Genomic DNA, 284,569 nt, shown 5'->3' on the forward strand with positions numbered 1-284,569 from the left:
ATTTAATGTGTATGAGCAAAAATATTTAGAATAATAGATCTGAATGTTAGAAATGAAGCAATGACACTTTGTTTCCCAGAAGCAATTGACTGATTTAATTAAGCCAGAAATTAGCCTGTTAGATGATGGCTCATAAAATTTCTGGAAATAGCAAGTGCCTGCTAATTGAGCTGGCTTTACATAAGGACAGTGTCCATATGGCAAGTTTCCAAATTAGTCATGGACATACAGGACAAGGCAGGCTGTCTGTGGGGGGGTGAAAGCTGAAGAAGGCATGGGGCCTTTCACTGAACCTGATGCACTGCTTGCTAGAGCCACTCTGCTGGAACATTTTCCATAAGGGGAGAAAACTTTATCTTTTTTTACATGAAAAACCTCCTAGCAGAGCACACAAACAAGACTGTCCTACTGTGCAAGAGGAAAGATATGTGCTTTTCATGGGCTGATGCTTGAACCCTTCCTTTGCATCGGGACAGCTGCCATCAGTGTCCTCTGGGATCAAGCCTGATGTTCATGCCTTAGCTTTGTTTCAATGGGTAAATCATAGAATAATTTAGGTTGGAAAGAACATCAGGTCAAACTGCAAACCTGTCATAGAATCATAAAGTCATAGAATAGTTTGGGGTTGGAAGGTACCTTTAAAGCTCATCTAGTCCAATCCCCCCGCAATGAACAGGGACATCTTCAACTAGATCAGGTTGCTCAGAGCCCCATCCAGCCTGGCCTGGAATGTCTCCAGGGATGAGGCATCTACCACCTCTCTGGGCAACCTGGGCCAATATTTTACCCCCCTCACTGTAAAAATTTTCTTCCTCATGTCTAGCCTGAATCTCATCTCCTTTAGTTTAAAACTATTAGCCCTTGTCCTGTCATAGCATGCCCTTCTAAAATTCTGTCCACATCTTTCATATAGACCCATTTTAAGTACTGAAAGGCTGCAATAAGGTCTCCCTAGAGCTTCTCTTCTCCAGGCTGAACAACGCCAACTCTCTCAGCCTGTCCTCACAGCAGAGCTGTTCCAGACCTCTGATCATTTTTGTGGCCTCCTCTGGCCCCTCTTCAACAGGTCCATGTACTGTACTGAGGGTCCAGAGCTGGACACAGGACTCCAGGTGGGGTCTCACCAGAGCAGAGCAGAGGGGCCGAATCACCTCCCTCGACCTGCTGCCCACACTCCTTTTGATGCAGCCCAAGACATGATTGGCCTCTGGGCTGCAAGTGCACACTACTGGCTAGTGTCCAATCTTTTATCCCCAAGTCCTCCTCAGCAGGACTGTTCTTAATCCCTTCACCCCCCAGCCTGTACTGATACTGGGGGTTGCCCCAACCCAGGTGCAGGACATTGTCAAATCCACCAATAAACCATGTCCCTAAGTGTCACATCTACAGGTCTTCTAAATACCTCCAGGGATGGTGACTCAATAATTTCTGTGGACAGCCTCTTCCAGTGCTTGACAACCTTTTCAATAGAGAAATTTTTCCTAATGTGCAGTATTCACTAATGCTGACCCTTTGAAAACTCTCTCATTCATGCCATGAAAGAGAGTCTCCTAGCAGTTAGACACTTTTCAGAAGTCTGCATAAGGCAAGAGCACCGTGAAGCATTGCCACTGGCATATGCTGCACAGACATGTGCTTTTGCTGCTCTGCAGCACAGTAGTCCAGCTTACAGTGGTGAAAGAGCTTCTTATGCCTGCTTCTTCAAGCACCCATTTTTCTCGAACTACCACACTGTCGTTTACACACTAAGTTCTGTTTCTTGTTTAAAAGAGTGCAGGATGTGGTGACAGGGTGGCATTAGCATTACTAGCAACAGAGACATTCATTTGTTGGCTTTACCTTTGGGAGAAGACACATAGCTTCCTGTCAGTGGGCTGCCTCAGAGGAAACCTAGTTGAGCTCCATCTGTGAGTAGGGTGACCCAGTGACTGGGCAAGATACGATCCTGATGGGCCTGTGAGGAGGTCTGGGGTCATCAGAAAGACTTTTCTTTTTCTCCTCAGTAAGCATCATGCAAAGCCATCCATGAATTTGTCACTGAAAACTGGGGGAAGTCAAACCAGGATCTGAAGGAAGTTCAGGCTGGCTGTGCAGGCAGCGATGCCACCAAGGGAAAATGAGGCATTTTGGCTGCAGGCTGGACAACTCCAGTGTGGTGTCTCAGAAAGCTCTGAAATATAGCAAAACTTTCTAATAGAAACTTGGTGGAACTCTCCTTCATGTTGCTAAATTGCACTGCCTCTCTGTATGAAAGGGAGAAAGAAATGGGAGGAAGCCCGTGGGGGGAGAACAATTCAAGAGCCACTGCCTGTGAATTTTTGTAGGATGTTTTGCATGAACTTCAGCCTGAGGCAGGAGAAGGTCAAAGCAGAAGGAACAGAGCTTATAGGTATGTAATAGATATGTAATAATCAGAAGTTCAGTTTAATGTATCATCATCTGCATGGCATCTCATGATCTCATTCACTTGCTGCTTCTTGGGAGAAGATACATGCCACTGAAAAAAAAAAAGGCTTATCTTTCCCCAATATTGAGTCCTGCAGGCTGCTTCTAGACAAGGGTTTTCAGAGCCTGCCCACATCCCTGTTCAAGGAGTGTCCACTACACACAACCCATCCGCAAATCTTACCCTGCTCTGCTTCTCACAGAAAGGAAACTTGGCCACAGCAGCTGCACAGTGTGCTACAGCCAGGGTCCTGAGAAAATGGACAACGTAGGCATAATGATGGTGCTTAGACAATCTTCTATTGCCATCAGTGCTTCTCTCAGCCCAACCAACAGCAGTCTGTTTAGCAGAGCTTAGGCTTCCAGCCTTGCAAGTGTGCACTATAGATGTCAATGCAAAGAGCCAGCACTTCTTCTTAAGTTCATTCTTTGCTTAGTTCTTGGAGCATACAGCAGTCAGCTCCATGTTTTAAATCAAACAAAAACCCCCTACATTAAAATTGCAAGTTTAGACACAAGCTATGAAATGCCAGAATTAATTTTGTCTCTATAGCCTCACTATGTCTCCATTGTGCTTATGCATTATAAAACCATAATTTACATAATTGCAAACTGCTTCTGGGAACAAAGTGGTTTTGCAGTGTTGGCTGTAGGCCCCAGCCTTGTTTGTTGTGGAAGGTGTATCATGGACGAGGCAGGGGAATTCATTACGGTGGTTCTGGAGTTGCACACAGTCTTCATTCCTGTGTTTTCTAACACTTCAGATTTAGGAGCTTGACTTTGCAAGCTCATCGTTCTTTTCAACAGATTTTACATGTAATGTAAAACACGTTTCAACAGTCTGAGCTCAATGGCTTTTGTTGTTGGAAGAAGGGAAAAATCAGGTCTGAATGAGGCTCAAAATTCAAAACATAAACAAAAATGTCTTAAAATCTCCAGTTGGTTAAAGTCTTTTTGTTCAAGATTTGAATTAGTTGAACTTCTGAAAGAAGTTTCAAATAAAACTGGATCTTTATTTGACGGAGCTGCCTGTACTTCATCTGTTCTGTGATCCCATCAACACCTATTATAAGACAAACCCGTTAAAGTCCAAAGTGTCCTAGAACTTGAGCACTGCCTTGATTTAATGCATTTTGACCAGACCTACTGAAGTCATTGTGGGACCAGAGCCTTTGCTTGGCTGGAACGGCCTGACCTCATGCAAGCAGATGTTATGAGAGGTCTCAGCAAGCAGAACAGACTCTCCTAAAAGCTACCACTTAAAATACAGTTGGAACTCTCCTTAAATCCCGCAGCTTTCCTGCCATGTAGATCAAGTCACTCATAACTCTACTAAGGCTACTAATGATAACATGGCACATCCTCTCAGGTCATTTGGTGTTGAGGCTGTAATTTTTATCTACAGTTATGAAAATAATGTATTTCTTTTTTCTTTAGGTGCTAGGTAGTATTAATGGATGATTTTGTAGTTAATAAAACAATATGATTTTGATAATTGCTTTAAGTTGCCAGCAACATTTAGTTAAATTTCTTTTGGATTCTTTTTCACTTTAGAATGCCCAAAAGCAGTCAACACAGATATTATCATGGAGCGTTAACAAAATATATGCGGCCATATGAACATGGTGATGTAAAAGTAGAATTAATTAGAAAAATATTACTTGGCTTCTGCTGTCTTTAAAAGGGTACTAATTTTTTTCATCATTTATTTAAATACAAAGTGTGAAAACAAATGCTTAAAATGTCTCAAGTATGAAAAATCAAAGCTTTCTAAACCAAATAGGAAACTAGTCTCAGTTTTGTTGCTGGAATTTGAAGGCCTGGGACACATGCGGCTTTTAAACTGAAGTTTGACATAGAGCTAGTTGGAAGTAGCTGGAAGTTTTTTATTTTTGTTTATTATTATTTCTAAGAGAAAACCTTAGACTAAAACTGAAGTGAAAAAAAAAAAAAATCACCAAAACCAGCTGTGGTAAAAATTCCAGAGCCAAAATATTTAATGTTGGAATTGCTGTGATGATGCCTTATGGAAATAGTTCAGTTGCTTTCATTTTTTTTTCCCCCTTTATCCAAAGTCCTTTGTTTGGCTACTTCTTCCAAAATCACTGTGGTTTTATTAATGGAATAGAAAATGGTGCATGATGAGACATGTAATACCCCACAGAGGGAGGCCCATAATGAATAGAGATGTAACACAAACATTCCCAGCAACAATTGTAGCAACACATCCAAATAGAAACATTTTGGCCCATAGCTTGCTTGTTCTTCCTCAGCCCTAATAATTTCGAAGTTCCTCTCACTGAAACAGGATACAAGTCTAAGAAAAATGCATTGATGTCTCCTCTTGAAGAATAAAAATGGCAATATAGGGAAGCATGCCTCATATAACAATGCATCTTCCCCAGTCTTGCCAAACCAGTAGTTGATAGTGCTCCATCTCCTCCCCTCTTAGGTGGGCTCATTCTGCTTATATTAAGAGGCAACAAACCCCAAAGTTATTTTTGTCCTTACAAGAAAGCACATTATCTCCTTTGGGTCATTGAAAAGGTGGCAGAACTGCTGAACAGTGGTTTCAGATTCTTTGCACCATTTTGAAGGCTAAGGTATCTTAAAGGCTTATTGTAAACTGGTTCACAAAGGAATTATATGATATGGTTCAGGGAGCTTAACTCAGTCACAGCTAAGAGACTCCTACCCATTCTTTGTATATAAATAACTACATTTGTAGTTCAAGCTGCATAGTCTCAACATAGAAGATACTGACCAACTGGAAGACAAGGAGAAGAAAAAAAAAAAAAAAAGAAAAAGGTTACTACATAACTTTGCTAAGAATGAGTGAAATGTCTCTGAAATTGTTTAAATAAAATATTTTCTTAGGTCTCATCCACAAGCACTATAATGGTACTTAGTCCCAGACAATATGGCCAGGCATAACGGGCCTCCCATACTCCCACAGTAAATCCCACAATGAACCAAGTGTTTGGTGGATACTGAGTGGCTATAAGATGACTCAGTCCTAGTTGAGACTTGTAGGTCCCTTCGAACTAGCATTTTCCAACTTCTCTGTTCATGTTGAAGCTTTTGGGCTTGTGAAGCTCCAAGATTGACTGTCCTAAATGTCTTGCAGAAAACAGTTACCCATTGTCAGTAGTATCATCTGTGACAAATAAGTTCCTGCTGAGTGTTTTATGTCTTTGTCCCAAAATGAGTTTGGTACTTTACTGCTTCTCCATGTGCCCTCCATCTCATTCTACTTCAGAAAGAAAGTTAACGGGACGTGCAGTGGAAATATTCAGTCCTTCATCTGAAAGCTGAATTCAGCTCTCCTAAACCAAGATGTACTTTCCCCTCTAGGCTTTTTTCCTGTTGTGTTGTTGTTGTTTGTTCCTTTTGTTTTGTTTTGTTTGTTTGTTTTTGTGGGTTTTTGTAGAGGGGTGGTGGTAGTGGTATGTGTTGTTTTGGTTTTTTCCTTTCCTTTTGGTTCTAGTCATGTTGGAATAGTCCTGGGATTTATGCCATGAACTTGATGGAGCAGTCACTTGCTTGTCTAATGTCTTTTTTCTTTACAGGGCTCCCTCAACAGTTGTACTTCATGCCTCACAAAGTACCAGTCTATGCTACTCTTGATAAGAAAAAAATACTCTGTGGCAAAGGGATTCATTGTAGCTGTGTTGTATCGGATTTTGTATTTAGAGGAAAACTGCTATATTCCTTTTCATGGAGGCTCTACTCTTTTTGAATCCCATAAAATTACTTATGTACAGCTATGCACTTGGGTCTAGGTAAGATTATGTTTCCAAGTAGTCTAAGAAATTTCTATCTGACGCACAAGAAAGGCTGCTGCAACAGATGCACAGCCTTCTAGGAGTTAGCAGTGGAATCGATGGCCTTCTTGGCCCTGTCACCCACTGGGGAAACCTTTCACATGGTTGACCACCACGAGATGCACATGACATGACATGACATGACATGACATGACATGACATGACATGACATGCCAAGAGGTTGCCCAGGGAGTCATTTGCAGTGGCTACTCCCATCACTGTATTTCAGGCACTGCATTAAGCACAGCTGGGCTGCACATGTTGGTTTCAGCCTGCGTGTGCTCTCCCTCAACTGAGGACCAGCATTGCCCTGCAGTCCCTGCTTGGGGAAAAGTGATGTGGCTGGGTACAGCAGCCACAGCTGCCCATCACTGAGTCAGAGACGAGGGCTTGAGTGACAAAGGTAGGCTGCTCTGTCATAGAAGGACCCAAATTTTTTCTTTAACATCCTGCTCTCCAAGGTGAGTACCTAGCAAGTGTGTGTGAGTGGCTTTTTCGAACTGTACAAGCAGCTTGCTCCTCCCCCACCCCCGGAACAGGTAACTTTCAAAAAGAAAATAGATGATGACGAAAGCAGACACTTGTGTCAAAGCTCGCCTGCCTTGGTGCAATACAAAGTGGTTAGAAATTGGCCTTGATTACAGAAAACTATACTTTCAGACCAATTCACATTTTCTTTCAAAAAACCTAGGATGGTCATTTGATGAGTCTGAACTTAGAATCACAGAATCACAGAACGGCTGGGGTTGGGAGGGACCTCTGGAGATTATCTAGTCCAACCCACCTGCTAAAGCAGGTTCACCCAGAGCAGACTGCACAGGAATGTGTCCAGGTAGGTTTTGAATGTCTCTGGGCAGCCTGTTCCTGTGCTCTGGCACCCTCAAAGTTTTTCCTCATAGTCAGATGGAACCTCCTGTATTTCAGTTTGTGCCTGTTGCACTTCATTTTCTCATCGGGCAACATTTTCTTAGACCTTCACTGATTTTTGAGAATTGAAGGGTGTGTGTACTCATCTTGAATCAGGACCAAGACTTTTTCACAAGGAGAAGCATTAATGACCAGTATCTGATGGGCTTAGAACCTAATTAACGTTGCCTGATTACTTGTCAGTTATCTGTGCTGCTGGTACTCATTTCGGCTTTGGGTAATTAACCCACCTCTTAATGAAAATGCCCTTTTTTTTTTTTTTTTTTTTTCTTTTCAAGTTAACCTCCTATCCTCAAAACTTCAGGTTCTAGAAACTTTCTCTGTAGTGCTAGTGGTGTTGATGCTTTTGCCTCTGCAGCTTCATATGCCATTTGCATATGTTGACAAAGATGTAATATGCTCAGAATTATTTGTACATGCAGTAATTGTCTAGTGTGTGTTGTGATATATTTAGCAAGACAGGCTTTTTTCATACATAAGATCATAGCGTGGTGCAGGGAAAACTGCTTAACTCATTGTTTAAATCGAATCGGGATTAAAGCGGTTTTGACTTTCTATTAATAACATGTAATGACCTGACAGTCAGTGAACTATACGCTGAGCATTAGTATCAGCAATACAACACATAAACCACAATAGTAGATACTTGCAAAATGTTAGTAAACAGCTATAAAATTCTGAAGACCCTTCTGTAGCTAATCCTAAAGAGTCCTGTTCTCCCACTGTGGGCACACCAATCCCCAGGCTGTGTGGGTTACAAGCACATACTCCTTTTCCAGGGGTGTGGGTCTCCCTTTTCACACACATCTTCGGCAGGTACCTGCGTAACCCACATTTTATGTGTATTTATGCCTACCTGTGCTGCTCCCTACAACTGGCTAATGCATGTGCCACAAGCACCCCCACACAGTTGCGATCTGGGTCCCCTTCTGTTGCACTCCGAACCGCCATCAGGCAGAGAGCCAGTGCCATCAGTCCAAGGCAGATGAGAGGTGCTGGTGGGGTGACTTTTGGCAGTGTCAAACTGGGTTGGACCACTGCTCTGTGCCTGCTCCAAGGTCTTTCTCCACCTATCGTTAACCTTCATCCTTCTTTTTTACTTCTTTTCAGTTTGACTCTTTTCCAAAAGTCTTTCAGTAACCTCTGATTACCATTTAATAGTGGTAATAGTGGTGTTGAGGAACCTTCATTGTTTTTATTTTTTGGTTAGCCCTTTGGGGGCAAGCATCCTGTCAGGACTAGCAGCTTCAGGTGTTAGCCTGTTCACACATGTAGTTCATCCTCACACCCATTTGGCAGCACCTCTTGTTATCCAGCCCCTTTGCCGGACAGGGGCACTGTAGACTGCCCTGTGGTAGTAAAACATGTGATCCCCAGTTCTGTTGTTAGGCTGGGCTGCCCTTGGGAAAGGTCCCTACCCCATCAGTGCTATCCCTTATGCCACTAAACACACTCCACTGATTCAGATAGGTCACCTGTTAGGTGACGCTGGTAATGGTAGGTGAGTCCCTGTCAGAGTTTATAATAACAGCCCTTATGTTGGAGCTGAATGGGCATATATTGCTTCTGATTTCCTGACCAATCACCATGGTCTTGAGAGCTAAAGAGTCTGTCTTTTGGGGTGAAAGAATAAGCAGCTGTTTTTTAAGAAAGCTGAATTAAATAGAAACATCTAATCTCAAAGCACCAGCCCTACAGGATATCCGAAGGACTAATCTGAGAATGTTGAACAGTTGATATTTTTTCTTCGACGTGGTGGCAAAGGCCCAGATTGATTCATTGGAGTGGAGTGTTTGTGGGAAGACTATTTGCAAAGGAGAAAACAGCCTGAACTCCAGACAAGCCAGCAAGGACAGCTAAACAGACCGCCTGTGTGGCTTCCTTGTACACACGGTGACTTTCTGGCAACTTCTGCGAGTTGCACAGGCTTGGAAGGTGTCACGAAGGTGCCCGACCGGCAGCGTCTACCCGTCGGCAGGACAGCCGGGCAAACAGCTTCCCAGCCCGCCCTGGATAGTTCTCTCCGAGCTGTGCTGCACAGTCCCCCCTGCAGTCTCCGCTGCTTTCACGGTGGGATTCGGGGGAGCCCGACAAACCCTCCGGTGGGGGCACGGCCGGGGGGCGAGCTGAGGAAGGCCGGAGGGCTGGGGCAGAGCCCCGTAAGGAGAAGGGTAGGAAAGCGGGACCGAGCGCTGTGTCTTTAAAGGCCGGGGCTGGCACTCGGCTCCATCCTCCGTCCGTCCCTCCCTCTCTACCTCTCCCCGGCCCGGCGGTGCTGGGCGCCGGGAGGAGGCGCTTGCCGCTAACAAAAGTCTGAGGCGGCCGCTCTCCCTTTTCTCCCTCCCCGGGCAACAAGTGGCTGGCGGCGCCTTCCCGGGGGAGGCAGCAGCAGCGGGGCTGCGAGGAGAAGGAAGGCGGAGCGGCTCAGAAGTACCGGAGGAGCCCCAGCGGCGGCCGCGGGGTGGTGGAGCCTGCGCTTGGGCGGCTGTCCGGCCCGTCCCGCTTGTGGATTATAACTGGAGGCGCCTCCCCTACCCGGGCACCCCGGCTGGAAATCGGGGCGGGGAAGGCGCCCTGATACATTGATTTTTTTTTTTATTATTATTTCTTTTTTTCTTTTTTTTTTTTTTTCTTTTTTTTTTTTTTTTTCTTTTGAGGGGGGAAGGGAGGGTGTCGGCCACCCGAGAAGAAGCGGAGGAAGTTGCAGGGCTGTTTCGGACATGTCGCCGTGAAGACTCAGGGGTTCCCACACCCCCTTCACCACCACCACCACCACACCCAAGCCCCGCTCCCCCATCCGCGGCCGCTCGGCGCCCCGCGGTAGAGATGCTGCGCGGCGGGGTGGGGAGGCGGCGGCGAGCATGAAGCCGGCAGGATGGGCGCGAACAATGGCAAGCAGTACGGCAGCGAGGGTGAGTCGGGGGTAAAAGAGGGGTGTTGCGGCAGCAGCGGGGTCGCTCCGGTTCAGGGGGATGGCGTCCGGGCGAGAGACTTCGCGGAGAGGGGACCCCACCGCGGAGTCTCTGGGCCGGGCGCACCCCCAACCCGGGCCGGGGAGACCATCGCCGGGAACCAGGACACGGCCTTCGGGCGCTGAGAGCCCTAAAATACCCTTACTTATGTTTCCTTTTTAATGATAGGTGGGAGGTAACTGTTTCAATTCATGATGTAGGGGCAGTGGTGTGGCTGAAAATGTGGAGGCAGCTCAGGAGTGACGGCAGCGTAGCTTTGCTAAAAACTTTCAGAGCACTCTTTGTAACCCTTTTCTGCTTGTCTTTTTATCTCAGGATCCTTATATTATGCAGTATGGTATATGACTGCTTCCTGTCTGAACAGAAAAAAAAAAATAACCCCAGGAAAGGGGGGGAGAGTTAATGTTCTCCAGCTGTTATCCATAGATTGTACTCCTGCAATTTCACTTCAGTGAAACTTTAGTGGGTTTGGTTTTAGATACACAGGGCCTGATTCATTCTTGTGGAAACCTATTAGTCTCGCTGGAGTTGCATCAGGGATGACTTTCAGCTGCTTTGCTGCTGGTGTGAAGGGCTACTGGAACAGTCAGCTGGTGTCAGGCAAACCAATGGCAAGTACAGAAAGCTTGTCTTCCTGCCAGCTAGTTCTAAGCTGCTTTAACTTTTTGCTGTCTTGTAAATGTCTTGCCCTTATGGTATTTGGGCAACTATATAAGATATATGTCTTCCCCTCATAGTATTGTGCAACTATATAGGATCACTACATTTCTCCCCCCACCCTGTGGTGTGTTGTTTTTTTGTGGTGGTGTATTTTTTTGTTTGTTTGGTTGTTTTTTTGGAGGGTTTGGGGGTGGAGCAAGGGAGATAGTACTACGATCTGCTTGATTCTTTGGGAGTCCAGAAGGTGACGGCCAAACAATACACCTCTCTCATCCAAAATATGCATGAAGATTGTGAAAAGGAAGGGGGAAAACCGCTGCTTCTTGAACAGATTCTGCAGTTCTTTTCGTTTATTGCCAAATTAGCTCCGCTGTTGGAAGAGTTGAAGAAGTCAGAAGCTCTAAGCTAAAGATTTTCTCAATATCGCGGGGTTTTGCTCACGTGATAGCATCACTAGAATAACTTCTGCATAAATGATGTGAACCTGGAAGTTGCAGTCAAAGACACTTTGGATTTCTCATGAGAGAGGAAATTTTATTTTGTCCCCGGAGTTGAAAGGGTCAGTGTTTTTAGTTCTGGTCACTTGCAGAAATCATATTGCTGAGGGGTGTTTAGTGTGACGGTAGAAAGGCATGGCTGCATCCCTGAGCTTTCCTACCAGTTCCAAAGAATGCTTGCTTCAATTAATGTACAATTTTGTGGGAGGAATGTGGTGAATGCTGAGTCTTCTGCAGCCCGTGGTGAAATGGAAGAGAGCTTTACTGTTGCAGAGCTACCTGGTAGGAACTGTAAGGAAGATTCGTGCAGTGAGGATGTTATTAATTAATTCCCTTTTCCTCCATTTAGAATGGAGGCTGGATCCTGGGAATGAAGACTACATGTAGCAGATTAATCTTCAGAGTACAGGCTATTACCTGGGTTGCGAAGTAGGTAATGGTTTAAAAGTAAAATAAAATACATTCAAAAAATCCACAAACTCCATGGTTAAAACTTGGATCTTTCAATTTAGGTAACTTGTCCCATGCATCATAAGTGTGCTTATAGCTCTGGGTTCCTTGGCAGCTTCTATGCATCATTGATTACTACAAAACTTAGAGAAGGTCATTTGCCACTTTCTTTCTGGGTGATGCAGAGAAGAACAAACTTAACCTGACAGACTGAGGACTTTTTTCGTAAGCTTCTGGGGCTTTTGGTGATTTTGACAACTGAACTGCTGAATTGTAATAAAGTTGCTTTTTAGTAGGATGTGATTGTGATCCCGAGTGGAGGGTAGCACTCTGAGGGAATGCCCCATTGGTGTGTTCTTTAAAGCAACCTGAATACCTGGGTTGAGGTTCATCAAGTGGCATCTGTTAGTTATTAATAGCTAGGTGATATACAGCTTTCAGCATGGTGGGCTTTGTGAGGTGACGTGCTATGGTATGCCATTTTAGGGATGGAGAAAAGTACCTGTGTTAGCTGAATTTCTTCTGTTTTCTCATTTGCTGCTTGCTCTCTTAGGTGAGATTTCTGAGACACAACTGCAAATGGTTTTTAAAATGGCTGTTGTTTTTCCTGGAGCCTTCCCACCTGCTGTGAAACTGCAGAACATCAGGAATTTGACTAAATTTCTTCTCATCTCAGAGCTGAAGGGATACATTAGGGCAAGGAGAACTCCTGCTCCAGAGATGTCTTCTAGCTCACTAGATAACCTTTATTACTAGGAAATTACGTTTTCCGTGGATTGTTACATTATTGCACTTCTCATTTCTAGGCAATGTTTTGAAATCCACATGTACACCTTGTATGTAATAATCTCAGGCAACTGTCCAAGTGTTTGTGACTAATAACATAACCTACGCTGTGCTGCCTTTATTTATTTGTTTGCTTGTCCAAGGCTCTATTGAATAGAATTTTATTGGAAGCTACAACTGCCATGTTATGATGGACAGGAGAGTTTGAGGAGTCTAAATCAGTTTGTTTACAGAGTCTGGTGAATAATCCCTGGCACCTTTGAGTAGGTATTTTCCACAAATTTAATTTTCTAAGGCTAAAACTGGCTCTGAATGAAGCTTAAATATGAATAAAACTGCTTATTTGAAAAATCGTGTCATGCAGATGGGATAGGAACACACCACTTTAAAAAAAAATAGAAGCATAACATACTAAATTTTGTGTACAGTAGTTTACCTCTTTTTATAATAAAAAAAAATTATCAATTACAAGTTTATTATCTTGGTTTTCAGTTGGCCTTTTAAAATGTTTTTGTAAGTAAGATGATTTCTGAAAGCTTGTTTACCCCCAAAATTATGGAGCTTGATGTCAGGCTTATCACAGTGTGTGGTAGATTCTGACTGAAGTGCTCAAGGCTGAAGTTAGTCTTTCTGAATGTGTTCCAGCAGTTGTGTTTGAATAGCACAACTGAAGCTAACAGATCACTGGGGCAAGAAATCCATTTGATCCTGAAGCCGTTCTTAGAAGGCTTCTGTCTGTGCACTGGAAGTGTATTGTCAGTTACCTTAGGAATAATGCTTATTGTTGTCCTTTGCTTTCTTGCAATAAGGATAAATTATTTACCTTTCTGTCATTGATTTTCAAATGAGAGGAGGCAAGCCTACCTTGTTTCTGATAGCAGAAGTAGCAGCCTTTTGTCATGGAAGCTGTCAAAAATCAGGGGTTCGTTCAAGGACCTTTGTCAAAATGCATTGCTGAAATGCTTTGCAACTTTTGAGTTGATTAGGCACCTGGGCAGCTGCTGTTTGTACTTTGCACACCATTTCTGTAGCAGTTCTGAGCAGAATAATCTCATGTGCTGGGCACGAGGCTTGGCTGGGGCTGGCCATTGAGCCTGCTCTTGGAGTGGGGAGCAGCTGACATCTGTCTGATTTCTTTGGGAAAAGGTGACTGAATGCTGTCCCTCTTACCACCTGAGACAATTTTGCATCCACAAGGGGAGGACTTAAAAATCCCAGGCTTCTGTTTTGTAAGGAAATTTGCATTGTGACATGAGTTGGAGGAGAAATCTATGTTTTTACAAATGAAAGAAAGCTGTGGCACTGACATGGAATGGCCACTTTGCAAAATATCCATAACTTTTTGATTCTTGTCTTCTTCCTAAGTGACCTCTTCATTAAATTGTGAAACCTGAGAACCAGCCAAATTTGAGAGCAGCCTAATAATGGTACATTTTGACAATACCAATGCTCAGACCTTAAGAAGGGGTGTATTTTTAATGAGTTGGCTATCCAGATTGCTGTAGTTGTTGATAAAACTTCCTTTGGGTATCTCCTGCGCATTCTGCTTCTGAAAGCTGGTCTAGAGAGGGTTGGTAACAGAGTGCAGCAGCTCTGGTTGACCAGCTAAAAAGTATCGTGAAAGACTCGATATAACACAGGAGCTTGGTGCTGTGTAGAGCAAAGGATGGCAAGGGAGAAATAGATGAAATGGCAGCTTAGGCAAGGAAATCAACAACCTTCCTAAATCACAATCCTTAGTGCTAAACTGATTTCTTTTTTTTTCTATCTGAATATTTAATTTGGGAAGATTTAAATAGAAACTCTTTGGGAATATCTTAACTCAGTTCTGGTTTTGAGGACATACCTTCTCCAAACTTTTATTTGTGGCATTTTCAATTCACAAACCACTTGAAGGGAGAATTCCTGTGCAGGTCCCAGTGTCCTGCTAATGTAACTGCCAGAGCAGAAACCTGCCTATGTCATGGGATAGAGTTGCCAAAAGCACAGGCAACATGGTTCAAAAAGGTGGCTGTAACAATGTCGTGTGAGCTGGTGTACAGTAGCTGAAGCTTTCTTGGGGGTTGCTGGACTGTAGCACTGTGGTGAAATTGGTCAGTCTGTTCGTTGTGGAGTACGTTACTTTCTTAAATCTCTCCCTTCAGCAGGGGGAAATGGTTAAGTCTGCTTTACAGACCTAAGGTTTCATGCTCGTGTCCCCTTTCTCAAAGGTGCTGTTGAATGCAATAACTCCTTGTGAGTGCTGCCTTAAATTTCAAACCAGATAGCTGCTAATTCTGTGATGGCAAATATTCTTACACACAAGAAATCACATATAGAAACCTTAAATCCAAAAGTTCTGTTATTCAGGACCGATAGACTTTTGCATGTGTTAGGATTTGTTTCACCACAAAATGCTGGTAGATTACCTTCACATACAATGCTTATGTCAGATGTGAAAACCAGTATGACATGGTGGTCTTGCAGTAGTGAAACGCTATTAGTGATGGGTAAGCTATTCTGTTTGAAGAGTTAAATCATAATCATTTACCAATGGTTTTTACCAGTTGTTAGAATCTGTGGTGGCTCACAAGATATTTTAAAGAGGGTAAGGGAATGGGAAAGAAAGTACATTAGCTTGTACTGAATTATGTAATTACAAAATTGTGATATCCCCTCTTCCCCCAAGGTATCTTCTCTGTGTACTGTGTCTTCAGTAGCAAGGACAGAGTTTTTGATTCTGATTTTTTAAATTTTTTTTTCCTGCCCCATGAGATCCTCAGAGTCTGAAGAGTCTCTTCAAGTTAGGCACTAAATGACTCCTAGACTGTGCAGTTTTTCCCGTTTTGTTTTTATGTCTATGTTTTGTTGCATTTACATGTTACTATCTGATGTGTTAAACATGAAGTTTAACATAAAACTCTTACTGCTGTCTTGCTTACTGTTCTGATCTTTTTCTAGGTGATTTTTGGGGATATATATCTTCCTGCTTTTGTAGGAGTGTTTTGTTGTTGTTGTTTGTTGTTGTTGGTTGTTTGGTTTTTTTTTGTTTATTTTTCTGTCATTGTTGTTCTAGTTTGGCTAACCTTCTCTCACATTCCTCCGCAGTGCATAATAGCTTCAATTGAATCTTAAGACCCTCCATAGGACTACTGTAAATATTATTGTGCAGCTCAATTGCACTTTTTTTGTTGCACTTACTTATGCAATCGTGTTCTGCTTTCTGGTGCTTGGCCAGGGTTGGTTCTTGCATTTTACCTGTAGCTGGGTTTCACTCTCTCGGCTAATGTATTAGGAGTCCAGAGCTTGCCCCTCCTAGTCCTTCTTTTACCTGCTCCTCACAGGAAGGAAATATTGCTTTGGTAACTTTCCTAAACTGAAACTGTATTTGTGTTTTCTTGAAACAAAGTCCATCTGCCAAACTGGACTTCATAAAATCCAATCTGAAGCTGACACTGTATCACTCCTTGTAGAAAAATATCAACATGTATTCAGAACTGGGTGCATGGTTTTAAGTCTAAACTGCCAATCCCCAAATCCTCCCTAGGAAACTTTGTTTCCTAGCATTTTCAGTCCTTTGGCTACTTCGGGATTCCTCACTTGTGTGAACAATTCCTAACTAGGAATTGGTTTGCTTCTTTGTGGGTCTTGTTTGTCTTAGGAAAGTGATTGGCAAAAGGCAGTGGATGACATTTGAAGGCTGAAATGCATGAGTGGTTTATTTTTGCTCTCTGTGTTCTAGTCAGCTATGTCTGTATTCTTTAATACAGGACATGTGATTTATTAAAATAGGGCAACTATTTCATTAAGAAGTAAAAACCTTCAAAACTTGAAAAATGGGTGGTGGCCTGTCAGTAGAACATGTTCCTTGTTCATAAGGAAAAGAAACATGCTGCATTTTCCAGGAATATGAATGTAGAAGTTGTGACTGGACAGACATGCTGTGGGATTTGATTGCTCAAGTAGCATTTAGATTGGGTACTAGCAGCATTGTAGCTATCTTGGGAGGGAAAAGCGATTAGTTCTGTCTGATCACGTCCCTTGTTTAGTTCCAAGTCTACCTACATGCACTCTAGCATTGACAACACATTTAGGACAGTTTTATGTGAGACTTCCTTGGAGGAGTTGAAGGGTAGTGAAGGTGCTATCATCATCATCTTGATGTTGTGTTGTAGGTCATTAAAGAAGTCGCCATTATCCTAGATCACACCTCCTACATACTTGCTGTTGTGGTGTCTGTATCTGTCTCCATACAGAAGGAGAATTCAGCAGAGACTGTGCCCATTCTTTTCAAGAAGTTAATAAGGTCTGCATATTGACCCAAGTAAAGGTGTTTACACCAGAAACATCTAAAGCAAAACCAAACAGGACTAAACCATGCTGATCAGAGGAATGGTCTCATCTATGTTCTCTATGGAGGTGTGAAGAAGTGCTCTTGTGATTGTGTTGCACAGACTGAACTGTAGGAAAGCATGGAATAGCCACAGTTTCAAGTACTGCCTCAAAGAAAAGCCTTGAGTTGGCCATGTTTGAACAGACATTTAAGGAAAAGGCTCCAACTCTGTGCCAGTATCTAAACCCAGAAAAAGTAATTTCTTGGCAAACTAGGTCTGTTCACCCTACATGCTTTTGTGAATTCTGCCTTAAACAAGCAAATGGGTGGAAAAAAAAAAATGCTGGTCTCCCTTTCCCACCAGGTTGAATTCCTTGTTGTAAGACTACTTGTTAATAGGAATAGATAACACACATCTGTATTTATTTGAACTGGGTAATTACTGTAGGCATCTACATGGAATTGGGAATCTTTTTCCTTCCTGTCCTCAACAGCACTGTTTGCTGAAAATGCAGCCCTACGTTTCATGTATGTGCATGGGAATCTATTGGCATATCAGTTACTGCTCTGATTTTGGTAGATCTTTGCTCAGTGGGGAGGGTTTGTTCTCTAACACATCCACTTTCAGAAAGATGAAAATGCATAACACACAGCAACTTGCATTTAGAAAGAGGTGCCATAGTGGCTTTCTTGAGCTGAAGAGTCATTTAGTTAGACTAGTGCTGCCATCATATCCCTGCTTTAGCAGTGTGCATAGTAGCACAGTACTTACTTAACCTGTTGCTCTGTATTGCAGGCAGGCTGTGTTACCAAACCCTTCCAAAGACCCTTCCTGGAGTAAAGAGAGAAACAGGAAACTCTCTTTCATGCCCATGTTTTGAATCAGGAAATTCCTGTCTACAGTACATGCATTTGTCACATCAACATCTTAAATCATGTGACGCTTTTCTTTCTCAGGGATTTGTGTACAAATGTGCATAATAGCTGCAGGAATACTGTACTGAAGTCTTCTCAAACAGCATACTGGTTTGGAAGAAGGTGTTTTAATGCTCTTGTCAGTGAATCTAATTTCCTTCTTTGTTTCTTAAATATGCTAATGAAACTTGCAGATATTATAAAAAGAGTAGTTATAAGGTCAGATGTCTTTTGTTTTTTAAGAAATAAAATAAAAAGAAGAAACCAGAAACACTGGCATAATCTGAATTATAGTTAACTAGGAAAAAAACCCTTTTGATCAAGAGTCACACGGGCTTTTGTTTGACAGTGAAAAGAAAATTTTGATCAAGTCTAGTTGTCACATTACAAGTGTCACCTTGTCAGCTCATGGGGAGCCAGATTTTTGTTGCTTGTATGCCTGCATGCATTTAAGGCTGTGATACGATTTTGTTGCCAGATTGCATGCAATTGTCTTTCTGTGTAAGTGTGACTGCATGGGCTAGAGTAACTTGAAAGTTTGTTGTTTTTTTTTTTTTTTTTGTGTGTGTGTGTGTTTTGTTGTTGTTTTGTTTGTTTTTTGTTTATTTTTGTTTGTTTTGTTTTTCCTTAAATTGTATCATAATTACTTAAAAAACTAGTATTTCATTTATATCCTATCCTGAAGAGATAGTAAAGCTATTGTGGGAACAGATGAACAGAAAGTGCCTGTACTTGAGAGTTTCTTATGGTGCTCATGGATTTTATCATGAAATATACTGTTCTTTTGTCACTAGTGCAATGATGGTAGTACTTAAGCTAGCTCACCACTGGAGTGCAAGACAAAAGGCAACAGCTGGTCATCACCAACAGAAGTACTGAACAGATCATCTTTTCTGTAGTACCTAGTAAAACATATTTCTGTTCTCCATATTCCATTTGCCTTTTCTCTGACAGTTTATGAGGAAGTTGCTTGTGGTATTAACATAACTTTTTTTTAAAACTAAGATGATGGAAACAATAAGCTATTGCTGAAATATGTGGTGAAAATTGTTGATATTATACTACTATGACTCATGCATTTAGAATTTTTGGAACTTCAGAATTTACTAAAAGAGGTATAAATAAAAGCCTCAGAGCAGAAGGATTTCAATTCCAGTTAGTCATGCTAGCATTAAGTTGAAACTAACAATATGCTCTTGTATGTCAAGAAGATCTAGTAGCTGACCTTCCTCCTTGAGTTCATGTTTGATAGTGCTCTTTTGTAGCCAGCAAGCTTGAAGGTCTTCATCTGGCTTTAGCAGGGTTTGAGGACATAGGTGTTCTCACTGCAGAGCCTCTTGCTGAAGAATTGGTCTCTTGGTGTGGAATACTAGATTGCTAGTACAGTACAGACAGTAAAATTACATTATGAAATTTTCCAGTCAGCTCCTGGCCATATTGTGATGTTTACTTAAGAACTTGAAGTACACAAACCCACAGATTGGCAGTGACATATCTGAAGATGTCTAATCCAACTGGCTGCTCAAAACAGACTAGAAAAGAGCAGGTTGCCTAGAAGCACATGCAGTCAGATTTTCAAGCACCTCCAAAGATGGAAACATTACAACATCCCTGGACAGCCTATTCCAGTGCTTAGTCACCTGTAGGTCTGAAAACAAAACGAATAAAAGCTTTATTATGTTTAAGTGGAAGTGCTTGTATTTCAGTTTGTGCTCATTCCCTCTTGTCTGTTCACTGGCTCTCATTGAGAAGAGCCTGGCTCTGTCTTCTTTACTCCACTCTTTCTTCTCTTCGGCTATTTATACAGGTTGATAAGATTCTCCCTGACCCCTTTCTTCTCCAGGGTAAACTGTCCTGGATCTCGTGTGTCAGATACTCCGATCCCTTAATCATATTTGTGGTTCTTTGCTGCTGTCTCTCCAATGTGTCCTTGTGTCTCTTATACTGAGGAGCCCAGAACTGGACACAGCACTCCAGATGTGGCCTCACTGGTGCTGAGTAGAGGGGAAGGATCACCTCTCTCAATCTGATAGCAATGCTTCCTGCCAGTAATGCAGGCTGGGATGCAGTTGACCTTCTCTGCTGGGAAGCCACATTGCTGGCTCATGTTCAACTTGATGTCCACAGAACCTCCAGGTTCTTTTCTGCTGAGTTGCTTTCCAGTTGGTTATATCCAGGTGCAAGACTCTGCATTTCCTTCTGTTGAATTGTCTTCCTGAGGCTCTTGTTGGCCCATTTGTCATCCTGTTGAGGTCCATCTGAATGGCGTCACCTCTTTGGTGCTGATCACAACAACTTGAGCCTGGCAGGTTAGTCAGTTTTCAGTTTGTCTTACTGTTCATTCAGCTAGTCTGTACTTCATCAGCTTGTCTGTGAAGGTGCTATGGGAAGCAGAGTTGGAAAGTCTTTCTGAAGTCAGGATACAACACATCTTCTGTACTATGCTCATCCAGTAAGCCAGTCATTTCATTATCGATGTCTGTCAGGTTGGTGAGGCATGACTTCCACTTATAAATCCACACTAATGAATACCGACTGCTTTCTTGGCTTAGAAATATTTTCCAGGAAACTCTGTCACTTTTTCTGGATTGAGGTGAGGCTGACCAGTCTGTGGCTCCCTCAATTGTTCTCTCTGCATTTCTTAAAGATAGGGGTGATTTTTGCTTTTGTCCAGTCCTCAAGAACCTCTCCTGATTGCCATGAGCTTTCTCAGATAATTGAGAGTAACCTTGCCATGGCATTGGCCACATCACTAAGCCCTCAGAAGTGCATTCCATGAGGTTGCATGGATTTGTGTCTGTCCAGTTTGTTTAAATATTCCCTAACTTGATCCTCCTATACTTCTACTAGCTACTTACTTTTGCAGAAGGTATTACCAGGCTTCCTGGAGCAATGAAGTTCAACTGCAGCAAGTTACGGCAAGTGTTAATGTTGTCTTACAGTAGTCGAGTATCTTTAAACAGTGCTCTGTAAACTTGTGTCTGTGGTTGGTTTGGAATTTTTCAGCTATAATTTATTTTTACCTTGTATTAGTAAGGTTAAAATAAATTCTTATTTTCCATTGTATAAAGAAACTCTCAATGACTATGCTTTCTCTTGGCAGAGAACAGATAAAATAGAAAATCCTCATAAGAGTTGTGGTGGTAGAATCTGCCTCTAGTTGTTTTTTTGTTGCTGTTTCTGGCAGCATAAATATTCTGTTCTTTTGTGAAAAACTTCTTCAATGGAGTTTTGCTTGTTCAAGAAGAAACAGTTAGCCCAAGATCACATTTTCTTTTCCCCTCCTAGAAAATGAAGATAGATACTTCATTTAGTGAAGAAGTTATGTTTGTATTAATCATGGTAGGAAATAATTTCTGCAGTATTCAAGTTGATGTAGCCATTACTAGTAAACGTACTTTACCGTAGTCTATATTCTGCTGGTGTAAAGATTTGCTTCTTTCCACGTATTCTAGAATTGCATCAGAAAGGATTTACATCCCTTACTTAATTTATGGTGCAAGGGGTAGGTTAATATTCAAGATTACAAGAAACAGCTTATTTTTCATAAGTGAAATAATGAAATATGATTGCCTTAAATTTTCTTCTGAAAAAAAACCCCAATCATTACCAGATGACATGGTTAATTTTTAATGCTCTGAAGTGCTAGTGGATCCTTTTCAATTTAGACTCTTGTGTTTAAAACTAAAACCATGTACAACACAATATGTTTGGGGTATTGCTACGTCTTACACTACTGTGTAATGGAATTTACATTTTGGTTTTAGTACCAAAAAGCCACCTTTCAGGTTAGTTCATCTGTTAACATTGTCTATTCCTTGAACTTTTGTTCTGTGTGGCAGAAGGGAAAACTTTCTAGAAAGACTGAAGGTTAAATGCTGAATGACATAATCAAATGTATGAAAGATACTTGGATCAGAACTATATCCACAAAGCTTGAATTCAAACAGAAGATTTTAGGGGTGACTTTTAGAAAAGTTTTTCTTTCCACTTGTAGGTATAGACCATACAGCATAGCCTGGTATGGAGTTTTCTTTGGAATTCATTAGGCATGAGCAGAATATTTTGCTTATGTCTTCATTTCTCTTGGGAAATTTTTGCTCTTTATTACTCTGTGGGTGTATGTTTTGTTGCACTGTGTGGTTGACTTTATGGAGAAACATGAATGCTTGTTGTGGGTATTTATTTCTCTTGCCAGGAACTGCTGTAACAAAGCTGAATGTGAGACTTCCTCTCCCTCAAACAATTACTAATTTTCCCTTGCTTTGGGTCTGGTTTCAAGAGGCTCTATGTGAGAGAGCTTTTCTCCTATCTGAGAAATTATCCAACTGTGAATGGGCTTGCAGCTTATCAAGTGGTAGCATAGGAATTGTAAGGGGAAGAGTTAGCTTCTGTTTGATTGTCCAGGAGTTTATTGCCTAAAGGATTGTGTTTTGATTTAGGGCTTTGATCATGGTATCATTTGTTTCTTGCTATCGAAGTATGTAGTATGTCAAGCTGTATTTCTGACTCTGAGAGATGAAGTGGAATGACTTCCCAGCATCTTAACAGTGACACACGTTTCTCTAGTTGTGGGTCAGGTAACAAAGTGTAATTGAACCACCCCATCATTTACCATTTTTAAGCACAGCGGGAAATGCTGGCAGCAGGAGTTGGACCCAAGTGAATGTTGCAGGCCTGTTCCTTTCTCAGTTTCCTGCCTTTATGTTGCCAGGCCTCGTTTTCCACAGAAAATAAATTCATGTCCTGCTGTGGATAAGATCTCCTCCTACCCTTGTCCCCACCATGTCCTTCACTGAAGTGTAGGGTTTCTCCATTAAGTCCCTACATGAGCAAAAACATTCCTAGAAAGTGAAGTTTGGCTTCCACAGGATTAGAATCTAAACCAGAACAAGTCTAGTTGGACACAGGCACCTTTCAAGCAGCAGAGTTGGCTGTTAGTGGTTGTGTGGTTTGTTTGTTTGTGTCTTTTAAGCACCAATGAATCCTACCCATGTTTTCCTCAGTTTTTCTAGTTGAGGTATCAGCGCCTGGCTGAAAGGAATGTGGTAGGTAGAACACACAGCCTGGTCTTTTAGTGAGCTGAGTCATACTGATAACTGCATTGTTTCTAACACCAGCCAGCCGTGGTATTGAGGAAATGTAAGACAAATTGTGAAACAGTCTGAAAATTTAGGAGGTATTTTTGAGCCAAGGCCTGGTCTCTAACTATGCCCTTGAAAGAAGAGGAATCCTCAGCCAATATTTCTTTGAACCTGTAGGTCCTGGCTTATGTGTAGCAAGTAGAGTGTGGACAAAATTCCCATAAAATCGGTAGAACTCATTCTTCTAAGTTCTGCTTTGTCAGTTTAACAAATCCTATATTTACCAAGGGCTGAAAGTGGCGGTACTTGAGCACTGGCAGCCTTGTGAGGAGAGCCCTCAAATCTGCTGGGTCATACCCAAAAGCAAGAGTTTTGTATGAGATGATTCCTTTAGCTCAAATGGTAAATCTTCCAGTAGGTAGCATTCTCCAGAAATAATAAACACAGTCTGGTACAAAAACTCTCAAGCTCACCTATTAGTATGTAGTAATCTAGCCCTGTAGTTCTAGATGGCTGATGAGGGCACCTGTTCTATGTACCCAGGTGAGGCAAGGCAGGATGGAGAAGCAGGTGGTGTCTCTGGAGTTCCTCGGTATTTCACAAATTTTTAACTAGTAGGCAGCATGACCACACTTAAACAAGTGTGCTGTGTTTTATTTTCAGTTTCACAAGCCAAATCTACTTTTGGTCTTTGTGTTTGTAACGTAGCAATTTTTGAAGTGCAGGATGAGCAATATGAGAGCTCAAGAGCAAATGCAAAGATTTCTCAGGGTTTTCATGGATTTCTAATCCACTTTGATTTAGCATATTCTGTGGGAACTGGATAACGGTGTGATGTTGCTCTGTAATACCTTTGCACTCAGCTTTTTCCAACTGTCCCTTAAGCTTTCAGCAATTCCTTCCATTTCTCTAGAACTTTACCTTTCCACAGGCGGAAGAAGTATACGTAATTTCTTCTTCATAGTTCTTGCAGGTGCTGTACTTCACCTGTCTGGGATTTGATCTATTTGAGGTTCTGTAGTGTCCAATGAAAGATCTTTTTGTTATGAGCAACAACTGCTGCTAGCCTCTTTCCAACCTCATAGGTTTGGACGTGTTGCCAATACAGATTATTGCTACTTAAATCAACTAGGGTTGTAGGAGAATCGGGGACTGCTCTTCAGTTGATAGCAGTGAATGTCAGAACTAAGACTTAGAAAACTGTTTCACCTCCTCTGCCCCACTTTACAAATAGTAGTTAGTCTGAGTCAATTTAAAGATTATTCCTTCCCAGTGCTTATTACAACTTCAACAGATTTGACCATACAAGGTTTCAGAAAAAGTTGTGTGTAATATCAACCACATATCCTAGTGTCTTGAGTCTCATAGCTGAAAGCACAGAGAGATACACCTGCAATGGAAAGGAGTGTGCATGTAGAAGATTAAGAGAAAAAAACCCAAATCTGTCCTGGACCATACAAGAGATCTTTATGAGGTTCCCAGTAGGAACTTCTCTTAAATTAATAAAAATTTCCTTTGAAACAGCATCTTACAGATAGCTGGTCAGTCTGTTTCACTAATGAATAATCTAGTGAACTGAGATGTTCCTGGTTTTAATTATGTGTGTCTGATTAGCAAATTACATTTTGTTCTCTGTTATTACCTTCTACATCAATATCAAAATCAAGTTTGTTTCAGTTTTGAGAAAAGTACCTTATATCGTGATATGGCTGAGCCTATTGCCTCTGGAACAGGAGCTACTGCTTTTTAAAAATGGATATTTTTTTAAAATAAGGAGTTAATCTATTTTTTTTAATCATGTTTCATGATGGAGACATGAAAAGGTGTGCGGGTGTTTTTTTGTTTTTATTTTTTTTAGAAAAAAAGGGGAAAAACCAAACTAACCAAAACAAAGCAAACAACAAAACTAAACAGGAATGCAAAACAAAATGAAAACCAAACCAAAACAACAACAACAAAACAAGGGGGAAACAAACAAACAAATAAAACCCAAACCCAACAACAACAGCAAAACCACCAAAACCATAATATGGTAATTCTTATGTTTAGGTTTTGAGTATGCCTGCCAGACAGCTGGAGTCCTATGTTAGTGTTATCAGGACTACAACAGGAGTAATGAGTTTTGGATTTCTTCAAAGCTGTATCATGAGAATAGAAATACCTGAACAATACAATTATTTAGGAAACTGGCCTTAAAATTTTAACTTCTGTAAGGTCAAGGTATATAATGAAGATATTGTGTATTCACACTATGCAGTGTTGTTGATATTCTGGTCTTTTAGTTTAACAGTGTAGCATCTTCAATAAAACCACATTCACAACTTGTTTCAAACCCCTATTTCTTCTTAGTATGTGCTAAGTTAATGGAACTTCTAAAATTTTAAGCTCTAGAATTCCAGTAAGAATCCTCAAAGTAGTTTTCAATCTGGTTCCAGTAAAATGGCTTTGAAGAGTTAAGGCTGAAAATATGATTTCCAATGTTCTGTGATCAGCACTGACATTTGTGATCTAAAATGGATGGCTTATTTCTGAAATACTTCATTGAGTAATGGAAAGGTATTATTATTATTATTATTATTATTATTATTATTATTATTATTATTACATTTTTTTAATTAAAATGCAATATTCTGATAGGGACTGTCAAATGTACTAAGTTGTGCCTTAAGGAAAAATGTAAACAACCCAGCGCAAGTGATGTGAGACTGAAATTTGTGAAGACTGGAAACCACACTTACTGATGAAATCTATCAAGGGAAAGTGCAGAGTCCTGCATGTGGGCAGGAACAACCCCAGGTTCCAGTATAGGTTGGGAAATTACATATTAGAGAGCAGTGTAGGGGAAAGGGACCTGGGGGTCCTGGTGGACAACAGGATGACCATGAGCCAGCACTGTGCCCTTGTGGCCAGGAAGGCCAATGGCATCCTGGGGTGTATTACAAGGGGGGTGGTTAGTAGGTCGAGAGAGGTTCTCCTTCCCCTCTACTCTGCCCTGGTGAGACCACATCTGGAATATTGTGTCCAGTTCTGGGCCCCTCAGTTCAAGAAGGACAAGGAACTGCTGGAGAGAGTCCAGCATAGGGCAACAAAGATGATGGAGTGAAGCACCTCCCTTAAGAAGAAAGGCTGAGGGAGCTGGGTCTCTTTAGTTTGGAGAAGAGGAGACTGAGGGGTGACCTTATTAATGCTTATAAATATATAAAGGGTGAGTGCCACGAGGACGGAGCCAGGCTCTTCTCGGTGGCAAACAATGATAGGACAAGGGGTAATGGGATCAAGCTGGAACACAAAAGGTTCCACTTAAATTTGAGAAGAAACTTCTTCTCAGTGAGGGTGACAGAGCACTGGAACAGGCTGCCCAGGGAGGTTGTGGAGTCTCCTTCTCTGGAGACATTCAAAACCTGCCTGGACATGTTCCTGTGCGACCTCACCTAGGCGTTCCTGCTCCAGCAGGGGGATTGGACTAGATGATCTTTTGAGGTCCCTTCCAATCCCAAACATACTGTGATACTTTCCTTGAGACTGTGTAGCCAACATCAGTTACACAAAAAGTCATTAAATCCTGGTTATCTTCTGAAATGCATCAGCTGAGTTCTGATAATTGTAGTTGCGAGCAAACCAGAAACCAACTAACTGCGTTTTCATACACAGTTTACCATAGTGTTTTTGTAACTTCAGCAGAGAAGGAAAGGAAAAAATATGCCCCTAACTTCTTTATTTGAGGCTGAGAAATGAAGAAACTGTGTCAAAATGCGTATGCTTTAGCAGGTGCATGAATACTAACAATACTAACACTAATGCTTTGTGTTAATATGTACTAATGTACTACTGCATAGAATTGACCATATGAAATGTGACATCCCTAGTGTGTGGTGTGTTGGTTTTTTTTTTTTTTTTGGGCTATCACCTTCAGAAAGTTGGGGAATTAAAATTTGTTTATTTGTGTAATATATTCTTAGTTTGCTACTCTTCTGGTGGAGATGAGACATCAGGTGCAATAATCTGGGCATTCCCTTGGGACTGTTTGGTGGGGTGTTTTGTGATGGAGGAGACGGGGGGATGTTGCACCTGAGCGGTGGCAGAGTAACTCCTGTAAAGTGGAGCTGTGCAATTGTAAGTTCTGTGCACTTAAACAAAATTGTTGCTGCCTTCCATTTACTACAGGACTGAATTTTCTATTTCTCAAGAGGTAAAAACAGCTACAGTGGCTTAATATTTTCTTTCCCTGTTGATCGTAGCCCAAGATACCTCAAGGATCTGACAAGTCAGTCCTTCATTGCTTCCTAAGTTGGGAGGAGTGTCATTGGTTTGATTTTTCTTGCAAATTGACTCTTTACAGTAGATATAAGAAAACTTGGCTGAAGAGATTGCATCTGTTCACAGAATCACAGAATGTTGTGAGCAATAAATGGGCAACTCTTCCTTTCTTATATTTTGTAGTTGCTTTGCCACTTATATGAAGATTTATTCCGACATGTAATGGATTTACAGTTAGATATGTTGTGCAGATAGATAACACCTTTTAAATGAGTGACACAAAGGCTTTCAAAAGTATTTTAGAAGAAAACTTGCCACTTCAATTACTTCCTATGCTATCTTGCCATGTGAACTGCTACAAAGCTCTGCGACAATGTTAGAACAGTTAAGATTAGTTAAGAAAAATGTTCTAGTTTTTCCAGGTAGGCCTTTGAATGTTTGAATTAAGTTAAAAAAGAATAGGTAAGGAATCAATCCAGAAGCTGCCAAAGGAATTTAAATTTGTGATGTTGGGTCAATCTGGTGTTATTCCTTCAAGAGCTGCCTCTCAGATTCTCTCCACATCTGAAAGCAAAGTTCAATGTAGGATCAGTCTGGATTTGCTTTATTGTGTTCTGAGAGATGGACATCACTGGTTGTCTCTGATTCTCTGATCCTTGGATTCACCATTAATCCAGTTGCCTGCTGCACTCTTGTACAGCCTGACAACAGTTCCTCATAGTTCACTGACTGTCTTCAAAGTAGATAAAAGCTTGGGTATGCTCCCATGTGGTGATAGTTGGCTGGTGCTACTTGACTCTTTGCAGCCCAGGTAGTGTGGGGGTTTTTTTTGTGTTGTTTGTTTGTTTTTTTAAATTTTTTATATTTTTTTTTTCTGCACTGGTGTAGTTCAGACTCTTCTTTTGCTTAATGACACAACTGCTTCTTCAAAGGAGTACAAGTATTTCTCCTCTGCTGAGTAATTCGAGGAGAAGTGTGGGAGAGTGGGCACTGCAAGTGTTTGTGTTGTTTTGAAAATGCTTCTTGGGATTCAGACAAAAAGTAATGTCTGGAATATTTCTGTTTATTGTTCATGAGAGGCACAGGAACTAAAAAAAAAAAAAAAAAGGCCAACTAAATTACAGCAGCCAGCAAACTCCTCTGAAGCAAAGGGAAATTTAGGAGTGACAGAGCTGGGCCTTGCTGCCCACTGGGTCTCTGTTGTATGTTTCTCATAAATCTAGTGACAGAACTGGACCAAGGCTCCTTCATTGCAGAAAAGCAGAGAGGGAAACGAAACCAGAGGTACAGAGCCAGATTATCAAGTGGAAAAGGAAGAAACTTCTCCTCTTCTATCCCAAAATCTCCTAACTCTATAGGTGAGTTCTCAAGTAGGTTCCAGAGCTGCGGACAAGTTTGTCAGCAGATTTTCTTCCTCTTTAACTTCGTAGATTTCCTCTTGCTACTTGGAGCTGCACATGGTAGTGGAGGGTGTGAAGGACAAATAATCTGTCAAAGTGTGAGGAAATTGATGTAAAATACTGGGTGATCCTGTACTGCCTCAACTAATTGGGAATCTCCAGGCTTGGCAAAACTTCATTTATGTTGCCCTAAAGATAAATGACCTGCCAGCTTTGCAAGTCCTCTCCCTTCAAGGCAAAGTAGTTTGCATTTTCTGCCTTCTGTTTTCTTGCAGCCAAAAGTGTCCAATCCTTAGGTTAAACAGATGCATGAAAAAAAATATATAAAATTTAAATCTGGGCATTTAGCCAAAGTAAACAGACTGAAGTAGCTGCTTCTTTGAATGTTTAATGACAATAAAATGAATTGTTGCAAAGTAGTTTATGCCTCATTTGTAGCAAAGTACCACTTTTATCTTAGAATGTTGTTTGCACATGTGTGATGTAAAAATACTATTTAGACTCGAATGTCTTTATTTTTGGTTTATACTAACCTGAAATGGTGATTGATTCCTTGGGATTCATTAATGTGCTTTCTGCTAACCCAAAACATGTACTTGACCTGTGAGAGTCTGCTGCTGTGGGACTACTTGTCTTCCTCTCTAACACGTGGGCATCTGAGTGTTCGTCCTTCAGAGCAGCACCTTTTTGTATGGCTTTCTGTCAGGGACACACCCTGTGTGTTGTGCTGTAGTATTTCTGTCATGGAGCTTAATACTAATTCTTTGCTCTTATCCTATGAAATGTTGTGTATTGACTGCAGATGATGCTCATTTTTCAAGGCTGAGAGCTCAGGGTTTGTGTAGTGATTGTATGTGTGTCCAATGATTAATGATTTAAATTAAAATCTTAATGGCAGTTATCAACAGTTGCAGCAGTAGAATTTGGAAGAGAAGGGCTGTATGGGCAAGGTTGCTCACTGTAAAGGCGTTCCTGGAAGTACCTTTGCATAGAGCCTGAAATACACAGGCTGGCTGGAATAAGGGATCCTCATAGCCTGGTATCCTATCCTCACTAACTCTTGTTGAATCCTGAAGAAAGAATAACAGAAACTGTAATATATATATATATATATATATATATATTTCTTTTTAATTATTATTATTATTTTTTTAAAGTGTATAACAGAGAGCAGGAACGAGAGATAAGTGGGTGTGCTTTTCTTATTACATCTTCACTGTTCCTTATTTGAAATACCACAATTCTTCTGAGTACTATAGTCAGCAGAAGTGAAAAGCTGCAGTGATATTTTGTGCTTTAAAATTAAATCCTGCAAATTTTGGTCAAGCATCGCTATAGTTATCTGAAAAATGTTTGTTTCTGACACCTTGTGGTTGAGCCCCAGAGCAGCAGCAGTATGAGAAATGTCATTAGAGAGGGTGAGTCTATTTTCCTTGTTGTATAATGCTGCTTTTATAGCTCTGCTCCAAAAGTGCAACATTGTGTGACAACGTATTAACCTACTTGTGTGAAGATGCTAAAACTAATTGAAGCTTCAGGAATTTGCGTTGAACTATGAAGGATCACTCAAGAGTTCTGGAAATTCAGTTTTGTTACATGTATAGTACATCCCTAACTATTGGATTTATGGACCATAAGAAATAAAGCTGCCTTTTTCCAAGCTTTTTATTTTTCCTGCATAAGCATTTTTATTGTTCATCTGGTTTCAATAGCTCTCAATAAGGGATGGGTTTTATAAAACATTTTTACAGTAAAAGCTTTGAAACGTATCATTGCCTGAGTTCATGTAATCCTGGCATATTTTCTTCTCGAAGGCTTTGCTTGTATCTCATGGGACTGCTGTAGCTTCACGCCCTGGCTTGAACTTGATGGGTCCGACTGGGGCAACTTTCACTGAGAGTGACTCTGTCTGAAAGTCTAAGCCTCTGTTTCCATGCAGAAGGTATTCTTGTGAAAGCTAATCTGTCAGACAGGTACAGCTCTAAGCCCTCTTAGTTTTAGTCTGGCATTTTCAAATGTAGTCTGTAATGGTTTCCTCAGATTAGGTAAAGCAGAATATCTGTTTATGGCTGTTATAATTGTCTAAACTGAGATCCTCATCCATGTAGAAGCTTTGCATGGGGAAGAAATGTTGTTGCTAATGGACACTCCTTCTTCAGCAAAAGCTTCTAAAGTTGATCTGGCCTGCGAATTTCAAATCAGTTGTGCAGAATTCCTTTATGGACTTGAAGCCATTCCAGGAATTTAAGAACAACAGGACTGCCAGGCCTATGTTTCCTCCTTGGTAAGGATAGAAGACAGGCAAATGAACACATTTACTATCTGTGATTATTGGCTGAATCTCGCAAAATGCAGATTTTTGTAGCTTGATAACAGTTGTGACTCAAAGCTACATATCTTGCATGTCTCTGTTTTTAATTATCTAACCATGCTTAGGCTTGCTTTTCCTCAATACTGGTTTTTGTCTGGTGAGCATTTCCTGTAATACAGAACTAAAAAGTGTTTTGGAGTTCTTTCCCATCACAAGGCGGGATGCTCCATATCTAAGCAAATGCCTGGTAGTAATGGCTTTTTTTTTTTTTATTTTATTCTATAGGTCATATTTCTTTTTAGACGTAACAAGGACTGTTGCTCCCTCTTGGACTATACTCTTAAATGAAGAATGCTAAGAACTCTAAATATTTTAGGTACTTTACTAAAAGCTGCATACTGTCAATATCTGCTGCTCTTCTCCAAGGAACACTCTTGTTACTGGCCTGTTTGTTCGTGCGTTGTGTCTACTGGCAGGACCAGCTCCTGGTAGCTGGATGTCAGATGCTCACAGGCATGTCAACATGGCTCTGCTTCCCACATTGGGGAATCTATGTTAATGCTCTGGGTTAAACAGAGCAGCTGGGACCTGGAAACACTGACTGCCCTGGCCATCCCCATCTTAAGTTAGCAAACAGCTGTAAAAGGTGATTCAAACTGAGGGAAACTTGTTCTGCAGGAGTGTAAGTTGAGAGGAAACTAAGGCCTGAGGAGTTTCTTGATCTACCAGTGTTGAATTTTAGGTGTACTGTTGATCATGTAATTTTGGAAATACAGAAGCAATACAATGACTTTTTAGTTAAATGTCAGATCTTTATTAAAAGCTAAAGTATTTGTATTATTTATCAGTCATTGATTGATTCATATAAAAATAAAGTTTTAATAAAAATGTGTGGGAATTGTCAAGATAAGTTCCAACAATGTAATAGTAATATGTGATTCTCTGTACGCAAATCAAAAATAGTTATGAACCATACAGAAAATGATAGCCTAAGCAGATATAACAGTGTATTCCTAGTGTGGGTAGGTCTGCAGAAATCTTTCCAAGCCAGTATTCAGACTTTCTGCCATTAGAAAATAAAGGCAAATATTTTGGTTTTTTTTTAATAGTAAATCACATAAATTCTTTGTGTTTTCTGCTTAGTTGTGCCTTCTGCTAAAGGGTCCCTGCGCTGAGGCTTGCTTTTTGTCATGATTTGCCTGTTCATATTCTTGTTCAAATAATCTCCAGCAGGGAAAGCTTAAACAGTCTATCTAGGCTATTTAAGATCTCTACTACTTGAGCTAACAGCAGTCTGTGTCATTATTGATGATTTGCTTATTCAGTTGCACAACTGACCAACACATCAAATATTGACAGTAATAATGATTGCCCTTCTTTTTTTAATAAAGTTTTGCCTGAAGATTGGGATAGTGATATGGGTAACCATGTGGATTCCAGAGAGCTCTAGCTTATTAGTACATTTTTCCAAAGCAGGTCTGCTAGGCAGTCAGAATAGTTACAAGGAACATTTAGCATTCATTGTGACAGTTTTCACTTCTACATGTGTCCTCGAGTAGCTTTTAATGGGAGTGGTCTTGCAGAGGCTATGTGGACTGTGAAGTGTTTATGATGCTAATTCTCACAATCATTAAGTCTGGCTAAAAATTACTATCTTGCATTAATGAAACTGATGGAACCTTTGACATGAAAGAAAAATAAGCATATAAATTCTTTATTTTGAAAATAAAATTTGTCAATGGAATGCAAAGAGCCGTTGTAACTGCTTCTGAGTGGGTTTGGAAACCTGGTGGGGAATGCCCGACATCAAGCATACACTAATCCACTATGAAGTCAGATTGCAGTTAGAATTTTCAATGTTTCTTTAAGAATTGTGACTCAAATATAAGTAGTAATTGACAGAATATAGATATACTGTGAGGCACCCAAGCAATGCATATAATTTACTAGCACATATATAGTTACATAATTTTTTTGATGAAAAGGGGTCGAAAGGAGAAATTTCCTGAGGTGTGATCTGACCTCTCTACCTTGCTGGCCCCGAGTGGTATAAGGTTTTGTATGAGCAAATGTCTTTCCTGTTTTAATTCAGCTGTGCTCTGTCTTGCATGCCTGCCACAGTACTTCTCTCTATTCCAGATGCAGCAAGTTGGTAGCGGCCTTTGGAAACACGTTCCAGAAGCCTCGTCTAAAATGTGGGTGTATGGAAACAGGTGTTTGCTCAAGGTCATCAAGACTCCCATTGCCTCTTGCTTAGGTAGAATGGAAATTACTGGCTTAGTTGCTGTCAATACAGTCAGTATTGGTCTCATACAGATGGAGACAAATAATCTGCTGTTATTAATCTTGACAGTAGAAATTGCATTCACAATGCCTACCAGCTTTGAAAGTGTTTTTAATTGTGTTTTGAAAGTACTGCAGTCATATGAATTTTGACAGCCTTTAGGTAGATGGATTTTCGTGGAGAATTTTAGTCACCATTTTTTTTAAAATGTCTGTCTATTCAGAGTTGACTGTGCGTGCAAGAACTTAATCTTACATGTCACATGAAATTAAATCTGAAATTTGGTGTTTGCTACTGTGTCCTATAGAAATCCAGTCTTGGCATGAGAACAACATATAATACCATACTGCAGCTATTGTATAGAGAAAATAAACTTTTAAAAGGTTCCCAATTCCCATAAATTTTTGTTTGAAGATGCAATGTGCTTGAAAAGACAGTCCAACCTCATATCTTCACTGTAAGATACTTCATCTGGAAACTGTTCAAGTTAATGGGTTCTCATGGCCAAACATACAAAGATTTTCATATATTTGGAGCACTATAGTGTTTGTATACTGTCAAGTATTCTTGAAACATGCATTAGGCTATTTCAGTTATGTTAGCTGCAGGTCTTATTGCTGTTATTGATTTGTTTGTGGTTGTATGGTTGTGAGTTTTTTTGTGAGTGCTTAGCTTTCAATTTTTTACATGTGTAAGTATGAACCTTATTTGATTAACTTAGAAGTTCCAGTTCATTCTTTTTGTGGTTTGACCATAAATCAGCCCTACAAGTCTTCACTAGACCTTGTCTTCTTGGTGGTAACTGTTACCTTTTAAAATTTACTTTATTTATTTATTTTTTTTTTTTAAAGATTGAATTGAAAGAAGTTTAGTGAAGGGAGAGGAGACCTTTGAATGGATCTGTCATGCATTCAGTGTCTTCTGTTTCTCTACAAATGTCAAAGAAAGCTGCCATTACATTGAACATTATGCTTTTGTTTTTGTCAAGCTGAATTTCAGTATAAAATTATATCAAAACCAAACCTACATCAGTTTTAGTTCCTTAATTAAAGGAAGCTCTTGCCTTAGGTTGTTTATGTGTAATGCTTATTTCAGAAAGGGAATGAGTCTACTAAAGGATAGTGTCTTTTCTGCTGGCCAGTATCTGCAGGTTCACTGCAGCTCTCTGCTGCCTCATCCCCTTTTCCCCTGCCACCAGTAGTCCTTGCAAACCCGGCTCCTTGGGGGAGCTATTATCCTATCAGTGTGCAAGTGCTGCTGCTGTGGAGGTCTGAATTTTCTCAAGTAGTGAGGCCAGCCTGTGCAGATCTTGCCTGTCACAGGCCTTTCAAGGGCCTAAGGAAACAAAATTCACGCACAGTTTGTCTGTGTAACCCTTCATCCCTTTTCCAGAATCCCCCTTCCTGCTTGGGCTGGTAATCCTCTGTTGCAGAGGACCCAAGATCTCTTTACTAGAGGGTAACAACCGGCAAAGAAAACAAAATTGTACAGCAGCAGTTTTCTGGTAGCCTCTTGAGTTGGGGAGCAGATGGTGGTGACTGAGTCAAGAAGGGAGAAATTAAGTACTAAATGGGAAATAATTGATTCAGGTAAATAGCCTGATTTTAATCTTCTCCAGTACTGTGCGTTTCTGAAAGTGAGAGGATCAAGCACAAGAGTTAAATACGAACTTGTGCAAGAAACGTTTTCTTGGCAAGGGTGGGTTGTTTCTATTTGAAATGTAAGACAATTGATTACATCTACTGCATTCACCTTGCCCTTGTAGATTCAATTAAATCCTCTGATACATTTTCCTGCTGGGGAAAAATAAAAGGGGGGGGATTGAAACGAGACTTCTCTTTGAGTGAACAAAAGGTTGGCTGATGTCAAGATTATAATAGGGTGTTTTCAAGAGCGAGTTACAACAGCTGAGTTGTTACTCGTGGTGTTCCCTCAGAGGTCTGTCTTGACTAGCATTTTCATTATTGACTTAGAACTAGATGAGCTCCAGCAATTTGTGAATTACAACAGGAAACATCCCTGCTGCAAAAGGACTATGCCATACAACAGTGAAAGAGCTTTGTGGGGTGGAAATGTAGATGTGGCACAAACCCAGTGGTGCAAAATACCAAGTAGTGCAGGGAGGAGGAGACCATTACTGTAAAATTTTTAGTGGGCATCTCATTGATGTGAAGCAGCTAAAAGGAGGTTTCAAGAGTGTAGTGCATGAGTCTAAACTGCCCGTGGATTGTCAGTGTGGCATATTGTATAGCTGGAGGCAGGGGAAAGGCTATTGTACATCAGGAAAAGTATTTTTGATAAAGAATGCTAAAACCTGTGTAAAAGATCATATTTAGAGGGCCAGAATGGCAATGTTGATTTAAACCGAAACATCTGTAGGAATTGCTATTAGAGCAGTTTAAGAAAGTGTGAACTCTACCTTCCGCATAGATTTAATTTAAGACTGTTGTGTTCAGGACTGTGAAACTAGAAACGGGTATTGTCTCCCAGAGGTAGAATAGATGTTCTGGGAACACGTGCTAAACTCTGCGTGCGCTTCTGGGGCGTCATCCTTGGTTCCTCTACAAATGTTCAGAGGGATAGAAATCAATCATGGGAAAAAAAAAAAAAAGCTGAAGCTAGAAGTTGTAATGCTCATGATAATAGGAATGAAGTTTTAAATTTATCTTCCAGACCTGATAGCAGGGGTAGGGATTCCATGTTAAAGCAAGAGGTCTTTAAACTGTTAAAATGGTGCTGGCTTTTCTCTCTAACTTGGGGAAAAAGTCACCTTCTAGGTAAAAATGCCTAAAAAATTCTGACCATCATGCTTGCTATTTTGTTATCTTCTTGTTGGGCCTTACAGTTGCAAATGTCTAAGGTGTTTGGCTAGTCACTGGACCTTTAATCACAAGAGAAGGCAATTTGGAAGGACCAGGCCATCTTTTCCAAATACTGGCTGTAGAGCTTTCATTTGCCTGAAGTCACAATCAACTATGATTTTCCTTGTTGTTAGAAATGATAAGTGGTTTTTGTACCCCTGGATGTAGACCACCCACTTTAGCTTGATTTCTAGGCACCCAATGATCTGAAATGTTACATTCCTGGTAGAATAGGACTACTCACAAAGTCAGTACTGGGATATAGAGAAAGAGCCATTACAAGGCACCTCATCAGGTCTGTGTCTCTTCATCTGCCCCACTGTGGTCTTTACTTAAAAAAAAGGCTGTTTAATTAAACGCCAGAACTGTCACCAAATTCCAGTATGACATAACTTAAACATTCTCTGTAGGCAAACTCTGATTGAACAGCCAGTGCTGGTGAGAAATCTGATGCACCCCGACGATCATGTTCTCCAGAGGGTGTTCTTCCAGTCCAAACAGAGACCCAAAAAGGATGAATAGATAGAGTAAACAAGCTTATCTGCAGTTTTGTGAAGTTTTCAGTAAAATGGATCTCTTCCTCCTGCCTGCACAGGAGTCAGCAGCCATTCACAGGCACACAGTGCAGTCACCCATCAGTTAACGATACTTTCATGGATTTTGACAATGCTGTTGTGAAAGTCAGCCTAGTTCAGCACACTGTATCAGTGCAGACTTGTTAGATAAAGAGAGTGACATGACCACCTACTTTATCCCCTGATTGTTATAACTTTTTTAAAGGAATAAATCATTGTGGAAGATAGTGTGTATCATGACCCTGCATTCTTTTGCAGGGTTCCTGTTATATGTCACTTGGCAGTTTGTTTTACCCTCTGTGGTGGGTACTTGATCAACTTGCAGAGAAGTTTTTATTCTTTGCTCTTTTCAGAGAAATTTAGATTAACTGCTTTCCTTTGCCAGCAAAAGGAGAAAAGGCTTTCCCTGGGCTCTTCCTAAATTGAAACAATGATTGTGTTCACTGGTTCCTTCTGTTAGACTACAGCAATAAAATAAAATTCCAATTCTCCTGAGCTTGTTGTCTTGTGTGTTGAATGAATCAGATGGACATAGACAGATTTAAGCAAATGAACAGTATTTAATACTTTTGGCTTGATGGATATTCGCATACCTACTGGCAGACTGCTTAAGTCATGGACAACTTCAGCTGAGAGACTCAAAGTGGGAGGTAGCTTTGCAGAGATTTCATGAGCTTGAAGGGCACCTTGGGAAAGTGCCTGTGGATATCACTAAGGAGTGGCTGAAATTGAAGGCTATGAAGAAAGAGCTGTTTGGTTTGTTTCAGTGGACCTTCAGACAGGATAGGGACAATAAACCATGAATGAGCCTGAATCAACCAGTTTTACCACCATTTTTAAAATGAAAAGTGCAAGCAATGTGAGATCTTGCTGTAAGATGTTATTTATCAGTGGTGCCTGTTTCAGAGAGAGAGACTGCCAAAATGTGTAAGGAAGGTTAGACTGCACTATTGCAAGCCAGTGGCATGGGGTAATGAAAGTTGAGGCTGTGACAGTTTTACATAGTGAAAAGTCACTTAAGTGACAGATTGACCTTTACGTAATGGATCCCTCAAAAAAGGTTCCTTTTCAAACAGGTATTTACTAATAGTTGCTATGTGGCTTTAAGGTAAGGGCAAATGACAAGGGTGTGACAGTAGTCCCTTCTGAGAGAGGTGTGCTTTTCTTCAGAGCCAGAAATGGTAACTGTGCCAGAAAGGCGTCTGCTGTCTGGCATTGTCAGCCAGAGCTCAGAGATGGATTGACCTTTCTGTCTGACCCAGTTCAGTGGAAGCATGCTCAGCATCCATCTCCTCCTGCCAAAACCACTTTGGCAAAGGATCTTCAGTAATGTGTGTTTTAAAATGCTTTAGATATTAGATGAAAATATTTATTTGGTCACTTGTGAGTGGACTTATTTACCACAGTATTATTCCTTAACAGATGCCTGTCTCTAGAGCGTCAGGTTTTGCATTAATGCTTTCTGAAGCTGGATTTTGCTACTGTGACTCAAATTAGACTGTTTTTTTTCACTTCAACAAAGAGTCTGCAGTATTACAAAGGAGGATCACACCCTAGGAAGTAACCAGTGAGAAAGCTGACTGTGAGGTGTTCACAGACATATGAAAGACAAATAATGATTTCAAAGTAATACTGGTACAGTTGTTGCATTGTGTGGCTTCTATTTCTGAAATGATCTTAAAGATGGAAATGCTATTATGTTTCTTCTTGATTGTATGCACCTCCCTGTGTGCATTTATAATATACATGAAAATGAAGTCCCTCACCAAGTTTTCAGGTCAGCATGGATGTTCAAATACCATTTATTCTTTAGTTTAACTATGAAATACTAGATGTGCCATGCTGATATGTGGTGTGCTGTACCTGGTAAAATTCTTGTAGAGGGAGCCCTTCTAGAAAAGAAACAGTGATGGTATTACTTTCTAAAACTCTTATTGATTATTTTCCTATGTTGACTTTGTTTTGGTAGATATTGATTTATTTCAGTAGTGTAGTATAGCATGATCACTCCATTAGTACAAACATCTCTTCCACACTTAGAAGCATAGAGGTTTGTGGTTGTTGTTGTGTGGGTTATTTTTTGTTTGTTCTGTTTTTAGAAAATATTGTTAATATCACTTTCCCTCTGCTACTCAACATTTTACATATATTCTTACTTGTTTTCTGACTAAAGTGTGGGATAAGTTTCTCTTGTATTCTTCACTTTTCCTTCCCTTGCAGACTGTCACTGTTTGTGTTTTGCACAAGTAACACCTAATAAAGCTTGTCATTGCCTTTCTCAAAATAAGCTGCAATGAAAAAAGAGGCATGGATGATTTTAAAGACCCTTACCTTCTCTCAGGTCCTCTGGTAGCGCATTTAAGATTGAACATGTAATTATTGTCTCAAGTGGAAAAATCAGCCTGTTTGAAATGCTGCTGGAGCTGGCTTGAGCTAACACAGCACATTTTTGCACTGAGGCACATTCTGTGCAAGAATGTGATCTGCTCCATTTGTGTTTGCAAGTATTGCTTACCACTGGTGCAGGTGAGGCGACAGCTGAAGGGAGAGTAACAGTATTACAGGCTGCTGCTGCACTGGGAGTTGGATGGGGAAGCTCAGTGTGCTCCATGAAGATCTAGTGGTCTTGATTGTTCCAGGCTGGTGTGGGACTGTGATGGTCTTCCTGATACTGTAGGGCTTGTACCTGTGTTTAGAAAAATGTTAGCATTAGATTTCATTCAATGAAGGTAAGAGTACCTGAGGAAGTATTCAGATAATGTTTAAGTAAGAAATTACTACTTCAGTATGTTGTATAGTTTTGGAGAAGTCAGCTGTAGAAAATGGGTCCTTGTGTTTCAGTATTAATACATATCACATTGGCAATCATTCCCTGAGACATGGAATGGTTTTTGCATTGCAGCTGAATTATATTTTGCACTACGTAGCAATGAACTGGTAGAAGAGTATCTTGAAACCTTCTGAAGGCCCTTTCTGTGTTAGAGCAGTGGTTTAGCTCATAGACTTTTCACTGAATGTAGCACTGAATAGTATGCTGGAGAATGAGATAAATCAGCAAAACTTCTGACTGGGTTGGACAAGCAGTATGGCTCCTTGTTGTCACAGTACAAAGTTTTCCAAAGGTTTCCAAAGACTAAATTTTAAGAGGAGTAAGTCAGGTTCTTGGCATGGCATGCAACATTTCTCAAACTGAAATTTTATAGTGGCATTTACTTTAAAACATATGTTAGAAAAAAAATCATATGAGCAGTTAGCAACTCTCTTAAGTGTAGTTAGCAAAGGATAAGCTGTCCTTTTAAAAGGATATTGTGGAAATGAATGCTGGAGCAAGCTTCCTGCACCTGTGCCTCTTTGACATCAGCTATGTTTTGATCTGATATGCAGCCATGGGCATATTAAGAACAGAGAGATGCAGGTGTTTCCCTCTGGCTCGTGTAAACTACATGCTTCTCTGGAAATTAAATGCAGCTTGCTATTGCCTGCAACTACAAAAGGAGATGCTTACTAGTTAAGGAAGTGCTTTGGTATGAAAGGTGCCAAATGGCAATAGACAAGATTTTTCAAAGAGGAGGGAGTGGGAGGGAATGCACAACTGCTGTCAGTTCCAAGGATGCAACTTCTCTGCTCCATGCTTTACTTTTGCATACAAAAGTCCAGACATTCTCTGTCTGCTAGCAAAAACTTACTAACGTGATTGTAAATTTTATTGCACTTAGTTTCTAGAAATCATCAGACAGGTTGGAGAAAATGCAGGAAGATGTGAAATACATCCCAAATGGCTAAATTGTCAGACATCTCTACTCCACACTTGAAAGTGGCATTGAGAATGCTTCTTGTCAGACAGATTGTGGTCAAGGAGTTGGAGTAGTTCTCACAGAAGTAAGTTAGCAGTGATGACCGCTTTCAGAAAAATGAAGCTAACCAGAGAGACCAAAAGAACTGGAAAAAGTCGAGCTGTATTTAGTTAAATTGTAAAAGTATTCACTTATGCTTGGATTCTCTGGCCTAACAGGTCTGCCATAAAGGCTGCTGTTCTGGAGTCTGTTTAATTTCATTTTGTTCATCAAGCCACATCTTTCAAAGTCATAAGGAATAAGGTGCTAATCCTTGAATAGAGCCAATTGGGCCATTCTCTTCATTGCACTACACAGGTAGTGTAGTCAGTTTCAGAATGATGCAAAAACCATTAAAATGAATAATTGAGTGGAAGTTTATGCAAGGAGAGAACCAGAAGGAGCTTGCAGATAGTGCAGTTGGACCTTAGCCTGTTGACCACAGAGTCTGGTCTGTGTTTTCTATTAGCCTCAGACCGGTTGACAGCCCCATTTGGATTTCTAGTTCCTTTCCCATTTAACCAGCCCTTTGATTCTTGATAGCTTTTTTTTTGAGATAATGAACTGTTTCTTCTGTACTTGTTGCTGTTACATTGCCATAAGAAATTGTGCCGGTTTATATGCCATCTCTGAACTTCTAACAACTCAGCTATTACGAAGCTTAACAATGTTTTTTGTTAGATCATTTTAGAGAATTTTTTCATCTTTCTTTGATGTGGCTTTTGTTAGTTTTTACCAGTACTGCTTAATTAAAACGTGTTAAAGTGGGATCAAGAAGCAGAGTTGATTTACTAAGGTTACACTTAGTGTTTTGGGGTGCTTATGTGACACAGCAGCAAGTGTGGTGAAGATTTGGTGTCAAATGACAGATATTAATGCAAGCACTGTGTCTTCCTCTGTACAGGTGATGAGTAGAGTCAGAGGAAGAAACTTAGCATTATTAAATTAATATTGATAAAATCAGTGTGGCACAGAGCAGGGCACTCGGGAGCTGGAGACAGGCTCTGCTGTGGTGTTGCTGGGGCAGGGACTGATGGCCCTGAGGGCTGAAATGGGGTCCTGGGCTATGGACAGGTAGGAGAAGGCTCAAAGAGAGGGAGGCTGGTATGAATAGACAGGGCTACAGTGCTTTCCAGGTCATAACAGTGGTAACTTTCTCCTGGTATGCTCTGCAGTTCCCAGAAACCAACCAGCCAAAAACATCCTGAGCTAAAGATTGGACTGTCATGTGTCATGGTCACAAGCACACTCACTGTATATAAATATGGTTAACCCCTTTGGTTTCTAGTGTCCTGGCAATTCTATACCTTTGCCTAAGGCTCTTGTGATTTTACAGACCTCATCTACTTCTCATTATTTTTTCTGGTTTTGTCTTAAATGCAAGAAGTCTAGGCTGGTTAAAGTTGAACTCTGTGAGCTGCTCTGGCTGTGCTGAGCTAAGTTTAAGCAGTTTCTGTCCTTCTCTTCTTCCAGGTGTTTATCTTGGCTCTGGCTACTAGTGGCTGTCCTTTTGTTTCTTCTGTTTTCTGCTGCAGATGTACCCTAGTTTCAACATTATTTCCCCCTAATGAGGTGCTAATACTGAATAGTACAAGTATGATTTGTCATAGTTAAGAACAAAATTGTCTCATCTGTAATGCAGGAAAGAAAGAGGACTGAAGCATGCCTTTTCACAAAGAGTGTATAAAACAGTTTTGAAAGCAGTGCCATTCTGAAATTCTTTCAGAATTACTCAGTTCACTCTGAGCATCATAGAGATACTTCAGAAGGGATTCTTTTTGATCCTCTAACTATAACGAGTCTTTATGCCAGTGGCACACATACTCCTAAAGAGTGAGAAAGAAAAGTAATTTCAAAGGAATTACTGATTAAGCCACTTTCATTTTTGCCTTAATGCGTCCTTCCCACAGTGAATATCTGTATGGGTTATAAATAACAGTGCTCCAGTGTAGGTCGTAGAGCAAGCTAAAAAGTGTCCTTTGTCTTTTTTGCTAGTCTGTTGGGATACCTCGGAGTATGCTATGCTTAAAACAGATGAGGAGATTCTAATGTCTTGTGGCCAATGCATATATATTTAACTCATCTAAGAGGTTCCATGCCATGTTTCCATGTTCTCTGAAAGGAATCTTTATGTGGAAGGCAGCTGAAATATAGATAATGCTACAGATGAAACAAAAATGCTGAATTGGCACCGAAGGCCACATTGTTTCTATGGAGAATTACTATCCTGCTTGTATTCTGGGAGCAGCTGAGCCTCTGTTGTTTTGAATTAAGCAAATCTTCCCAGTGTTCAGGCAGTGATTGCAGCAGCAAACTGTAGTGGTGCGCAGTCTACATATGGAGCTAAGACCAGAAGATGATTAAGTTATGCAATTGAAACTACTGAGTTTTCAGTGGGAATAATTGAAATATTTCTGTTGTAATAAGTGATCTGATAAAACTGTGCTAAAATAAAATAAAAAAAAAATCAGGCAGGTACTGGTGTGTGTGTGTGCTTTTTGTGTTGTGGTTTTGTTGTTTGTTTTTTTTTTTTTTTTTTTTTCTTTTGCTTGCCAACATAGCCAGACATTCTGTGGTTAGTACAAAGTAAGAGGTTCTTCAGGTTTCTTCCTCCTTTTTCTTTGAATGTTGTGAAATTCAAAGCTGATTGTCAAATATACAGTGTGAAGCCTTAGTTTGATTCAATTTTGTTTTGTGAGCACAGCTTCTTTCATACTCTTAATTACTTTTATTTCGGTTATGTGTACTGACAAATTTGGTTTCTGAACCTGCTAGTGTGTGGCTTGTGACCTCTCCAAACTTGATGGTCAACAGAAAAAACAGACCTATTTCTCAAGCGTGCAGAGTGTCTCTTTTTAATTGCCTTTAAGATACCACTTTGTTGTATGTCTTTTTCACAAATCTGTTTTATTTAGTTTTCATATTCCACAATTTTTCAGTCTCTTTTTACTTACGTCCTTGAGTCAGCCACTTCCCCTCCCCCCTCTTTCCCTCCCTGTATCCACCAGTGAAGAAAAGCTGGAAGTGACTGTGTTTATCTAAAGGAGTAAAGTGATCCTTGTCTGTTTTTCCTTAGCTGTCAGATTCCTTTGTTCTTCTTTACTTAAAGTTGTCTTAGGCTTTCGGATCTGTATTTTCATGTGAAAGATTTCTGCTTAACTGTTCATGGCGTACATCGATACCAGAGTACTTTGTCTTGATAAAGGCATTTCACTTCCTCACCTCATTGCTCTTGAGTTTTACTTAACCAGCTTTTGATTTTCAAACTGAAAATTTGGGGGCTAATGTGAGGTTGGTTATTGTGGTGTTACTATTGTACTACACCAAAAGAGCCGCTCCCCCAGCACTGCTGCAGCTGTGGGTTCTTTCTGCTTCCACTGTATCTGATTTAGCAGTCATGCAGTTATAGGAAGAATCTGTTTAGTTTGCAGATCCAGCTCAGGACTGAGATAGAGGAGAAGGGAATGACTTTTTCTAAGCAGATCTGCAATCTATGCTATACCTTGTTGTGCCCATTTAGTATCAGACCAGGAAAGTAAAACACCTTTAGCAGAACTTCTATGTGTTTTCATTGTGGTACCCAAACTTTGTTAGATTTCAGATAATAGCACCCAATGTAGGCTGTGGCAATACCGATACCATGGGAGAAGTTTTGGAGATCTATTATCTGACTCAAGCACATGCAGAAGCTCTGATTTGAGTGGAAAGTCTTCTACAAAAATCTAAACTTGAATTGAGATAGACTTCAATTGAGACAATTGACTCAATTGTGAATTGAGTATGACATTGACTTCCATGTCATATTCAATTGCCTTCATGGTCTGTACTGCTGCTGTGCATGTTTTGGTAAGTTGGAAAATTTGCCTTTACTTATCCACCTCTCCCAGGTGGTGCTCTGCAAATGAGTCATGTTAAGAATGAAGTCTGCGAGGGAGGCTAAGACCAGGGACTGGTGAAAGCTCAGCCAGCCTGGGAAAGGTCTGGCAAAGTGAACAAACAGTAGCATGTAGTAGATTTCAGTAGAAAAGATAAGTCAGGTATTGAAAGGTACTTGAGAGCTGGGAAGTGGATTGGGACCAAGACTTGCTTTGGATCCTCCTCATGGATGAGCAAGTGGAGTTTTGCAGTCAGCTTGACAGGGTAGTTTTGCTTTTAGACTTCCTTCTGGGTGGAGAGATGAGGCATGACTGGGGACCATACAGTGTATTCAATAAAGGGTTCTGCACGCCCGTAGTTAAATCTTCAAATGCTGATTAAAACTGCATTTGTGAGATTGATGATGTCTTATAAGCTGTAAGGAGCACAGCTGGATGTTAGAATAAGAACATTCACAACTACCTTTTACTGTGAACACAGGGCATCTGTTCATGCAGCAAAAATAGGCACTTTGCATTTTAGTGCATGTATTGGATGAAGTTCTAAGAAATGGATGAAAATTATCATTGGGAATATCATAACTTTCATGCTTTAGGTGAAACGAGTGGTAAAATTGATAGAGCAAGTTTAACGTTAACCTTTTTTGTTCAAATGCTGGGACTAGTTGTTTGTGAAAATCTAAATACAGATTTTAAGTGTTAATAGTGTTATCACAGAAAGCAAACGTTTGGTAGTTTTGACTTTGGACTTGTGAACAGTATATTACTTTCTAATGAAGTTCAAACTTGTACCAAATGCCTGATACCTTCCAGTGGAACGGTAGGTTCTGCAGCCACTTCAGAATCTATACTGGAGTTTATCCTCTCAGCCTACCTCTGCCCACTGGTATGTCTCATGTGGTAGCATGAAAATGTAGCATATCAATTTATGTTTGGTATTGAACTGAAGAACCATTGCCTTTTCTGAATATACATGATTAGAATTTTGTTTAAATTTCAGCAGAGTTGGGTAAAAACAAATTTGGAGCAGCCATTGGTGGAGAACTTGGCAATGAAGTGACATTCTCAGAGATAGTATAAAGCCAAAAAAAGGATTTTGTTTTGTTCTGACTCAATTCTGTTGGGTAATTTGTTGTGTTGGTTTAATAATTATTTTCAGCTGTAGGATTAAACAGTAGAGTTAAGGTTAGGTAGTATATACTAAGGAAGTTGTTGTTTCTAACCAAACTTTAGAACAGCCTATCTTCAGTAAATAACCCTCTTAAAACACGTTGGTGATTGGAAGATAATTTGTAATGAATAGACCAATATTGAATGAATGAAACATTTTCTAAGAAAATTCTGTGGTTAGTGGGAAAGGCAAAGTTTTATTTCCCTGTTTCTGCAGCAAAGTAGAAAGGTACAGAGTAAGAACTGCTTTTTGGAGTACAGGTTAAGCCATTTCAGTGAAAGATAGTATTTTAAGACTCAGTCATGAGTAATGCTAGTCCTGTAAGGTAACAAAAAGAGGATGTTACAGACTTCTCATCTTGTTTCCTCACTTTGAGGTCAAATAAGGAATGCCCTTCCATTCGTCTCAGGCAGCATTACTTAAATAATATTTACCTCCTAGACTAAATTGTTCATGGGCTTTTGAAATTGTTTGTGGGTGTTTGAAATGTAGAGCTTAACATTTGGGACGGGTGCAAAATTTGGCTGCAAATTAGCATTGCCTTCTGCTGTGCAGGCTGCTTAGTAGGCTGCAAAGAGAGGCCTTGTATCAGAGTAGTTTATGACACATTATTACTTCTTCATAAACTTATCAGTAGTGTGTGCAGTTCATCACTCTGTATTGTGAAATGCTTTTTTTTATAAGCAGAGATGTACTATCTTCAAAAATGATGATGACTTTAGTAATCTCTTTTAGTTTTGTTGGTGAAAAAGCCTCATCTGTGAGTGGTAAAACTATCTAGAAAAGGGATCAGTGTCATCAACTGTTACATGTGGGAGGCAATGGAGTGAGACAGGTTACTTGAGAACACTAAAAATATGTGCTCTGCCCATTTTTGATCATTAGATGAGTCTGCTCGAAGACTTAATGAAGTCTTTAACCATTCTGAAGTCATAGTGAATTATTTGTCACCAAGAAGCAAGCTAAAGATGTCACAGCTACAAACCCAGTACATCAAATCTGCCTCCAGTATGGCACAATCTGTGACTATGAAGAATCTTACTTAAGTTTTACATTTTTAATTCAGCCTCTCTGAATAAGCTTACCTTGCTAGCAATAAACATAATTCTGCTAAACAGTTCCAAAAAATTCAGTCCCACAAATGCATTTTTATGTAAGTTTTTCAAGCATTTCACAGAATAGTGGGTAAACCATTGCATCTTGCTAGCTGCAGAACTTCCGCAGTCAAATTATTTACATCAGAATTAAACCGATCCTCATTGCCCTTGGTATTGCAGCTACAACTTGCATGTGGCTTATTGGATCTTGTTGTGTAAAAAAGGCAATATTAGGGTGCTGTGTCTCAAGGCTGTGCTACTCTGAGGTGCCTGCCCATGGCTGGAGGGGCTCAGCTGTGCCCTGTGCTGGGACCAGCTGGAACCAGTACAGGGCAGCCCAGGCCGCTCTTCACAGGGGCCAACCTGGCACTCCTGCCTTGGCACCTGCACCCAAATTTCACAGCCAAATTAAGTAATCCTGGAATATTTGAGTTATGATTTAAAAATAAATAAATATATATATATTTTTTTAAAAAGTAAAAATGCTTATAGAGATTGTATACTTGAAAGTTTTAAGAAATATTGTCCCAAAGTGCCAGTGCTGCTTCTTATCTGCAAACTCTCCAATCTTCAGTATGCTTCCTGTGAAACACTCAGTTTATTTCTTTTCTTCAGGGTTGGAGTTGGTGTGGATTACTGTTTGTTTTATTGCATCCTGATGAATGTGTTGGGTACAATGAAATTTGTAGCCTGTGTGTGTTATGTTGTCACATGTTTTGACTTGGTTTGAAGGAAAGTCACTTGAGAACCCTACTCCTAAGATTCTAGGGCAGCAGGACACAGTGGATTTGCAAATTAACGTATAATCCATCTTGAAAGGAGTTCAATAAGTGGCAGTGCTTGTAGATGGGGAACTTTGATGTTAAATTGGTGGTAGTTTGCTCAGCTTTTAGGAGTTAATAAATGGAAACCAGTTTTATGACTCATAATTTCCATTGGTAGAACTGTAAAGTCCAAGGAGAATGATTGCCTAAAGTGTGTAGTCCAACTTTGCTTTTGCTTTGGATAAATGAACTGATATATTGCATATTCAAAGGACACTGTATATCCTCAAAGCTGAAGTATTGCAGTGGGCTGCTGATTTCCATGAAGATACTTAGAAACACATTCGGAGTCTGGGGTCTCTGGACATGTAGGCTGTAAAGAGATACATTTGAGGTTTTGGAGACTTGGACCAGCATAATGTATGTTGTTCATACAAGAGAAGGAAAAGAGATTTTTCTTTCCTTTTGCATGATCTCTGATGCTTTGAGGTTTGGATTAGCTATTTTTTTTTTCCTGGATCTCTTCTTGATGTAGTTGGCATATATTTGATTAAAAAAATTCTTGTCTGACAATATAAAAGAGAAAGTAATGATCATCTGGTAGAAAAGCCCTATGCATATGCCCTTTCATGTTGAGAAGCTGAATTTTACTAATGTCATTTGTATAAGAATTGATGGCTCAAGTAAAAGGCCTTTTCAGACTTCTTTACATGAAAGCCATTGCAATATAATCCTTTTGGACAGTTAAAAAGATTAATGGCTCATATTCTGGACTTCACTGCTTTTTGCTCTTTCTTTTTCCTGAGTTATGTTTTGGTTTTCTGTTTTGGCATTTTGTTTAATGTTTAGCTTTGGCATGGCGGTGGACTTGGCCCTTCTGTCCATTTAACTCCTGAGGTAACTGTCACTGCCTGCTGAAGTCAGGTGCCATCAGATTAAAACTTGATGTCAAGAGTAATACTGCTGTTATTTTCCAGGATGGCACATGTGAAGTCAGTCTGTTTGTACGTGATCTTAGAAGGGTGTGTATAATACAGCACAGCCACCCCCTACCTCAAAATCCAGGAGCAAATGTCCTACAAAAAACCCTAATAGAACTATTACAGGGCAGAGTGAAAGGGACTTGCTGCCAGGACACACCTTCATCTGTCACAGGAGTCAATGAATCTCATGTATCTTATGCCTTGTATAACACTTAATTCACGCAGCCTCTGTTTATGCTGGCTGGATGTGCAGTAACAATGAGGTGTATTAGAAGGGGGGTGGTTAGTAGGTCGAGAGAGGTTCTCCTTCCCCTCTACTCTGCCATGGTGAGACCACACCTGGAATATTGTATCCAGTTCTGGGCCCCCCAGTTAAAGAAGTACTGGGAACTGCTGGAGAGAGTCCAGCACAGAGCAACTAAGATGATCAAGAGAGTGGAGCATCTCCCATATGAGGAAAGGCTGAGGGAGCTGGGTCTCTTTAGCTTGGAGAAGAGGAGACTGAGGGGTCACCTCATTAATGTTTACAAATATATAAAGGGTGAGTGTCATGAGGATGGAGCCAGGTGACAACCAATGATAGGACCAAGGGGTAAGGGGTTCAAACTGGAACACAAGAGGTTCCGCTTAAATTTGAGAAGAAACTTCTTCTCAGTAAGGGTGACAGAGCACTGGAACAGGCTGCCCAGGGGGCTTGTGGAGTCTCCTTCTCTGGAGACATTCAAAACCCGCCTGGACACCTTCCTGTGTAACCTCATCTAGGTGTTCCTGCTCTGGCAGAGGGATTGCGCTAGGTGATCTTTCGAGGTCCCTTCCAATCCCTAACATTCTGTGATTCTGTGAAAATAACAAAATTAAACAGAAAAGGTGACAGTCATACAGTCAGAAGCACTGTCTGTAATAGGCAGGCTTTGCATATGTGCTACTTAAAGTAGTTTTTCAGTCTTGGACTTTCAGATACAGGCTGTACTTCCCTGGGTAAGCTGAAATTGTGTTGTTTCTGTCCTGACTGACTTGTGATATCTTTGACACTTTTCAGCAGTGTAACTGGCAGAATCCAAGGTTTGCTTTTCACCAGTTTGTGCTGTTTACTTTGTAGTAGGGGTGTCAAACTCATTTTCACTGAAGTAGTTACATTTATACAGGCCTAAAAGTGCGTTTGGCCCTTTGAAGGCAACCACGAGGCTCCTGTGGCCACTGGTGAAAATGAGTCTGACACCCCTACTTTATAGTGTTTATCGAATCCTTCCATTTGGCTAAGATGCCTTGTGTGTGTTTAGTCTTACATCTGTCCAGCAAGTTTTTAAACAGCTTGGAATACACTGACAGAGGAATTTGGAGTTTTAAGCAGTATGCTTTTTGAAAAAAAAAAAAAAAAAAAACAATATATATATATATATATATATATATATATAACTTGCTATGTAAGTATCAGGGAAAAGCTATTGCTGCTTTTTTTTTTTTTTTTCAGCAATATCAAAATATGGAGTAAGACTACCCAGTTCCATGCACAACCTTCTAATGTTGTTTCATTGGATAGTCCATAACATCTCTTTTATATTATATGTATTTATTCTGTTCTGATAACAAAACCAAAGATGCAAACACTTTTATAAAACAAACAAACCTAATATTTTATTCAAAATAGCTATTTGTGGTAAAAAGTAAATGGAACACTTTATTTTAATAGTCATGACTCAAAAAGAGACCAAGTAGATTTAATAGGGCTATTGAACACAAAGATATCTAACAAAAAAAAATCCTTGAGCTACATAGAGCTGGAGGTAGAGCCAGTGTTCAAGGGAAGTATCTGTTATATGCTTTCCTTACTCTAATTTTCTTTCCAGCAGGATCAAAATAAAATGTGTAGGAAATAGCATACTAGGTTAGATGGCTGGAGTCTTGTTCCTATGGCTATTGTAGGGCGTTGGCACTAGTATATGGAAAAAAAAAAAATCCATACACTTGCTTCTTCAGAAGCAGGTCAGAGACATGATTTGAATTACAAATGTGTAGTGGTGTGATGCTTTGCAGGTGTGGTTAAGTCCATGCGACCTTCACTCCTGGTGTGGATTATGTTGTATTGTGGGAAAATTGCTTTATTCTACCATATCTACCTACTACCACAGTGCACTTTATTTTGGAATGCAACTTCTGGCTTTGAAATTAAAAAAACCCCATTGAATATATGAAGGAAACTCTAGGCAATTGCAAGTTATGCTAGGGAAACATTTGGGAGGCCTTTAATTTGTTTAAGCGGAGAATCAAATACAGTCATTACTTCTGTAGTCTTGGCAATATTGCCCTCTGGTCATTCTAGTTGTTGTATTAGAACCCCTGTCAGGTTATATTTACTTGCTATGACTTTCTCAGTGTACTTCTTAAATTGAAGAGATGAACTGATCTCTGAAGACCAGTTTTTATGCCACACTTCAAGTTTTCCTATGGCATTAGGGAAATCAGCAGTCTTGGAACTTACATGGCATATTAGGCGGATAATGCCCTGAGGAAAAAGCACTGCAGAAGAACCCTGCTTCAAATGAGTTCAGGTGAATGTGAGAGGCATGGGAATTCATGCCACTTGCTGAATGTTTGATAGCACCAGTCCCATATACTAAATCATAATTTGCCTCCTTTCTTTGCCTTGCAACACTCTTCCTGAAAGTAGTATGTGGACATCAAATATGGCATAGCAAAAGGCTTCTCTATCAGGTCTGCTGTTTTCTGACCTGAGGACTAGAGGGTGTCTCCTCTAACATGGAACTTCTGCTTAAAACATTTCCAGTGAAAAGTTCCCTGTTGTTACAGACTCTTCTTGATGTGATTTTCAGAGAATGAACCCTGGATGACAGGCCTACTTTCTTTCATGTCTGTTTTGTTTTGGGCGTTTCACTTAATGTTAAGGCACATAGAAGGTGGCTACTGCTTTTGCTGTTATTCATTACTAGTGCAGATGTCTGCAGATCTTTCTTGAAGAGCTTAATTGAGATAAGCTGTCTGTGGAAAAAAAAGGCAACATCTTTGGGACCTATTTTTGCAGCTGTTTAGGGTAGATATTTGTTGGATATATAAGTTCATAGCTCCGTAGTAAGATCTAGTACTTTACTATTAAGGGTAAAAAATGGAGGTGTGGTAAAACGTGGTGTAGTCAGTTGGAAAGTCGTATAAGAAATTTTCATAAAAGTGCTGAAATCACAGGACAATTACCACAGCTTACTGGTCTACAAAGCGCTGTTCTCGCAGAGGTATCCAATTATAAGATACGGAACTGTTGAAGTGGAAGGCACCTCTGAGTTGTTTGGTTCAACCTCAGTGCTCAAAGCAGGGTCAACTAAAACAGGCTGCTCATGGCCACTTCTGTTTGGTTTTGAGTATCCCCAAAGATGGAGACTCCGCAGCCTCTCTGTGCAAACCTGTTCTAGTGTTTGACCATCATCATAGTAAATTAAATAAATAAAAAAAAAGTCTTATGTTTAAATGTAATTTCTTATCTTTTGATTTGTGCCCATTGCCTCTTCTCCTGTCACTGAGAACCAATGAGAAGAGCCTGGCTTCCAGGAAGAATTTCAGATTAGACAGTGAGGAAGAAGGGTTGTTTTGGGGCTGTATACAGTAAGAGAAGACTAACAGTACCATAAAAATATTAAAAGTATAATTGTAGGAAGAGCTGGTATCCAACCAATGCAGTAACCACTATGTATTTTTTTTCTTAATTTCTAGTTTTAACTTTTCACAAGGAATTAAACTGTTTTAAAGTTCAAGTAGATTTAAATGGTAAATATCTGGACCTGTAGCTGATATTTCAGTGTCTACAGAAGTGTGCAACTGTAAATAATATGTTGCTATTGGATGTACTAGTGATCAGCATTCTGCAGTGGGTAAAATATTTGTTGTGTTCTTGGAGGCTTGCTGGTATGTGGTGTAAATAGAAATAATGGAGGAGCTCTGTAGCTGCAGGAAGCATTCACTTTGTGAGAACAACCTATGCTACAGATGACCAGCAAGCAACTCTGCTGTTATTTGGTATCACTGACTTCCTTTTACCGCTTCCCCCTTTTTTATTTTAATTAAGAGGAAATCCTGTTTATTTGCTTTGAGGAAATATTATTTTCCAGTCTTTTTTTGTTTTGGGTTTTGTTTGTTTGTTTCTTTCTTCTTTCTATTAATCTGTTAAGGGGTGCTGACATGCTTTGGAAGCTTATTTTCTGACTCTGCAGTTGCAGTGCTTGGTACATAGGGAGTTGCTGGTAGTGGCAATACCATCTAAGTACCTTTCTTGCTGTTAATGACTGGTTTATCCACTATTGCAGATGTTTCACATTATCTGGCCTCTTCCTGGGAAAGAGTATTTTACATTTATCCTTCTCTTTTTGCATCTGCCATTCTTCTACCACAACCCTAGTTGCCTTAGCTGGAGAGGTATTTTGGTGCAGCTGTTTCTATGAAGACCACAGTCCATTACTCCATCTCTTGTCAGCTTGAGAGCAATCAAAGTGATATTCTAGAGGCACTGCTTCTTGGGTTTGCTTAACTTCTTAAAAGAATGTAAAAAGCAGTTAGTGAATCACTGAAAATATATTTTTATTTTCCTCTTCATTCCACTGGGCTACTACCCTTAGCCATTTCTTTTTTACTTCCTTCTGGCCTTTTTAATATCCTTTCACTCCACAATCCTCTCTCAAATCTAAGCATGTTAACTTAAGCAACTTTACATGGAGAACGATTCTCTAGGGCTGGCTGACGGATTAAGTGGCAGTACCTTGGTTGTGAAGCAACCTACGTTTGCACATTCTCCAGTCGTTTCCCATTAAAACTTAAATCCTTGTTCTGTTGTGGCACCTTTAGAAAAGCAGACCTCCTCCTTACATCTAAATGTTATGAAAGCCAGGCATACTGTAACCCAGAACCCCAAGGAATGCTTGATTGAAATAACAGATCAGAAAAGTCTCTTGCTAACATTCCTATGATTATAGGTTTGTTCAAGTGACAGAAACATGGTGTCAGCTAGCTTTCTGCATACAGCATAATTTTGGTCCAAAAAAACAATACAGCTCTTAAAGGCTTCACTGATGTAGTGTTTGTGGGTATAGATAACTTCTTAAAATGTAGCACTATTAGTTACCTTTCCTCTCTCTAGAATTATCTCATGTATTGTTGATTGGGTAGTTGGTCTGGTTCCTGCTGTAGAGCAGAATGTATTCCCTGTTAAGTAGGTGCTGAGACTGAGTGGAGTTAGTGAAGGGAACAGGAGTGACTCATTCTTAGATCCTCATAGGTAAATAAAAATACAACTTTATTTTAGCCCCTTCTGCTCTTTGGTATCTATCTCAGTTAATTATTTTCTTTGTATATTTGGTTTTGATCTGTTGGTAACTTGTACCTGGTTTCATAGAATCATAGAATGCTTGGGATTGGAAGGGACCTCAAAAGATCACCTAGTCCAATCCCCCTGCCGGAGCAGGAACACCTAGATGAGTCTACACAAGAACATGTCCAGACGGGTTTTGAATGTCTCCAGAGTAGGAGACTCTACAACCTCCCTGGGCAGCCTGTTCCAGTGTTCTGTCACCCTCACTGAGAAGAAGTTTCTTCTCAAGTTTAAGTGGAACCTCTTATGTTCCAGCTTAAACCCATTACCCCTTGTCCTACCATTGTTTGTCACCGAGAAGAGCCTGGCTCCGTCCTCATGACACTTACCCTTTGTGTATTTATAACATTAATGAGGTGACCCCTCAGTCTCCTCTTCTCCAAACTAAAGAGACCCAACTCCCTCAGTCTTTCCTCATAAGGGAGTTGCTCTACTCCCTTGACATCCTGCTTATAGGTCTGACAGCATTGATGTTGGAAATGCAGGAAGAAGTCTTAAGAAAGAAAGAAAGAGAAGAACAATCCATTGGTTCTGATTTCCCATTAAAAAATGAAAGGTGAAGAACAGCAACTGTAGAAGTTAGTTAAGTTACTGTATTACATCAAGCAGTGAGCATGGTGTAGGAGGAAACAGCAGATACCTTGCGTTCATTTTCACATGACCAAGTGACTTGAATACATAATATGAACACATAAAACAGAAATCTGAACTCATTTAACTCATTTTGAATTTAACTCTTCAGGCTGATGAGGGTCAGTGTCCGTGTGTCCTGATTTCTCTTAGGAGTATTTGAATGAGAACACTGATCATGAAAGTTCTTTTAATGTCGTTAATGACAAACTTTTCTTTCACAACAGATTTTTGCAAATACATAAGGAGAGTCCCTGTAACATAGGAGATTGTCTGCAAGCTTAGTACATGTAAAGATGCACATGCTATAAGTTATAATATAGTTAACTCCTATTCCAGTGTGTACAAAATGCACATCAGCTGCTTCAAGCTTAGTTTCCTGTAATCATGCCAGGTTCTGATATGGAAGGTCTTTGTATTTTGCTGTTGATACTCATATTTGTTCTCTCTCTCTCCCACCCTATCCACCTCTTTCTCCCTTTGCAGGCAAAGGCAGCTCAAGCATCTCATCCGACGTGAGTTCAAGTACAGATCACACACCCACCAAAGCCCAGAAGAATGCAGCTACCAGTGAAGGTAGGCAGCTGGTACTCATTACCCAGGTCAGGCCCCCCAGCATAATCCTAGCAATTTTCAGAAAAAGAACTCCTTCTCCTCATTCCTTCTGCATAGAGTATCATTGGTGTATGAGTAATTAAAAAACAGTTCTTCCTGCATACAGTTTTCACTTCTCCCTGCTGTAGTCTGATTTAAGCTTGTGACAAAGTACTTAAGATACTTCTGCAGAAGAAAAGTGTAGAGAATTTTGAGTAATTTTGCATGTTACTTTTTCAACAAAGGCTTTTTACTTAAGATTTCATGTGGTCCAATTTTGATCTTATTTTTGAAGAATATACTTAATGGAAGCTTTTTGGCATACATTCTAGGTTCAATCTTGGCCTCTTATTTTTGTACTATAAACACTATGAAAATATGAGTCATTTGTGCCAAGTTTTCAAAAATGTAGCTATGGCCATGAAGAGCTGACAAGGATTTAATTAGTTCAACACACCTCACCTAGAGTTACTGGAGTATGTGATCATCTGGGAGTAGATTTTTAATGTCTGGCAAAAGGGGCTGTCTTACGTGTCAGTATTAATACAAAGCTGTACTAACTGGCCTATGAACAGAGAAATGCTGATCCTTTCCTGCTGCCTTCTTATATGTGAGTAGGTGTACTCTGTTAAATGAAAGTTTATTTTCTCTAGTTTTTATAAGAGTGTCTTCAAAGGCTGAGAGGAAATCATTGAATCTATATGTAATGATATAAGCTGAAAGGATCTTTACATGATAAATTTATGTGCCTTAACTACTACTTCTGGTCAACTATGTCATAATAAGTTGGTTGTATTTAGTAATTACCAAATAATAATTCTGATTTCTTACACTTCTGGCGTTACAAATTAAGTCACAAGTTCTGACTTACAAGTCTGGCTTTATTTCTTATGGTTAAAAGAAATCATGGACTTTGAATAGTTCTAGCTTGGCAAGTCTGACTATGACTGTAGAATCTATAAAGTAAAAACAGTTCATGTAAGTAATAAATGACCATAGAAATCACAAGATATTGTTGTTAGGCATGCATAATCCCATATTAAGAATGAAGATCTGGCACCTGCGAGTCATGAGAGATACTGGTTTAGAATCTCTGCTTTTTAGTCTGGACAATACATTTACAATAAATGAATAAATGGTTAATAAATCAAAGTTGACTAGTAGAATTCATGTTCCTGTAAGCCTTAGATTAAAAAGTTTTGAGGTACCTGAAGGAGGTGAATTGCCAAGACATGAAAGTTAGGAAATGTATAAAAGCATTTTAACTTCTCTGTATGACAGCCAGGAAAAAAGAAAAGAAACCACAAAGGAATAGTGGAAACTCTGAAGTCAGAACTTAACAATTGCTTTAAATTTCTGGTTTCTTTCAGTCAGTAAAGCATGTTTTTTCCTTATTTTCAAATCAGATAATGCAAAAAAATCCTTTGCTAATCTCTAAGATTTATGTTCTTAATCTAGCCCATTGTAGAGCCAGTGAATACCAATGTTAACCCTGAAATCTTCACCACTGGTTTGCAACTGATTAATTCATTGGGGAGGGAGACTTAAATGCAGGCCAGTAGATGCTGTAGTAATTATATGTTTTTGTGTTCTCATACAGTTTTATAAAGAGTTCAGAGCAGTGGAGTTGTGTATTTTATACTTGGAGACAATTTCAGATGTGAGCCTAGTTTTTCTGTGCCCTCAAAGTGTGATTTGATAAACACTTTGACAACACAGAAATAGTCTCTTCCTCAGCCTGTGCTACTACTACTTTCCTACCAAGCTGTTGTGCTGAGGAGTTACTAATGTGGATTGGTTTAATATCAATTGCCTTAATGTGGATTGCTGTATAGTCTGTCAGATATTTTGAATGTCGTAACCAGGGAGCATAACACTTGCATGAAGGCAAGTGAGAGCAGAGACATGGGGGAAAAACAGGGACTGTTGAAACCAGTGCTGTTACTGGAAGGCACATTTATCAACTGGTGTGGATCTGGATTTTTTACTAATGCTGCCTCTCTTCCCGATGTACAGTAGACTTGTGCTGTCGGAGGATTCAGCTGAACGGAAATGTTCATACCTTCTCCAAGATGAGTGGACTTCTGTGCTTACAAGACTCAATGTTTTTATGCTGTTCAGTTAAGGAGTAGTGTCTTGGGACCAGCTAAGAACAGGAGCCTGATTGTGTTAGACGCTGTACAGGCAGTGCCAGTTATGTCTTTTCATTGGGATGCTTACATAACATTGTATAACTGTTAGTTAAATTTACCTTTATAGCACTCTATGCTCTAGTATTTGCTTGCCGTGATACAGCAGTACTTGCCTGCCCCAGAGACTGGTAAATGTATCTTGTTCTTCACCATGAGGCTGGTTTATCACAGGGAGAGAAAGCTCTAATTCTGCCCTTTGCTTTAGCCCTGTATTGTAAATTCCTATCACTGTAAGCTGTCCTATGAATCAGCCACATGTTGTGTGTGCTGAGATGTATGTATACTAGGTGTGGAGTGGGAAGGACTATGAAACATTGCAGGTGAACTCTTTTTCACCTTCATTGGCATGTGAAATGATCTCAATTGAACGAGTTGCCGATGGCTTCTTTGCACCCCTTGCATTTCTATTGGTAGCTGAATTCCTGAGTGCCCAGCTCTGTGAAGAGTGTACATTTTGTGTTTGAGGCTGAAGGCCTTTCACAGCTTCCACTTTTCAGCTTTGCAAACACACCTAATTCTGCACAGCATGTCTTCTCTTCTGTTTCTGTAAGACAGTTGACACACTTGTTGAAGGTGAATCAATGAAATGCCTTGAAACAGCTAGAAAGGAAATCTGTGGGACTGATTCAATCAAGCTCTGTGGTACTCTATAGCAGAGAAGTGGTTGTGTAAAGTACTTCTTAGAAAGGTATGGATTCCCAAGGACTGCAGTAAGGTGTCAGGCAGGACTCTTGCTTGAAAGATCAAACCATCCCAGGAAGTATCTGACAGCAGGTATTATCTTGCTGTCAGTTTGAACAATCAAGTGAACCACACTCTTCATCTTGTCTCCTGCAACCATTATGTTTCTCAGGTTTCAGTGCCGTGATGTGTCTTTATGGGATGGGTACAAGAAACGGGTAACAAGCAGTTTGAAATGGCTTATGTGGTGTTCCAGTCCTAGATATGCTGTCAAGGCAACATCAGTCAAATCTCTTGATGGGAATGGGAGATGCAGTTATGGGAAAAATACAGTACTTTCCCTCACATTGTAGATTATGAGCATCTGTAGACCTGTAGAAGGAGATCTTATGTTTCAAAGAGCCAGAATGCCTGGCACACTATTAAATGTGCCTGGGTGAACTGCACATCCTCTACCAGTGACGAACAGACAGAATGTATTAGTGTCCTTACCCAAACCAACTTCGCTCAGTGATGCATTGGAGAGGTGGCTACTACCCTGTTTCTGTTGTGTAAACGAATGTACATAATAACTGGCAGACAATGCAACTTCCTAAATTCAAACTTGAGATGTTAGTGATGCACTTAAGGGGGATGCAAAGGTGAGGCTCCACTGGTACAGAAACTGAAGTCTAGTCTCTCTTGTTGTGATTTTTCACTTTCTGCACTTCAGTGAGGGGCAGGTGGCAAAAAAAATACAGGTCTGGTCCTCTCTGTAAATCAGAGCATGCTGTAGGGACTGTTTGTTTGGCTATGGCTTGGCACAGAAGGAAGCATGGTAGACTGGGGAAGTGCATGCACAGATGCTTCCACACTGTCTTCTCTAATAAGGATACTACCTTTTACTTCTTTTCCAGTCTTAGATATTGTTTGTGATTCTTTACCCCATCAATCAACTACAGTTAGAAACTGGAGAACGCATGAGTTTTTGCTACCACCCACTGGTCTTCTGGCAAGTGAAAGACTAAATGGATTTTTGTGGGACATTTAAATGCAATTTGCTAGACACAGTCTCAGCTGGAATATTATTGTCTAGAACTTGATTTAGAAGATTAGACTGAATGTTTTTGTATGGGCTTACCTTGATCAGGGAGCCTTCTTAAACACTTACCTGCAGAGCGTGGAATGTTATGTCCAGGCTGGATGTTTCATATTAACTTGACTGTTTTTCAAATAAAAAAATCAGCACAGTTTGCACTTCATGTATATGGTTGTTAAGTGATAATCCAGAGGCAGCTTTAAATGGAGAACTCGTGTATGAGCTCCATGTACGAGTTCTAGTTTATTTCTCAGTTTCTATAAAATCAAACTGAAGGATTATGCCTGAAGCAAAACAGAGCAGAGGGGCTCAGTGCAAAATATCTCTGAATATATCCTGTTAAATGTTTATATTTGGAATTTTGTGGAAATAGAGTGAAGTCAGTTGCTGTATTCTGCAGAAGTAAATGATATCTGCTTTTAGTGATGTTGACTTTTAGGGACCTTCAAAAAGTAAGTGTTTAACTTTTTTGTTCATTTGTTTTTCCTTCTGCAGTACTCTGAGAATTCTAGTCTGGCTTCCTCATATCATATGATGTTCATGTACCTTAAATATACTTTTAAGAGACTGGTTGGAAAACAGATGAATTAAGAGAAGATGGATTTTCACCCATTAGAGCTGTGATATATGTTTACTATGGAGATCAAATGCATTTGTTTTGGCAGTACCTGTGTGCATCTCAACAGAAGAGAGGTATTTGTTCTGAAGTTTACGTATCTACTAGAAAAGTCCCCCATTCTCATAGTTTTATACTCCTTTCTGGTTTTTTTTTGGGCTTTTTAGTGATTCCGGTGCACTTGGTAGAGTTTGGTTAATGAGTGGACTCAATCTTAAGGGTCTTTTCCAAGCTAAATGATTCTGGGAGAAGCAAGCCCTGTAGCCTGGCTGAAATAATTATGCTCGTTAGGAACCATTCCCTCCATTAAATCATGTTTAGGGCAACTGTGTTAACATGTAGCATTTTGCAAATATGTAATGCTTTAATTACTCATGTAAGAGTGTTACTTTGTACCCTGTGCAAGGTGATACCTGGCTAAGGCTGATCACACTGTGTTGCTGTGGTCCTCAGCATCCTTTGATGGTGGATCCCTGCCACTGAAGCTTCTTGAAGTGAATGGTACATTAGTGAGTGCTGGTCTATTCTATGGGATTTCTGCTGTTCATCATCTTTCCCCATCATGTGATAAGTTCTAAAGAAAAGGATGGCTGTGAATGAGGAACTAGCCTTCTCTCAGTACTGGTTTCCATTCTGATTAAGTCCTTGGGACTTGGAAATAATAATAATAATAATAATCCCACCACAAACAAACCCTAAACATTGACAACAAAAACCCAAACCACAAAACACCAAACAAAAACAATGCAACCAAAAAAAAAACCAACCACCAAAACCACCAAAAAACAGGCAATGCCCTTCCCAACCCCCCCCAAAAAAAGCACCACCACCCCCAAAATCAAATCAGACAAACAAAACCCAAACAATAATAATGAAAAACAACAACAAACCAAACATACACCAAGAAAACCCTAGCCAACCAAACAAAATGCACCTGGAGCTAAGAGTTACAGCTGTTGGCAAGTTTTATGAATTTGGGAGTGCTCAATAGGACTTCTTCTGTTCTGAATATAGAAGTACAGGTATTCACTCTTTAGAGAAATAACAGCTACTCAAGTAACTGAAGCTGTATTGATATCCAGTTTTACATGGAAAAAAGCATAGTTGGATAAGCTTTTCTAAGAAGAGTTAGGCTCTAATCATATAATAATTGCAGAACTCCTTCATGCACTTGCTGTACTATTCTAATAATTTCTTAAGAAAATAACTTCCATGTGACTTTCAAAACCACTGGAATTTGGCTACTACTACTACTGTATCATTTTTTTTCTACCAAGTATAAGTGAATTAATGTGTAAATAGTATCTAATTGATAAAAGTAGGAATAGTGAGTATTCAGCCATATGATTCTTTCTTTGACGCTTAAGATATTAAAGACATTTTAGAAGGCTACACTGAATAATGGAACAAGCAGCTACTTTTGAAACATTTTTATGAACTATGGAAAGACAGCTTGAGCTTTATCAATATGTGAAATCTCTCAAAGCAGTTGTTTGGCAGTCTTATTTTCTAGGTCTACAAGTGATAGACTTTTTTGTCCCTGGCTTTCATACACAAAGGTACAAAAATTTAGTGATATCTTGGCTTTTTACATAGAAAAATTTATTTTCTGGAAAAATGTGAGCTCTGTATCAGAAAACATTTAGCACTGCTCTACATGGGAGTACATTAAGTGAGGTTTCTGGAACATAAAGATTTATTTGGGTTGTGTGCCTTTCATTTCACCTTACAAGCGAGGGAACAAAGTACACATTATAGGATATTTTCCAGGAGGATGTCATACTGTTAATTTCTCTTGGCTTCATAATCACATTCTTTTAAAAGGCTGTATGTCTTTTGGGTCTCTGAGTAATTCTTAATTTATTCAGTGAATTTAAGAGGAGGGGTCCTTGTGTTGTGCATGATGATGTACGGTACAAAAAATGTGGAAAGACAGAACAGGTCCTTCGCTACTGAATGATTTGATATTTAAAATGGTTCCTGATGACAAACCAGCCCAGGCTGAGATTCAGGTGTGTGCAATGCTCATCTTATTTCAGAGGGAGGGAGACCAAAAAACCTCAGAGAGCCAGTCTGCAAATAGGTAAACCTTCTGTGGATTGCATTTCATATAAAAAGGTAGCCATGTTCAATATACTGTAGTTACATTGAAGCTTTTGAGTGGTTTGTTCATCCTTGCAGGACACTGAGCTAATGAAGTGTTGTGACAAAGGACTGTTGCTGAAGAAAGGTGGTTTTCTGCCCACTTTTTCTTGATGGTTCTGTGGGCAGAAGGAGCTCCTTTGATCCCTTCTTATGTCTGAGACCTGTTAAGAAATCTTTTCCCACTTCGGTTCTTTAGTATCTTTCCTTTCATTTTTGCTCTAACATTGGAAGCTTAGCAACCCAGTATAAGAAATGAAAATATATGTATGTTCTTTCTGGATGCATGCAAGCATATACATAATTCCCAATTCGCAGTTCTTTCCCTGTTTATCTCCATCTTCATGTCTTTGTAGTGTCTCTTACTGGGAGCCTGGGCTCTTGGTTCTACTGTTCAAGTGCTGGCTAAGCAGACTTTCTGTGCACCATACAGAGTCTAAATTTGATATGAATGCTTGAACTTGCCCCTGCTTACTTGGAACTGGGCTGAGGTACAGTTGGCTTTGAGTGAACTGTGGCTGTTTTGAGTTGGTAGTGAAACTGGCGACCAGGTAAGATTCCTACTTTTCTAGCAGTGGAGTGTTCTAGAAAAGTGAAATGCTGCATTGCTCAATGTGCCAAAACAGAATCATTTGAAGCCAAAAAACTGGGGAAGAATAGGAGGGGGCTGGGAGGTGTGACAGTTAATAAATCCAGAACTATAAACACTTTGGCAGAATAAACAGAGCTCACTATTTAAATTCCTTTATCCAACATATCTGAATGCATACGCAAATATAATCACCTTGAGCAGTATGTAGAGGTACAAAGTAGTATAGAGGCTGTTCTTAAGCGCTATTTTTTGCGTTTAACCGCATCTTGTTATGCTTTTGCTATCTAATAGGCAGTGTTCCTGCAAAACTGTTCTGCTAATTATAACAATACCACTGCAATTGGCATTTAAATCAGAGTTCAAATACAAGGCAAAAGTAGTTGGGACATTGGCAAGGTTAAAGCTGCAAATTGAAACCTTATGTTATTCTGGCTAATTTGTGCTGAAATGCTATAGCCAAACGTTTAAGACTTGCCCAAACAATACTGGGAACAAATTGGAAAGGTACATAAAACTGAAGTCTTACTTGATCTACTGCCTGAAACGTAAGACCTACCAGAGTAAATGTGCTTACAGTATAGTTAAAGAGAAATGATCCCAATTTTAAAAACTGGTATTACCTTTTCCAAAGTAGGGTATGCTGCTTGGTAGGAGTGATTACGGTTTCTTCAATTACTTGTAAATCTGATTTTAAGGAATCCAAGATCCCAGATGTAATTCTTTCTGTAAAATGTTGCACCAAACTACTTAAATACTCTTATCACACTGAGGTTCTGCCATTAAATTGTTCTTTTTCTGTTATTGCCAATGCTAGCCATTTGCAGTATTTTCCTTCCCTGAAAAGTGAAGAGTCATCTTAAAGTATCTGGCGATTGCCTAACATTTGCTGTTCTAAAAAACATCTTTCTTGAACCCTGGACTGTGTCCTAAAACTGCTTGAAGAATATATGCAACCTGATAATGTGTGTTTAAATATGTTGGGCTTATCCATTTTTCAAGAATTTATGAACTGACACCAGCAATTTCCTCCAGATTAATCCTAGTACTTGATCAAAACAGTGAAAAAAAATTGGAACTGCAAGTTTTTGTCTTTAATTTGACAATCTCTGTTAAAATGTTGTAGTTTAAATATATTGCACTAAACATCCTGTGTTGTTTTCCTATATCTTATCTTTTAATATCACCTTGTTAAATTACTCTATAATTTTTAAGAATGATGCTGCCAACAGTGCCAAAACTAGCAGCATGCTTGAGAAATATCTTTTTAGAGTTGCTGGTTCATGCTGTTCTTCTGTTCTGGCTATTGTACCACATTGCCTGCTACTGTGTTTTTCTCAAGCTACTGAAGTTTGGCATCACCTTCTTTGTGCCAGCATTCTTCAGATTTCCATTGAGAAGTATGTACTGAGATTGGCTGACAAAAATGGCAATTCAAGAAGGGATAATGGTAATTCTTGTTAATTGTGACTGATGGATCGTCATTGGTTTAAGCAGTTAGAGTAGATTAGGTTGGAAGTATAAGCAAAAGTTATGAGTGTGAGTATAATCTGGTGGTTAGCTGTCTACCTATTCTAGTAGCCACACTTGAACATATGTGTTTTGTCTGTTTAGCAACTGTCCATTGTGATATTTCCTTTCATATTTAAGACTAGTTTTCATCTTGAACTGTGATGGTGGATTTGGGAGTCTGTATTTCTTGAGCCTGAAATCATAATTGCTGTTTCAATGGCTTTTTTTTTTTTTTCTGATACTAGAAAATAAGCACCCATAACAGCTTATTAGCTGTACTGAGCTAGAAGATTTCTACTCTGGCCTCTTATGAGTCTTGCCAGAAGGTGGGCAGAATATCTTTAGAGATGCATTGTAAATACTTGTAAGATCTGGTAATTAATTTAGAACAGCTATTTTGAGTTACCCTCCAACAAAATGAAGTATGGAGCCTTTTCATGGGCCTGTAGCCTACCTGTGATGTATTTATGTTGCCTTATAGATGTGAATGCATGAGTGGGAAGAAGTTTGATAGCTTCACTGGATGACTGTAACCTGTTACTTTGCTTGCAATGACTTGGCTATATCATAAATCTTAATTGTAAATTATCAGCCTCATAATAGTGACATTTCAGTTTGCACCAGAGCCTAATCTAATCTATCATGCTTTTGTTTTTCTCTAACATGAAGTCCATTTCCATCTTCTATATCCAAGAGAGTGAAATTTTACAGCACTTTCAGGTATTCATTCTTTGTGGGAAGTCTTTTACTTGTTGATGATAGGTAAACCGTGAGAGGTGGGAATTTCTGAAAGACAAACATTAATGTTGAAAGATCTCAAGCATGTAGGTAGTAGGAACAAATTCTTCTTTCCGACTTTAGAGTTTGTGATTTGATTAATCTGAAGATACTTATATGTTCATGTAGACATATGTTAATATAGATTTTCTTTTTTTTTCTCCCTTCTCCCATCACATCTCCCTGGCAAGCTTAAACATTTGTAAATCTTTAGCTTCCATTTGAGCAATAAAAACTTTGTGCAGCACCTGAAACCTCAGAAACTATGCAGAGCAGTTGTTAACTTGGCACAAAGGACTTTTATAGTAGTTTCATTGTAGAACAGAAACAAGTGTGGTCTAAATGATAAAATCATAATTGGATCATCTTCAGTGGGCTCTGGCTTGGGAGACTATGTTTACTTGGTCCTTCTTTATTGTGGGCTGAGATAAACCATTAGCTTGAACTCTGTTTCTGAAATCATCTTGCCTTTTGACATATTCTTTTGCTTTTGAAACAAGACTTTAGTAACTTTTTGTAATCTGCTGTAAAATTTCAATCCAATCTAATTTTAGCTGTGAGTTTTTCTCTTTGCTATTCCAGTAGAGTTAACTATCTCAAGTTTTTTTTTTAATGCCCTTGTACCTCATGTTCAGTTGTACTACAAATTTTCTGTCCAGCTTTGCATGTGTATTTGGAAGGCTTTTACAGTGTTAAGCATGTGAAGCTGATCAAGAAGCTGACGTGCCTGGTCTTAATGGGAGATTATGCTGGATTTGGCTAAAATTTGCAATGTTCTGAATCTGCTTTGGTTGCTCCCAGTAAAAAGAACTGCCATCAGTAGGCGTCAGTTGGTGCTGTCAATTCGTGAGACTACATGACAGAAATATTTTGGGGAAAAAAATATTGAGGAATACGTCTTTTTCTTTCTGCTGATGTGGCACTTGATAAATGATTAATCTGCTGGAATCCTTCAATATTTAGTACTGATCACTTCTGTCAGCGTCTAACTAAGGAAGACACGCTCCCACAGCATTTAATGAAATCTGAATATTTTGTTGGAGTATGCTGAGAATGTCATCCCTAATGAAATTGTATCTGAATCAAAATAACAGCACTACCATTCAGCCACAGGGTTCATATTTTACCAAACATATTAAATATCTCTTTTGGATGAAGGAGAATTAGTGTTCTCTCAGCTTAATGTGTTAATATTTTCATATCCTTTTACTTTCGTAAATTATTTTTGTTTATAATGTGCATCTCTGTATGGCCAAAAAAAAAAAAGAAACCCAAAACACACAGGAAACATGCACCCCCATCTGATATTTTCTGTGTTACTGTGATGTTGCTAGTCTTTTAAAATATTGCTCTTATGGAGAAGACTGGAAGGCTTCAAAAGCAAACATGAGATTCTGTCATGAGAAAAATATCATGATTATCCATAGATGTCCATTTTGAACTAGACAGCAGACAACTGCTGATGTGAACTGAAAAAAAGGCTCAGAACTGATGTCATTTATCTCATGTCCTGACTTGTGTTAGTGTTTATTCCAGTTCTGATTTGGACAGATGCCTAAAGGGGGAAATACATGGGTATCCTCCTGAATTTGGTGAGAAATTAACGCCTAGATTACTAATTTAACTTATCCTTCATTCATGCTTTGACTCAGAGATTTAAGGGAGTTTTATGCTGCTTAAATTTTGCACCGGCTAATTTTGTAGAAACTGGAACATATAATATTAGAGCCACTCCTTATTTATCCCAGAGAGATCTCTTCTCTTGTGTCTTGTCTATTAAGATGAGCAAAGAAGAACGATATGCCATGAATTTGTTGCTATCTAAGATTTGTGGGTTCTAAATTAAAGCAACCATGTTTAAATATCTGATATCCCATGATATTTATAAGAGAAGAATAATGAAAACATAACTAATCTGTAACTAAAATATTGACCTAAGCAGGGTGGGGGCAGGACAGGGTGGGAGGAAGGAATGTAGTTAGGAGCTGCAGGGAATAAAACTAGTTAGGCGGAAGAAACTGGAAAAACAGACAATATTAGCTGCAAAGTCATAAAAAAGTTAAAAAGTATGAGTGACCAAACCTTCGTATCCTACTATCTATTGCTCAATATGATATATTGTGCTTATTAATGTAGCAGACTCAGATTTTGCTGAAAAGATAGTGTTTCCTTTGGGCTCCTTCATAGAAATTGTGACCTTTTTGTTTGAATGGTTATCCAGTTGAGGCCAGAGAAACAAGAATTTTGTAGTGGATGGTTTAGTTACAGTATGTGCAGTCATGGTGAATCTCTGGAATCTGGTGGCTGCTGGGAAAACTCATGTATCACGTTACTTTGGTAAACAGATAGGCTTCCTTAAGCTAAAAGATAACTCAAACTCTGTGTGAAATTTACTGATTTTTATCTTGGAATTGGGATTGTGGTTCCAAAAAGTAGTTTGCATATCAGTCTGAAAAGGTTGCTTATTATCCTGAGCTAAATTATGTTTTTACTCTTGTTGAAATCCAAAAGTAAGTGTCACTTAAGAATTTCAAGTCCTAGCAAAATCTGTATTTTTTCAGAGCTTTGAAAGAATTCAGTGAACATTTGACTAAGTTGTGGAACCTTGCAGATATATCCCATCAAGAAGTTTCCTTAAAAACTGGTGCATCTGATGGCTTGAGCTGTTCTTGAAAGAACTCATTTGCACTGGAATAGGCAACTTGCAGATTTGAAAATCCACCTATCATCTTAAGTCGTTACTGTCATGAAATAACTCATCAAAAAGTTATCCTTTTGTTAAAGGGATATAGAAAAATAATATCCCTAGAGCCATTAATAAACTATTAAAACCTCTATGAAAAGAAAATAGCTGAAACATGAGCGAAAATCTGAGGCATGTTTGTCAGCTCCTTTTAAACTCAGGACCAAGGTCATCTTTGGCTTGAAACAGAGTGCTGTCAGTGATACTGCTCTCCATTTATGTTCTGACACATTCCCCTACGGTGAAAAAAAATGTGTATTTTAGGTGCTATTTGTAAGTTGGGTTTTTTATTTGTTTGTATTTGCATTCATTTGCTTGTGTACAGGAAACAAAATTCAAGATTTGGATGAGCTTCATCTCTTCCCATCTGTGCAGCTGTTGGAATTTTCACAAACTTTGGTGTGGGAGGATGCTCAAGCGAAAACGTGTTACCAGTTCTCAGCTCTTTACACAAGGAATTCCAGTAGTTTGCAGTGTGTGTGTTCACTCATTGGAAAAGCTGGAATTTTTTTGTTACCTTGGTTCCTTCTTGAAAATTAAACATCAATTCTGTTCTGACTTTGACTGTGTGTTAATGTGGCTCAAATATCACCCGAAAAAAACTGTTTCTGTTTGGATAGTAGTCTTCTTTTCACTTCTGACGCAGTTTTGTTGTGGTCCGTGAATGACTTGCTCAGGTCAAAATGCCCTGTTGGGGCATCATATGCAGAACTCAAAGTGTAACATGAGGCCTTTGCTCACCAAGTCAATTGTATTTATGATGATTCATCTTAATGCAGATGTACAGATTACTTGAAGCTTTTGAAGCTTCAGGTATCCTGGTCAGAGCCATTGTCATTTAAACATCTGGAAGCAGTAGGGAAAAAAAAAACCCACAACATCTTTTTTTCTTTTTCCTCAAGGGAAGATTTGTAGGCTGAAAACAAGGCCAGGAAAGCCAGTTGTTTAACTGTGTCACACCATCTTGTAAATGCTATTGTCTTACACATCCAGAGTATGATAGTCTTCAGATACAAGTATTCAAACCACGAATCACTCAATGGCAAAGGTTTAAAAAAAAAAAAATAATTATATATAGGTGTTGAAATACATGGTCTTATTTTCAGTGTTTGGCTCTTGCATGTTGTATCTTGGACCTGGGTGAAATCCTGTGTAGGAAACTTAAACACTAATTTTAATGATTTTTTTTTTTTCCCCTTCCCCCTCCTCCCCCCCCCCCCCCCCCCCGCTTTCTTTTTAAGGTTGAACTTTTGACTGTGGTACTGAATCTGATAACTCCCATTCCTTTGTGTCTAATTTTTGGATTTGGATAGAATAGTCATAATTAGCTCTGGTGTTGAGCTAGTGACTGAGTCTGAATGGACTAGGATTTGTGTTGTCATTTCTACCACAAGTTAGTTTGGTTCCCTATTGCGGAAATACCAAACTGAATTTGGCTTTGGGAAGGAAGGGATTACTCAAACTAAAGGTGCAGAATTTACACTGGTCAAAAGAAGCAGTAATGACAAAATATAGCAAAGGTAACAAACCATAAGTTGAAAGTAAAGCTGCTGTGCTGTGCATTCCAGCTTTAGTGTCCCTTCACAGGAAGCTTCTGTTGGAAGCAACAACATAATCTTGATAAACTAATATAGAGGTCTAATAAAATGAAACTTGCCTATTTTAAGTGGGCGGAAATCTGGAAAAAATACTAGAAGACTAGTACACTACTGAAACAATAAAAGCTTCCGATGTTGGATACTTTTGAGTTTATACTTACTGAAGAATCCTTCTTTGCTGGGCTACCCTTAAATAAGGTCTGTTGTCAGGATGGTTGTATTGTTTTGCTCCAGGCAATAGTGGCTTCCTTCATACACTGTTTGGAGCTTGTGATGGTAAGTATGTACCACTGAACTCAGCTGAGCAAATGCATTTCACCTATGAAAAATGGCATGAATGAGCTAAAAAGAAAGCACTTTCTGTTGTGCACAGAACATTACTGCTTCAGTGTTAGAATAATAAAATAATGATTCAATAATTACATAGAATATTATATACATAGTCTGTGTAATATGCTATTCTGTTAACTTTTATTCCATCAGTTGTCCTTCATGAAGAAGTTGAGACTGAAATATGTAATGTTTAACTGAAGTTCACAATGGAAGTGACACAGTTCAGAGTTTAATTCCTACTTCTCTTGTTGAAAATGCTAATGGAAAATACTTGATATATTTTCTTTAATCTAGCATGATGCTCGAACATGCAAGTCAGGCCAGCAGAATACTTTTATTTCTGTCTGCTTTCTTGTGGCAGCAATACCTCTTTGTAATACCCTGGTTTTACCATTACTCTAGCGAGCTTTGGAAGACACCAGTAAATTATATCCTAGAAACCTGCTGGATGATGGAAAGGCCATGGGCTTAAAGACCTATATGCCTGCTACCTCCTCTTTGTCATGAGTAGAGCTTGTTTTGTTGGCCACTGTGTTCCCTTCATCACACAGATAATATTGGATCCCATCCCTCTTAAGTTCACCTCCTGGAGATGTCTTACCATTCCTTATTCCTATGCCAGTGTTCCACTTTCTGAATGTGAGATGAAGCTGTCCTCAATGCCACCTTCTTGTTTTTCTGAATATGCTGGCCAGGCTGAAATGATATACATCACATTACAGGTTGCTTGCTGCCAAATTTTAGTCAAATATGTATTGCTCAAACTGCAAACCTCCAAAGCAAACACAAAGAGGAAATCAATATTAAATTAATCCTCTCTGAGGATGCATAAAGTATGGCTGCACTGAGGTTTACAAGTTGAGAGTGAGAGGGACCATTGGTTGTGTGGGAGTCAGAAGCCACTGGTATGCACAATTCCTTTCCTACTGCATTGCTTGTCTGGGCTGGAGTTGCTTAGCATGAAGACCTTAAGGTTTTTTAATGATAGCTAGACAAATGACTTTGCAAACCCATGGTTAACTGTAGAACCATAGGGCAATCATGGCAGTTTGCATTCACAGGATTAAAGGCAAATGAGTCACCTGTTTCTCTGGAGCCCTCGGAGCTGTGCATTTGCTTCATGTCATGTACTCAAAGCACCTTAGCTGAAACTGAACAAAACTCTGGAGCTGTCACTTTTGGACATGGAATGAAGGTTAGGTTGGAGATCTACTTTCTGTTCTTGGTTGAGAGATTGCTTTAGGGACAGTGCTTAGGTCTATTGTACTGCTGGTTTCCTTCCTGGATTTCAGCTGGGCAGCAGGAGAAATTGATATTGCTTGAAAGCTTTGGAGCCAGCTCTCTCTCAGCTGGCATGAGGGATGGAGGCATGAAGTAGTGGCTGATGGATTTCTTGAAACACTGAAATACCTAGACCATTATCATGTGGAAAACATGGATGAAAGGAGTGGGTCCTGCCTGCAGGAGATGAAAATTAAGTGGAATGGCATGGCAGAAATTTATGCAATTAGAAAATAAACTTGAATGCTATTTCATCCAGAAAAATGTAGGGGTTTTTTTGTTTCTTTTTTTTTTTTTTTCTTTCCCATTTTTTTCTTTTTGTTTTTTCCCCCCTGGAGTTACAGGCTTTGGATTTCGATAATTTCATCTGAAATGAAATTATATCCCATAATGTACAAGCAATGGTAGTCACAAAGTAATTAAGTAATTAAGCTACTTCCACAAGCAGAAAAATAGGCTTGATTACTGAAGTGACAATCATGATTGTTCTTCACCAAATGTTGTGAACAGGAAGAAGGAAATAAAAACCTTGCCTATTTTTTCTATAAGCTTAAAAGGGCTTCGGGTTGTAAAACTAACATAGAATGTCATCAGTGACCACCATGATCTATCTGCTGCTTGCTCTGAACTTTATTAAATTATTAGGAGCAGTTAAACTGTTGTATTGAATAATTTAAAGGTCTGGTTGAATTGTTTTGAGAAGTAAAGCTGCAACTTAGTAACTTAATCTTGAGTTGTTCTGGGTAAAAAACTTTGAAAATGAACACACCTGAAGTAGATGGGTTCAGGAGTTGAAAACATTCCCTGTTCACCTTGTTAATACAAAGGAAAGTATCTGCTTGTGTTGCTGAGACTTTGCTATTACTCCCTGTTGTTCAAGATGACACTTGCAGAGAGTAGTAAAGCTTTTCCAGAAGAGCTCCTGTGGTGTGAAGTTAGCAGTGCATCTTCCTGCTGCAAATTATCTATCTTATATTTTGTAAGCTTAATCTTTGTACAAGTCCTGTATGATTAATTTCAGCTGATAGGCAAACAATTTTCCATGGTTTCCCTCCTAAATATGTCAATTTAGGTTACTGGTGAAACTTGGATGTCATTAATCAAGCACATAGTGTAGACCTAGAAGGGAGAGTGTAAGAATTGTTGTCTATACTTCTTGATGACTGTACAAGGAATGACCACTTGCCAAAATGATCTGCAGACTTCAAAATTTTTCCGTGGAGTACAGAATCAAATTATGAACTTGAACTTGCTGACAATAGGCTTGCTTTCATTGATAGTTAAAGTTCTGAACCCTCAGGTAGAAACTTCTAAAGTAATGAGATCTCCACTGAAAAAGGATGTATTCTGGGGAGAATCAAGGAAATGGCATGTCTTAGTGTTGTGGTTTAATCCCAGCTGTCAACCAAGCACCACACAGTTGCTTGTTAATCACTCTTCCCTGCCCCTAGTGGGATTGGGGAGAGAATAAAAAACCTTGTGGGTTGAGATAAAGACAGTTTAATAGAATAGTAAAGGAAGAGAGAATAATAATAAAATAATATACAAAACTAGTGATGCACGATGCAGTCGCTCACCACTCACTGAAAAATGGGATATGATTTAGTGCCAGAGTTAGGTTATGGTTGGACTTGATGATCTTAAGGATCTCTTCCAACCAAAAGGTTTCTATGATGTCCAGCCCATCGCTGAGCAGCAATCACCCCCAGCCAGCTTCCCCCAAGTTTACATACTGAGCAGGGCATCACACGGTATGTTATATCCCTTTGGCCACTTCGTGTCAGCTATCCTGGCTGACTCCCTTTCCCAGATTCTTGGGCACTCCCCACCTTCTCATTGGCAGGCCAGTATGAGAACCTGAAAAGTCTTTGACTGCTTGGGAATGATTAAAACATCAATATATTGTCAACATTATTCTTATTGTAAATACAAAGTGCAGCACCACACCAGCTACTAGGAAGAAAATTAATTCTATCGCAGCCAAAACCAAGACATTTAGTACCCATCTCTTGAAGCTGTCACTTATCATTTCAGTCTGTTTCCTCACTCTCGAATGACAAGGCAGCTATCTGCCATTGAAGGCAAATTTTAACAAGACATGAAAAGGTGTGGTGTTGTGTTGTTGTTGTTGTTGTTTTTTTTAATGGTGAATGTTGTTATAATCTTAATGACTCATTTAACTATACTTTGTTTTGTCCTGTATGTAATAAACGTGTTTCTAATTTGAATAAATGGGTATTAAGTATCCGTCAGCTTGATACTCTGAATCATGTTAAGGCTCTGACTTACGCTGTACTCTGTAGCCAAAACTTGGAGCACAAGACTGACTTAAAGCATGTGCTCTGCTTGATAGTTATCTGTGTAGCACAGCAGAAGATGCAGTAAAACGGGTGGCATGTATCTTGCAGTAGTACTTAAACTAAAGCAGTACTAAAAATGTGGTGCTCAACAGATTTGGCAAAGTTGCTTTGGGAATTGCATGAATGCAAGAACACAGTTTCTTCCACCATTGAAATTATTGTGATATACGTTCATTAACGGAGAAAAAATTTAAGATGAAAAATGTCATGCCAGTGGGCAACGCTTTCTCATTGCTTTTGCATTCTTGCTCTTGCCATGTTGTAGAGATGAGTGTCTACTGACCTAGACTGGTTTGTAGAAGTCAAATGCAGGTTCTAATAAAAAGGAATTGTGTGATTTTTAGGTAGTTTATTTATCAAAATCCGTTAATGTAATTAAAACTGCTCGTAACTTGGTTGTGGTTTATCGAAATGTCGGAGAATAACATGGAAGCAGAATTTCAACAAAGTTAAATTCTAAAATAGAAAAAGTATTTTACTTTGATTTTTCAAGTTCACTGAATGACAGTCATTAGCCAATTAATATTTTATTATTTTTTTTTTTTCCTCCAATCTGTTATAAAAGTTCTGCAATTCAAAAGCTCCTCTTGTACAGATATCCAAGTATGCATATTTGGTATTTGTTTCCTGGTAGTATTTAAAGCAATAATGGTAATTGTGAAAAAGAAGTTTCCCTTGAAAGACAATGTAAAATGAAGTCTAGCTTTTTAATCATTGTGGCTTTTGCTTGAAACACAGAGTAATTTTATATCCCTATCAGTGGATGTATGCTGGTTATATGCTATTTATTTATTTATAGTATATTTATATTTGTAGCCATTTTATTAATATATTAAAAACATACATGACTGGAAGATCTTCAGTCTTAAAAGAAATGCCAGTGACTGTCTGGTTTAGGCAGTTGTAGAAAAGCCCTTAAACTATGGAAAATAAACATATTTCCCTTTTCTAGCTTAACTGAAAATTATTCAGAGATATTTTTTATGTTTACTTTTTTCACAGATATAGGTTTTTATAGCTACCATTGTCCTATGTCAAGTAGCATGGCTTGAAAAGTAATCTTTTGAATCTTCAGATTTCAAATGTTTTTTTTCCATGTCTACCTTCCACTTTTGTCCTGCCTATATAAAACTATAGTGACAAAGTTGTTAACAGTATTGAATTGCATTACTTTTTCCTCTTTTTCTCCCTGTCTTATTTTAGAGGCCAACTTAATGCTCCATCTAGGTAGACTTGATAAATGGAGTTGTTCCAAGTCTTGTGTGTGAAAACAAGGCAAGGATAGACTTAGAGAGTTGAAAATCTGCCAAAACAAACTTGAGTGGAACAGCTTAGTTCATCCGGTGCTGCACTTTCTAACACCATGGGGCTTTCTGAAGGTATTTCCGTTCTCAGATAGACATGGTCCATCGGGTGTTGAGAGAGGCAAGAACCTTTGTCATGAATGAAGTCGGTGTCCTGCAGCACTTAGGTGGGATTTCAGTCATCTTGGTAAGGAAGAAGTGACTGAGCTAGGCCCAGCCAGGCTGTTTAACACCACAGAAGCTTTTGGTATTTAAAGTAAAAACTGCTGTTATGTATATAGGTGGCAGCAAGTGCTACAGGCCCTTAAGAAGGCCAGCTAATGTAAATGAAGTTCTTTTAGAGTTCTTTCATGTTGTCATTTGAAATGTGTTCCACCAGCCTGCAAAGCACTGAAGTAGAATATATGAGCTTCTCTCTAGATTCAATTAGAAGTACTTTTCACTTTAAGCTGCATATTTACTTTCAAGAAGCATCTTGGTAGCAGATTTGAAGGTTTATGAGTGTATTTCATTAGAAGTGTAATGATCAGAGTAAGTTCTAGGGGAAAAAAGAATGGACAGAAGTCCAGAAGACCTAACCCATAAGGGAGACTGAAAGATCTGTATTTCCTTAGTCTTGGATAAGGTTGGGATGGGAAAAGGAAATAAGTGTGTCTTTGAATATGGAAAAAATCACTGCAAAGGATTAAGATATTGTCCACACTTGCTATGGTTGAGAGAATTAGATTTTAATATTAGATCAAACTTTCCTATGTGCATTGGTCTAGGCTGTGGTAAGTTCTGGTGCCTCTGCTGAGACATGAAGGAAAGAAAGATTGGCCTAGATTTTTGTACAACTTGTACTAACAGCTAACTCTACTGTAAAATGCAAGAACTAAGGATGAAAACAGACTCTTCGTGACCTTGTGCAGACTCCACCCCTTGTCTGCTGTCATGTTGGATGTGTTCACAAATGAATATTTTTCTAGTTTTAACCTGTAAACTGGGAATAGATTATCATTTATGAATTAAGAGTATACTAACACTGTGGACAGACTCTGCCTGCCTGTGTGAAAGATACCATCCTTCCAGCTTTACTACAAAATTCTGGATTTTCCCTTTAGAGAACACAGGCCTGAAGAAAACAAGGATTTGAATTGCCTCACAGCCTGGAAGAGCATCACTGACAATGTAACTGCCAAGGTAGTTTTCTTGGAAGCGGCTGAGAGTTTTTGTCAAGGGTCTCCAGGAAGCATTTAGTACTTTTGATCTACCTGTTCTGTCATTGGATCAACCTTTATATGCATTAAAAATACAGTAAAATGTAGCAGAAGGGCACATGGGGGAAAAAAAAAAAATGGCCTCCCTCTTTGTAGGAACACATGAAATAAAACAAAACTTAGATGTTCTCCTGTGCATGGGAAGGAGTAAAGTATAGGGAAACGCATTTAGGGGGTTCATTGAAAGAATGATGAATGGTAAATAAGTAAATTATTTTGCTAGAGCAAATACATGTAAATAAAAGGGATCACTATTTGCTATAGATGTGGAGTCAGAAGGTACCATGTTATAGTCTTCACTTTAGGTAATAAAATGTGTTTAGTTGGCACATTGAGCCTTCTAGGCTCTAACAAAAATAGGCTAAGACTTGGGACATTAACCTCACTGTCAAGTTAGATACAGTTAGAATTTACTTCCAAATTATAGATTATGAATGTCATAATTTCTTTATTACAATAAAGTCCTTCCTTGACCTTAGGATGAGAGGATGATTGATGTAGGAGGAGGCAAAAGTTTAATGTAGTTCCTTGTACCATTCTCTTGGCTTTTTTTTTTTTTTAATGGTGATTGCTGTCTCGTAATAGCTTTTTTCAAAACATCTCCATTCTCTTTGTGAACTGATCAAGACTGTAGGCTTAGTGGTTTCCAGATGTGGCATCTCCCTCCCACTCCCTTCTCCAGCTTGGATATAACATATGTATGTATGGGTTCACACTGATGCTACCTGCCAGTGACAATGAGCATGATTACCAGGAAGAGCTGAAAACTTTCTTTCAGGAAAGGGAAATCAGTCAGAACTGGATGAATAGTAAATATGGAAGATCCCTGAAGGTGAACAGAACAAGCTTATTTTGAGGAGAAAAATAGATAATAAAAACCATAAGGAGATGTCTTTTCATTTTTTCAGTCTAGAGAAATGCTTAACAATTTTAGTGAGATAATTGCTTGAATAAGTATGGCTCTCTCTAATTTTGAACCTGGTAAGCCTGCTATAAACCAGGAAAACATTTGATATGGAAAAAGTAAAACAGCAGATGAAATTAGACTTTCTTACGGAAAGCACTAAATGTTTTTGAAATATTTCAGGCACAAAATTATATGGTGCTGTTATTAATTTAAAAACTCAACATTTTTAAAGATGAGCTGATCTTATGACAATAGAAAATATAACTTGTTTTAGCAAATAATTTTGGACCTTTTAATAGGAACAGATGACTTTCTTACAGTTTGAAGCAGTGCTCTTTGATGCACGTGTTGAAGCCGTTCAACCATTATGTTCAATCATTATGTTCAGCTGTTCAACCTGCATGACACCTACAGAAAAAGGATGACAGAAGTTAAATTATATCACTTCTCGGTGTGTGCCTGTGAAATGCACTGTTGATCTTTAACTTTTTTTAGCCTTTTTCATTGCAGCAGATTAACTATTTATGTGAAAGTCAATTGGGAAAAATATTTTCTAATCATGCTGTGAGGTTTACTGGAGTTTTATTGTTTATTTCTCTAGGTGTGGAATGCAGAGTCCCTGATTTGAGCTTAGGTTAGTGTTTGTCAGAAGCACACATCCTTGTGGTGCCTGATCCAAATTATGTTGAGTTACAAACCTTGGAACATTTAATTAGGCTGTGGTTAATGAGACTTGTTAGAGCTTAGCCTTTAAAACCTTAGGTGTTGCCATGAACGTGGCCCGGGATCATTTGCAGAGCAACTAAGTCTGATTGAGAAATGGCTTCCTAAATTCCTGGTGTCATCCCAGTACTGCTTTCACAAATGTTGTGGTTTAGACTGAGAAAACAGGGAAAGAAAATAAGGAAGGGTAAACAACTTGTGAAGAAGAAAAAATGAAACAAACCCCTGCCATCCCCACATTGACACCCCAGACCTTCAAACCCTAGAAGTTAGGGGCAGACACTGGATGAGGAATACAGCCCTCCATGAAAAGGAATCTGGACATGTATCTAAAAGGGGAAGGGAGGTAAGAAAAAATGTCTGAATGGCACAAGTCTGTGCCTGGAAGGGGGAGCTACTCAATGTCTTCTGTCTGTAAAAACCAATGAAACCCCTTGGTCACCTCTCATTCCAGTCTGCTGCCCTCCACCATGGTATATGACAGCTGCTGGTTTTTAATTCTCGGCTTGCTTGAATAGCAGAGGTTTGTGTAGTGGATCAGAAGGTGAAAGTTGTTGAAACAAGCAGGTTCCAAGGCAAGATCATAATGTAAAATTTTATTTGATTTTTTTTTTAAATAAGCTTAGAAGTGGTATATGGCCTAAGCTCAAACAGTAGTCACAGCTTTGAACTCAGTCATCTATAATTAGGAAATTCTGTAAAAAATTAACTTACCATTATCATGCTTATGAATTTCTAACAATTCAGCATTTCAGAGCTTTTCTACCTCAACTGGTATTAAGACCGGAAGGTACTTGTTCAAGGAGCTACTGTTTATTTTTTGTGATCGCTGTGACTGTGGTACCAATATTTCAGGTATAGTCCTCACAGCATATTTTGGATAGAGTGTTGTTTTTCTGTCTTTCTGATGTATCAAGAAAACCTTGTGGTGAGTTACATGTAAATAATCTTCCGTTACCTAAGAGCTCTTGGGGGTACAGTGATGGCCTGTCTAACAACTATTTCATTTTGGCATTGTCAAGTGCCCTACATTTTAACCTTAAGTTTTACCTTACATGCAAGAATATGTGAAAGCACATTCTACATTTGCAAAATGGTGGCTCATGACTTCAGGAACTTTGTTAGGGGATATCTAGACTCTTGGTATTAAAAAAACTAAGCATCTCAACAGCAAAATCCTGAACAGGATTTTGCTGTAACTAAACTAGCCCACTAATAATCTCATCATACAGTTTCGTTCAGGCAGTGTATCTCATGCATGCCATGTGTGTACTTGTCTCTTGAATTAAGAGGGAAAAACCTGTATTTTGTCTTGTAAATGACTACTATAGAATGTAGTCCCATGCAATAGGAGAAAAACTAACAGGGCTCTGATGTTTACTTGCCAGCTCTGGAATACTTGACTTTACAACCTTAGTACTATTTTTAAATGCAAAAAACAAAAAGTGTATGATTCCAGTATTGCTCAGACCACTTGCACAACCAGCTGAAAGGAAGAGTTAAACCTAAACTGATTCAGCTCCGAGCTTTGCTTTGCATTAATTCATGTTGCCTGATTTCTGCAACTCTTCACAGTTTTCACGTGCTTATAGTCTTAGATTTTTTTTTTTAACTAACTCTTAATGTACTTTTAAAAAACAGATACTTTCTGGGTTTCTTAAATGTCACGTATAAAACTTCTTTGGCTACCTGAACGTCTGTGTTTACCGTAAATCATATGAGTTTGTAGTGTGAATGCATTCTTATGCTGTTGTGAGCGAACAGGAAACAAAGTGTATCGGCAGGCTTTGCAACCATCTTCCAGTTAGCTATGATTTCCATAAACCTAGGTTCCTGTTTGCTGTGACCTCTCTAGGTAAGAGAAAGGGAATGGGCTTGTAGTTTGCCTTACTACTGAACTCAGGCCAAATAATGACTAATGAACATAGCAGATGTTTCTACTTTTGAAGGCTTTCTTTTTTTGGAAAGAACTTTATTAACCAATTTATCCTTCCTCCCAGGAGATAACAGGACAGCAGCGCAGCTGATATCTAACAATTCATTACAAAAGAGAAGAAAATGTTAATGTTGAACCTCTCTATATTGACAATAGGATTTGAATCTAACCTCCTGCTCTTTTTGCTCAAACAAACACATCCAAGTAGAGTTTTCTTCAAATCTTTCAGCTACTGTGCTGTGTTGTGATGTCAGCTGCATTTTTAGCAATTTTGAATATAATGAACTAGGTTTTGTGTGCAAATCCATGGTAACTCTATGGACTTAATAGTTACTCCAACTATTTATTTATCTTACTGTGAGATCATAATCTGACCTCTGTTTTTGATGAACAAACAACTGATATTTGATTTGGTTTGCCATTGGGATAGGAGGGCTGCGGAGCTGAAAGGTTATGACAAGTCCCTTCTCCCCCTTTGTTGATGAGCTTTCAAAGGCGTTCATCTGTAATTAATTATTTTGAGCATGAGAGAGGATGGCTGTGTTGAAGTTTTTTACCAGAAAGTGCAAGGAAGTTTTTTGCAGGCAACCTCATTTCTGAAGTTCTTGTGCTTCAGTGGATGTTCTTCCTACCTTTTCTTCCTGAAAGGAAGGTAAAGGTAGCAGCTGTGAGGACCTTTGTGTCAGCTGGTGAGCAGGAGATGGTTGTAGTTGCTTCTGTCCTTTTTAGTAGTAATGTAAGTTATGCGAGAAGATAACAAAGAAGAAAATAGAAGCATGGAGATATCCTCATAGTCTTAGTTCTTTGCAGCTCTTCCCCAGGGACTCTCTGTGTGAAAGGAAGCTCTGCTCCTGGTTACCTTGTCCTGCTGAGCCATGGGCAGTGAGTGGCAGCTTTGGCAGACAGAGCAGGGTTTTGGTCTCCCTCCCTTTCTCTAACTATGTGCAACCATTCCCCTAATTGCCAGCACCCAGCACTTACTCCAGACACTTCAGTTCCCTCACCTGAGAGTTCAGGATGCAAAGGTATTTTGATCACCTCATGTAGGTGGTCTCCTCGTCGAGAACTTATGAGCTTGAAAATTGGTTTCCTTTGATCATCCTCTGTTACATTATTCAGGAAATATGCTTAACTACAAGGGTGAAGTCAAGAATGATGTAATTGTCATGGAGCCATTAATCAGTACAGTAACTGTGCTTTTCCAGGTGGAAAACAGTAACAACAGTTATGTTCACATCTGCATATAATATGTACAATAAATTATGCACAAAATCAAACATCTTCTAAGTAAGCAGCATTATTTAGGGCATGCTTCCAGGAATCAGGAGAACCAAACCCACTTGATAAGCAGGTAGTTGCATAATTTCTACTGATTGCTTGCAGATTTCTGCTGAGGCAAAAGACTGGAGCGACTTGGGTTCACAAACCAGTTTGTTGTCTTGAGCCACCCTGTTAATGTGAGAATAGCCGCTTTGGAAAGCCTTTTTCTGTGCATGTGTACATCATGATCTCTCTAGCTCGTTTGTTTCATCTGTAAGATTCAGGAGATGTTAAGAGTCAGTAACATATCAGAGCTGATTTCTCAGTTTCAGCAAATCCCACACTGAGATGAATGCAGGAATTAAACATGAGTGGGCTATGCTTAAACTTATTTTGAACATTGAATTTTAAAAAATATGCTGACACTTGTAAAGGGCCATTTTAGAACAAGAATAAGCTATTCTTGATGTTCAGATAAATCTGATTTAGTCCATGCAATCTATCCATATCCCTGTGAAGCAACACAGATTGCAAGTCAGTTGGAAAAAGCACTAGAGCATTTCAACTTCATTTCTAAGCAGCAGGAGTTGCTTTGGTTTTGTCACTGGACATGTGTTCTGTAGTAACATCCTTGCAATGATTTTTTTTGTGTGTGCTGACTGGTCCCATACAGAATGTGGGCTAGAGTCCTTTCTAGTTGAGAATTCAGGAGTTGCCAGTGTACGTTGTTTTTCTTCCACCCAACACAGAAGCTTCTTATAGAGCTGTGTTGAAATATGTCCTGCACAGGTCTGTGGAAGGGCAGAGGCAGTCCTTGTGATCTTCTGTTTCTGCGACAGGATGCTCAGGCTTTGAGCTGGAGAGGGGAAGAACAGAACTAGGCCTGGCAAAAACTGCATCTGGTATTTCCGTTTGTAGTCACTGTAGAGGCTGTTTCAGTTTAATACCCTATGTGCCAGGAGGGTGCATGCAAATGGACAGCATATCTAAAAGTGGAATTTACACCCCCATCTCATTTTTGAGCTTGCTTTGTTCTAGAATGTGGTGGTTGCTTATAGGTGGTCTAATCTTGAGATTTAGCTGTGGTGCTTCTTTCTTCTTGCTCATACGTTGGACTGAGTGTTTATACCGGAGTGTTAAAGTGTGATCCCAAGCACCTCCAGTCTGATCTGGGCCTTATTTTATGAGCTAGTATATGTATAGGCCACATAGTGATAACATAGTATAAAGGCTTTTGAGCTGCTGCTGTTCTTGTGTGGCTTTGGTTTGTTTCATGTGACTTAATGTGGGAAGGAGGCTCTTGACCTATATACTGTATTAATATTTCACTTGTTGTCCTGTTAGATGTTTTCATGAAGTTTTAAGTATGCTGGAAGACCATATGAAGTTTAAAGATGGGTTCTAAAGTTGTTTAGCTGAACTTGGAATATCTTTCTTGGAGCAAAATAGAGAAGGAAAGAATAGTGGAAAAAAGGCAGCAACTGAAGGGGGGAAAAAGCTGGACGGGTTTTACAACCATAAATGGTAAAAGTAACCTTGCTCTGCTGCCAGCAAACAGAACGACGGAATAAGGTTTTGATTTACAGGAACAGCTCAGCAAGGGCCTTGCAGAGTGCTTCATGCCTGCTATAAAAATGTGATTAGCTATAAAATGGGAGAGATTTAACAAGAGAATTTAAGCAACGGCAACAGTGTTGTTTCACGCAGAATGTGGATGCCTGCTTTTAGAGTTATGGGAACACAAGCTAGTTTGGAAAACATAAAGTTTTTCGAGAAAGAATGTGGATTATTTTGACTTATTACCTGAACAAGTTAAATTTGGGTTCTTTGCCCATTTATCTTGAGGTCTCTAAAATTAAACAACATTTATCATTGTAATTATTTCTTCAACTAATTGTCTCCTAGGAGCTAGGCTTACAGTAAGCTGCCTAAGGACATGCAGGTAGGTGTGAGATGCTTTCCCTTAATTCCAGTATTCTGTCTCGTTAGATAGTCTGTATGGTCTCTCCCTACCTGTATATTACAGCTTTATTAAAGGAGCTATATTTGTCAGCTTTAACCCTATATGGTCAGTTGACCAGCAGAACTTGATGGTTGTAGACAGCACAAGCCTTTCCCCACCTTCCTGTTCCCCTGCCAACAGTCATGGAAGCTCAAAGCTCAAGTTTTCTTACAGAAAGTTCATGACCAAACAGTTTATCACCCAGTGTGCCAAGTAATGTTTGAGGAGTGGAGGAGGGGCAACAGTAGCGTGTTTGGATGCCCAGTGTCATTCCTTGTGAGGACTCTACTGTATAGGAGAGGAAATGGCAATTTCTTTCTGAAAAGTGAAGCATCAAGTCGACTGTGAAGAATGAGCTATCCCTGTTAAAATATGATGCCAAATATTTCCTTTAAAGGACTCACTCTTAGTCAAAGACAGAAGAAGGGAGGACTCAGTTGTACACCACTGTACGACTTCAACTGAAACTGAATGCCGAGATTATCTATCACTCTTAAGTCAAGATAATCCACTTTTATTTGTCTTAATTGCACCTCCATGATATTATTGCTATTTCAGATAGTTCAGGAACAACTAGTTTAGGAATAAATACATCCCTGAAAATATACAAGAAGCAGGATTCAATTATTAATGCCAATTATTTTCTTTAAATTGGGAAGCAACTCAAAGATTGTGGGACAGCAGTGTAGTAAAATGTATAGTTACCTATACATTTACGGTTATCTTATTATTCTTTTAAAAAAAAAATAAAATGGCAGCTTTCTTTTTGCTCTAATGAAGAGCAAAAGATACTTTTATCTTAGTTGTTTGTGTGGCTTGTTTGAAGACCATTGATGTAAATGTCATGTCTTTCTATAAAGTTAAAAGACATGATTTGAAGTTCATTTTTGTGTTTGGAGGTATCAAAATTGCACAGCTAAACTACTGGATTTATTCTGCCATGCATAAATTCAAAATAGTGATAGTCCTTTTAACTGTGTATAAATGAAAGCTAATAAAGACACTATTTTATACTTAAACATAGAGTTCGTGCAACTATTGATATGGTTCTGCCAGTATTTCAATTCTAAATTATTTGTTACAAGGTTTTGAAGCTCTACAGAGTGGTAAAACTGTGTTCCAAAGTATCTGGAGGACATTATCCTCAAGAGATCAGGGATAAAAGCCTAGTACTAGAAGTATGTGTATATACATATATACATATATACATATATACATATATACATATATACATATATACATATATACATACGTATATATATATGTGTATATATGTATATGTATATGTATATGTTTGGGGTTTTTTCCTAGCTTACACAGAAAATAAATGCAGAGGTCCTGAATATATTACACTATCTACTAATTTGACTTTAAGGATATTTGTTTAGTAAAACCAAAATGGTTTAAAACTTACTTTTGAATACAATTTCACTAGAGGATCAATAAGAAACACTTTCAAATTACTAAGTAATAAATCTCTGTAACTGAAAGACTAGCTGAGAGGATCCATACAGGCAAAGCTTTGATTTTCTGCAGTATTGTAATTAATGTACTATTGTAATTAGTTAATGTAATTATTTCTGTAGTATTGTAATTAACGTCCTTTGGGAGAAAGGATTGCTAAAATCTCTCAAAGAAAAAAGGTTTCTTTTTTTCTCCCCTGCAGATGCACTGTGTTATTCATTAGTATCATGATATACTGAGAAAGTATTACACTGTAACAATTTTATGGCTCTCTAAGTATGCTTACATCAGGGTTATGATACAGATGCAGAATGCAGAGTTGAATTTGGAATTCCTTTTTTTTGGCAAAAACGTGTGTAGCTTTCCTCCCTGTACTATGTACTCTTTAAATAATGAAGATTTAAAGGTTAAAGTTAAGCCCAAAGAAGCAAAATGAGTTACTGAATAATTATTTCTTAAATATTAAAAAGCTGTTTAGCATAGGCTCTGAATGCAATGTCTTTTTAACCAGGAAAAAAAAAAAAAAAACTTGATTGAGTGCAGTTCATTTGCACTCAAAGGAGGAAAGTATTTAATCAGTTCAAATGTCAAGGTCAATGATGTTTCTTGGTAGTTCAAGAGTGGAAAGAGTTTAGAAATTTGGATAGTTCTGCTAACTCTGAAGACTTAAATTATTGATGACTGAGGTGAGTGGACTTTTCCAAATGATCAGTTGGTTACCCACTGAGGAAAGGGATTCTTGGAAGCTGAAAAGGAAAGCAAAACTGTATCAGAACATCCAGAATTGAAGGCACATCCCAAGTAGATCCAGCATCTCATGACTATATATGAGGAGAGATTAATCCTGTCAGCATCTGTACACACACTGTTGCTGTATGTTAACTGAAATCTCAGCGTCTGCCCCATATCCTGCATTGGGCCTTAAACTTGCAAATCTTAAATGAGGATATGTCTGCTTCAAACAACATGTTGGGTTTAGTCACGTATCTGAGGAGAGGAGTGCTGAGCTGTGTATTTGGTTTTGTTTGGGGTTGTGTTTGCTGTTGTGGGTTTTTTTTTTTTTTTTTTGTTTGGTATCGGGTTTGTTGTTGTTTTGGTTTTGGGTTTTAGTGGTTTTGCTTGTGTTTGTTTTTGTTTTATTTTGTTCTCCCCATTGATCATTAAGTTGTTGAGGGAAAACTGTACTTTTGCCTTCACATGGAGAAATACCTCAAAGTATAGTCATACTGTCACTATGTACTACATTAGGTGATTCCTTGCTATTTTGTGAGTGTATTCTATGCAACCATGTGTTTGATCTGCTGTGTTTTTGTTGCAGTCTCTCATTCATTTCCTAGATGAAATGTGAAAACTTCTTCCTCAAAGTTAAGAAGTGTATCTAGTTACTGAGCAGCGATTTTATATTTTTTTTTTATTATTATTATTTTATTTTTTTTTCCTCCGTCAAGTTAGAGACTTTAGGTCACATCAGATCAGATTTCAGGGTAGGGAGGTAGCTGCTGAAAAACCTTGCCTTATCCGAATTCGGAGGTTTACAGAGATACAAAACAGGATATACAATTCCTGAACTGTGGTTTTAAAAGCTTGAGACCTGTACTTCAGATTTACTATTGCTGTGAGTTAGCTCTGTTTATTTTGTTCTCCAAGGCTGGCTGAGAAACATACAATCATACTAGGATAAAAGTTGCTTTTTCCTTTGGTATTCTTGGTGTAGGGTCTAAAGACGGCTTGTCTCTGTAGAGTAATAAGAATTTGTATCTTAGTTGTATCTGTGTCTTTTTGTAAGTAAACAGTTTTCCTCTGATCTTCACTTACATGAAATGGAAATGCAGTCATTAATATCAGAGTTGAATCTTGTGGACAATGAGTTAAGGTTGTAAGCCATGTCAGTGCAGAATTCTCTTTTCATGAATATGTGGTTCAATCTGAATCATTGTCAATGCGGAAGAAATGTTGAAATAACGATAATTACCTGGTCAACTTTAGGATGGATTGTGACTTGCAGAAAATAAGGTGCTCCTGCATGTTCTGATTTAGCTGACTGTTGGCTTATGAGGTCTGAAGCATTCACTTTCCCTGTTCCCCAATGTTAGTGGTAAGCTGAGTTCATCTCTTTCCACCTTTACAGGTGTTGTTTCAAATGTTTTAGGGCTGCTTTTTCATCTCGTAACTAATGCCTTAATATATTTATTGTGACTAACCCTTGTCAACATGAATATCAGTACACACAATCCTTGGTTAAGAAAGTTCAGAATTATTCTACAGCGGTGATGCTTTAGATAATACTGTCTTCACTTTAGACGGCATTCATTACTCATGTAGACAAAAATAATCAGACATTTCTTGCATACACAAAAATGTATGTTTGGCATAGCAGCATTAATATCTATATTTTTATGCTTATATTAAGTAACCTGCAAAATAGAAATGTGAAATAATGTAAAAGACAATATAATATTTGTAAGCCTGTATTACAGAGGCTTAAATGTAACAGTGTTGTTATAAATGAAGACAAGTTTTTTAAGCCAATCAATTAATTTTTATTAAAGTTAACCAATTAAAGCAAGCGGTAATTAGGCAAAACAGTGCTGGGTGACTGGGGGAACTCGGTTCCGCCAACGGGCACACCCTCCACTCTTCGTGGGTGCTTATATAAGTTTTACACTTGTTCATGCATTGGTTGATGCTGTTCACGGGCATCCAGCAGCTCTCCGGATTGGTGGAAGGTGTTGCTGTGGAAGAATTTGCTGTAGAAGATGTTGCCTTTTGAGAAACCGGACACTGCTGGTTTTTGGCTTTGAGAAGCTGAGTCACTGGGGGGGTGCTTGTCCTATATGACCTTGCTGCCTTATCCAGGCATTCAGGCCTTGGTTTAACTGCCACTACAAAATTCTACAAAACATAACCAAACTTGCACAAACACAGTTACTGTTCACAACAACATGCATAATATAACTGAGTTCCACTCGATTTGTTCAACAATAACAATTTTGACCATTACTTATTACAGTGTTATTTGGACACTGGAAAATATTATACAATCCCACATAACTTCCACTTTTAAAAGAAACCAAGTAGAACCATGGTGGTGAAGTAACACTATGCTTCTCCTTGCCAAGAAATCTTGGTCTACATAGCTTCACAAATTCCTGCACAAAAGGAAAAATGAATGAAGAAAGAGAGTCAAGTAGCAGGAATGCCACAGAGGAAAGACTCCCTCTGCTCAGCATCAGCAGGAACTAAATTTTGACTTTAAAAGTTAAAAAGAGCCCTTGAATGTTATATCACAGTTAACTGTTTAAGTGTTTGTTAAAGAAGGGTTGTTTTGGGGGGTACAGGGGGAGTAATAGTTACAGGGATTAAGTCCCCTCTACCTCATACATTTTCTCAAAGCCTCACAGCAAAGGAAAATGAGAAACAGCACAAAGTTGCAGACTGGGCAAAGTAAAAAAAAAAAGGGGGGGGGGAGGAGGTAGGTATGCACAGGAAATTAAATTAATTTCTATGGGTATGAAATGGAATGCAGACAAGAATAAATCAAGTTTGGAGTTTTGAGGATTCGAAAGGGCACAACTAAGTACAGTAAGCATATGAGATTTAAGTGAGGGGGGAGGGAGTGGGGATGGAAATACAGGCAAGGAGATGAAGACAGAGAGCTCAACTCCAAGCCTAAATACCTGAAAGTGGGGGTGTGCTTGCCAGAGAGAATGTTTGGTGGTGATGTGAATGACAAGGGGACAGATATTCAACATGTGGAACCACTCAGTATTTTTTACACAGTTAGTAATGGTCTTCTCCACCTGAAGTACCTTGTGCAGGTTCCAGTAGAATTAATTCCAACATATTTTCAAGCAGGTTACTAGTCAGAGGCCACATCCTAACTGAGTTAGGATAAAAGCTGGACTTTGGGAGAATTACAAGGAAGTCTCCTCCATTCCATTCTATAACAAATTCTCTGTAGAGTTTTGAAGCTCAGCAGAAACAGCTCCACAGTCTTCAGCCTCATATTCCTGAGTCTTGAAGGTGATCATCACTTATTTTCTTTCCCTGCACACTAAAAAGGCAAACATGTTTGCCAGTGGGTACCTAACCGTATATTTTGTGGCACAATCACAGTGGTACACTTACACATGCACCAGCAAGAAACATCTTTCAGTAGACAAGAGTGCCGATGGACAATGCCCCACGTGAAGACATAACCATAAAGTCAGATATTCCCACACAACAGCTGACCTTCGTACCACTGAACAGGTTTGATTAAATACATGACAGCGTTTCCATATTTTACGTTGAGCCAAGAGTCCTGTACCGGCAAATAAGTTGGTACCAGCGCCTTTTCTGCTTCCTTGTAAGCCCATGTAGGAAAGTAAAGAACATGTTCTCAAGAAGGGCAAGTTTCTTTAGCTGTAAATGAAGCACTGACCCACTACTACCAATGGGACCTCTTTCAGAGTAGAAAATGTGTAGAGGGCCCAACTCTTAAAAAAAAAAACCCCGCACATGTGAATATGTGTACATACACACAGCCCGTTGCTCTCTCTCAAACACAAAGCCATCTTCAGATGGTTTCTTCAGATCCTAATGGCATCAAAATAGGAATACAGGGGAACTCCAAAGTTAGGATACAAGATAGTACACAGCCAACATTGGAAAATGATTAAATCAGACCAACACATCTGAACACCTCTGGTCAGGTTTTATTACACTGATTAATAGTAAAGTCCTGCTTAAGTCAATAGGTTTGTGTGTTCAAACATGTCGCAATTATTGAAGGTTCCACTGGTGACAAGTCATCTTTGCCAGATAAGGAAAGGCAGCAAGTAAAACATGAAGCTCTCTCCCCTTTTTAGTGCAGGAGGAGATGGTCTCTTTTAATCCCTGAGAAAAATAAGAAGCGATGGGTTAGTGTTACTTATGCTCTTAGCACCCTTCACTAATTTATGTGAAATGTGTGTGGTATTGCTCACAAAGAATTTTAAATGTTTTAATATGCACTTTGTTCAGAATAAAACCTCAATACACAAGTGCTAAATACAAGAATAAATGAAGCAATTTCATTTAAAAAAAAGAACACAAGATTTTTGGTTTCTTTTTCCCAGTGATGTTCAGCATCCTCCACATAAAGACATGCCACTTTCATGGCCACAACGAAAAATCCAATGTCCATAGATGTTCTGCTTCCAGCAGTGATGTATCCTTGTACCAGCTGTGAAGACAATTCACATCCTGCGTGAATATATTCCTTTTCTTTGGGGCCACTTGTCACAGATATTTTTTTTAAATGGGTGTACTTCTCTCTGTAACAGGGATATTGAAAAGAAGTGGTTGTGGTTAAGCTTTTGAAACACCCTCTTTTGTCTGTAAAACTGAATCCATGAGGCTAGTTAATGGCCTGGAAGTGTGTGTCAATGTCTTAAGAATTCGCTTTGTCAAATTCATTATTGGTAGATTTGTTTTTGGGTAAAGCCAAGAAATAAGTCTTTCTCGGGAACAGCAACTCCTGACTTGTTTTCAACTCTGGTTACACATCCTGCTCTTCTGACAGTTTCTTCTGTGAAGGCTGCACTTGTTAGAAAGGAATTCTGATCTGATAAGGACTGTACCATAGTTATTAGTCCAGAAACATTACTCTTCCTACTGTTAACCTAAAATAATATATATTCTTGTACAGTAACCATTTTATAGCTGTCAGGAGAAAGAGATAAAAACACCAGAACACTTCAGCCAGGCATGACTTGTAGATGGTAGTGTTACCCATAAAATCATACTGACAGGAAACATAGTGTGCTGCATTTTTTCACTGCATTTTTCTTAGTTATGATCCATTCTCCTGGTTTTGAGATTACCTCTCAAACTTAGACACAGGGACTTAGTTCACCATCTTGCCATGATGTTTTCTGATAGGGGAATCCTTTAACTCGTTTCCTCAATTGCTTCTAGAAAGGAAGGAGTAACAACTCATCCTGGTTTTCTACCTAGCTGCACTTGGAAAGTTGTGTCTGGAACATCTTGTGTGAAAATGGGATTGTGTTCTTCCCTGACATCTAATGGAAAAGCAACGCTTCATGATTACTTAGGCTGTTACCTGAATTTAGTTTGCTATTGTTCTGTTCAATTTAGGAAAATGTAATTTTAAGTCCTACTAGCAGCTGAAAAAGCAGGCATTGCATTGTGGTGAAATGTCAAGCAGAGAAGAGGGCTATACTTAATGTAACCTCCTACTTTCTGAAGAGCTGCACATATTCTGATTTTCCGATGATATTAACTGACATATATTTTATGATGTTCTGCTCTCAACCAAACATGTTTCTATCCTTTGAGACTTTTCTTCTGATACCTGTTGTCCACATTATTTCAGTATTAGACTAGTGCAGGAATCCTTTGCAATTGCTTTGATATGGAGTTCAGAATATTTACATCTGTGTAGGCACAAGATTTGTGAAGAGAGATTTGGCTTATTCTAGGTAATCTTTGGCTGTGTGATTACTGCTTGGTGGTTGCTTAAGAACAGCTTTGGGACCAGCAGAGGAGAAAAGCTCGTAGAATACCAGCACTACTCTTTTCAGTTAGCAGAATTCAACCTTTAAGAAAATTTAGGGGTAAGATTGTTCTTGCAGAAAATAGCCTCTGGTTTGTGACTTTATTTAAGAACAGTGTAATTGTTGCTGTTACTCAATAGATAAGACTTTGAAAGATGTTCACGTTCCTCTCCCAAATGCTAGGAGAAAAGTGCTTTTCCTGTCCTGGGCATAGAAGAGCATATTTCTGATGCCAAATGTGAACTGTATTAATGGTGCTTTTTGCACAAATCACAAATGCTTTGGAGAGCTGCTTTCCTGTAAGTGTGTGTCCTTACGCTGTCTCAAATTTCACTGTCTTTGCAGATGGTTGTTTGGAGGGAAACAAACAAAAACCAAACATAACAATTGAGCATCTTGTTGATAATCAGAAGTTTCTCATTGGGAAATGTTTTCCCATTTAGAAGTTATTGCTTTCAGCTGTGAAAATAACAGTATTTTCCTACAAAGAAAAAGGAGGAGGATGTATTTAAGTATTTCAAACATATATCAGTTTTCTTTTGTAGATATGAAAAAATAATGACTCACTTTAAGATCGCACAGGGATTCCATAAATATTGCTTGCATTTGTGGATGAGTTATTTCATTAGGTCAGGTCAGAGAAGCTCTACTTGAAAATGAAGCTCTTGATGTTAATACTGAAGTGTGCTGGTACCATTTTTGAGCAAACGCTTAAAAAAAATACCTTAGGGGCTGTATGTAAACACAAGCCTCAAATAAAGTTGTTTTATTGGTTACACTGACATAATCTAGCAGCACAAATTATCTCAGGGCTGGCTGACTGCAGAGTGCTCGAAGAGGTTTACTGTGTGTGAGAACTGCCAGTCTATCAGAAGATAGGATGTTTCAAAACACTGCCAATCAGGTTCATTTCATATCTCCCACTTTTCCTAAAAAGCAGCCTGACATTTATTCAGGGTGCCCTCTGTCTGTGACGAGGACAAGTACTGCTCATTCAGGCTTTTTTCCAAGTATAGTCAAATATTTTACAGAAAAATCTTGTAACTTAACAAAGTGTGACTCGGTAACCAGAGTGGAAGCCTCCAGTGAGCGTGCAGTATCAAATAGCTGGACAATAAAACTTCTTGTTGGCATGTTGCATTCTCTGACCATTCAAGTGTTACTGAAAGAGAAAACCAGACTTTGTGTAAAGGGGCTACATGTGCCACCCAGTGAGAGTTTCAGGCCTCTGTGTTTTTTTTTCTATTTTCTCTAAGAGCAAAGGTCAGAGCACCATTTGCCTGGTTTCTTCAAATTCCCCCACAGAAGTGGGTCTGCTTCAGTCTGAGACCTCCACTGAGCACCCTACTCTGAGAGCAGTGGCGCTTGCCGTTCACTGTTCCACACCTGTTCCACTGCAGTGTGGAAATCTGCTGTCCCATGTGGGAGGATGGGCTTTGAGCGAGATGGTCGAGTGTTACCTTGGCTTTGTGATCATTCTGGGTAACAAGGATGGAATTGTTTTGATGTAGAGGCTGTTCCAAAGCAGAACAGGTGGGTATTATGCCATGTGCCTGTTGCTGGGTGGTGGTGTCAGTAGTGGCTTTGCTTTAAAGAAAGACGACTGTGTTTTTCAAAAATAACTTGTCTTATGCCAAAGTTCGGTTTAGTGAAAGTATTGTGTGAAAGATGCTTTACTCAGGCATATGCTACCAAGTTTTTTATTATACTAGACAAAGGAAAAAAAAAATCAGCAGAAATGTATTCAACAGGGAGCCAAAGACTATTGCTTTCAAAGGAGTTGCAGAAGTACTTGGAGTATAATGTTAGCTTACTTGGCCTTTCCTGAAGGTGATGTACAATAAAAACCAAATTCAGTTTCATGTTCAGACAGGTTTAGTTTACAGAGTTGACTGTTCAAAAAAGCTTAACCCTATGTGATGTGTGTGGCAAGGGAACACGGAATTCCTCAGCATGGTTTCTCTTTTCAGAAAGTTTGAATACAATATTAAATGAGAATGGTTCTGTAAACAACAGCACTTCAAAAGAATATTACTGCAAGTAATGGCCTCCACATCCTGGAAGAAGAGAGAAATAAGCAAGACACATGTGCAGTGTGGACCTGCACATTAAAGTATAAGGAGTGCTCTGAGCCACCTGGCACAGAAGAATTGTATTCCCATTTGGCCTGAGTTCAGCCTTGGCGGGCACTGGTGGTTGGATGGAGTTTCTCTTTCAGGATGAAACTAAAGATATTGCTCCCAATGTGTTCTGCTGTGGTTGAAGACTTGTAGGAGACCAGTAGTGACTATTAATATAGTTAGGTAGCCTAGGAATAAACTTTATATTTACACCATTATTTTTAAGAGGTATACATCTGTGGTTGCTAAAGCTTTACCAGACCAACATTGCCACAGAGGAAGATGGAGGGAAAATGAAGACATGACCACAAACTACCATATGCTAATCCAAACTTTTGTTTTTTCTTTTTAACTTTTGACAAATTTTATGGCACTGGTTGATATTACTAGGAAAATGTCTTTCAATCGTTATCCTGTTTGTGTTATTCCACTGTTTTCCATGCTCTGGTTCATGAGACACAATCAGTTGCTTTCTGTTTTCCTCTGATTTCTTTTGGACTAGTTTGTTTTGGAAGGTGAGCAGGCTGCAATAATTAAGCAATTACGTTGTCAGCTTGGGTTGTGCTTCCTATTCAGATTAGATTCAGATCCAAGGAAACATGCGTGCCAGGAAAAGTAAAAATTTTGAGCAGCTTTGACATGGAACAATAAGCTGTTCTGCTCTTGCGTCTTTCCTAGAGGAGACTTAAGAGATTTGACAGATTGGTAGGTTCTTCAGAGTCAAGTGCTTTGTGGTCTGGAAGCTATCAGTTCCCTCTCTCAAGATAATATTCTGAGTGAAAATTATGAAACACTCTTGTGGTGGATTATCAACTAAAACCTGTAGTTTAGCTCTGGGGTTTTAGCTCAATTTGGAGTCTGAAATTTGAGATTTCTTTTCTATTCTTTGAAGAAATTCATTTGTTCATTAGTGAGGGTTTCTAATGGACATTGCTCATGAAAAGTGGGGATATTTTTTTCTGGTTAAGAAGTGTTGTTTTAAGATAACTTTTGAAATACTGAGGTAACATCATGTCATTATTTGGGTGCAGATTTAAATTATAATTATAGTTGACAGATGTGGCTCTTGAACCACTGGAAACTGTCATGTTTCACCAGAAACTGTGACAAAGTGTAACGGGAATGCTCACATGCATCAGATTGAATACAACTGTAAATGAATGTAGGGTGAAAAACCAAGGAATTCTAGTAATACAATATTACTTTGCAAAAAATATCTTTCATGACAGATTTTATTCCTGAGCACTTGTCTACATGCTAGGTTTCAAAACAGGTCTTGTACGTGAAGACTCCCAACTCAGACTCAGGGCTTTACATAAGAAAGTTTTGAAGTCATATCTTAGTTGTACAACTAGAAAATAGTTTTAGTTCAAATGAACAATATTGTTTAAATAGGTGAAATACTGAATGTAAGATGTTTGAAGTGTGGCTTAGCTTGGAACATATCTTTATCTTTTATGGTGTGAAATTAAGATTATGTGTTTTCTAAAAGCACAGTAGCAAGTTGTTTCGATTATTACCATTGATGTTTTTCTCCTATAATACACAGTGCAATAGACTTTTTTTTTCTGAATATGACAGCAGATGCCAGTGCAGTCTTAACTTGATAAGAAATGAAATCTATGTGTTTTAGTAGAAGAAAACATTTAAAATCTAATTTATTAGTAAGCTAAACTCTTATTTTGGATCAAGATTAAAACAATTTGCATGGAATATTGTCTTTAAACAACCTTTCTGCCAAACATGACTCATTATAATGTCAAAAATATTGCTTGTCTGATTTCTAGCTGTTGGTATGGCATTGTTCTGGGGGTGTTCAAAACATTGGTCCATGCATTTGTGGGGAGTTCTATCAGTACAATTGTTGCAAAAGGCAGTATCTTAAGTTATACTTCCCTCTAAATATGGAAGTTTAGAAAAAGGAAACATTCCAAACTGTTTGGGATTATTTTGGCAGGATTAGCTGTTGTGGAAACATGAAAGAAAAGTTTAGTGACTATGACTGTTGTTGTTTCTCTGAGATCATCTAGAAGTTGTGAACTCCTTTCTTACCCCCTGTTTGCAGAGGATTGTTCAATGTTTTATAGAAACTGCTGTATGAGACGCTAACCTCACAAAGACCTGTCATGTAGGGTTCATTCCTGCTTGGAATTGAGTGTGCCCGTAAATGCATTGGTTTCGGTCAGTGTTGCTTTCAACAAAAACTCTTTGTCTTAATGTGGAGACCTGTGTTGCTGCATGTGCATCAGCCAGATAATGCTCTCTGACCATATATAGTCTGCCTGAGAAAATGTACTTTAGTGTCAGTAGTATGGAAGCTATCTAAACATAATCCTCTGGCTCCAAGAGTCTTGGTGTTCTTCATGTTGAGAGTGCACACCTGCTCGAAACTTGGCAAATAACTTACTCTCTTCCCATAGCATAGCTGGCAGACTATTGGCTGATCACCAATATATGAAGTAATTTGGTTCGATTTATTTCATGTTATCTCAGTTTAACTCCCTTCCAAGGCATTGCTTTGATTTGAGCAAAAAACATGACCCTTATCCTCAGGGTGATGGCACTCACTCTGTAAGAAATAAGACATATCCAAATATTGGCAATGAATTTCATAACTGTATGAGATAAATATTAGATGGGAACCATGAGTGATAAATACAGTAGTGCAGAAGCAAAGTACTGTTAGGCAGAAAGATTTATTCTTTCTAGTATATGACATTTTTGTTTCTTATGAAGGCGAATTGTATGACTCAGTAATGAGCTGTGATTTATTTAACAATGGTGTATAACTTATTCTCAGAGGCATTACAGTCAATGGGTGGCCACAAGAGCAGTCTGTGTATTCTACTTTGTTAGTCCAGAAATTTCCCAATGAGATGTTGGTTAATTGGTCTCTTGCAGCCATCCAATACCTAAAAGAATGTACAGTATATTTTGGTTTTGGACACTTGTAAGCATTAGCCTTTTTAAATGTACTAGACCTGATATTCTAAGTCAAGCACTGCTTTTTGTGTGCAGTGATACTAGTCTGTGTTCATCTGCTGATGCAGTTTGTTTTGTTGTGTTTTGAAGTGGCTGAGCAGTGAACTGCTAGTATATTTCTTTGTATGTAAGCTATGTAGTGACTGAGCCTGATTTCACACACACAACCCCTTCTATCGAATGGAGTTATCTGCATTTATACAAAGTAGGTATAATATAATGATGAAAAGTTTGCAAGACAAAAAGAATTCTGATTCTAGCAAGTCTTTTTCTTTGTCTCCCTAGAGAACCTGTGATAAACATGCAAACATTTAAGTGATCCTCTTTCAAACTGGTGAGTTGTGATAGCCAGTTAACACAACAATACCATGGAACCCTCTTTCTGTGTTACTTTGAAGGTGATAATCTTTCTGGTTCTATTTATTGAGCAATGTTACTGAGAGCAGTCTTTCTGGTTCATGGAGACGGGCCTCTCACAGACTTGGAGCATGATACTTGGGCTTCTCAAGAGCCTTCTGTAAATGCCGTGCCTCTCTGCTGGGAAGAATGGACAGGTTTTCAGTGTGACTTGGGTGCAACTAATGTGTTCTGATACAGTTTCTCACAGGTTGAGTGTGCATTTTGTTTTCAAGTCCTTCCTGACTCCAGGAGGAGTTGGTTTTGCAAGGCTGCCTTAAGACAGGAGATATTTTGAATAAATCGTGTGGAAATGTGAGGGAAGACAGAGTTATCACCTGCACTGCTGGTATTGTCCAACTGATGGGGGATTTCAAGGAGACCGGATGGTTGAGGACTGCAGGACTAAGCATGACTAAAGGTTGGAATCTCCAAACAAGTCTTAAAGTGGCCCCTGGGAGGATACTGTAAAACCAGCTGTCCCATGGTGACAACACAGATGCTGGCAAGTTGCCTAATACAGATAATATAGACCTTAGTTTGGGGGTGAAATAGTTACTGGTCAAAACTTGATTGCCATGTGAAAATGAGTCAGTGATAGGAATGCTGATTGGGCATTGTAAGATCACAAAATTAATGAAACATCTAACATATGATCTGGAAGTGGTTGAGTTGGAATAGTTTGAGAATTCTAGGAACAGAGCCTTGAGAGAGAAAAATAAAACTGTAAATCATCTGAGGAGAAAAGCATTCAAAATGAGCACAAAGAAAGTAGATCATAATTCTTAGTGAGTGTATTTGCTGCATACACAGTATTAAAACCCAACACTTAGTGTTGATTTAGAACAGGCTTGTTGCTGTATAATCAGACTTTTATGACCGAACAAATATTGTTATGATCAATGGTTTCCTTAGGCTGAAGTACTTCCCTGCAGTATTGGCTCCTCAGCCAGAAGTGCAGGTGAATGTAGTCCAAAGCCCATACCCTTTCTTTTTCTTCTGTAACAAATGCAATGAAAAGCAAATTAACTCCTACAGTGCCAGTTTATTTCCACTTGAATACATTTAGATTGGTCAGCTCTTAGCCTTGACATTGGGCTTCAAAACATTCAGTTCACTTCTCTGTGCCAAAAGTTAAGTCCTTGACATATGTTTGTAAACCCAAGCATGCAAACATCACTTAAAATTTTTTGCCTATTAGTTAAATGTTATAAAAATATCATTAGGCTTGCAATTAGTCTGTTTAAAGATTTGATGATGACAATAACTCACCTAAGGGCTTGTTTTATTACAGAATTTGGCTATTTAATGACTTAAGATGGCTTTGAAAATTTTAACCTAATTGTGCTACTTCTGTGTGGATCTAACTCATTTTTAAAAAGTGCTTACTGTTCTCAAATATGGAAATATGGTTTGTTCTAACCCTCAGTACACCTGTTTTTATTTATCTTAGAAAAACTTTCCTCTGAGTTTTAAACCAACAAAAGATAAATCAATCTGGTACATCTACACAGACTATCCTAGAAATATGGAAGGCAAACTGAAAGAAAAGGTTCCCACTCTCATTTTTTAGCTCCTTGGTCTTTAAGGAGTGTGTTTGATTTCTGTGTGAGGTGTACTGATTCTGTTGCTTGTAATTCTAAATCTGGTTCAGGTGAGGCCAGTCTAATTCTGCAGCTGGTAAATTATGCTCTTTTGTGGCACGGTAGTTGTAATGAAATCTCCTCAAGGTCTGTATTAATGTTACTGTACAAGATGGGAGATGGAGCTGTGGGGCAGAATAGATGGAATTGAAATAAATTGCATGTGTCTGTCTCAGCCAAAGGGCATGATATATGAGTTTTGTTCCTGATGGACTTCAGCTTTTTGACTTGCCCTGTGGTTCAGGAGGTTTCAGGAAGGCTGTCTCCAAGTATGTTTCTGCTGGTTAAAATTCAGCGCTGTGTTCTGTGTTGAATATAGTGAGGGAAAGGGGGAAGAAGAAAGGGCTGAATTAGCTTAGTTGGCAATAGCTTTTTCTGGCATGCTAGCGTGCCCTTGATGATGCTATTTATGGATGCTCACTGCCAGAAATAACATTCATGTCAAATTATACTTCATGGTTGACAAAAAAATTATCTGTCCAGCACATTACCGTATTTAAGCTATTTGTTCACTCTCTGTTGTTATTTGTTGTTTCAAACCCCTTTGGTGAATCTTTTAAAGTCTCTTTCTTATTGTGTATTTTCTTTCACTCTTTAGCAAAAAAAACCCCAAACATAGATGGATAGATAGATAGATAGATAGATATGTAAACCAATATTGGAAAGCTGGTTCTGACAAATGTAATTTTAAAAGTCTTACTGTAATTTTTCAGCTGTTTGTTCTCTATATTCAAACTGGTTTCTCCTTCTCAGACATCAGTAACTTTGTAACTCTCCCACTAGTCAGCTACTGCTCCTTTTGTTCTGTATGAACAGTTTTTCTGACTAGTAGCCCGCATTTTTAATGGAAGGAGAGTTCTTCTTTGCTGTCCAAAACAAATGCAGATTTCAAGTCTTAAAGCACAGATTTTATCTGAATTCCCAAGTTCACTGTCTGGTGGCAGCATTCAGCTGGCATCTGTATCAAGCAGCATGTTCTTCTGTGCTGTTTGAGTGGCCAGTATTTAGTCCCAAGATGGCATGAATTAAACATAATTAGCAGTTTTCCATTCAAATCTCTTAGTTGAATTTTGATGGGAACTCTGTGTTGATGTTGTGTTGGGATTTTTTTTGTAGTGGTTGTTGTTATGTTTTTGTTTTGTTTTTTTTTTTGTTTGGGTTTTAATAAAAATGAGCATCTGTTACAGATAAGATGAATTGCTATGAAATTTTGTTTTCAAAGGGAATTAAGATCCTTATTTGCCTTTCCAGACATCTTCCTGGGGATGTCTATTGCAAGTATGTAAGTCTGTAAGGAAAACTAGTTTTCTAACAGTTGATACTACCAACTGCAAGCAGCTGGCTTGTTTTTTTTTCTGTGTCTGCAGCTGCCTGTCTTGGATAAGCAGATGATTTTGTATTCTCACCTGTTGTTTGTGCATCTAGCAGTTCTGGTCATCAAATCATAGCGGTCATCTGCTGAGACTGATTAAGTCATTTAGCTTTTCAGGTCTGAAATAAATTAAACAGCATGAAGTAGGGCAAATCTCCCCTACACAGTTGTCAGACTTGTATCTCTTTCCAGAAGAAAGACATGTTATTTGCTTACATAGTACATCAAATGGCAAATATGCTTGTTTTTTTCTGCTTGCCTTGGAAATGCTGCAGTCTTGGAAGGGCTGGAAGAACAGTGGGAGCCAAGTGAATTACCCAGAACTCCATGGGACTCATTTTTGCAATTTATCTAGGAACTGGAAATCAGATCTGCAAGACAAGAGACTATTTCATTGCAAGACAAGGCTCTTGAGGAACAATACGATGCCATGGCAATGAAGTTACCCTTAAGCATTTTTTACTTAAAATATGAATTTGTTTCCTAATAGTTTATTTTTGGTTTGTGGTTTGTTGGTTTCTTTGTGAGGCAGGATTTTTGGATTGTGGTGTTTGTTTGTTGTTGGTTGTGTGGTGTGTTGTGTGGGTTTCTTATTGTTGGTTTTCTTTTAGGATAATGAGAGATGTAATTCTAGTTCATTAGGATATATGGATATAGGTACTCCGTGGCAGATTACCCGTAACCAGCCAAAAATATATTAATAGAAAAGCCTTCATATGCAGAGGCAGACTTTGCCTGTTTGCTTGAAACAGAACAGCTGTCTGGAAATGTGCAACTCACTGAAATCTGAAATGAGGGAAAGATTATTTTTGCTTTACTGCATGCCAGACTCTCATTTATCTTTTTTCTCTCTCTTTTTTGTTTTTTTAGGGGGGTGGGGGGGTAAAATGGAGAGCTGCTTCTAAACTTTACTCTTTTGTTTATTCAGTGTTTGTGTGGGCTTTTACTAAGGACATTTTTCTTATTAGGTTTTCCAGAAAAATGCCATAGTCATTTGATCCATTCTATGGGGGAAAAAGTAGTATATTAATACATTGAAACACCAGCAAAAATGCCATCCACTGATATATCACTTTGAACTGAAGAGCAGGTCAAATTATCATAAGAACATAGAAATATATGCCAGAAAGATAACCTTATGTGTCACAGGAAGTTGGGTCAAGAACATACCAAGATACGCATGTCTTTCCCAATTGCTTTTGTGTTAGGAAAAAAGACGAAGATAAATAATTTCAGTAATTTTGAATCATTTGTAGGGTAGTTAACTTTTCCCTAGCACATATTCACCCATCATGACAATGTAACTTGCAGAGATCAAATAATGAAATTGTGTGGTTGGAGATATGGTGGAGTTGAAATACATGGCTGTATTTAACGTGCTTTCAAACTCACTGTTAATATTTCTTATTGTCCTCTCATTTGTGACAGTAATATTTTAAAGAAGCAGTATGCTGCTACTGACACCTGCACCTTCTTGGTGGCATTTGCTTAAGGATTAGCATCACTTAGTATCCAACTTCATTTAACTTCCAAGGGGAACAATGGCAGGACCACAAATGTGATGATAAAATGTTATAGGAAAGCACACGGGATTGTAAGTGGATAAATTAAGGACTTAAATTTGCTAAACAATTTGCAGATGCTAGAAGCACAGGGGACTAAAATGAGAACAGCAAACTTAAGACTAACAAGTATGTACTCTGTGAGCCAAGTTTGCAGAGGCCTCCACTTGGCATCTTATGTGCTATTTGGTTACTTCCACCCACAATTGACTTGTTGAAGCAAAATTGGAGCCACAAAAAACAAAATGTAAAGTCCTCCTACCATAATATGCAGAGGCAAACAGTGCCTGTACTCATAAATCAGGTGTTTAACTATCTGCAGTAATTTGAATCTGCAAATGATTGAAAGCTTCCCTCTCCCTCCCATCTGATGGAAGTAATGCTTTTTTGAGTGTTTTTATGTGTAGAGTAGGCAGCTCTGAAATAAAGGCACCTTTTCACCTTACAGAATAGCTAAATGTTATTTCAGAAGTGTAGCTATACGGTATTAAGATCAAATGCAGTCATGGCAAGAAACAGTTTTAGCCATGCACACCTGTAACTTAAAAGTGCAATTCAAGTCCTTACACAGAATAAAAATTGTGAAACTGGCTTTCAGAACCATGATTCCAGAAGTACTATTGGGGCTCTAGGAACCACTAGTGGGGATATGCTCACTGAGTAGTGTCAGCTGTTTGAATATCTATGAATTCATATCATCAGGTATGGTAAGTAGAAGCCCTCTCAAAAATTGACATATACTAATTCCTTGAGCCAAGGGACAAAGTACAATTACATTAGCAGTGTCTTGAGACTTGCAATAAAACTGAGTTACTAATTTGAGGTTTTCTGGTTGCAGATATCAGGCTCTTGCTAAAGTGTTTTCCTTTATTCAGATATCTTTCTGGGAGATCAGTGACAGCTGGAATATTCCAAAAGTGAGTAATTTATCTAGATAGCTTTGAAACTGTAGTGGTTGGTCAATGAATCCAAATGATAGAAGTAGAAAATCTGTGCATTTAGGGATCTTTTGTAAGTCCTTGATCTGGATCTTCTTTCCCCCCCACATTTTCAGTAAAAGTAAAACATTGTTCTGTCTTTAAAAGCAACACTGTGAGAGTAGTAAAATATGGTTTTCTGCACTTATTTGCTGTTTTAGGACAGCAAAACCTATCGACAAATGCTATAGTATGCTGTAATATAGGCCTGTTGCTAAAGTTCATAAGACTCAAAGAAGCATATAGTAGGTACACGAGGATGATACCTGGGAATAAATGCTACAGCCTGCTTTAGTCTCTTCCAGGCTTATTTGGTCAACTTCTTACGTGTTCCTAGTTAACTTCCAGAGTTGTCCTTAGTGACTTTGTGCTTAATCTTGTGTCCAGGTAGCACCTTTAATTCATGCATGTTGTAACACTTGTTGTATGAAGATGGTTACAGATTATCTTGGGGAACCAAGACCTCAATATTCAATAATTGGCAGAATGAAGTATTAAGTATAATGCAGTGCTGTATGCATGATCTAGTGGTTGTCTGGCCTTGACCTTGTTGTTAGTAAAAGCAGACAGAAGGAAGATTTCTTAATACTTTTGCTGATAGGAAGCCTTTAAACAAAGCTGACTGTAATGCAACATAAACGGTGGAATACAGTGGGTTGGACAGGATAGACCTCAGTCCTGGTTTTTGATCCACAGTATGACTGGGATGGTTCACTCTTTTCGTATGAAATAATTTATTCTTTTTATATGGGCCAGTAGTATGCATTATTTAATGCCATGAGACATTAGATCCTTCTGGGAACTTAGGTGGCATTTTTTCCTTTGGATAGGATACAGGTTGTGCATGCTGGGAAGAGCTGCTTTGGAAAAGTAGATGTACATATAGCTAATGTAGGTCTGTGCTAGCAAATCGGGTCCATCTTTGAATATATCATCCTATAGTGATGTTTTCCTATAAAAATCAAATAGTATTTTCCAATATTATAGAATAATTCAAGTTGGAAGATGACTGCAGTGGACAAGTCCAACTGCCTGCACAGAGCACGGTCAGCTGTGTCTCACCAGGTTCCCAAGTCTTTATCCAGCTAAGTTTTGTAAATCTCCAAGGACAATGGTTGCATGAGCTCTGGGCATCCTGTTCCACTGCTTGACTTTCCTCAGGGTAAAAAAAGCTTTCCGTGTTATAGTGTATGAATTCCTCATTTCAACTTATGCTTATTGATTTTTTGTCCTCACGCCATGCACTGCTGTTCAGAGCCTGGCTCTAGCTTCCTGATAACCTTGTAGGAATGGGAAACTGCTGTTAGCCCTCTTGCCCTGCTGCTTCCCCTAGCTGTCTCTTCTCCATGCTGAAGCTCACATCCCTCAGCCTGTCCTCACAGGGTAAGTGCTCCACCACTCTCGCCACCTCGGGGGCCTTCTACTGGACTTGCTCCAGTTATTTAATGTCCCTCTAGTATCAAAAGTTTTGGAGATGCGGTTTCATGAAAGCTGAGTAGAGGGTTCTTAACTGGGCAGTCTCCGGCCTGTACCATTGTGTGGTGTTAATCCTACTCAGTGCAGGATTTTGCATTTGTCTTTGATGTTCCTTTTGAGGAACATCATGTTCCTTTTGATGAACCTTGGTGTTCCTTTTGGCCCATTGTTCCAGTCTATTGAGGTCCCTAAGGATGGCAGCCTTGCCCTCAATTATGTTGATAGTTCTTCCCAGTTTGGTGTGATGTACCTTGACACACCAACTTGGTTACAAGAATATTGAAGAAGATAGCGTTAAAAGGCTTAAAAAAAGCCAGGGTCACTGCATCTCTGAAGGTAATCAAGTAGGTAAGATATTATTTCTTCTTGGTAAACTTGTGCTTACTGTTCCAAAGCACTTTCTTATATGTGCCAAGGAATGGGTTCCAAGGAAAGACTCAGTTGAACTCTGAATTTTGGGTCACTTCTCAGATGGGAGTGTTAACTTCAATAGGATTTGGATGGCCCAGTTCAATAAGTTGTTAATTGCAGGGCGATTATTCTGCTGCAGTTTCTTATACCAAGGACTTTGCTATGTAAAGATTTTCATATGCATCCACAGAGCTGAAAACTATGAATTTTCCTGCTTCCTGTAGCTAATACAGATTAAGAGCACATTAGGATTGAATACTGAACTGGCAAATTGCTTTGACACAAAACATCACTCCAGTGCCAAACTCCAGGCTGACCAAAGCATTCAGTGGAGTGTCACATTAGAAGATGCTTTGTGCGTGCAAGAAATGATCTTTTGATGGAACTTTCAAAATAACTATTGAATTGGCTGGTGGCTTCCTAACTGCTAAGTAGGTGTTAAATATCTGGCAGAGAAGTTCCTGCTGCCTTTCAGGAGGCATGAAGAATTTCCTCAGCAATCACTCAGTCGCTATTAGTTAACATTCAGTGCTTGCCTTTGTCAGCTTTGTTCACCTCTTCTAGGTCTAGCGTCACCACTTGCTTGCATGGGGCTGCGTTTCTGCAAAGACATCCAGACTTGCATCTTCTGCCAAGACATCTCTCAACGTGGCTTTGTTCCAGCAGCACTAGAAAGGGGCAGTATTCACCCTCCTCTTCTGTACCTTGCATTTTGAATGCAGTACAAGGTCCTGGAAATAATAGATTGGGGCTGCTCAGAAGCTTCTTCCTCACAGCCCCTGTCCCCATCTGCCTGCGTATCGACTGCATGCCCTTGGGGGAGTGTCATCCTCATTCAGCTCACATGGCAGCCCTCCAAGCCAGGCTGTCCCACAAAGCTCATGCCCTCAAAGCCTGCATCAGCTTTCCTGCCTCTTCCCCATCTGCTCTGTCAATCAGGTCTCCAAGGCTGATGCCAGTTTTTACCATAGTAATAACTGTGCCCAAAGTGGGACTTAATATTTCCAGCAGAGATGAGTGATTTACTTAATTTGTTTCCTCTACAGGCCCTGTAAGGTCTTTTTCTTTTAAACATACAAGCAAGAGAAGACTTTATTTTTTTAAATGCATTTATTTGCTGTTGGTTGTGGATATGCAGCTGCCTAGACACTGCGGTTTTAACAATTTTTGCTGTGGTTTATACAGATCGACGTATCCCGGCAAGGAATGCAAGCCACAGAAAGCCGAAGATGAAACCAGTCAGGGACTATTAATCTGGTAGCAGCGAACAACTCAGTTGCAGTTTAGAGCAGTATTTAATTTATGTAGGCTTCAGTTACATTGTTCTGTTTTTCACTTGACACTAGCAGCTGAAAAGAAGCCCTTTACATCCATGCTGCAAATCCCTAGACCCAGCTCTTCCTGCCCCTAAACTTGCATCATAACTACATATGCCTCGCAGCATTTTTGCTGCAATAGAAAAAGTGGTACATTCCTTAAGACTTACTCCAGACTTACTGTATTTAATTGACTGAGAGAGTCAAGTTTCTTTACTGTGAAGGGAAAGATCTCTCTGTTCAAATTATATTCTCATTCTAATACATCTAGTAAACTTTTATAGAAGCAAGAGGGATAGTACAAGTTTAGAAAAAAGTGGGAGTTTATGCAGTTTTGGAATATAGATAATAGAGTGAGGTAGAGGTCAAAATTCACTACAAAGATAGTTTAAAGTATAAGACTATTCGAAACAGAAAAAAAATGTAATTTGATTGTCAGAATTTGCAGTTGTTTCCTATCAGATGAAAATTTTTCAATTTTGACTTTTTATACTGCTTTCCTAATACTTGGTGCAAGAGAAAGCATTCATTTCACAATAAAAAAGTGACATTTATTTCTGAAAATCTTCAGCTATTGTGCTGACTTCTTCCTCAAATTGGACAAGTGATTGGCCATTATACCAGCCTTCTGAAAGACACTCATTTCAAGAGAAGCATATCACGCTAAAGTACTTCCATTGAAGCTTTTCCAGCCATTTTTCTGTAAAACTGAGTTAACATCAACACACGTTAACAAATTGTGCCTAGAGCAATTCTCAAAATTGTGACCAATGTCATTACGGGTGGAGGAAATGCTTTTCAGGGTCTCATCATCGTAGAGTAATTTGGGATTTTAGCAAACTTGATTTACTCTCATTTTTGAGATGCATTAACTGTATGTGGAGGAGAAAACTTGTGTAGAACAATGCTTTAACACTTTTGTTCTTTAGCACTAATGCTCGTTACTAAACAACACTTAAAGTTAAAAAAGGCTTGCAAATCATTACAGTGTGTGAATGTCATACTGACTATTGTAATAAAGGTGGGCAAGGTTTTATTGGCTCTTTCTGGAGGAGAACAAAGAATTTGAAGGGATGACTTGGGACACCAGGAGCAACTGTTCTGCTGTTGGTGCAACCTCCTCGTGCAATCCCTTTCATTAACTTGTTGAGCCTCTCTTGAAAGCACTTTGTCCCCTCCCCTCCATTTCTGTGGGAGATTATTTCGAAACTTTATTTCTCAGAGGTTCCAGAATATTTCTTTCATTCAAAGCCTAAAATTGTTCAGGGCCAAAATGCCTATTTGTTCTTAAGCAACACCCTTTAGTTAAAACAGCTCTTGTATTACTGTTGTATCTTAGTTATTAGGCTGCTCCTAAATGATTTTCATCTGCAGTTCTTTATGGATACCATCCCTACTAATTACCTTTGATTTTTTTTTTTTTTTTTTAATTTTAAATGTAGATGAAGAACTTCTTACTCCATTTTTTAAATGTTTCAAAACCTAATTAAAATCAATTTTTTACAGTTCCTACCTTATATCTGTGCATCTTGACTGTGACCTGTGTTTTCTTGGTTTTCCTGTTCCCTAACAGCACCCACCTGTATTCCAAGCAGATGTCTAGATGTCATCTTTCAAGGAAATCGGTGGTCCCTTCTTACAGACTTCCTTCCTTCCAGAGCACTCCTCATGTGGGATAACTTCCCGAGTTCAAGCACTTCTGAATCTGAGCCAACCCTTACTCTTCTCCATTAGCTGTCTTTAAGTAGTTCTCTTATTGTGTCATTGTGCCTCTTCAAACTGAGCACTCTCTTTCCAGGTCGACTTGTGTCATGTCACTTTTCCTCGAGTGGCTGTAGGAGCTTGTTGCCTCTAGTGTGGATGGAGTATCACTTTCCCAGGGTCCTAGGCTGCCAGAGAGATTTGGGAGCTGGTGCATATTCACTCTTTTTTTCTGCAGGGTCCTGCCACAGACTGAGCATAGATTTGAGGACATCAGATGTTTCAATCAACACACTTCAAGCTCAAGAAATGCTCATTTCCAATGATACCAAGTTAATCAGAAAAAAAAAAATATATATCTCTGGAGTTGTGAAGTTCATTCTGGATTTATTGCATTCCCAGATGCAGGTTCTGAGCCTTCAGTGTTGGAGTTTAAGCCTAGACTTGCCCTTTCAAGAGTCTCAAGAAACTCATGACAGACAGAATGATGTGTACCGCAAGTCTAAAGATACGGCAGCTTTTCACTACTTTAAACTAACCTGGGTCTGTTGTCCATCTTAAAGAGCAGTGTTTAACCTTTTATTAGAGTTTATCTTAAAAGGCCTTTCTTTTCAGTTTTATATTTGACAAACTGAGAACATTATTTCTGCTAAATTTTGTGGATATTGTGGTGCCAGGCTTACCATTTTACCACTCTAACTCCTAACCATGAGAGTACTGCCAAAATCATTGTATTAATCCTACTAAAGCCACCTTTTTGAAAAGCTGTGGTTTGAGCTTAAACAAGATGATCTCCAGAGGTCCCTTCCAAGTCCAATCATCCTGTGACTCTGCGATCTGGATTTGAGTAAATAATAACCATTTTATTTTTCTGCCTTTATCTGTTGCTTGTTAGAACAAGTACTCAAATGCTTTGCTTCTAATTGATGATTCAGATGTCAAAGTGGCATCCCTTGAATTTCTTTACTAATTGTTCCTGTGATCAAAATAGCTATCCTCTTGATATGTAATCAGTTATTTTCTGCTATACTCTTTGTGGATATATATCTTTCCAGTTTTATCCATTCTGTAAAAGCTACTCTAATGTAAAGTTAGTTCTCCTAGTGTCCTCTAAAAGGAAAACCAAGGGCAAAGGACATGTTTCAGAGGACCAGGTTGTTCAGATTGCTAAAGACAGTGGTTGTATGATTGCAGGGTTTTTTTTGGGGGGAAAAAAAGGGAAAATATATTTGTCCTTTTTTTTTTTTTGACAGGAGGCACCACTTTAGGAAAAATCAAGCAATAACTTAAGCTGCAAGTGACCTGCAGAACATGCAATCCTTTATTCTGCTCAAAGCAGGTTCAGCTAGATCAGCTTATTTCAAAGATGAAGATTTCACAGCCAGTCCAATGTCTGACCACCCTCATGGTGGAAAAAAAAAAAAAAAAAAATTTTTCTATATTTGGCTGCTTGTGGTCATTACATCTCTTCCTGACACTGTGCACCTTTGAAGAGAGTCCATCTGCATCTGCCACCTGTGCCAGCTGCATTTTGTAGGTCTTGTGTTCCATCTGCCTGCTCACCTGGGGAGTCCTCCTGAGTGCTTGTTGCAGCTTGGTCATGTCCTTGTTGTCATGGGGAGCCCTGAACTGGATCCAGCCCTCCCAGTGGGCTCTGACAAGAGCTAGGCAGAAGGGAAAAGTGGTTATCCCCACTGTGCCCACTCCAATATGGCTCAAACAACATGATCTGTGGGTAAATACCTTTGCTGCAAGGGTGCACATCTGACTGGTGTTGAACTGTTTTGGTCTGCCCATGTCTTCTGCAAAGCTGCTGCCCTGGCCATGTCTGATGCCATCCCTGGGGCAGGACCTGTTGTTTGCACTTGATGTGATTTATATGGTCCCACCCCCAGCACACTGCTTACTCACCCTGAGCCAGTACTGTCCAGAAACTTGCTGCAAGTGCCCTCATTCCTACCATCCAAGTCTCTAGTGAAGATGTTGAATGGGATTAATGTCAGTATTGAGTCTTAAGAGTTTTAATCTTAAACTTTTTAGCTGGTTTAAGATGGGGAATCAATGTGCTCAACGTAAGTACAGGTGAAGCAGAAGATGAATATAAATTGAGTGATTAAACTGCATGATGGCATCAATCAAAGCCAGGTGGTTGCCAAAATATTATCACATTTTTAGTGACACTGCAGCAGTAAGTGCTTATAAGGAATGAACAAAAGATATTTCCCACCTATGGAAGGCTTAGAGGAATAACTTAAACTGTGGCAGGTACTGGTTTATGTTTGCTGTTTTGTCAGATGAACTGTGATGTTTCCTTGCACTTTACTGGGAAAATATGAAATTGAGTTTGATAGGGCACCATGTACTTAAGGTTTTTCTTCACTCTTTGCTGCTTTCTGAGGAAATGAAGGAAACTGTTCATCCCCACCCTGCCTAGCCATTTTCCTTTCTCTTGGAAAGAGCAGACACACACACACACTTACAGTCCTTTCAAATATTAGGCAACAAACTGTTGCCTGAGATACCAGACTGTGTTGTTCAAAGTTGCTTAGAGAGTTGAAATGGCACAATTTAAAGCTTTTAAAATGCAATTGTTTTAAGCAAGTAAGCTGCACTCATTCTCTGTAAAAGTCTCTAACAGAAAATCCCTCCACCCATTTCCATGAATTATTTATGCATGCTTCAAGTTTGATATTTAGCTTTGCACAGAAATGGAGCTGAGACTGTTCTCACAACTTCTGCTCTAGGGATGCTGCTCGTTTTGCCTTCTCCAGGCTTAGAACTCAGGGCCAAATTTGCCTACATGAAGAATCTCCCCTGTAAAAATCCTAGTGAAACCTAGCCAATTTTGTTGTGACTTGGGGTAAACTAGATGAGTTCAGTGATCATTTGTGGCATATCTAAGGCTGTGGTGTGTTGTCTCCAGGCGATTTCCCTTGTTTTTGTAGCATCACCAGCCCACTGGTCAAGCCCTCAGGAGCCCAAGGGGGAATAACCACCAAAACATTTACCCACTCTTATGGGCAAGTTTTGCCACCAAGGTAAATGTGTCTGAAACTGATAGTTAATCTTTAAATGACAGATTTTGCCTCAGCCTGCTTATATACAGCATTTATTGTTTTATTCTCTGTTCTCCCCACTGTGGTGAACAAATCCTTATTTGTCTTTATGCTGGCCCTCTACTAAGATAAAATGTATGAGGTGCTTGAAGTGTCATAGGCTGACCAGAAAGGAAGGAATCAAAATGGCAACAATGCAAAGAAATAATGAAAAGCAAATAAACTGACAGAGGTCTTGTAGCTGCAGGTACCTAATATTGGCTTTTATTTTTTCTTCACTGATACACTGGATTTTTAACATTCTGCTCTGAGATTATCAAACTGTGAAAGCTAATCTCTGTATGGTTATGGAAGGCAAAGGTTTATGTTATCCAGAGCAAATGCTGAGTAGAACTGTGGGTAGATTTTTCTTCAGTGTATTCTTCAGTGTATTCTTCAGTGTATTGTTTAGGAGTGTGATTCAAGGCAGTAATTTGAGTAGTGTAAGGTGTGTGGAAGGTAGGTAAGCACATGTCAATGAGGATATGCCTGCACTCATACTGACAGAAATGGTTCTGTGCAAACTGCTCTCAGTCTGGTTTGGTAGGTCCGCAGAACTTCCAGGCAGTAGATACCTACAGCACAATTGCAGTGAGTGGTGTTTTTTCATACTATCTCAGCCACAATTTCACGTGATTAAAAAGCTTGCTTACAGTTTACATGGTTGAATAATTACATTAGTTGGTGTAAGAGAAATGCAATGGTAGGTAACTGAAATGAAATTTGAGTTGGTACTATGTGGTATTTGGTTCTCTTCATGTCCATTGACTCAGCAAGAGCTATGGTTTATTAAAAAGCCTAAATTGTCCTGATTTTTGCCAGGCTGGATTGCATCTCTTCTCTGAATGACAATTGTATAGGGCTTGGAATGCATGGAGTATGCCAGTGATGTGTTTTAGAAACAAACATTATGTGTATCACTGTTCCAGTAAACTTCAGTTCTGTTGTATAAATGTAATACTTCTCAATGCACTAGAGGGGGAAGTAAATGACTTCTAGCACTTCGAAAGGTATGGACAGCCAGACTTTGTGGCAGTTTAGAAGCAGCCCTCATGATTTGGTAGACCTGATGAATCAGAAAGAACCTTCAACAGGGTAAAGTTTAGTGTTTAAAATCTGCATGTATTGATATAATTTCCCTAAACTTGTTTATGAAATATTTGCTAAAAACATCACATTTACTTATAGAAGATGTTTAAGAATATTAACTATGTATTAAACAATAAACCAGAATTAATGACTTGCTTAGGAAGACTGTGAAGATGCACCAACTCATCTCAAATCCTACTCCAAGAGCTAGCATCGTCTAAAGAGCTGCTTATTGTTAGTTCAATAGGCAGCTACCTGGATGAACTGAACTTTTTCCTTTCTGTTGATTGTTCCACATTATTTTTTTTCAAACTAGGTGGAGACACGTGCAGAGATGTCACAAGAAAAAGTAAAGTGCATAACCACAGATCATACAAGCAGGGAAACAGGGTCGTTTTTTATGTGATTACATACCTCTCCTTCAAAGCATTGGAACTGTCTTACTTTGCTCAGCATTTTGGACAGGTACAGCAGAAGGTGCACACAGAGGGAATAAGACATTATGAGAGGTAATGTGTTGTCTTGATGTTGGAAGGAATATGAATTCTTCAGTTTCCTCTCCTTTGTTCCAGTGTGCTGCTGAGTAATATACAGCATTAATTTTTTAGTAGGTAATTTCCTTTTCTCTCCTTTTTAAAATTGTAACAGAGAGTGCACCTAAAATATTTCTGCTTTCTGTCTAGGGTTGAGATGGAAAATGGCAATGACATACCACAGCTGTCCAGCACGGTGGCAGCAAGAATTACTCCTGTTGTGTGCAAATGGGACTTGGGTTATATGGGAACTGTTTTCTACATCGGAAATGTCTCAAATTGTCTGGAACGTGAAAGCAAACATTCATTTTTCTAGACAGTGAAGGCAGTTGACTTTGTAGTAAATCAGTAGCCTACTCCAGGTTGTATCTAGGTATCACTTTGGCCCTCTGCCTGAGTGAGAGCCCTGGAACACTTCATTTTATGTGTGAGCAGTGCAAGTTCCTGCTATTATATTTCTCTCATCTGTGTGAGGCTGCACAAAGCTTTATGAAATCACGTTGCCTTGCTGAGAAGCAAGCTTACAGGTTGTTAAAAGTAATTTCAAGTAAGGAAAAAAGTAATTTCAAGTAAGGAATCAGTCTACATCAGTCTGCTGTTCCGCAAGTATCATGCATTTTTCACATATGTTTAAAAGAAAATGATGTTTTTCTTAATTCTATAGAAATTCCAGGTGGTTTTCCTCATGTTAATGAGAACCAGGAAACTTGTCCCTGAGACAGTTTTATTTTTTTTCAACTGATTTTCCTGAGCATGGATGGGAGTGTATTCTCAGACTTAAAAGGAATAATATAATGTGGTTTAAAAATGAATAATTAGGTGTCTTATTTGAGGTTTTGTTTTCAGCTTTTTTCTTAGCAAATAGCTTGCAGCATGAAGACAAGAACTCCAGATGTTAAGAACTTGAGCTCCCAGTACACTTGGGAAATTAGAACGAGTGATCAAGAAGCTGATGAAAATAAGGGCTCTTTGTAGCACTGTCATAGAAGATGAGCTCTCGTCTGATCACACATAATGTATTCAGTTGGCAAATAAAATAAGCCTTTCCTAATTTTGGAAGTTGTCTCTGTCTTGAAATTTGGTGAATCATTTTCCGAACATGAGGTGAGCATGTAGGTATCTGTAGAAGTTCATTTAAATTATTTTTGTTCCCCAAACCACTTTCTGCATTTCTTCATTGAAAGGCCGTGTGAGTAAGCCTTTCCTGTATCAGAAGTGGCTGAAGGGCTGAGGTAGCAAATTGCAGCGTTCTTATAAATACCATTGTTTATGCATAGTTCTGTGCTCATATGTGCTGTAAAGGGTTATTTTGTTTTGGGTTTTTTTTGGGGGGTGGGTCTTCCCTGTTCTCCCAGGGCAGCAAATAGAAAACCAAAGCTGGGAGTAAAGGATTTGCCACCAAGTTACTGTAAGCATTTGTAATGTTCCTTTCATGTGAATTTTCTGCTAGCCAGATGCATCTTGAGGATACTGCTTTCTGCTGCTGGGGGCAATGGTTACAGTCTTTTGCATCTCTTAGGCAGACAGGAATAACAGTTCCTTCAGGGACACAAACTGGTGTTCATCTGAGGACGTTAACAGAAAATCTACCAGATACCTGTGTTGCTATATTTCTCAATGTAGTGGAGAAGTTTTATCAGGGTGGTAGGAGTTATCAATTATAGTTTAGAGGTAAGCTTGTCCCAACAGCATTGTAATTCTGAGATGGCTTCTCAACTCTGGTCCTGTGGCAAATTTCACTGTCTTATTTAACAGAATTATTCGGGAAAGGTGGAGTAAGAAGAGAGTGAAGAATAAACTCCTGACGTCCAGGCAAGAGCTGGCAGCTGGCCACTTTATTTAATGTTTTATTTCCTTCATGACCTATTGTTGTCTGCCTTGACCTTGGTTTGAGCTTTTAGGCCCTGGCAACAGTGAGATCAGATTAGGTTAACTACTACATTGTTTAAAATTCACTAGACTGATAAGTACAGCAGTTTTCAGTGTAGCTTTCTAGAAAGATTTTCAACCGAAGATCAACCTGACAGATGGCCTTAAACAAAAATACTTAATTGTTTCACTCCTCACTGCTACAATAGCATAAAACTTTCAGTGCATTTCAGATTTATTCTTCAACGTTAAAAATCTCTGATCTGTCTTAAGTGCCGCTCGTTAATGTCAAGGCTTTAATACATTCTGTCTTTATCCCATTGACTGTTGAAAACAATACATTCCTTTTTAAAAATGGTATGGTGTAGAGATTATTCATCTTACCATAGATTACTATCTTGCATGTAATATAAGTGTAATTCTTCTTCGTTAACACTGAAAAGATATATTCACAAATTCTGCTATGTTACTCCAGGGCAGTTACAGGGTTCCATTGCCTCAACACAGCTGAGAGCGGAACCTGGGTAGCAGCAGATGCTGGCACTGCTTAAAGGCAGAAATTCCCTGGATTTCCAGCAGCACTTCTTTTTACAGTACATTTTGGAACTGTCAGTCAACAATCTGGGGGGAATAATTTAGTAAACTTCATTATAAAGAGAGAAGTGTGTATTAATGAGAACTGCATTTTTGAATTTGGGAGAAACTTTTGCCTAATGTCAGTATCTTCAGTATCACTAGAAGCGGAGAGGAAAGTTCGAAGACTAATTTGAAAAATAAACAAACCAAAGCCATTACCAGGTTCTGTGACCAGGGCTTGAGAATGCCAAAGGCTTGTTGTTTGAGGCCTGATATTGCTGTTTACGACCCCAGTCTTGCAGTAAGTTCAGGCTGGTAAAGCTGTTAAGCACTCTTAGCTTCACCCTTAAAAATTCAGCAAAATAGATATTTTGAGTAATGAAGCATTAAGTACTTTTTCCTTTCCCTCCCCTTGCCTCAATTTTTAATTTTGCTTTATGCGTCAGAATTGATTTTTTTCCCATGTGGTCCATTTTGCTGCTATGGGTTATGTGGTAAGGGAATGTTATAATTTAATTTAAGTCTTGAATGCACCTTCCTTTCAGCTGAGTCTACTGTGACATTCATTCACTAGCAGGCAATGCCTTTTAATTGATTCACAATAGACTCGGGATCGGAAATGATGGAAATTCTGTTGCTGATTCATTCCTCGTGGGCTAAAGTGGTGGACTGGGTGCTAAACCCCAATGATCTGACATTGTTGGGATGTAGTTTTTTTCGTAATTAATTTTTTTTGTATGTGTCAATGGCTGGACTAAGTCTAAGTTCTGTTCAGTGATAACTCCTTAACAGACTGGATGAAGTCAGTGTTTTCCCCTGCAAGACTCCAGGCATTGTGTGAAGCACACACACTCTGTCTTGTACTCCCTTGTTGGGGTATTGGCACCTTGTGTTTTCTCAGTGTTGTGCTACAGCTTCTTGGTGGCTGTCACTAGATAGTAGGCAACCAGCTTTCTGCTGGAGGTTGAATGTAGTAAGCTTTCCTGACAATTTGCAAAATGCACTTAGGTGTACAGAACACATACCGATCAAAGAACTGATCTATTCAGCCTTATTAAAGAATGGTGTACAGTCTGAGTGTGCTGGCGTTCTCTGCTCCTGCACTTTAAATGCTACATTGTGCCAGGAAATATCCTTTCTGAGGTGATGCTAAATGCACTGGCTGTCAAAGTAAATGCTCACAGAGAGAGTAGTCACAAGAGAATGTTGTCTTGTATTACAGTGAATGTGATTGGACACAGAACTACATGAGGCCACCAGCGTAGGTACGTGGGGTCTGCAGAGATTTCCTGTGAAAAATAGCACAACACTCGCTGTTCCAGCCAAAGGCCATGCCTTCCGAATCACAGCTGGTTATGTGGTCACTTGGCAGCATCAGTACAGTCCCGGCTTGCCCTGTGCTGTTAAACTGTTAAAGGCTGTACAGTTTCTCACTGTTGTTAAGAACTTTTCTCATTGTATTATTATTTTTCAACCTTCTTGTTTTCTCATGGTGCACCTCTTGTTTTTATAGTTCTTTAATGGAGAGGTACTGTGTTTTCTAGTCTGTTTCCATAGAAACACCCAATTAGAAGAGTAATTTGAAGAGACTGAGACACAGCTGCCAAAACTCCTAAAGAGAAAGGAGGAGGTGGAGGGAAAACGTGAGAAGATTTGGGCTGGCAAAATGCAAACAACACTGCCTGTCTTCTGCCAGCTATTTCCTAACGTTCATCTGTAAATTCATATCTGACTGTACATCTTGCACCCATTTGGTTTGAGCTACATCTGTAATGCATTTTAAAAGTATAATTGAGTCTGGTGCTCAGCATATGTGATGTTAATGCTTGGAATGTGAGAACTTTTTGTTGTTGCATTGCTGCTTTCTTATGTTTTTTTATCAGGCAGTGGCCAAGGCATAGGGATCAAAAGGGGTGGGGAGAAGAATTGAGGCATCTCCCTCTTGCCAATGCCTCACATATATACATATGTTGAAAAAGACATTTTTCTGTCCTTGTTTTGACACAAAACAGTGTAAGCCAGGTACCTGTTATTCAGTGGATCTCAAACCATTTATAAAGGGAAAAAAAAAAAAAAAAAAAAAAAGAAACATGTTCAACTCACTCATTTTTCTGGTAGTGAAATCATTAGTTGACCTGCCTGTCTTCTTTTGGCCAGCTGGAGGCAGTCAGGAATTGAATCCTACTAGAAAAGGAGAATGGAAAACAAAATCAATGAAGCAAAAATGAGTATTAGGTGTATCTTTTCCCATAGGTCCCAAAGACATTGTTTGTGTATATATAAAGACATACAGAGATGATTCTTGGGGTAAGGGTATTTAAAAGTGCAACTTTGCTGCTGCCTTTCACAAAGGAAAGAAGATGATAATGTAAATCTGTCATGGGATGTTGGGCTCTGTTCGTATGCACAGAAATTTGTACTTTACTGTGATTACAGGTTGCACACATCATTTTGATTTCTGTTTTCTCATCCAGTGATGGGGCTCTTTCAGTATTTTCTTTATTAAGTGTCATCTAGACTGACCAGAAGGCTCCTTGCTTTCCTTTGCAACTATAGGTCTGCCTTCCAAGACTCACAGCAGAAAAAACAAACTAATTAAATGAACCCCAAACAAAAAATTCCTCCCCTCCAAAAGAAACAAACAAAACAAACCACACACGAAAAACACACTCCATATAAAGCCCACCCTCAAACCCCACTTTTATCAGAGATGCTTTGGCACAGGAGCAAGTTATTTTGGAAATCTGGCCTTCTTTAGAAAAGTCAATTGCAGAAGTGAGCTAAGTGGTTGAGTCCTACTCAGATCTTCAGCCAGAAAACTATGGTGGACACTCCAAGCCTGGCTGGCAGTCTTCCAGCCTCCTCCAGAGGCAGCAGGGGCTGCAGGTATATTCCCATTTGCTCTGCCCTTTGTTCACCTGAGCCATTGGATCCGTGCTGTCTCATAACTCTACTTCCTCTTCTGGTGGTGTCTAACAAGCTGTGTACCACTTGATTGTCAACATTTTGCACAGTGATTGATATATCACAGTTCCTGTGGAAATGGATTTGGGAGTACCTGATGTGGGAGTCCCAGCCCAAGTAGCCAGCATAGATGCCACCCACTGATTTCACCAGTCTTGCTGGCAACCTTTACCAGAGCATCGTATGGTCAGGTTGAAAGGATATGGTTTGCATTCCCTTCGTGCTATCTGGGTAGCTTCTCAGTGACAGAGTAGTTGCACTTGGAGCATGCAGGTTGAAGCCAATTAGTAACAGCACCCTTAAATGCCCAAGAAGGAAAGTGAGAGCTTTGTGACCTGCATGTTGGAGTGTTTCAACCAAGCTGAGCATTCTTAGATGCTTCCCTCATCCTGTTTTTAAACGTTCATGAGAATGAGGTGATTTGGACAGGATTTTTAAAACACTAAAAACTTCAAAAAAGATGTTTCTGACTGCTCAAGGAATTCCTGAGGCTCATGAGGGAAAAAGGCCTTAGAGAAGGAAAAAGTGGTTTTATGGCTCTTCTTAACACTGTTGAGTTAATGTTAAAGATAAATTATATGTAATTTGTGTCATTCAGCTGGTGGAGAATCAGGATGATTCCTGGCTTAAAATAGAGTGGAGAGAAGAATGCAGAGCCTCTGTGGAAAAGTTACTTTGCCCTGTTTGTGTCCTTACAGCAAAATGGCTAGAAGATTACTGAAGAGCATCACCCTCCTGTGAGGGATACTTAGGACCTTAGGATTAGGAGGGCAGCTGTTGCAGTGCCTTCTTAAACATGTCATTGTTCACTTTGCCACACTGTCAAACTGCAGTGTTCATGAGTATTTTAGGACAGATACCTCATAATTGAGAAAGTTGTGGTGTTTTGGGCCTTCAGGAAATGCTTCGTGGGTTACTAAAATTGCCAACCACTTTCATTATGGAAATTAAATCATTATAGAGGCAATATAGTTTAACATTTGAAATTCAGTTAATAGAAATGGAAATCTTATAGGAATCTCCTGTCGCTACCTTTTGCCAACTAGGTATGTGTTACGTTGAACCTCAGGAGAAGCAAAGATGCTCCATGACTTTATACAATGTAATATTGCAAGAAAGCAAATACTTCTTGTTGATGAATGAGGATTGGATTAGAAAAAACATCATTCATGTTGAGTAACAGGCGGTTTGTGATTAAGGTGGTGTTGCCTTTTTGCTTTAGAAAAGGCAGGAAATCAATCTTTCTTTTGAGATTGTCATCCAGATTTTGCACAGAACAGCTTCTCAACATTATCTTGGTGGAATGAATAGTCTTAAACGAAGAAAAAAAACATCCCCAAAGAAACAAGCCCAAACTCCCTGAAACAAAGAAATTACAAAAAACACTAATTCAAAAACATCTGCAAGAAACATGGATTGAACTGACAAACTTAAAAATCGTCTCTTAAAGGAGATTGACAGTATCATGTTTAACACCACATGTTTGTGTAAGTGTGGATATGTATGCATATAGGCCCTTATTAGCCAGCAGCTCTGATTAATATTGAGCGCTTGAGTGTTGATTAGTATGTGTAGTTAATTAGATGTAAGCATCTAACGGACCACTGTCAACAGTTGCTTCCTATTAAATAGTTATATCTATTACAGAAACACGTTGTTGCAGTTTTCTTTCAATGCTGCAGTTAGAATACATGTACTAAAACTTTATTTGTTGAGTAATCTTCAGGTGTGCTTTTCTAAATGCTGTTTTGAAAGAAGCTACTGGTATAATGTTTGGTTGAGTTGCTTCCAATAATAACTAGAGCTAATGCTGCTTGTGTATTTGCCAAATGGTCATGATTTTCCTAATGCATCAAAGTCTAGACTGGACATGGAGAGACTGAAATGCTACCAGCCGGAGCAAGGAGCTTTGCCTTCCACAAAGTTCCTTGTTAATATACCTATATTTGGTATGGAAAATCAATGTAGTTCAGCATTAGAAAAGCTTTTTAAATGAATTTCCTTGTTATATTCAGCTTTTTTGTTGTTGTGCTTTTTAAGTGCTTGTAAGTTTATAGGAAAAATATAGTTTCCAGTCTTGATGCTGCACCTGTAGTGAAGCAGGAACTGTGGAATAGTTTCTTGTAGTTCAGCCAGCCAAAATTTGCAAAAACATGTCTTCCACAGAAACAACCAATTAATAAAAAAGCAAAGTACTTCTTATGACCAGACCTTTCTATGTGTGCTGCAGTTCTGTATGATGTATCTTCTTGTTAGCAAGTACTGATTTTCTGCTTGTAGATCTCCAAGTCTTTGCATACGTGTGGCTTAAGCTGTATCGCACAAGCTGCCTGCTTCCTGCTCCTTCCTTTTTATCAGCAAGGGCTGTGCCAGTGTCAGTCTTCCAAGTTTGCTTTTTCCCTTCCTGGTATTCTGATTAACTACAGCTCTGCTATTTATCTTATTTTATTTTTTTCTTTTACAGAATTTATTATTGGTATTTCCATAACACAAAGTTTATGATCTAAAATTAATTGTTAGATGATTTCATTTGGTAATAGTCATTTTCTGCAAATTTCCCATGCAGTTTTGAGAGGCCCCAAAATAACTTTTTTGTGCTGTATTCATTAACTCTTTCTCTGCCTGTATGGCTGCAGCATTCCTAATTGGGTTCTTTGCCATGAAATAATAGTGTTCTTTATTATGAAATAGTTTGGTTTAGATTTTTTTTTTTTTGTAATAACATTGTATTTAAACAAAAGGCTGCTTTATGTAATACCCTGTTGTAATGGTGGTTTAGTCCTCACTTCTAAGGACAAGTGAGGAAAGCAGCAGGAGCCAGACTTTGAGTTCAAACCTTGAACCTGTTTTCAGCATCTCATTTTAGGATTTGAACCCAGTGAAATTTCATTATGTCCTGTTTCCAAGGCTGCCTTTTGAGTACATCTTGTGCTGGTTTTCCTCTATTCCCATTGACACGACTAAGAATTCCCTTAAGCTTTCTCTGAATCCTGAGTGATATGAGGAAATAAATTATAATATGAACACGACTTGTAGGACAGGAGTCTTAGCAGGCTGCAGCCAATTTTACACCATGCACACACCCAATTTATCTCTAGGACGATCTTATCTAGCATCTGCCCACTGTTTGCTTGATGTGGAAAAAAAAGAAGAAATAGCAAAATGTGCTGTAAGCAATTGACAGATACAGCCCTACACGCCAACAATAAACCAGAATTATAATACTTGAAAGCATGAAATTTAAAACAGCCCAGAATGGCTTTTTGAAGGGATGGTTGTAGATTGTCAGTTCTTGAAGTCTATTCTTTGTCCTCAAAGCATTTTTTGCAGGTGCTGGAAAAGACATTGAATTTATCCGATGAGTGATGGTTGTTATTTAAAAAAGTCACGTGTTAGAAAAGCAGGCGCCACTAAACAAGAAGACTTGACAGTTCCATCTGTAATGTTTTTGCTGGCAAAGTAAATCAGATATCGTTCCAAGGTCTGTACAACGCATGCTGCAAACCTCTAACACTGGAAAGAACTTGAGAGTTTAATGTGTTCTGGCTTCATGTTACATAAACAGGGGTCCCCATGGTCCTATATTGATTGGGCTTGTGTTCCACCACTGTTTTTGTGGGTATATGCTAGCCCATAAAATCACATTTTTGTTTTTGACTGCCAACTCTTTTCTATTGCTTTGTCTATTAGGCTGCAGTGGTAAGTGCTACAGCTGGTGTGCTGAGGGATCCAATGCAGAACAGTCAGACCACTAAATTTCAGGCTGATGAGCCTGGGAAAACCCTTGCAATTGGATAGTACAATTAAATGTATGTCATGAATTGTCATAATTACCTTATCCTATTTTGAGGATGACTGTGTGTCCCCTGGTACCAGCACAGGCTAACATCACAAGCAATACAAACACTTTGCAGCACATCTCTAGCAGCAGTAGCCTAATAAAACTACTGTTTGTAACCCAGGGGTAATCAGATGGGGAGAGGACCTTGAAGTGAAAGATCATGTGTTTAGTATACTACAGTTATTTTATCTACTCCCTTTCTTAGCCTTCAGCTTCTGTTTTTCAGTAAAATTTTTCATCGTTCTTGCACGTGATTGTGGAATGTGAAGTTTTACTGAAATCCTTCCTCACTTTCTTGGCTGGTTGACATTTGACTACAGAGTAGTATTCAGGAACTCAACAAACTTCTAGGAATTTAATTTTTTTCTTTAGCAGGCAGCACTTAAACTGACTTAATAATGCTTGTACAAAGGAGACTGCAACTTCCACTGCCAGCCTATACAGTTTCTTGTTGTGTTTAGGCTTCGTTAAAACATTGACTTAACAAAAGTATGTCTGACACCTGTGTGGTGAAGGACTCTGCAGACTGGCATCCTTAGGCTTAGGATTCAGTTTCTGTGGCCTTCTGCTGCTTCCTGTCACGTACAGGTCTACATCTACATGTATATCTATGTATCTGGTGAGGACAGACTTTTTATCAGGGCCTGTTATGACAGGACAAGGAGGGGAGATTCAGACTAGACATGAGGAAGAAATTTTTACAATGCAGGTGGTGAAACACTGGCCCAGGTTGCCCAGAGAGGTGGTAGATGCCCCACCCCTGGAGACATTCCAGGCCAGGCTGGATGGGGCTCGGAGCAACCTGATCTAATTGAAGATGTCTCTGCTCATTGCGGGGGAGTTGGACTAGATAACTTCTAAAGGTCCCTTCCAACACAAACTATTCTGTGTTCTCTAGCAGAGCAACTTAAAACTTTGGCTTACTTTTGCAATGGTTTGAAGTGCCTCTTTGACACACCTGCTTAGTTGTGCTTTCTTTCCCGTTTCACTTTTGAACACTTCAGCTGCAGATCTTCCTCTGCCATGCCTTCGCTGTGTCTGCAGCAGTTCCCACTAGCTTGTGCCCCCCGCTGCCTAGTTAGTTTGATGGTGAGGATCAGGCCACACTTGTATAGTAGGGCTTAAATTTAGTAGGGAGTGAAAGAAGAGGAGAGAGTGTTTTTTCTAATTAAACTTTCTTGACTGTCAGCAGTGTCCATGTCAGTACAGTACTGATAAGTCTAGTTTTACTGCCAAGGAGTGAATGACAATGGACTTATTTTTCGTAGGTAATGAAGTCATTGTCTCACCTTCAGCTGTTGTGATATATAAGTTGTTATGGATAGCATGCTTATTTCTCTGTAGATTTTCCGCTGCCAGTCTCACTCGGCCTTTATCCCAAAAGAATACATTCTCTGCCTTCTCTTTGCAAATGTGAAAAATGTACTAGCCAGTAGATACTTTTTTTTTCCTACCTATCTGCAGCTTCTGTTCTTATGATCCCTTCCCTTTTATCTGTTTTCTAAGTTCTGTCATGTGCCATGCGGAAGTAATGATTAGTTGACAGAGTTAGACAAAATTCAGCATGTTGTTCTGCCACAAGTTAAGCAAAGATTCACCAGGGATGTTTTTGTTGAAGTTATGACCAGCACATCTTAGCACTGGGTAGGGTACCATCCCATTAGGTCAAATCTTTCTTAAATATCTAATGCTTTATAAGGAAAGGGGATTTTATTGACTTCACTGTGGGTTTATTGCAACTATACTGGAGCGAGATGATGCCCATGCACAACTGAACCAAGGAAATTATATTTGAACACTCTTCAGAGGCAGCTGCTGACTCTTGGGGACCATTGGTAAAACAGTTGCTTATGCAAACTGTGGAAACATAAATATTGAAATAATTTAAAATTAAACTAGAGGGAGTGTTTCTAGCATACATGTGCACTCTCAACTTTAAGTGGGATGATCTTACAATAAAAAACCTTTTATTCAGTGACTATCATGAGTTTTATGACAACAAATAGTTGAGAGGCCAAGAACCAGTGTGCATTTGATCATAAATTCTTTGAATTTATGATAATTGGTTATTTTTGGAAATAGCATTCAGGTGTGTTTATAACTGAACTTCATAAAATTAAAGTCTGTGTAAATTTGCATTGCAATATTCATTCATTCAGAGTGGACTGACAGAAGCAGCTATGTAGATGTTTTCTAGGTCATCTACTGTATCTAGTATTTGTAAAAATGCTGTTTGCTCTCTGGTTACTTTTTGTGCCAAGCGTTGCATTATAAAAGTCATCACTCTAAGGAAAAAGGCTCTTTAATAGTATTTGCAATAAGGATGTTCCATTGTTTTGAGTTCATTTTCTGGTGAGATAAATAAGACTCCTGTAACAATTGCTCTAGTTAATAAATAATGTCCTGTGTCACTGGAGGGAACACGCTGTGTAAGGAACAACTCACCATTGCCAGGTTAGCTTTCGGGTGTCTGAGGCAAAGCTTTCGTTCTCTCATGTCTTATTGTAGCACTTAATTTGTCACAGGAGCAGGAAGTGGCAAACATACTGGGGTCCATATTGTGGTGCTATATATTACAAGTGAAAGTGTTCCCCCAAACTGTTTCTAATTCAAAGCAAGCTGAGGCAGGGAAACTAAAATATCTACAGTTAAACCTCTGCTGTGGGTAGTTTTCTTAATAATTAACACAGCTTCTGGAAAGATTCTGTCTTCTGGTTGTCAGTTTCCCTATAGCAACTCCTGTTTCTTCCTGCCTTTATTTGCACTTTCTGGAATGGGTTTGCATGTGATGATAGCATGGGGATGCTGAACAAGACAGGCCTCCATGTGACACACAAAGCCTAAAAATCTGAGATGTTGTATTGGGTTTGCATGGCAAGGTCTTGGTAGCAAGGACGTTACAGGAGTGGCTGCTGTGAGAAGCTGCTAGAAGATCCCCCCATGTCTGATAGAGCCAATGCCAGCCGACTCCAAGATGGACCCACCTTTGTCCAAGGCTGAGCCCAACAGTGACAGTGGTAGCGCCTCTGGGATAACATACTCAAGAAGTGGAGGGAGGAGAGGAATGTGCAGCAGCAACTGCAGCCAGAGAGAGGAGTGGTGGTAATTGGTGAGTGATCTCCCTGTTCTTCGCTCAACCTACAAGCTTTTCATTATATTTTCTCTCCCCTGTCCAGCTGAAGAGGGAGAGTGATAGAGAGGATTTGACGGGCACATGGTATCCAACCAGGGTGAACTCCCTACAGATATATTAAGTTCTGGTGGGTTTTAAGTGTCTTATTTCTAGTTTTACCTTCCATAACTTTGGCAGACCAAAGTTTGGGGTGTTTTTAATCTCTGTTGAAATACTGTAAAATAACTTCAACTTATAATTTTACTGTAACATAACTTTACACTATTTTAAGAGCTGTGTTGTTTTTGGATACTTCATTCACCTGAAATTTCTCTTGGACTGATAATTTTGCATGTAGTCTTAACATGCTTTCTTTTGTTTTTCACATGCATTCTATAGCTGATGTCTAAAGTGTGACAGTTAATGTCTACTGTAATGTGGGGAATTCCTTATCTGTATGTTGCCTAGAAAGTAACTGGATGTTACATTTGAAAATCCAACTATTTTACAATGTCCTTAATTATCATAATGATGTATAATTATATAATCATAATATCTATTATTTAAACACATGAAAATATATTGTTATTCAGTACTATGTAATTACTTGAAATACATTATTACATATATATTTTTTTCTTTAATAATATTTGGAGCTTTTTCTGCTGTTGTTTCAGTTAGTTTTGCCAAACTGGGTAATTCTCTTTTTAGTTGAGCAAATGCATAGCAGGACAACTTCTGTCATGTTATCATTATTTTAATCAAACCAAGGGGCTCCTGCTGAATATGGACTGTTTATTTTTTTACCTCAGTGCTTGGAGGGAGATTTTTGTCTTAAGAACAGAGGTGTATTAAGACTTTTAAAAATACACTTCTGGTAGATGTTTTGTGTACCAGATCAGTAGCATGTTTTATGTGAGTTATAATTTAATAGCTGAATATCAGCAATACAAGACGTAAATGTTTCACCAGAGTCCAGCAGGGTAAGAGTATTACAATGTAAAGAAGTGAGAAGTGAAGAAAATATTAGCCTGTTCCCCTTTCATTTTTTTTTTTTTAAGGTGAGAAGAAACACCCCAACTCACCCTATCTCCACCCTCCCCAGATACGATGAATATAGTGTGGAGTTCAAAGGAGGGCAGTCAGACTGAGGTTAAATGTTATTTATCTTAGTACTGTACTGAATTTAGGATTAATCTTCTCTTCCCCAGCATGTGAGTCAGACACTACAAGTTAAAGCAGTGTGAGCTGAAGCAAGTATCTTGTTTTCATCGTGTATCTGGGTTTCTCACTGGCCACTTAATCCGTATGGCTTTGCTGGATGGAATATACATTTTTTAGCTTGATGAGTCATCATGTGCAAAACTGATCATGCCTAAAATGATCATCTCTTAACCTAGAAGTTACAGATGCACTTTCAGCAAAGGCTTATAATTGTGGTGAAAAGTTTCACCACTAATCTTGGTGTGTAGTTTACTTTTGCAAAATCAAGGAGCAGGGCTTCTACCAGCACTTTGCAGCCTTGCTGCCACTTTTGGTCAATTAGTTGCAGCATAGTAGCTACAGCAAAAAATTTTCTGAGGAGAGCATCATTTAGTCGTCCCTTTGTTTTCTTTGAAGTGGGACCACTTGCTCCTATGAATGAACATCACAAAAATTTCCTACTTGCTTGTGGGATTTGACCCACTGAAAACACAAAACATGAGCACAGCGTATTATCATTATATCTGCTGCTATGGCTGAGTGAAGCAGTGAACTGAAACCCTTTGATGCTACAGAGAACAGGCACAGCTGTAAGCCAGCTGAAAATCTGCACAGCAGCTACTGCTGCTGCACACCCAGAAGGCTCTAGTTGTACTGTAACCAGCCAAAACACTTCTAGAAAAGCCTCTGCATTTCTGGAATGATACTTCTGCCCTGGCTTGTAGAGTAGTTTTGTTACATGGTTGTCCTCCACAGGGACTACATGATCTGGAACCTGGCCCTTGTAGGCTGGACCTACCTCGGAGATGCTGATCAGGCAGGATCTGGGTTTTGGAGCTTAGCGAGTAAACTGCTCAGTGTCTCAGACCCTCCTTTATGTTCAAGGACATAAAGTTATGATTATTATTACAAATAAATGTTTCAGCTTTAAATCAATGTTCTCATTTCTCCTAAGAGTATTTATGGTCAGCATAATTAATCATGTAAGCAGTCAAAACTGACAGCAGTTATTTGATGGAGGAAATCACACAAGGAAAGAAAAATTGGCAAGAGATTGTGGGAATACTGAAGTGGCCTTCTGCATTGTTAGATGGGACAGTTTTTTTCATTGTTTCCCTTGGACCGTCCTTTATCTTCTCACTAGTCAACTGAATAGCTTTGTGCCTGCCATGTTTCAGCAAGGTTGGGACACAGGGCTGCGCGATGATCACACAATTGTGCACGGAGCTTCAACTCCTGTATTCTTGCCATAGAACAAAAAGGCTATTGTTTCCAGCTTAATAATAAAGCAGGAAAAAAATCACAAAGGTCTTTCCTCTAGATACAAGGCTGGCTTAGCAATAGGCAGGAGAGAGCTAGCAAGGAGTTTATCTACTGGAAATGGCTTCTCCAGTTTGCATTTTCATTTCATCTTCTTTTACTGATGGCTGGAGAAGATACTTAATAACACAACTGCAAAATCAGGTCAGGTAGATTTCTGACTGTGAGGAGTTTAGCACTGGAAACTGAAAGCAGGATGAGCCTTTTGATGCCTGATGGGTAGTGCTCCACTTCCTTTTGAAAGAAGGAAAGGTAACGTCTGAGCTAAATTTCCTTTGTCACAAACAGGTTACTGAAAAAAAGTATTTTGATTGAAATGTGGTAGACCTCAGTGTGGCAGACTGAATAATCAGGCTTTCATTCTAATGCTGTTACAGGGTAGAAAAGGAAGTATGATGGGCTATCTGGAGAAGAAATGACCGAAGGATGCATCATGCATCTGGTTTAGCAAGCAAAGAGTTTAGATAATACTAGCAATTTCACTTGGGAATTTAATGAAAAGCTAGTAGTATGTCCCAATTATGAATTAAATTATTTGTTTCACTTGTTCCTTTTAATTTTTATGATATAGATTGGGCATGACTGGGCAAAGTGAAATAGCATGTTGAAAGATCAGGATGAAATCATCGATATTTTTCTAAATTCTCAGGACTTGGTTTAGACTATAGGAGTGTTTCAGGCAAGACTGATTATCTTCCTGTGTTTCTGCAATTCCTTGCACACTGCTGTTTGCATTCAAACATCACGTCAATTTAGGTGCAGTATAATACTTAAATTAATGTAGCACCTAGCTCCTACTGGCATGACTTGTGGAAGCAAATACTTTTGACTTGGCATTAGAGTTGTATCATCTCAGCAACCACTGCATTAAAATTGCCTGTTCGGTTTTGAAAAACAACTGTGGTGGTTTTGCATATAAATACTTTTCATGAAGGCAAGTATAAAGAGGTTTGGGCCTTGTCTCACTGCTGCTTAAGCAGGTTTTCTATTTGCTTCATTGAGTGTGCTGGTTATTAACATGGCTAGGAGACAGAGCTGGTTATTCTAACTTAATGGATTATGATTTTTTTTTCTTTTCAGTAGCCTTTGAAAGTTTTCAAATGTGAATTTTTAATCTGATCTTCAGACATCTTTGGGGTGTGATGGACTATGAAGAGGGAACATGAGGCAAATCATGCAGCATGTCCGTGTCCTTCTGAGCTGGTAGGAGAAGGGATGCACATGGTAGAAGGTCCCTCAGCAGCAGCATGTAAGTGGCTGCTCTTTTGGCTAAAGAGTGGGAATTGACTGTGTGAGGCTTGACAGAGCTCTCACAGTCACACATGACTACAACTGCTGTGTGGGCACGCATTGTCATTTTAGTGAGATATCTAGATGTCTGGAAGAGATGCACAGAGAGAGAAAATAATGCCCCAAGGGACAGAGTCCAAAAAACCCAACCTAGTCAGAGCAGTGAAGTGACTGTCACTTCATTTCCTGCTATTTTTTTTTTCACGTTCTCAAAGTTTTTTTCTTTTAACTTGCATTTTTTGATCCTTTACTGCTCCAGACACTGCTAAGTTTCGTTTCAAGGACAGCAAATTTTGGTGCATCAGCAGAGGTTGGCTGACGTACAGAAACACAGATGTGACAGGCAGTTGCATTCTTCTTTGGGCAAAATAAAAAAAGTAGTTATAACAAAAGCAGCTACTTTCTAATAATTCTGAAATAATATCTCCTACAACTGAGTTTCATGGGAGAGGCTCTGTTGTTGTTTTTTTTTTGTTTCAGTTTGGTTTTTTGTGTTTTTTGACAACAGACTGATCTGAGCAATGTGATTGGAAAGAACAGTTGCTTCTATTATCATCATGCTGCTTTGAGGCAAAGATTTTACTTCCAATTCTGTTAGAGCTGACAAAGGCAAGATGCTAGTATTTTGTGCTGCCTAGTTTGTTCAGTTTGGATGTGGACTAATAAACCTTGTCTTCAGTGGTGCTGAACCAGCATTTAGTTTCCTTTGATGGTGTTTTTCAAGAGACTGCTCCCAGTTTGTCAGGGGACAGACTGCACGTGGATACTGATCTCCTGCTCTTCTGCCCCTCCTAAAAGACAGTTTGCCCATATTGTGCTCTTACGCCAGTAGGGTTTTAACATGGTTTTAACATGGTCTAGCTGACTAAAGAAGGCAGCTGTCTTTCTGCTTTGTGTGTCTTAATGGAAAACTTCATCTGCTTTCACTTGAACCTCGATATAGTCACAGGCAGGTACAGAGCGGTATTTTGTTCTCCTTAAGCCAACAGTAAATCCAGCCATTTTTACCTTTCATTGCCTTTGAGTATTCTAAACTGAGCCTGTACAGGTTGACCACATGGAAACAAAAAGACCACGCTTAAACTAAGAGTTCATGGCTTGTAAAATGATAATCAAAGCAAGCCAATGAATCTGAAGAGCTGCTAGATTCGAGACTTCCTTCCTAACGTGCTTTGAGTCTTGCTGTGCAAATCTCATTTCCAGTTTTAGGTTGGTTAGTACTTGTTGCGAGAAACTATGGCACTTTCTTTTTACTGTTCACACAGTAACTGTTTTGAGAAATGATTGTGTGATTAAAGGCCCTAGAGTTGACTGCAACCTTGTGGGGTTTCTGTATACATATAACAAACAGATTTATCAATATACAGTTTTCAATAGCCAGGCAGGCAGTTGTTCCACAGCGAGAAAGTGAAGCAAGCAGTTGGATAAAAACCCTGCTGTCATTTGGCAGCTCTGTCCTGAGCAAAACCTGTAGTTATGTTAGAGACCACTAATGTTTGGTATGTTGTTGGCAAACTGCTCCTTTTTTTAACTTGTGGTGGCAGATCCCCAAGTGTCTGTATGCTGCAGCACACAGCAGTCACTGTAGCCAGAATTCACATACACATACTTCTGACTTAAAGCACTTTCTCCCTTTTCATAGAGGGATAGTTTAGGATAGGAACTATTTGGTTTACACTTATTTTTGTCCTGTCATATTCCTTTCCTAGCTCAGTTTATAATTCCCTGGACTTTCATGTGCAGATAACAGACATTGAAATCTCTGCATTGTTTTAATCTTAGCCAAATACTATTGTTTTTATTTTGGGGCCATTTTTAAATGTTTTCCCATCATCTCTGTTTTTTTAGGAGGTTTTTAAGAGCCATTAGTGATCTGTGATAGCAGTGGTTGTGTAAAATATTGACTGCAATATTTTTTTTTTCTTTTTTCTTTTTTCTTTTTTCTTTTTTCTTTTTTCTTTTTTCTTTTTTCTTTTTTCTTTTTTCTTTTTTCTTTTTTCTTTTTTCTTTTTTCTTTTTTCTTTTTTCTTTTTTCTTTTTTCTTTTTTCTTTTTTCTTTTTTCTTTTTTCTTTTTTCTTTTTTTCTTTTTTTCTTTTTTTCTTTTTTTCTTTTTTCTTTTTTCTTTTTTCTTTTTTCTTTTTTTCTTTTTTTCTTTTTTTCTTTTTTTCTTTTTTTCTTTTTTTCTTTTTTTCTTTTTTTCTTTTTTTCTTTTTTTTTTCTTTTCTCCTCTCCTCCTCCTCTCCTCCTCCTCTCCTCCTCTCCTCTTTTTATTTTTTTTTCTTTTTATTGCTAAGGTTGTTGGAATCTTGAAGATCACACAGCAGCACTGAAAGTTTGCAAGTGTTAAAACTGAAATCCTATAATTATATTTGTCCTTAAATGGTAGGAGATAAAACTATTTTTAAAAAACAAAACCAAACTTTTTCAGTTTGTAGCTCTATTTTGTAAGCTGTAAAGACCTGAAATCTACTACACTTACTTAGATGTTGCAGTACTGGGTGTCATTGTCTCTCCTTGCACTTGAAAGGAACTGCATGCAGGGGAATGAATACAAGCATCAGTCTGATCTCCAATCCTAACCTGAAACTTGGCCTAGGAACAGAAATGTTCAAAATCATTTTACAGGATCTGGGCCTCAGTCAGGCTCTGAGAAATGAGGTGACTAGTTCAGTTTCCATCTTAACCATGCAAGCCTGTGCATTTTCACATCTTTGTGACCCATAAGTCAAACAAAACTAGACATTTCTGGCTTCTTCTTTTGTATTGTAATGCAGGTCAGAAAGCAACAGGATTCCAGGAGTGGCACGCCTGTGAAGATAAATGTTGCCAAGTTCCTCACAGCCTTGATTTGAGCTGCATATGTACACTGGTGATTGAGATACGTACAAGCTGTCCTGGGGTGCTCATAGGAAAGGAGGGAGTTGCTGCTTTGAGTATATAACACTTCATAGTGTGAGATTCATTTTTCATGACTTTTTGCATTAAAAGTTCTGCTCTAGAAGAGAGGGGAAAAACCTGCATTATAGGAAGGGAACAAAACAATCTGTTTTTCAATAGCCATATATCAAAGATCATGGAAAGCAATTGTGTGTAAAAATCCTTCCTGGGGTACTGCTCTGAAATTGTATTTAATCCATTTTCTTGACAGTTCATGGAAACTTAGGATGCAGCTTTGCATGGCAGTGTTTTAGCTGCATACCTCTGCTCAAACTAGGATTTTGCCTTTGTTTTGATCCATAAATTCATATTATCCTAATCCAGCTAAGCAATGTAAATTGCCTATTTCTCATGCCTGGCATTCCCAAACTTGCCTATGTTCATATCTTCAATCTAGAGTATCGCAATATGTTTTGTGAAGAAACATCTTTCTACAGATTCGTTACCATTTTCCATGTGTCTATTTATTGAAGCACCTTATACCATTTCATAGCCATATAGCTTCATTGCCATGTTCCTGGGTATTCTTCCCTATCTTGCTTCACTGTCTTGGCTAAAATAGGAGCATAAATTCTCTGGGGCAGAGCCTGTCTGCACTGAGAAGAGTTGGCATAAAATAACATAAATATCTGAATCGGGAAGGTAGGTACGAATGGATAGCTTACAGGACAAAGGAGACCTTCAGGAGAGGAATGTTTTTAATTGCTTGCTTTATTTTAGTGGGATAAGAACAAGTTAGGAGCTCTTCTGAAAAATGTGTGATTTTGATCTTAATTAAGGCGTATCTTTATTTTTCCAGTTAGCTAGTCATTCTTTGTTTGGGAGGCTGAAACTGCTGCAGATAATAATTTGTGACTTTAGGAAGTGTTAGTCCTCTGAAAAGATCTGAAAGTTGCTCAGCTCTCCAAGGGCTGCTGCAGGCTTGGTGGCACTGGAGACCCTGGCAAACGAGCAGGTTTCCAACAGCTGAGATCTGCAGTCTTAATTCAGGTAGCAGAAACTGGTGCTCAAAGAGACTAGCAGGGCCTTACATAGCCTTATTTTTCATCAGTCCAGGAAAGACTTGTTGCCATATTAGTAAATTATTTTAGGACACTGTTTTGTGATTTAATACAAGCTTGGCAAAGCATCAGACAAAACTATTCTTCTGTTCTCCCTGGGCCATTGTTATTTCCCTCTAATCTTCCCCAAAGTCTGTTACAGCATCCAGCTTCTCTTTGGCAACTTCTGTCAACCCTTTTGCCAAACAAACAAACAAACAAAACACACAAACAAAAACACACACACACACACAAACAAACAAAAACAAAACCAAACCAACCAACAAACAAACAAAAAAACCAAAATCAAGCAAAAAACAACAAACAAAAACCCACAAACCCCCAAAACAAACAAACAACAACAATGACAAAAAACAAACAAACAAAACAAAACTGTGAAACAAAAAACAAACAGCCCAAAACCTGACCCCTAGCCCACCGCATATAATAATTGTTTGGGTATTGTGCTCTGTTCCAGTACTGCATTGCCCAAGATGGAATCTCCTCTGAATACCCATGTGGTTTTAGTCATTTATTTTTCATGACTACTTGGTCTTAGATAACAATAGAAGTGTATGTTTTATACAGCTATAAATTACACCAGTGTGTACGCTTATGTAGAAAAGCTATGCATTTTTTTTCACTGCAACATCTTTTTGCTGGTGGTGCTGGATGTCCCCTTTCCATTCCTAGACCCTCACAGGTCTTTTCCACCCCTCTCACAGGTGGAACCACCACCTTGTCTTCCCTGCCATTCAGTAGCACTGCAGCTACTCACCTCATTGTATGAATGAACAGAAATGGATGTGAGATGATCCTTAGAGGCAAGGAAACATTAATTAACAGCACTGAGCAGCTTTCACATGAGGAATAACTTTGTTTTCTCCATGGAAACAACATTCCTCACTAACACCATTATATATGCAAACTTGTTAAGCTCTTTAAAAGGCTCAAGCCTGTGAGTTGCCTGATGTTGTAAATTGCTATGGAAGTCATGGGGAGTTACAGCAGGTGTTGCTTGCTTGCAAGAGGCGTTAAGGATCCTAGATGAGCAAAGGAGATGCTGATGTATTTACAATGTTCATGGGACTGTTGCATGTTAAATACAAATTTTAAGCACAGCAAGAGACTGATTAATCTCCCTTAATTAGAAATCTGGTATGTGAAGGAAGGGGGGAAAGCCTTCTGTTCAGTAACAGCAAGATATGCTCCTAGCATAACTTACAGTAGAAGCCTGGTAGTTAAATCTCCCAGATCATAAAAGTGACAGTTAAGGCCACAGAAGAGACTTATTACAGATCCTGAATTTTCCTGAGAGTGCAGAAATATGGTCATATCTCTTCTTGAGCTGTACAAAGAGCTCACGAACTTCTGTTAGCTAAGTGTCCAGTAAATGAATTTATTGACTTAGGTGGCAGCTGCCAGCAGGTATGGTGGAAACAAATGGAGAAATAAAATGTCTTTGTGGTGAAAGATAATGACTTCATGTAGTATTAGATGAGTGTGAGAGTGTTTGACTTTTAGATAGCCACCAGTGAGAAGAAAAAGTAGGGCTAGATCTAAATCTGACCCTTCTTTCACACTTAGCTCCTTTCCCAGCATTTTGGACACTACTGGTGAACTTTGCAGGATTGCTCAGCGTTCTCTCAGACTTTACAAGGCATGTAGTACACCTCTGTTCCTAAGTCTGAAGATCTCAAGTGTTCTTAAAACTTGAGCTGTTTGGGAAGTTCAGGCTGATGTTTATCCTTGGCCCAGGTCTTCTTGTAGTGCTACAAAGCTGTGGAGCTTTTCTATTTTTAACTTTTATTTTCTATTTTTCCTAAGTTCAGAGCAAGAAAACTTGTCTCTCAACCAATACATTCATGAAAGTCAGGTGATTGCCACAGATCTTTTGTTTATAGCAGACAATAAGCCAAGCTGCTTGCAAATAGTGTTTCTATTGCCCTCCCCATGCCAGCCAAGGCACAGATTGACAGAGCTAATGAATTCCAAGGCTTCTGTATAATACAGTTTTGCACTACTTGAATCCATACCCTTTAAAAATATTGTATATTTTATTTTTCCCTCTTCCTGTTGTTCCAGGCATTTTTTAAACTATATGTATACAAGTATGTATATTTAAAATAGAAACTACATCCATGCACCTATGTCTAACTGCCTGTGCTACCAAAAGTCATCAGTAAGACTTGTTAGTAATGTACTGTAGAACTGGAGATGGGTGAGAGCACACTGAAATGCCTTTTGCCTTCTGGATGAGCTTAACAGTCCAAGGTTTGCATGCAAAGTTATGGTACTTGATCCTAGGGTTTAATTCAAAGGCATCGCTGCAGATAAAGCCAAGCATCTTGATTCAGAGAGAGCACGTCTGTGTGTTCCTGGACCAGGCTCTTGTTTTTCCCTTCCCTTTAATCATTTGAAATTTAATAAGAGAAGATAAAGCACTTCAGTAGCCTAATATTTTCAGAGATGGGTGTCAAAGGTCCAACTCTGTCTATTGACACTGGGAGTGTTTCTGATAAGGGAACTCTTTTCTTTGGAAAATGCTGACTCAATGGAATCAAAATTTTTTAATAGAAAAACATGTGTCTGGGGAAGCAGAGGTACCATCTGTTTTTGAAATGGCTAGAAGTTCAGTTAGTAAGGGTATTTGTCTGAGACACGGGAAAGAAACATGCAGCCAAATCCGATCTCTCCTTGAGCAAAGCAAATCCCAGTTTTCGGGAAAAGATCCTTGAAGTCATGTGCTTTATCCCAATGTGAAGTAAAAAAATATCCTGTTGACTAAATGGTTTGCTGTGACTGTTCAGTATCTGGGGCAGGAAGAGCACCTTGCAGTAAAATAGACACCACTAAATGCCCCAGCAGAGACGTGTTGTGTCTTGTGTTCATCGTTCAGGGGGTTTTCATCAAGGCTGCAGATGTGCTGCTGCAGCGGAGCTGAGCCACCACGCAGTGCCCAGGAGGTGCAGCACTGCACAGTAAAGCTGAACCATCATTTGTTTCAGTGCTGCCATGGGCTGGAGAGTTGCCCGTACCCATTTCACAGACCAAAAGAGCGGTTGCTGACTGCTCAAATGTGGCTGGGGTTCTCCAGGGAGAGCTGTCTTCCTCACAGCTTCCTTCTGCTGCTTCACAGCCCGCAGAATCACAATGACAAATACCTTTGTGTGCTCCTGGTGCTGGAGGCACAAGCCTCTGAAGTCCTTCTTTGCAGGTTGAAGCAGTGTTTGCTAATAGCACAGGTTCTCAAACTAATGTTATTTGTACATGGTAGAAGTGTATTTCCATAGAAGCATCCATGGGAGGTAATAATCAAATTTAATAGCTTTTCATCCCATCAAGAAGCTCTCAAACAGGCTAAGTATATGAGGGGCTGGATTAGAAAACTTTATTTAATGCTGAAGTGGAAAGGCTTTGCATTGTAACCAAGTCATTTATAAGTTTCCCCTGCTCACTGCAGGCATGGTCTTTAGGTTTTTGAAGATTAAAAACTTAAGCAGTATTAAATGAGTTTCTTCTCAGTAAAAAACTTTCATACTTGACATCAAATACAGATCTCCCAAGCAACGTTCAACGGAATATGGAACTGAGTGGGAGTAGGTTTTTTGCAGAAGTTCTGTATGTTCAGCATCCTGCTTGTAGAGAAAGAATAAGCTTCAGTTGTGGGTCTGGACAGTAGGATCCCTTTCATATGTACTCCATGGCACTGATTTTGGGGGATGACTGTGAAGCTGTCCATCTTTCTGTGGTAATCTTGACAGACTGTCCTAGAGCATGCACTTATGACAAAACAACTTTAAGCAGCTCTTAGTATAAATTATTCCCTGAGCTGTTGCATCACTAGGAGTATTTGGTGCTTCCTGGTTAACTTACAGCAACACAAAGTCCTGAGCTTGTGCCACATGGAGTTGTAGTTCAAGAAAACAAGCCTCTGTTAGGATAGACACTGGGAGGTGTTTTCACACAGAAGGTTTTTAACCAACTCTTTTTTTTTATTATTATTACTATCATTTTTCACACTATAAAATGTGTTTCAGAAGCAAGCTTATCAGTTACAATATGAATCAGTAGGTAATCAGTTACACGAAGTTCAACTAGCAGCCAGTTACCAGTGGTACCCCTTGGGGAGTGATACTGGGGCCAACACTGTTTAATATCCAGTTTAATAACCTAGCTGATGGTATAGAGCATGTTCTCATCAGGTTTGTGGACACTACCAAACTAAGCGGAGTGATTGATATGCTTGAGGGCAGAGGGAACATCAACCAACTAGAAAAATGACCTGAGCAAGATCTCACAACATTTAGGAAAGACAGATGCTGAGTCCTGCACCTGGGAAGGAATAACCCCGTGCGACAGTACAGGCTGACTAAAGAACAGTTTTGCAGAAATACACCGTAGGGGACCTGGTAGACACCAGGTTGAATATGAGGCAGCAGGGTGCCCTTACACTGAAGAAACCAAACGTTTTGGGCTGCATTAGCAAAAGTGTGGTCAAAAAATGAAGGGAATTAGTTCTTTATCCTCATTTGGCACCTGTGAAGCCACATCTGCTATACTATGTTTGGTTTGAGCCCCCCAGTCCAGGAAAGATATTGGCCTAATGGAGTCAGTCAAGGGAAGCACCATCAAAGATGGTCAAGGGATGGAGCACTTACCTGTAAGCAAAGGCTGAAGGAACAGGGCTTTTGTTTTGCATGTAGAATAGACAGTCTTGGGGAGATCTTTTTGCTGACCACAATCAAGAGTGAAGACAAGATGGAGACAGACTTTTCTGGCCATGCTAAGTAAAGTGGGTTGACCTCAATTTGTGCTGCCACACTGACTGTCAGATGGGCATGCATGGCTGTGCTGTTATTTCCTCAGCAGCAGAAGTTCAATCCTACTGCCCAACTTTCCATCACTATTTCCAATACTTGTGTGGCACTGACTACCCCAGAAGTACTTTGAGCTATACCAAAAGGTATATTCAGTGACATAGTCATAAAAACAGCAGCCATGTAACATCTTCTGATATTGCCACGCCGTTAAAATGGGATTTTGCAGATTCAATTGATGGTCTAGATAGTTCCTAGGAAGCTTTTAACTTTTTGAACTTGGGTGAAAAAAATCTATTACACTTGTGTATTTGTGAGGTAGCTCTAATGCAAAATCTTGATTAGAAGCAGAAGTCCTCTGAAAACACTGAAATGAGTTATAATTGATCAGTCCTTATTCAGGTTATGTTAGATTTAATGGGTAATTAGGCTATTTGTATACAACCTGCATTCCTGTAGCTAAGCATGCTGAAGCCAGCAGATTTGCTGAGATGCGAAGTGATACCATTTTGTCAAAGAAGGGGGAATAGAAGGCCTTACCCAGCAATACACTGAGTATACAGACACTATTCAAGAAAAATCTTATATCCTTCTTTACTTCTCAGAAGGGACTTGGCACCTCATTGCTTGTGCTGTTCGGTGAGCTCAGTGACCATGAAATTTGAGGGCTTTGAATCTCTGGTAGCAATAGCATGACCCAAGTACTTGTATATCGGGCTCTACAAAATTAGAAAATACAGAGAGAAAGGTTCCAACTAAAAATTAATGCAAAAACTAGAAAAGCTTAACTCATTTCTACTGTCTTTCAGGTCTGTAAATTTCCTTGTGAAATACCTATCTTTTTTTTCCTTCCCCCTCTCTCCCCCTTCTTCCCGCGAATTTGGATTTATTCTGGAATTTTTGCAGAGTTCTGTCACAAAGAGCTTATGCATTTTGATTCTGATTCAGTATTCATTGCAGTAACTATCTGGGTGTGTTTCGAGATGAGGAGTGTATGTTAAGTTTCTGGTCTGTGTGCATGTTTTGGTCTGGATTGTTTTTTCTGGGGGGACTGGGGTGGGTTTTTTCTAGGTTTTATTCCAGAACTTTTATTTTAGCTCCTGTCCTAACAATGTGCTACTGTTGTATAGTTATGCAAGGAAAAAAGAGAAAAAGGAGATTTGAAAGAAGAAACATCTAAACATAAATATTTGGAGGACCTTCAAGCAAGACAGCATTTACCCAACACTTGATAAAACTGCAGAATTGTAGAGAAGAATCAAATGGTAGGGGAGTGTCCTGGTTTTGTTAAAAAACAAGTTTCTCTTTTAGTGAATTTTGCCTGTCAGCTAAAGCCTTCATATTAGCTGCATTTTCCTGGAGAACCAGATACATGTTTTGGTAAACCTAGCAATGGAATGCAAACTTATTGATAAGGACAGATTCACATCTCGCAAGAGGGGCGACGAGAAACGGGTGACCAAGAAACTGACCAACTGTGTATAACACTCCATTCACGTGAATACTTCATATAAAAGTGGGAGATCATGAGGATCTCGTCCCTTTTTCCTTATGGTCGACATTAGGAGAGGACCTTGCTAGTCACCCCTGCGAACTGAGGCCTAGTGACAGACTGAATCCAGCTCCGGTTGGCTGCAGAGTCCAATCCAGGACTTTGGGTGCCGGCTCTGCAGTTGCTGAGACTTTCAAGATTGGTTTTGTATATTTTGTATTCTTTTCTCTGTTCTTATTAGTAGAATTAGTAAAACATTTTTAATTTTTTCCAACTCTCTTCTCTCTTTCTTTCCCTCCTGCTTGCCTGTCCTTAGTGGGAAGGGGGAAGAGGGAGGGGCAAAAGGGGGAAGTGGGGGGAAGAGGATGTTAACAATACATCTGCCAGGGTTTTATTGTCACCCCGCAATCAAACCCTCGACAGGGAGCAGCAGGAGTAGGGCTGGAAACGGTGTTAATAACAGACTAATCATTCAGTTCCCAAGAAGGAGCATCTTGCTATCTAAGTCTCTCTGAGCAACACAGAACTATCAACTTCTTTTTCAGTCGCAGTGATACCACTGAGTGTTATCAGATCTGCCAAGTTGGTTGCATGTCCTTAGTTAAATAGTAACTGCTTTGGATAGGTATAAAACTTGGAGCAGGAAACTTGAAGTCAGGTCTGGATTTCTTCTTCCAGATGAGGAAGATGAGTGTGAACAATAGCATGGGTAGGGTCATTTCTAATGTATTGGAAATGTTTTGATTTTTAAACCTGTTTACATTTGACTTATTAGGCTGAAGACATTCTTTCTTCATTAGTCTTGGCTTGAGAAGATAAGCTTCTCTGTTTAGAGATTAAATGAACTGGAACAAATGAGACCAAATTGCTTTTGCCAAATGTTTATAGACTGTAATAGTGCGTGCTGTCATCTAGAGAACATCACCTGCACATTTCTTTAGTTGGAGTTTGCTTCCTCCTAAGGGTTTATTACTATCTCCAAAATGATAGTTTCATTCTTGTTTTGAGTGCTTTAAGCAATGTTTTTCAACAGCATTCTTTTTCCAATAGTCCTATAAAGACCCTTTCTATTTTTTTTTCTCTTGACCCTCACAAGTTTTTTTCCATCTCTGAAAAGCCTTATGAAAGTTCTGACATTTTTGAATTAACTTTTTTGACCAATCCTTCTGTCTTGACACTTTGTCCCTTTCATGTCTGTTCCAATATCCATCCACTTCATAGCCTATCTGTTACTTCACAACTGGAAGGCCTCTTTTGTTATCAGTCCTCCTGAACTCTCTAGAGTTCCCACTATGTGAGTTCTGGGGAAAAAAATAGGGCAATTTTCTGGTTATACTCCCATGATTTTTCTTTTAGCTAGCAGAAGGAGGCATCATTTTGAAGCATGGGTGTGGTGGAAACTTCATGGTCACTCTGCCTGTGGAAGGTCCTTCCTAGACTGTTGCTCTTTTTAAAGCCAATCGATCAGGCAGGGAGCAGGTGCTGCAGGAATGTTGATGACACATGCAGCCTTTTGCTTTTCTGTTACAGGCTCATGTTCACAACTTCAGTTAAAACCAGAGGGCGATGACTAGTGTCACATGCGTTGCCTACCAGATTTGTTGGTTATGCTCTCTTTTTTCTGATTTCTGGTGAAAATATGGCCAGAGTGTAGAGAAAGGTTGAGGGATATTTTGCTTGCTTGTCAAATTAGCATGAAAACTATGGGAACAGAGATCTAATGTTTGTTGGATGACTCAACAATTAATTAATGGCAGAAATACCACTCAGGAATTTCAAGTTAAACTGTTGTCAGCTGTCCTCTGATTATTTGCTAAGTCAAATTACCTGAGGTCATGGTTGTTTTCCAGAAGCTTCTTGATTGATTTCTTAAAAAGTTCTTGAGTAATTGTTAATATACATGTACAGAAAACTGGCTCAGGAGAGCTCTCCTGTATTTTTCTCCTTAGTAAGAAATCCTGTCACTCCCTCTGCTAATTGGAAACCTAATTGCCCTTTTACTCACCTTACTCCCTAGCATCTTCCTCTGGATGATGTAAGACTGGAATGAGCACATATAACTTTCAAGCCTTTGCAGATGCATTATGCAGCGCACCAGTCATGTTTTGTCTGGGAGTTGTTTTCATCCAAGATACCCTAGTTGGTACATTTTGCTGAATTTAATAATTTTCCCTTGCTGATTGTCATTAAGGTTGTTTATGTTGGTAGCCTGCAGTGGGCCATGACACAAATTAAGAGGACATGACTCAGCTGCCAAACTGCACAAGCAGCATGAAGGAATAGAAAGATCTTTCAGTTGAGTAGCCTCTGCTGGCTTGGGGAGAACACAGCTTGCTCCTGGCTGTCTCTCTGGTTTTCAGAGCATTTCAAAAGCATTGCTAAGGTTGTTGTGTTTATTCTGTTCCAGACCAACACCATGTGACCAGCCCTCTCTTGCCACCGTTATCCAAGTCCAGTTATCATAGTAGAGGAACATTAGCCGTAGTATCGTAAAGCCACTTGCAGACTCCCAGAAGTTCATATTTCTTGACTGGGCTTTTGGTTCAGGTCTGATAATTTGTTAAGGTCTACTTTTGTTTTAGGAGGATGATTCCCAGAACATATGAAAACACATTACGCTAGGAAATAATGGCAGGAATAAGACTTTTTCCACTCGCAAATGAGCATGTTGGCTACTCTTGTCATACACATGGTTTTAAATACAAAACAGTTTTAAGTTGCACTAATTCTCCATATATGAAGCATAATGAAACTTAAGTGAAAACAAAACCCTGCTGCTGTTTGTTTTGTTTGGATATTGGCAAAGTTCGAAGCATGTTTTTTCTTCCTCTTTTCATAACTGTTTCAATAAAGTGCAGACAAAATTAACTAAGAATTACTCTGTCCCCATTTGTAAGTGAAAACAGGCATCTCTGTCTATTGTTAAGGTATGCGCAGTATTAGCATAGTATAGAATATTTTGTTCCTGCTGTGGAACCACTTTTTGCAACCTCATTTTTGGGGAGTTGAACATGGAAGAGTGGTTATAGGCTTTTGTTTAGGAGAAAGAGTTTTGCTTTAAAAAGAGCAATTAAAGTAAGAGCAAAAAAGCTTTGAAAGTAGCATATGCATAGTCTGATGCCTGAAGAGCTCTAAAGTAAGAGTGTTTTATCAGCAACATCCACCTTTTATTGTTTTCTTTTCTTTTTCCTGCCTCTGTCTCACTAGATCCTTACCTGAAATCACTGTTCTGACTGTAGGGCAAAAATCAGTCTACACTATGTACTGGTAGAACCTGAAAACCTATCAAGCAAAGTATGAAAAAATGTGAGGTGTTGAAAATACTTGCTTCATTATTTATGCTGTGGCATGGCATCTTCACAATAGTTTTAATTTACCTTCATACTTTCAATATCTAGTTACACTGAGCCCTCTGAGCTGGGCCCTTTCTTCTTTAACAGCAAGTTAGAAGTGCTGCTTTGCATTTACCAGTACCTCAGATAAGTTTCTTTCAACTTCTTCCAGAGCTGTGGATTGGCAGTTGAGGTATGTCATTGCTTAAACTTTTTGAGGATGAAGCTCTGAGTTAAATGAGAAGCTGTTACCTTGAGCCTTACCTTAAAACAGTATCTTCATATGTGTCTGAAGGTGGGGAGTTGTCTAGTGAGCTTGAAGATATAGACTCTTGTTTCACTACTTCTGACATATTTTGACTTTCCAGCATCATTGTTGTCTGACTTTTCTTTTAATATTCTGTTTCTTTACTCATCACCCTTATGTCCATCACCTTATACTTTTGATTCTTGCAAGTAATTTTTTCCACAAATGTTTTGTTTTCATTATTGTAGTAAGTAAGAGGATATAAAAACAAGGTACATTCACTGCAACTGCAGGAGCCTCGTCTTAAACCAGATGCTGTGCTGGAATCGTGCAGTGGAGAATCAGACCCAAACTAATGATTGATTTTAATTTATTGTAAACATGGGATTTTTTTTCCAAGCAGCAATTTCTTTGGATGAAAAGCACCCAGAATGTCTGAATTGACTCTAACATTACAGCCATCCAAAACATTCATAATAAACTCCAAACCAGCTCAAACATACTTGGTTTTTAGTGTTTCATTATAAACCCTTAACTCAGCCAAGGTTAGCAACCCTCTGAAAACCTGGCCAGAACCGTGAGGGAATCTAAGAATGAGAGAATCTAGGTCAGTTTATTCTTTGTGGATGGAAACATGTAAAACTTGACGGTTTTATGTGATTTCAGCTTTTTAGCCAGGTAAAAATTCAAAGTTGCATTAAACTCCAAGTGAGCAGTACAGCTAAAATGAGCGGTGTGCTTCCTACATTGTGCCTGCTTGGTCGTTCCCCCTTGCCTGAGCTGATTCAGGTTCCAGTGCCTTGCATTTGATCCATGAAGAAGAGGATGATGCTCGTTGCTAATCTTCTGTGTGGGACAAAACACATCTGTAACTGTAGTCTTTATTTGGCCTTTTTAGGTATTATTTCAGAGCACAGGGAAAATGGGAGAGACAACTAAGGGCAGATTTTACAGGAGAGGACAATGGGTTGACCTTCCCACTGGCAATGCTGTCTCTTGCAGTATGTGTCCTCTAGCATCACAGGACCTGGGAGGAGAACTCTTCTTGGAGGCATATTTCTGACTTTAGAAGCAGAGTGCACTAGCCAGGCACTACAGAAAAAAGGATTTTCTGTCTCCAGGACACAGTGCTCATTTACCCCCAGCCTTGGCATGTTTCTGGTGGACCTGAGGAAGAGGTAAAGAATGTGCCCAGTATGTACACTTAGCTGTGATCAGGGGAAAAGGCTTGTTCCTAGCTGAGGCAGTGGAACATTTGATGCCATCAAGCATAAGATTTGGTAGTGTTTCTTGCAGTCTTCGTCTTTAACGGTTAGGAATTCATTAATGGGTAGGTAATTTCTTTCCCCAAAGGACTAAACTCCAGTGATATAGGGACCCTTTAGTACTGACAGCCTGTTTCTGGTTTGAAGGTTAATCAAGGCAGAAACAAGACTAGTGTGGAAAATATAGGTGGAAACGGTGCTGCTCACATCTGGTCTCATACTGGTTTGGTCTTCTCCTGTGTGAATAGGATGTCACAGAATTTCCAAATGCAATGGATGCTCCTGTGTGGGTAACCAACAGTTCTCTTCACTGGCCTCCCAGGCACGTTGTGGGCTATGTCGTGTGGCGTGCGTGGAGAGAAAAATCTCTTGTGGCAACTTCTTAATAAAACTGATGAATCTTTACTTTTGAATAGCTTCTATTGTAGCTGCGCTGTAGCTGGGAGAAATTCGGAAGTTTCACAACAAAAATAATTATTATGAAAGCAGTCTTTCAGTGACATCTGGACTCAAAACCATCCCATACCATAAATCACCAGGCTGGTAGACAATTCAAAGTATCAAGTATGTCCAGAATTATTTTGGGTGCAGTGACATTATTAGTGCTAAAATTGCTCTATTGCATCAGCCAGCAGAAACTCTCAACAGTTTTTTTTGTTTGTTTTGTGTGTGAGGGGGTGTTTGGTTTCCTTGTTTGGGGGGTTTTGGTACATTCGAAGCAAATTCATCCAGTGCTTGTATCAATAGTAGCCCTTTGCAGACTCATACATCAAAATGAAGATCTGGATAGAAATGTAGAACGCCAAAATGAAGTGTGATTCCAAGACATCCTGGGAAAGTAGTGTGTTTTATCAGATGAATATAAATATTTTTCATAATAAGAATGGTTGTTTTACCCTTCCCACAAATATACTAGGACAGAGAGAGTATTAGAAAAGCCAAGTGTAAGAAATGAAAAGTCATTGAAACAGAGGCTGGTATTTCTGATCTGGTTCTCAGTGTTTTAGGAGCTCCAGTGTAACTACAGGAATGGACAGAACAAAAATTTGTTTCTGTGGGCAAATTATGAAGAGAAGAATATACTAGATCTTCTTTGCTTGAGTACTATTTACACTTCAAGCAGCTATCCACAGAATCCAGTTCAACTAGTGAGCATTAAAATTATTTTAACAAGGCCATTTTCATCTGATTAGGATTATAAGGTAAAAATACAAGAAAAAGAAGTGGCAAAGAGGCTAAGTGGCCAAATATTGCTGTTTTGACATTACCTTCAGAAAAAGGAACAGAGCTGACTTTCACTCAGACCCTTCAGTTCATTCATTTTAATTTCTTGTAAAAGATTGCTATTTTATAGAGGTAGATACCAGATCTCTAGCTTGCAGTGAACCTCTAAGTTGCTCAGGCTGTGAAGATGTGGATAGGGAGTGGACTATAAAGTTTCTGAGGTGTCCCAGCCTACCTCTTACAGAGGCTCCTCCACTCCTTGTGCAACCCAAAAAACAGAATTTCTTCTTGTGCCAGAGGAGCCTGGTGTGTCTGTTGATCCCCTGTTTGGGGCCTGGTCATGCCCCATCGAGCAGCTACAGCTTTTACATTGCAGGAGACTGAACAAAAGTAGGTTACTTCTGTTCCAGGTATGTGGTGTTGAACAGGGCAGAGGACTGGCTGTTGTGCATGCAGGTCTTCAAGGTCACTGGAAGATGATCGATGGTCTGAAAGTTGAGTAATTCAGCTTGAACTTCAAACTGGTACTACCACTACTGAGGCCTGTGAGCATGGGACAGTGCTCTGAAGTGAATGAAACTTTGCTGAAAGTTCTTTCGGTGCTGTCTGGATCATTATGTTATATGTTACAAACATCTTTTTCACCTTCAAATTTACAAATGAAGAAGTGAATATCAATTCATGTGTTCACAGGAATATTCATATTCATGAATTTGTGGCTGGAGAATTGCTTGATGGAAAAGGATCTGGGGGTGTTGATTGACAGCCAGCTGAATATGAGCCAGCAGGGTGCCCAGGTGGCCAAAAAGACCAACAGCATCCTGGCTTGTATCAGGAATAGTGTGGCCAGCAGGACTAGAGAAGTGATTGTGCTACTGTACTCGGCACTGGTGAGGCCCCACCTTGAATCCTGTGTTCAGTTTTGGGCCCCTCGCTACAAGAAAGACATTGAGGTGCAGGAGGGAGTGCAGAGGAGGGTGACAAAGCTGGTGAGGGGTCTGGAGCACAAGTCTGATGAGGAGCAGCTGAGGGAACTGGGGCTGTTGAGGCTGGAGAAAAGGAGGCTGAGGGGAGACCTTATCGCTCTCTACAACTACCTGAAAGAAGGTTGTAGCATAGAGGGTGTTGGTCTCTTCTCCAAGGTAACAAGCAATAGCATGAGAGCGAATGCCAGGGGAGGTTTAAATTGAATGTTAGGAAAAAATTCTTCACAGAACGGGTTGTCAGGCACTGGAAGACGCTTCCCAGGGAAGTGATGGAGTCATCATCCCTGGAGGCGTTTAAAGACACGTAGATGAGGTTTTTAGGGACATGGTTTAGTGCCAGTGTTAGGTTAGTGGTTGGACTTGACGATCTTAAGGGTCTCTTCCAACCAAAATGATTGTATGATATGAAGAAACTGAAGTTTTCCATTTTCCCGATTACATTTCAGCTAGTGATCCTAATTTTCCTGAAATGCATATCAAAAAATCTCACTGGGAGCTTGAGAATATGTTTTGTTTAAATACTGTTTTTCACTCCATGTCTTTTTTTTTATGGGGGAGGGGGTAGTCTTGGCATTCAAATACTATTGGCTCCCTCTTGTGGCTAACTGGAAAAAAAAAAACAAAAACAAAAAAGAAAACATCAGTGTTTGCTAGTTCTAGAGTTGGGTAATTTTACTGTTTGGGTTTTAATACTTGCTCAAGATAGTGATTTTTCTGTATCTAAAACCTTTTTTAATGTTTTCCTTGGTTGCAGTGGTTACAGTTTGTTTCAGGTACAGGTGGTCATTTACATTTAGCCAGGTTTCAGTGCAGGGAACTAATCTTCGGGGGAATGCTGGCTCTTTGCAAGCACAAAGTCCTTATCCTGTTTCATCATCTAAATATTTTTGCATTTCTGTGTTCTTACATTTACCATATATAAATACCTATGTGTCTGTTTGTCTTTATAGAGTTACATGAGATTGCTGCTTACATTTCTGATCATGTTTTAGTACATCACCAAACTTTTCACTTTCATAATTACTCAATTGATGAAGGTGCAGCTGCAATAGAAAGTATATTTGTGTGGTCAGTAATTAGATTTCCTTCAGATTTTTCTAATGGAATAGTACCTTCACCTGTAGTACCGTGGCCAATATCTGCTTTCTTTGTTTTCCTTGCTCACGTTATTTACTTTACAAATATTAGCATTTGAAGTGTTACATAATACAGAGTTGCAGAATAGAGCCTGTGGATACCACTCTATGTATGAGGTTAGCAGTAACTTTTTTTTTTTCCTATATTTCCCATTTTCATTCACTTCAGTTAACATTAAATTGGAGGGAAAGGTCTCTGAGATTACTGTGCTCTTATGATGTCTCTTTGCCTTCTTTGATTTTTTTTCTTTTTTTTTCTCTCTAGTAAATTTTCACAAATATTTTTTTTTGCTAATGTAGATTCTGTAACTTAGGATATTCTGCCACCTAATCTCTGTTGTTAAAGGCTTAATTTTGCAATTGCCTCTTAGTGGCCTAGCATGTTTTTTATTTCATCACAGAAACATGAGAATCTTTGCTCTTGCTAGCACATGTTCCCCAGGCTGTTCCAAGGCACTTTTTTCACATGTCATTAAATTACATCATCAGATATTTAATGACTAGATTACACTGCCTTTGTTCTTAAAATGAAGAATTAAAACCACTTTGTTCTTCTGGTTTTAGAAACAGTTGTCCTCATGACTAAAGAAGTTACATTGGTTGTTACAGGACTTTTAGCTTTTTTTCTGTGTGCCAGTTAAGATTTATTCAGTGTTAAATATGAAAATAACAGTTTCCTGTTGTCTTGGGTACTTGTTTAAATACAGAAGACACAAGCTATTTAGTAGAACTCTTAACAGGAGTCACTGCGTTTAGCGTAGTTTAACTGCGGGTTTGATCCTGGAAATATTGAATATGCCTTGGTCCTTATTCATCTAAGACCTGGTGATCAACAGATGTACAGATCTTTCTTAGGGGCCACCTATTATATTAGTTTTAGTCTGGAACCTGCCTGCAGGAGTTCCCTTGTTTCGTTCCATTGGAGCACCTCTTCTCTCAAGCACCGCGTGCAGGTTGCTGGTTACATTTGATCCAGTCGGCAAGTATTACTGATCTGGCTGGTTCTGAAATTTGTTTGAAATGCCTGGACTCCTGAAACATATCCAAAGCTGGTGGGAGCTACAGGGGAGGGGCAAGCAAGGAGCAGATACTCCTCTCATATACTTAGGTATTTTCTGTGTCAAATGCAACATATCACAACATGGTATGGGCACTCCCTGGGACTTGTCTATAGATACCAATATCAGAAACTGTATGGCTTAGGCAGCAGGGCACCCAAATGAAGTAAAAGCTTTTAATCAGCTTTTACTTTTATTTTTTTTTTTCGCAACTCAGTAGAAGTACCATGCAAAGAAAGAACATCACCTCAGTTGCTTTTACACTTCAAGTTTTGCTCCCCTGTCAGCTGAGTCAGGGATCGAGCTGAAAATCTTCCACCTTGTTCCAGCTGGCCAGCGTCTGCCTGGAGCAGAACCACAGGTCTCTTGATTGACTGATTCCAGAAGCTATTGATTCTCCAGGGGCTGTAGGAGACAACTGCTTAATGATTTTAAAGGATTTTGGATGTGCATGTATTTGTAAATGGCCTGGTTGTTTAACCTCTAGAACCCATAGTCAAACACATTTCAGCTTCTGAGAGTGCACAAGACGTATGGTGCGAGTGTGAATAGACGCACTGAGATGAGTAGCAGCACTTGCTGCTGCAGCTTAATGAGCCATGAGGCCTCCTTGTCCTGGCAGGGAGCAAACTATGAGTTCCTCTGAAGTGCTGCTCCTACTGATAGATCAGTTCTCTGTTGGAGAATGTTTTTCCCTTTGAAATCAAGGTGCAGCATGAGATGCTGATGATTCCCCACCTCTCACTTAGATTTGGGAAGCGAATGAAAAGAAATTTCGAACAACACTGAAAAAAAATACACTTTAACCATATTTGCCACCCACAAAGTAGTTATTGTTTTGAAATATCTTTATGGCTTTTGTTGTTTTATGCTCTAATACATCACCAAAATCAGAATTAAGCCTATAAAAAAAATCTCTTCAGGCACCTTTCTTTAGATAATATTTTTACATTTTGTTAAAATGTGAAACAAAGCTGAAGTCTGAACTCTTAAAAACTTGTCTTTGTTTTACCACGTTTTTCAGAGGCATGGAGTTCTGTATTTTACAGTATTTTTAAAGTCACTGGGATTAATAAATTAGCACAATTATATCTTCAAATGATAGATGTTTAAAGTCTAGATATACAAATATACTACCTAAATTCTGACTCATCACCCAGGCTTTTGATAGTGTAATGCTAGACAAGCCATTTAAATGCCAACCCAAGTTACAAAGTGGGCTTTGTCAGATCTGGGATTAGAATGAACATTCTCACTTTTTGCTTGTAGTGATTATACCGTCAAAGTAAATTCTGAAGCCTTTGACCTTGGTTAATAATTTTCTTATGTCACTAAGTCCTTGATGTAGCTGTCTGTTGGGCAATAATGGGGAAACATCTATTGTGATTTCTATAGTTTTTGTGTTCATGGCACAACAGTATCACATACTGTCTCACACTCTGGCATGTGTAAGTGCTGTGGTAAAGGAGCAGTCTAGGTTTTAATAGCATGTATATTTTTATATTACGAGCAGCAATGCATATATCTTAATTTCATTAATCAGGCTATGTTGTTTTTTCTTTTTTCTTACCCCTTTGTAAAACTCTTACATCATTCCAAAAGTGGTCAATTAAAGCACTGCTCTCCCTTTTGCAAACAGGCTTGTGCTGTACAGATTTATTTGATACAGAACACAGCTTTTGGAGCTATTAGACATATAATCAGCAGGGATGTGTTTCCCCCAGCTCTTTCCTGAGGAGAAAGTTGCCAGATTATTTCATAGTCTTTTTTTTGCCGTTTTGTTTTGGTTTGGTTGGGTTTTTTTTGTTTTGTTTGGGTTTGTTTTTTTTTTTTTGTTTTTTGTTTGTTTGTTTTTGTGGGGTTTTTTTGTTTAAGTTTGTATTCTTTAATTTGTCTATTGGACTCTGGATAGGTGAAGTAATTTCCACATACAGACGCTACAAGTAGGTTAACAAAGCAAGCTGTAAACCAGTAACTAGCCAGCAGTATGCTCAGCCTCCCTGGTCTCTTCCAGTCTCCTCCCGCTTCGCTCTGTCGGTGGCTCTGTCGGGCTGTGCTCCACGTTGTGCTGGTGGGGAGCTGGCTTTGCAGGGCTCCTTCTGGCTTTGCATGATGCCGGTGGAGTTGACTTTTAGCTTTTATAACTGTGCATGGCTTTAAAGACAGCCAGGCCTTGCTGAGTGATGATATCATAGAATCATGGAATGTCCTGAGTTGGAAAGGACCCACAAAGATCATCAAGTCCAACTCCTGTCCCGGCACAGGACAACCCCAAAATTCACACCATGTGTCTGAGGGTGTTGTCCAAATGTTTTTTGAATACCGTCAGGCTTGGGGCTGTGACTAACTCCTGGGGAGCCTGTTCCAGTGCTCCACAATCCTCTGGGTGAAGAAAGTTTTCCTAACGTCCAACCTAAATCTCCCCTGACACATCTTCCTGACATTCCCTCAGGTTCTGTCATTGGTCACCAGAGAGAAGAGATCGGTGCCTGCCTCTCCTCCACCCCTTGTGAAGAAGCTGGTAGACCATGGTGAGGTCTCCCCTCAGTCTCCTCTTCTCCAGGCTGAACAAACCAAGTGACTTTAGCTGCTCCTCATACAGCTTCCCCTCCAAACCCTTCACCAACTTTGTAGCTCTCTTCTGGACACTTTCCAGTAGCTTTATATCCTTTATCCTGTGGCACCCAGACCTGCACACAGTGCTCCAGGTGAGGCCGCACCAGTGCAGAGCAGAGCAGGACAATCACCTCCCTCGCCCGGCTGGCAATGCTGTGCTTGATGCACCCAGGACACGGTTGCTCTCTTGGCTGCCAGGGACACTGTTGGCTCATGTTCAACTTGCCGTCAACCAGAACCCTCAGATCCCTCTCCGTGGAGCTGTTCTCCAGCCTCTCATCCCCCAGTCTGTACATACAGCCAGGGTTGCCATGTCCCAGGTGCAAAATCCAGCACTTGCTTTTGTTAAACTTCATCTGGTTTGTGACTGCCCAATTTTCTAATTTGTCTTGATCCCTCTTCAGGGCCTCTCTGCCCTTGAGAGTGTCAACAGCTCCTCCTTTCATGAACTTGAGCAAAGAAGCTCCCCAGATTAGAAAAGAGTGCCAAGCTGAGTACTTTCCACCAGGTGTCAGAAGAATGCAGACAGTATCTACACCTGGACGGTCTCATCTGCATGGTTCCTGCCCTAGGTGGGCATCAGGTCTCCAGGAAAGGTGACAAGAGCCTGCAGCCCATCTGAGAACCTATATGCAGCAAAGCAGCACCTTTGTGGTCTTTGGTTTTCTCCCCCTTGCTCCTTTCTGTTAGATTTCAAAATTTTCATTGGGTTACCTGTATTTCTTGGGTACTGTAATTTGTTTCTGTAAAGGAAGTCTACTCATTAGATGTTGTGGATCTTTGCAGAACTCATTCAGGGTTATTGTCCTCCTTTCACTCTGTGAACGTGGCCAGCTCTTCAGTGTGTTGGTGACCTCTCTGCTTTTGCAAGTATATTCTGTTAAAGTCTAATGAGAGACTGATGAGGTACCATATGACAGCAGCTTCGTTTCAGCAGTTGTCAGCCGTAAGGGAGGGAGTTCCTGCATTTATTCTCAGATTTACTTTCCCATTGAGCCTGAAACACGTTTCAGCTGTTGATAGTGCCTCTGAGCCATGCTTGTGAGTATAATGCTCGGTGGTTCCCAGTCCAGTGAGGACATGTTTGAAGCAGTGAGCACTTTTGGCGTGCCAAGGGGCTGGGGGAGGCCAGCACTGTGGCTGTGGTAGCCAGCTGCCTCTCTGGAGCCACTGGCTCAGAGCTGGCCAGTCCCTCGGCACATCTTTTAGCAGCAGTGTGGTTGCTCTCCATGCCAGAGGCCATGATGAGGTGGCTCATGTGCCACGCACATGTCATGGTGTCTCAGGGTGTGGAGGAGGGAGGCCTTTTGGCAGGCTGTGGTGTAATTGAAGGAGAAGATCAAACCAGAAGAGTAGACTCCTTTTCTGTGGGTTAGTCACCAGATGGTGATATGGCATGGCACTGGGCAAGCGCAGGGTACATGAGCAGCCAAAGCTCTTCAGATACTCCAGATGATCAACTTTGCACTCACAGAGTTAGAGAGAGGATTGGGAGGATGTGCATGAGCTGTAGAACATCTGTATTGGGGAAGTTTTGGTTCCTGGATCCAAAGGCTCCACATATTAGTGGACTGTAAGGTAAATTAAATTATACTCATTCCTTTTTTGGAAAAGTTAACCAATTAAATGGTTTAAAGATATAAAAGGTGCCCTCCTTGTACACTAGCTCTGGCAATAGGGAGCTCAATAATGTAATATATTGCTTTTTTTTTTTTTTCCTCCATCATCCCTCTTCATTTTTTGTAGTTACTCAGAGATATTGCTTAAGTGGTTGCAAAGATGGTGGCAGAATAATTTTTCTGAAAGAGTTGAAACCAAATTCCAGCATAATGGTAATTGTTTCCAGACCTAATTGGTGGTGGTTCTAAAAGAATATTTTCTTTGAAGATGTTGCAAAATATCTTTCAAGTTTCTATGAATTTAGTACTTTCTCACACCAGAAGGGACTGTCATGAGTGCGTTTCACCTCCCGCATGAACAGGAGCCACAGACCTTTCCCTTTTTAAAAGACACTACGTCTTTTTTAGAACTCTAAAAGTTAGCTAAAAAATTAGTAGAGGGAATCCGTCTCTGAGTTTTTCCAGAGCTTCATTGGATTTCATGTTTAAAAAAAAAAAAAATTTCCAATAAGAATGTCTGCTGCAATTTCCAACTGCTATACATAATTATATGTTTTATATCCAAAGTTGAGTGGTCGTCTATCAAACCTGCCTTTTCCTACTGGCACTTAGAAATGGTTATCCTGGACCTTCTCCATAAGATAAATATATTGAGCTGGTTGAATTTCCTAGTCTGATTAAATATGTTTTAGTCATTCTTGTGGCTCTTATTGATCTCTCTCCAATTTTTCTGTACTATTTGTATTGTGGACAGGAGAACAGTGTGGCGTGCTCGCAGAGGTTACATCAGTGCCAATAGAGACAGTGTTATCTTCCTGCTTGGTATTTCCATATCCACATACCAAACCACAACTCTGTTGTGGTTACTCATGGAAGATTATAATATTGGATTAGATACTTTTTTTTCCACAGAAGAGGGGGATAAAAATCCAGTACCTTTACAATTGCCTTCTGGTTGAACACCAGATCCTCTGAATTGGAGTCTGTAAAAGATGCTTATCTTGTATCACATAAGGAGGGATATTTGTAGGGCTTCCTTACCGGGTTGTAATTCCATGGGCATCCCGAGAAGGGTATTAGGACAGATAAGAGGCAATGTAGCTTGAATCCTTATGAGGAGCACTGTCAACAGCTGCTACCTTGGCTGATGACAGAGACTGGGAACTTTCAGAATTATAATCAGGTTTTTTTCCTGCACTGAAGAGATGGGTTCTGAGACAAGATGTGGAGGTTCTCTGTGGAGATAGGGGGCAGGGAAATGTAGAGAGTTTAAAACCAAACCAACGAACCAAACAAACAAAACCCACAACCACAACAAAGAAAACTGATTACATCCCGTGTTGCACGTCAGAATGTGTGCTGGTATGTATGATGCTTCGATTTCCCATCTGAACATCTGGAGGCAACTGCAGGCAGCACTCAGTATCCCTGATGCCTTTTAGAAATGTTGCTGGTTTTGACTGACTGGAACAGATAATGTCTTGGCACTCACGTGTGTCTGTACCACAAGGACTCCAGAACAGAGGTAAACCTGACAGCAGAGCAAAGTTGCCTGAGCTGGATCAGTGGCAGCACGTTGGCAACATCTCGCTTGGGCCCAGAAGGACCTGCAGCACCTGAGAAATGGGTTATATTAGCTTTGCCAGCTGGGAACTGCCTCTCTTGCTGTCACAGTACAGTCCACTCTCTTCTGGGGTATGTGGATGCTACCTCAGTGTATAGGCATCTAAAAATGTAGAAATTCTGGGCTTATTTGTTAACAAGTGAAATAAATGTTTGGAGCACAATAGGATGATGAAATAGATGATTGAGAGGAAAAGAATTGGCAGAAAATGACAATTTTTCTTCCTTTAAACTACAGATTGTTTTTTAAAAAAGTTAAATGAAACCAAGCAACCACATAATACATTTTCTTAAAATAAAAATTAAAAATATTTATTGCATTTTTTTGATAAGCTGTGTCTCCCTAAGGGATTTAAAATCTTTCTTACCACAGACTTATTTGAGAGTTCAGTCACAGTTTGGCCTTGGTCTGATCAGTATAGTTAGCCAAGAGCATCACCAGCCTGGAGGACATTGTTGATATCTGATGCCTTAATAAACAGTCTGGGGGCTGTGAAAGGAAATATAAACAAAGAGAAGTTTTTAGTGTAAATACAAGCACAGAAAATAACCCACATTCCTTAAAGACCTTGTGCAGGATGAATCATTAGCATTGCTTAAGTATATCACATGGAATTGAGGAGGGCCTGCCTGGCAGCATTGAGTAGTTAGGGATGGAAAACAATTAGAAAAGATGAAGGTAAGGATGCAGCTGGCTTGGAGGGCAACACTGAGCTGCATCTTCCTGATGCAGCTTTGGCAGCACCGCACTGGGCAGCATGCTTCAACTTCAACAGGCGGCATTTGTGAGGAGAGGAAGTTTAATTTTTGGACCAAATGATATAATATTAATGGGTGGGGGGAATTTTGGATGCATACACTGTTCTGTGGATCCAAAATAGTTGCAGCAGTCTTCACAGCTCGTTAACAGTTTAACAACTGTTTGGAGTGTAGACAGACTGCATTGGTCCAGTCATCTGACAGCAGAAGTGATGGGTGATTGTAAAGCAGGAGGAAAGGTGGATGAATGCTGGGCTTTTATGGAAAACAGCATGACCTGAAACTTACACTGCCTGTGGATTGTAGAGAGGCTGGCTGGGAGGAGGGAGGGGAGTTGGAAATACATGAAGAACAGTATTTCTGTTGAGTCTGTAATTTTGTTTATTTTGTGTTTTGGTGTTCAGTAGAACCTATATGAATTTTTGTTTCCAGATTCTCTTCCAAAGGGATTTTATACATTTCTTTAAAAGATCCAGACTGAGCAAACACAGGGTTGCTGTGTTATTTTTTTACTTCCTCTGGTAATAGGATATTTCTGGCCTTTGTCAAATATAAATTCATTCAGGCATCTACCATCTGTGGTTTCTTACCCACACAGTTTCCCTGAGGGCATTTTGTCAGCCAGGTGACATGTATTGCTTATTGGGAAGCACAAGCCTCAGCTCCCATTGTGTTGCTGATTGTGTTGTGAGAGGGATTTGCTACCATGGTTGTGGAAATGTGTTGGAAAAACATCGTAGACAAAGTATGATTTAGTTCCTTTAAGCATGTATAATATAAAAGCATTAATACATTTCTGATATTATATGAATTTTACAAACAGAAGGCTTGTTTGAAAGTGTAATTAGAGATGGAGGAAGCTTTCTAGAGAAACATTTTTCTGAGGCCAATATGTGTTGTGGTTGCAGTTCAACTTAGCTGGAGCAAACTGGTGGTACATCACCACTTTACCAGTCAGGGGTAAAATGTTCGATCTGCTTCGTCTTGGCCATCACCTTCTTTGAGTTGTCCAGCAGACTGTGAAAGGACTGTACCTGTATTTTGGCAAGCACAATATTTAAACTTTATCCTTATTCTCTCATATTACATTCATGTGAATATGACTAGAAACTTGTCCTTGTATTATATTATTTTTTTGGTAAGGTGAGCTCCAAATATTTGTCATACAAACAGTCTTCCAGCTCTCCTTGTTCGTGAAGTCTTCATTTTTTTAAGATGTAAATGGATGTCTTGTGAACTAACTTGACTGACACAATGTTGTTTCACTATGGAGTTGAAAAACAAAGCCAGCAATCCCACTTCTGTGCTACAGACAGAATATTATTATCATATTATAAATTGTATTATTAAATTACATTATTTATCAAATTATGTTTTCTCCTGTATTCTATTCAGTTCTCTGTGGGTAAGTTATGGAAGGGCTTCATCCAGCTACTGCCAACTGAGGAGCTCACACAAAATCACAGAATGTTAGGGATTGGAAGGGACCTCAAAAGATCATCTAGTCCAATCCCCCTGCTGGAGCAGGAACACCTAGATGAGGTTACACACGCATGTGTCCAGGCGGGTTTTGAATGTCTCCGGAGCAGGAGACTCCACAACCTCCCTGCGCAGCCTGTTCCAGTGTTCTGTTACCCTCGCTGAGAAGAAGTTTCTTCTCATATTTAAGTGGAACCTCTTGTGTTCCAGTCTGAACCCGTTACCCCTTGTCCTACCATTGGTTGTCACCAAGAAGAGCCTGGCTCCATCCTCGTGATACTCACCCTTTATATATTTATAAACATTAATAAGGTCACCCCTCAGTCTCCTCTTCTCCAAACTAAAGAGACCCAGCTCCCTCAGCCTTTCTTCATAAGGGAGGTGCTCCACTCCCTTAATCATCTTTGTTTCCCTACGCTGGACCCTCTCCAGCAGTTCCTTGTCCTTCTTGAACTGAGGGGCCCAGAACTGGACACAATAAGGTGCTTTATTTGACACCGTCTTTAAGAAAGGCTGGTGAGATGCCCAGTCAGTAGCAGGATAAAATGTGATTTGATGTCTTAAATCCCCGCTCAGAGCTGGAAGGGCTTGTGATAAGATGTAGTTTGGTACATCCTATGCCTTGTGGGGTGGGAGCCTTCAGGTCTGGTTTCCTGGGTCTCCCAGCATTTTACCCCATTTTCTCATTACACTGACCAAGGCATTTGGCTATCTTTGATCTTGGGGTAAGTTTTGTACTGAATATAGGCCTGGTTTCAGTTACAGCGTTAAATAAATGTGTCTGGGTTATCTGCTTATGTGTCCAATCCAGAAAGTTCATGCAACGGACCCATTTATAGGGCAATAAAGATTATTTGGAAATAATGTGAAGCTTAATTCTGGAACCCACCCAGCAGTGTAGAACATGTGCTTGCTAAATAAGACTGGATTTAAGCATCTTGTGCTTAGCTTTTCATGCACATTTTCCCATTCTACTGAAGCAGCTGGGATTTTATACACCGTGTTTCAAGACACAGAATTTAAAAAAAACTATTAATATAATTTGAATTCTGTTGTAAACCATGTAGTTTTCTTTGCAGTCACATTCAACATGGGAGTGTATTTTGTACTAAAATGAGGAGGCATGAGGCAAGAAGACTTTATAGTTTATTTTTTTTTTTAAAAAGGCAGCAGAAATGGTTGCTTCTAACAGTTATCTAAACTGACTAAACAATTGAATTCATCTGCGAGTAGCAAGGATAGTGTCTGGAGCAGTTATATGGCAACAGTATGAGTATTTAGGCATTTGTCTGTTTGGATAGTTCGCAAGGATTCTATACCATTTGTTTAAAAGACATTTGCTTGGGAACAAAGGTATATTATTTCATATATCTTACAAGCCTGCAGAGGCTGAAAGTGGTTCAGAACCTATACCTTCATCTTTTTCCCAATGTCTGGATATTCTGTTTTTGAAAGCAAAGGTTAAGCTCTGGAAATCCTTTGCCAGATGTCTATACGTACCTTCATGTTAGTCTCATTGTTATGAAGTTAGCTCTCCATAGATCCCTTCAATTAGTGATTTGTGGGTCTGGTCTGGTATTCTTTTTCCTTCTTGCCGCATACGTCCCAGCTGCAACGCACCCCACTAGTGCTGAAAGCACAGTGGCTGTCATACCTTGTTGAGCACATGACAGCAGAGTTATAGGTCATGTTTCTGCAGCAAACCTTGGGTTTCTTTGTGGCCCCTAGCAGAAAACTCTCCAGTATGGGAGACGATGCGGAGCATTACATCTATTGACACTTCAAAGGGCTGCTTTTGGCCTCGTAAAACTGGCCTCGTTTTGGCTGCCGCACAGCACATCCCACCTGGGGTTCACTGATCCATTCCTTCTGGCACGCGAGAGAAGAGACTGTGGCGCTGCCTTCCTGAAACGTGAGCTAGAGCCAAACTTCTGAGCGGCGGGACTCAGCTGCGTGAGTCCTGCAGCGCTGTGACACAATAGGATGCTCTTGCAACTGGAGCATTTCGGCAATCCACTGAATGATGTGGCTCCACGTGGAGTCACATCAGCCCAGCTGACAGGGTAGAACCTCCTGTGTCTGACTTGGCACTGAAGAGGATGTATCTTGTAACTCTGTCCTCTGGCGTGACAGGTTTGCAGTATCCAGAAGAGAAGCAACAAGCTGTTAATCAAGGGCAGCTGCTACTTTGGTCCTTGAACTAAGAAAGTATTCTGCGAATAGTGAGAAATCCCCTGGAACATTTCACCTTGTCTGTCCCTCAGAGCTTGTGTTAAGTTCTGCAGAGTTGCTTTCCGTAAGAATAATTGCTCTCTGTTCCTTAATGCTTCTGATTTTGGAGAACCTTTCTGTCCCCACGTGTGCCAAAGTATTGCCGTTGTAGCTCTTTCTGCTTGACATTTATTTTCTTCAGTCTGAGTAATCTTAAGAGAATGTGGAAAGCCATGACCCTGTTAAACTATTGGAAGCACTGGAAACATACATCCAAGTCATCCAGAATCTCAGGTAATGGAGTGGAGGAATTTCTCAGGAACTGGTCATGTTTTCCTTTCCAGAGAGCACGAAAAGGTTGGTTTGTGCCCATGGATGATGTAGTATACTTCAGAGATAAGCACATCAATACATTACTTTGTGTGCAAGTTTTTTCTGCTTTTAGAATTACAGTAGCTTTTAGAGAAGGAGAATACCATTGTTCTGCATTTTTTTTCCCCTATAGAGGTGCAATATTCATTATGAGTAATTAAAAAAAATTCAAGAGCTGCTATAATTTGCTGAAATGTACATGAAAGGATAATTTTATGATGTTTCAAAAATGTATATATTTTATAGCCACCACAAATCTTTGCAAATAAATTAAATTAGAATTTCCATAGGATGAGTACTGAATTTAGGGCGGACTACACCAACGTCAGTCTGCAGGACTCTTTTTCAACATTATCAGAACCAGTGGTGAGACAAAAATGCAGAAGATTCAGTAATCACAAAGTTTTTTTTCCCAGGAAATTTCTCACCCTTCAGTACTTCATGACAATCCATAGGACAGCAAAGATTAACCTTGTATATGTCTAGCTTTTATTTACCTTTAAATATTTATGTATTTTGGCAAAATTTTAGTCTTGCAGAAGCATCTCTTTTCTTGTGCTGTACATGTAGTGCTTATGTTCAACCCACACTCTGCAGGGACAGGGGTGTTCTTATTGCTTAGACAGCAAAGCTGACTTCAAACTGCACTTGTGGACCACAGGTTGCTGTTTTTCTTGGCGTTCTTCAGCCGCACAAAGTTACAGTTGAAAGTCAAGACTATTTTATTTCATGGTCTGGTGTAAATGTTACTATGGCAGAACAGATTATGCTTGTATCTTGTAGCTTCATTCTCTTTCCTGTGCCCCATTGCAGAAGCTCAAGCAACTGCCTATGGCAAGTCTGGGTGTAGTCACTCAAACTGAGCGTTCAGAACTGGTGGCTTCCAAAAACATGACTGCTTGCACTAAATATGGAAAGCTTGGCTCTATGCAGAATTTCCAAATGGGCAAGAGCTCTTCCACGTGTTTTTGGGAAAGAGATGTAAATAGCATCCCTGAAAAAGTTAATGATGCGCTAACCTAGCATATAAAGTTTGTGGAGTTGCCTTTAAATATGTTAAAGACATTATGGCTTGAGAAAGAAATCAGTATCTGGCAAATTGTGGGTTTGCATGTAAAGAACAACAGTGTCATAAAACATAAAGTAGACTTATGGGAAAATCCAGGCTGTGCTGCAAATGCTGTGATGAGGGCAGAGTGGAAATGCCCCGGAGCATTTCTGGAAACTCCAAATGGAAAGATTAGGAATAAGTGTGGAAGATGATCGTGTGTAGGAGTACAGTGTAGAGCATTATGGAGACTTAAGCTGAACAAACATAGAGACCTATGATCAACATGTATCACAATCATTTTCTTGTTGTCATTAGACAGGATTTGGGCCAAATTATCAGCTCAGAGTAATGTGACTCTGAAATTGCTACTGACCCAAGTTTCAGAATGGATTTCTGGACATTTTCTGATCTTTCATCTCTTATGTTAGTATCTCTGCTTCTCAGATATGGAATCTTGCAGTAACCAAAGAGGAATGCTTTTCTTGGTCAAGAAAAAATTTTCCTGGAACCGAGGAGAGTGAAGGCATCGGTCCAGTTTCCAGCAGAACTTGACACTTTCATTGGCATTTTGTATCTTATTTAGGGCATGAAATATTCCAAGAAGCAGTTGGACAAACTGATTAAAAATTGAAAATGAAACACCTGATGTTGGTGCTAGGATCTGATTAGGAGTTATTGGTCTTATAATAAAGTTTACTGTTTGAGAGATGCTATTAAATGTAAAATTGAATTTTTACCATAAAATTTATATGATCAGGTTTATTAACGTTGCTTTCCCTAGAGTCATGTACATTTTGTTTAAGTAAAATACATAAAAAGTTAAATACTGGTCTGGCTGGGTTAAGACGGTTATATATAAGGGCTCTTTCCTTTTCTCACTACATTTTGATGATCAAAATTTCTGTATCGGAGTGAAGGCCTACATTCAGGAAAACTTTGTAGTCACATCAAATCAGATTAAAAATGGAATTGTTTCGCCACCCTTTAACAGAAGTGGTGCTTTCAGAGTGCTCTGCAGTATGAATGTAAACTTCAGAAATTTGGGAGAAGTTGCAAGTATAAATATTGAGATTCAGGCTAAAATATGTTTTACATTGGCGTTGAGTGGGTCTTGTGCAAATATATAAAATAAACCCCCCACTTATTCAATATTTCTAAGTAATTCCAGCCTATCACATAACGATTGAGTATGTATTTGAAAAGAAATCACATAAACCAACACAATATCTAAATTCTGAGGTGTTGATATGCTTGTGAGTTTCTCCTTCGAAGTCCCTCATTTTTATATCTTAGAAAAAGTAAGTTGTGCAGTTTTAAATTATTTGCTGTCCTTAGCTTTAAACTCTTGATTCTTTTATATTTGCATTTTTAATATAATATGACTTGATAAATAAAACATCCTTTTTTTTTCTTCTTTTCCTGTAGACAGGATCAAATGCTCTTTGTTTGACATTGCGTTGCACTTTCCCTCCAGCTACACAGAAGAGGCTTGCGTGCAACAAATGTTTAACTTCAGTAGTCACAGTGGTACTTTTCATGCTGAAAATGAAAACTCTAAGCATGTCTCTTTAAAGACATGTTTTAATAAAATGTGTGCTGACTAAAACTGCTGTGCAACACCATTGCTTCTTGCTAAGAGACATTCAAGGGAGTCAAAATCCAAGAGCTTGCAGGGCATTGTGTGTGGGGGTTTGGTTAGATGCAGCTATTTGAATCCAACACTTCATACCACACACCTTTCGGCTTTGTTTTCCTGCTCTTTATTTTATTTTTGGTGGGGGGTTTTTGTTTTGTTTTTTTTCTTTTAAAGCTGGTTCATAATTTGACTTAACCTGTTCCATGGTTCACAGACCTGTTAATAATGTTTACTGCATAAGCTGGGGTAGTGTCTGCTCTTTCCTTTAGTAATTTTGCTTCTCCAATCAGTTCTGTACTGTTTCCTTCCTGAATGTGCAAAGGTGATGGAGGCTATAAAAAGCCTATTAGAATGCAAAGAAATGGGAATATAAAACAGCGATACAGATCTCCTTTGGAGCTTTGTTACCTGAAGGGTTTCTGTATTGGAGAATAACAAGTTTCCCTTAAGCTGCAAACTGGTTAGTCACTACGAAGAAGACCTGGGTTCAGAGAAGAGTTAAGATTCTAAATGCTGAAAAGAGGACAGGATTTTGCATGAGCTGAGGGAAACCACCGAGGGAGTGCAGGAGAGAACCTTGCTGACCCCCCTGCTCCACAGGTGAGAAGATGGAGCCCCTGGGCGAGAGGGGGCTGCTCTCTTATGCTGGTACTTCAGCTGCATGGAGAGCAACTGGCAAGGGCTGCAGGCTTTGGGGAACACGGAGCAGTAGGTGACACACATACACCTTTCTAGCCCTCGTTTTGGGCGATTTATACTATTTGAAGACATGAATTTGAGGGGTCTTTTTTTTGGAGGAGGCTATTTTGGCTACTAATTATACTCCAAGGCTGTTTGGATCTGTTGAGGATCATGGAGACTGTCCAGAGGTGTGTGAGCTAAGTCTTGGGCTAGCAAGTCAAATGGCAGGATCCTGTCCTAGGAAAAGGCACGTTTCTGATGGAAGAGGTGCACTCAGAAAGAATCTGAGGTGCATCAATAATGAGACTAATGCCGTAGTAATGGTATTTAGTATCTGTAACTCTTTTAAGAAATTAGGCAGCTCTGTACTCTGTTCCAGAATCCATTCACAATATGGAACTAAAGGTATGATAAGCATATGCACATACATACAGAGGTCTTAGGTGGTGCTATGAAAAATGAGGAATATTGTGAAAAATGCTGCAAAAGATTATGGCGATAGGCAAGAATTTCTTAAGGGGAGATCTTTCAAAATGTGTACTAGTCATGGAGAAATAAAACAATGCGGCTGAACGGAATTTTACTAGTAAGCATAAAAGTAGCCTCTTGTGTAAACATTTAAGCTAGATGGTCAAGTGTATGCTAAACAATATGACAGCAGTCTTTCAGAAAGAAGTGCCAGAAGAAGTAGAAGAAGCTCAGGAGATGAAGCTAGTCAAAAGAAGCAGACTGACATAAACACACTAAAGAGAAGACTATTTTTAAATAACTGTGCATAGTAGAGATGACCATTGCCTTAAACTGCAGGGGTGAGATTCAAAGCAAGCAGTAACTCAAAGGCTTGAGGGGATTTATCAGTATTGATTTTGGTTTTTTCCCCGTAATTAAGTAATGTTGTTGGTGATCTCAGCTGTTGTGAGTGGTACCACCTGGGTTATAGCCACGCTTGTCAAGTGAGCAAGGTCAACTTCCAGGCTGGGGCTGGCTGGGTTCTGCCTGCTCCTCCAGGCAGCTGGATGCCTTTGGTGGCTGACTGCCACAGCTCCTAAAAACATGGTGCCGAGGCTTTTCTTCTGAAAGTTTATGTAAGAAAAGATGAGGATCTGAGAAATCTAGCTTTTTTTTTTTTTCTCCTGTAGAAAAGTCAATTAATAATATTTTGATACTCAATATACCTTTCCTGACAGCAGTATAGGTTTTCTCTCAATTTACAATTGTTTTTTGTGTGCTGATAACACTGCAATGTATTATATAAATCATTGAAGGAAGTAGGTTTTTCGTCTTACGGCAACGTGCCTCCTTAACCACAGGCAACATAGTTCTAGTGATTCAGACTGAGCACTCAAACACATTTGTGATTCCTTTTCTGATGCAAAGTCCATGAATGTCCTTCCTTGTTCCTGCTTAGCTCCCTTCCCTTTCTCTTAGGGCTCTTACTGTTCCCTACAGGTGTTCAGTATCCTTAAAAAGCTGTAATAAAGTTGTCAGATGATACCTGATTCTTTTCAAATAGAGTAAAGGGAACTTGGCTTATTTGTTTGTTTGTTTGTGTGGTTCTTTGTTGTTCCTGGAGTACAGCAGACCATCTCAGAAACAGCAATAGTGTTGAGAAAAAAAAAAAAAATGTATAAAACCTCAGAAATCTGAACTCTGTGCATTATGTGTTTTGGTTTGTTGCTTTTTCATTAAGTTGGTTTCTTACCTTCTCCCTCAAACCAAACCTTTTAAAAACACCTTGGTGGAGTTTCCTTGTTTTATCAGTCACAGGCCCACTGTGTTCTCAGCATTACTTTCAAAATAACGTGTTTGATAGAGTTGCACATGATTGCAAAAGTGACCTTTCTGCAGTGGTAAAATCAGGGCAGTCTCGAAGATCGGGATGAACAATTCCCTGAAGCAGCTTCACTTCAAGTTGATTTCTCCCTTCCTGGGGTGACACCACGGGGCAGGCGGGCGCTCTCCGTCTCCCGGCACCCTCGCTGCCTCTCGCCCTGCTTGGGCAGCAGCCCAGCTCCTCTCCGAAGCAGCGCTCGCAGCTGGAAGGCGGCAAGAGCTGCTGGCACTGCGCAGGGCTGCTTGATGTTGTAACTACATGGGGCGAATAGGACACTGTAACATAAATACTCTCAAGGAAGATGAATCACGCTTTGGCCAGGCAATATTTCGTGTGTGCAACACTACCTGAGAGCCTTTCTGTAGTATTGTGGACCCTGGGCAGGGGAGGGGTTCTAGTTACTGCAGAAACTCAGGTATGTGCATGAGTGGAGAGATGCTGAAGGGGTAAGGAAATATATTCTGGGAAAATGCCACTGCACAGTTATTCTGTAAATTGTGCAGAAACACCACAGCTATGTATTAGGCTGCCTGATAACTGTCTGCAGTCCTGGAGCAGATGTGATACCTTAACTAGAGGATCATTCTTCCTTCCCATGCCTGTGTCCTTTTCCCTTTCCTCAGGTGGCAACAGCAGCTTTTGCTTCTTTGTTCACTGGAAATGAATTGTTTTTTCCATGTCAGGCATTCCCAGGCGGGGGCTTCTTAATGTGATCTGCTTGTGTGAGATACTTCCTCAGCTCTGTTGCCTTCCAAGCTCTGAAGAGGGGAACTGTTTCTTCTGTATTACTTTTTTTTTTTTTTTTCTCTGACAATAACAAGCAATAACTTTTAGATATTTGTAGTATTAAACCTTGTCTTTAATTGCCATATACCTACTACAGTTCTGTTTACTCATCCTGAGATCTGGAGAGCTGGGAAGATACTCTCCTTTATTCCTTGACTAAATTTTAATAATAGTGACAAATACAAACCATTTTCTGGATGTTTTTGTCTTGCAGAACCTTCTGGGGAAATAAAATTCCTCTTGTTTCCACCAGAGTTCTTGTATAACACTACAGGTGATCAGACATGGATCAAAACTCTCCTGTATGACTTTTGCAGGTGGTCTTTGGCTGAAATTAAAAAAAATATCTGTCAAGAAAACTCTGTCAGCTTTGCAGAATGCAAAATTCCTTTTGGAGAAATGCAAGATTCTAAGAAGTATTCTACTGGTTCTCTGAACTTCAGGAAGGCCCTGACACAGTACAGGCAAGCAGAAGAGTTTGCTTACACGCTGCACACACCAGTCTTCTGAGTTAAGTCACTGGCTCCCATGTGTGCTGCCAAGGTCTACCTTACCTGTGTGCTGTTATCAGCAAATGCCCATCTTCTGCTGTGTTTTGTTCTTCCTCTACCTTCAGACATGTGTTTGGGGAGCCTAATATTTACCCGTTTAAGCAATTGACTGCACATTCATTTTTTTCAGTCCTAAATGCCAGATTGCCTGTTTACAACTTAACCTCTTCTTGACCCAGTTCACAACTTACTTTCTTGACTTATGGCCCTCACTAATTTTTCACCACCATTTGGCTCCAGCTGTTCTTATAAAAAGAGACATTTAATAGCACCTTCTAGTCAGCCTCAGGGCTTGAGAACACTCATCAGTTTTAATCATGTTTGCAATACTGTACAGAAGAGGCAGCGGCTCTTAACACTTTGCAGGATAATGTGTTTTCAGTCCTGTATTTATTGGAATTGCTTATATGGCATGCTTACAGGATTTAAAAAACCACATGGGAGAGGAAGATGTGAGATTTAAAACAGTGGTGGAGCTGAGCGAGAAGTACAAGCATTATGAATAGGTTAGGAGGAGAGGTGATAGGTCTTGTTCTGCAAATGCTGCCATCCTCCAGCTAGAGACCATTACCATTTCATGTCCATTTGTTTTCAGCCTGTCAATGGCTAGTTTGATTTGTCTCCTCTGTTCTCTAGTTCAAGAGAATAAGCAAGGTGTAGCTTTATAGTGCTGCTTTTGATTGTACATATCTTAATCATATTCTTTTGCAATTGTCTCTTTTTCTGACTGAGGAGTGTTTAGTTCTGTTTTTTTTGCTTGTCCTCAGCATTTTTCTCTGGAAGAGAAGAAACTAAACACTGAAGTGTTTTGAGAGGAGAGGACCAGGACTGCACACTGTACTTGAGTTGTATTGTTGCTCTGTGATGATGATTGCTTTTTCCTTTTCTTTTTTCCTTGTGAGAGTTTTGCTTTTGCTTTTTGTGGGTTTGTTTGTTGTTGTTTGTCTGAGACAATATTTACTTTGAACTAGGGTGTGTAACTGTCTGTTGCAGTCCCAAGATGCCACTCAATAGGAATGGTCAGCTTAAACTCCTTCACTTTGTATGGAAAATTGTATTTGTGTATGTGTGCCTGAAAGTTTACCCAAATGAGTTTCATTCATGTCTACATGAAAATATTTGACAATTAAATGTCCAGTAACAGAGTGTGATTAAGACTTTTCTCCAGTTATTCAAAGTAAGCCTTCATCTTTATATCCTTGAACAGTTTAATGTATCAAAAATTGTATCCATTGTTTCCCTATTAACCACTTTTTCTAGAGTACTTATGAGCATATTGAACTGTCTGGATCCTTCATTTAATGGCAAGAAGCAACTGATCACCCTTACTTTGTTTCCTGTTCTTGTAAGTCATCTTTGAGATCTTCCCAGCTCTCTCTTTGGCTGCCCAGTTTCTTTCAGGACCTTCCAGGTAGATGTTAATCGAGCATCTTCTAGAAACTCAAGTGGACTTAATCCAGCAGATCTTTGTGTTGTCTTAGCACCTTTTTATGATTTAGACTGCTGCCTGCAGAGGTTTTGCTTGTCAGCTTATAAGTAACCCCAGATATTCCATATTTAACCCCTGCATATTTAGAGGTCTCCAAGCATTCGATGCTGCCCTGTACGACAGGGATGAGAGGCTTTCTGACTGAAAGGCCAGTTTACACAGCTTGGTGATCAGGCAGTTTCTCTTCTTTGTTTTTAGCTGGTGAAACTTGGGTAAATTCCTCTCTCCAGCTGGACAGCTTAAAACCTGCAGAAGGAGATGCTGGTATCTGCTCTGTGCAGTCCAGCAGGATTGTTTAAAGCAGTATCAGTGGGAATAGTTCCAGGTTAGTCTCTGCAGCACAAAAGACCTACTGTGAGCCAGATCTGTGTCCAAGATGTATTCACATTATGCAAGTATTTCCTGTTCAAGATGACTATTAATCAAACCAGACAACTCTTTTACAGCAAAAGCTTTCTATAAAATTCATATTTAGGACATGGCGTATTGTTAGTCCATAAAAACAGTTGTTGATGGTTAAAAAAAAAAAAAAAGGCATTGGGGAGTAAAAAGACTACTTCTGGAAAGTAGAATGGCATTTAGATCTTGTATGATCTCATCTTTATGTTTTCATGATTAATACTACATATTTCTACCAAAAGATGACTGTATTCACTTAACATTGAAAGCAGGTTCTAAAAGAAGGGAAACTTGTGATTTTATTTGAGAGGTGCCTCGTTGAGAATGTGATGCATCCTGCATCATGAAAAATAAGCTCCTTTAGTATAACTTGACAAGTGTCATGAAGTCCCATTACAATATGTCTGTTAATCATATTTGGACATGGAAACTCTATTAGGGAGTGGCAGTGACTTTGGCTTATAAAGAGCAAAATTCACTTTCAGCCTGAACTGACTGGTACTTTCCTCTTTCTGTATTGAAACATTGAATTTCAGTGAATAAAAGTCCTTTAGGTGGTGGGTGACTACTACATGGAGAGCAAAACAACTGCTGAAGTTTACTCAAAGGCGTGAGTTTTCCCTGTCATATAATTAATAACTCCCTAATTTAGAAAATGCATTTCATTTCTGAAGTATCTTCTCATCAGGCTTTTTTGAACAAAACAATTGCCGCTTTCCTGGAAGGCTTTTTCCGTGCTGCATTTCTGTTCCGTGCTCCAGTGGCTGGTGGTTACGCAAACATTCTGCCCACGCAGCAGCTTTCCTCGCACCCGCAGCCCTGTGTCCCCCTCTGCTCACACACTTCTGCAGCACTTGTTTTAAAAATCACTTGGTTTGTTTTGTTTTTCCAAGATGAAACTCAGCTACTCTAGATCTGTCCCAACCTCCTTTCTCAGAAGGACCTCTATGGAGTTTCATGCTTCTAAGTATGATGGAGGGTTTCCCTTACCCAGCGCACCTCAGATCAAAGCTCAGTTTGGATCTAACTGACAGTAAGGAGGTGTGTCCTGAGGAAAGGGGGAGCTACATGGCCTTTCTGTTCCCTTTCCCTACTGCTGCCGTAGCTTTCCAGGCAACTGAGCTTTCTTTTTTGTTAAGTAGGCGATTTCACAGGCTCAGTCTGGGTGTTGCCTTGTGTAGCAGAGGGCATGTGATGCGAATTCTGGAGAGGAAGGAAGAACAGCGGTCCCCAGGGTAAACAGCCAATTGGCTGCAGGCCACAGGGCTGTTCAGGGCTTAAGGTCTTGTTGGAGTTACAGGAATGACAGAGCTGATATGTAGGATCATTTTTCTGAAGCCGTCGGTGGAAATCCATCTCTGCTCGGTTCTTGACGACTCGCTGGGAAGCACAGTCAGACAGCCAAGTGAGCTCGCTTGCAGACCTCAAACGTGCTTTTTGTTGGCAGTATTAATTCTGAATAGAGCAGCGTTACAAAGATACATTTTATTCTTTTGGAAGTTGTACATTAGTCTGTTCTCTAGGGATAGCATGGTCTCTTTAAACCCCCAGCAGTGAGTTTTTACTTTCCATTTCATCTGAAGAGACTGCAGATAGGCCAGGCAAATGTTCCAATGCTACCTTACCCTAGTTCACAGTGACAGTGAGGTACTTACTAAGTGATGTGTACTGTGATTTTTTTTAAAGCAAAACCAGCCCAACATTATAATGGATTTTATAGAGGTATAAAAGCAAAAACTTTATCTGTTTCTCCAAACAACTCGCTTGCCTGGCTTTCATTTGAATGGAGCAAGGCTTGATCTCTTCCTCCTGCTCCTCCCCGCATCCAATGGTTATAGCAGAGATTTCCTCTCATTAAGTGAACTTCAGATGGAGCCCGCCCTCAAATAAAAATCCAAACATTTTGCTTTGTTTTGGGCAAAGGATGCAGGGAGGCATTTAAAAGACAGGAGAAAGACAAATAGCCTTTCTAAACAAACAAAGGATAATTGCTCTCATAAACGTGGGTCCTCATAATTTAAGAGCAACGGTTTATATCCTTAGTAAGCCTTATAAACAGAGAGGGGACACAAGGGCCAGAGTTGTGTCCAATAATAGTTCCAACTCAACAAGGCTCTTGATTGTTGAATTGTGTATTTTGCGAGACTCCGCCAAGTTTACTTGCCAGCAGCACAGTGCTGTGTGTGCCGACAGCGGCACGAAGGGGCAAGCTCTGGGAGCCTCTCTGCAAAGACTTGTAGGAGCTTCAGGGTGCTGTGGCTGAGAGAAGCTGAAGGCATAACATCTCTGTTGTGGTGTGCAATGTGGCATTTTGGGGTTTGCAGGTCAAAAGTTCATATACAAAGGTTAAATCTACTATGTGGTTATTGTACAGTGTGTAGAAAACTGAAATGTGTCATGTATTGGCCAGACGGTTGAAACCAGTGGTAAAAGGTTTAACGTCACACTTGCCACAGGCATCTGACAATAGTTAGCTCCATGTTTTTATGCTGGTTAATTTACATTTTGATTTTTCTTTTTTTCTTTATTTTTTTAAATTGATATCAAGTCTTCCTTTATAAGATTTCAAAACCATTGATGAGTGAATGTTCAACAGTGTTCCTCTTGAACAGACTTTGTTTTGGTTATTGATTCACTAGCAGAATCCTCATAGTGTGTCTCAGCTTGGGTATGTTCTGTCATACAGGTGAACAAAACTTGAACTGAAAACCGAAACTATTTCAAATAATGAAACTTAGGGTTGACAGGTTTTTCAGTGTTGCTTGCAAGATGCTGGTGATTCCAAAGTGCATAGTACAGTGGTGTGTCCAGAGAGTTGCATTTCAAGTCTGCGAGCATCATTAAATTGAGGTGTTTGAGAAGCTTGTGTTGTGTTGTGCATTAGCTTCATCCCCAAGCACCTGTAATCTGTTTGCTTTGGGCTTTTGTTGTTGTTGGGTTTTTTTTGTTGTTTTGTGTTTTTTTGTGTGGTTTTTTGTGTATGTTTGTTTGTTTGTTTTCCTTTAAACTAGAATGCTTTGTATCTGCATATTCATATTTTGTCAGCTGCAACTATTGCCTGTGATGGTGAACAACTACTGCAGCTGCAACTACTGCCTGGTCTGACTGCATGGTTTTTACTACTAGTGCTGGAAAATGACAGATTGCATTTAATCAGCCCTGTCTGAGTTCAAAGAGTAGCAGAGGGACCTCAGGACAGAGAAAGATGCATGGCAGGGTGACCACAACTATTAGATGCATTGGTTACTGTGGTTTTCAGTATGTCATAATCTGCATCATCTGCACGGGATATCTGAACACAGTCAGGTTGGTGGCACCATGTGGTCATGCCAAATTATAATATTTTTGTGAGGAAATTAATCTTTCTGCAGCATTATGAGCATCACTTTCTTTTAGTGCTCTGGTACCAGAATGTGCAACTGCGAGGAAACAGACCTCTTCTGTGACCAGGCTGTGCTTGCCATATGAGAGCGGCTTCCCAGGTTGCTAAATGATTATTGGTGACTAATTAGACATGATAGAAGTGAACTGCCGAAGCTATGGTGGGGAACGCAGGGGGCAGTTAATACTGTGGCATGCTCACAGATGATTGATGTAATTCAAGTGCCTGTGGGCTGCTTTGAGTCAATGGGTGTCTGCAAGTGCCCTGGGGCTCCTTCATTCCTTCCGTATTACCAGGATCACATAAGTGCCAGCTGCAGCGGAGGCTGCTCAGCCCAGCTGCGTGCTGTGGCCGTCTGCATGCTGAAGCTGGAGAATGCCAATGCAAGAGTACTGATGGGGTGCATGAAGCCAAGCAGCTGGGATGTCCTGTTCAGATGTCAAAAGAAGACAGGCAACTTATTTTCTCCAAGTGTTGAATCTGTCAGATGCATCAGCATCAGGTCTGTTGCTTAAGCTTCTCAAGCACCCTGGCTCATAAAATTTGCTTAGATGTCAAAGCACATTCTGTGGAAAGTCTTAACAATATATTTGATGCAGTGTTTCTTTTGGATACAACCTTTTGAGAGAAGCAGAATATGAATTTACAACAAGCTTGCCAAGTCATCCAACAGCATCTGAATTCCTTGTGGGTTAGTGCAATAGCTACAATGGCTTATTTTAAAATACACAATTAAGTATCAACTGAATTTCCTAGTCCAGTTTATATTGATTAAAACATGAGAGTAAATGCCTGGCTTCATCCTCTGGCTCCACTCGTCATTATCTGTATGATATTTTTGACATCATATTGTGCAGTGGAGTTATAGGTTTCAACAGAGGGCATGCCAAAGGGAAACAACTGAAATGGCAGCACTTTTACACCATCATACTGAAGCCAGCTCAGTGCACATGGTATCCTCTGAAACCACTGTGCTTCCCATCATTTGGGGACGTGTCCCATTTCTGCAGCCTGTCTCCCACCGCTGCAGCTTCCCCCAGCTCTGGGCCATGCTCCACATTTCCCACCACTGGGAGTTGTGGTCCTGCACTGGTGCATCCCCAGGCCGCATCACCCCCCTGGCTGCACTGGAGCTCACCTGCGGGCCAGATACAACCCCAAATCATTCTCAGGGCTTATTGTGCCTGTGCTTGTGCCACTCTGCTGAAAGGGGAGACGTGTTTAATATGGGAGAATTCAGTTAAAACGTGAGTAGAAGCCTGGAAAAGACTGTAGTGTGGTTGTGCCTCTCATAGATCAGTACAACTCTGAGTAGCATTACTGCCAGGAAAGGGCCGTTGCCTGCCTGAGTTACAAGGATACACTGGACACACACAGGAAGCTGTTTTCCTTGTGGTGTAAATTTACAGTTAACAATATTTCAGTAGCTTGAAATCTCTTAAAGTTTTACAGCTCATATTTATCTGTTTTCTGAGCAGTGCTATCACAAAGTGTCTCAGTTTTAAACATAGCAGATGGAACCTGTGTAAGTGCCCCTTACTGTAAAGGTATATCAAATACTTGTCAGAAGAATATTCTGTGGCTTAACTAATTAATTTTTAATTAATTTTAGCATAATGGACTAATTTAACTCAGCTTAAAAAATAGTCATTATCATTGTGCTACTGGAGCTTTTTTTAGTTAGTTATATATAATTTTGCAAAGAAACTAATTTATTGTACCATGCCAATTCCTGTTCTTAAATATTTTAAGACAAAAAATAAGAAAAGAGAGGAAGTTAATAGGGTAAAATCCTTCTGGTTTAATTGTGTGATTGGAATATCCTCATAAGGAATTTGGCACCTTTCCTGAGAAAAAGTGTTTTAAATAATTTAGCTAATTGTCTTTCATTTGGTTTCCTAATTATATTAGGTGTATATTATTAAGTTTTCCCTGGCACACACTTTTATAAATGAAAGCTAAACTTTTCATTCATAGCACTTCTGTGGTTTCCAGTACTTTCCATACTTAGTAAAAAAATTCAGAGCTGCTGTTTAATTTCTTGCCATCTGTAATTACACTAATCTGCCTATAGATATAGCCAAATATAGCTATATGTGGAAATATACACATGTATGTTTGGAGTCATAATTAGATTATACCAAGATTGAGATTCCCTGCTGGAGAACCAGAGTCTGAATCAGCTGCAGCCCTTGCCGAGGCAGAACATGATCCCTTGATGCAGGTGTTCAGCATATCACTCTTGTGCCACCACGCAGTGCTACCAGTGCTTCTCAAAGCCGCAGTGAGATCTAGGTTGCTTTTGGAGTTTGTTCACACCTTTTCTAAGCAATGGCTTGTTGCAGCTGGTTAAACAACACTCTTTAATCCCTAGCTTTATTTTGAAACTCTCGTTGACACCTGCCGTAAGTCAGTTTTCTCATCCTTAAGAACATAACAGAAACAAACAGCAGTGAATGATGAATCACAGCCGTGTGCTACAGTAGGGTACTATTCAGTTCACGTGGTTTGTACCCAAATTAGGATCAAAGCAGTTTAATAGTCACTTGCAATTATTTAGTAGTCAATGAACTGCTCATTTGGGATCAGTATGAGTAATGCCACAGATAAATCACAACACTGAGCACTGAATAAATGTTAATAACCACCTACAGATAAACAGCTTTAACTAATCCCCAAAAGTTCTAGTCTCTCTTTCACAGGTGCACATACACACACACACACACTTTACCAGCATATGTGGGTTAACCCCCCAGCCCCTGCCCTATCTGGGGGTACAGCCACAACCTGCAGGAGATGTGGGTGCTCTCACCTCCTGGGGCCCCATGCTGTTCCTTGCAGCTGGTGAGGCTGCACCCACAGGCCCTCCTGCACCCCATGACACTCCATGGGGTCTGGGCCTCTGCCTGCAGCCACCTATCTGAGAGCAGGCAGCTCATGGCATCTGACTGGGACGCTGCTCTATCTGGCTGATGATTTCCTTCCTCTTTCAGGTGTCTGGTTGGAGGGTGATGATTTTCTTCCCATTTAACGTGATAAATTTGAGGAAGCATCCTCTGGTTTTATATGTTTTTTACACAAGCACAAATGGTTCACTTGCGTTCCTATCTTAGAAGGCGATTTTACCCAGACCACCTGCAAAGTTTGGGCCATACCATTATCATGTGTTCCAAGACTGCATTTTGATATCAGCAGTAATCTCATGCTGCAAGGGCAGGGCACAGAAGCACACCCTCCATCCATACCTCAGTGTACTGCAAGGCAGCTAAAAGCAGTTCAAGTGTGATGAGATTGCCTCATGTTCTTGACATTCTGGAGTTTTTCTGTAAACAAAAATCTAAAATCCCTTCAGGCATCCAATAGTTGTTCACAGAAAGGCTGGTGAGCTTGCTGCAATGTACTGCAGGCAGATGAGTCTTTGTTGTGTTAGAAGGAATGAAGTGATTTGCCAAAGGAGTGGGCTCTGCCAGCTGTTGTCTCAGCTGAAATAACTTATTCTGCCTGAATTGTTCCCCAGATATGGCTGCACTTGCATGAACCTCATTATACTCAGTAAAGAAGACTCAGTAGAATCACTAATGAGTGCTGTAGATATAAAAAGTAATGAAGATAAGTGACCAGCTGGCTGGAGTGTGCAGGGCCCTTGGCTCAGTCTCAAAGCAGGCAACCCACCTTTGTTTCAGAGGAAAGAAAAGCTGATGTCCATGCCTAATGATCAGCACTTGTGGGTAGAGGCATTGTGTACCTCTCCAAAGCCTTTCATTTTTGTGTGGTTTTCAAATGGGAACAGACACTCTGTGTAAGTATGAGCTACTTTCATGCTGTAAGTTTATGCAGTTAAATCACAGCCTGATGCTGTACTGGCAGAATTCAAACTGCAAAAGCCATGTGTGAAGAAGCTTTGTGGAGAGACAGACCATTGATAGCTTGTTTTCTGTCTCCAAATTGATGTACAGGCATTCCATTTCAGCAGGTAGCAAAAAAAACCACCTGTTGCATGTGGTATGGAGATGCTCCTATGGAGAATTTAACTCCTGGAATCCATATGGAAAGACTTCAGTGCTCTGTCACTAGAGAGACCTCCATAAGACAGAAGCTGCCTCATGCACTCCTGTCAGTGAAAATGTCTGACTTCAAAAGAAACAATTCTGTTGTCGCCTCTGTTTCCTTCTATGTCCCATGTCAAAACAGTCAATCCAAACCAAACAGGAGAGATGCCTTGTGATGCAGACACTTCTACCCACAAACTGAAATGTGATCAAGAATTGGCAATAGATTTCACTGTCTTTTAAACTGGATAAGATGTTAAATAGTGAAAGTTTCAGCATTTTGTGCTAGTCCTTGAAACACCCTCAGGGCTACAAAAGTATTTTCCTGAATTGTGTGTGATATCAGAATTATCGCTGCCTTGCACATGGCTCACGTGTTCTGTAAATGGAATTAAAATGAAGCAAAAAGTAAATGTCACTATAATTACATTATAGTAGCTTAGTGGCCCAATGTTTGCAGTCTCATCTCACATCTTAATTCTACATTTCTCATACTGATGCTTTCACAGTCCCATGTTACTATACACAGCACATGCTATAAATAGTCATTAATCCAGTATGAGTGGAATGTAGCTCAGTATAATGAAATGATGGGAATACTTTCCAGGCAATTACTGATGTTAGAAAAGCCTCTTTGCCATGAATAGAACAGAGAGAGTGAACCAACCTGGCAGGGTTTCAGGTTTTGTGTGGGGTGAGGCGAATTGTGATCCTGTGAGATGCTCTGAACTTACAGTAGCCACAGGTATTCTGCACATTCCAGGAAGTACTCGGCATCCAGATACTGCAGCATCAGCCTCTTAGCTTGTAAATCCAGTGAGCTGGAAAATGTGAAGTCACTGCAGGTTTCTAAAACATTTCTTAATATAAATTCTCTTTACCTTCTCATTAAAAGTTTTATAATGTGACTTTGTGATCCCTCTTTATTTGCTATGCTCCATGTTTCCAAATTATACTGAAAAAATGCTAAAAGTACCCCTTTTTTGTGTGTTTGATAGTCTTTTCCTTGAAGTCTTGTGCAATTAAGAAGGAGAAGTTGAAGTCATCACCATAATTTATCCACCTGAGACTTCAGTACCTCATGGAACTGTAGTACAGTGTTAAATGCCTTTTCTAGAACCTGAGGGTTGTTACATGTCCCTTAATTTATATCACACATCCTGTAAACACAACCTTGTCAACACTTCACTGCTTAAATATAACACTAGTGCACCAGCTGAACACTGCTTTGCTCTCTTACCAGCTCAACAGAGCGTAACTTTCACCTGTGCTTTGTGTCAATCAGTCTCACTTCTGAAGTGTCTTATAAGGAAAAGTGTCAGGTGAACTGAAGGTACTCTGAGTGTGAATTCACTAGGACTTCAGTGCTAGTTTATTATAGTAGCTCAGGTAGTCCTTGTCCACAAACTTCACGTAGCACATCCCACCAAGGGATCTGCAGCCTCAACTCTGCAGAGAGGGAGAATGCACGCTGCTTTTTTGCACCAAGGAGGAAGACAAGCAATGGAGTATGCTGCTCAGGAGTCCCAGAACTGAGGCCAGTGAATGCTGTCTATTAAACTCAAGTTAGAAGTTACAGGGATCTTCAGTATATTCATTGTACTGCAGAAAAAAAAAAGAGAGCATCTTAAGGAATTTTCACTGAAGCACAGCATTCTTATCAGCCCAGAGTTGCAGCATTTAATATGCTTCTGTAGATCATGTACATTGCAGTGAACTTCATCTTCTTTTCTCCCCAAATGGAGTATGCATGTTATGAATCAGGAGTATAAAATCTGTAAAAGTGTGTACTGAAACAACCTTGACAAAGTTGTACCAAGGGCATAGCTTCTTAGCACAAAGAGTGTATCTGTGCCAACCAGACAGAAAAGAGTGTTGCAGCTTTGCTGATGAGAATAAGCATCAATTACTCCCTGTTACTCTGTCTGTCATTTTTCATGCACCCTGACAAATTCACTAAGAGTTTTACTTCTCTGTTTTAGAAAGGCAAGGATGGCTGACAAATCAGGGCTGGCTGATGATAAAGGGTGGGAAAGTTCTTGGGTCAACTTGTCTAAACAGCAGCGTAAAACTTGTCTCCACTTCTTTATACCCTCCCTTCGGGTATTTATACAAATTGATAAGATCCCCCTGACTCTTCCCCATGATAACTTATCCCAGCTCTCTCAGCCTCTTCTCATATGTCAGATGCTCCAATTTCTTGATTTTCTCCATGGCATTTCTCTCCAGTGTGTTCATGTTTCTCTCACACTGGAGAGCTCAGAACTGGGGACTCCAGATGCAGCTCCACCAGTGCTGAGCAGAGGGGAAGCATCACCTCGTTTAACCTGCTGACAACATTTCTCTTAGTGCAGCCTGGGATGCTCTCGGCCTTCTTTACAGTAGGGGCACATTGCTGGCTCATGTTCAATTTTGTGTCCATGAGGACCTTTTCTGCAAAACCATTTTCCAGCTCATTGGCCCCCAGACTGTGCTGTTACATTCCTCTCCAGGTACAGTAATTTCATTTTTCTTTGTTGAACTTTGTGATGTTCCTGTCAGCCCATTTTTCTCTAGCCTGTCAAGGTCCCTTTGGCAGCTCAGCCACTCCTCCAAGTTCTGTCATCTGCAAATTTGCTCAGGGTGCATTCTGTCCTTCTATCCAGGTCATCAATGAAGAGGTTAAATGGTATTAGCCTCAGCATACCAGTGCTGACTGGCTTCCGGCTGGACTTTGTGTCATTGATGACAAGCCTTTGAGCTCAGCAGTTCAGTCAGTTTTTGGTCCACCTCAGTATGCATTTATCCAGTCTGTACTTCACCAGTTTTTTTATAAGGAAGGTATGGAAGACAATAGCTATGTAATAGCTTAAGAGGACTTTTTTACCCATCAATTGCAAATTTTATGTTCAGGTAAACCTGACATCTGTCACAGGTGAGGAGGAATTTTTAAGGTAGACTGGTTTTTCAGTGAATTCTGGCAAAAAGTGGCCATGATTTCTACAACTACCAAGAGCCAGTGCTGATCTTCAGGGAGTTCTCTGGACTGGGGGCAAACACTGCAGAACAAGTATCCCTTAAGCCAGTTCTCATTAATGGTTGTGTTACCAGCTGACATTTGCCTGCTCGAGCTTTAACCATTTAACAATGAGAGTGATCATTTACAGTCTCAGTCACAAAAGGTGTTTTGAACAGGAGGATCAGACACTAGTTGAGTTAGAGCTCGAGCTGGTGTAAGGAAAAAAACAAACTCTGCAAGACCCCCATGGTGTGAGATGAAGTTTGAAGATGCCTGGAATTACAGTGCAAAGGTTCATACAGTGCTTGTTTGAATGCTGGACTTAAACTTTTTGTGCTCTTTGCAGGAGGCGTATTATAGTTATTTAATAGAATCACAGAAGGGTTGAGATTGGCAGGGACCTCTGGAGGTCATCTAGTCTAGCCCCCCTGCTCAAGCAGGGCCACCTAGAGCTGGTTGACCAAGACAATGTCCAGACAGATTATGAATATCTCCAAGGATGAAGATGTCACAACCTCTCTGGGCAACTTGTGCCAGTGCTTGGTCACCCTCACAGCAATGTTTCCTGATGATATTCAGAGGGAACCTCCTGTGTTTCGGTTTGTGCCCATTGCCTCTGGACTGTCACTGGGCACCACTGTGAAGAGGCTGGATCTGTCTCCTGTATACCCTCCCATCAGTTATTTATATATATTGATAAGATCACCCTGCCAAGATCACTTTTTTCCTGGGCTTCGTAAAGAAAAGGGCTCTTCTGTCAAGCTGCCAAATATTGCCATAAGCTGGTGACACTGAATCTGAGGATAAATGTGAAATTGCATATACAGCTCAAAATCAGTGATGGTGTTTAATATAATTAGGTTAGGTTAATACAAAAAATAAGAGGCTGAAGGATTTTGATAGTGTCAGAGTACTTGCTTTGAATAATAACTCTTTCAGCAATTGGGTAGATGTAAATATCACATTTCATTTTTCTGCATATTGATTTTGATTTAATTACATCAAAATTACATAAAAACAATTGGTGAATAAATGTGTTTGTCTCATTTCAGTAAAATGAAATCACAATGCACTGAAAAGGAACAATTACAGTCAGTTAATATTTGATGCACAATGAGGCAATTATTTATCATGGCTTTTAGTAGACTGGGAAGTTATTGAAGTTGTCATAAACACAGAGTTCTGAATTCTTCATTTGCTTGCATGCATGTACATCTGATACTCCTCAAATGTCAGAGTACCATATGCTGTTGCATATAAATAGCAGTCTGCAATTTATATTAATACATCACGAGTCACAGACACAGCAAGTGGGGCTTCAGACGGCGAGGCTGGGTTTAGAGGATGGCTCATGCACTGCTTTTGTAGCTGGAAGTACCATCTGTTTTGACACAGTCTGGGACTGCTTCACACTGGTGGTCAGGAATCCACGTAACTCAGTGCACTCGAGCTTGAGCCAGTTACACTTTCTAGTAGGAGAAAGCTGCCAGTGGCTGTGTCTCTCAGCTTAACTCCTGAATTTCCCATAAACAAAGTTTTAATCCCTATGGTTCTGAATAAGCACTATGTGCTTGCTTAGTGCATCATTATATGAATATAGTGTGTATTTGTAATAGAAGAAGGGACTGCTGACTGTCACTCCAGGCTTCTTATAATGTGAAGGGTTTATTATGAAAAATCCTTGGTTTATGTATCTTTGTTAGAGAGGTGTTGGATAAGTTAGATTGTGCAGGTGTCCTGGGTTTCTGCTTTAGAGATGCACATTTCTTTTCTTTCATCCCTTCCAGAGTGTTCCCTTCATCGAGGTCCCAAAGGCGATTTGTTGGGGAACTGACTTTGGCCAGCTCTTTGCTGAATTTATTGCTTTGCCTGTAAGCGTAGTGGTAGCATTGTGGGTTTGTAAGAAATGTAAAACTGTGGATTAAGTGAAGTTTTGTACCATTATTTTCTACCATTTTCCATCCTTGGAGACCAGCTTTGCTTCCCCACTTTGGCCACGTGTCAAAGGGAAAGAGGGATGCAACCCTAGAAATGAGGTATTTGCCTGAAAAAGGAGAAAATGCTTGCCAGGATGCTGGCTGGTGCTTTTGAAGGAATCTCATTCCTGGGAAAGAAAATAAACTTTGGAAACTGAAATATAAATGGATGTGAGCTGATCAGGAGCAGGTGTTGCAGGTCGACCTTCGGTTACGCTTTGCACAATTCTGCTGATTTTCTGTAATGTGTGGCCATCCTACAGACCCAGGCAGGGGTCTTCCTGATGGAGTCCCCCCTCGTCTGCAAAAGCATTAGTTTGGGAAGAAACACTTCTGGTGATCTGTAAAACCTGGAAAACTCTTACCACCTCAGGGTAATCCTCCTGCAGGATTGGAAATTACCTCGCTCACCCTGGAGTGTGTGAAGACATGGTAACTAACTGAACAGTTTTAACAGAAGAGTGTTGTGTTCTCTTTTCTGTTGGCAGCATTTTTTGTTATTGTTTTGTTATCACTCCCGTACTGATAATTTAGCTGGCAGAGGGAGACATCATCTGCTCTGGCATACGACTCCCCAGCTGGGACACCAGGTGGGCATTTGCGGGTGTCTCACAGGACAATCCAGAAGAAGCTGGGCTGACCCAAGCTAATTTGAGATTGGCTTTACTTTCTTATTTGTTTATGGGTGTGGGAGTTTTGTTTGATTGTTTTGTTTTGCTTTACTTTTTTGTGCTGTGTCCTATAATTTGGAGGGTTGTCTCTTCCCAGATTATCGTCAAAGCCTATGTTTACAAAGCTTGAATTTATTTTAGAAAAGATATCTGGACTATTCTAAATTACATTGATTTAATGAATCTTTAGCATCTAAGCTTGAGTGTTAAGATAGGAGCAAAACTTCATGGCTTTAAATATTTTGCTACTATCCCTTCTTCTATTTAGCCTATTGCTTACCTTTTATTTTGGAGGCCAGATCCCGGATCCTCTGTTAATTTGGAAGTCAATCATTTCTGAGAGTTGTGCACTTCTAAAATGCCAGTATTTCATTATGAAAAGCAATGTTCTTTTACACTAATAATTAACTTTCGTTGAATATGCTGGAGAACAGTTATTCTTGGGGGATTCATTTGTCTGCTGTAGAGTTTGCTACCAACTGGATGCAAGTCATCTTGATTGCACAACAAATTGATTATACTGTCTGCTTTCCCCAGAGGCAAGCATGCCTCTGCTTTTTAAATTATTTTCCATTTAGAGCAACACACATCTACCAAAACTGCCTTTCAGGGTTCTGCAGGTCTTCTTGGTTTTGATCCGTGTGACAACTGGGAATTTTGAAAATGTTTCCCTCCCATAAATTTATGTCCAGCAACTTGCCTTGAACTTCTATAATAATGTGAACTGATTTTTTTTTTTTTTATTCCAAATTCTTCCACTTTTTGAGAGGTGAAATAGTGAAACAGCTACACCTGCATGGAGCAGCTGACTGGATTCCTACATTTTGAAGTTGGCAGCCATTAGACGTTTGTTCCAGTTTTCTTTATAAATTACCTAAGATACACATTCGCATCAACACAAACTTCATGTTAGCATATCATTTAAAGACAGAGGAAGATCTGTTTGCTCCAACTCAGTGTCATTCTAAATCACTGGCTCTGCCCACGTATGTATAGCTTGAGAGGCAGAATTAAGCAATGTGCACTCATCTGTAAAGTGAGTTTTAAATGAAAAATTAAGATCAATACATTGAAAAGTGGAACACAGAAATATAAGTGTTGCCTAGTCAGGCAAGAAGGTGTTCTACCTGACAAAATTTTGACCTTGGACTATGTCAGAGTAACTCAAAGAAAAGGTCGAATGTAGCTGGAAGCCTGTATCTCTGAATCATTCTCTGGATGAACTGAAAGGTTTTTTGTATTTACCAGGGTGGAGTTCCTGCATTAATTAAGACTTTCTAACAGCTTGTCAGGTGGAGACAGAGAGAGGATGGCAGGCTTCTTAGCATGACCTTGAAATTAAGAAAACTTACTATGTTTTTCTTGTCTTATTTGTCTTAAGCCTTTAAACGGAAGTATATGGGAGATGTTTATATGTAAGCATCTTATGAATGCTTGTTTTCATCTTAACCACACTGATTTGCACATTTCAAAGCAATGCATTGAGCAGCAAAGGACTGGATCCCCATAGGTGTGGTAATCCCGAAATGAAATGCTGTGTGTCGGGTCCATTGATGATCCAGTCTGGAGAACCCAGCAGGGCAGAGGATGCCACTCCATGGTGCTGGTCAGGTTGGGAGGTGGTAACTCAAAGTTTGGAGGAGGTAGGTGGGGGGTTCTTCACTAGCCAATGGGTTCATCTGCAATAGCGTTTTTGTTCAGCTCTGAAGCTCAGTTTTGAAATTACTGTCCCATTTGTCCCTTCTTACCACGCTTCAGTTACCACCACAAGGTGTATGAACCCAGTTACTTTCAGGTGAAACTAAAGCAAAAACTATGTGCTGACAGGACACCCAAAGCACCAGAGACAAGCCCTAGTGAGCATTCAGATTTGTGGATTAAATTAGATGTCATCCAAAAGCTAACACCCAATTCCCAGGCCTGTGGCTGTCGAGTTCTCAGCAGTAAGTTTTTCTCCTTAGATCTCCTCTTTCTGGGCTGCTAGTGTAGACACAAACTAGCTCAGCTGGAGGAGGTCCCTGGCATACCACAAGGAGTTGGAAGAGCATCTGACCTGAAGGGGTTTAAGAAGGTCTTGTACTTAAGCATGTGTGGAATTCATTTTGGGGTAAGATATCTACTGAACTTGGAAAAAATGCACTGTCCCATCTATCTCTATGTAATTTCCCAGCAACAATGCACTGACAAACTCTTTCCTCAGAACTGCTGAGCTAGTGTCATCAGTGGTACTGAAAGCAAATTTAAGATGCTCTGACTTCATAAATTAATAGGTTGATTACTTATTTTTTCCCCTCAGTCTTCACATTTTTAGCTCTGTTAAAAAATATGGGGATAAAATTAATTCTTGCCAAATGGCAGGGGACAAAGTCAGCAGGGGGGGAATTAGTTCCAGCTTTTTGACAAATGCATTGTAAGGAAGAATTATTTGCTTAATAAAACTATAACAATTACTTCACTTGCAGTGCTGTTTGACTATAAGCATCTAGTGTGACTATGCCAGGAATGCAAGATCAGGTCTCCAAATGTGGAGGAGTTTATAGGCTAAAGAAAGCTGGAGCTCAACATCACAGGGAATTTACACCAGTATAATCCAAGGTGTAAAATGTCACATAGAAACTACTATGAAATGGCCTCAAATTTAAGCTAACATATCCCTCTTCCACGTGCTCTTGCAACAAAGTCTCTAGTCTTGTACAATAGGTACAGTTTCTTATTACATTCTATGAGAGGTTTTTAAAAACCGTAAAAGGTTATTTTAAGTTCTGTGGAACCGTTCGGTCCAGGAGCATGTGGATGCGATTACTTCATGAGCTCCAAGGCTGCTCGTTCTTAAACTGAAAAATCAATCTTTGTTGCAGGTCTTTGGTCTGAAAAAGTGAGTTGCATGACCTACAAGACCTCACAGGCTAAGAAACAAGTTTCCATCTTTGTCAAAGTGTTTTTGTTCCCTTGGGCTTACTCTTCTTAAGTTTCCAATCTAATTTTCTGTGTTGGTAAGAATAAACTGTCTGGTAAGAGGGAAATAGTAGCTGTAAACTATCTCAGGTTTATTTAGACTTTTGAATGTCTGTGTTGGATGGACTAAATGAAATCATCACAAGGTGGCCACTAAAGAGTATAGTATATTGCATAGTTAGCACTGAGTATTTGTCAACTGTGAGGACGTTTCAAGAAGGACCTTTTAAGGATCTGCCTTGCTATTCCCTACAGTATTTGTTACCATGTCGCTAAATTTTTCCATACCTCTGCAGAAGTGATCTGTTTGAATTTAAATGAGATACAGAACTACCAATATACAAAGGAATGGGACAAAATTTGCAACACTGGACCTGCAGTATCTTTGGAAAGCTGAAAATGAGTACAATATGAGAAGGTTGCTCAGTACTCAAAATGCTCTTGAAAAAACAGAAGATTAAGGAGAGAGAAAAGCTACCACTCTCTAAGGAGACAGGTGTGGGGAAGATGGATAGATTATATAAGCATGGATGAAGAAAATAAATGCCAGGCAGCTGCATGACACATAAGAAGCCGGACAGTTAATCAGATCACATAGTGAATGCATCATCCTTCTGAGACCGATGAAGTCTGGAAGGCTGACAGTGTGGTTTCCGTGAAACATAGGTGAGAAGGACTCCACTTCAGCCATTGTTGGTGAGGTGCGGTAGTGTGCAGTACTCAGTTTGGAGAGATGTGCTTTAAGAGAAATACACAGATTATAGGGAATATCTAAAGGAGAAACTAGGAGCAATGTGAATATTAGAAATGTGACTAGGAAGAAGGGACTGAAGTTTGAGCAAATGCATGTGAGAAATACTTGAAGGAAGAGTGGAGACCTCTCACCCTTTGCAATCCCTCATAGAGGGGCAAGAAAGAGTTTCTTATACGAATTGGGTAAGAGGAAAAACTTAGAAACTTGATAGGTGACAACACTGGAACAGCCACCTCAGTGAGTCAAGTAATAGCTGTCCCTGGAAGTTAAGAATAGGGCAAACATGCATATCGGAGATGATTTAAGCATACTTGGTTGTACTTGGAGAGCAATGAGAGAGCTCATCCAACCCCATTTTTCATTCTGTACATTATTGATTGTAAAAGGTTGCAAAATCACACAGATATCTCTGCTGAGCAACCCTTTCCTCTGACATTCTTGACTGCTGCAGCCCCATGTGTGTTTGCATGGTGAGTTTTGTTCTAGCTCCCTCTTTGCTGTCATGTGCTCTTTGATTCCTCCCAAAATCGGGGAGCTGGGAGGAACCAAGGTCAGCAGGGTACCTCAGCCTGCGAGAAGCACTCAAGAATGTTTGTGATGCAGAAGATGCTCTTTTGTAGTTATCACCTTTTCTGGGACTTCATTGTGCCCAGGGCCTTAGAAAGAAAATGTCCGTGTTGTAGCCTGCTGCCCTCGCTAATTTCTTTTCCTAATCTCCTCTAAGGGCACTCAGCCATATTTGACATCTGTCTGTCAAATTCACAAGTCTCTCCTTGAGTTGCCCTGCAGTGTTCCCCCTGTAGAAGCCTGTCAGCTGCTTCTGTTCCCCTTTGCACTGTGGACTGTAGCTGCTACCACCATTCAGCTCCCACATTCCCCAGTCTCTTTGAAAGGAGTACTGCACAAAATTGCTGGTATCATGGTAAAAATGTGAAGTCCATACCTGCATTGCACTTAGTAAAATATGCAGTATCTGTGCCACACTGTTATTGAAGAGATGCTAATTACTGTGTACTAAGTTCTGTACTATGCATAAATGCTTCTTGCACACAATATTTTGCATCTAACATTTTGACAAAAACACCAGTTGCCTTTTATTTTTCTCAGCTATGCTGACTTTTCAGAGCCTGAACGTAGTTTGGTTTAATTCTTGCTTTAGCTTTGCTAAAAACCTCAGTGGCAGCAACAGATCAACATGAAGGTTCCTTTTTAGTTGTCGGATAAGCATCTGAAGTTTGATTTATATTTACCAATATTTTCTTTTTAATTTTGTTGTCTTGAGGATTCACTTGAGTATAGGATTCACTTGAGTATAGGATTCACTTTAAAAAAGGCATACCTGCAATGCCACAGTGGAAGCTGCAGTTGAATGGAGTCACACTTTAAGCATGGAAAATGGTTCAGTCTCACAAAGTTCGTGCTGGGGTTTGGACCTCGAGTGACCCATGTTAATGTGCATGGCTGGACTAAAGAAAATACAACATTGTTTTCACTCTCTGGTTCTGAGATTGGAGGCTGCAAATTGTCAATGTCAGAAGGAACAGATACTAGATCTTGGTTCAAATAATATATATTTAAAGGCTCTTTTTCCCCAGATGTATGTAGTAATTGGGAAACAAACGGGGGAAAAAGAAATCCTTTGAAATAAACCAGATTCCTAATGGAATAAGCAAACTCCCTCCAGTGCATTTTCTCCCTCTGTGTCAGCTTTTATAGTTCTGTTTCTGGCATGCATCTTTTAAGATTTCTTTAAAGATTATTAAGAAATTTTCTCTTACATCAACAAACAATTTTCAGAGCCTGAGTAAAGCTTTAATAAAAAGCATCTTGCACAGAAGATGGGTAACTGGGGAAGCAAAGGGGCAAAAGAGGTTGTAGGGTAGGAAGCACAGGGCTGGTTTGTAATTTGTTTTTTACCTTCCAGGATCACCAAAATGTAAAGCCGCATTTTGGCCTTGGGAACAACTGTTTCTTTCAGGAAAATAAATGCTTGTATAGGGCGTGTAGGTGGAAAGATGTGTGTTGAGAACTGCAATCAGTAACTTCATTGGCACTTGCAGGGTCATGTTTATGAATGTCACACTGTCATGAAGTTGCTCTGTCTCAGACTGACTCAGCCTGTTAGCAAATGGTGAAGAACAAAATTTGAAGGAAACCCCTAAGGTTCAGATAGTGCTATAGGAAGCCTCTCCCAACAATGCTTGAAAAACCTGGAAAATGTACAGTAGAGCAAGTGTTTTGCTGAAGCTTTAAACACTAGTAAAAAGCTTTCCAAGTTTTTGCTGGCAAAAACTTCTGGACTCACCTGCTATTTTTTTCTTTCCCCCTTAGGGGTGCACAGCGAACAGTAAGTGGGAAAACCTCTATACAGAGTTCATTCAGCTGAGCTACCAGCAAAATTCCCGTCTGAGAGCGTATTGCATTACGAGCTCAGCAGACCAGTAACGCCCTCTCAACTCTCTTGTTTAAGCATAATGACAACACTACAGGCTTTTTCCAAAATACTTTGTGGCGGGGAGACGGGGTGCGTGCGTGTGTATGTGTCTGTTTGGAAGTCCATGCCTTGAAGGTGAGGGCAGCAAATTTCACCAGACGCACCTTCAGGATTGAAAATAAAGGAAACACAGGATGCACATCTGGAACTGCCATAGTAATGAGAGAATTAAGAGAACATGAAGTAAGCACGGAGCATACTCATAAAACAGAAGGTCAAAACCTTTTTAGCTCTAGATCTAAGTTAAAAATACATTTTGGTAATTCATTACATGCCCAGAATGTCTAAGGTATTGATTATTCACAGTGTGCTCAGGAGTGATGAGGGAATGTCACTTTTGGTCCAAAAGGAGTGGAGGTGAGCCGTATTAACTTGGTGCTTTGATCACCAGAGGAGGTGGGGAGAGTTAGGAAGTATTAAACACTTTTTTGTATTTAAGTAGGAATGGAGAGTAGGAAAGATTGTAACCCGGCAAAGATTTGTAGGTGCTTTCAACAATAACTGAATAAAAATGGATGTTTTCAAAATATGCTGTCTTAGAGGAGGTAATCATTCCCACAGTACTAAAAATTGTTTGTAGCAGATGTTAAAAAACTACTTTTTTTGCTTTTACTTTTAGTACCATCTGTTCTGTGGTGTAGAAACAAGCGTTTGTTCTTTGTTTTATTTATATAATTTTGTTTTCTCCTTTTGTGCTGGTTTATGTAAAAACAAACAAACAAACAACAAACAAACAAAAAGCCCAAAGCAAATGAAAACATAAAAGGAGCAGGATTCACAATACCAACTACGTTTAGTAGTGGAAGATCTATTCCGCACTTGGAAAAATGTGTATTCTTTTATATTAGAATTATCCTTGTCTCAAAATCTCAAGAGAAGAGCAATAGGTAAAGGCTCCAAGTCTGCCACATCTTCTGCACATGTTTAACTTCAGGCACTGTCATTGCTTTTGGTGGTAATGTGAGGGAGGTCAAACATATGGTAAGTCCTTGCAAAAATTAATCTGGGGGACTATTGCCTAAGTGGTCTGTGGAGTCAGTGCTTGTCTGCAGGAGCCTGGCTGCTGCTGGGGGTTTGTTGTGCTTTTTTTTTATCTCCAGCTGTAAATCTCATTTTTAAAATACCGGAGTATACCAGATGCTTTCCAAATAACACTCCTCGATGCAATTATTTGCAATAGCTGTCAAGGGGGTATTAGGAGGTCTCAAAGGGGAGCAGAGTGTCTGCAAAACCCACTCTGCATTGAGATACAGTTCTTGCTCAAAAATACACAAATCCCTAGGTTAGGTCCACGTAGCCATAGCATAGACTCTGAAGCCTTGAAGAAAATGTTTTTCCTGTCACTAAGTTTCTAAGTAAAACAAGATACAGAAGAGGAAGGGGTAAAGAGCTGAGTAGTGCAGGTTTTTTCTTCACAGTGTGACATGGTGATTTTGATCTCTCCTCAACTAAACTAGGTGATCTTGGGTAAGCTTGGGTAAGACTTTGTGTCTCGTGTTCTTCAGTTAAGTATTTGTGCTTCTCTCCCTTGCAGACTGTGGTTGCTACTGATGTAGCTACTGAGATCAGAGTATGTCTGTGCTGGACTAAGTAAAAGCACGATGGGGAAATTCATGTGGAATAGACTGATCAAATTCATCAAAAATGTATTTCATTTTAAAACTCTGCATAAATGCAGATTTGGGCAGGTTTGTTGAATGCATTTCTGGTTCTACCCTGCTTAGCCCCATAGCTTTGCTCTCACAGTCACAGAGATGTAAAATAAGTGTTACTAAAGGAGGTGGCTTTGCACACTTCCCTGAAATGTCTGAACACTGAAATGATAGCAGAAGATGTGACGTGGAGGGAAGTTTGGTGCTCTAAAAGCACTGTTCTTACTCCATTAATTATATTTGTTATTCTACTGAGCACTAAATTGTGGTTCCTCTATTGGTCTCTAGATGAGATAAGTACTGAAAGGTCGGAGTTGGAATGAGTGTGCTCAGCAGAAGCATTCATCTCTCATACAGTGGTTGCATTTTGTGTGGTGTACTGCTGAAATATCTTAGGATCTCTAAATATACTGCCCATGGCATTTTCTTGACTATCAAAATTATATCCTAGTTTTCTTCCAGTCTTTTACTTACTTTGCTTGGAGAGCTGGGAGCAGTAGTGGAAATGACTCATAGGCAGCAATGTCAGCATGGAGGGGAACCAGTTGAAATAATCTTACAGCAAAGGCATCCTTTCTTAGTAGCAGGGGCCCTTTATTTTTGTGCTTGCTTTTTGCCAGTAAAGTGAAATAACAAAGGTAGAAAATTGTTTTGTGGGTTTTTTTTTTTTTATTGAGTTGACTGCTTCCAGTGTGACAATTAACCCTAGCAAAAAAAGCATGTAAATTTTGTGCAACAGCTCTGTAAGAAGTTTCTGGGTACACTGTTTCTTCACCATTTACTTTTCTGGGCTTTTTTTTTCAAATCCAACTGAAGTTCACTTAGTCTGTTGGAAAGGAATGCTTTCTGTGTGCACATGAAGAGGCACAGCCAACCCCCTTCACTGGGCTCTTGGTTGAACTGCTGAGTCCCGGTTTGCATGAATAAAAAATTAGTTTCTTTAAGGACACAATGAAAGTAAGTGTATGGGGTTGTGCTTTTCCCATCTGCCCAGATCTGGTGAAGGAAGTAGTGTTTGCCTTGTGAGCTTTTCTTTGGCCTCACACTGAATGGCTGTGGGAGCCAAGAGATGAAGGACCACAGTGTCCATTCCCTAACAGCCCATAGCTGCCCAGGTAGTGCCAAGGTTATGGGCAGTTGCTGTCTGTCATAAAAGCCAGTGACTCAAATGTGCTCACTTCTGGCAGTGTTTAGTTGAAAATATAAAGAATTAAAATCCCTTGACTTCCTCTGTCTTCTCCTCTTTATCACGGGGCTCAGACCCACAGCTCTACCTTTCTAGCATGGCTTTGACAGTGGAGCTAGAGGTGCATCTCTGTCATGCACCCAACACTAAGCTGAGCAGTGGCTTTTTTGAGTATACTTCAAGATAGATGTTGAAATACGTGTTTCCTCACTCTTTCTGGTAAAAATGTCTTCTTAACCCCAAATAAACCCCAAAGCCTATCACACTTCATTAACCAACAGGCTAGTGCAGTGCTGTGCTGTGCAGTAAGCTCTGCATCTGCCCACCACTTACTGAAATCGTATGTTTTGTCTTCCAGACTCCGACCTGAGCATGCGGACACTCAGCACACCCAGTCCAGCATTAATATTTCCACCGAATTCCCCTGGTTTCCAAAATGGCAGAGGGTCGTCGACGTCTTCATCCTCAGTCACTGGGGAAACTGTTGCCATGGTCCACTCACCTCCTCCAACCCGTCTCACTCATCCTCTCATCCGGCTGGCATCCAAGCACCAGAAGGAACAGGCCAACATCGACCGGCTGCCCGACCACTCCATGATCCAGATATTCTCCTTCCTTCCCACCAACCAGCTGTGCCGCTGTGCCCGGGTGTGCCGCCGCTGGTATAACCTTGCCTGGGACCCCCGACTTTGGAGGACTATTCGCCTGACCGGCGAGACAATCAACGTAGACAGGGCTCTTAAAGTGCTGACCCGGAGGCTTTGTCAGGATACACCCAACGTCTGTCTCATGTTGGAGACGGTAATAGTTAGTGGCTGCAGGCGGCTCACAGATAGAGGACTCTACACCATTGCCCAGTGCTGTCCAGAACTGAGGAGGCTGGAGGTGTCTGGCTGTTACAACATCTCCAATGAGGCAGTCTTTGATGTTGTGTCACTGTGCCCAAACCTGGAACACCTGGATGTGTCAGGTAACAGGAAATATTTCAATAGGGGTGCCTCTGATTCTAAAATCCTCATGCTGGTCAACTCCCCGGCCCTATACCTGCACAGCGTTTCCTTTCTGTATTGTCTTTTGAAGTAGGAATGCATGCCAGTGTCCTAACAAAGTGCTGGTAAGACAGGCACCACTAGAATCTCAGCACCACAAATGCCAGAAGTACCCCTATCCCATGGAGACAAGGTAACAAAGATGGCCCATTCAAATAGCAGGAGTACTTTTCATAGATTTTTGCACAAAGCAGCCTTACAAGAGACCACGTTACAGTCAGTGCTACATCATACCCTAAGTGCTAGTTACTTCAGCAAAATTTGTTTTATTGTTTTCATAGATGTATAATTTGTATGTCAATTATATAGATAGAATGTATAAATCTGTCAAGTGGCTTGAAAAGGAGCTCAGAATCAGTGCTAGGCTTTTGTCTGGATATAAATATCAATTGTCAACCCTAGCTAAACTTCAAGGTCCCCTTGTTTTCATTGCTGTTTTAACCAGACTTTCCTAACTTGGACTATTTTTTTTTTTTTTTTTTTTTTTAAACAGTGCCTACAATTGCTTATTGGCTTTCTGCTTTTCCTTTCACCCAGTTACAATGTATCACTGTACCTGTTTAGATCAGCAGAAATATTTTAGACAATTTTCCTTAGACATACTTTTTTCCCAAGGTCAGCCACACAGAATTTCCTCTTTGTAAATAGATTGGCACTTAATGGAAAGGATGCAGGCAAGCAGAGTACTGGAGCAAATTCAATGTTCAGCACTTATTTTGTGATCTCACTTGTTATCAGTCTTATGTTGTTATCAATCAGCCGGACCAGATTTACCATTGCAGAAGTACTAATGGCAACAGGCAGGCCAAAGTGGGGATAGGAAGCAGTGCTATTGAGTCACTGGTACCCAGAGGAAGTGATTTTTCCAAAATGGTGTGCACTGGTTTGCTTTATTTTTTCTTCCTTTTAGTTTTTTTTTTTTTAACTGATTTAACCACCTGTTTCACCTAATATTCCTATGTCATGTAAGGCATCAAAACAAATAACAACAAATCAGAATTATTCACTTTTTGTGATTGCTCTCTGAAACTGCCAGGTGATAAGGAGTCTCTGTGGGGCTCCATAGGAGTCCTGTCACACGGAGTCTATTTGTAGTGACCTCACATATGAATTATTTATTGTCAGTACATACTGACATCAGTTCTGGATTACTCACCACATGTTCAGGTTGAAGGATCTTCAACACCGGGAGAAAATGTGTCTATGTCATTTGGACCTAGAGTTTCGTATCGCTTTGCAGGCTGGCTATATGCCTCGCATATTTATGCTTTTCTTACGACATTATCTAGTGTGGTATGGAGAGTTGAATGGCTCAAGTATCCTGGGCCTGGAGTGACAGGACAAGTGGAATTGCTGAGCTGAGGGTGAACTGCCTTGGCACACCATGAATGTACCTGAGGCCTTTCCATGTAGGTGGCTGAAAATACTTTGCTCCACAGCTCCTACTGATGGAGATGCTATCAACCAAAGGTGGATTTTTCCAAAGTAGGGAAAATAAAAAGATGACATCATGTCTTGAAAAAGGTTATTTTGGGGTCTCTCTTCACTTGTGGTTTTCCCAAGCCTGTAGCTTTCAGACCTAGAAGATGGTGTCTGTCCCTAAGAGCTCATCAGTTTGGTCCTAAGTGTGTAGAGGGCAAGTAAAATACCTATCTTCCTTGACTTTTGTCTGATCAACGAGACAAGAAAGTAATTTTAATCCTTTCTTTTTGGAGCAGGAGAAGGAAAAATCCTGGATTTTAACATGCTCAGAAGTGTCTGGGTTCAGACATGGTTTTTGCTGCATGCGCCTGCATATGAATTGAGGAAAATTGGTCTCCAGGGTCTTGTTTTGAGTCCACTTTTTTCATTTTGATGTGGGTAATTCTGGAGGATGTTTTGGAAGCAGGATTCCATTTTCCCCTCCTTCTGTCTGTAGTTAGGAGGACAGGCTTGCACCTACACGCAATTCTCAGGACTGAAGTGATTCATTGGGTTGGTTTCATACTGAGCAAGAGAAGTTGGGTGTATGTGCTGGGGGATAATGCTATACTTGTAGCTAGTTAATTAAAACCCAGTTCACAGTTGTACATCTAGTTGAATCCCTGTCCCCCTTGCACGGTTACTTGGCAGCAATAACGCACCAAAATCTTTAACATCAAATCCAGATGTTTGTATTAACTTTCAGAGTTTTCCACAATGTAAGTTCTGTCACTCTCTGCATCCACTTTGTGGGCAGGTCTGATATATCTCTAGAAACTGGTGGAGCTTGACTGCAAGTTATTATCTAACATGCTAGCCAACATTTTTTTTTCAATCTGTTTGGAAGTTTCTCCTCCCTTTTAAAAATCAGTTATACTTACTTGATGGAAAATACTGTTACAAGAGATTTGTTTTTACCTTTTTTATTATTGAGGACAGAAAAATTGTTGCAGACCCAGGAACCTGTCATTTTGCCTAAAAATCAGGCAGCTCTATATCAACATGGACTCTTTTTCTAGTGAAACCATTTTGAATATCCTTCCCATGAAATATTTTACAGTGTAGCCAAAGTAACCAGACAAGGCGATGCTGAGCTTGTCAAAACAGTGATCACACACTGATGTATGTGAATCCAACCCTGCTGTGAGACTTCTGACCTCTTCACTTTCTAATTATGATCATTAAAGCATTCCCCCTTATTGGGTCCTCAACAGACAGAACGTTCTCTTCGGCCTTGTGGACTCTTCATTCTCACTTAGCCAGATTTTAAAATTGAGTTCTGGTCAGCATGTAAAATATCCAGACTGACTCCTCGATCCAGCAACCTCCTCAGGCAAATGCAATTGTGACAGCTATGTCAGGTCCAGCAGAACTCTGCCTAGGTGCCAGCTTCTTTTGTGGGAACCCAACTCAAGGCTGGAGACTCCTGCATTTTGTAGCACCTACTCCAAAGAACATCTTAGAGGTGAAATTTTTCACCATTAGTATTGTACTGCTCCCCTTTAGAAATCACTTTGCATTATTGAGCGTGTACGTAACACTTACTTGAAGACATACATGTTTCTAAAGATTGCACCATAACATGGACAGATCTGCAACACGGCCTGAAGAGGAAATAGCAACATTCAGTTTTAAGATGTTCACTGAACAAAGTGCTTTGCTTCAAGGTCCCAGAGCTTCTGCATGACCTGTGGACAATTTGCCTATATTGCATTGTACGAGGCGTAAGGTAAAATTTGCATCTGTTCAAATAAATGAGAAGCCTAAATTAAAAATCCATCTGCAAATTCAAATGATGAATGTAGAAATCTTAATTGTAGGTGGCAAACTGTTTCAAGTCCATATCCCATACTTCTTAGAGCATCTGTGTTATCTGGATTATCTCAAAAGGTTGTTTTCCCTTTTTGTTTTTAGGAACAGAAGCATATTCATAACTTCCACTAAGTGTCTGAATAACAATCTGTTGTATAAAGTGGTATTGGTTTGAGTTATTGAAGATTTTGAGTTGGTCTCCATATATTGTCACGCTCTTTACTTCCAGACTACAGGATTTGTGCAGCATTTCTGATACACAGAGCTCTAAGGTCATCATCCTAGTGTTTCTAGCTTTTCATGGTTCACTTCATCCCCATTGCCCAGTGTTTCAGCAAAACAGAAAAGCTCCTTTTACCCCTACCTGAGGGCACCTCTTTAGGCGTAAGCTGAATAATTTGTCTGAGTAAGCATTTATGGCTAATGCTGTTGAGCCTTGGTCAGTAGCAGGTAGACCTTCCATTCTTCCTTGCAGCTGTTACTAGCTGCACTAATGCAATGTGCCCAGCTGAACTCGGCACAGAGAATTTCCCTTCAGGAGCCCGAGACTGCCAGTTTGCAAGGCAGCGGAAACAGCACTTTCCAAAAAAAGTTTTAATTCCCTACCATGCACAGAGTGGGGTTACAAATGGGGGAAGTCTCTGAGCATGTTTTTCCCTTTAATCTAGGTCTTTATCTTTACATGCAAGGTCTGGTGTTTCTCTTCTACTCTAGTTACCTCCATTCATGGACAGACTTTCTCACTTGAAGCAGTCCTTTTCTGCAACTGTCCATGCCCTCTCATGCTCCTACCAGTCTGTTGGCTTCTGCTGACTCTCCCCATTCTTCTTAGGTTACCCAAATCTCCACCCTTCTGCAAGCACGTAGTCTTGCCATAGTTTTGCATCCTTCCCACATTGGAGGCTTGGGGCTGAATTCACATCTGTTTTCCAAATGCTTTTTGGAGGGTGGATGGGGTTTGTCTCTTTTATAATGTGGTTGGATGGTGAAAGAGCCTCTGATGTTGGTTTACAAACTCCATCAGTCAGCAGTGAGACTGCCTCTGCTCAAAAAATTGCGTCGGTTGTCATGTAGTACCATTTTCTCAAATTGTCACTGGGCTTATATTGCAGTAACAGATCATAAACTGTCCCTAGATAAACTGAGGACCATCAGTTTACATTTGGGATATGGACAGAATTGGTCTGTTGCTTTGCTGGTACTCAAAATCCCAAAGAAAGCTCACTGACTCCAGTGGAGTTTATTATTTCCTCTGCTGTGAGGACATATCACAACAAATCCAGACAAGTCAGCCAGGATGATTCTGCTCTTGCAACATGAAGATATCTTCATCACATCCAGCATGCAATTTCATGCCCATCTTTCTGGTGTTGCTGTGTGATTTGTTTCCACTGCTTGCTTAACCTCGCTGTGTTTTTCCACCTAGGCTGCTCCAAAGTGACATGCATCAGTTTGACTCGCGAAGCCTCCATCAAGCTGTCTCCCTTACACGGGAAACAAATCTCCATTCGCTACTTGGACATGACAGACTGCTTCGTTCTGGAGGACGAAGGACTGCACACCATTGCCGCTCACTGCACTCAACTGACCCACCTGTACTTGCGCCGCTGTGTCCGCATCACCGACGAGGGTCTCCGCTACCTGATGATTTACTGCACGTCCATTAAGGAACTGAGCGTGAGCGACTGTCGCTTTGTCAGTGACTTCGGCATGCGGGAGATTGCCAAGCTGGAGTCGCGCCTCCGCTACCTTAGCATCGCTCACTGCGGCCGGATCACGGACGTGGGCATCCGTTACATAGCCAAATACTGCAGCAAGCTGCGCTACCTCAATGCGCGGGGCTGCGAGGGCATCACGGACCATGGTGTGGAGTACCTCGCCAAAAATTGCACAAAACTCAAATCGCTAGATATTGGCAAGTGCCCTCTGGTCTCAGACACCGGCCTGGAGTTTCTAGCCCTCAACTGCTTCAACCTGAAGCGCTTGAGCCTGAAATCGTGTGAGAGCATCACTGGGCAGGGCCTACAGATTGTAGCCGCCAACTGTTTCGACCTGCAGATGTTGAACGTGCAGGACTGTGATGTCTCTGTGGATGCTCTGCGGTTTGTTAAACGACACTGCAAGCGCTGTATTATAGAGCACACCAACCCTGCCTTCTTCTGAAAGGACACCCCACCCCTGTCATTCCAATGCAGTATTAAAAACACTGATGTATAAACACACACTCCCATATTCAGTAATGCTGTCTTTTCTATAGTTTACGGGAGTCAGCTTTTATTGTATGTTGTGGGTGAGGGGGGTTTCTAGAGGACTGTTTTGTTTGCTTTTTGTATGATCACTTTTTAAGGTGCAGTGGGTCTCTGTGGAGAGATTGCCTTAATGCAAAAGCAATGAGTGCCCAGCGTCCCCACTGGGGTGCCCTTTCCAGAACAGCCATGATCTTCTCCCAGGTTACAGTAGCTACCTCCAAAGGAAATAGCACATAATCTCTCCTTTGGAAATGCTACTAAGCTGTGTCAAATACATTCGAATTCCAGCTGTGCTCATGAAGCTGACTATGCAATATGTGTTTGTGTTCCCCAACTTAGCCCAGTATGGCTGATACAGCATCCCCGTCTCTCCAAGTAGTTTCTCTTTGGTAGTCATCCATTGTAATCCCTCAGGAAATACTGGGTAATGTTCTTAAACATACTTGATTGAGGCAGAATAAGACCTGCTGGCCATTGCCAAGCACTATGCTGGGTGAACCTGGAGATTGTGGCCATGCATGGATGCTTTTGGAAAGCCCAGCTCCAGGCCACTCGGGCATCATCACTACTTGCCTTCATTTCTGAATCCCCCCTCTCCTGCATGTGTGGTACCACCCTCTGGCAGCAGATAGGGACTTCTGGCACTGATAAGTGGTGACATATTCACCCGAGTGAAGGAAAACAGATGAGATATTGGTGGCCTGGCAAAAGGAAAATTCAGCAAATCAGCCTGAGAAGCTGCTGTAATTCTGCAACAAGCTGAGACAGCACTGCAGTACACCAGGGACTCGGGGGCGTTGCGGGGCGGCTTGCACAGAGCAGTCCCAATTGCTGTGCCGCATTGCTGTCACTGGAAAGTCTGTCCTTGTTCCTCCTCTGTGTCTCTTCAGCAGCCGTGGCACCGCTGCTGTTGACACTCCCTGAGCAAACCAGGCATATGCATTGAGGTAAATTCAGTATGTGCCTTAATACACATAGGAAGCCAACCCTTTCCTGTGGCCTTCCAGTTCAAAGGATAAATGGCTGATCTTGAGACTTCGAAGCCTGATGTTAGAGAACACCCTTGGGGACAGAGGGGCTTAGAGCGTTATCCACACTAGGTTTAGATTTTGTGAAAGCTCGTTTGCGTGTGTTCCCTCAGGTTGGAGAAGCAGCTGCTGTTCAACAAGGAATTGAAGCACCAGCGTTGCCCTGTGTCACTGGGAGCCCCTTGTACTCTCATGGTAACTCTTGCTCGTGCAGGAGTGGTTTGGTGGTTCCCCCTTCTCACTGCCTCCTTCCCCGGAGCGTGTGGTCATTTCATGGTTACTCTCTTCACAGTTTTCTGGCAGCCGTTTCTCAACATTTTCACATGTAATACTCCAATCTAAAAGCCAGACACATTAAGGGTGATGATATTTTCAGTCAGGCCCCCTGCGCCTGACTGACAGGTGAATTCATATGTTCGGCTCAAATACTATAAATGTCTCGGTAGAGAACATAAGAAGGGAAGCACCATGTCTGGTTTTCATAAGCAGTAGTTCCATCATCTCCAGACAACACTAATAAAATCATTGATATGAAGTGAAAATCCAGATGCTCAAGAAAAAATACATAGCTGCTGAGGAAATAGTTGTAGCGATACTCTCTCAAATTACAAAAAAGCAATGGTTTGGACATGTCCCTGCAGAGGGAACTTGTCCTGCTGCTGCAAAAAGTCCTGTAACTTATGTATGTTCCTCCAATTTTGAGTTTCTTACCATACAGGATGTCATCAGCTCTGAATTATAAATCAGATTGTAGTAAAGCAAAGAAGGCCATGGAAAATGAATTTGTCATTGCTACTACTACTGGTCAGTTACTAATAAGGGGTGATACCATCCTTCGACCAGCTAATATCACTTTGGTTTTCCTTTCTGTATTTTTAAAATTAGAGATTCTTTTCCAGCAAGTAGTACAGTGTATTTTATTTGAACCAGCTATATACTCTCTGTTTATCCTTTATCTCAAAATGGCCCCAAGGATAGTTAAATGTTAAGCCCATTCCCGAGGATGATGGGATTTTGAGCCATTTGCACTCATGAAATAAAAGGCCTCATTAGTAGCATTTAACTGTTCATTAAAAAAAAAAAAATAAAAAAAAGAAAATAAAAAGAAGAAAAAGCTACTTTTCTGGCTATGCTAAATTGAGTGAATAGTGCTACATGATTTTAAGGTTTCTAATGTTTAAATTGGCCTGTACTGTACAAATCTCACTATAAAGCCTTAATTTGCTACCAAGAAATAAAGCAATATATTGGTAACTGATGAGCATGCGTCATTGTTTGCACTGATTAACTTCTGGTGAAAAAGAAAATATTAAATACTTGTAAAACTTTTCTCCTAAAGGAGGTAGGTGAATGAGCACATCAGCATGTCAGGTAGGTGGATGACTATATTAAGAAAGGAAAAAAAAATTGTTATAGATTGTGACCTTGTCTATCTGTCTCTTTAAAATTTGGGTTTCCTCATATGCTTCTTCTTGACCCTGAAACAGAATCAGTAACTGAAGTGCAAGTAAAAGCAAAAATAATATATAAAAAGCACATGTATAAAAACTTCAGGAGGGCCTCTAAATTGGCTTACAAGGCAAGTTAACATTTGATGTGAAAAGTAACATGGAATGACTGAAATGGTAGAACACTTACTAGTGCAGCATTTCCTTCTAAATGCTCTGAAAAATCCACTCTGGGGGGCATTAGTGGAAAATGAATAAAGGTAATTTTTCTAAGCCAAACGTTTTTAAGTATACAGTCTTACACGATCTGAGTTGGCATCTGAGACTACTACTTATTTCAAGAAAATTCGAATTCACCTTATTGACACAGTTTGCCTGTTCTGACTTTTAACCATTTTCCTATGTCTGCTTGCAAAATTACACAACCAGAAAAGAAACCAAAATAGTGCACGTGGAGCTGAGTTTGCTGGATGGGTTGAAACATGTGAGTGATGTGTCTTCATTTCAGTTTGAGACTGGCAAAGGCTATAAATTTAATGAGCGAAAACATTGTTGAATCTTGTACCATAAAATCTGGGCTCAGACACTGAGGCTTCTGCTCTGCAATAGCATGTGGTGGTGTCATCAAAGCAGGCAGGGATGAATCGCACCACTCAGGCTGGCATGTTGTTTATGTCTTTGGAATAACTTGTGTCCTATAGAGAGAGGTCTCTTAGAAAAGGCGCATCTGAACTGCTGTGCACTGTGATTTTGACCAAAGCTCTGTCTCTAGGTATTCATCCTTCTCATTCCCTTGGCTTTTGTAAAAAATTGGAACTCTATTTCCCCCCGTAGCAGCATGAGATGGATGTGAAGTGCAACACTTTTACCTTTTTCAGCTATGCTCATCTGCCTTCCTACAAAAACAGCTTCTGTTGGGTGTCTTGGACTCAGAACTGTGGTCCAGACTGTAACCTTCAGTTGTGGCTTGCGTGGTTTCTGAAAACTTCTAGTCTTTGAACTGGAAAACCTAATTTTAGCACTAGGCTTGAAGCAGGTCCAAACTTTGATTTAAAAAAATAATATAGTGACCATTTGGACTGCAGACTGGCTGCCCTGCAGCTGCCAGTGTTAGACTAAAGGGGAAAAGTTCTCTGACAAGGGTTGGTGCATGTCTTCTCTTCTCCCTGTGTTTCCCAGGAAAGTAACCTGCCCTCAGCTTTTAAAACTTCTGTCATTTTAGCTATTTTTGCTGAAACTTCCCACACTGGGCTCTGAAAATGTTAGTTGAAATGGTTCATCTGGTTCTGTAAATAAAGCTAGGAAGGAATGTCATTTTGTTCATGTTAAACTCCTGGTGACCTTTCCTTTGAAAATGGTTCATTGCTCTTCATCTCCTCTAAGGCCTTCAGAGTGAAAGTGTGAGCCTTGCCAGGCGGTCAGCTTTGGGACAAGGATACGTCTTACTGATCTCCCAGTTACAATTCACCCAAATTTAGCTACATTGCGTGTCTTTGAACATCTCCAACTCCACGACCAGGGAGAAAGGGGCATGCTCGGATCTTTTGGAGCTTGTTGTCTGGCAAGGCTGAGATTTGGCGAAGCTAAGAGGCGTTTATCGCTCTGGCAGCAAGAAGAAGGAAATGACCTGAATTATATGGGAGCTGCCTGGAAAGTCAGGGCAGGGTTGAAAGATGGGGTTTTGAGAACTGGGACAAGAAGGTTGAAGGAAATTTCCTGGGCCAGGGGGACTGGGACTGAGATGAGAAAAAATTGAATGATTTTCAGCAAAGAAACTGGGATTGGGGTCTGGAGATGTGACTTCGTATGATTTGTTGAACAGGGAGAGTCAGGCCAGAGAAAGTGTAAGTACTAAAGAGTGAAGTTTGGGGCAGGAGCAGGAATGTGAAGAAAATGGTCTGAATATCATGTAAATACAGTACACTCACCCCAGGGAAGGCTCTGAGAAAGGCTGATAAACTTTCTGTGAGGATATGTCCAATTTGAAACAGCCTTCATAAATTAAATAACAATTTTGCATTTAATGCATCCAATATCTACCATTTCTTATATTTTGTGAAGCCGGAGAATCTTTACAGTCTGATCTTTTGCTTTTACCAGCAAACACACACTGAGGCCATAGGCATTGTCAGCCTTGGTGTCTGGTCCATGCCTGTACACCTTTGCACAAGGTCGTCTGTTGAGAAGAGCAAGGCCAGGCAGGTTTGTAAAATCTGTTCTTCCTTTTGCATTGTATTTCAGCAACTCCAGCTGTTCTGCTTTGCTAAGGTGCAGGCGTCAGTGTGGAGCCAAATTCGTGGCCTTTTGATGGCTGTTAAAGGGCATAAAAATAACAGGTTCAAGTTTCTGCCAGGCAGTAGACATCAGAATTAGAACTTGGCTTAACAAAAACGTGGTTAACTGAACTGTATTACTGCATGCTGTTAAGCAGACTAAATCAGTTTTCTCTGTAAAATAGCTGAGGGATGTTTGTTTTCATGCACCCCTGCTGTACAGCTATACACTTCAGAGCAGGTTTTCCCTCTATTTTTATCTTCTGTGATAACTGGGCAGAAACGTCAGGTCATTTTTCCCTTGTCCTCTGGATGATCATAGAGGCGCGTCAGAGATTTAAACTAGTTAATGGAAATCTTTTCCAAGTAGGCTCTGCTAATACAAATTTAGAAAAATATTATGAGTGCAACAATCCAGTTGGCCATAGATATGTCAAATTAAGCCATTATAAATATAAAAGTTACTAAACAGGCACCAGAGAGAGAACCAGAGGGACCAGAAGGGGGAGATCTTTTTATTATTTTTTTTTAAAGAGCTTTTGTAAATGACCCTGATACTTCTAATGCAGAACAGAAATCTTGATTGTTCTTCTAGCACTAAAGATACTGTGTTCTTTGGGTTAGAATAGATTAGTATTCCTTTGTTTTTTAAAGAAACATTGCATGCTCACATTGCAAGCTCACATAAATGACAGAGTTGGAAAAAGTCATCTTAAAAAGATGAGAGAGAATGCAAAGAGAGATTTTTGTCAAAAAGAATGAATATTTTTAACAGTTTCATGTTGCATTGTCTGTCTTTGATGTCTCCTAAAATATTTTTTTAATCAAATAAATGGCCATTCTTGAGAAGTTTCTGTTTTTCCTTGAATATATTCCACTCACACAATGGCTTTAGTAGATAAACATCAGAGCTTTAGAAAACCTGGATTTAGAATCACAGAATCATAGAATCGTTGGGGCTGGAAGGAACCCTCAAAGCTCATCTCATCCAGCCTCCTGCCATGAGCAGGGACATCTTCAACTAGATCAGGTTGCTCAGAGCCCCGTCCAGCCTGGCCTGGAATGTCTCCAGGGATGGGGCATCTACCACCTCTCTGGGCAACCTGGGCCAGTGTTTCACCACCTGCATTGTAAAAATTTCTTTCTCACATCTAGCCTGAATTTCTAGATATTAAAATATGTGTAGCTAATTTATCACTTATAATTTGCCTAATCAAGCATTTTCACATCTATATCATTTGTCATACAAAGGATATACCCTAAGCTTTTATCAGGACAACTGAAAAAGTGTTTCTATAAATCTATTAATAACAAATTATATTTTTCTGATGATACACAAATTTTGCTCTAGTTGTCTATTCCTAGTCTGTTGTATGCTGTGAAAATACTTTGAATAATACAGCTCACTTCTGGTCTTCAGTTACACTGTATTTGTCATGTGTCTCATGAGATGTTACGGCTGTTGATGTGTCTTTTGTGACATGACACTGAAGAGTGGCTACCTGCATTTCAGCATGGGAATAGAATTGCCTCATGCATGATGTATGTGACACACAACAGTTGTCAGAGCTCAGAACTCATGTGCAACCGGCTGCTGGGGGCCTGAAAATACCCATCCACAGTAGTCTCAGTACTTTTGTAGGGATCCATTCCTTAACTGCATGGAGCATCTTCCACTGTACTGGGCATAAATTAGAGCTTGTTCCCATAACTTCAACACCTGCTTTGGTAGAGGTAGGAGAGCGACAACCTTTTCTCCTTACTGTCCTTCCCTTTTCTGCTGTCAGAGAGTTATTCAGGCTCCGGTGAGAGTCTGAGATATTCTGCCTACGTAGTCATGGATAATACAAATAATGAACGGCTCAGTATTAATATGACAGGTAAGACCATTCACTTGGCAGGCAGTCCAGGTGGGGTGATCACTGCAAGTCAGTTACCACTCAGTGGCCAAATCTTGCTCATGTTGCTCAGTGTAGGTGGAAAGCCCTTGCATGAACACCAGTAAATATGATGCTTTCCAATGCTTGTTCTTATAGTATAAAAAAATCACTTGATTTGTTCAACCTGAAGAGACTAAGAGGGGACCTCATCGTGGCTACAGCTTCCTCGCAAGGGGAGAAGGAGTGGCAGGGGCTGATCTCTTCTCTCTGGTGACCAACAATAGAACCCAAGGGAATGGCAGGAAGATGTGCCAGGGGTGGTTTAGGCTGGACATTAGGAAAAGGTTCTTCACCCAGAGGGTGGTGGAGCACTGGAACAGGCTCCCCAGGGAGGTGTCACGGCCCCAAGCCTGACAGTGTTCAAGAAGAGACTGGACAACACCCTCAGACACACGGTGTGAACTGTGGGGTTGTCATATGCAGGGACAGGAGTTGGACTCGATGATCCTTGTGCGTCCCTTCCAACTCAGGACATTCTATGGTTCTATGATTCTATATGTAAAACTACAAGATGAATCACCTGGGGTTGGGGAGGGGGAAGGGGCAGTCCACATAATCAAACAATAAAAAACTCTTCGTTAAAGTAGCATAGTAGAAAATCTGATATATGTCTATCATGAGCCACAATGGTGTTCACTGATTGGCAGTATAAGGCTGAGCTGCTGGTGACTTTTCACAACACAGCAGGTGGTCCCTCAGTGGCACAGCTTGGGCAGCACCAGGCTGGGTTTTTTTTCTCTCTGATGTATTGTATTCCTGTACCTGCACCACTGTGGTGGGACAAGCTGCGCTTTCCAGAGCCCAGAAGGAAGGGAAAGCTCAAGCAAGCGAGGAAGTGGCTGGTGCATGACAGTGACGGGAGCTGTGCAGCTGGGGAAGGGAAGGAGTGGGGAGGCACTTCAGCTGTCGGCACAGAGGGGTGAAATACAGCTGCCTGACATGTCCTGGGATGGAAAACCTGGGAAGGGTTTTGCAGCAGCATGTTCTTCCTGCAGTGGCATCACAGACTCCGTGTGGTTGTGTGCGCAGGGGGACCTGAAGACTTAAAGCAAGGAGCCCACATATCATCAAAGGAGAGGGAGAATAAATGCTGTCTTTCACGGTAGAGCTGGGTCTGAGAGGGAGAGGAGCTCTGGCCAATTGAGATGCCTTGGGGCATGCCAGGCCTCATGTCAGGTGTTCGGCAGCTTGGATAACTTTAATTTAAATGCCATTTGTTAGAAGCTGGAGTTGCAAAGGACTGGAACATCTGTTTGATGCGCTGCAGCCAGGTGAGGGGTCCATGCTTCAGGGGCTGTTGAAGCCCTGTCCTAAGCCAAGGAGAGGGGAGAAAGGGGGTCAGAGGCTCCTCTTAAAAACATGAGGTTTGCTGCAGAGTCTCCCCGGGCATCAAGACAGGCCTGATTTTCTCCAGTTTGCACTGTGCAGGGACTCATGGAGATCTGAGAACGCAGAGGTGATCATGTCCCAATAACCTGAGGAGAGGTTGTTGAAGATGCCACACAGGCACACGCTAAGAGACTCCAGGCACTCCAGCTTATTTTTGGAAAGAGAAAAGGGTTGGATTTGTTGGGGTTTTCTGTTGGTTTGGGTTTTTTTAAGCGACAGTCTTTTAGAGTTGCTTGGTATTTACCATCTGTAGGGGAAGCTCATCCAAAAACACTGTGAGACTGGCTTATCTTCAGATCAGAGGGGTGTCTGATTTCTGAACACTGATGTACTTTTTTCATAAGGCAAATTGATGAGGGCACAAGAGAGCTTTGCAGCCTGAACTCTGGAGCCCACTGACCTCTGGCAGGTTAAATTTGAAAGCATGATAAAGCAGCGTCCCCTTCCCCTGCCAAAAAATAAGAAAAAGGAAGGGAAAATTGCATCAAAATGCCCAATAAAGAGAGTAAAGGAATTCAGGGCTGAAAGCTGAACTGCAAATGGTAATATGCAATCTCTTGCTTAAAATATATTTTCTCCCTCAGGAGTCAGACGTGGTCATGTGAAGCTAGAGGGTAAATTGAAAGCGATCATAAAAGTTACATGTAGTGACCATGTGGGTAAATATGGCAGTAGGGAAGAATTAACACAGCTTTACTACAAGAAATCCTCCCATGGGGTCAACAAATACACAGGGGCACCTGTCAGGCTGGGGTGCTGGGGGCACCAGGAAAGGTTCAAGGACGGCTTCTGTGTCTAGCACCACAGTGTGGGCAAGGATGCTGCTTCTGGAAAAGAGATAACTAAGATGGGATATGATGGTGCCATGGCTTAACCCAAGCTAGCAATATAACCATGACAGCTGCTTGCTCACTGCCCCCTCTCTCATCCCCATATAGAGAAAAGAATTGAAAGGCAAGATAGAAACTTGTGCATTGAGATAAACACAGTTTAGTAAAAGAACAAAATAACACTAATATACTACTACTATATATAAGGTGGAAAATAGAATCTAAAATAAAATATACACAATGCGATTCCTCACGAACCCTGTTCACACCAAGCAGCCAGTCCCACGAAGCAGCACCTGGTCCCCAACAGCCGGTCTCAGAGAGAGAAAAATGCAGAAAGGCCCAGAGGCCCCTGCAAAATGGGAGGATGGCAAAAGGCTGAACTAGAACAACTCTCTGTTCCTGTTCATCCCGACTCTGTCCCTAGCCAGAAGATCCCAACTCTCCATAAATATGAAGCATGACACTAATGGGATGGAATACTCTTATTGCTCATTCTGGATGCCAGTCAAGCTCTGCCCCATCCATGCCCCCCTTCCCAGCTGCCTCACTCCTGTGGGCTGAATGCTCTGTGGGCTGAGACCTTGGCTTCTCAGATAACAACAGTTAAAAACTTTAATTCTGTCCCAGGCTGTTGTCTTCTTGTTCTCAAACTAAATCCAAGCAACAACCATGCTAGCTATGAAAATAAAAAGGTTTCTAACTGCATGAAGGAAAATTAACTCATTTTTAACCAAACCAACACAGATGGGTATGACAAAGATCACTGAATCATGGGCAGCTTAAGGGATGGAGGGACTGACTACTAGTGAAAAAAAAGAAAATAGTATGGGGGCACTAAGTGAAGCAAGCAAGTAATGGATCAATAGCAAATTAGTTATGTGTTTGCCTGGTGTTAAAGCCTTGGACTTTTGTCACAGGGTGATGCAGATGCTGAATGTTCAGCTCAGTCAAGAAGAGACTGGACAAGTTTGCGGAGGAGAAGCCTGTGTGCAGCTATTATATACATCAGACAACCTCTGGCTCAGGAAATGCCTGAGGCACAAAGTGTTGGAGGCTGGCGGGTTATGCTGGGAAAATATGCTTGCTCTATTCTTGTGCTTCTCTCTAGGCATCTGGGTTTTGGTTAATGTCAGACAGACTGTTCAGCTACATGGACCTTTTGTCAGCAGCTCTGTTCATATTTCGATATTTGTCTCAGCTGATCCCTGACACAGAGCACACCCTCACTTTTTGCTTGCAATGCTGTTAGTCAGAGTTGCTCAAGGTCCTCCAAATTAAATATATTTTGGCACCCACTTTTCTAAAATACTTGTGTCCTGGTATGCAAACCCCAAACTTGTTGGGAGCCAATATCCCCATCTATTGACTCTCATAGGAGCAGGCACTTGAAATTTTGCTACAGGCTTGGTACCCTGCATATTTATGACCTGTTGCTGCAGGCCTGCAACAAAACCATCTCTGTATTCAGAAGAAGGACCAGGGAAAGGAGAGCTTTTTGTGCTCCTTCAGACCCCTGCAGGTCAGTAAGCTAGTCATGGAGACACACTGCTTTTTCAGGTCCCCCTCGCTCCTCTCATCTACAGGAAGAATTTGGGAAATCAAGAAACCTCTTGATTTCTTTAAGATGGCTGTGCTGCATCTCTGTAATCAACATCAGATTTTGCCTGTATCCTCTGCTCAGCCAAAGAAGTTCAAGCATCTCTGCTTGTCTTTATTAATTTTTAAAAGGACCTGCCAGTTGTGATAATTTCAGACACAAGAGGCTGTATAAGGGCAGTTCACTGCTCAGTCAAGCAATCAGCAGTATCCAAACAACTGGCTCTGATGCCTGACATCAAAATTTAATCTCATTTATATGCCTGGAAGCCAGAGCACGACCAGTGAACAAAGACTTGGTGCAAACTGTACAGTCACTAAGTGGCAGTGCGTGGGGGTGTGATTCCCAGACTCATCTGGAGGAGGCAGAAATGCTGTCCAAATCTGCCATGCGAAGTCCCTCCTCTGCTTCTTCAAACCCTTTGCCTGGTCTGGCCCTGGGCCCACACAAATACCCAAACACAGGGAGGAATATAAACTCGCAAGGGTCTCAGCTTTCATAATATGACTAAGTTGTTTTGATTTAAAAGTGCTTGTCTTGCCAAGATTGGAAAAAATGAGTCCATTCTCTTCACGGCTGGATGTCAAAGTACACCCAGGTTTTCAGACAAGTGCCCCAAATGCTCTCACTTAAATGAATGACTAGACCAAGTCTTGAGTGTTGCAGAACTTAACACTTTCTTGAATATTGTTGTTAGTGAAACCTGAAGAAAAGTAGGAAAAGTAAGACCATTATCAACCTAAGTTATACTAGAGCTAAAAAGATAGGGAATCACGTCTTCTGAGGCCAGCAGACACGTTTGGTTGTTCAGGGTGTTGTTCTGTAGGCTTCAGAGCACAGCAATGCATGGGAGCAAAGAGAGAGGAGAGAACGATGGATGTTAAACCAAAAAATTGGAAAAGAAAAGGTGCATACAGAATTACTGTGCTGACCTTGGAGTACTGAGACACTATTTGAAAAGCTCCTGGACTTTGCTTCATTTTTTCCACAGAATTTGCTTACAGACCTGCAATATTTCATGTGTCCAAGAGCTTTGCTCGATTTGCCCTTTCATGCGCAATACATGGATAAGAGGTAGAAACAACACTGCCGATGTCCAAACATATTCTGGATCTTCTCTAGGGTCTTTGGTAGCTACTCCTTGCTGCATAATCTCAGCCTGCCTTTTTTGTTTGTTTGTTTGTTTGTTTAACAAGATGTTCTTCCTGGAATACACTTGCAGCTTAATATAAACTAATATTGAGGAAAATCATAGCAGTATAGATCAGCAGCTTGCAGGGAGACTTGTCACTGCGAAAGAATCCACACATTTGTGAATTCCTGGCACATTTGCAGGCCTACAGTTATTCCTTATTAGAGCCAGAGTTTCAGGAAAAGTGTTAGACCAAAGGCTCAATTTAGTTGTCAAAACACAGGTATTGGCTGCCATTAGAGATTCACAAGGGTATCCGAGACATCCACAGAAGGCTGGCAATGATGAGACAGTTCCCAAGGAAGACTTCTCCCCTTCTGCATCCACAGAGGGAAGCCAGGCAGATGCCACCAGGCATCTCAAATGACTTTTGCTGTCCTTACTTAGGCAAACATGCTTCCAAAAGTTATAGGCAAGATATTAGTGGTTAAGGTCAGATAGGCTTTTCACTGGGCCACAAACACACAAAAAATAAACCACAAGTGATTGACTATGCAGTCAAGTATAGAAATCACTGTCATGTGAGGGTATGATCATATTGTAATGCTGGCTGCCGCAATTTTTGTGCAAATATTTGTTCTTGGAGAAAGGACAATTCAGGCTTCCTTTTGAAAACTGAAATGTTTCTAAAGTTTAAAAAAAAAGAAAAAGAAAAAGAAAAAGAAAAAGAAAAAGAAAAAGAAAAAGAAAAAGAAAAAGAAAAAGAAAAAGAAAAAGAAAAAGAAAAAGAAAAAGAAAAAGAAAAAGAAAAAGAAAAAGAAAAAGAAAAAGAAGTCAGACATCTTAGCTCTTACTGCCTGGGCTTCGCTGAAGGTCTCTGGGCCCTTCTCAGGAATCTGAGGGATGAAGTCATCTCAACTGCAGCACTGACTCCATCCCTGGCTGAAGGGGAAGGGATGTTGGGTCACAGTCTAGGAATTGCAGAGGACATCCTAACACCTAGAACAGCTGTGAGGATGTGGCTCTGTTCTGCTTTTGGTTCTGCCATTTAGATGCTGAAGAAACAGCACCTCAGGTTGGGCCAGCGTCATGGGACCTGGTTGCACTGTCCAAGGGCACTGCTAGGGATGGCGTGTCCAGCAAGACCGGTGCGGCTTGGCTGACTTTTGTCCTTGAGCCCCCGACACAGAGAGTCCGAACTCATCCCCAAACTGGGGACTTCTGCACGGCCAACTCCAGGAGGTCTGTGTCCCTATCTTCCTCCCTGTCCTCCTCCACACATCTGAGGTGTGAGCACCAAGCAGAGGCAGGGAGGCATGAAGACCTGAAGCCTAGCTGAGTTTTTTGAAGCAGGGACTCCAGGGCTGCCAGCAGCTGCACAACGTCTGCCTGCAGAATACCTGGAAGCTTGCAGATATTGCAAGCGTTGTCCTGGGTTTCTTTTCCTGCATTATCTTCTACAAGGTAATGACAATTGGCACTGCTGCGCATTTTTCAGCACTAAATAACTTGCTATTAAATAGTCTATTTGTTCTGTTTTTTTTGTTGCCCAGGTATTTCTGCTTTGTTTCTTCCTTCCCCCTACCCCATCTTTCCTGCTTCTGCAGTGACTTTCACACCTTATCTTCTTCTTTTTGATTTAAAATCAGATGCCCTGAAGGTCTCTCAGAAATCCTTCACATTTTTACTTTTCCATCACAAGGCCACACTAGGAAGATTTTACCATAAACCATTAACTGCATGTAAAAAGGAGGAGCTAGAACTTTATTTCCCATAATTTCAGACTATTAAAATCTGAAAGCTATCCCCCAAATGTTTTGGGTTTGTTGTTTTGTTTTTTTTTTTACCAGTAGCTACAACAGTTGATAGATCCTTTGCAAATAAAGGTTGGTTTGTGAGAAAAATCTGACAACTGGTGACAGCATGAATTTAACTTATTTTTCTGTAAAACAGTCATCCTGGATCATTACCCAAGGTGACTGATTCATATGAAAATGATAAATGTTTATGCTGAATACTGGTGTTTGTGATACTCATTAAAGGCAATATCAGCTCTTGTTGCTAAGCAACAGTGCTATTTAAATAAAAAAGTATGGATACCTCTTGTATCCTCATAACATGCAGAAAGATTATCCTGTTTTATTTTGTAAGAAGGAGGTGTTAATGGGTTTATTCTGCAGAGAAAACTTCCCTTCTCTCCTTCTTCATCCTTTCTAATAAGATTAAATTCTCTTAAAGAACAAGGTGATCTAATTTCTGTTTCACTTAAGTAGTAGATGTTGTCCTAGATAAAGCCATGTATAATCGCAACAGTGTTAGATTAAAAGCCATGGCTCCTGTAACAGTCCATTCTCATAATGGGCAGTTTAAATCACTAGTAAAAACCATGTCAGCCATGACAAGATGCCTTATATTTAAAATATCAAATTATACAAGTGTCAAATAGAAAATAGAATAAATACAAGAGGTATTCTGGGTGTATGGTTTCTAAGTGTTCCCGTCAATCTTGAAAATTACATTCTACAGTTTATATGTCCCTTATCTTGCAAAGTCGGACTGAGGGCCTTCTGGTGCCTGCATCTTGCTGAGAAAGCCAGAACCTCTAAGAGCAAGGGAGACTTCTTCCAAAAACCTGCTGTCTGGAGACTGTGGTCCTTGAGCAGGTCTTTGCAGTCTGAACAACCTTTCCTTGGCTGAAGATGTGTTGGCATGCAGTGGTTCATTTGAATTCTTCATTTCTTGAAGAAAAGGAGTACGTGGGTTTTGTCAGATTCCCTCAAGACAAGGTTCAGGTGATGGGAGTTTCAGTTCCAAATCGATGAGGAGTTTGTATTTCTGTATGATAAATAACTTCATATTTTTGTAGCATCACATGAAGTTTCACAATTGTGGGTGCATCGACTTCATTGCTCACCCAGTGTGAAAGTAAGTGGTATATTCAGTACATGTATTTATCTTCATCATATTTTCTGAGTAGTGTGTCGTGGTTGAGACGGACAAACGACATAGACCAAGTTCTTCCAGCATGAAAGTAGTAGATGCCATTTATTGCCACAAGTGCATTTTTATACAGTTTTACCAATTCATGTGTCTCTTCACTATTGGTTACAAGTTACAGCAGTAACATCTCATTGTCTACTTTTGCTATCATCAATGTTACTCTTCTACTCCCTTCTCTCTCACGGGTACATCCTTTACATCTCTGGATACTCCTTTACTCCCATCTTTCTCACGGGTAGGCCTTCATATCTTCAAGGCTAATTTCTGTTCCCATGCCCTCCGTCAGGGAATCCACGGACCCATCGTAGCCCCCCACAGTAGTGACATTAGCTGATGTCACAGCTCTTGATTTTCCTGGAATGCTGTTATGTTTCCTCTTTGCCTGACCAGATTCAAAATACAGAGGACTCTCTCATACTGAGACACGTAGTTATTTCTTGGCCTAATATTATTGATAACATCTGTCTCAGTATTGTAATCGAGTTCTCTTTGTTTGGCAGGCAAGATATGTGGTGCTTCAGGATCAAAAATATTGTTGGGTTTGTTCTTGAAAAAGATTTTTTTTTTACATGAAACTATTTAATTCCCAGTGAATTGTGAAATGAGATCAGTTTCACTGACACAGAACCAAAATATTTTCAAAACAACGCCAAAACTTTTTTTAAATGCTGGGCTTTTCATTTTGTGTTGGATAAAGCCCGGTTTATATTCCCATCCTTCCCTGTTTGACCTCCCTCCTGACCAACCTGACCAGCCTCCCTCCAAAAACGTCTTCATTCACTGTTCGAATGAAAATATTTTAAAACAATTCAATGAAATGATAGCAGCTTCCAAATAAAACATTTGGAGTTCATAAACACGTATCGTTTTACTAGGTTTAGCATGATTCATTTGGACGTATAGCTCTTCTCTGCAAACACTTTTAAAATTGTTTTCTCCCAGTTCAGGATAAAACAAAATTTGAAACCTGCAGTGTTCTAGGGGAAAATGGCATTTGCAGATTTCTGTTGACTCTTTCCAGGTTGCTTTCCATGCTCAGCCACTGACCGTTCCTTTTGTATGGATGGCAAACTATAACCCACACCTCACGTCTGCAAGTACGGAAAGATTCATTAATGTGTCTTACAGAAAGGTCAAGTGCTCGTTGGCCTGATTAGTCAGAAGCAACAATAGGAAATGGAATCAATTCTCTCTAAGATTTTACAGGTTCCTGCAGAATAGGATCTCTTCCTGGTGAGGAGATAAAAAAAATAATCAACAAACAAAAACACAGTTACTTGACAACTCTGCTTCCACACTTTTAATATCTTTTCAGCTTTCCCTGTGACCCTGATCCCCTGCTAGGCCAGCAGTGAGCTGCCAATCTCACTCTACACTTCCCCACCATCCTGGCTTCTCCTGGAATTTGCTAATATAACCAGCTCATTTAATATAAATCTCCCGGAATGAAAAAAAAAAATAAAATAAAATAAAAAATAGAAAAGACAATCTGATAAGATAGAGAGAACGAGCAGCTGAAACCCGACTCCGCGGCAGACAGACTTCCCCCAGAATGCAGTTCAGCCAACATGCAGGACAGCTGCGCTGCCGCTTGCTTGAGCACGGGCTCCATCTGCGGGAAAAGGACCAGCATCCTCGCTGAGGAGATGTTACATTCTTGTACGCAACAAAGGGGAAAGGCCTCCAGGTTTCTCCTTCTCCAAATGCAGTGTGAATCGTTGTTCTGCTGAAACGCATTGCCTGCAAAACCCACAGAGAAAAATCAGCTTTCTGTATTCATGTTCCAATAGCAAACTGATGGGTGAGGGTTTGCTTTTTCTGATGTTATTACAGATTTAGGGCTTGCTTGGAACCAGTACTCATACAGGTTGTCTGATCTTTTCATACATGAGAGCAAACTGGGAATGCTCCTGTAAGTGGCTTTGGATGTGTGTGTGTGTGCATGTGCATGTGTGTGAGTGTATGCACGCTGCTCCCCGTCCAACCACATTCCCACTCTGTTTTTGTTTTGGGTTTTGTCTGTTTGTTTTTTTAAGTTTGCTGTTTTCATACACACAAAGCATGGCTATTTGCCATTGTACCTGAGAGAAGGAACGTGTCCCCTTGCCATGACCAAGTCTGTCCAATGTCACTCAGCAGCAGCTGGTGGTCCTAGATGGTTTTACAGTGGGAGAGCAGCTGAATGTTGATGCTCCTGGAAATGCCTAACAGGGTGAACATTTTCTCACAACTCTTGTTCATGACAATCCAGCAGGCAGTTCCCTATTACTTTTATAACCTCATGTAATTTGTCTGCAAGTTGTCATCTTCTTAGTTTATATATGGCTAAGTGCAATCCCTTTGTTCAGCAAGGGAGAAACGTGGCTTGCTGACAGCTGGGGTCTGTTCTGCTGATATGAAAACAAAGGTGTTCTAATTCTGAAGGCACAGACCTCTCACTCCATAGCTGTTCTCTATTATTTATGACATCAGCTAGTGAAGGGTCCCATGCCTTATCATGCTGGATAGCCCTAATGGGATTTGTCCTTTTCCTTTAGGAGATCCAAGCTCAGTTGCTTGTTACTAAAAGAGAGAGGAGGTTTTGTTCAAGGTCCCTGCACATGTACCTGTATTTTGCAGTCTGAGCTTTGCAGGATAACCAACTGGCTTGCAAAAATTATTCCTTTGAGCCTTAGAGGCCCATACTAGTGATCTCTTCACATGGGAATCTTCCTATAGCTTGGCAAATGGCTTAGCATGAGCCTAAGGTCCAGTGACTCCAAATGAAACATGAATCACTGATGTAAATTTGCTCTGTCTCAGTCTGTGTGAAGTTTTTGCAGAGAAACAACATACCTATCAACTCAGTAAATGTCCTTATACCCACAGGCAGCAAATTCTACAGCTAGCATGGCTGAATACATGCACAGTGTTCAGTTTTCAAAACACACCCTCTCCTACCAGTCCTGTGCCAGCTGAGTAGGACCGGCCATTAAAAGCCCAGGTGGACTCCCTTCCCTTTTTCTAGGAGGCTTTATTGCTCCTCCTCCTCATCCAGTTCTCTACTGAAGAGCTGGTGATGCTCTGTGTGGCCTGCTGCCAGCCGCTGGTCGGTCAGGGAGCAGGATTCCACATGTACACCAAGGGGCCGAGGTGGTCTTTGGCTCTGGAGAGTGTGCAAAGGGGTGGAGCATGTGTTGCTTTTCCATCCAGATATTTCTCTAGGCATACTGGGGACTTGCCCAGGAGGCAGATATCGAACTGAGGCTTCCCAGGCCTTTGTTCCAAGAGGTTCTTTTCTTCCTGTAATTAGGTAATATATTTCTACTAAAAATAAGAATCATAGAGTAGTTTGGGTCAGAAGGGACTTTTAAAGACCATCTGGTCCAACCCCCTGCAATAAGCAGGGACATCTTCAACTAAATCAGGTTGCTCAGAGCCCCGTCCAGCCTGGCCTGGAATGTCTGCAGGGATGGGGCATCTACCACCTCTCTGGGCAACCTGGGCCAGTGTTTCACCACCATCATTGTAAAAAATTTCTCCCTCATGTCTAGCCTAAATCTCCTCTCCTTTGGTTTAAAACCATTACCCCTTGTCCTATTGTAACAGGCCCTGCTAAAAAGCCTGTGTCCATCTTTCTTATAGGCCCCTTTTAATTCTGGTAAGTAACCATGCTTAAGGCATGAAAGTTGTAGCTTTTTATCTGGAGTATTAGGAAGAAGCTCTTGTGCTTTAGCAGCCATCCTTTTAACTCCATGGGTTACTACAACTGACCAAAAGGTGTCTCCTAATTATTAGCCATATACAATTCCCTCTGACTTCAGTAGGAAAGTCTTTCCTTGCAGTAGTAGGCCAGTTTCTGAATTATACTGTGCCTTTTTTTCTGGTTTGTGTTTTCTTAAGAGACTAGGCACAGAAGAGGTAGAAAATACTTTTAGTGCTGTCCCTCTGTAAAGATACCTGTTTGCTTACGTTGTAAAACATTAAGGCTATAACCATTAGCAACGTCACTGCACCATTTCCCCCCTAGTGTTACCGAAGTAAACATTTCCATAATAGGCATCAGGAAAGCTCCCTAGGGAAGAAAAGTATGTACTGTAATGCAGGAAGGTTTCCTTTGCTTGCTTGCAGCACTGTAACACCATGTCCTTGCCCTGCTCTGATTAATTGCTCTGCTTTTATCATGATTAGCACATTTACCATTAGGCTGGCCAGCTGTCAAGCCAAGCTCAGTCACAGTAGAGAAGTGCAAACTGCCTTTGTGATTTTACATTTCTAACTGATTATCCCAAGAAGATAGAAAGCCCAAATCTCCCATCTTTGTTTATTCTGGGCAGAAAAAAACCTCCTTGCTGCACAACTAATGGTGGTGGCTTAATTAACCTAACTTGGGTAGGGTGTTGCACAACAGCAGAATTGAATCAATTTTTTTTTTTTTTAAGAATGAATTGTATGCAATTTAGATTGTGGAATTGCTTATGCACCCAATATTCAATTACGTCTGTCTCTAGAGGAGAAAACACTTACTGGACAAATTAGATGTCATTTGGCCTACTTCCGAAATGCGCCCATAGATAATGATGCACAACGGGAGGTCAGGGTGCAGGGGAGAGGGGAGCTGGTTTTCTCAGAGGTCTTTTCATCATTATTTATCACTGCATTCTTATGATGGAGAGAGCAGACACAAATGTCATTTGGGGAAAACAAACAAACAAAACAGAAAAAGAAAAAAAGAAAAAAGAAAAAAAGAAAAAGAAAAAGAAAAAGAAAAAGAAAAAGAAAAAGAAAAAGAAAAAGAAAAAGAAAAAGAAAAAGAAAAAGAAAAAGAAAAAGAAAAAGAAAAGAAAAAAAGAAAAAAAAGAAAAAGAAAAAGAAAAAGAAAAAGAAAAAGAAAAAGAAAAAGAAAAAGAAAAAGAAAAAGAAAAAGAAAAAGAAAAAGAAAAAGAAAAAGAAAAAGAAAAAGAAAAAAAAAAGAAAAAGAAAAACAAGCACTCCTCTTTTTTTGGTGGTAGGGAATAAAATCTCTGTCTTAAGTGAGATGGTCATGCTGGGATTTGAGAAAGTCTAAATGTACAGCATTAAGTTCCAGACCCGGTATTGTGCAGCAGCTTGGCATGCATGTTCTTTCTTTTACTTTCTGGACCACCCTACCTGGTACTGCTTCACCGTGTTGTTTCTATGACTTTTCTCACTGCCAGTGATGACCCAATTCTTCTTTTCAGGCAAAATGATTGGACAATCCATAGGATATTGTGATATATTAAGGTTAGATTATTTTCTTATAAACAAATGTGTGCATGTTCACTGGGACCGCAGTCCAGATTTTATGAGGAACCCTTTGGTCATCAGGTAACCTGATTTGCTTGCAAACTGCAGAGTCAGAACTTTGATTTAGAAATAATATCAACAAAGAGAGCTCCTTTGTGGAAAATTAGCTGTTCCCCTATCATCTGTAGTGAAGCTCACATCTGAACTACCTAGCATTCAAGTGTCTGTTTAGAACAGTGGGTTGATGGGGACAGGGAGGAAGGCCACAGCACATCTACTCTTACAACATTGCTGTCTTGCTGTCTGCTAGTTTCTCTCTTCCTCGACTAAAAGGTGAGCTCTATAGGGAAAAATCCATCTCTGACCACTGTGCATGAAAGAAGAATAGAAGTTCAACGCCAGAACAGCAATTACAGTCTAGGTCTAATCATTTTGCCTTTTAGAGAATTAAAGTAGATCGAAATGGTCTAAAAGGTGTAGTACTGTTGATGTAGCATTTCACTGTCCCAAAGTAGCTGGTATACGGGTGGCTGGATTTCTACAATTGTTACTTGGTGGAAGTTTGTAAGATTTGCTGAGGTCATTGCAACAGGGACAACTGATGATCTTTCTGACACTTAGAGATGGCTGACATGGTTTTTACCAGATAAATCACACAGGAGCATTTTCTGGGTTAAATAAGCCAGAATTGCTTGTGCCCAGTTTGTCACCACCAAAAGTGACTTTTTTTCCTTTTTGATAGCGTTATAATCTTCTAGATTTGGGTATTTTAATACTTTATCTTCCTCCAAAAACAATAGACAAGCATTAGTGATGGATTTGCAGTGTGCACATGGGGTAACTTGTATGAGATGCTTCTGTTTTTCTCTTCTCATGGTCAGAGTAAAAGCCTGGCTCTGAGCTCAGGTTCCTACCAGTGGATTACTGTACTACATGGTCCTTTTTAAATAAAACATTTAAATATACTGCGATTGCATAAATGCTCTCCAGAAAAATCTAATCTCTCCTCTGTAATATTTCCCTCTTCTGCTCTAATTTCTCCTTTGAACAGCAGTATGCAACTCACTGGCATTAATCTGTTGACTTTACATTGCAGAAGAGGACAAAAGAAGCAGCTGCTCACAAATTAATACAGTCATCCCCTTTCCCAGATAACACCTAAGTTAATTTATCTAACTTGCAGATGAAAACATGGAAAGGTTAGACCATAAGTGAGAATCAGTACTCTTTTATCAAGTGGAAAAAAACATTTAATTACAGCACAATTTTACTCTGTGGGTTGTAGCATTCTCAGGGCTCCGGGTTAAAATACCTTTATTCCTTGCTTTAGTACAATGGCAACATTGCTTTAGTTTTGCGGAGGAAATTTCTATATCACTGTCGATGCTGAGAGAGTAGGTACAGTGCAAGTCTAAGACTAATAGGCTAGAGCAAGCGTGGTTGCAGGGAAAAAAACATAGTAAAGTAGAGGAGGAAAGGTTGCATAGAGGAGCCAGAGTGCTAATGTTTCTATGATTAATGTTTCTAAGATTAATGTTTCTATGATCACCTGCTGCCTGTTCCACTTCACCAAATGCTTCTGAAAATAAAGATGTACCTTCAGCATAATGAGTTTCCCCCAGCTCATCTGAAAATCTCCTTATCTGGGTGTTTTGGCTGTCCTCCGCTTTGGCTGAGTAGAACTGTTTCGTCATTGTGAAACCACTTAGGAATTTGAGTTGAACAGGACAAAAGGAAAAAACAGAAATCTGAAAGAACAAATGGCAGCTCAGTTTGAAAGAGACTTCATGTAAGCAAAGGGGCCCAAGCTGGCAGAAGCTAAAATGCCACAAGGTCTTAAGTTTCTTTGTAAACTATTGGCAATATATTTTTTTTTTTCAGAAATACATATTTTCTTTTTCAAAAAAATGCTCTACAAAAACGTTGGGTGTTTTCTCCTTAACAAATGTGGCCTCGAAATCTTAATCCCTGGTTTTATATTTTCTTTTTAAATTTCTCCCTTGATGAAAATAATCACCTTTGAATGTGTGCAGAATTTCAATAAATTCATGTGTTTCTGTAAATATTTTCCTGGAACAAGTAAGTCTGTCTTAGGAATCTGCATATATTTTTCTACACTGTATCCTCACTTGTAAAATTAATTTTATACAAGCCCACATCAAATACTGGATTCATATTTAATACGAGTTTAATATTATCCTGGAGATTTAGAATGAGGGTGATGCTATATTGCATTATGTTACATTTAGGTAGGCTTTAAAAGCCCTGCAAATGCTCCTTGTGATATGCTATGTATGCACAGCAAGGAAGCTGTATATTAAAATAAATACATCTAAAAATCTGAAATCTAACCTAACTACATAAAGGGTGGGGGGGGGGGTATACAGGCACAGAGAAGCAAAGTGAGTAAAACTCACCAGCAGAACTGGGATGAAAGCCTAGGACACTGTTTGCCAGTGTCCCTTTCCATTGATAACTTTGTTTGTCCTGTACTAGCTTGGCCACCTACTGACTGAAGAGACTTCAGGCTTTATTTGTGGTTTCTTCAACCAGTTAATGATTCGCACTGTCAACAAGCTTGAGTTTTTTAGTAAATATACAAATATCAACCTTACTAGAAGATTAACAACGCAATGATATTTTTTTAAAAAAAAAGACTCATCAGATGATGGGCACCATATAACTTTCAAATATGAATGGAAGTACATCCTAAACAAACAGTAACCAAAATGAATGAAAACCAGAAAAGACATTCTTGTGTTTTTTCAGGAAAAGATAATTCCCTCCACCCATTGATATCAACAATTTTCTGCTTTCTTTCAGCTGATACAAATTTGAAGTGAGATAAACTTCTGAGTTTAAGAAGAATAGCCAAGAAAGTAGGTAGCATCATGTATATCAGGGGCTTAAGAGTTTTCCCATGCTTTCTTGCATCATATCCAGAAGGTACTGGATAAGCTGTATTACTGAACGTGGTGAAAAATGTGCACATGGCAAAAAGAAACAGTGTTTATGTTGAATATGGTAATTTTAAATGGATACAACACTGAAACAGAGATAATGCCTCTGAAAACAGCCCAGCTCTTTATATGTAGTAAAGTATTCAAGAAGATGCACTATAGTAGTCTTAAATATTAGTATTTCACTTGACCATAAAATACGTTTTCTAAAACCGAGTGTGCTGATCATCCCAAGTGTCTATTTTAAATCACTGACTGTTAATGTCTTTTTCACTTTGGCTCTACTTTTAGAAGTGGCTTCCAGCTCTGTGGTGTTGACATCTGGGAATCTTTATAACAATATCTATAAATACCCAGAATCAATAATGTGGTTCTTTTGGGTAATATGTTCTTATCTAGAAAGATATGTAGGGAGTATTTTTCACCATGTGTTTAGTGCATGTTTCTCAGTTACAAACAAACTGTAGGTAAAGAGATCATCAGACAACAAAAACTAAGTTACAACTAATCCTAAAGATGAATCACCCTGCCTTCCAAAGGATTAATTTTATGATACATGAAGAGGAAACAAAGAAAATTAGAAGGAAAAAAAAGCAATGCAGAACTATAAAATGCAAATATAAAAGGACTGTGAATCCTACAAATTTGGAAGCTCCCATATTTGGGCTGCATTATACCTATTAAAAAAAAAAATTGATGTTCTGCTGATATGGAAAAGTCTGTATTTTTCAGGTAGCTCTGTATTTTAGTACATACTACAGATTGGAGAGCTAGGGCCACACAATAAATCAGGTTTGTAGTCTGGTAGTTCTCGGAAAACCTCACTTCAAAATCAATGTTCCTGAGTGTAAAGGGATGTGATTTGGTATCTTCCATCTGTTTTCCATGGAAAAATCTTTTATAATGTAATACGTAACAAAGCTTCATTTCCTTGCTGAGAACAGAGTCAAAACCAGGCAACCAATTGTTTTATACAGTGTTACGGTAGCAACAAATTGGAGAATCCATAGAAAAAAAATAAATAAAATTAATATTTGAATTAATTTTGTAATAAATTCTCAAAAGATCTGTCATGACATTGGGAGTATGTTGTGACTGAGTACTCAGATGGCTGCACTAGTCGCACATATTCTTTTTGTGGTCTTACAACCTCCAGGGCAAAAGGAGAAAGCTTTGCAGCATGTTCAAGACTTCTTAGCAAAAGAAGGAATTGAATCGCAGCCTCCTGTGGCATAGAGAAGTCAACTAATGTTGGAGCTCCTGGGTATCCTATCGTCATGCTCAATCTGTCAGGGAGACTTTGAGAGTGCACCTTTCTTAGGGGGAGACACTGAGAGAGCTGGGTCTGTTCAGCCTGGAGAAGGCTGAAAGGGGAGCTCATCAATGTTTATAAATATCTCAAGGGTGGGTGACAAGATGATGGGACCAGACTCCTTTCAGTGGTGCCCAATGACAGGATGAGGGGCAACGAGCACAGACTGAAGCACAGGAGGTTCCATCTGAATATGAGGAGAAACTTCTTTACTTTGAGAGTGCCAGAGCACTGGAACAGGCTGCCCAGAGAGGTTGTGGAGTCTCCTTCTCTGGAGACATTCAAAACCCACCTGGACACATTCCTGTGCCATCTGCTCTGGGTGAACCTGCTTTAGCAGGTGGATTGGACTAGATGATCTCCAGAGGTCCCTTCCAACCCCAGCCATTCTGTGATTCTGTTTACTTCATTCTGCCCTGTGTGTGAGGAAGGGAGAGGAATAGCAGCCTGCAGTTTGTGGTAGGAATTATGGATAAACTTTGCTGCATTGCTGTTGGTATGTGATGCAGTTTCGGTGGCTCTCAGTGTGCAAAGGGACTTCCCTGGCAGCAACCAAGGTATTTCACAACTCTTGTATGATGGCTGAACTGAAACATTTTAGATTTGTATTAAAACAACAAGGACTTAGCTATGCACTGTAGAAATATTTAGGTACCTGAGATAATGAGTGCACTCTCTCAAAGCTCATTATGAGCAAATCGGGTTACCTTCACCATGAATGAGGCTGAAGATTTAGTACTAGGACCAGAGACTCTCCTACAAATGTGCACACCGCAACAGACAGACTCTCTGTGGGGGTGTGCTGTCCCCTGGGACAGGCAGGGGATGAATCTGTAAAATGTAAAGGCTCTAGTAAGTGGAAGAGAGGGAAGGGAAACACAGTCTTGTGCTGACTGTTTGGAAGTTGCTTGTGAACAGTAGTGGCGAAGTTAGAAGAAGGGATATGTAAGAACAAAATGCTAGAAAAAGAAACAGTTTTAAAAAATAACATGATATATATATATAACACAATGTATGTAACTAGACAATCAAAACAGGTTCTTAGAATCAAAACTGCAGCCTCAGATCACAACCAGTTCTCACATGGGTAGGCATCATTTACTATGGTCTGCCCAGATAGACCCTCTTACAGTGATGGCTGCTATGTATACCAAGGACAATGAATGGCCAGGAATTGTCTGTCTTGAACCTGACTTTTTCAATCCTCCTCACGGTGGTGATTCAGATGATCCAGGACATCAGGAAGTAACTGTGATGGCCACATAGAAGGACCAACCCTGGAAGGCCCCATGGACTGGACTGTGCCACTTTCACTCTTGTGCTTGGTGTAAAGCAAATCACTGCTTTTAGGGTCAGGAAGGGAATTTCCCCAGGTCACGTTGTCTGGGACAAGGCAGGTTCTTCATCATCCTTTGCAGCATCGAGCAACAGCTGCCTGCTACTATCGCCTGGGTCCACCTGCTTCAAGTCATCTCTCATCTAGGAGGTCTCCTTGTGCCCTGCTCCCATCTTGCCTCTCCACACCTCTCACATCTGCCTGGGCAGAGTTTTTTCTCTTTTTTATATTGTATTTCTGTCCCAATAAAAAATGGTTTAAATTTGATTTGAACTGTATCAGGTAAGAGTTTTTTCATTCTAAAAGGTTTGCACTGTCAATATAAAACAGTGTCAGAGCTCAGACATAAGAATCTGGCTGGTAGTGCCAAAATGTCATATGTCCTTGCAAACATTGCCACCAGGGGCAGGAGAAGCTGCTGGAGCTTTCCCTCAGTTAAGGGAAGAGCTACCATGAGTGTCAGGAGAATGAATTTCTTGCACTCTGATGCCAGAGGAGGATGGGAGCACCATAAACTCATGTACCACAGGGGTAGTGGCACGGAGCTCCTCAGGAGAGCCTCTCCTGTCTCAGTGCGGGTAGGGAGGGAGCTGAGCCCAGGGTTAGGAGGCTGGGTGTCAGGCAGGGTTGTCTGCTAGGCTCATCAGGGTCCAACTCATTCAGCCCTTTTCCTGGCAATCAAGAGGCCTCAAACAATAGGAGAATTTGTGTCCTCCCACAGGTCACTGGCAGAGGCTTGTTCCTGCCTTCTTACACGTTTTCCTTTCAATAAAGGAGTGGAAGACAAATCAAGTTTTCCATTTTGGACAGCTGGAGGATGTCTTTTAAAGGAAGCAATTCTGTATTCGAGAGCAACACCCTGAGCTCAGCAATGCCTTTTGCTCTTGCCAGGATTATCTCCAAAGGATAAAATTTCCGTAGAACTTGAAGAGGGAGCTGGTTGGTGAACAGAAAAAGATCCTAGTGGCATGGCTGTGCTGAATACCCAGAGGCATCTCAGCCTGATGACTGGCAGCTCCACAGGCTTCAGCTGGCATGCCAATGAGGCATTGCGGGGGAGAAAGAAAATGTAACAAGGGTTAGCAGGACAGTCTTGGGCACAGACACTGTGCCAGCAGTGAGCTATAGATTAGACATGATGCCAGATTTATATTTCCACATTATACTCAACATATGGTAGCTCCTATAGTGAATGCTGGTCATTGCTTTCTCCACCCAGAAGTGAAGGAAAGGGCAGCCAGCATCAGAGACCCACAAATGCAAGGTACTCAGGAGATGGTTGTGACCCTTTGCAAAGAGATTAGAGGAGAACGGCTAGTTAATACTATTATGCCACCTGTTTCTGCTCAGGACTAATCCCAGCCTACCGCAGCCTTGTCTGAAGTAGTTTCTGCTAGAATGACTTTGTGTCCCCCCTGCTGTTCCCCTGCCTGTGCCTGCCCAGATATGCTCTCTCTGCATGTAGACTTGTTTACAGGTGAGAGTTTGGTAAGTGCCACCTGTGATTTCTGAAAAGCTGCAACAGAATAGGAGATGAGGTTCTTTCCCCTCCTGTTGGACAAAACCAGCTGAAGAGGCAGGCTCTGCTGGTCACTGTGACCCAGAGCAAGACAGCGAGGTGTGAGAGGGGTCCCAGGCAACATGGGGATGGCCAGCAGCAGAAAAGCTGGCCTGCATGTGAAGGGAGGGAATATTTGGGCATCCTTGGGCTTGGAGTTGCTAACGAGGTAAGAAAGCAGTCTGTCCACTGCCAGGGAGCTCAGTTTGTCCTTCCTGGCAGGGCATGCCTGGCTCCAGCTGGTGGTGGTGGTGCAATCAGATCCAGCAGTGTCCTGAGGGCTGGGATTTACATGCAGTCCCTGTCCTGAGGAGCATCATCCTCACAGCCTGTTTTTCAAGTTCACAGAGTGCAGCAGCAAAAGGATGCAGCATTGCAGCCATCACAGCTCCTGCTTGCTGCTGCTGAACTGAAGGGCAGTACATGATGAAGGGCCTGGGTAGAGAAGGAAACAACTTCTATCTTGAAGAAATCTGGTTACAGGTAACTTTCCTTTTTCCTTCTTGTGGAGCTACTGCATTTTTCCACTCAGGGGGCATGATGAACAAAGTGTATTGATGAGAAGGGAAAGGCAGAATGGGGAGACGTAGCAAAAGAACAAAGGACTGTTCAGCTGAATTATGCAATGGGTGCTAATATTTTCTGTGCACACAGAAGGACAGATGCTGACCTCCGATAGTTTTCATAGGGCACAATGTGTCTCAGCTCTTGAGGTTGCTGTGGCATGAGTAGGGTCCATGTCAGCTGGGGAAACGGGCAAATCTTGACATGCAGCTCCTTAACTACAGAATTTAGTGCATCTGGATGATGCCTGGGAAGAGACTGATCTCTGCCCTTTCCACCAACAGGGTGAAGGCTCAAGAGCTGAGTGCTAGTTTGACCTCAATGGTGAGTTTAAAGCTGTCCTATCATGCAAAACATACACCTTTCAGTGTGTGAGGCATGGTGTGTCTGGAGCTTTTCTTGAGTCATGGGTTAAAAACTATCCCAAAATACATCAGAATCTGGAGAGAGGACAGGAAAACTAATTTAACCTCATGAATGACTGGAAATAGTGGATTGGTCATCAGGGGTTGTCACTTACCATGAGATTGTGTTTGCATTTTTTAAAAAGTGTTTGGATTATTAAACAACACAAAGCACGCTTTTCTCCATTAGAGTAAATGGGTGTTTTATTTAATATGTAAAATCCAAATTAGTGTCCTATGAAAGTGATAAACACTTGATGTGAGGATAAATATTGAACAGGTCTGTTAGAAACTCTTGTTTCATGGACAAATGCCAAATTGTCATTAGTGGCAAACTGGGATGTGAATAAATTACCTTAACATCCAGGAGTGAGTGATAGCCCAGATGTGTTTAGTGGGAATGAACAAATGCCCCACCCCAGTGTACACTGAATGTGAGGCACTAGTTTGAAATGTCTTGCTAATATCTGCCCATGTACAGAAAATTTTCCATTTCAAAGTATTAAAGCCTATGTCGATTCTTTTCTGAAGTTCATTAATACCAGCTGAAGCTGCACAGGCCAAGAAACAGAAAAATGAAACAAGAAATGCTACCCAGACAGAGCCAGTTTGTACCTGAATGATAGATTTTCTTTTTAGATCAGTAGGTCAGGGACCTACTGCACAGTGTGGGAAGCTATATCTGAGGGGACAAAACAAATTCTAGAAAAATTATTTGTGCCCTTTCTGGATTTAATTGCTTGCTTTATAAGAGAGATAAAAGTGTTCAGGGATGCTCCCTGACAGGAGAAATGCAGGCGGCACTGAATTCCTGTCCCTACAGCAGACTCTAGCTACTATTTATTTTGACAGGCTGCTCCTGTGCAGGAGGAGTTCGTATGTTTGTGGCCGATGGTACAACTGTTTTGCTTATTGAGGTTAGGGTGTGGTGTATAGGTTGAGGTGGGCAGGAGGGAGGACAGCTGCAAGCTCCTCAAGCCCTGAGGGCAGCACCCTGGGGCTGAGACCCACTGAAGAGAAGGACTTACCAGGGGTCCCTGCCTGCAGCAGAGGGCAGAGCCAAAGCCAGCTCGGAGGTGACAGAGCCAGCTGAGGTTTGCCAAGGAGCAGGTCGGTCCCCAGGCAGCTGGTAAACAGAGCAGTGTTAGGTGAAGCCTTACTGCAGGGTCATGGGTACAGGGGAACATTGCTCATGTTCACTTGGTCTCCTACAGCAGAGTTCAGTTTTCCTCTCTTTACAGGTTTAGCCTCTCCAGGTCAGTATTTTGAACTCTAGCAAAATTGGGGTGTGAAGAATGTGGAGACTTTTATATGATCCCTTATTAAAAACAAGTTCCTTGGTTTTGGCTGCATTCCCTTCCCCCGCCCCTTTTTCAAAACAGGTGGGGCAAAAGTTGAAAATAAGGGAGGGGAGAAATACTTTTTCCTCCACTCAAGAATAAGTGGTGGTCAGGCCTAGAAAATGAGACCTGTGGACTAACTATTCAACATAATTTTTCACAAATTTGGCAGTTCCTCTTCCAGCCTCATGTGTAGGACAAAGTGAGGTTTTGGGCCAGGAAGGAACTCTGGAAGCTGAAGAAAGTTCTCCAGGTAACCAAGCCACTGCTGTCTGAGCCCCTTTCATTCACCTTAACTCTTGCTCTCGCAGTGACCTCGGTGGCATTTTTGGTCGCTGCCCATGGCTGTTCCTAAATTCCAGCACTCAGATGGACTCACCGGCATGGACCTGATTCAACAGATTGCTTGGACTGGTGTTAAAACAAGTTCTGTGGTTGGCTTTAACCAGCTGCTTCATGCTGAAAATGTCATTTTATGAGGCTTTTACAAATTTTCAACCAGTTGATATGTCTTTTATCCTCCAGGGGATAAAATCCCCCCAAGCCCACCTCCAGGGGGAAGGATAGTTTCAATCTCTCAGGAAATAACTTGTTAAGCAGGGGGATGATCATGGGTTTCTACATGCTTGCAGGTTATTTGACTTGCCACAGCAGGAGAAATTTATGCTGCGGATTGATAGCTACTTTTCTGCTATCTGTGGGTGATCTTTGAAAGGTGTTCATGCTTCTGAGGGGTTCATCTCCTTGTGTTTCCTTTTTATTTTTTGCTGTGCAATTGGTTTTAAAGTATGCATCACCTTTAATTCAGACTGTGATTGCACTCTGCAGTGCATTATAAATATCTCTCCTTAAATCCAGGAGGAAGGTCAGTATGTGTCTGACAGATTTCTGGAGGGTGTGTGCAGGGACTGGTTGGGCCAGCCCAGGGGATCACACTGATGGATCTGCTGTCTCTGCCACGGAGGTACCAGTGGAGGAGGTGGTGAACTATGGCAGTATTGGCCATGGTGAGTGTGAGAGAGTGGAGATGAAGATCCCAAGGGGAGGGAGCAGCATCACAGAGCCCAGACTTGGGACACCAGGCCAGCAGCCTGTGGCTTGTCTAGGGAGCGGGCAAATGGGATCATACGAGAGCAGCTCTCCAGGGTGAAGGAGATGAGGGTAACTGCCAGACCTGAATGGACTGCATCCTCCAGGTACAAGAATGGTCCATCTCAATACCTGGGAAAACAAGCAGGTGTATCAGCAGCCCAGCTCAACTAAACTGGGAACTTGTGGCACAGCTCCACTGCAAAATTGGCATATACAGGAGGTGGAAGCAGGGCCAGGCTACAAAGGAGGCATTTAGAAATAATTCCCAGGCATGTAGGAACAGGGTTAGGAAAGCCAAAGCTTGGCTTGAAGTGGCAGAGACATCAAGGGCAAGATGAACAGCTTCAGCATCTACATGAGCAGTAGAAGGCCAAACAAGGAAATCTGGGCCCACTGCTTGGTGGGGTGAGTGATTTTGTGACACTGGAGACAGAGAGAGCCACTGTCTCTAATGCCTTCTTTGTCTCCATCTTCACCAACAAGTTCTCGCAGACTTCGATGCTTAGTGAAAGGGCTCAAGGAGGACAGCAACAATGATCAGTAGGTAAATACTGAGTCTGGTGATTGCAGAGAGCAGCAAATGTCACACCTATCTTCAATAAAGGCCCAAAGGACAACCTAGGCTTCTACAAGCTGGTTGGCTTCACTTTGGTCCCTGGGGAAATTATGGAGCAAGGGACCCTGGAGGTCTTTTTTGGGCACATGGAAGGTTCCTGGGAATACTGAGCCTGACTTTACTAAAGGTGAATCATACCTGGCTGGATGGGGCTCTGAGCAACCTGATCTAGTTGATGATGTCCCTGCTCATTGCAGGAGGCTTGGACTAGATGAGCTTTGAAGGTCCCTTCTGATCCAAATTATTCTATGATTCTGTGCTTCTATGATTCTATACCCAGCCCACCTGACTGCCTTTTGTGTTCGAAGGGCCGCATTTGTGGCTAGGGGCAGAATTTATCTGCCTTGATCCCAGCAAGACTTTCCACACTGTCTGCCACAATAGTCTTCTTTCAAAGTCAGGACACAGAGGTCTGAATGGCTTGATTGCAAAAAAGCTGGTTGGATAGTCATGTCAAGAAAGTGGTGGTTAATGGAACCTACACTGCCTGTAGACCAGTAACAAGTGGAGTAATATAAGGGTCCATGCTGGGCCCTGTCTCATTTGATATCTTTGTCAGTGATCTGGTGGAGGTGACAGACAGTTCTGGTCTCAAGTTTGCGCATGATTCCAGATTGCAGGCACACACAGTCAAGTCAGGGCTGCCATCCAGAGTGACCTAGGCAGGCAAGAGGAACAGACCAGCATCAACCTCATTAAATTCATCAGGGACACAAGTCAAGTGTTGCCTCTGAGCAGGAAGCACAAATGCAAGGGCACAGGATGGTCCCAGCCCATCTGGGAGCAGCTCTGCAGGAAAGAACCTGTGAACTTTTGCAGACACAAACTGAGCCTGAGCCAGTGGTGTGCCCTGGCTGCAGGGACGGCCAGCAGCGCCCTGGGCAACCCAGTGCAGGAAAGACATGGAGTAACTGGAGCGAGTTCATCAGGAGGCCCCCAAGCTGGCTGAAGGCCAGAGCACTTGCCCTGTGAGGGCAGGCTGAGGGATCAAGTCTTGCTCAGCCTGGAAAAGAGATGGTTTCAGGGGAGGCCTGACAGCAGCCTGACAGCACCAACCACTTCACAGTGGGGCATCATGGGAAGATGAGAGACAGCAGGCATAAGCTGGAACAAGAGAAGAGGTAGGATAGAAGGAAACACTTTTTCATTCTGGGGACAGTCGAGAACTGGAGCTGGTTGCCCAGAAAGGTCATTTAATTTCCATTCTTGGAGAATTTTAAGACCTGGTTGCTTAAAAGACTGAGCAACCATGTCTGACCTCAGAGCTGAACCTGGAGCTTGGACTGCATGTCCTCCACGGGCCCTTCCAACTTGAATTGTTGTCTGTGATTCATTATATTAATATTTTAAAACTACCTTGAACTTCCAGCCAAATTTATTTCTGATCTATTTGTGTCCTTGAGTTCTTTTGCTTCTAAGGCTTATTCTTTGCCTAAAATAAATTTTATTCTGCAACGTATTAGCAGACAACAATAACATTCGCTCTCAACTTTTGTTAAGCAGAACAAGCAATGCTTTTGTAATTTCCTCATGTGAAATAGAGTGCCTGTTCCTTTATCATCTTAATATCCCCTCTCTGCATCTGTTCTAATTTGAATTCATCTATCTTGCATGTAAGTGATCACAGCACTGCAGTGCTGTACAAATCCAAATACAAGGTCAATGAAGAAATATTCAGATCCTGCACTAGGCACTCTTGCTACTGCAAAGCATTCTGCAGGACAACATAGCCACAGATTTCATTATTTCTTCACAACTGCACCTTGCCTATACTCATCCTTTCACTGTTTGTTGTTTCCTGAGCTTGCTTCCTACCTATAGAAAGACATAAGTGCAGACATATGCACATATGCCATAGAAATTATTAATGATGACTAATCCTACAATAAAAAAGGCTTTTCTGATACTTTCCCTGAACATTTATCTCATTACTAATTTTCATTACCTTTAATTGGACCATTTTTTTCCCTCAAAAGCTGCTAAGTGTTCTAGACCCAGGTGTCTTTCAAATATTTGTACACAGAAATCTCGTCCTTTTTTAAATTGCATCTACTGATCTTTTCTGGTGAGTCATTTTAGCCCAGTACCCTAATTACTTGGATGTGAATGAAAAATATTTCTTTTCAACAAAATGTTTTCATATAGTTCTGAATTTTTTTTAGGATGCTGTAAAAAGACCACTGAAATATTCTTTAAATCCCAGAGATCACAAGTACCTAAAAAGTGTGAGGCATAACCTTTTAATATATTGACCACACATTGCCTTATTCTCCTTGTATTACAAGTGCTTTTTGAGATATTAACTCTGATTACAATTCGGTCAGGTCGAATTGTGGTCCTTCTGGGAAAGAAGGCTTTATTTAAGCCGTAATTAAGAACGAGTAATTCCCAGGGATACAGCAGGTTTCCCCAGTCATAGTTTCTCTCATCTTCTGTTTCTTCACAAATGCCTCCTTTGGGAAATTGTTTAAAGATAATCTATAAGTGAATTCTCACAGTTTCTCAATGAGATCGCATCTTGTATGTTGGTAATTTGCCACACAAGAGATAAATTGGCTTTTCTGCAGATAACATTTTGTTGTTCATGGCTTATGTACTTCTTTTCACATTGGTTGTTTAAAGAGCAGTAAGTTATCCGTAGATTTAGTACGTGCAAATTTGAGCTTGTGAGACTGCAAGGCAGAATGCTGGGCCCTGTGTCGAGTTCATTGGCTAAATGTTTATGAAAATATAAGGAGCTCTTAGCTCCAATGCTTAAATTATTTCTATCTCCCTTCCAAGTGTAGTTACAGAAGCCTCCTGTGTCTGGTCTTGGCATGGGAGCTTCTTATAAAGGGAAGGCACACACCAATTCCAGCACCATCCTGTTAAGCCTGAAAGGGAATTTTCAAGCTGAAGTAATTCATCCAGCCACTGCACAAAATAACTAAATTTGTTTAGCTATCGATTACAACTTTGAAAGAGAAGAATGTTTAACTGTGTAGTGTGTGCAGTACCCAGGTGCTGGCAGCGGAGCAGAGACTTGGCTGCAGGGGCAGCCCCTGTGAGGAGAAGCTGAAGCCACCCCATGCTGGGGACAGCTGTTCCCAAGCAGAGATTCCCCTGTTACCCCTGAAGAGGTCCTGCTGGAGCAGATACTGCCTGCAGCCATGGAGACACCACCCTGGAGCCCTAGGGAGGACCCCACGCCGCAGCAGGTGGACATGCCCTGAAGGAACTGCAGCGCCTGGGACAGCCCCACACTGGAGCAGGAAAATCGCTTCCAGAAGTGATTGGACAACATCCTCAGACACATGGTGTGAACTGTGGGGTTGTCCTGTGCAGGGACAGGAGTTGGACTTGAAGATCCTTGTGGGTCCCTTCCAACTCAGGACATTCTATGATTCTATGATTCTAAGCGTGAGGAGGCAGGAGTGACAGAGAGGAGCTGTAATGGGCTGACTGGAGCCCCCATTCCCTCTCTCTCTGCACCTCTCAGGGGGAAGAAGTAGAGGAGTTGGGAGTGAAGGGGTAAAGCCAAGCCTGGGAAAAAGGACAATGGGTAGGAGAAGGTGTTTTAGGTTTTGTCTTTGCTTCTTACCATCCAACTCTATTTTAACTCACAATAAATTATTTTTCCCCAAGTTGTGTCTTCTTTGCCCGTGATGGTAATTGGTAAGTGACATCCTTGTCTTTGTCTTGACCCATGAGATTTTTCATCTTATTTTCTAACCCTGTCCTACTGAGAAGGGGAAGAGAGCAACTAGATGGGGATCTGACAGCCAGCCAAGGTCAACCCACCCCAAACTGTTTTAAGTAAGCTACCATTCCCAGAGTCCTTTCAGCTCTACTTTTTCATCTTGATCTTTAACAGACTTAATAATTAACTTGGAAATAATTTACATTTTCATTTGATTAAACTATATTAGAATTTTTGCAATGAGTCAAAAGCAGAGAAGCAAACTTCACAGCATTGATTAGCTACCAGGATAAAGATGAACACTGGCTCATTTTTAATGTGGTGATTCATTACCTGGCAAAATTAAGGCTCTGCATTATTTCTACTTCAGTTTCCATCAGGATTTATTATCTTTCCACAAGCTGTAACGTGCATTTTTTCTTTAAAAAAAAAAAAATTAAAGGGATGTCAATGTCCTACAGTTAGAATGGTACTAGAAATTCACAGGCTGCTAAGTTCAGCGCTGCAGCTCAGAAGGTAATGTCATTTTAATGTCATTTCTGGGCATGGGCACAGCACCAGTACTCTGCAGGTCCTAGAGACTTGAGAGGAACTGCAAGACCCTTCCCGTGCCTGTGTCATTCTTGTCTCTGACATCTTGCGCACTCATGTGGGAGAGCTAAAAGAAGAGTTGGCATCTTCCCTCATGTTTTGTAAAACACCCATTGGACTTCTGATCAAAGACAAGTGACAATATCGCCCTTAATTTCATATACCTGAACTGTGCTGCAAACAACAATAAAATAAAGACAGAAAAAGAAGAATACTTGAATTGTGTAAAAATTCTTTTTCTTTTTGGAAGAAGGTTGTTCAGTTTAATCCTCATGAAAGTGGGAAAAATAACAGTAGTGGATGAAAGCCAGAGTTTAAGAAAATACATTTAAATATTTTTTTTTTTTACTTAAAAATGAGTTTCCTTATCATTCAAAGACCTAAGAGGTAAACTATTTTGTGTACACCTCAGGTACAAATTGTCAAAAGTTCTAATAAACCAGACTATATAAAAAGGAAGAGACTTTTTTTCCCAGAAAAAATGTATTTGTGTTTTAGCTAATCATATAAAAAGCATTAATTTTTTTTAAAAAGTGTATATATTTTTTCAAGTGTTCATGGTTTCACCACTAGTTGTAACTACATTCCAAAGTCCTGTAACATCAGGGCACATTCTCCTTATCTGTGCAGCACAGTGAGCATAATGTTTACACTGAGGTGACTCTCATCACTACCTCCCCAGAGCCGTTGTCTTCTGACGGATCTTCTTGAGGTCTCACGCGGTTGAACAGATGTAACAATACATAGCCACACTGAAATCTTGGTGAGGTTAACTGTGTTGGATGAACTAAACTTCTGTTTCTAAATGCAGTCAGTGGTAACCACAATGTCCTTCCTGCTGAGGGTTCTCCTCGATTGCTCTCTTCTATGTCTGTGGCTTTATCGTAATTTAACACATCCCAGTGTAGATTCACAGCCCTCCAGCGCTTAAACACTCGATAAACAGATGCACCTTCATGTACTATCAGTCCTGAAATTAAGAAAAAAGAAATTAGCCTATTCAAAATGTCACTGGATACCATTTTGAGAGTAAATACAGGTGTAATACATTATAATGAATCTGGCAATTGCCAGAGGCTCTTAAATTATTTGTAACTCTGATAATTCAAATCAATTGTACATATGCAATATAACTGGTTATTCATGTGTTTGAGAGGTGGGAACATGTAGAGGAAATAAAATTGTTCTGAATGAAAGCTCAACATAACCAATGCTGGAATAAGCTGAGCATGTCTAACTCAAGTATTTAGGTTTAAGTAAACCAATATAGAAGAACCCTACTGGCCAATTTATAAATTGACTGTTTATGCTAGTGTAACCCTTGCTCATAGTAACTAATATTTATTATTTATTGAGATTTGTACTGGTTTAAGTCAACCTTTCAGTAAGTTAGACCTTCTGAAATGAACAGGATGGTCTCAAATTTGTTTGAGAGTGTTTTGTAGAATTCAATACAGATACAAATTTAATTGTTTTCACATTCTTAGTTCAACTTGGGAGCACAGAAGATTTATGAGAAGCTGAAACAGCTGTAAGTATAATGACTTTCCTGTCTTGCTTCAGTAGAGCAAGAGTAAATTAAATGTTAATATTAACTATGATGAGCATGGCAAGGATGATAGGCTTTCTTCTTTCTCTTCATAATTCAGTAGATAGAAGTTGAGAAACATCTTTTTTGTTGAGTCCCAGGAAATCTTATAAAAGGTCTCTTAAGGAGTCTGCAGTCCTCAACAGACCAATCTGCTTATGAGTTTCCATATAGCTAATATTTATGATTATTGTATGCATGCAAACAATTTATTTACTTAATAATTACTCACATTTTTTGTATGTATGTATATGTATTTATACACACGCTGTTGATGTGTAAGTATTTCAAATATGGATTTACTGGGCAGGCACATGGAGCTTCAGCCTTCTTTTCAGGCTTCTCCTTTGTTCCTCAGCCAGCCTACTAACTTGTATGGTGCTGAGCAATGTCAGGTGTGTAACTCTTATTCTCTGCTTTGGGAGGAGAGCAATCTGCCTAGCCAAACACATTTCTACATTTTTTGTCCTGTGTGTTTCTTGCCTAAAATTTTCCTGTATGTGGGCACATCTATAACATGATCTGCAATGTCACAGGCTATAGTCCTTTATCCCAAGAGATTGTATATCAGCTGCTTCTACACAACAAAATTGTGATTTAAGTGTCTGAGGTCTCTCAGTGAGTTTAACTGATACATGAAAGGAGAGATTCAAAGAAAGATGACACAAGCAGAAAGGTTGATAAAAATATTTATATTAACAGGAAACCTCAGATTCAAGTGCAATGATTTGCGGATAGCAATGCCTACTCTAACACATTTTTTAAGATCATTACACTGAAAGATGGAGAAACAAAATATTGCTCTCAGAAGGACAGGATAGCAAATGTAGCATCTCTGTAAGGCTTTCACAGAATCACAGAATGGTTTGGGTTGGAAGGGACCTTAAAATCATCTAGTTCCAAAGTTGCCTAGAATTCATTGAAGCATCCGATACAGCAAAACTAATACAACAGAAACTTAATTATTTGTTAAAAATTCTAAATGTATTTTGTATCGACATTGCAGTTTAGTGGAATGTTTTCTTGATTGCAAGATGTCTATCTTCATTTTCTCAGATATATATATATATATATATATATATATATATATATATATATATCTCGACCTATCCTAAAAATTTAGCAGCCACATTGGTACATAAATGCACCTTCAAGACTGGCTATACTGTCTTAAAAAAGGATAAATATTTTTGATCATATACAAAATCTACAAGCCACATAAGTCATGGTTTTATTGCTGTGACAAAGATCATGCACCCTTTCGGGTTTTTTTTTGTCTGCTGGCTTTCCCCTACAATGATAAGGGAGATGAGCATAATTTTCCCTCTACCTGTCACTGGATCATAGTATTCTTTGGCTTAACTTCCCTCAAGACTGTGATGAAACAAAAGTTGAGAGAACCTATTTACTGCAGCGTAAAGATTTTTGATACCTGCCTGCTCTCCACTGAAACCTGAACAAAGTATTTTAGAATAGAGAAGGAGGCAGTTGAGGAAGGACCATGAAGTACATTTAAACAATCAAAAGAATCCTCCCAAAATTATGACAGAAGTCATCATAGGACTTCTTATTTTAAGGAGCTCTTTTTTACTCTTTTTGAGCTTTCAGGATTTACTGAAATTATGTTTTCAAAGTTTTCTCAACAATGGCAAGGAAGAGAAATTTTCCTTAAAATGAAAGCTGTTACTCACCAATGCTCTAAAAGAGCTAAGGAACAAAGGATCAAATATCACAAGGCTTGAAATAAAGTTGCCACATTTGGCAATGCTGAAGAAGAAAAGCACTACTTTCATAATTCCTCCCATAAAAAGATTTAGTTTCCATCTGATAAAATGACACATTGAAAAAGACCTATGTAGAAGAGGCAAAAGAATTCCAACAGGTCTTCTGTCTCTTAAAAGATATTTTCTAGGGTCTGGGAGAATAAAAGTTCTCAGCACCTAACACTTCCAAGACCACAAACAAGGGAAAATCTGGGTAAGGTTAAAATGCTGGAGATTTTCCAGTTGCAAAGGAGTTCTGATGCTCAAAATATAAGTGTTTAGTTACTAAAGTGAAGCTGTAAGAAAATGGCAAAAAGAATCTTCTTTTTCTTAAAAGTTCCACAGCAATCAATGAGGATATAAGAGAGAAAATGGGGATAAATCTATGAATATTGACTTGTTCCAAATACTGTGCTTTCAACAGCACAGAGGACATAGTCTTAAGGAAAAAATAAAATTGTTTGATCCAGATGATCGCAAGAGGAAATGTTAGAATTCACTACTGTTAGCTATTCTGTCATTCTGTCCAATTAATATCTACAAAGAACAGAGTTTTGGGATGATGGACCTGGCAAAATGCCCTAAAGGTTCTAAGAAGACTTTACCTTCAAGATTTATTTTAAGATGTAGCAATCGTAGCGGAATCCAGACAACAGGATTATGGGGAGATCATAATTTTATTTTCTTTTATTGCTGAGTAGTATGAGATAGTTTCACTCTATCCAAAGGATTTCTCACCCTGAGTCACAAGAACACTTGAAATTTTTCGTACTGAATGTCGTTGCAAGAAGGCAACTCTGCTTAGTTCTGATGTGGTATTAGATTCCAATGTTGTCTTACTTATCACACTAATCTTGCTTATAATAATTTAGGAATGGTCCTCCCAGGAACACCACAGACTTTTACCAGGGAATAAAAGACCCTTTTCAGAAACAGACTTTACAACTGGACAAAATACCATCTCTTTATTCAGAGGTTCACAGATACAAAAAAAAACCCACAACAAAACAATAAAGTGCTTAAAGCATTGAAGTGAAACACGTCCACTCTAAAAATAGCAATAAAACTCTCTCTGAACTATTTAGAATTAGTGAAAGACTGGCTTTCTGAGTAAAGAAATAATAAGTGCAGCTAGATGCGTTCGTTACACATAACTTCAGCCTGTACATTTTGAAAACTAGGGGAGTTACATGAACGTTGCTGGGCATCCAGTTCCTTGGTGGGGAAGAAAGAGTCTTTCATAGGGCTACTCACACCTCACGTTGGCTCCCATTGCTTGCTCCCTTGCTACAGTACTGGCACCACTCATGTTTCTAGTGCAATATTACAGTCGCTTTCATGCTCTAAAGGAGCTGCACAGTTCTGGGATGGCAAGTGGGCTGTTATTATTTGTGAGACGTTTTGTTCATGGTAGAGCCATTTATGGCTAGTAGTTACTGTTATATTCCAATGAAAATATATAACATCATATGATGTCACTGTTACGAGAAATAATTGCTAGGTCTACCATGCAGAATGCCAAAGACTTTGTGTACTGTCCTTCAGCAGCTAAATAAGGGTTTTATTAATTCTTTCCTTTCATATCATCACATAAATTCATTCCCTTTGGTAATCCCCACATACACAGTCCAATCTGAGCACTGTCACTGCAGTAGCACTGGGTCTCCCAGGCAGTAGTTCCGTTTGATTAAAGTGTTCAAGATTTGCCTTGGGAAAACTTCCACTATCAGCAAGTTTCAGAGACAACAGGTTTATGCCCAGCTTAGATGCAGAAATGTGCAAACTAGTGACTTGTAGGATCGAAATTAACACTGATAAGTAAAAAAGATGATCCTGTTAGGAAGAACTTAGAATTCTAGAAAAATTTAGAGTGGAAGAAGAAAACAATGGATACCAATAAAATACATACACTGGAATGAATAGAAGATATTATATTGGTGATCTGTAACCTTTGGGATGTTTCTTTCAGTGAAAACATAATCAAAATCAAGAATTAAAATACAAGTTAAATGTAATTTACTTGGTAAGAAAGTGGGTGGTGTGCTACCTCCAGTATATAAATCAGTCATTGGGAAAACAAATTATGATCATATGTGCGAGTTTTCAAAGATGTCATATAAATATGTCATTACCTTTGGGAAAGCTGCTTTTAAAAATTATGACAACAAAACATTTCAAAAGTACAGATATTTACAATTCACAAATGACAAAAAAAAATTCATATTGTTTATGCAAAACTATAGGTAGGCATGACTGAAGGCAGTTGGAATGAGTCTTGGTCATTCCACCAGTAACTCAAGCACTTGTCTTGAAATATATGGTGCACAGGAAAACTCATGTCTGCATAGATTTCTCTTCGAAATAAAGTGAGATTTCAGTGGGAGTATAGGCATTCACTCACTATAAATCCTGTTGAAAACTAAAAGAATGCCATGGATGACTAAACACAAATGAGAGGAGATACTAAATGAGAACTGTGGCTGGCTGTAAGCATTACAAGCTTTTGTCATGAGAGATTATATATATTATCCAATGGTAAAATCATAGGTCAATGCCTTTGGGAAGTCATCAGCATAATGGACAATCCATCTATTAGAGAACAAATCTAAAATACTTCACTCTGTGATGAAAGAAAAAGATAAAATTGAAAAAAATCAAATATATTATTAAATATTTTCAGAGTTACAGGAACTCCTGGTCTTACAAACTTACAGAATGCAGATTACTTGAAATTATATGCAAAATAAGTGGGCTGAATGAATCTGGATCATCAGAATTCTACAGTTACCAAAGCTCCTTTATACAGCTTTCTGAATTTTCAGATATAGTTAAATCATATCTGCACTGAACTTCATAATTACAAAACAGTGTCCAAATATGTTAAATTATAGTTCATTGTACATAAAAATTTCCATGTATTACTTATGATCAAACTACAAAACATGCATTTATGTAGTTACAGGCAAGTCAGTTTGTCTGCACCTGCTCTGTGCTCCTGCATGGTGCCAGTTAGCCCAGAAGCTCCTGAGCCATGTGAGGCACATGTTAGTTCAGTAGCTTCCAGTCAGAGGTGGCTTCAGCCTGGCTGGCTTCAAAGGCAGCTACATAACTGCATGTACCAACCTAGGGAAGGCTCATCTTACAGTAGTTTACTTTTACAGCTAAATAAAACTAATATTTCTGATCACCCAGAGATGTTCCTGATTGATTTCGAGATTAACTTGGTTTAGATGTTTTAACAGTCAAGCAAATGGAAAGAAATGGAAATAGTTTGAAATAATTGGTTATTTCAACTAGTTGATGCATACCAAAGTAAAGTTGATGTTACCAAAGTAAAGTTTTTACAATTGTAATCTTTGTGAAAAAAACAGAATTCAATACAAATAAAAAGTTTAGAATGCCTGAAGCACATTTTGTTTTCACTTTTTTTAAAAACACAAAAGCAAAATCCCCAATATGGAGGGTTAAGCCAGAAAAAGTGGTATTCAGGAATGAGCATGTAAGAGGACATGTAGCTGAGTCCTTTTTTTCATTTAAAAGCTGAGCACTTCTCCAGAGCATTAGAGACCAAGATTCTGTCCATTCTTCTGTCTGAGAAGATTCGGGTTCACAGAAGAAAGTCTGTGTTCTAAAACATTTCAGAGTGGGCTTCTCTTAGAAAAATTACAAAATAAACAGAACTGCTGATCCAGCTGAAATATAAATACTCTTACAATAATGAGATGGTTTCATTAAAAGATGATATGGCCTGATGTTTGGAGCAAAAGCCTTGATATTAGGAATCACTCTGTTTCTTTGCACCTTATTGAGCAGAATTCAGCACTGTCCTGAATTCCCATATATAAGACTGGATAACATCAACATTTATCACTCATAAATCTCAAAGCAAACATCAGATAGCATTTGACTTCTGGATTTTCTTCGAATTGCAATTCTAAGAATGTGATTTAATGTTTACTGCAATTATTAAATTTTCTTTGCAAATAATTGTAGCTATTCTACCCATCAATTCCAGGTTCTTTTATCAAATAATAAAGGGTTTTCTATTTATTATTTCTGTGTCCATTATATTTTCAGAAATTTTAAAACCAGTCAGTATTTTCTTTTATTCAGCATTTTCTTTTATAAGATTTCAGATAGAGTTAAATAACTTGAGACTTTTTAATAGTGTAGTAATTTATTATAGTTAGCACTGTTAAAGTGTTTCATAACTGTTTATGATATACAAAGAACACAAGCCTGTCTCCGTTCTTTTCTGCTACTAGCACAGTGACCTATATAAATCTGTGCAACTTAATTTTGAATACGTAGTTTGACAACATCCTCAAGGGCTGCTTCTGTGCTTCACGATGGTACAATCTAATGCAAAGTGGCATCAGTAGACTTGGCAACACATAATTTTGCTAATTATTTTAATAATGTCTTTGTTATTTTCATCTATTTAACTTCCTGAACTTTGCTAGCCATCTATTCCTCTTCTCGTCACTAAGACCTTGGGGAGACACTGTGATGAAGCTTAAAGTTTCTTTGGTTCTTTTTTTTTTTTTTTTCAGTACTTGTAACACTGTATAAATCAGTATTTGCCAAAGGTACCAAGTGAGAATAAATCTGCAAAGAACTGAAGTGATCAATTAGACTGACCAATTAGAAAAAATAGATATAGTCACAGTCTTAAACCACAGTCTGTGCTGTTTAAAGATTTTGAGCTTACCTATGCATACTAGATCCATAAAACCATACATTCCATAGCAGATTTGAAAAAGGATGTCCTTTCTTTGCCATACTGCATAAGGGCTGAAGGCTGACCATAGAAGCCAAGTCACACTTGCTACTAAGAACAGAGATCCTAGGATTACAGCAACCATCTGCACTTTCTCAACCAGTGTTATAGTAATGCTTTGCCACTAAAAGAGAAACAAAGTTGTATAAGATAAAAATGTTATTTTCTGCGATTGTACATTCAACTCCACTTTTTCCTGAAATAAGAAATTATTGTAATATTTATACATATCTTCATAGATCTTTACTAATATCCTCAATACTGACATTTTATATCTTTTTTAACCTATTTCACTTTTAGGTAAACTAATAGTTGCTTCCCCGTCTCCTCCAGCATCACTATAATCACCATCTAGCTGCGAACTTCAGAAGACTTAATAGTTTTATTTCTGTTTTGAATACATAGGCAAAAAAATGTTTAGTCTTAGAAATGGAATACAGCCTTTCATATTTGTTGGGAAGACAATCTTAAGTATATTTTAGGTTCATGTGACAAGTTGAAAGCGACAATTTTCCTTTCCATCCCACCCACCTCAAGTCTGAAGCCATTTTCCACTTTCCTGCTGCTCATCAAAGAAGTTCCAGGCTCTCTCCAGACATACCAAGGCAGTTGGGTTAACCAGTGTTAATGTTACAGAGATACACCTGCAGTCTAGTATGGAAGCAACCTGAAGACTCAGTAGGATCCCTGAATATAAGGAGCATGACCCTTTCTTTTCAGTGCATCCCAATTACATCTGCCTTTCCAGGAAGGGCTACATCGTCTATATGAGAGGTGATTCAGATTTATGGTGTGACAAGATGTGAATATAAAAAAGTATGCTTACTGAATTCTGTCAAGGTAAGAACAGAAATAAAATTTTGTTAAAACAAAGACTCACAGAAGCAAAACACTGCATAAGGGAAAAACCATTCTAGACTACCCTTGACATGTATGCTCTTTCTTGCCTGTAATAGTCTAAATTAGCTTGGCAGACTCCCCACTTTAGCCCCATCACCTACTCCAGAGCTAGTATGCAGTCACTGGAGACTGCCATCTTTCCTGTTTCTAACTTGGAACATACCTGCCCCCTTACATGGTTGGGATAAGTGGAGAAAGAGCTACTGAAGTAAGGGCTCTATTAGCTCTTTTCCCATCTGGCAATATTTTTCATTTTTACTGTTATTTTATGAAAGCTTTCTCTTTTAATCAGCAATTGGGTACCCAGTGCTGTAGGATGCCAGAATAATTTCCATGGCAAGGGGCTGTGGGAGGTCTGTAGCTCAACTCCCTGCTCAGAGCAAGGTCAGTGATGCAATCAGACCAGATTGCTCAGGACTTTACTCACTAGTAACACCTTGAAAACCTCCAAGCATGAAGACTGTTCAGACTTTCTGGGCAACCTGTTCCACTTTCGACTGTCTTGCAGTTGAAAAATGTTTTTCTTATAACCCGTTTCTTCCTTTATCCAGGCTGATCCTCTTTTGTTCCAACTTAGGCTCTTTTCCTCCCACCAAGTATACTGTGAAGAGCTTGGGTGAGCAATGAGGTTCTCTGTCCCTTTCTTCTCTTTCTGCTTTTGTCATTAGCTTTTCTACTGTTGACTAATTTGCACCGCTGGTGCTGCATGCCTTCTCTTGTTGCAGCTTTATGAATGTAACAGTATGAAAGCTGTATAACAATTTGTAAATTGCCCATCTTGAAATATTATCCTTTTACAATGAACTTATTAAACTCATACAAGCTATTTCATTGAAATTCAGAGTTTGGAATGGGGCTATTCATATGAAATACTACCTTTTCTATGGTAAAGCAACTACGGATACTCAATTCATTTGTTAGAAAAAAAATGTATAAGGTCAAGGAAGGTCATTAACAAGTGATGCATGACAGAATGATGTGAGCTTCTCATGACTCAGATATTACTTGTATACAGAATTTAAATGTCAGGACTGAAATTCATAGAACTCTATTTAGACACTATAGGGGTAGGTTCAATAAAATCATTTTTCATTTCTCAGCTGAAGCCACATAGTGTGACTTGGCAGAAAACTGTCAAAAATGCTATTGGTTATGTATCTTTTTTTATCTTCTTTCATTATCACTGTGAGACAGACCTGTAACAAATTTGTTTGGAAAGCCTGAAATCGAAGTACATTTACATGAAGTGAAGCTTTAACAATCACAAAATATTAAACTGTCAAATTTGTGGAAGAAGCTGGCAATAAAATGAAAAAAGTGTTAGATCACTGAAGTAAACAGCAGATCTTTCACAGTGCAATTTCAGCAATGCAGAGGTTCCTAAAGTCACTTCAGTTTATTTTTGTTTTCATGGGTTTTAACTTAAGATCACTCATAATTATTCTGCAAAGAGAGCACTCCGGATAGATAGGAAAAGCAGTCCAAACATTAGGAATAAGCAATGTAGATTGCAGTCTAGATATAAAGCCCATCCCTTATTCTGGTGTTGTCTAACAACAAACTTCTATTCGTATCTCTCACTCACAATCTGAATCAAACACTCCTACCGTCTTTTTCAATCTCATGAGAGCTTTTGTTGTCTTACTCAAACCTTTTCTTTGTAGAAAAGTTTGACCTTGAAAAGTCCTTAGAAATTGATATGATCCTCTTCTCAGTATCTTCTCAATAATGTATTCTAATCACTTTGCTATTCTTTTGATCAGATTCATTGTCTGTCCAGAATGCAAGCAATTGAATCTCTTAACCGCAATAAATTCAGTAATTCCAAAGATTCAGCATATTAGTATGCTACCAACCAGGAAGGGGAGCCACCGCAATTTCTGCGAAAATGCCCAAGAGTTCCACAGGTTGTAGTTCCTAACTCCTTCGCCTTCAAAAATGAAAGAATGGCTACACAACAAAACAAAAAATAACAAAACAAAACAACCAAGAACCCTAAAACAGGTTTGGATGTTTTCTTCTGTTACTAATCTACTTTGTGGTGTTCACTGCCTTTCTTCTACAAAAGAAACTGTAGTTCTCCACCTTCCTCAGTACAAAGCTCAGGAATAACCAAGTAATTTAAACACATTAGGAAAGTTACCTCCCTATTAGTGTGATCTGTAAGTTAAGCTAACTGATGAGACCCCACAGTAGAGAGAGGAGGAAGGACTGTATGTGTAAGATGGAAAGCATTCAAGAGGCCCAGAAAGTTCTATGTGAAACTGCTGACTTGCCTCCTAGTGCTAGGCGGTCTGCCATGAGAACCCAACACCGCCAGAGTGACAGAGTGGGATGGTTTGGTATTAAACTCTAATATGGGATCAGTTTGGGGACTTTGGTTTCTGTGCTAATGGCAAGAAGACAGTAGATGTACAAATGATAAAAAGCAAACAGATGCTACTGAGACAGGCATACTTTTCACATAATGAAGGTTTTCTGTATTTATGACATAATTCACATGTAAATAAGTTTGGAAGGTTTGGTCTTTTACTTAGCCACGGAGAGTATGAGCCATTAGGCAATGAGAGGAACTACATAGGACTAAATTGTTTGATGGCATTGCATTTCATAACAAGGCCTGTGAAGAGGAACTGAAGTTGTGGTCACACTTTTCTTCTACCTGAAGTGTCACAGCATAGCTAATGTATGTGAGTATACACTCTGACAGACAGCCAGGAACAGAAGACTCCCTTTCTAATAGTAAGATTATTTTTATAGTATCAAAAGCCAGTTAAAATTTATTTGATTTCTCACCATCATTTACCTTATTGTATGCCCTGTTGCATGTTGTTATAATTGTTTCACCTTTTAATGTCAAATTAACAGCCTATGATAAATAGGTCACAAAAATAATGCAGTAAAAATAATTCAGCAATAGTTGATGCTGAGAAATTGCACTGAGAATTTAACAGACTAAATTATTTAACATTCCAAATTGAATGATCTCATTATGAGTGTGTCATAATTTAAATCAATTATTTCCATAGAAGTGTTTCTCATTTTCTTCATGTAACCTGTCTCACAACTCTTAATTGCTCATGATTATAAATTATAGTACGACTTCCTAATTTGATTTTGTCATTTGCTGACTATACATTCTATAATCAGTAACAGTTCTTTTAGCTAAGTATCTTGCCAAGTTAGAAAGGATCTATATAGACTTTTAGTGTCAGCTTCTGGGAAGCACATGACCCTGAAAGAAAATGTTAATTATTTTGTACATACATAACTGTAATAATATTGTAATTTTTCAATGATAGATTCATTTAAAAATTCTCATTTAAATTTCTGTGAAATAGGATCCTATTTTATATTCCTTCCCATCACATCTGTAGTGTTATGATGTACCATGCTGTCTCCTTTGACCATGAATAGAATACATTTTATTTCAATATACAATTATGAAATCTTCCTTTGAAAATGATGTTTTCAGAAACAAAACATAATTCATGCTTCTGATTTTAATGTAATACTGTCTGCCCCTTGAAAACTTCCTACACTTTTATTTCTACTGACACTTCATTATGTTTGGCTCTTTTAATCTTTTATTTACCACTGGTCTTCCTTTCACGAATCATTTGGGAGTCTAGTACCTTAATGGTACACTACAGTTCCAATGCTGACCCCAGAAACACTGCCTCTCTTTTTTTCTAAGGGCTCTGTCAAACAGAAATGCTGAATAATTTCTTGTTTTTTGAGGCTGAGACATCCAGAAGTTGAAAGAAAGATATTGCTTTGGTGGAAGAATAAAGTTAATGCAGTTATATGCATGTCCTTACTAACATAAAGATGGATACAGTATTCAAAGATCTGTCATCATTGAGATAAAGTGATATAAACTTGGCTTTCTTTTTTAATGAGCTGCCTTGTAAAAGCCCATTGATTATTGTAAAATGCATGGCAGAGAAGTGATTTAAAAAGTACTGACTGAGACTGTGCTTGTACTTCAAATGCATTACATGAAAAATGTCTGCAATGAAGATACATATTTTCCTACATTCTTAATAAAGAACATATGAAACTTCCTTATGGCTCCCTGGACATGTAACTGCCTCAACTGTCCCAGTTTGTATCCACCAAAATTCATCAAACCAAAGAGCTGTTGGGGGTTCCTCCACTCTGTTCTCTCCAAAACACAGTTTATTATGGACACTGATGACTGAAGCCTCTCATTCCCTCTTGTCATTCTGCAACACTTATTTTACATAAAAATAACTAAAAAACACTGGCAGTGATCTATTATAACACAACTTGACTAACCTGAAGACGTATTGATTATATGACTTCAAAATGTTTTTGTTAGATTGCTCTAATTGTTCTGATTGCTAGAATCAGACAGCTCTGACGAGAAAAAGTTCTTTCCTGCTGTCATTCATTAAGAATAACAGGATTTGCAATCTGTGCAAAAATAATAAAACTGTTACGGAAGCAAAAGAACACGATGACTTAGGTCTAACCAACCATTTTTGAAACGTCTGTTCCTTTTCCTTGTTAGTAGTCTAGATGATGAGACAATAAAGTTTTCTAACATCTTTTGCAGTAAGAATACAATGACTATATTATTTTATATGCAGTGATATTGTTAACTTAATGACCAGTCTGGATAGAAAATGCATAGTTTTGAGTACACACACAAACATTTGAAATGTTACTTTTCACTATAAGCTTCTATTTTTATGTCTTTTTTCTTTTTTTTTTTTTTTAAAAAAAACCACAAAAATTGCAGCTCACCATTAATGCTTACCTATTGTGATAAATTATTAACACATAGAGAGCCTGTAGTCATAATGCTCATTCTCTTTTCGTGTATCAGAGAGCACATGAATACAGATAGTTTGGCTTGTATGTAAATTCTCAGTCTGCTTGGAAGACTGTACCAATATTTTACTTAGGACATTCTGAAAGCACAACATTTCCTGTGGAGATACCATCCACCCACGCACCACATAGGCAATTCAGCTAATAGTTCCTGGAAGTGCTGGCTTACTGCATGTACTGTATGTATGTATGTACTGTATGTCTGTCTTTCAAAGTCTTACTATTTGTTGCATGTTCACTGTTAAGCAGAATAGTCTAACATTTTGTCTTATGATTTTTTTTGTTATGTCAGAATCAAGATCTGAGACCATAAACAGAGCTGTGATAAAAACTGTATTAGTCTTACATAGATTTCTCTCTGAAAAATTTTTGTTATCTTTTACTGTTGGCCAAAAAATAAGAGGAATGAGGCAAGACTGCAGGATTTTGTGAACATTTTCACTCTCTTAGAAACAGAAAGTGGGTAGTTAGTTTTTAGCAGTACATGGAGGTGAACTCCCTCTCCACTTTGAGGCACTCAGAGCTTCTGGAAACATCAACTCCTGTTAATTAAAATAAGGATACTAATCCTGTCTGTTACTCCTTCTGTCCATCAAAATAAGGCCTGTAACTCTATACAGTCTCAAAAGAAAGGCTGGCCCTTTAATAAGGAGCATACTTGAACCAGGAATCATTCCACAGTAACTAATATTATTAACACCTAAAAGCATGTGAAGCCTGCTAAATGTCTGATTTGTACCTAGTAGTATTTTTTCTAATTCTTGATTTCCACTTTTCATTAAGAATTGACTGTCAATACACCAGGATAAAATTCTGCCCAAAATAAATGCACAGAATACTTAAAAGTCATGGTGTGTTGTAGAGATGTATTTGTGAGAAATATGTGAGGTTAAAGTGAATTATTCTCAAGTCAGCTTTTAACTCATATGAAACTCTAACTAATTAAGTTTAGCTTAGTGGCTTAGTTCAGCAGAATTTTCAATGTTCCATGAACATGTGTGTATTTGGTGAAAACCAGTGAACGCAAATTACCACCCTATGTGAATAAATACTCTTCCTACTGTAAAGTAGGAACTGTTCAATTTCTGTTGCAGTTTTATTGGAAAGAATGTGTTTCGTTGCAATCTAGCTGTGCTCTTTATAGCATTATCTGAAAATTAAATATGAATGAAGGGAGGAAATGAAAGCCTGCCATGGTTGTTGCATTCTCTGTAACGTAAAGTTGCTCTGCAAAATTAAACTGAAAACAGGCCAAGCATAGACCGTCATGTTATGCATAGGTGAGAAATAAAACAAAAAACACTTATTCTAATTCTAACATTTATTCCAATTACTGAGAGGAGGTAAGTCTCAGCAAGACGATAAACCAGTTGTGTGAAGGAGGTATTAACAATTTTCATGCTGTCTGCTCGTTTAAGAGCATTAACCATGTTTTGCCTATACAACTCTGTACTTCTCTTTGGACACAAACAGACAATATCAAAAAGATTTCTGGAGTTGCTTTTTCCTTCTCTCCTAGGAAAGGAATTGTTTTTAAATGGTAGCTAAATCTATTGAATACTTTTAGCTGAAAAAATGCTGAGCATGAGGTTAAGATTGTGCAGCTTATTATGATATTAATGCACTCACCAAAGATGTGTAAAAAATTGCTCAGTAAATGAACTGCAATTAACACTTGAACACTTTCAATAAGATAGATGAGAAGACATCAAGAACATATCATATCATATCCCTCTGTATACTGATTGGTGGCCAGGGCATTTTTGCGGAAGAGGTTTGTTCTCTCCCACCATTCTGAGCAATGAGTAATGACCCTAGTCTACTGAAACTCATGCTTCATCTGATAGCTGGACTTTCTGGAAATGCTGGCTACTCTTTCTCCATTTTTTTGACTCTATGCCCTTTCGGAACATAAAGGATTTACCTGAGCATATTCTGCACCCTAATGGTTGGTGCAGTCCCTTGTGAGACCCCTCAACTCAAATCCATTGTTCACTTGAATTAAAGCAAAGTTTCAGACTTCCACCTCTAATGATACTATTTTAATAACTGAGATTTGCTTGGTATTCAGGATATTCAATAGTAGAACTCTTTGAAGGTAATTTATTGGAACACTTCCAATTCCCATACAATACAGAGATGTTCACTGAACCAAATAGAAAGCAAATGGGATTGATTCCTCTATTCACATCACCTCCTGAGTATGGAGATGATTTTAACATGGTACAAAGCACCAGGACCTATTTCTGACACTGGCCTATTTCAGTGGGTTCTGCACACTGAAAAAGAGGCCATGAAAAGGTCTTTCCTGGAAAGGAACCATATAAAGTACGTGAAGGTGGAAGAAGTGCCACATAATTGGAATTTTAGAATTCAAAGTTCCCGGTTTACTTAAAGAGGACTCTTCTAAAGCATTTAAATATGGCAAAAGGGGTGGAAAATGCTAGGTATTAGTGTGTTTTTCCAGTCCAGACACAACGCAAAATGATGGTCAGATGACAGAGCCAAGGAATGTAAATGTACAAACAAATTCAATTGGATAGGGACAGTTAAGAAGTTGTAAAGCAACAATTATCAGCATTTTGTTTAAAGTACACAGTACTTAGTGCTTTCTACTATCTGCTTCTAGGCAGCGTGTAAATCCAAAGACATGAAATCAATTAGTGCATCACCATCTGTTGCAACTGGATTTCCCTGCATCTTGCAGCAACTTTATTCATAGCTGAGAATTAGGGACTTCACAATAGTTATGGCACAAAACCACTCTGTCCCCTTGGTTAGGCACAAAGAAGCACCTTCGTTGTCCAGTATTCTTTCTGTTGCTAATGGCAATTACGTGTTTCAGCGGTAAAGGGTACAACCTCACCAGAAAACAACTGAGTACAAATACTGGCCTGTGGCCCTTCTGGCCCTGAACAAAAACTAATTCGCAGAATGGGATTGGAATTTTCATGTGAAAACACGGAAGACACACAACATGAGGAAAAAGACAATGCTGATTTCATGTGCTTCTTTGTAACAAAGAAAACTTCAGATTTTGAGGGCAAGAAGACTAAAGAAACTTATCCTGAGTTCAGAGGTAAGGCTGTTGTCTTATCTCTAAGCAAGATTACATGTATCTTGGGTGAGGGTTAAAAGGCAGGATGATAAGTATACCAAGGTATTATCTACTAGCATGTAATCACAAGGAAGACAATCCCGGGTCCTGGCTTGTACAAAATTTTACAGACTCTACTCTAAAAGTCAATTAGAATGTGATTTATTAGATTAGCAAATCAATTGCATTGATTCTGCAATCAATCAAATTAGCAATAAATCTTCACTTGAAGATAATTTAGTCATAATTATAAAATTCTAGACTGTGCAAGTGAATATGGTAAATAACACACTGCTTGCAAATCTGGTCTAATGGAAGAATTAACTTATTTATTATATTTGTTTTATATATTACATATTACATATGATAATTAAAACTTCATATAAAATATGCGCAATGCACTTATAACTATAGGCACTAATGTATGTGTACTACAATTGTTAACAATAATAATTTTCATTATTAAGTTTTCGATTAAAAATCTAATGAACAGCAAAATTTAAAGTCAATTGCCTTAGTTTTTTTCAGGTACTGCTACATAATCACAACTACAAACTGCTAAGTACTGTTGTTTGCATCAGTAATCACATTTTTTCTAATAATTTGTGGTAGCCATGGTTTTGATGACCCAGTTACTTATAAGACTCCATTTTTAAGGTCTGAAAATATATAAGACGTAGTGCTTAATTACAGAGAGTAGCAATTTAGATACTAAGTGTCATCAAATAAGATAGCTCTATCTGTAAAAAAATGAGTTGTCTTTATAGTATACACTACACCAGAAACTCTATATATCTCTCTAACCAGATAATGAATTCAATTGCACAATATAACTGATGCTTTTGAACACTGAAAATACCCGGTTTTCTGACTTGTTATGCTTTGCATCAGCAAGAAGCAATGGTTGTAACATCAAAAACTGTAATATCCATTCATATCATTGGGTTTGAAAGTCTCTAAGCTATAAATTGTTCTTGGCTTGCTGGTGCTTATATGACTTACACATAACCCATGTGCCATCTCTTGCAGTACAAATATGGATATAAAAATAAAAATATTCTCAGTTTCTCTCAAATATAAGAAGCACCTAAGAGAATGAAAGGTAAGTACATGCTGTCCATATGGAAAACACTCTTATCAAAGAACCTCTTACTTTTCTGTAAATAGTCACTTTTCAATTTTATGTCTGTAAACGCAATGACATTTTGTTGTCTCTACATAATAGTCTCCTCTTTACATTCACTAGTTATGTATGACAGAGGTACTGGTTTCTTTTCAGAACAGCAGCTCTCAGATCACTCTTTCCTACAGTCAGCACTATTTCTGGATTCCTTAATTATATTAACAATAACATGTGAGCTCTGATTAAGCTAGTTCAGGGCATTCTTGGAAAAACACCCTAGTGGTCCCATAAAATATGTCCTGAAAGAATTTGTTACCCACTTGGAAATTTTTTTGCACGTAGACTCTTTTTGACCCCTCTGGAAAGGATAGGAACAGGCAAGTTGATCTTCAAATGGCCCTGTTTCTGCCATTTTTAGTAAGACAAAAAAATTCTTGATATCCAAAGTTTGTGAGCAACTCAACCTTACCAGGAGGATGCCTAATGAAGAAAGCAGGGAAGGTTTCTCCACCTCAGGTGGAACAAGCTGCCCAGAGAAGCTGTGGATGCATCATCCCTGGCAGTGTTCAAGGCCAGGGTGCATGGGGCTTTGAGCAACCTGGTCTAGTGGGAAGTGTCCCTGCCCATGGAAGGGGGGTTGGAACTATATGATCTTTAAGCCCCCTTCCAACCCAAACCATTCTATGATTCCCCTAAAGTGAATGGAATTAGTCATGATTACCAGAATTAAAAAAAAAAAAAAGGACAGCGTAATTCCTGCTGAAGCAGGTATCTATCCCAAGAATCTTCCTGACTTCTGTAAAAATACTGGAAAATGAGTAGTCCGCATAGTTACTGAGGAGAGTAGACAAATAGTCACAAATTTAATATCATAACCAAAGGTCATATCCTTGGGGATTCATATGTCAGAGGTAACAATGGTTCAGTATTTAAATAACTTAGCCAATTAATCAGCAAAGTTAGGGAAAGATGAAAAAGAAGGAGAGAGTGACATCGCAACAAAGATATGGCTTCTTATTCACACTTCAGATATGCTAATGCAGGGTCAGAGGAAATAGCACTGTGGAAATGCTGGGCAATTTTAAAGTAAACAGACTTGAAGCCTGTACCTCTGAAGTCAAACAAGGAAGAAAGGAACCTTCTGGACGTTATCACAAGGACCTGGTGCATGAGAGCTGTACAATGAAGACAAAGGTTCACTTGTGTCACATGATAAACACCAAGATATCTGTAAGTAGCTTTGAACTACTGAAACTGCTTTGTCTTCTGAAAGAGTCTAGTCTAGAAGACTGAAGTCCTTAGATCTCGGAGATCCTAATTACTGTGGCTAGGTTCATAGCAATTATATTGGTGACATGGACAAAAGAATGAGGGAAAGGTCCAAAGGAAAGATAAGCTTCTAAAATCCCCACAGCCATAAACTCTTCCAAGTGAATGTACAGTAGATTTTCCACAAATTTCTAAACATGTTTAAGTACGTGGTAACCATATCAACTCTCAGTGGAGAAGTTCTGAGCTAGACACATTTCCCTAGAATAAAAAACAATTTCTCGTATTTTCTGTGTCTTTTACCCAAAGCTACAGAAAGGAAAAAACAGGCTTCAGCAGAGGATTTTGAAATCTGCAAGATGCACTGCAAGATGTTCCTCTCCTTCTACTGAGTAGTGGATGATACAAAGATCTTTCCCTTAAGTTCAAAAAATATCAGAAGGCATCGGTAATTAATTAAACTACTATTAGGTGCAAGCATCCAGAAAACAATTAGATGATATGCAATACTCTGTAAATGTTCTTGAAGAAGAAGTGACTCTCTTTTATTAAGTCTCAGGAGGATTTTAAGTCATGATTGTACATTTAAATACAAGCAAAGTGTCCTTTCTGGAAGGTGATATTGAATGACTGGAGCTTCTGATGATTCTTGCAGTCACTAAAGTAGCAGGTTATGTGGAGGACAGTGTTGCACGTGCAGGAAAAGGTTGCAAGTGTAAGACTCCTACATTCTATTTGTGTTATTCTGCAGCAAGCTCACACCAGCTGTTACGCCGATTCCTTCAACTAAAATATGTCATATTGCTTTCCTTCTATGAAACAGCAGCCTTAAAACTGAGATGCAGAATTTAGTCGTCCAAGGAGGAACACAATGTGCTGGAATTAACCACAAGTTATAGTAGATTGTAAATTGCAGATTGCTTAGATAACAGCAATGAGACATACATAAAGTATTCCATTAAGAAGTACATTCTCTGTCTGTTCCGGCCCAGGGAGCAGAGGGATCTTCCTTAGCATGAAAGGCATACTGAAGTTTACCCGCATCTTCTCCAGATAGTTTCCTGGATGCCAGTTTTATGGAATCTGCCTTTTTCAAGATCCTCGTAGTGCTTGGAATATTTCTCTTCCAGTGTTAGCTGGGTAGCTAAATACACATGAAGCTAGTAAGTATTTAATCTTGATAGTAAGGTTCATGACTTTCTGAAACTACTAAGGAAGTATTTTTTAAAATTATTGCTGTTGTTTTGGCATAAAAGACCAGGAAAAAAAAAAAAGCCTTAGCATTCATCCAATAATACAGTTTTTGTGGGTATCAATACGGAGTATTCCTATACTGGGAGTATTTTTGTCATAGATAAGGCAAAGTTTAATACTGGTGTGGAGGGAAGACACTACCAGAAAAATATGCAAAAACAGAGGTGGGGGGTGGGGGGGAAGGATAAGGAAACAGCATGTGGCTAAAACTGGAATACTTATTCTCCATTAACTTCACTGAAATATATACATACACACATGAATCTACATAAGGGACAAAAATTAAAAAAAATGTGCATACTGAAAAGCTGTCTCGCCAGTTTAACAATTTAAGAAAGAGGTAAATTAGCAGGACTGGCAGTCATCTGGATGAACTACTGAAGACTTCAGTGCAAACTGACCAACATTCAAAACCAAGAAACATTTAAACAAAGTTTCAAAACTAATATAATAAACAAATAAGTCAGGAGATTCTGACAGTATTTGGTGCCCAGGGCAGGCTACTTAGATTGCCAAATAAGCATAAGCTAAGAAATCATAGACAAGAGGTATAAAAGCAGGACACTATCATTTATTAACAAGTTTTCATATTAAGAAATAGAAGAAGCACGCTTAAACAACCAGTACTTAGTTTCAGTGTTTTTCACTAATCTCTTTTGACAATAATTAAAGACCTGAATAGTCAGGATTTTGGATATAACACAAAAAGACAAAAATTTGTATTTGTAAAACTCACTGATCTTTAAGCGCTATATAAATTAAAATTTAGGCTACAAGATCAGGCTATTGGAAAATATCCAATTAAACAGAAAAAAAAAATGGCGAAGAACAGTAAAGGTTCCCAAATGCAAGCCCCACACCATATCTTAAGCCTTGCATTCTTTACTTAGATAGACTAAGTGTTTAAAACAGTAGTAACTACGTATATGCAGCAACCTTGATTCCCATTCACACTGCCTGTAACTTTTGGATGTGTTTTTCTAATGGGATTTGTTATAAACGTATAATTTATACTCATAATTCCAGTAATATTTCCTCTGAAAAGTAACCTGGCACCATGTCTTATGCTAGTCTTTCACCCCATGAAAATCTTAGGCTCAAAGGAATCTACATTTTTTCCACTATTTAATACACCAAGATAATGATACTCTTTAAACCTATATCTATATATCTTACCACTGGATCAGGATGACACTATAATTAAAACTTACTTTCCAAGTAGAGTTCACAGTTTACATTGTGTGGTTGGCTCACACAACTCGAGCAATCAAACTGCTCTGAGCACAACTTGCACATTTCACAAAATAAACAAGAAAACAAATGCTTTTTTAATAAGCTACAGGAAATAAAAGAGTAACATATGAAGTGCACACACCTATGTACCTTTAATGCTATTCTTTTTTTTTAAAACATGTTGTTCTTTTTATTTTGTGTAGTTACTTGATTACCTTAGTATACACTTTAGAAGTCCAACAGAACTACCTAAGTGAATGCATGAGAACTAGTTTAAAATCACTAATCATGTGTTAGTACAAAATTGTTCTCTATGCTATAATCACCATTTCTTTGCCTAATCTATCTTAAATAAACAGATGTGAGCACCAGAGTGGCTTGTCTAGCTCCCTGCATGCTGTAGCTGACGCTCTGACGAGAATAACAGATTCCCTGAGTTCTATCAGTTGAGATGCCAACTTGGACCAAATGTGCCATCTAGCAAAGTATGAGCACACAGAGAATCGGGAAAGCAGACCTCAGGTGTCTGCTGTGACACTCCATTGTAGAAAAATCCCAAATATTACCTACACCTGCTAGATCACTGCTTCAATCATCATCAATTCCAAACAGCAAGAAAGCATAATTTTTGCCATACAACATTAAAATCCTGACTAGACTAGGAATAGCCAAGCTTCTGGACTGAATCACAGGTTTCAACATGTGGTCTCCAATTTTTGGCAGTTCTGATCTACAACTACCCCCGCTTCCTCACTCTCAGTTCTTTCACGGGACTCTCTAAAACAAAATCAATGTCCTTCCCCTCTTTCAAGCTTCCATTTTCTGTGAACGTAACTCCTTTCTACTTGATCCTCCTAATCACAGTTCCTGACTCTATAATCTTCCATGTTCCTTCCTGATGGCTTCAGTTCCCATGCAGATGACCACTCTGACCTCTTATAATATGTGAATATAATCTCTCCTCACTAGACTTAAAAATATGGTTTAGTGTTTGTAGTCAACAAAATGGCCATTCGTGGCTTTAATTAGCTTTTCACTTAGGTCTATATCTAGTCTTTTGTTGTTAGTTCCTCTTTATCCCTGCGCAGCTACCACTGTGACATCTTCGTGATAGAATCAGTTCATTTGTTCAGCCGTTATTCTTCGTTACTTCATGACTTTCACATCACTGGTATTGATGATTCTTCCATCCCCTGTTGCCTCTTACCCATCATTAATTATCAATTCTCTCCACCCTTCTAAAGTTCTACTGTTCTATAGCTTTGCTCCTCCTTCCCACTCTAATGTCCATTTTGCTCTTCTTCAGCTCTGTATGTTAACAGACACATAATTTGCACCTAGGATGCTAGTAGTGCACCAGTGGCCTGCTCACCTGCTCCATGACAGATTTATTCTCTCATATAAATGGCTAACCAAATGTATTTCTCAAGCGTAACTGACTTTTATCTCCACACCTTTTTGCTGCCTTTATTTTCCAGCTCTTTTCCTTTTATCTGAGTCATGCATTAATTACAAGAAAACAAAGAAAACATATACAACATAAAATTCATTATACCCCTAGCATTTTCTCTCTGATGGCTTCTATTTTTGCACTTCTGTCCTTCCCATCAGTGGCAAAATTTTTACTGTCTTCTCTTCTTCTATAATGTCTCTACTTTGCATCAGTAACATCATTTCATCCTTCCTCCTGATCCACTCGCTTACCCCAGTTCCCTTTTTCAGTCTCTCATTTATCTTCAGATCTTTCTGAAAAAGTACACAAGAAAACAGACTTTGCCTTTCCCACCACAGAAAAAAAACACAACTTTGACACCACTGGCCTCTCCAACAGCCCTGCTATCCTTTTGTTTCTAAACTCATCACACACACTACTTAAAACTGATCGTAATCACCAGCATCTGCCTAGTGCATGTCACTGAAAGTACTCAAATACTCAATGATAATTAAAAACAGTTAGTGTACAGAGACCACTGGTTCTGTGTATCCCCATAGACTTGTCCGTTATCTCTTGTTCAAACTTTTTTTAAGATGTCCAAGAAGATTGCGACAATCCTTTTTGTTCTTCGTGTGCATTGGCACAGTGAATAGCACAAAGTATCCTCCTGGATCTTCATTACAGGCAATGTAACAGCAGCTTGTAATGTGGATTGTTGTTAGTAGACAGTGTAGTTTAAAAAGCACAACTGGAGATTTGAGCCTTTTCTCTTTCTCCTCCCTAGTTATACCTACAGCAAGTAAATGTTTTCATCCAGATAAGCATAGTCATTAGCAATAACTTTTACTAAACATTCACTACAACTTTTTTTCTGGACAATGGACTCCATTTGAAACATCTGAAGAATGTCACTTTTTCACTTTTTAATTTAACATGCACATACATACATGCAATCTTCTAAAAAGTCTTGCTCATGCTTATCTAATTGATGCTAGTGAATGCGTGAGGACTACTCACATTAACATGACTTGAAAAATCAAAGCTAATTCACAAAAACTGTTTGACATAGCAAGTTTTATGTTGAGTATCTCAAATGTTAATAATCAAAATTCAGGCCACTGAAAACCACTGCTTAAATAATATTAAGTACAATCTCAGTTTTTGCATCTATATTAAGAAATCAGACCCAACAATTAAGAATTTGGTTTTTTAAATAGCTGTTTTGTGATTTTCCTGATGTCAGAAAAGGTGTTGAATTGCCTTGCAATTAGCTTTTAAATATGCGCACCAACCTACTCTATCACTTTTGGAATAGGTCCAGTTCACCTAAAGTACCAGAATATGACATTTTAATGAACAGAAACACAGTATATTAAACATCTAACATAATACTATTTTATGACAGACTACAGTAACAGTCTATAAAAGGCTATTCTCTAAATACATGTATTGCTTGTTTCTGTAGAAATGATGTTTTTTTAGCACCAAAGTATATTTTCTCAACCTTTGCGAGCTATATTCCACTTTCAAACATGATTTCTGAATCTTACAAGAGAATTGACATTTTTTAATGTATATTCATGTTTAACTGCAAGTCTAGGGAACTAATTTGCTAACAGATTAGTAATTAAACAGCACAAAAAATAACTGTTTGTATTTCCTTTAGGAAGGAAATACATACAAATTATAAAGCTTAGCAAACCAATATGAAAAATATTTCTGCTTTCACTTCTTTTCTCTTTATTCACCTAAAATGTAATTCTAAGTGGGTTTAGTTTCCAAGCCAGACATTCAAAGTTTCTTCCTCCTTTTTAAGTTGTTTCAAAAGCCTTCCAAAACTCCCTGCCCAAACCAACATTTGTTCCATCGCCCCTCGTTATAGTTTGAGGTTTTTTCTAGTTATTAATATAACCTTGCCTATTATTTGATCACATTCTACCCTTTCATAAGGAGCAAATCCAGCAACATGAACATATGCTTTCATTAATGGACTACTGTAAGGTTAAAGATGTCTTCCTGATATGATCCTGAGAAGGATACTGAAAAAAACCTCCAAATTTGCATTTCTCTGTGAAATGTCATATCATAGAATTATAGAATCATTGAATCATTTCGGTTGAAAGAGACCCTCAAGATCATCAAGTCCAATCATTAACCCAACACTGGCACTAAACCATGTCACTAAGTACCTCATCTATGCATTTTTAAACAACTCCAGGGATGGTGACTCCACCACTTCCCTAGGCAGCCTGTTCCAGTGTCTGACAACCCTTTCTGTGAAGAAATTTTTCCTAATACCCAATCTGAACATCCTCTGGAGCAACTTCAAGCCATTTCTTCTCGTTCTATTGCACAAACATCATCAATTTGTTTGTGTGTTCAACTTCCACTGTTCGTCCATCCGTTAATTTGTTATTTTTTATGTCTTAAGATCTATTCCTGTTTTAAAGGTCTATGTGTTTCCAGAATTGGTCTCTTAGAAGTGAATTAAGTAGTAGTTGCTGAAATATACAAAGTGACACTGGAAAAATGTCTATTGGAATAGTCACTTACCATAGTAAATTTTGTTCCTTGAATGTATTGCCTCCAAAGAGGCCCCCCTTTGGGATTACTTTCCCTGCCATGAAGCAACAGAAACCATAGAAAATGTTAGATATTAAATGGAATATTCACATCTATTCCAGTGTTCTGGACGAAAACATAAAAAAATCTCCTGCTTCTTAATTCCCTGAGCATTGTGACATTCCATAAATACATGAGGTAAAAGTAAACCTGAGGAGCTTGTGTAAATCTGCACAGACAATTCACTTGAGAAAAAGTTATTCTGGTAAGCAGTATCCTTCTTCTCTTATGACACTGCCCAGACAGATCTAAAAAGCAAAAGATTGGTAGAGACAATTCTGAGAACATGGATTGAGGCAGACTACTAGTTGTAGAGATGGTGAACTACTCCCATCCAAATACTGTATTTCATGTAATGCAAGAAATCTTGCTTGGGAATGTTTAAGTACATTAGCTACCTCAATATATTCTTCTATATTGAAACAGTCCAGCCCTTAGCTTTTTCCCAAACCTGTCTGAAAAATTACCTTTAAAAGGCTTTTGTGTAGTCCAGAAAATAATTCAGAACGTGTCCAAAAGCTTAAATCAAGACAGCTGTTAAAAATGGCCGATACTAGTATAGTCAAGAATATGGAAGTGGAGGAAGAGCATTTTAAGACGGATCACCCTTATAAAAATACACGGACAACTGTAGCTTTGGGAGTTCCTTTTAGATTCTGTAACTGCAAGAGGAAGATTCAATGTAGAAGAAAGAGAAAGGTACTGCTGTATTCCTTCAAAGAAATATGTGGCCTTTTGGGTGTCAGGAGCTTGACCCTAGGAATATATGTCTAACTTATTATTTGAGTATACAACTCAATGAAATCTTTTTCTATGATACTTTGTCAACAGTAAAAAAAGGACAGACTTAAATAATTTACGTAAAAAATGAAAGACAGAGTTGAGAATAAATCAAGTATATTTTAAGCTATCAAAGGAGAAACATGAATCTAGTTCCCCTTCCCTCCAAAAAATGTACCATAACTCATTAAGAGAATGGCATTTAACTTCTTAACTTTTTCTGCTTCATTGTAGCTTGGCTAAACGTTGTCTACTGTGTCACCTACTGACACTTTATTCTTTGCTCCTGTTTTCCACAAAAATTGAATATTTGTTCTTCAAACTGGGGCTTGATTCTGTTGTCCACAGAAATGTCTAATGACACTTCAGATGTCCTTCCATATTCCATTTGGCTTACAGCTGTAGTTCCAAAGTCTCTCATAATTTCTGTTGTATCTGCTAACCTGTGTAGATATTTTGGCTACCTTGGGACATCTCAAATGGTACCAGATGTCTCTTTGCAGGCAACTGTGTCAAGTCCTTGCTGTCAAGCAACCATTTTCAGATATTATCATTGCAAACAGTTGATCATGATATAACCTTTGCTAGGAAAAGGATCAGATTGCTGTGGATATACAGGATATAAAGATTTGTAAAAGGTTAAAAAAGCCAAAAGAATCAAACAGAATCCCATTCCAAAACACCAGGTAAAGTCTGTGCAGAAACAGAACCTACCACCTTCATTTTCTGGAGTGTTTTACAAACCCATGACTTTTTTTACATCATAAAGGTTGTACCCAGGAAAGCTTATAAAAAAGTTTCCTTTGTGGATTCATGAAGAAAAAAGCTTGAAGTCACAACTGGCTCTGAAAGTACTTGCACCTAATCTGAACAGCTGCAAGCAAATACTCCAGATATCCTCTATCCAAGGAATGCTTATCATGCTCACACAACTGCCATTACCATCCAAGCATGTCTTTTCTACAAAACTCCAATCAAACTCAGGCAGAGAAAAATGACCTGAGTGCTCTGGCCTTTGAGAGCTCCATCATCTCTGAGCTCATAAGATCAAAACTAAAAAAAGATACAATTATCTTACTAAATGAGTTCCTCTGATGTATGAAATAAAATTTCTAGGATGGAATTTTAAGTCTCTAAAGAGTTCTGATATGCAAAGTGGTATTAAGGCTTCCCTAATAGATCTGCTAAAGCTTTGAGTGTCCCCTCCCATCTCCCTGAACATACTACCATTATAATATTCTAACTCCCAGCTGCGTGTTGTGATGCTGATAAAAGGCAGCTGTGAAAAATATTACTGCACATTTCAGCTTCTGAAACAGTTATGGGGGGACAAGACAAGTGTTATGCTACTCTGGATTGTGCCACAACTTAAAAGTCACCTCCTTTTACTTTTTCACAGTAGGTGAATACACAGGCAACAGAAGCTTTCTTTGCCTCTCTCTGCTGAACCCCAAGCTTGAAGAATGAATGAAATCAACCTTTGACTGAGTCTTTAACAAGCTATAAAGACATGTTTGAGGTTTAGAAAGTGAATCAGGGAGATAAAAGTTCTGTCATGTATTACTTATCTAATTACAGAATTTAACAATCTCCAAAGACCATCTCTATGGCAAGGCAAAAGATAGAAGAACATAACAGAATCAAATGACTACATGTTTTAGTATGTAACTGATCTTAGAAACTAATTTCAAGTGGGTGCAAGTGCTAACTGGTAAAGCATATAGGCTCTTCCACCATATTTTCCAAAACCATTGACATAAACATAAGTACCATTTTGTTTTCAAAATGTAAAGACATATTTTTTTTAACAAACAAATTACCTGGCAAGGCTTCTTCATTTTAATTGCTATAACATTGTATCTGTAACAGCAGAGTTCACAGGTCCATGACCCTCTTTCACTTATCCACTTTAACAGGCAAAGCTGATGTGTGTACCGTACTGACCCATCACAGCGGCAAGGATTTAACAATTCACCCTGAAAAGGCAGCACAGAAACATTAATTTTAAAGGTATCTTTGATGTGCACGTACACTCAATACCAAAATATTTACAGGTTTGTAACAATGAACTGGTCTCAATTTCAATACGTGAAAAAACATGTATTTTTTGCTATAAAAATTCTCAAAAAATAAACTACCTTTAAAACATCTAAGTGCTTCTAATGAGTCAAAGACAGATAACTGTAACTGTCTATGCATGCGTATATACATATGCAAAATAAGTGAACAATTACTATGTGTCAAACAACAATGGCATTAGCCCTTTCAAATACCTCAAATAGTACCAAAAGTGGTTGGGTGCATTTCTCCAACAGCCATTTGTCGTCATCACTAGGAAAGAAACGGGTGACGTTGCAGAGCACAGTGCTCTTGGAGCAGGGCTCTGCACTGTCCAGGTAGACAGATGTCAGGCAGGACCTCAAATAATGCAACCAAACACTTCCTCCAGTAGTTCACATATTTCTGTATTATATAAATCAGCTGTTCTCTTCTTTCCTTGAGAAGATTTTTTTTTTTTAAGCTAAAATACAAGACATGCTATAAAACGCTACTTATGAATCCATTGCTGGTATTGTGCCCAGCAATGTATTGACAGATCCTTGGAGGTCTTCTCAACATTACCTGTAAGCTAACACTCTCATTTTAAAGTCTAATAGAAACCTGAGAAATTCGTACTGTTCAGAGTCCCTAAGGGAAGAGACAGCGAGCCTGATGGCACGAAGACCTACGGCATGCAAGCCAGCCGTGGCAAACCTCCGAATTTTCCTAAAGCTCTGCGCCGACTCAGAATTGCCCCAAGCGTTTCTCACAACCACCTCGTACCGCAGCTGAGGCTCGCTGTAGCCACGTCGCCGCTATTACAGAGGAAGGCTGTTCCTGTCTGCGAGGGGCCGCGGGGCCTCCCGCGGCAGCGGCACTCGGGCCGCTTTCCCGCCCCAGGTCCGGTGGCCGGGGGAACGGCGGCGGGAGCAGGGCCGGCGGTGAAGAGCTCTGTCCCTGGTGCTGATCGCTCCCAACCGCCGGCCCGCCCGGCCCCGCCGCCTCTGCTGCCGGGCGCGGGGTGTGTGTGTGTGTGTGTGTGTGTGCGTGTGTGAGGGGTTGCTTCGTCGGCGCTGAGCGCGGAGCGCTGCCCGCCCGCCCCCCTCTCCTCACCTGCTCGGGGCCCTGGAAGCAGATCTTGCAGATGGGGCCGGCGCCGCCGGGGTGGCTGCCGCTGCCGCTCTCGCTGCTGCACACCGAGCGGGTCTCGGGTTTGTCGCCGCCGGTGGCCCCCGCTTCGGCACGGCCGCCCTCCGAGCCGCCCCTCCGGCCCTCGCCGGAGCTGGGGCCGCCGCTCTCTCCTTCCTCCGGGGTGTCCCCGCTCTTCTCCCCCGCTCCGGCCGGCAGCTCCAGGGGGGCGGCGGGGTCTCGCTGCTGCTCCGCGGGAGGGAGAACGACGCTGCCCCCGGCGCAGCTCATGCCCGCGCCGGCCCGGGGCACCCCCTCACCCGGGGCGGGGACGGCCCAGAGGGGCGGATGGCGGCGGGGGAAGAGAGCGGCGAGGGCGCCCTTCTCGCTGCCAGCGGCCGGGAAGGTGACCCGGCGTGGCCGCCTCCCTCCCTCCGCCGCGCTCCGCCAGCCGGGTCCGGAGCCGCCCCGGCGGCGTGTGCGTGTGAGTGAGCGTGTGTGGGTGAGTGCGTGTGCGGCTGCCCGTGTGTGTGTGTGTGTGCGCCCGGCGGGGCGGAGCGGGGGCAGGTCCGGCACTCGCCGGGTCGGGTCCAGCCGCCAACAGCCGCCCCCGAACGCCCGGGGCCGCGCGAGGCAAGGGCCGTTACACGGCAGAGGCGGGGGCGGGGGGAGGAGGGGGCCGCGCGAGTCCGTCACCGCAACCGCCGCGGGCCCGCGGCCGCCCGGGCGCCTTCCCGGCCCGCCCCGCACCGCCGCGGTCCGCCCCGCCCGGGGAAACCGCCACCGCGCCCGCAGACCGCCGCCTGCCCGGCCGGGAGAAAACCCTTCCCCGCCCCCGGACGCCAGAGTCGCACCTGCCCTCCCGCCCGCTGCCCGGCGTCCCGCCCCTCAGCACCGCCTCCCCACACACTCCGCAGGCTGCGGCACCGGGCCCGCCGCCGCGGCCACCGCCGCCCCCGACGGGACGGCTCAGCCTTGCGCTCTGCCCCTCCTTTCTGGGCCACCACGGCGGGTTGTGGTCCCCTTGCCCTGCACAAACACGCTCACGGAGTTCCTCGACCCTGGCGCCCCAGTGCCGGACCTTTTAAAAAGGGACGTTTACAGATCTTTTTACTTCATCGGGCTTTCTGGTGCAAAACATTGCACTTCTAAAAGCTGAACAGAACCAATATTCAACAGTTGTTCTTTAGGTGTGAAACACTAGTCCTCCTAGTCTCTTGTGGCTTTGTTTTGTTTTGTTTTGGTTTGGTTTGGTTTTTTTTTTGTTTTTGTTTTTTGTTTTTGTTGTTTTTTTTTTTAATTCATTACATCACCTCATTTTCAAAATTAAATCTGCTAAAAGCATCATGATCAAAGATGTTCTAAAAAAAAACCACACAAAAAAACCCAACCCACGGTGGTTAGAAACTCTTTAAAGTTTGGCTGAGGCTGCTAGAGGAAAATATGTGTGAATTTCAGCATCAAGTATAACACCAGTGCACATTTCATCTCGTGAAAATGACAGCAACTGTCTGCGCGGGGAAAGAGAAAGAAAAAAAAAATCTTCAAGAAACGATTGTGAAGCCATATGCTCTTCCATAGCCACATTTAGATTCCAAGTGTGATGAAATCACCCGTCTTCTTCCCTGGCTGCTTCATATGTAGTCTCAAGATCAGGGTGTACCTGGATGAGCTCAGCCGCTGCCTTCACCCGACGTGTGTTGAGCAGTGGCTTTCTTGGTGTGGACATTTTCTTAGAAGACCAAAGAGGTACACAGAAACAAAACAGGACTCCTTGGCCTGTGACCAAATGGCTCTCCAGAGAGGTTCGCTGAGTGTACACCAGACACCTGCTCTGACCTTTCGGCCTGGCTGGAGCCCAGCTCAGGCAACGTGCTATCTGCAGAAAAGCAGCAGTCCCCTGTTGCAGGAGAGGGTCAACCAAACTGATTAGGGCAAGCTTCAGATAAAGCCCTTTCGGTCCTACAGCCTGCATCTATTATGGAGTCCATGTGATAGATACATTAAAGACGATGGACAACACTGCAGTTTACAGCATTGCTCTGAAAAAGGTATATATTCAGAGCTTGCCTTCCTACAGTGGAATAAGAGGTATGTATCATTATACTTTTTATCATCATCCACTAGTGCCCATTCTCATGAAAAATCTTTATTCTGACAGCTCTGCAGTAGCTAAGCCAGCACTGGCCATTTAGCTTGGAGCTAGGACAAGATGCTCCTACTCTAAAATTACTTTTGTTCACAAGGTGGTTGTTAAGTAGGTAAGTAACGTGGATTCATCCAGATTTGGTAATGCAAACCAAAAAATGTCACATTGATAGTGACATTTTGATGAACTACAGACGCTGTAGAGTTAAGAAATTCTACATATACTTTTTTCATAGCAAAGTAATACCTGAAGGGATTGCCAGAGAGACTAAACAGAACTGGAGACAGAATTAATCAGGCTAATTCTAAGGAAAGAAGGGGCAATTGCAGACAATGAAAGAACAGGAAATTTGAGAACAAACAGATGAGTCCGAAATACTGGATAGAAGAGCACTAAAGTAGGACCAGAAGGAAAAGACAGTGGAACTGAAGTAGTCAAATGATAAATGAATGCTAAAAAGTTACTCATCTGCATCAGAGGGATACAGCACGCCCCTGCCATTTGCTGTGTGTGGGGTTTTATGCCATTTTTCTTTCTCATCCTTTTGTTTGTCAGCAAAAATTCAATAAGTAACATGGCTTTTGGAAAGGATATAAAGAGAAGATAAAAATGTTAACACAATAATGTAATGACTTCTTAATGTCAAGAAAAGAAAGATGTGACTATAGAGAATAATAGAGTGTGTTAAGAAGGTCATTCTTTTCTACTTAATCTTGCCCAAAATGTTTATGTAACATGACTCCTAAAAGGGAACATGTCTAATATGAATTAGAAGAATGTTTCTTTCACACATATATCAGTAATTTGGAGAGCTGATTGCAAGTGGGTATTTAATAAAGACGAGTTTTTTAACACATCACCTGCCTGTATGTTTATCAGCAGCTACTGGCACATTAGCTAAGATAAAACTGCAAATGCAATTGATCCCCGTGTTTTGGAGCACATCAGTGTTGTTTGGCATGCTGGAGATGGGAAGGAGATGCCAGCAAAAGACCAGAAGGGTTGGAGAACATTATATCACAAGGTCTCCAATAGAAGCAGCGTTCAGACTTCTGCTGGGTGAGAGAGGAGGACAGGAGCCAAAAGATTGAAACAGAAAAAAAGAAGAAAAATAATGCAGGAAAGGTAATTATGCTTCATAACAGCAGTAGTATAAGTGGCTGAGAGAAATAAAAGAAAATGAAAAGGGGAAGAATTAATTTATCATTAAGACAGTGAACTGGACCTCATGGGCTTTATGTTCAAACACAGCTTTGCGTCACACTTCTGGAACAACCTTGAGCAAGTGACTTCGAGCGGGCTGAACACGGACATCTGGTTACCCAAACACAGGCAGCCAGAAGTGCTCCCAGCCGGGCATCCAGCAGCCTCCCCAGGACTGTGGCTGCCACATCTGCCACCTCTTTTGGCAACAGTGGGACATCCAAACTGACACTGGACTCCCAGATGTAGGCACACCTCCCTTAGTCTGTTTCTGTCTTGTTCTCTACATGAAACTGTAACTGTGTTTGCTTTCTCTGTTCTTATTCCTGCTTCTTCTGTTAGAATTTATGGTATTTTACTGGCAGATTCAGGCCATATTTGTACAGTCTTGATCTTGGCTGAGCTATCTAGGCATTATTACAAAACAAATAATAAGGAACAGTGATACAGATAAAAATAACACCAAGGTAATTAGACCGTGGGACAGTGAAATGAATTGCATTTTCAGCAGGAAATAGAAGAGGCAGAAGAAGTACAACCCCTGAGGTAATGGAAGTTGTGTTTCTTCTGTTTTCTTCTCAGTTTTGCTCCAGGTACATTCTTTTTCCCACTATGCCAGCACAGCACTGTGTAATTCTTTCCTTCAAATAAACTAATGGAAACTTAAGCCCAAGTTTTTTACATGAGGACTATCAGCTGTTGGTAGAACAACCAGGAATCAAAAAACAGAAGAAAGCATTTGAAGGGAAATGTTTGAGGAATGGACAGAACAGGGTTTTTAAAAAACTATTAGTTATTAAGATAAACCACTGTAAGTAAAGTTTTATGTGCAGAAGATATTGCACAGGAATAACGTATGCAGGTAACAAACTACTTGGGAGGATACTATAAGAATGGAAGTATTATGTTACTGCACATTTAAGAAACCAACTCCTGGTATTCTCTCAAAAGTTTCCATAATGTACAGCCTGTACCATAAATACAGTAACAGAACAGCTCAGTGATCTCTTCATTCCATTTTGCTGCTTCCTGCATCTCTGAGGAAAACAAGATGATACAGGTTTAAAATATTAATAAAGGAGTAAGGAGAGTAATTGCCAGTATATTACATTCAAACCAAAACACTAATGAGATGGTAGAAAGTGAAATCTACTTAAATAATAATACAGGAACTTTATTATCGTATTTACTGAATAGCATGTATATGACTCTTTCAGAACAAAACTGATGGAGATCACCTGTGAACAAAAATAAGGCATTTTCGCTGTAAGCAACTGATTCAGTTTAATTTGAAATACACATTACATGTTTAATGCAATATAAAATGTGCTTCTGAGTAATATCCTCATCTGTTAAATTTCCGTGTTCAACTTTATCACACTGAAAGATCTGCGCAGATGGTTAATAGCCATGCTAGTGACTGTGTATTATTTGCCGGTCCACTGAACATGCCTGATTTTTGCTATGAGCACACACTCATCCTGCAGTCGAAGCTTTTACAGTTATGTCAACCAATTAAAAGTCCAGGCAGACAGAAACCTATTGTCTAACAAAAATCTTTATTTTCACATTGCTCTCTTGCTTTCTTTGGAAACGCGTACCCAGGTTCCTATCCAACCCAGCACTGTCCAACACTGATAGATCTCTGCATTGCAAAACCATTGAGTCTTAGCAGCTATTGGCATTTCTACATCAAACCTTTGCAGGGATTTCCCGTCCACATTGGGACCTCTACCTGGATGGTTGGCTCCCAGGGCTCAGGAGTGGCTCAGGGACAGGGCAGCTGAAGGCTGTTTCTTTCCCCTTCACTCCCTTTCCCTTTCCCTTTCCCTTTCCCTTTCCCTTTCCCTTTCCCTTTCCCTTTCCCTTTCCCTTTCCCTTTTCTTTCCCTTTCCCTTTTCTTTCCCTTTCCCTTTCCTTTCCTTTTCCCTTCCCTTTCCCTTTCCTTTTCCCTTTCCCTTCCCTTTCCCTTCCCTTTCCCTTTCCCTTCCCTTCCCTTCCCTTCCCTTCCCTTCCCTTCCCTTCCCTTCCCTTCCCTTCCCTTCCCTTCCCTTCCCTTCCCTTCCCTTCCCTTCCCTTCCCTTCCCTTCCCTTCCCTTCCCTTCCCTTCCTTTTTCTTCCTTCCCTACCCAGGCTGGCTTTTTTTTCCCTTCCTTCCCCACCCAATGCCTGGGGCTGGGGCTGCCCTGGTGCCCCTGGCTGCCCTGTGGGGTAGGACAGGCCCTGGCTGCCGGGCCTGGGCATCACTCACCTGGGGAGCCCACGGCACCCCTGGCACAGGAAGCCACGGTGCCCTGACAGTTCCCTGTAGTTCCTTTTCTTATATATTGTCCAAGAAATGGTGATTGGCATCCTTTTCCTTTTAAAGGTGACTTACAAAAACATTCATCCACTAATTATTTTAATGTGCTTTCAGATGCTTACATGGATGATGATATAAAAATGTCTTTTTTAAAATTTTAATGTAATTTTTCATCTTGGAATATTACCATATGATTCATAATTACACTGTTTTACCTACTGAATTCCCATTTTGTTTGCCAGTATGCTGTTTTTCTTCAGACCTGCTAATTTATTTTTAAAACATCTGAAACTACCTATGATTAATTTTTCTCCACCATGAAATAACGCTTCCTGTGAAATATAGTCTCCCTTTGGATCTTTAACTGTTTGGAAGTATTTTTTTTACAGGTACCAGTTGTTGAGGAGGGGGGGGAAAGGCTTAGCATGGCTTCCAGAATGAGGTAATCCTTGTTTGCAAATAAATTTAGTTCCTTAGTTTATTTTAGAAATAGATCAGCTGTCATGGATTCTAGAGGGCGGCATCACTGAGTTCAGTTTATTGAAACAGAAATGACAGAATGTCAATTAGCTTTTCCATTACATGTTATATGAATGAAAACCACTGTGCAAGGCCAAAGTGAATTTATTTTAGTATCAGCTGTACAGATGCCTTTTTATTTGTTTATGAAGAAAAGAAAAATGAACCTTTAAAAAAAAAAAGCTTTTTCCTTGGATTTCCATGTTCATAAACATCAGAATGACTGTAATATGCAGCTCAGGCAACCTCAAACCTTGAAAAGCAGTGATGAGACATAAAGAATAATGTAACATCTCAAATCCTTATGCACCAGCTTTTAGTCCATTCTGTACACCTCCAATGTATGTCTGACAACTTAAAAAGCTGCAAGCTGTCCAGTGTTTCTAGCAAGGCAGTGAAACGTGATTTCTACTACTGAAACGCCTTCTAGGGGGTTCCACCATGATCTGGACCCCAGTGTGGTCAGCACTTCAGCACACACAAGGCAGGAGAGAGAACTCCTCCTGAGTAGTTGCAGGCGAGAAGGAAACACAAGTTTGCGATGGTGGGAACTGGAGCTTGTCATACTTACATCATGGTGTCAAAACTCACATCAGATACCCATTAAATGAGAATGGATGTTTTTCTTTATAAGCCAAACCACAAAAGGCAACAAAATATGTATTTTGCTGAAATATTTTACTGCTGTTTAAGTGGTGAAAGGAAAAGGGCATGCATCCAGATTCAAGATGTTCACTCCTGGCTGAGGAAGCATTGGTTTGATTGTTTCTCACATCATAGACAGTTCTTGGCTGTTTTGTCTCCAAGGACTTACTCTCATTCAGGAAGCAAAAATATGAGTCCCTGTTATTTGAACTAAAGACCAGGTCTTCCACCCTTGGTGCACAAGCAGTTGTAAACATTTCTGTGTGGTCTAAGCCAAAGAAGGTGTCATGACTATGATGTATCAGTACAATTTACGGAATTACCCAACCTACTAAATGTTTTCTGAGAAACTGTGTGGCAAAACCTAAAACTGCCAGGTTTGCCCCTGGCTGGACTGAGAGTTTTGCAGCTCTATCAGTTATCTGTTACACATCTGCTAAAAAAAGAGACCAACTCCTGCAGATGTGAAACTTTGCCTCCTAAGGGGTGCCAAAACATTAATGTCAGCTGATAGAAGAGCTGGAGACAGCATTTATAATCTCAAGGTTGAAGCCTGAGTGTGCTTTTCTGTGAAATAATTTCTTGTTCTCTTTTTCTTGCTACCAGCCAGCCTTCTCAAAAAATAACAACAAAACCACAAACAAAACAACCCACACCACTGTGTCACAAGATTACCCCTGTGTATCAGGAGCCAAAATTCTGCTTCTTCTGATAAATTTGTAAGAAAATATATACTAGTCACACTAGGCCACGCTGGATTAGATTATGGAGGCGTTACATCACTGAAGAGGGTCTTCTGGTTCTTACAAAATCTACTGTATTTGCCAGTTAAATAATCTTGTTTCAGAAAGACAGTTATATAAACCAAAATAAGTGACAACTTTTATGCTTCTTAAAGGGGAAACAGTAAATGCTCCATTCTCACTGATCCCACATTCCTGCCAGATGACTACCTTATCAAACTGAGATGTTAGCTAAATCTGTTATTTTTGGGTTTTTGTCTTCATTTTTTTTCCCTGAAGACACTTGCAGAAAAAACATGCAGGAGCATGTCATCCAGTGTGGGAAAGAAAAAGGAAATGGTTGGTTTTGGTGGAAGCTTATGAGTGTTTAATCAAGGTCTGTGGCCTGAAATCTATAGTAAGGGAAATGCAGGATTTCCTGTGCATTGGTGATCAGCCCTAGAGTTGAGTGTTGAGCAGAGGTTTGTGCAGAGAAGTGAAGGGTTGTTTTTAGGAAGGTTTCTTTATTTATAGCTTTGTAATACGTTGCAAGCAAGGTAGGACAGGGCAAGGACAGAAAAGGGAACCACGGACATACCTACCTACCAGTAACACCTGGAGCTGGTGTGTGGCAAGAGTTACCATCTTTCACTGAACTTTTTTCATGCATATACTCCCAACACACCAAGTACACAAAGGGTAGAGCACAAATCTGTTGGATGCCTGTTTCCTTCACTGCATGCTTTTTGCTTTCCCTACAGGAAGGTATGCTAGGGACAAGTGTTCTTACTAGCAGATGTAGCTTCATACTCAGAGTCTGCAAGGCTACTGAGGTTGCCACAAGGATAAATTGTCCAAAATACGCTAAAGAGCTACAGAACCAGTGGTTCATTAACTGTCTCTCTCTGGTGAACTGTGCATTGTCCAAACTGAACCTGAACACTGAATAGAATAAAATCTGCAGTGATGAAGGCATGTGTTAACCACATGTATGACCCTTTTGAGCCACAGCTGCAGGAAAAGGATAGACTGCAGGTTCATCCTGCAAACAGTTGGAACATTCTCTGACTGCCGAAACTGCAAAATGAAACATGCCTGAGCAATACTGGACATTGTGGAGACACTGGGACAGGAGTGGCTTCAGATCCAGTGGCAGACACTTCAGCACAAACTTTAAGTGTGCTCATCTGAAATCTGTGTCCTCTGAACACAAGCTGTCATTGCATTCCTCCAAGACATTCACAGAGAGCTTGCAGACACGCCATAGGACCCATAAGAAACCCATGCCCTTCTGGGACAACATCTGGCAGCCCGGAGATCACACAGGATACCTAACAGCATTCAAAATGGCACCAAATATCAATACCTATATATCTGCAGCTAATTAAAACCTGAATCAGTCACCTCTAGTGAAACAGGAGTGGGGCAAAGTCAGACTGCACTTAAGTGCATCTCAGAATTTCTCTAGATTTCTTGTCAACTGAAGCATTACCACTCCCACTTCTACTTTGGCACAGTTTCTTTCCTCTCTGTCATTTGGGGTGGTGATGGTCGAGAAATAGATACATGGGTAATGCTAAACTGGATTAATAGATCCTGGGTACAACTTTAAAATGTTCCTAGATTAAGCCTATTGCTAATCATGAATGTACAATTAGTCAATTGATCATTGTTCTCCTGGTAAAAAACACTTCCCTCTGGAACAATTGCTTCCAACAGCAAGCAATTACCTTCTTCTGTACATTTGACTACTAATTTCTTACCAGAACAACAAAAAAAGTCCAAGAAATTTCTCTTCCAGTCCTCATAATTTCATTTCTACTGCCAAAGCGTGCCTGGCTTCTGCTTTGTATATTTGATGTGCAGCTGTGGTAGGAAGCCACAAATAGCAGCACAGCGTCTTTGAGATGTGTGCTGCCAAGGGTAAAAGGACCCTGCAGGGCAGCTCCTCTGAGGGGGCCATCCTAACTGCTTGGAAAGTGGCAAATCATGTTGTGATGAGAAAGGTGCGGAATTAACTAGAAAAGTGTTCTTTTTCCAACTTTTTCCATTGCAAGAAAGCAAGTGGCTTTTGGCCAACATACACAAAATAAATTGGTACCCTTTCTTGCTAGTTTGAAAGGCAGCCATAGTCTGCTCTATCTGCGTTATATATGTATGGAGGCATGACATAGTATGGAAGTATTACACCATATATTTCTGTTTAGTTTTTTACCTAGATGAGGGTTAGTTACAAAGCAATCAATCTGTAGGATGCCTTAGGATTAACTAAAAGGCTTTTTTCATCATTTACAATAAGGATGGATATGTGGCATTTGTTTAACTGAAGAACCATATGCACTCGTGAGAGGAAGGGAAGCATCCTTAAACTGTGCATGCAACAAACTAGTTTCTATCCCTTATTGAATTAGAATGCATGAATATGCATGGACGGCTGTGTCTGTCTTCAGGTGAAACAGGGCAGCCTTTTTAAAGCTTACAGGACCAGCTGTGAGCTTTTCAAATTCCGCATGTCCCAGAGCCTCCTGTATCTTTTCAGCCAAGTGTTTGAAGCACAGCACTACTTGAAAGGTAAGCCTAGGTGTTTAATTAAAACCTGAAGAAAAATGTTTGAGTATGTTGCTTTAAATTTCAGCCCTGTATCTATTTCCTTCTCACAGATGCTTTTCCTGACAGCATCGTCTCTTTTGAAGTTGGTCTGTTACTGTTTATTTGTAATAAGCATTCCCAGCTCTCTCTTGATAATATTGCAACAAATCATTCAGAGAGTGGAGAAAGTTGGATTATCTGGTCCAGAGCAAATCATAATACCCAGTGATTTTTATCTTTTTATGTGTGGGTCATGTTCACCTGAATCACAGGGAAAATAAGTTTTTACTTCTTTAATAAAAAACAGCCCCTTGGGAAGTATACCCAATTTGCAATGATTGGCAGTTGCAACAGCTGATACAGATAGGAAAAGGTACCAGCTCACCTTAATTACTGTAGATCCTGGTAACAAAGTTCAGTAGACAATTAACTGATCTTTCTGCCTATTTATGGACCTTATCTTCACATGCCCATATACATTCACTAGTAACTTAGATATCAAACAAAAAACACTGTGAGTTCTTTCTTATCCAATTGCACACCATCTTTGACTTTTTATCAAATTTGATACTGCATTCTGAATAAACATGAAACTGCAGCATAAAAAACCCTAAGGGATTCCAGGGCAAGTACGTGAACAGAAGCCTACAGTAACTTAAAATATTCATAGGAACGTAGGTTTCAACAAACCAGAAAAGATCAAGAGTTGAAATGCTGAAATGTCCTGCCTCTGGCAATGGTCTTTAATTATCTTTCAAAGAAAGTTTGCATGGCTTATTTCCACACTGGGTCAAGCCTATCTGGTTAAAAAAATATGTTCAAATGCTAGTCATATAGGTGATCTGTTTGTGCCCTAAAGCACTAGGTTTGCTTTCCTAAGTCATTCTAATATGAGTTTGCTCTTCTTATTGCTCTCTACCACATTCCTTTAATCTAATCTTTGATACTCAGGAGAAAAGTCAATCCAGAAAATGAGATTCCTTTAGCTAAGTGTTTCCACATGGTTTCCCTCTATTTATTTATTTATTTATTTTCCATTAATACACTAGCTTCATTATAGGATGGAAAAAATTTTAGTGACATAGGGTTTAATTACTGTTCTTTTTCTCAGGGCATCTTCATTGTAACTTGTATCACTACTATTACTGTCTTAACCAATAACTCAAAGAGGTCATGTTCTAGGTTAATAGCCTGCAGCTGCAATGTAGAGAAATCTGCAGTACTAAACACTGCTGTCTAAATAACTGAGACAGAGCTAATAGTGGTATCCAGTGATGGTGAGTATTTGCACACAGATGTTGACATTAATATCAAGTGCCAATTCATTTCACTCTACTTGAGTTGATTGTATTTTCACCTACATTGAAAAACAAAACAGGTCTGGAAACAGCATGTTGGTCAAATAATTATTTCAAGCTGAGGAATTCTTGAAGGTGCCCAGCTGGAGAGAAAAGTGTCCAAACCAGGGAAATACAGGTGGTCTCAGCCATCTCAAGAGTCTTTATTTTAGATACTTTTACACTCACTGTAAAAACAGACTTTGTGAAGATGTCTTCATCTGTCTGTCTATTCAAAGGAAAATAAATCACAACTCCCACTTTGACTTCAATAATACTTTCAAACTTTTAACAGAGACACTGACAGTGTCCAAATTTATGCTATACTCAGAACTTGTAGAGTACAGCATAGTTACTCTGCATTTCTACTCTTGTCAAACCTAATAGCCAAATATCTGTATATATCTGATCAGCTATCAGGAGAGGGTTTACAGTGAGAACTTCGTGGATTAAAAGAATTATCCTCCTATATCTAACATGCCTTTCTTGCTTAGTCAAAATAGTGCTCACAGTCCTTTGCTTGTGCCTTTAAAATTCATTATTGTACAAACAAATGGGGTCTTTGTTGTACAAACTGTACAGCATGGCCACACTAATAGAGATGATAAAGCTACTAAATGTCTCTTGCATTTACATGTCATATGTGAGAAATGGATGTAGGAAAGTGCAAGAAACTGACTGGAAATTTCAAATTAAAACTACTCCCATTAGAGTTACTCTTTAAGGTGTTTTGGTTTTTGATTTTTCTTTCTGTTTGGTTTTGTTTGTTTTTAGCTAGAAGAGTTATAGGATTTTTGGTTTGCATATTTTACTGTCTTCTGAGGAAGAACTGCCACCATTTATTTGTTTATGTAGCAATTTTGCAGCCCAGAATGCCAGCCATTCTACCTAGTGGTGCATCCAGAGAAACTGTTACTGAGCTGAAAACAGAATTGTTGGAAAAGTGCCAGATAATGGCACTGAATTAAAAAGGAATTAGATAAGAATGTAAAAAAAAAAAAAAAAAAAAAAAGAAAGAAAAAAAGAAGAAGAATGGAAGCTATGTTTGCTATGGAAAGGGTGTGGGATATTCTTCATACCTCCTAACAATGGTCCTAAATGAGTCCTGACTGACACTTATATGTCCTACAATTCTGGATGTCAGCTTTGATGATGATCCCTGTGCAAGTGCGCGAGTCTTTTTACTACAAGCCTTTCTGCAAGTGTGTAGCTGAGACTAACAAATTTTGCAGCTCTTTGCTTCCCAACGGCCCTGCTCAGCTACCACCTGTGTAGCCTGGCCAGAGGCTGTAGGAGAGACAACTCCACTAGCAGCTGGTGGGCAGACACAGAGCTTACCCACTACCCCAACTACTCCTACATTTATCCAGTCTTAAAATTATATTGGGCCCTTTGAAGGCAACCACAAGGCTGATGTGGCCCCCACTGAAAATTAGTTTGACACCCCTACACTACACAGCTCTCACTCCACAGCAGGAGAAATAAATATGAACTGAAAATAAGAGGGGCACAGCACCACTGATTTTCCTTGTCTTCTGGTTTTGGTATGTTTTACAGGTTGCATTTTGTTATGTAAAAAGCACAACTCATTACAGTTTGCAGCCAGCTGATTTGTCTGCCTTGTTCTTTTCCTTTCCTTCCAGAAATTATTAAAGGCACACAAAACTATGAATGCTTTCCCCCAACAATTATACCAAAAATTCCCCCCAAATTATTAAATTGGCATTATCCTCTTTGGCAAATATTGGAAAAGAGCAAATACTACAAGAGCTGGCTATGTAGCATGCTATGCAATCAAGTAAGCAGGGATAGAGACTAACATATGAGAATTTTTTCAAATAGAGATTAGCATTCTCCATGTCTGAGAAGTTCAGAAATGCAGCAGAAAGAATAAGATATCAAGAGTATAATTTTCCTGGGCTAAGCACATACAATTGCAGTGGATTATTCATTAAAATCATTCTACCTGGCACAGGAATGAACACATATGGCATTGCAAATTCCCCTTACCCCTCAGATCCTAGTGCAATATTATCTATATGAGTACTTCTGGTTGTACAAATTACTCTGTCAATTTCCAGAGCTTTCACCGTATGGTAAGAGTCACTTATAACTTTACAGATGTTGCACAGAGCACAGATGGCCACACACACAAAAATGGTGTTTGTAACATTTACATACCAGGTACTTTGGAAACATCACCATATTTAACCTTTAAAATACATGCTCTAGTATCACTGTGCAGCTACCAAGAATGTAATTAAATTTTCTGTGAGTCTTACAGTATTACAATAAGACTTTGAAATCTCTGATAGAAAATAGAAACACAATATGTTTTATTTCATAACTTTTATCCTGCAAAATAGTGACAATACCTACATCCTGTTACAACAAGATGGAAAGCGTCACAGTTCATTCAAGCACATACATGCCTCATCTCTTCACCATCTTGGTAATATTCTCTTTACCAGTGAGTCTTATATGAAAACTGATGAACCTGCCCCTACAAGGTCTCAGCAGTTTATTCTCAGTCCCATTCAAGAGGGTGTAAATGTCCTGTCACGTTCCCAGCAGGCTTTGAAAACCCTGTTCTCTCAATGGCAGCTGTTATCAGCATGTTTGATGTGCCCCAGTCTGTGAGTAAATGAACCTCATTGTAGCTCCACAAACCTCCACCACCATCAGACAGATGCTAATTAGCTTCACCAGCTGAGTGGTCAGTGCCAAGGGAAGTACGGCACCTTTGTGTTCTAGGACACATACCCAACTGGCTGATAAAGTTTCAGCACTGTTAAAAATTACCTTTTACAATTTATGGAGAATGGGTGGCATTTCAGGTAACGAAAAGAGTAAACGTTGCAAGCTTTAAAAAGAAAAAGTAAATGCAGACAGTCAGCAAAGCTTCTGTTTCTGGAAACAGAAGTACTGAAACAAGTAGCTAGATGGACTTCTTGAAGGATAACAAGGAGAGAGTAAAAGAATAATATCACTTTGTTGTGAGAATAGATTTTATCAGAATAATCCACTTTCTTTCTATGATGGGTAACAGATGATGCAGACAAAGGAAAAGCAATTGCAATCATATTTCTTGACTTCAGAAAGGCTTTTGATGCTGTTTTCATTACTTTCTCCTTAGCAAATTAGAAAACATGTAGATGAGTCTGCAAGAAAACAGACACAACCCACATTGGAAAAGCCATTTTCAAAGACAAAGAGGCTACTGAAGGGCACAATCAATGTGAAAGTTTGTCTTGAATGGGTTCTGTAATGGTCCAGTGATATTCAAGTGATATTCTGCAGCAAGATACCATGGGTTATTTCCTTGGGAAATCTTTCCTGGTAAGGATAAAGATAGTAAACGACTCTCAAGACAGTGGCACTGTCATTAACAGAGTTTTAAAGTAGCAAACTAGAAAATAAGTATGTTGAAAAAAAAAAAAAAAAACCAAAACACAAGTAAGAAGCTAAATATCACGATTTTAACTGGTTGTTCTGGTACTCAGGGACCTGGGCAAACACATCTCAGACCCTCTTAAAGGTTCATTTAGCTTAATGCTCTGACTCTAACCATGAGAAACAAGGCAAATATAAACTAACGTACAGTCTCTGTACATGCCTTTTTTTGCAGTTTCCCAGTTTCTGTTAGTTGTTTAAGGCCTGTTTAAGGGTTTTTCAGACTGGAGGTTACATCTAGAGCTAATAGCTCCTAATGCATTAATGGATTTTCCAAGTGTCTAATCAACCTGCTTGCAATTTTTGACTGACAGCATGCAGAATTATTGCAGGTTAGTCACATGTGAAAAAGTATTTCCTTTTGTTTAATTTTAAGCCTGTTGCCTGGTCCTTCCACTGAAGTAATTTAAACCTCATCATGCGCAGTGAGTAATACAGGTGTGACTTACCTCAGGCAGAAGTGCTGGATTTACCGCTACTTACCCCATACTGGCAAGGAGAGAACATCCTTTGTGTACCTGCATGCTGTCAGTCAAAAACTTCACAGACTGGTGCTGACAATGTGGGAAGGATACACCAGGTGAACTCCTCAGGAACAACCTGATTCTGTATCAGGATGAGCCATGGGTCGTACCTTTCCTTTGCAAAGACCCAAGAATGCAGGCAGGAAGGCAGATGCAGCACAGACCAGCAAAAACCTCAGTCTGAATGAGCACTAGACCAAGACCGTGAGGCATGCTGTGGAGTGCATTTAGTCCCACAGGCACAGAAACAACCACCTTCCCCTCTCTTCTTCCTAGGCTCCACTTTACTCCCACTTTTCTCTACCTCCTCCCCTCAGCAGCACAGGGGGATGGGGAATGGGGGTTGCAGTCAGTTCATCACACATTGTCTCTGCTGCTCCTTCCTCCTCAGGGGGTGACTCCTCACAGTCTTCCCCTGCTCCGGTGTGGGGGAGTCTCCCATGGGAAACAGTCCTTCACAAACTTCTCCAACATGGGTCCTTCCCACAGGCTGCAGTTCTTCATGAACTACTCCAGCATGGGTCCCTTCCATGGGGTGCAGCCCTTCAGGAACAGACTGCTCCAGACTGAGTCCCAACAGGGTCACAGGTCCTGCCAGGAAACCTGCTCCAACGTGGGCTTCTCACAGTGTCACAGCCTCCTTCTTCAGGCATTCACCTATTCCAGTGTGAGGTCCTCCCTGGGCTGCAGGTGTAGATCTGCTCCAGCATGGACTTCCATGGGCTGCTGGCAACAGCCGGCCTCTCCATGGTCTGCACCACAGGCTGCAGGGGAACCTCTTCTCTGGTGTCTGGGGCATCTCCTGCCCCTCCCTCTTCACTGGCCTTGGTGTCTGCAGAGCAGTTTCTCTCACTTATTCTCACTTCTTTCTCTGGCTGCAGTTTCACAGTTGTTTTTTTTCGGTTGGTTAGTTTCTTTCACCACTTCTTAAATATGTTATCCCAGAGTTGTTGGGACCATCACTGATGGGCTCAGCCTTGACCAGTGGTGGGTATGTTTTGGAGCCGCTGGCATTGGCTCTGTGGGATATGGGGGAAGCTTCTGGCAGCTCCTCATGGAGGTCACCCCTGTAGCCCTCCAGCTGCCAGAACCTTGCCAGGCAAACCCAATACACAGTGCAGATGTATCCATAGTATTTTACTTGCCACAAATAGCCTTGCCACACCTACGAGCATGTTAATATTTCTCTTTACATTTATTCTATCTTGGCTTAATTGTATGTCTAGATTAAACATAATCAATGTATTGTGCAATTGCACAAACACTTCTGTACATCCCCTGGAAATACATTGTACTGCAGTGTAAAGCTGGTGTACAAAAGATAGAATATCCTACTGTATATTATAATTTCTTGCAAAGTGATTTCAGCAGAGTTGTACAATGGACTTTGAGACAAGCCTTAGCCCAGTGTTTTGCTCCTGTGCCTAATCTGTGTGAGGTAGCTATTCACATCAGTAATGCTCTGCCAGAGGCTGAAATCAATCAGTGCACTTCCATAAACTTTGAATTAGGGCTATACGTGAGCCTGTTTATATTTGTTATAGCTTTTAGCTAAAGTACTAACAAACCAACATTGTAATATCAAACTTTTATGTTCCAGAAACTCCTTCTTGCTTGCAAGAATACGTTATAATAATCATAACAACATTTAATAATGCATAAATAGTCTTTATTTCTTTTTAAGCAGCCAAATTTTGCCACTATTTCATTGAGTAGCTCCTTCTATAACAATGGTCCTCTTTGGTTTCATTTCCATATTTTTGTATGGTAATACTGACAGAAAAAAAAATGACTCAACAGGCATAAGAATATCAGAACCTGGACTGCTATAATCAATAAGAAACCCCAGCTCATTAGAAAAAAAAAAAAAATCAAGATTTTGTATCAAGATAGAATTTCTCTAATGCTCACATACACTGAAAATCTGAATGTGACTGACATTACGAAAAACTGAAGTTTGCATTTTTCCCACACCCTTAGGCACTGTGGTTTTGTGGAAGGGTCCCTTATAGGCAGCAGTGTTTTTCCTGCACACATTACATGGCTGCTTGGAGTGCTGTGGATCCTGCTTTGTTGGACGGACACCCAGCTCTTGGGCATTACACCACTGAGTTTCACAACATCATGTATTTCAGCCTAGTGGCTTGAAATCATCAAAAAGACATTACATTAATTGTTTTGGATCAGTCCTTCTTGTTAATTATGATCTGACTAAACCAGGACTACCCATGTAAGAGTTTGCAGAACCTGCTTTATGCAGCTCCTGCAGCACTAACCTTTTGATGACCACTGTTGTCAAAAGCTGTTCACAGACAACACGGAGTAACTCAGTGAGAAATGATGGATGAACGCCAGCTGACATAAAGTATCAGTAATTTTTTATTCCAGTCTTTGAACCATGTGTTAATTGCAAAAAGATGTGTAAGATTGGTGAAAATGTGGAAAATAGAATCTGCTGGACTATTCTGTACACTGATAAAATCTATATAGAACTAAGACATGTGTCTTCATTTAATCTTATAATTGCTAAAGGCATCTCATGGGCCCTCTCCAATTCACTTCTCTCCAAAATTCATGGGCTGCAAAACCTTCACTGGCATGTTTTCTGTTCTGCCAGTTAGTTAAAGACTTTCAGAAACTTCATGTTGTGACTAGCAGTATCATCTCATGTTACACCAAAGGTACAACATTTATTAATGCTAGAAGAATGTACTGTGAAATTACATCCTAATTGAAATACAGATCTTGGTATGCTAAAGTTCAAGGATGGGTTCTTCCCATTTGGCACGTTTATATCAAGAGAATTGGATTTAAAGCTGCCATTCTGACCAGAGAGTTTTACACAGGCAGTAATGACTAAGGTAAACTTGGTCTGCACCCTGTACTCGTAACTCTTTCACCAAGTTCTCTCCCAATTGTAGCCATACTGGAAATCAGTATGGAAAATCAAATGCTTTTACCAGACATCTAGGCCTAAACTGAGCAGAATAAGGTGCAAAGTAGTGAAAGTCTGCAGCAAAATTTCTTTTTATATTCCTAACAAAATTTTTAAAAATTCATTTTTTCCTCTCCTTTTCCTCCTCTTAATCATCTCATTGAAACAGGTCTTCTCATGTCTTTGTAAAACCTTTTAATGAAACCTTTATATCATTGACCCTTTGAAATCTAGTATTGTTAAGTATGTTTTCAGCTCAGCATGAAACAGCTGCCTTGAAGGCTTCTGGGACTGGTTTTGCTTTTTTATCCTCAGTACAACTAGCGCAACACTGGTTTTTTTTTTTTTTAATGAAAAGAAAATCTTATATCTCCCTCATCCTGTCTTCAAGGTCTACAAGCTGCTGTCACCTTCTCCTTCAAGTAATGCTTCTATAGCATGACCCACAAGTCTTTCCTTTCTCTGGCACTTGCTGCTCCTTTTATTACACTCCCATATTTAAAATAGTGAGGAAATGGCAAGTATAAAGGCAGCGAGCTGCAGGAGATCACTCAAGCATCAAGATAGTGCTGTTTGGGAAGGTACAGAGAAGTGGTGTCTGGTCTCATTGAACCACCCGCATGAAAGAATATGGTTTAGCAATAGGCTTGGTCGGCACGATCTACCCAGTTCTTTGTATCTGCTCTTTGTAGCTACCAGCAGTTATTATGATGTCTCCCAGAATCCTTCTCTTTCATTCTCACTCCTAGAGCCAGACCACTTAGTGTCTCAAACACACAGACATTCATGCAGTGCTAGATCTCCTCCTCCCTCCCATTCTGCCTCCATCCATGGTCCCTCAAGCAGAAGTCAGCTGCTCAAATGAGATGGTAGCCAAGGGGCTAACTAGGTCAGTCTGGCCTGTGATCCTCAAAGAATCACAGAATGGCTGAGGGGTGAAATGACCTCAGGAGGTCATTTGGTCCATTTCCTCCTGCTCAAGCAGGGCCACCTACAGCCAGCTGCCCAAGATTGTATCCAAACAGCTTTTTAATATCTCCAAGGATGGAGATGCCACGTCTTCTCTTGGCAGCCTGTGCCAGCACTCAGTGCCCTCACAGTAACAAAGCATTTCCTGATGTTCAGAAGGGACCTCCCGTGTTTCATCATGTTCCTGTTGCCTCTGGGCCTGTCACTGGGCACCACTGAAGAGAGAGCCTGGTTCCATCCTCTTTGCACCCTCCCTTCAAGTACTTATATACATTAATAAAATCATCATGGAATCATAGAATCATTTTGGTTGGAAGAGGCCATCAGGATCATCGAGTCCAACCATAACCTAACTCTATCACTAAACCATGTCCCTAAGAACCTCGTCTAAATGCCTTTTAAACACCTCCAGATGGTGACTCTGCCACTTCCCTGGGCAGCCTGTTCCACTGCTTCACCACCCTCTCTGTGAAGAATTTTTTCTTAATATCCAATCTAAACCTCCCCTGGCACAACTTGAGGCCGTATCCTCTTGTCCTATCACTTGCTATTTGGGAGAAGAGACCAACCTCCTCCATGCTACAACCTCCTTTCAGGTAGTTGCAGAGAGCGATAAGGTCTCCCCTCAGCCTCCTTTTCTCCAGGCTAAACAGCCCCAGTTCCCTCAGCCAGTCCTCATCAGACTTGCCCTCCAGGCCCCTCACCAGCTTTGTCGCCCTCCTCTGCACTCTCTCTAGTACCTCAACATCCTTCTTATGATGAGGGGCCCAAAACTGAAGACAGTATTCAAGGTGGGGCCTCACCAGCTGCGAGTACAGTGGCACAATCACTTCTCTAGTCCTGCTGGCCACACTATTCCTGATACAAGCCAGGATACTGTTGGCCTTTTTGGCCATCTGGGCACACTGCTGGCTCATGTTCAGCCCTCTCTGCCAGGCAGCTTTCCAGCCACTCTTCCCCAAGCCTGTAGCACTGCCTGGGGTTGTTGTGACCCAAGTGCAGGACCCAGCACTTGGCTTTGTTAAACCTTGTACAATCAGCCTCAGCCCAAATCCCTCCCTGAGCCTTCTCTTTTCCACACTGAACAGTCCCAGCTCTCTCACCTTTTCTGTACAGGAGAGATGGCACAGTCCCTTCATCATTTTCATGGCCCTTCATTGGATTCTCCCCAGTATGTCTACGTACGCCTTGTACTGAGTAATCCAGAGATGGACGCAGTGCTCCAGGTACCACCTCACCAGTGCTGAGTAGAGGGGAAGGATCAGTTCCCTTGACCTGCTGGCAATGCTTTGCCTAATGCAGCCCAGGATACTATTAGCTGCTTTTTTTGGCAAGGTCACATTGCTGGCTGGTGCTCAACCTGATGCCCACCAGCACCTCCAAGTCCTTTTTCTGCAAACCTGCTTTCTAGCTGGGTGGCCCCCAGCACATACTGGTGCATGGTGTTGTTCCTCCCAGGTGCAAGACTTTGCAGTTCTCCTTGTTGAACCTCATGATGTTGCTATCTGCCCATTTCTCCAGCCTGCCCAGTTCCCTCTGGATGGCAGTGTGACCCTCTGGTGTGTCAGCTGCTCCTCCCAGTTTGTGTCATCAGCAAAACTGCTGAGGGTACAGTCTGAGAGTGTGCTCTCCTGGGTACTCCTCAGCTTATCCAGGGGAATATCAGAGTCATTGAAACCATGATCCCTTGCTTTCACGCAATTTTTCAGCTGCTTCGATCAATAGTTATCCTTCCCCATATTACAACTCAGTAAATCCTGACCATGTTCCCTCAAATGGAGAAAGAAATTGTATTCTTTTTTACTATGCTCTTTTTTTTTTTTTTTTTCCATCCAGTTTCTTTAAAATGCATACAAAGACTTGTAGTTACAAAAATATGGACAGGAACTCATACATATAACTATGTAAAAGTGCTCTCTGAGACAAGCAGGAGTAGTTTCTAAAAGCTTAAAAGACAATATTAGGGCCTCTGCTAAATCTCTGCAATTTCAGTATTTGTAAGATTACAAGAATAGCTGCAGTGATGGTGAAAATTAGTAAACCATAAAATTATTGCTATGTATTTGCTATATGTTACCCTGCTTAATTCAGTCTGGGAGGAACACATATCCTTCTGCTAAGCCCAGCTATAGGGAGAGATGCCTAATATTTTTCTCAGAACAAAGCTTTGGAGAGGGGCTCTGTGTTCCAGAAATGAAAATCAATATTATTAGTTTAAGTTCTGTAACTTTCTCTGCTATCTGGCTTTAAATTGCCACAATTTACTGAGAAAATAAAAGCATATGTGGCTTCCTCAGCTTTTCTTCCAACTTTTCTTCATCCAAAGGGAGAAACACAGTCATCACAATCAGTTTACCCACATCCCCAGACGTGGCATCATCCTGCCAGGAAACAAACCATTTCAGATGAATTATAAGTGATCCCATAGTTCAGATAATAAAATCTCAAGTACTTTAAGTACTCCAACAGCAATAGGAAGAAGCAGGAAGCAGTGTGATGAATAACTCCATCTGAATGCAGCTCTGATGGAGCTGGTCACTCAGACACCCTGAAAAGTAGATTTTTTGTTGTTAGCAATGAAACTGCTTACAAAGTATGGAGAAAGACCACCATACAGAAAGCAGTTGCTTTAAGCGGGATGAGATTAAATTAATCTAGTTTGTAAGTTATTCATTATAACCCATTTTCTCAGCTCAAACCATGGTTTTTATTAGTACCTCTTGTTAAATCTATTAGAATATTGAGATGATGAGTGCAGCACAAAGAGGAAGCAATATGTCTGGTTTTGTTTGTAAAATAAATGCTTTCCAAAGCTCTGTGTGTGAATCCTGGAAAAGAATGGCTTTGATTTTCCCTTGAGAAATAGGCTGAAGCATTTTTGTCAATAGATGTCCTTTTCAGATAGAAACCTAATTCATTCTGGCCCTGCTGAATGGTTTTGGAGCCATGCACCCTGGCAGCAATAATACTGTCAGTTTTACCCTGATATTAAATTCACACTTGAGGAGCTGTAGATGATGAATTTCAGATTTCTCTAACCCCTGATGCTGTTTTCAGATTTTGAGTAAACTAAAGCAAAAACTGCTTGCTGAAGGAAGTTGATAAAGAGTCTGTCGATAAGGGTCTGAGCCTTGGGGTCACAGAGTAAAACATTAAATATTTATATATTTATACAGGCATTGTATCAATTCATCTATAGGTAGCACAACAGCCTTCCTTTAGGCCAGCTTAAATCAGATATTTTAACCCCCTCTCTCTCTTTCCTTTTAGGTATGTATGTGAACTACATTATACACATAGCTCAGAAATCCTCAAAGAGAACTTAGGTTAGGGTCAACTAAATAAACCAAGGAGGGATCTGGCAGTCTGAGGACAGGACAACTAAGACATTGTAGTAATCTTCAGTTTAATCCTAAACTTCAGAAAAACAGTATCTTTCTCCAGTCTGGTATGCACTAATCTCAGTGGGGGGAATGGAAGGGAGGCAATTTCTGTGCCTTGCATGTTTATAAAACCTCTTGAACATTTAATCAAGAAGATGTGCCTGTCCAAGATGCAAGCGTGATTGCTTTACACAGTGGCCTTGAGCTCTGCATTTACTTTTCTGGAGAGCATCAGAATGAAAGCCCAGTGGTCAAAGGCTTGAGATCTGCATAGGAACCAGCATGGTGAGCACAGCATTCAGCTCTGGTGAGGAGTCAGGAAAGCGAATAAAGGAAAATTCTGGCACAAATGGCTCAAGCACAATTCAGAGAGAGAGTTTTTTCCACAGACGCATTTCTATCCTATTTGATGTTTTTTTCTTGTGCATATTGGCACGGCACTACTGTATGCAGCTTTCCTAGCTCAGCTAGCATAATTACTCTCTCTTGAGCATAACTAAGTTATGAAAATAAAGGTAACGTTATTGTTCTGCCATTCACCAAGGAAAACGGAAAGAAAAGACATATTGAGAATACACGGTCACCTTACAGTCCTGCTCAGCAACATGATTTTTTTCCCTTCTCGATACGAGCCACAAACTCTCCCAAACCTTTACAATGTCTGTGTTCACCAGAGATTTCTTCAGAACTGAACTTTGCAATTTATCAGTGGGGAATGAACTTCCTAGCTTTGCCTCACCTTAGGAACATGGCTGGATCTCACACAGGTTCTACTCAGAGGTTTTACTTCCCTCCTTAGGCCTCTTTCTTTTCCTAGACCTATACTCCGTTTGTGATTTACTGGACCCAGCATTTAGGCAGTGTACACGTACAACTTAAAGACCTTACAATGAATGGTAAAAAAATGTTAGTAGGTTTCAGATTGCCAATTAAGTCTAAATTAAATAACCTTATAATATTCACTGTTTAATATGGCTTATTCAAGAGAAGATTAAAATAAATATGACAACATCATTGCAGCACGATCATGGAGATAATTATATGATTTGTTTCAGTTTTGAGGAAATTCGACTCAGTGGGAAAATAAAAAAATTCCTCAACCATAAGAACCAGCTGTAGCACTAAAACATGCACAATAAAATTGATTCCCAAATAAAACAAAACAAAACAAAACAAAACAAACAAAACAAAAAACATAAGTGTGTGAGAAGATGTTTCTTTGGAGTTTATGAGGGAAAGGTTGCAGACCTGTGAAGACTCGTCTTTATTTGCACATCAGAAGTTCCCAGAAACTATCCCCTTTGAACCTGAAATAAGCAGAGCAGATGCTTCACATCAGCTTCTGGGCATTGGTCTTCACATCTGTCCTTTTACAGTACTCAGTCCACACTATGATGCTACCTCACAAATCCAGCCACCAGAGACACAAACCCACTGTGTTTGTACTCATTTTAGCCCTAACACCATAAACTCTGGCTCCTCACCAGAGTGTCAGAAATACCTGGAGGTGCGGTCGGGAGATACAATGCTTAGTTGTATTACGCATTAAAATGGAAAACACTGCAATTCATTCAAAAGAAGGTAGAAAGTACATAGAGAAGACTTTCCTCAAATCAGCCGATTCATGTAACCCCAAGCTAACCCCAAGCACTGAAGAAAGCTGAGGCACGCTCAATTACCTAAACCTGTGTCTTAAACCAGGTAGCAGGCAGTTTCTCCCTACACCACAGACGTAAAGATTCTGCAAAGAGTATAAAAGTTTCCTATGGCACTGCAGGCAAGAGGTGAGGGAAGCTCAGAACCAGGCACATGTGCAAATGCTGCGTTTGCCAATCCAACCAAAGTCTTTCCTATGCCCAACAGGAAACTGATGTAAGCAAAAAAAAAAAAAAATCACAAAAGAAACAAACAGAAAAAGTCCCTGTAGGCTGAGATGACTCCAAGCAGCACCAAATGTAGGGAAGCTTCAAGATAAGCTTCACACTTGAGTGCACAGGCTATTCACTGGTATTTGTAGCACTCGGACATGAAAAGAAAAAAAAAAGGAAAAAAGAAGAAAGAAAGAGATTTCCCGTCACTGAAATCATTCTTATCCACGGATGTTTGAGGCACCCCTAAAAACCAAGATGTATAGGTATCTTGGGTTAAGCTGCTGAAATGCAGCATTCCAGGATTAAACATCACCACTGCACAGTAATAATGAGCACAAAACCGCTGCAATGTAGTTCCTGCTGCGCATTTTACAACACGATTGCTCATTCACTCTCCTCAGCCTGA

At 40.0% G+C, this 284,569-nt stretch overlaps 2 protein-coding genes across 3 annotated transcripts; one reads left to right on the forward strand and one right to left on the reverse strand.

Moving 5' to 3' along the window:
* Window positions 1-9,493: 9,493 nt before the first annotated feature.
* Window positions 9,494-196,493, forward strand: FBXL7 (F-box and leucine rich repeat protein 7). Of its 2 annotated transcripts, none has more exons than XM_082045106.1 (4): window positions 9,494-10,108; window positions 54,768-54,857; window positions 188,139-188,750; window positions 193,529-196,493. In XM_082045106.1, the coding sequence occupies exons 1-4, from the start codon at window positions 10,072-10,074 to the stop codon at window positions 194,263-194,265; spliced, it is 1,476 nt and encodes a 491-aa protein (XP_081901232.1). In that variant the 5' UTR covers window positions 9,494-10,071; the 3' UTR covers window positions 194,266-196,493. The 2 variants fall into 2 exon arrangements, with proteins under 2 accessions (XP_081901232.1, XP_081901233.1); XM_082045107.1 differs by lacking the exon at window positions 9,494-10,108 and adding an exon at window positions 59,322-59,519 and having other exon boundaries at window positions 54,771-54,857.
* A 33,844-nt stretch (window positions 196,494-230,337) lies between these two features.
* MARCHF11 (membrane associated ring-CH-type finger 11) lies at window positions 230,338-259,853 on the reverse strand (the record flags this gene model as incomplete). Its single annotated transcript, XM_082046445.1, has 4 exons — window positions 230,338-230,660; window positions 237,753-237,945; window positions 258,215-258,370; window positions 259,548-259,853. 4 exons carry the CDS (start codon window positions 259,851-259,853, stop codon window positions 230,338-230,340), a joined length of 978 nt encoding a protein of 325 aa, XP_081902571.1.
* Between the last annotated feature and the right edge of the window lie 24,716 nt (window positions 259,854-284,569).

Source organism: Streptopelia decaocto (genome assembly GCF_964273445.1).
Source record: "Streptopelia decaocto genome assembly, chromosome: 2".
Taxonomy (NCBI): domain Eukaryota; kingdom Metazoa; phylum Chordata; class Aves; order Columbiformes; family Columbidae; genus Streptopelia; species Streptopelia decaocto.

What these genes read in the sequence shown, in the direction of transcription:
- FBXL7 (XM_082045106.1), top strand. Translation starts at nt 10,072, where the DNA reads ATGGGCGCGAACAATGGCAAGCAGTACGGCAGCGAGG. An exon ending in GAATGCAGCTACCAGTGAAG is followed by an intron (nt 54,858 to 188,138) that starts GTAGGCAGCTGG and finishes TTTGTCTTCCAG; the next exon opens with ACTCCGACCTGAGCATGCGG. An exon ending in GGAACACCTGGATGTGTCAG is followed by an intron (nt 188,751 to 193,528) that starts GTAACAGGAAAT and finishes TTTTCCACCTAG; the next exon opens with GCTGCTCCAAAGTGACATGC.